This window comes from Pongo abelii, chromosome 17 (genome assembly GCF_028885655.2).
Source record: "Pongo abelii isolate AG06213 chromosome 17, NHGRI_mPonAbe1-v2.0_pri, whole genome shotgun sequence".
Classification (NCBI taxonomy): Eukaryota; Metazoa; Chordata; class Mammalia; order Primates; family Hominidae; genus Pongo; species Pongo abelii.
The window spans coordinates 65,298,721-65,560,087 of NC_072002.2; the positions used below are offsets into that span (position 1 = coordinate 65,298,721).

Here is a 261,367-nt window from a genome sequence, read left to right on the forward strand (position 1 = left end):
AGGGGCACTTCACCTCTGAGGCAAGTGCAATAAAAGCAGACTTCAAATCTCAGCTGGAAATTCAGGGGATAAAAATTAGAGTTAACTCCTTCAAGGATACCAGTGTGGTATCCTTGCAGTTTAATACTGGGTTCTGGTTTCCTCACTGCCTCTCAAATAACATGCCTATGATTCCCTGCAGAGAGGCTGGGAGCCCAGTGTGGGCCAGGAGTAAAGAGTTGTGATATATCCCAAGTAACTGAGGCCATGATGAGAAGCAGCATTGGCTTGCAGGATTAAAGCAGTGGAATGGAAGGGGGGCTTGTCACCCAGACCCCTCTCGCTACCATGTCTCAGAGCCTTCATGGAGACAGGCAGACACATTCTTGGGGAGGGGTTGGACTGAGTCACACAGTTCAGGAGGCCACTATTAGTTGTTGGTCAAACCAGTCTGCAAGAATGAACTGGCATGGAACAGAGAGGATGAATGACCCAGCAAATATGGCTCAGAGGCGGCACTTCAAGGGCTGGCTGCCTGGACCTCAGCAACAGCCACCAAAGGATTGAAAGGACCCAGCTGTGGCTTGTGAGGTCAAGATGGCTTTATTGGTAGGCCAGGAGCCAGCTGGGTACAAGGCATGATTTGGGGGCCCTATGAAGATTTCTATTGCCAAGCCCTTTCATTCATTTGGAAACTCAACAATATAGCCTTTAAAATATAAATCCCCTTGAAGAAGAGTGGCTTACTCTCTCCAGTGGGCATTTATCATATTTTGATCTTCCAGATAGCTCCCTCAACAGCTTTGGGAGGATCATACCCCTATTGCTTCTGTATGGTGTCTTGGAACCAACATCCGACAGGGGTCCGATCTTCACTCTTCCCACCCCTGGTATAGTCAGGGGCTAAGCTCAGTGACCAAGGCACAGCCAGGGTGATACCTTCTCCTGGAACTCTAGGTCTTGCATGAGTAATTTCCTAGATGCAAGGACGAACTTTTCATCACAGCAGCAGCAAGCACACCTTGCCTGCTTCATAGCCACTGCCTGTTCCTGATGCCCCTCTTCTAGGCCTGGTCCTCCAGCCTCTTGTGACTTCACCCTCAGGAGTTAGGGACTCCATCAGTCAGGGGTGATTTCTGCAAGCAACATAAACCAATTTGGGTTAATTTGATCCTCACAACTACCTTGTAAATTAGATAGAAGAATAATTATAACAATCTCTAGAGTGAGGAAAGAGGCTCAGGGTGGTAAATAAATTATGAAGACCCAGCAGCTCTATGTGGCAGAGCCCAGACCTGAACCAGGGTCTTCTGTCCCTCCCTCCCTCCCATCTATGGCCCAGGCCAGCCTCCTCTCATATAGCAGAGAGTATTTTGATGCCTCAAAAATAATCAAGAGAAGGGAGTTGAACCCTGAGTTCACAATTAATGAAGATGATCAAAATCAGGTCCTTCCAAGAGTAATTGGGCTGAAGGTGTGACAGACAGAGCAGGTGAATGAGAGAGCACCAAAAGGAGGAAATGGAATAGCCTAGAACAGAAGAGAGGGCACAAAGGGTATGAATGCAAGGAGGAGAAATTATTAATAAAAATAATAGCAAATATAAATAGACATATACCCATATATGTGTGAATGTGTTTGCTATGTGTAGGCACTGTTCTAAACTTTACCTATTTACATTTCATAGCCCTGCAAAGTAGGTAGGTATTACTTCCAAGACACGTAGGGGCCAGGCACGGTAACTCACTCCTGAAATCCCAGCACTTCAGGAGGCCAAGGTGGGAGGATCGCTTGAGCCCAGGAGTTTGAGACCAGCCTGGGCAACATAGTGAGACTCTGTCTCCACAAAAAAAAAAAAAGAAAGAAAGAAAGAAAGAAAAAATTAGCCGGGTATGGTGGCATGAGCCTGTAGTCCCAGCTACTCAGGAGGCTGAGGTAGGAGGATTGCTTGAGCCCAGGATTTCGAGGCTGAGGCTGCAGGGAGCAGTGATCACACCACTGCACTCCAGCTTGGGCAACAGCAAGATCCTGTCTCAAAAAAAAAAAAAAAAGACAGACAGTCATGTATTACCATTGTCGTCATTTTAGAAATGCAGAAACCAAAGCACAGAGAAGATAGGGTCACATCGCTTGGTCACACTGCTAGTAAACAGTAGAGCCTGGATGTGAACCTATGTAGCTTGGTTCCATTCAAGTACACTTAGCCTTTATGCTACCCTGGCTCTCCCAATGAGTAAGTCAGCCCTGAGAATACCATGGAAGCAGAAAGAACGCTGAGGTTCATGAGGTCCAAGAGGAAGTTGTCCAAGTAGAAGGGGCATCAGTTTGGATCCTGTTCTGCCTCAGAAGAGCTAGGTCATCTTGAACAAATCATATACCATCTTTAGTCTTGGATTCTACATCTAAAGAATAGAGCCAAAAATACACCTTTGTGAGGAATTCAACACAAGTCTTACAATATTAGGCAAATAGTAGCTAAATAATATTCCCCTGTTGCTACACTGGAGGATATTTAATGGTGTTTCACAGGAAGTGAAGGAATTGAGTAATGGTGGATCAAACTTTGGATCCCTCTCCAGCCCAGGAAATTAGTCTCTCCCCAAGAGAGATTTAAAGCATTCATCCCTTTGCCACCCCCTGCAGAAAACTGCTGGCCCTGCAGAGAGGAAGCCACCCACAAAGAACACAGACACACAAATCATCCATATTAGACAACCCAAGAGGCACACTTGGTTTATTGTCAGAACAGGCAGCCAGCAGAAGGTATTGGTGGGAACAGACTTTGTAGAAACCACTAGATAAAGACTGAGCTTAGAGGCAAGCTTGCTCACATGTTTTGGTGGAAAACTTACTACTGAGGACTCAGTCTAAAGCATGGAACAGGAGTCTCAATATTGCAGTAGAGTGAGACACACAAAGTGTGAGACATGGCAGAAGGCCTCCAGACTGCACCCAAGATAACATTGTCTTCACCACACTTATCAAGTCTTATCAACAGCTCCTTGTGAGAAAGAGCTGGGGGTGGTATTAGAAGTCATGTTTCTCTTCGTAGTTGTTCTGTATGCAGCCATATCAAAATCTATCTGTCAACCTATCTTTCCATAAATATATGATCTTTGCAGAGCATGAGCTCAGTCTTTTTGATGTCAAACCTCAAGTTAAAGAAACCAGCCAAGAAGGTTACGGGGCGCTATCTAGACTTGGGAAATCCTATGATAGTCAAAATTCTGTGCCTGGAGTAGATAAAATAGGCAAGTGGCATCCCATAAAATTCTATCTTGATATAACTTATTAACTTAATGTTTTATGTAACGTTAAAATATTATATGCGAAGCACTTACAATAGTGTTTTGCCCAGAATGGGTCATTTCTACAAGTAAATCTCTTAGGCAGCATCATTTTTGAAGTGCCCAAGGTCTAAAGATGACTGTATTTGATTTGATAGGGATTACCAAGGAAAATTGGACAGACTAACCATAGCTGATCACATACACATAATTATCAACAGCTTGGTAGGGTGATTGGAGCAGGAGAGTCCAGTGAAATCCATCAAAGAGGACATTTTGTCAAAGAAGTGCAGGCAGAAGGTTATGAGCCAATGGGAAAGGAGAGTTTCAGGTTAGAGAATGGGATATATGGATGCCTGAATTCTGGCAGAGGCCGGAGGTAGAAGGGAATATGAACACAGAGTGAGCTAGGTAAGAACGGGATGTCGTTGGAGAAGTGGCTGGAACACATGGTTGGGGAGTGTGGTTGGAGCACTCAGACAGTACACTGAGAAGAGGCATCCAGCAGGCTCCTGTCAAGGCTGTGACAGGCAGGAGGATGACAAGCTTGTTTCTGGAGGGGGAAAGGAGGACAGTCAGAGGAGAAGCAGAGCAAGGACTTCCAGTAAATTCTGCAATAGGACAGGAGTGTAAGCTGGGGACAGATGGTGCATCCCTGGTTATGGGAAAGCCCAGCATGCACAAACAAATGACCAGATGACATTCCAGGAAAAGAGAGCTTGTGTGTGTGTGTGTGTGTGTGTGTGATGCCTGCTTCTACTGCGTGTTCTGGGGCAGGGGTGGACATCAGGTTTTCATACAAGTACCAGTGCCCGGCCAGGTAGCTTTGGTCATAAGAGCCAAGACAAACAAACCTTTAGATAAGGGAGAAAAGGCAACATAGAGCAGGATAGTGTCCAGTGAGTGGTGCAGGTAGATGAGGCCAGAGGAAGCAGGCAGGACAAGCCACAATGGGGAGGCAGCCTGTGGCCTGGCTTTTGAAGGAGGAGCAGGAAATTGGGCAAAGGAAGAAACATTCTGCTCCACTTTCCAGTTCTTTTTTTTTTTTTTTTTTTTTTTGAGACAGAGTCTCGCTCTGTCGCCGAGGCTAGAGTGCAGAGGTGCGACCTCTGCCTCCTGGGTTCAAGTGATTCTCATGCCTCAGCCTCCCCAGTAGCTGGGATTATAGGCACCCACCACCATGCCCGGCCAATATTTGTATTTTTAGTAAGACGGGTTTTACCATGTTGGCCAGGCTGGTCTCAAACTCCTGACCTCAAGTGATCCACCCACCTTGGCCTCCCAAAGTGCTGGGATTACAGGTGTGAGCCACTGCACCTGGCCTCCATGTTCTAGTTCTCCTATGCAGGTGGGTCTCACGCTTGAGCATACGTCAGGATCACTCGAAGACTTGTTAAGACAATTTCTGGGCTCCAACTCCAGAATTTCTGATTCAGTAGGTCGGGGATGGGGCCTGAGAATGTGCATTTCCTACATGTTGCCAGATGAAAATGACACTGCTGGCCTGGCGACTGCACTTTGAGAACTACTGATCTAAAACAGTGGCCTCAGAAGCAAGGTCTCTCTGACCTTCCCTCGCCCTCTTATTTCTCGCCTCTTTTTCTCCCCTGAAGTGAGTCATAAAAACCAGAATTCCTCTTTCCCAAAATGGATCATAGAAACTAGAATTCCTCTCCCCCAAAGCAAGCCGTCAAACCTAGAAAGGTCATTCTCTCCCTTCTTTCTTGAGTATCCTCATTCCAGAGGCATCCTTGTGCCATATCCAGGAGGAAGGAATGCCATACAAAGAGGCCAAGAAGAATCTGAACAGACAGGTCTTGCTGGGTTTCTGCCTTCCGCTCTCAGCAATCACTTGCCCTTTTTCCAATCACATTTCTACACCACTGTCCATTCTTCATCAAACCTAGGCAGAAAAATAGATCTTTGGGTCTTTATTTCTGAAGGCTCCTATGTCACGTAAAACCCTGATTAAATAAATGTGTCATGCTTTTCTTCTGTGAACATGTCCCTTATGGTGGGTGAGGACCTTTCCATGCCTATAAAACCATGGAAATTCTAATTTAGGAGCACAGAAATAACTACACCCCTTGCCTAGTCAAGAAAAAGAAAAACAAAACAAAACAAAAACAGTGGCAAGAAGAATGAGTTGAAAGTTCCATTTTGCAAACTTGGCACATTAATGCCCTTCAGAAAGATCAGAATTTGGCTTGGTCAGGGACAGGAAAAAAGGTCACAAACCAGGATGGTGCTGTGGGGAGGAAGAGTTCAATGGTTCCAGACCCCAAACTAAAAAGCAAAGTGAGAAGGTCTGGCGGGGCTGGCCTCAGGTCAGCCAGGAAGACCAGTCAGACATTGGGGCGGGGCGGAGGGGGTGGGAGGGGCTACTTAGGCATTTGGAGTTGAGGAACACTCAAGAAAGCGTTCCTGAAACCAAAGAGACATCTTCCCTTGCTTGTCGCAGGTGTTTGAAATACCAGTATTAAGGTTCCAATGAAAACAACAACACAAAAACAAAACCTCTGGGCATCTCCCTCTGAACTTGTAAAGAATTCAACCAGAGCAGATAGTCAGAGCCTACATTTTCATCCAGCCCCAATCCCACCTTGCCCTGGCAGATTCTGTCCTCCTCCAGCTTGTGACCCTCCACTGTCATTGTCTGAGCTCCTGACTTATGTGAGGGGCTTTGAGGTGGAGATTGCTTCTACTTCTACTTCTTGCCCCACCCGCTCTGTAGGAGCAGTGATTTACACATAATATGCTCTTTTAAATAGTTAACAGTTGGCTAATCCCAGCAATTTGGGAGCCCGAGATCAGTGGATTGCATGAGCTCAGGAGTTTGAGACCAGCCTAGGCAACATGGTGAGACCCCTGTCTCTACTAAAAACACAAAAAATTAGCCAGGCGTGGTAGCACTAGCCTGTAGTCTCAGCTACTTGGGAGCCTGTGGCAGGAGAATCACTTGAACCCGGGAGGCGGAGGTTGCAGTGAGCCAGGATTGTGCCACAGCACTCCAGCCTGGGCAACAGAGCAAGACTCTGCCTCCAAAAAAAAAAAAAAATAGTTAACAGTTGTTAACTATTAATAGTTAATAGTTTTTGAATTAAATACACAGGGAACTCTTTTCCATAAGATTACCTGATTTTAAACTATATTTTATGCACACATACATGCAGGACAGTTTCAAGTGTAGAGAGCTGAACTTGAAGTTGCAAGTTGGTTCTGGACCCTGACCTGTCACTTAGAAGCTGGGGAACCTTTGCATCTCTCAGGTTATTTGATTTCCCATCCATTAAGTGGACACCTGTCTGGGTTATCTCACAGGCTTGTGCAGAAGAGGATCAAATGAGATGAGTGAAAAGTGCTTTTAAACTCAGGAATGGTATGAATATCAGAATGCTTCTTTAGACATGATTTCTCTCCATGGCTCCCTTTCATGTATATTCTTGGCTGTTTAACTTTGATCTAGCCATTGGATGACAAATGCTTAAGATAGAGATACTCCTGCCCTGTCCTTGAGAAAGGAAATCAAGTTTCTTTAAAGCTCTTTAGGGAAATAGTCTGTATGTAATGGTGATCTAGTCACAGAGCTCTGGATGTCTGATAATAAAATTAACAGACTCATATAAAAGTGGGAGCAGAGGTCCTGCAGCACTGACATCATCCAACGGTAGCCCTTCCTATGTGGACCCTTTCAGAATGAGGCAAATAATTAAGTCTTAAGAGATTTAAAGTGCCACTCTTGCTAAACCACGTCTTTCTTGCACTCTAGATGTGCAGCTGATTTTTCAGACCAAGGTACAGGACCTTATATTTATCACTGTTTAACTTTACTACATCTCACCCTTTGGGAAATGTGGAAAAGTATGGGCTAGATGCAACGACAGCTAAATTTAGTGGTGACAGTTTTGGTACAAGAGCAGGTTAAAACCAGAGCCCAGAGGAATGCCTCTAGAACTCCATCTCCAGGTGGTGATGGTTCCATTAATCAAGTTCTTTTGCACAAATGCTCTTATGTGTTCATAGCGTCCAATACTTTGCAGAAACTCAGTTGTACCACCTACTGTATAGTCCTATTTCCCACCCCAAAAACTCTACTAAGGAAGGAAATAGGGGTAAGTTTCCATGCAGGGTCTGTGACCACGTCTTCCTTTGCACTCAATGTCTACAAACCATGACCTTAATAATCTGAATTGACATGAAACTCAGACTGTTTCTATTCTTCAGACACTGTCCCCTTCTCCAAGTTCCTCAGAAGTGATGGTTTGGGTTGATTCGTCTTGTTTACGAATCTGCTTATTTTCCCAGGATATGGCCAGATTATCCAGGCTAAGAGACTCGAGGCACTGGGACCAGCTCATCACTTTCAGACACACACTTCTCTCATCCTGACTGCCTAGCCTCACACAAGTTTGTTCTGCCTTTGCAGTCTGAGGCTTGTTCTACTTGATGGAGAAAATAGAAGCACACCAGGAAGGAGTTAGGCAGTCTATTTACTTAATGTCATTCCCAGCTTATTATTTTTAGCTTCAAACACCTTGTGGCAATAATTCTGCAGTATCCCTCACTGATACTTGTTTTCTGCAAGAAACACAGAATTATGTACTCTCAGATAACCTGTGAGGGGAATAAAGACTGCCTTTAGCCTCCTTCCACCGCCTGTGTTAGGAGTGGTACCTTTCCTTCTGAGTGCCTTGTCTCTGTAGGGTTTTCTATCCCAACTTTCAGGGTCCTGCCTGAAACACGCTGATGCTATTTTAACAGTGGGACCTTGATAATAAAGCTAGAGGTGGAGTAGGAGGAAACAGACATTCTCTTTAGCATTGTAATGTCCAGGAAATAAGTTAGCAGGGGATTCACATTGGCAGGATGAAAGATCTGTTTATCCATCTCTCTCCTTGAGGTTAGATCATGATGAAGGTCTGTTACCTCTCTCCTCTTCCCTTCACCCCTGCCCACTGCTGATGATTTCAGGACCTGATGTTTCTCTATGACCATTTGGAGCCCCTGAAAATCCAGAAAAAACACCCTGAATTTATCAAACAGTTTGGGAGGTCAAATTGAACGGAATAGATAATCCAATCCCTAAATTCCACTGTCCTGGGAATGCTGTATGTGTTGTAATATGACATTCAAAGGAGGAATGAAGGACTGCTCACATGTACTTTCTTCTGTGACCCCATTTCAACGATAAGGAGCCTGGAGCTAGCAGCACACCTGGGCTGCATTCTTTCTCTGGCAGCACGCAAACTCATTTTTACTAAGGTGCCAACTGATTGCTAAGGTGATACCTCTGAGACCCAACTGCATTTTATAATATCAATATCCACAAATATGTATTAGCCTTCTGCCATACTCACAGCATTTTCATTGACACGGGCTACAGCATTGAACAAGACTGTACCTGCCTTCATGGGTCTCAGATTTTAGTGGGAGTCAGATATTGAGCAATTAATACATAAATTTGAAATAATAAGAGTAATATGTACTGTAAAAGAGAAGCCCTAGGTGCTTAGGAGGCCCACATAGGGGAACTTAACTGAGCCTGGAAGAGTCACTTTAAGAAGTGACATTTCATCTGATCTCTGAAAATGAGTGGGTCTGGGTAAGTGCAGAGGAGGAGGCAAAATGTTCCAGAAAGAGATGAGCATGCATATGACTGTCCTGAGGTAGGGAGAACAGAGAGACTCTTCCATGGCTGGAGTGAAGTGAGTCAGATGGGGTGACTGGAGAGGTGGGCAGGAGCCAGGCCACACACAGTCTCCATCTCCTGGACCAGTTCAACCCTTGAGGATTTTATTCTAAGAGCAATGGGAAGCCAATTACAGGCTTTAAACAGGGGAGCAAAGTAATTAGATGTGCATTTTAAAAATGCAAATAGATAGAATATGAAACATCGACTGAAAAGGATTAAGATGAGAAAGCAGGTGGTTAGGCCAGTCCATTATAGTAGTTCAGATAAAGACGATGGCATATTGAACTAAGGTGGTGACAGTGGTGATGAAGAGAAGTTAATGGACTTGAAAGCCATTTAAGAAGTCAAACATTGAGACATGGGGATTAATTGGATATGGTGTAAGGGAACTGTTCACAGTGGTACGTAGAAATGCCCTTTGCTGTTGTAAGGATAGTGGAGGGGGTAAGGTGGAAAAAAATCAGGGTTGCGTTTTGGAGATGTTGCATTTAAGGGACGTTGGAAACAACCATGTACTTCATGTGACAATCTAAACCTGCCATTGGGACCCATGGCAAATTCCATCCAGAAATAGGCCTGCAATTATAGACCAGGTTATATAATCACCCTGGCAGAACTGGAATTACTAGGTGTGTGTCTAAAGGCAAAAAATGATTTACTGGGAAAAGTTGCAAAATGACTTCATTAAACTGTATCAAAGTAAAGCTCTATATTACTGCTTAAAAATCCATTTTGCCATGATTTTTTTTTTTTTTTTGCTGGATATAGACTTCTTTGTTGATAGTTTTTTTTTTTCCTCTCAGCACTTTGAATATTATCCCACTGTCTTTTGGCCTATATAGATTCTGATGAGAAATCAGTTGTTGATCTTATTGAGGATTCCTTGCGTGTGTCAAGTTGCTTTTCTCTTACTACTTTCAGAATTCCCTTTTTTTCTTTGTCTTTCAACAGTTTGATAATATATCTCAGCGTGATTCTCTTTATTTTATTTGGGGTTTGCTTAGCTTCTTGAATGTATGGATCCATGTCTTTCATCAAATATACGGCTTTTTAACCATTATTTCTCTCTTTTTTTTTTTTTTTTTTTTTGAGACAGAGTCTTACTCTGTCACCCAGGCTGGAATGCAATGGTGTGATCTCAGCTCACTGCAACCTCTGCCTTCTGGGTCCAAGCGATTCTCATGCCTCAGCTTCCCGAGTAGCTGGGACTACAGGTGTGCACCACCACACCCAGCCAATTTTTGTATTTTCAGTAGAGACAGGATTTTACCATATTAGCCAGGCTGGTCTCGAACTCCTGACCTCAAGTAATCCACCTGACTTGACCTCCCAAAGTGCTGGGATTACAGGCCTGAGCCACCACACCTGGCCAGTTTCTTCAAATATTCTTTCTCCTTTCTATTCTCTTTTTCTGCACCTCCCATTATACATTCATTGGAACTCTTGATGGATTCCCACAGGTCTCTTAGGTTTTGTTCATTTTCCTTCCTTCTTTTTTTTTGTCTTGCTGCTCAGATTGGGCAATCTCACTTCATCTATCTTCAAATTCACTGATTCTTTCTTCTGTCAATTCACATCTGCTGTTGAACACGTCTAGTAAATTTTTTCATTTCAATTATTGTACTTTTCAACTCTGGACCTTGTATTTGGTTTCTTCTTTATTGATATTCTCTATTTGGTGAGACATCATTCTCATAATGCCCTTTAATTCTGTATACATACTTATGTTTACCTCTTTGAGCATATTTAAAGTAGTTGATTTTTGTCTGATAAGTCCAATATCTGGGCTTCCTTGGGCACAGTTTCTATTAATTTCTTTTTTTACTATGTATGGGACATACTTCGTTGTGGGTATTTTTTGCATGCTTCATGATTTTTTGTTGAAAACTAGACACTTTGAAGGTTATAATGTGGCAACTCTGGAAATCAGATTCTCCTCCCTCTTCAGAGTTTGTCGTTGATGTTAATGCTGGTGGTTTCTGTTTGTTTGGTGACTTTTCTGAACTAATTTTGTAGCATTTGTGTTCTTTGTCACATGTGGCCACTGAAGTCTCTCTGTTTAGCTTAATAATCAGATAGTGGTTTGACAGAGAGCTCATGAAATGCCTGCAGCCAAAACCAGAGAAAATCTCCCAGCCTTTGCAGATGGGCTGTGTGTTTCTCTTTCTCTCCATATGTGTGTGTGTGTGTGTGTGGTGGGGTGTGTGCATATGTGTGTGGTGTTGTGTGTTTGTGTGTGTGTATGTGTGTGGTGTGTGTGGGTGTGTGTGTTGGGGTGTATGTGTATTGTGTATGTGTTTGTGTGTGTATGTGTGTGGTGTGTGTGTGTGTGTGTGTGTGTGTGTGTGTGTGTGTTGGGGCATATCTTCAACACTCTGCTGGGCATTTTACAAGTTTGTTTTAGTCTTTACTTCCTGCTTGTGCAGAGCCTGAAAGTCGGCCAAAGGTGAAAGCTTAGAGCCTTTCAGGTTTCTCCTGAGCATACGCACTGCCCTGGACATATGCATGGCCTCTAGATTCTCAGGCATAGGTGGTAGCTTTTCACAGCCCCATTCTCAGTCTCCACCCTTTTCTCCCAAGCTTTCTGGTATGTCTATTATTTGCCCCAACTGTTATCCCTTGTCCTGGCAGCAGCAGTGAACACATTTGCCTTTAACTGTTTCTGACAAATGCTCCCCCAGGTAGCTGTCTCTCTGCTCTTTGAAACTTCTGAATTAAGAAAAAGAAAGGAAAGTCCTTTCCACCAGTTCTTCAAGGACCCACCAGACAGGTCACACCAAGCACCCACAATTCTTTGAGAACAAAGTACACTCCATTTTTTCTGGTACCAGGAACCCACACTGAGAATGCAGGCTGCCATCTTTAAGACAGCTGCTGCTTCAGGGAGGAGGGGATGGGGGAAGGTTAAGTTAAAATGCTGAAAGTTGTTTTACCAATATTCAGCCTCCTTTTTCTTGATTAAGCATGAATCTGGTTGTTGTAAACCTTTGACTAGTTTCCAGAGTTCCAATAAAATTGATTTTGACAGTTTTTAAAGGGTGGGTACGGTGGCTCATGCCTGTAATCCCAGCATTTTGGGAGGCCGAGACAGGCAAGTTGCTTGCGCTCAGGAGTTTGAGACAAGCCTGGGCATCATGGCAAAACTTTGTCTCTATAAAAACTACAAAAAAAATTAGCTGGGAATGGTGGCATGTACCTGTAGTCCCAGCTACTCAGGAGGCTGAGGTGGAAGGATTGCTTGAGCTCAGGAGGTTAAGGCTGCAGTAAGCTGTGATCATGCCACTGCACTTCAGCCTGGGTGGCAGAGTGAGACCCTGTCTCAAAAAAAAAAATAGATTCTGACAGTTTTTGCCAGTTTATTCACTGTTTTTGTGAAGAGTTCATCTCCTGGAATTCTCTACTCTACCATTTTCATAGTCATATTGCAGTGTATGTATGCCTAAAAGAATTACAGGCTTTGAGTGCTGGCAGAATTCGTGATGGTTGGTGACAGAGTCAGAGAAGCTAGATACTGTCATTAGCTTGCTTAAGGTCTGGCAATGCCCATGTGGTGAGACTAGGAGACAGGGATGGGTAGATCCACTGAATACAGACATAATGAATGGGGTGAAGAAGGTAAAGACAGGAAGATCCAACTTTGATCAGTATTTCCCCTCATTTCTTCCTCACATTATCTACTTTTCTAAATAATAACTGTTAAATATTATGTGGTTAACTCCATGCCACATAGTTAGGCACTACTTAGGAGACAAAAGAAAGAGCAAACCACAGATGTGCCCACAAGAGAGGTTTAATTTTGCTTATGAGATGGCATTTGCCTTAAACAGTCCCGGAATTAATGCAGGGGAGGTAGACGTAGGTTGCTGTAATGTGGTTGACATTAGGATTTGTAAGCACTTCTTTAGGATTTGTAAGGACTAGACATGTGCTGTCCAATATGGGAACTACTATCCACATGTGACATTTTAAATGGAAATTTAGATTAGTTAAAATGAAGTAAAATTTAAAATTCAGTTTCTCAGTCACACTAGCCACATTTCAAGTGTTCAAATGCTACTTGTGTCTAATGGCTACTGAACTGAATAACACAGCTTTCATTGCAGAAAGTTGTATTGGACAGCGCTGGGCTAGAAAGTGGAAAACCAACTCAGAATGCAACTTACTCATTTTGAGAAATCTCCAACTCCTTGAAAATAATCACATATTGCAGCCATGAACAATGAGAGGCTAGTGTTAAAGGTATGTTCCTTTAGGTCAGAGATTATGTCTTCATACCTTTCTGAAGTAGATTCCTTCAAGATCTTTCTCAAAATTCACATGAGAAATAGAAAGAGACATGTTAACTGGGAAAGAACTCCCGAGGGTGAAGGCCAGGCCCGCATGCTAGCTCAGTAACAGTGCCTCAGCTATCAAGGGGGAAGGGTGATTCTGAGGTTTTCAGGATGTTCATCAGATTTTTCCTCTCAAGTCCCATAAATTCATAACTAAGTCTTAGAGAAGAAGGCTTACATGGGTAAAATGGAGAGAAATCTTCTCACTCCCCATATCTCTGTGGTATGCTGGGATACATGATATGGTACTTTGGTTCCCACACATCAGAGTGAACTCCATTTGGGATTCAGTCTCTCCCTTCGGCTTGAATTCAGCAAGGCTTCCATTTAGCTCCAGAATCAGGGGTAGGCAAAGCACAACTGCTGGCTCTGGCCTTGCCCATTCAGCGATAGCTCCTGTACAGGCATCATCCCTGTGCATAAGCTTGGAGCTCTGTATGAATGGAGTTCATGGGGCTGGGCAGGTGGCAGCAGCAAAGGCAGCCTTCTGAGACAGGTGCAGGCACCCAGTGTTGCCACCTCACTGAAGCTCTCTGCAGCTGCATCCAATCACTGATGAATAGGCCCATTGTGTTCTTATTTTCAATGACTATATTTCATTTCTGAAAGTTTGATTGATCTCAAATCCACCTATACATTTTCTAAATTGAGGTGTATGTTACATTTAAAAATACATAGTTTTTAAAATGTGCAGTTTGATGAGTTGGTACACCTATGTAATCACTGCCTCAATCAAGATACACAACATTTCCATCACCCAAGTAGGTTTCCTCCTGTCCTCTCCCAGTCAATCCTTCACACTCTCAACCCAGACAAAGAGCCATTGGTCTTATTTCTATCCTAATAGTTTGGTTTTGCCTCTTCTAGGACTTCATATAAATGGAAACACAGTATGTACACTTTTGTGTCTGGATTGCTTTGCTCGGCATAAGTTTTTGAAATTTCTTAATGCTGTTTCATTGTAGTATTTCTGTTGAGTTGTTTTCCATGGCTTGAATATACAGCAATATGCGTATTCACTTGATGGTGAACAGTTGAGTTACTTCCAGTTTTCGTCTATTATGAATAACACCGCTATGAACATTTTCCTACACCTCTTTTTATGGACACATATTTTTATTTCTCTTGGGCAAATATCTAGGAGTGAAATTGCTGACTCATAGGGTTGGAGAATGTTTAACTCTTTAAGAAACTACTAAATATTTTCCCAAACTGCTTGTATCATATTCTACCCCCTGTACCTTATGTGAGAATCCCTACTGCTACATGTCCTCGCTAACACTTCATATTGTCCAGCTTTTTAGTTTTTGCAATTCTGGTGGGTATGTAATGCTATTTCATTTTGGTTTTTTGTTTTTGTCTGTTTGTTTCTTTGTTTTTTGACACAGTCTCACTGTGTTGCCCAAACTGGAGTGTAATGGTGTGATCTCGGCTCACTGCAACCTCTGCCTCCTGGGTTCAAGCGATTCTCATGCCTCAGCCTCCCAAGTAGCTGGGATTACAGGCACCTGCCACCACACCCAGCTAATTTTTGTATTTTTAGTAGAAACGGGGTTTCACCATGTTAGTCAGGCTGCTCTCAAACTCCTGACCTTGTGATCCACCTGCCTTGGCCTCCCAAAGTGCTGGGATTACAGGCGTGAGCCACCACGCCCATCCTCATTTTGGTTTTAACTTGCATTTCCCTAATGACAAATCATGTTGAGCATCTTTTCATATGCTTTTCATGTGCTACTTTTATCAAGTTTCTCACCAAGTCTTCTGTCCATTTTTTATTAGATTGTCTTTTTATTAATGAGTTATGAGAGTTCTCTACTCTCTAGACAAGTCTTTTTCAGGCATAAATGACAAATATTTTCTCTCAGTTTGTGGTTTGAATACTTATTTCTTAATCATGCAATCAGATGAGCAGAAATATTTGATTTTGCTGAAGTCCAATTTACCTGCTTTTCTTTTATAGTTAATGTTTTTTGTGTCTTGAAAACTTTTTGCCTAACCTAAGATGATGAAGGAGGCTCCTATTTTTGTTCTAGAAGCTTTAAAGTTTTAGCTTTTACAATCCTTCTCATATTAATGTTTGTGTATGGTATAAGGTACGAATCAAGAGTAATTTTTAAATACAAATATTAAGTTATTCTAGCACCAACTATTAAAAAACACTTTATTCCACCCTATTGAATTACTTTGGGACCTTTATCAAAAATCAGGCTGGGCGCAGTGGCTCACGCCTGTAATCCCAACATTTTGGGAGGCCAAGGCAGGGGGATCACATGAAGCGAGGAGTTCGAGACTAGCCTGGCCAACATGGCAAAACCCTGTCTTTACAAGAAATATAAAAATTATCCAGGTGTGGTGGTACATGTCTGTAATCCCTGCTACTTGGGTGGCTGAGGTACAAGAATTGCTTGAACCCAGAAGGTAGAAATTGTGGTGAGCCAAGATTATGTCACTGCACTCCAGCATGGTGACAGACAAGAGATCTTGTCTCAAAAAAAAGAAAAAAAAACAAAAAACAAAAAAAAACCCAATTGACTGTTTATATATGGGTCTATATTTAGACTCTCTTTTGTGTTACGTTGATCTATTTTATTTTTCTTATGCCAATATCACATTATCTGGATTACTAAGGCTTTATAATAAGTCTTGAAAGATAGTATAAATCCTCCAACTTTGTTCTTTTTTTTTTTCAGAATTGTTTTGATTGTTGTAGGTCCTTTGCATTTCCATATAAACTTTATGACCAACATTTCAATTCCTACAAAAATATCTAATGAATTTTGGTTGGGATTATATGACTGTGCAGATCAATTTGGTGAGAATTGACATCTTAACAATATCAGGTCTTCCAATCAACAGTCATGATATATCTCTCTATTTATTTATCAGTACTTTAAAGTTTTTAGTGTTAGGTATTCATTGGGCCAATATCTAGGAGTGAAATTGCTTTACCTTTAGTGTAAAGGTCATGCACATTTTTTGTTAAGCTAATTCCTAAGTATTTTGTGCTTTTTGATGATATTGTAAATTATATTTTTGAGACATTATATTCTCCAATTGCTTGTTATTACTACATAGAAATACAGCTGAGTTTTTATATTGATCTTGTACTCTATAAAAGTAACTTTTAGTATGTCTTGAAGTTTTTGTAGATGGCTTTGGATTCTCTGTCTACACTGTCATGAGTGTTGATTTAAAAATGCCTCTTCTTTTAGTTGTGTGTCTGCTTCTAAAATGGAGAGTTACCTTTCCAGACATATATTTCTATAAAGTTATTCTTGGAAATGGAGAAGCCTTGCCCTGTTCTGCTCCTAGTTCTTTTTTAATTTAACACATCTTGGAAATATTTCCATATCAGTACAGAAAACTTCTCCTCATTACTTTTTTTTTAAAGTTACATTCTCCCTTGGGCAGATATATCCATTTATTTACCCAGTGCATTTTGAATGGACGTGGGTCATTTCCAATCTTTTGCTATTACAAACTAGGCTGCAAGGAGCCCCTTTGATAAATATTATGTCGTATGTGTGCAGGATTAACTTTAGATAAATTCCGAGAAGTGAAATTACGGGGTAAAATATACAGGCATATGTAATTTTGGCAGATATTGCCACATTTTATTTCACAGACTTGTACTACTTTGTACTCCCTCAGCAATATGGGAGTAACTTTTCCCACAGCCTTCTTGATAAGGGCTTGTCAAACATTTGGCTATCTCTCACAACAACAGGTGAGAAATGGTGTCTTGGCATCAACTGCTGAGGAGTTACTTGGAAAGTGGGCCCACAACTGCAGAACGATGGATGTCCTTTTGAAGGGGTCAAATACTGCCTGGGCCAGAAGTGTCTGTCTTCCCAGTTGCCATCCAGGAAGTCCTCCCTTCCACAGCCAGCACAGCCCCTCTGATCATCCAGTGGGAATGCTCTGTGCCATCTGATCCCTGAGGCTGCGGAGGCCTGATTTGACTTAGCTCACACCATCACCCACCCCACACTCCTTTTTAACCAGGTGCCAAGATGGAGGTGTGGAGTCAAAGGGAAAGGCACCTCCCTGCTGCACTCACACCTACACTTGTGTGGGACTCACTAGAACCAGCTTGAAATCTCCTTTTAGCCCAGGAGAATAATAAACACCTCTAGTATTGCCTAGAGGTGGACAGATTAAGGGGTGAACAGAGGATTGAAGACCTGCATCAAACACAAGCGTATTAAAACCTCTCCAAAAAATTGAGAGTATGATGCCCAGCCTGGGCAACATGGTGAAACCTCATCACTACAAAAATGACAAAAAATTAGCCAGGCATGGTGGTGTGTACCTGTAGTCCCAGGTGGGAGAATCACTTGGGCCTGGGAGGTAAAGGCTGCAGTGAGCTATGATCACACCACTGCACTTCAGCCTGGGTGATAGAGCGAGACCTTGTCTCAAAAAACAAAACAAAAAAAGTGTTAATGACACTTACATCAACATCTCTCAACACTGAGTATGCCCATTTCCTAACTATTAGAAACTATGGAGGAGGATGTCCAGGGGGAAAAGAGGACAAAGATATTGCCATCACTTACTTTCAGCTTGCAATTATTTTTCCAATATGCTGAACTTGCAAATGTGGAGGCTATGAAGGAACTTCCTCAAATCTCTTATTTCAAATGCCCCTCGCCAAACCCCCTCCCAGAAAGCACTGTTAGGTGTTTTTAAGTCCCTTGCCTTCTAAGTCCCCTTTCTCAGGTTCCTGCCTGTTGTTCCCACTGTCTACAGCTACACAACACACACTTGATGCTCTGGGACTGCCTCAGGCTGCTGTTTACCTGTGGTTTGTAGAGTTGATACAGTGGCCCAAAGACAGACACACTGTCTGCATGAGCACCCTCCCCTGCATAAGCACACAGGCTTAGTCTCGGAGGCATTTCAAACCCCTTTCTAGGTTGCAATCAAGACCTAAGTTTTTCTCTAACCTTGATTTCCATCATCCCCCTACATAAAGCCTTTCCTAGAGTAAGGCTATCCCTTTGCTGCCAGCATACACTACATTCACCACATCCATTCCTGCCTCCTGGTCTTCGCTCATGCTTCTCCCAACTCCCTCTCTGCTGACTGTTCAATGTATGTGCATCCTTCAAGATTGAGGTCAGCTTGCATCTCCTCCATGAAAGCTTCCCTGACCCTCTAGTCCCCAAATCATCTCTCCCTCTTTCGACTGCTAGCACTTTTGTTAGGGCCTTCACCTGTCACTTGTCTCCTGCCTGTGACATCATTCAGCTCTGTCAAATGATTTAACTTCTCTTCCCTACTGGCTTGTAAGTAACTTTAGGGCAAAACCTACAGATGATAGTTCACTGGGTTATTTTCACCACTGTGTCTAGAATTTACTGTGTGCATAGCAAGTGTCCAGTAAACACGTGTTCAATGAATGAGCAACTTTAACTCTTGCTCTTCTCCAGACTTGGTAACCATTGTAGTGAACACAGAAGGTCATTGCTTTGCACATTAGTTTTAACCCCAAGCAGGGCTTTTATCCCTATATTCTCATCCATGAGGCCTCAGAATATACTCAATTCATTCATGTTCAACCAGCATCTGGGCCCATTTGCTCTTTTTCATTAACCCTCTAACCTATCACCCTTTTGGTAATCGGGGCTCAAGGACTGCTGTTTCACCGGCCCCTCTGGAAAGCCCCCTGCTCTCAGCAGCAATGTTCCAGGGTCCAGGCTCACTCTCCCTGGCTTCTCCTCTCAGAGGAGCTGAATATCAAGCTGCCAAGTGGGGCAACCTTGTTCCCCAAGCACACCAGCCCTTCTCAGATGAGGCCTGCTGCCCCTACCCTAAATGTTCATACAATTTAAGTAGCCATTTCAACAAATAACCGTGTCAAGAAAGACTCCCTTTGAACATTCCCATTTGTCTTTTCTCTTTCCTTTATACAGAAACCATCACTTACTCTTCCTTTAGGCCAAATTTTTCAGGAACCAAATTTTCAGGGTGGCTGGGCATGGTGGCTCATGGCTGTAATCCCAGAAGTTTGGGAGGTTGAGGTGGGCAGATCACTTGAGGCCAGGAGTTCAAGACCAGCCTGGGCAACATGGTGAAACCCTGTCTCTACTAATAATACAAAAATTAGCCAGGCATAGTGGTGCAAGCCTATAATCCCAGCTGCTGGGGAGGCTGAGGCACGAGAATCACTTGAACCTGGGAGGTGGAGTTTGCAGTGAGCCAAGATTGTGCCACTGCATTCCAGCCTGGGAGAGTCTGTCTCAAAACAAATTTTTTTGGTCTCCAAAACAAATTTTTTTCAGGGTTTTAGGAACATTGGAGCAATCCATTTGCTGAAATAAATTGAAAGCAGTACCCTAAGTAAAGAAAATCACTTTCTGACAGGTCCAGGAGCCCCAGATTGTCTAGGGACCTCAAGAGGAGAAAGATTTACTCAACTCATAGGTATTTGAGGGTACAAAAGGTGGCTGGGCTCACCTTTTTAAAAGGTCTTATCTGAGATTCCTTATGAAACAGAGCTCCATCAAAGGCAATTTTAAAAACCTATGTGAAAAATTATTATTATTGCTGCACTTTGTACAAATAATCAGGCCAAGTATAATAAAGCAAATTGGTCTTGCCGTGATTTGTCTTGAGTAAAAATGGAAGACTGGAGAGAGAAAAACTATGTTTCAAAAACTATGGTACACCTGTTATTAGATTCTAGTCTTATCAGCTGTTTTCGAGGGGTTTTTTTCTGCAATTTAGACTCGCCTTGCTTATTCCTGTGAACCTCAGTGATCTCTGAGTGCTCCTCAGAAGAAACAAGAGGGATGGGTAATGTAAAAATCTAGATCAGTATTCTCATTCTGGGCACATATTGGAATCAGCTAGCAATCCCATATCAGCTTGGTTCCAACAGTTGCCCAGTTCACGGAAAGCCTTCTTATTTAGTTTACTTGGGATAGTTTTACTTATTTTACTTTACTGTTGTGAAATATATTTGCTAGTCTACTCTTTGTGTAGATCTGCAGGATAAGCTTACTCAATGTTTTCTTAAACTGAATACTTATTGATCTTCCAGATATCACCTTTTGTTAAGACTCAAAGTTATAAATGGCCTCACCATATAGATGCTTTCTGACTGAGCTCCTCTCTACCCTGAATACAAGAGACCCTAGTAGTTAGGCAGGAATATCATCGCCCTATTCAGCCTGAAGAAGTTACAGAATATGGATCTTTGTTCCTCTACAATCCTTGTAAAAGGGAGAGGGAAAATGTCAGAGGCGTTTAAACCAGAGCTACTCCATCTTGAATAGGGGCTGGGTAAAATAAGGCTGAGACCTACTGGGCTGCGTTCCCAGGAGGTTAGGCATTCTTAGTCATAGCGTGACATAAGAGGCCAGCACAAGATACAGGTCATAAAGACCTTACTGATAAAACAGGTTGCATGCAGCAAAGAAGCCGGCCAAGACCCACCAAAACCAAGATGGCAAGGAGAGTGAGCTCCGGTCATCCTCGCTGTTCATTATACGCTAATTATAATGTATTAGCATGCTAGAAGGCATTCCTACCAGTGCCATGACTGTTTACAAATGCCATGGCACCATCAGGAAGTTGCCCTATATGGTCTAAAAAGGGAAGGAACCCTCAGTTCTGGGAATTAACCACCCCTTTCCCAGAAAACTCATGAATAATCCACTCCTTCTTTAGCATGTAATCACGAAGTAGCAATAAGTATAAGCATCGCAGTGGTCCATGCAGCTGCTCTGCCTATGGAGTAGCCATTCTTTATTCCTTTACTTTCTTAATGAACTTGCTTTTACTTTGAAAAATTAAAAGAAAGCAATAACCAGGTTCTAGAATGAATTCTTTATTTGAATGTTGATACCATTTTTTATTTATTATTATTATTTAAAGATTTTTTTTCCATTTTTATCGTGGCAAGATACACATTGTAAATTTACCATCTTAACATTTTAACTGTATAGTTTAGCAATATTAAGTACATTCATAACATTGTGCAACAATCACCACCGTATGATTAATTCTTTGCATGAGGATTTCCTCAATGACTTGGAGGCTAGAAAAGTGAAACAGGCCGAGTATCCATCTTAGAGCTGGGCTTCTGCCTGGAGTAGTAGTCATGATGATAGGGACATAGGGAAGAGAAATTCTAGGCAGAAAAGTGCAGGTCCCTGGTGAAACTCCACCCTCAAGCTGAAAAGCCTGAAACCGCAGCCCAAAGTGAGAACTTATATCCCTGTTTCCTCGCTTGAATGTTTCATTTTCCTAAACCACCCATGGCACCGTCCTACCCCATCCTGTGCCTATAAAAACCCAGACTCAGCTGGTAGATGGGACTATGGCTGGACATCGGAGAGAATCGGCTTGACTTCAGAGGGACAGCTTGACGGCATAACTTTGGAGAAGTATCCAGCTGGAGACGGCTGCACTTCAGGGGTAGATTACCTACCCGCCCCATCCCCTTTTCAACTCCTTTTCCTGTTGAGAGTTACTTTCATTGGCAATCAAATTTCCTGCATTTACCATCCTTCAATTTGTTCATGCGACCTCATTTTTCCTGGACGCCAGACAAGAGCTTGGGAGCCATGAGTGTGGATACAAAAGGCTGTCACACTGGCCCTTTGCCCTCACTGGCTGAGGGCAGCCGCCTCATGCGAAAAGGCAAGGGGCCCACTGAGCTGTTAACACTTAAACCATCCGCGGGAGGCAAAGCTAAGAGAGCCCTGTGGCATGCCTCTGGGGCTCCGGGAGTTGCAGGCACCACAGCCTGGATGCTACCGCGGGCCCTGCACAGAATTTCACTCCTGCTGGCGCCAAAGCGGCTGGCTGGTTCCACCGCTCGTTCGCTCCAGTTCTTGCACTAATTCACTCACGCGCTTCCTCCCGTGAGGAGTTTGGAGCGGCGGGCTGAGTAAATGAGGCACCCCTGTCGCGAGCCCTGTGAAGGGTTGGGGAAATATCCTGCTTTGGTAACAACGATTTACATTCATACAGTTTCTCACGGTTTGCCAGATGTTTGCATATTCATTATCTCATTTGACCCTCCCTCCTCATCACCCTGGGACATACAGAAGGTTCTGTCATGGGAGAAGGAGGAACCTCCAGGCTTGGCCACTGCCTCCCTCCCATGCTGAGTCCTCCCCCTGCGTGGGATGTCATGACACAGCCCGTGTGTGCCTATAGCAGAATGAGATTTCAACATAGAATGACTGACAGCCTAACAACCATGTACCTTACTTCTTTTTAAGGAAAGGCAGAGAATAAAATCTGTCCAGAGGAAAATGACTGTTTTATCACTGGTCATGAGCCTTGATGGCCTCATAAGACTCAAATAACCTAAGCTGAGGCCACGAGTCTGGGCCCGTGAGGGGAGGGTTGGAAGGTGGACAGGGAATTTGGACTGCATGTATGTTGGATAGGTAGCATCTCGGTGGCTTCATCTGCAGCACTGCCTCCTGCCCATCTGCCCTCGAGAGACCAGCCTCCTCCATGGCCAAGTTGTTGTGATGCTGCCACAGATATAACAAGATCCTTTGCCTGAGTACCATGAATGAGAGTCTCTTTGCCTTTTCCAACCTGATATCATGCAATGTCCTCTGAGTAGAAGGGGATTAATCGTCATCTGCTATCTACTGGTTTCAGTCCACATAAATGTCTCTGACCTGGATCTTGCCATAAGGGTTATTTGCTGTCTTTTACCTCCGTCTCTTGGCAATAGGGGTTTGGGCTATAGGGATGGGCTCTGACACATCCTCCTGCACTAAATTATTCAACATGCCTCTTCTTATCTTTGCAGAGAAGGAGTCTGAGGCCCAAGAAACGAAATAAACCAAATATACAAAGAAAAGGAAATGATATACTTGTGACTAAACATCAAATTTGCTTCCAAGGTTCCCAGCCGCTTGATATCAGAGGGCAACATGATGTGCTGTATAGACTTCATTTTGGAGAATTTAATATACCTGCTAGTTTTTCAGGTATATGTCCTTCCAGTGCCAACTGCATAGCCTCTATTCCATTTCTTTTCCTTCATAGCAAATTTCATTATTTTTAAGAAATGAAATTTTCTTATTATAAAAACAATAAATGCTAATTTATTATTAACACAGGAAAATGCAAATTTTAAGAGGTTCTTCTGTAACTTTTGATTTTTTTATGTATTTCTTTCCTGCCTTTCTCTTTGCACATAAATAATGTATATTATACATAACAACTTTATAATCATATTTACAGCCTGCTGCTTTTTATTGGATTCATTATAAATATTCATGTCATTAAAAATTTCTTTCAAAATATCATGTACATTGGCTGGAACAATATTCCAGCATGAAGACATACCATAATTTATTTAACAATTCCCCTGTTGCTTGATATTTACACTGTTGCCAGCATTTCTCTATTATAAATAAAGCTGCAATTATCATACTTGTACCTAAATCTTTGTCAGTATCTCTAATTATTTCCTTTGGATAGATACCTAGAAGTGAAAAATCTAGGTCAAAGCTTAGCAACATTGTAACACATTTGATTGCGTGTGATACATACTTGGTCAAAACTTCTCGAAATAAATATCTGTATTTGATGTCACCATGCCTTTCCCCTTTTCTCCTGAGCCATCTAGAGCCTGGCTTTTGCCCATTCTGTGTCTCTGAAATGGCTCTCCTGAAAAATCTCATGTGTGTTTTTCAGTCTCATAACACTTGACTCCCTCATAGCATTTGTACTGTCAGCTACCCACTCTTCCTCAAAACTCTATTGCTTTGACTTCTGGATTCCTTTCTTTCTTATTTATCTTACTGGTTTTCTGACACACCTGCCTAGACTCAGGAACTATTTTGGCTGTCAGTAACAGAAAACCCTGCTAACAGTGACTGAAGTGAACAAGGACTTATTTTTCTTGCACAACAGAAGACGACACATAGCTGCCAAAGTTGGCTTAGTTGCTCACTGATGCTAGGTCCAGCATCTCTGAGATTCTCTTGGTATTCCCTTCATGCTTGTTGCCTCAAGATCACAATGTGGCTGCTGCAGCACTAGGCATCACATCCACATTCAAGAAAGAAAAAATGAGGCAACCTCTCCCTTTTTGCAATCATTTTATTCAGGAAGCATGTTCTCTTTAGCAGGCCTCCTGCTGTGTTTCATCAGCCAGAACTGGGTCACATATCAGGCTGTAAGCCAATCTTGATTCATCCTCTGGAGGCCTGGGATGGTGTTACCCTCCTGAGATCAAGAGACTCAACCTGAACAAATCAATGTTGTTTTGGTAGTAAAAAGGGATGGTAGAGTGTGGAGAATGGCTTTGCATGGACATTGAAGAGAGTTGCTGCAATTGTTGATGTTAACTTCCTTCCTTAACCCTCTTCCTATTTGAGTTGCTTCCTAGGAATATCAACCATAAACACAGATTCTCCTCCTACCGACATCATGATGATAGTTCAAAACCTGAATCTCCAGCTCAGGGTCCAGCACCCTCCCGGTATTTCTCTTGAGATTCTTCAGGTATCAGAAACCCACTTTCTCTGTGATGAATTTTCCCAAACTTGTCCCAATTCTATCTACTCCAAGAGCTTTCAAATGTATTTTAATATCAGAACTTTTTTTTTATTTTAAATGGACATTACATGGAAAGACATTACATAAAGCAGATACTTTTATTTCTATCTTGCAGTCCCCCTCCTCATGGGGTGGGTGAGAGAAGGGTTGTGTATCTCTGGGAATCCTTTTTTTTTCTATTTAGAGTCCAGTTCTTGCTCTGTTGCCTAAGTTGGAATGGAGTGGCATGATTGTGGCTCACTGCAGCTTCAAACCCCTGGGCTCAAGTGATCCTCCCATTTCAGTCTCCTGAATAGCTAGGACTACCAGCATGCACCACCATGTCCAGCTGATTTTTTGAAAAATTTTTGGTAGAGATGGGGGTCTCACTATGTTGCCCAGGCTGGTTTCGAACTCCTAACCTCAAGAAATCCTATCTCAGCCTCCCAAATTCCTGGGATTACAGGCATGAGTCACCATACCTGGTTTCAATCTCTTGGAATCTTTAGGACATTGACAAACAGAGTTTATCCTGATGTCTTAGCCTGGAATCCCCCAAAGCAGATCCTAAGACAAATGCTTATCTGATACCACTCTGTTAGGGAGTGTGGGCAGTCCCAGGGAAATAGGAGTGAGGAGAAAGGTGAGTCTTTCCAGTCTTCCAGGGCAGGGAAGGAGGGAGAGAAAATATGCAAGCATACTAAGGAGCTAGTCAGCACTTGGCATCCAGCTCATTTGATTGCCTCATCTTGCCAGACCCTCTTCTGTGTGTCCATATGAGCTGTCACATCTTAGGACAATCCATCTCTGGAGAGAATATGAGAAGTGTGTATCTGCTGGCTCCTGAACCCATTGGTCAAAATGTCACCTTCCCATTATACACAGGGGTGCCAAAGGGTCTTGGTAGCATCTCACACTTCAGGGGCAGCAGATGAGCCTCAGAGCAGGAGGTTAGAAGTGCGCAGCATGAATAAGAGGTGAGGTAATGTTGAGGGTACCTGAGCAAGGACAGTCCCTGAGGTGGCCAGCCAAAATAATGTGAGGCCACAAAGATCTGAGGTGATATACAGAAGGAGTCTGATATAGTTGGTGAACACCCCTATTATACAGGTGAGAAAACTACAACCCAGAGAGGGGAAGTGCCTTGTCCAGTCTTACACAGCTAGTTAGTGGCAGAATGCTGCACACTAGACTCTCAGTCTAGTGCTCCTTTGTCATGCTAAGCTGTCACTGCATGCATTTTTTTTTTTTTACCTGTTTTTCTCTTGAAGACTCAAGAAAGCGTCATCAAAGCCCTGACCTTTCTCAACTGAATTTTCTAAGTGGCTTTGGTATCCACTTTATCCATCACAGACTGTGTGCACATTTTAATTGGAACACTTTTTGTTTGTTTGTTTGTTAACCAGGTTCCTTTAGAGTTAGGCAAAGGAAACTTCCACTTCCACAGCGAAGGGGAAGACTATTATTATCAGCCACATCTGCCAATATTAGGTAGAGGCTTTCTTCCTCTTTGCCAGAATTGGACAGCAGCCATCCTTATTTAATAAAATACTGAGGATAATTCTAAACTGAGAGTGATGTACCAAATTTAGATGAATGCTTTATAGTTTCATATTCTTTTTAATATTGAAAATTGCCATTTATAGTTCCCTTTCTTTTACAAAATCCTTTTCTGTGATTGATGTGGTATACATTAGGCATAACTATAATAATCATAGATTTTCTTCCAGAAAACAAAACCAAACTGGGGAGTAGGTATTAACAATGCATAAAGAAGTCATACTTGTACTACAGAGAAAGGTGGGAATTAGTTACCTTGTTTTAGACCCTGGACCTTTCTAAGAATTGTTATTCTGTGAAATGATTTCCTGAGGCTGGCCACCTCCTAGGAGATGATACTGAAGTACAGAGGGCCCTTGAACAATACGGGTTTGAACTGTGTGGGTCCACTTATACGTGGATTTTCTTCTACTTCTGCCACCCCAGAGACAGAAGAACTACCCCTCCTCTTCTTCCTCCTCCTAAGCCTACCCAATGTGAAGATGACAAGGATGGGGAATCTTTATAATGATCTACTTCCACTTAATGAATAGTGAATATACTTTCTCCTCCTTATGATTTTCTTTTTTAACTTTTGTGGGTGCATAGTATATGTATATTTTTACGGGGCACATGAGATATTTTGATAGAGGCATGCAATGTGTAATAATCACTACTCTTTTAGCTTTTTTTTCTTGAGACAGAGTCTGTCTCTGTCGCTCAGGCTGGAGTGCAGTGGCACAATCTCAGCTCACTGCAACCTCAGCCTCCCAGGTTCAAGCAATTCTCCTGTCTCAGCCTCCCAAGTAGCTGGGACTACAGGCGCCCACCACCACACCTGGTTAATTTTTGTATTTTTAGTAGAGACAGGGTTTCACCATATTGGTCAGGCTGGTCTTGAACTCCCAACCTCAGGTGATCCTCCGCCTCAGCCTCCCAAAGTGCTGGGATTACAGGCATGAGCCACCGTGCCTGGCCTCTTTTAGCTATTTTTAAATATAAAATTAAATTATTTTTTTACCACAGTCACACTGTTGTGCTAGCAAATACTAGGGCTTATTCATTCTTTCTATCTTTTTGTATCCATTAACCATACCCACTTCCCTCTCCCACCCTCACCCCAACTACCCTTCCCAGCCTCTGATAACTATCCTACCCTCCATCTCCATGAATTCAAATGTTTTAATTTTTAGCTCCCACAGATAAATGAGAACATGCAATGTTTGTCTTTCTGTGCCTGGCTTATTTCACTTAATGTAGTGACCTCCAGTTCCATCCATGTTGTTGCAAATGACAGGATCTCATTTTTCTGTGGTGGAATAGTACTCCATTGTGTATATGTACCACATTTTCTTTATCCATTCATCTGTTGACAGACACTTAGATTGCTTCTAAACCTTGACGATTGTGAATAGTGCTGCAGTGGGAAAGCAGTTATATCTAAGATACACTGATTTCCTTTTTTTGGGGTATGTACCCAGCAGTTGGATTGCTGGCTCGTATGGTAGCTCTATTTTTAGTTTTTTGAGGAAACTCCAAACTGTTCTCCATAATGATTGTACTAATTTACATTCCCACCAACCGTGTATAAGCATTCCTTATGATGTTTTTAAGAACATTTTTTTCCTCTAGCTTACTTTATTGTAAGGATATAGTATATAATACATATAAAATAAAACATATGTGTCAATCAACTGTTTATGTTATTGGTAAAGCTTCTAGGCAACAGTAGGCTATTAGTAGTATTCAACTAGAGATCATACCACTGACAGAATAGACTCCTTGTGGCAATAATATACCCAATTATAAACAAGACCTAAAGCCACTCTAGGCAAGGATTAAGTCATGTACCCCCTACACTTAAAAAAAACTATGTACTGCCACAAAGTTTCTTCTTTTTCTCTATCAGCTAAACAAGCACTAGCCTCAAGACAAGCAATGTTGAAACAGTTGCAGCTCACTGCCAGATGCTGACTGACACTCCCCCCCACCATTCCACAAGCCATAATTACAGCTTTGATTGGATACAAGAGTGATTTCAGTCATTTCATCCTGCTAAAAGACCACTGACCATAGACTGGTTCTGGCTGGTTTACACAGGCTGTGCACTGAGTGCCTTCATGTCCTCTGCTTTACCTTTTGACGTATAGTGACGAATTGTAATGCATTTAAATGTTAGGGCTCCACCTGAAGGTGAACGTGGGCTGACCGTAATAGACATGTTTCATTACTACACATGCATGTATCCCCTCTTCATGAGTATTCATAGCTCCTTCTATAACCTGCTGAACATGTATGCTTGGCCAACCTGTTCAGTTTAAATCCTTATTCCATCTTACCCTCCCTCAAAGTGCCTGCTTTTGGTCTCTCCTGGAGGCTACACTTCTCAGCCTGTCAGAATGACCAGCCTGTGTCAGGATGGCCAGTGTAATTCACACTTTCTTGGAGAATTCAAGGACAATCCCACTAATTGACAGGCAGCAAGTGGCTGACATACTAGAGTGTTCTATAAAAACAAATGACACTGACTGACCTGCAAGTATACACTCCTAATAAATTCACCAATCCTTGCTTTTCTTCTGGGTACACACATTTCCTGGCCACCAGATAGCTTTTATGAGGACTCAGGTTTGTTCGAATTCTTTTTCCAAAGAAATGGAACTTCCTAAAAGATTTTAGGTTGTTATATTCTTGAATTGGTTGAGCAAAATGTGTCTTCTGATCTTTGATAGTTGACTGAATGTGCTGGTGAAATAACTGAAATTCATTGTGCTTTCACTAAAGACTCGTGAGTGTGTCTGTGTGTTATTTATATTAAAAGTATTAAAAAACGCATTTGTATTTAACCTACCCAGTAATAATTTTTATTGTTTTCCCATGTAAATTACACAAGCAAGACTAACCATAAGAAATGCCATTACTAGTAAAATTTCTGATGCATAGACAGAGGCTGCCTTGGATGTGTGCTAAGGCTCATAGAATACAGATGATACAGTAATTTTAAGATGATGGTCTTCATAGAGTCAAAAACAATTTATTTTCAATTTTTGAAGTGAAAACTATTTCGTCACTTAGAAACACATTTTTAAATGTCCCTTGAGGTTTTTTAGTTCATGTAAACAACAACAACAACCATTTGTTGCTCATTTGAATTATAGCAGTGTATTTCTCATCTGGCATTGGGAGAGTGAGGGATTGGAGATAGTGATCCAATTCCACATTTACTGAGTGCTGATGGAGATGGTATAAGGCTGCTTTCCATATCTGTGCAACCCACATCCATGCTGAGAAAAGCTGGGGCCATGAACATGCTGACTTAGGTATAGGGAGGTGAGGCAGGACAGGAAGAGAACAAATAGACTAAGTTTAAAAGTTAGAACTGTGAGTCTTTGTTCAGCGGGTTGTAACCATCAGGGTGTAAATATATAACACTGTTCTAAGCATGTAGTAAGCACTCGATAATTAAGTGACTAGGACAAATATTAGATTAATTGTCTTCTAGGCTTCTGGATGTCAGGGACCATACTAGCTTGGCATGATGGTTGTTTGGGAATCTAAAACAATAATGTATACTCAATGATTTGGGAATTGAAGGATGAAGTTCATAGACCACTCTGAGGCTGGTTAGCTCAATTAGGTACCAACAAGACACAGGCAGTAAGTTTTATGTCCATAAAGATACGGGCTATTCATCAAACCATGGATTACTTTTATAAGCATGAGCCACTGTTGGTGATGAAGAAAAACTCAAGCAACAGGATAAGGGGGAAAACTCAGAATATATTCTAATAACAGGATATTGTTTGCATGAGAGGAACAGGACATTTTAGCAGGTCAGGTGATGAATTAAAACAACTTGGAAAAATGAACAAAAGAATCATTGGACTCTTTGGACTCTCAGGGAGAAATGACAAAAGAGTCAGACCTCAGTTAAATTCAAGTTTCTACACAGAGCACATGAAGGGAGGAAGTAGGGTACTGAATCTCAAATGTTTTTTGATCATGGGTCATAATTTAAGAACCATTTAATGGTGTGACCTATGGCATATATACACACAAACATATATATCTGAAATTGTAATGTCATAAGTGATACTCTTATCATTTACAATGAACTCTGCTATTTTCTATTCTATTTTATTCCATCATTTCAAGAATACCAGCACTATCTACCTAATTGATTTCACAGCCCATAATGGGTTATGATCTGTAGTTTGAAAAAAACAGGACTGGGTAAACACCAAGGGTAGGAAAATGTACTTAAAACTCTGGTGAGGACTTATCTATTATGGGTTGAAAGAAGAGACTGCTGGGATGGGCCAACCCAGTCAAGAAACTTGTGGGAAGTAAGCAGGCTGAGAGGTCTGCACTGCCTGTGGGAGTCAGGTGAGAGTCAACATCTGCCCCATGTGACCACTGGATACTGGTCACCTGGGTTAACTTGCTTTGAAGACATGCCAGAATTTCTACCCAAACCTATAAGACATTGAGCACTTTGAGGGCTACAGAGGAAGAGGGGGGGATTGGTATCTGGTATCACTGAGTGATGCTAGTTACAAAGGATCCTGGACAATGCTACCTTGATGCATGGTTGCAATCTTTGCAGATCTTACGGAGGAAGTAATTTACACAGTAGGGACTCAACTCTTCCCTGCTCAAAATGTTGAAAGAGCTTCTCATGATACTTAGGATAAAGGTCAAAATACTTGTGATGGGCTACAAACCTCTTGCATGGCTTGTGCCCTGCCTCTCTCTCCACCTGCTCTCCCCACCATCTATCCTACCCTGTAGCCTGTGAGACACTTTCAAACTTTCCAAACTTTTCCTTAGTGTCGCTCATACTGTTCCCTCTACTTGAGCCACTCTTCCTCTGTTCTTCAACCAATTTAATTTTTACTCCCACATGAAACCTTTCCTGATTCCCCAGATGAGAGTAGGTCCCCTTGTTAGACCCTTCACACAGGAAAATCACTTATTTGTGTAAGCATGTATTTAGTATCTCTCTCTCTTATTAGACTATGAGCTCTGTGAAAGCAGGGACTATGTCCGACAAAAGATAAAAACAACTACTTTAAATATCTTATCAGGAAACTGCATTTCATTTTCTTTGATAATATTTAGAATATATTCTGAATCTATGCTTATATCACCTTTTTATTGATAATATTAATTTTTTCTTTCTCTTTTCCTTAACCAGGCTTCTGAGGAGTTTACCTATTTCACTGTTCTTTTTAAACACCAGACTTTGGGTTTATTTATTCTTTTTACTATTTTTAGCAACACCACTACATTCTCCTATTAGTTCTAATAGTTCTTAAAGAACTAGAGTCTTAAGGTTTTTAGTTGTGCAATTATAGCATTTACAATGAAAGACTTTCTTTCTTCCTTTTCCATATTTGTATCTACTATTTCATTTTCATGTCTTACTGCTTTATTTTAGTCTCTAAAACAATGTTAATAATAGTGGTGATAGGAGGCATCTCTGTTGTATTTCTGAATTTGGTGGCTTTAGTACAGCTCTATTTTGTGTGCTGTTTGCTGTGTTGTTTTTAGTAGTTAGCATTTATTGTTCCTTGAAGGACCAGTAAGTTTGGATGAAATCCAGAAGCATCCTGGGAGTCACACGAAAAAATAACTATCTCAGGAGAAAGGAGTGATTGACTACATCAAATGCTGGATAGGTCAAGTAAGATAAAGCCTGAGAACTGATCATTAGATTTAAAAACATAGAGGTCTGTGATGACCTTGACCAGAGTAGTTTGCATGGAGTGATGATTGGAATGGGTTAGACAGAGGATGTGGGGAGAGGAAGTAGAGACCGGGAGAGGAGGCGAGTTCTGTTTTGCCAGGAGATGTTGTAAAGGGGAGAAGAGAGTTGAGGCAGCAGCTGGAGGAGAATGGGGTCAAAAGAGTATTTTTGTTTTGTTTTGTTTTGTTTTTTAAAGATGGGAGACATTAAACTATATTTGAAAGTTACTGCTTAGGACCTGGCATTAAGGCAAAACTGGTGATCAAACAGAGAGAGGCATGTTTATAGAGAGATGTGCTTACAAAAGTGAGAGGAGTGAGATCTTGTACACAAGTGGAGAGTGACTTTTTTTTTTTTTCTTGAGACAGAATCTTGCTCTGTTGCCCAGGCTGGAGTGCAGTGGTGGGATCTCAGCTCACTGCAACCTCCACCTCCCAGGTTCAAGCGATTCTCCTGCATCAGCCTCCTGAGTAACTGGGACTATAGGTGCGCACCACCACACCTGGCTAATTTTTTGTATTTTAGTAGAGACATGTTGCCCATGTTGCCTAGGCTGGTCTTGAACTGCTGAGCTCAGGCGATCTGCCCACCTCGGCCTCCCAAAGTGCTAGGATTACAGGTGTGAGCCACTGGGCCCAGCCAGAAAGAGGCCTCATGCAGTATTCAGCCCTCTTGCCCTTCTGCCTTATGCTATATGAGGACACAGCATTCCTCCCCTCCAGAGGATGCAGCCATGAAGCGCCATCTTGGAAGCAGATACCTGACCCTCACCAGAGACCAATCCTGCCATTGCCTTGATCTTGGATTCCCAGCCTCCAGAACTGAGGGAAATACATTTCTGTTCATTATAATTACCCAGACTTGGGTATTCTGTTATAACAGCACAAACATATTAAGACAAGGAGGGAAGGCAGAATACGAGAGACAGGGACAGATGCTGGTAAGTGGGCCACTGTAGTCACCTATTGTTTCTTTTTCTCCATGGACGTATAGCTTTCCTAGGTGATTCTCATAAGCGTGCAAGTGTGGAATCACTCGTCTATAGCTAGAACCAAGCAACTCACACAGCTTATCACCTCCTTCAATCAGTTGATCCTGCATCTTGGATCTCATCTCTCTTGTGATGAGGAAAGCCGTTTCCAGAAGAAAGAATGAAGAAAGTGTGATTTCAAATTCCTAGGCCCTAGATCCCACTCTATGAGAACAGCCCAGGCCGGTCTCATCTTCATAGCTGGACAGGCTGGACCTATGAGAAAAGAGAGGGAGGAAAGGAAAGGGAGAGGGAGAGGGAGGGAGGAATAGAAGGAGAGAGAAAGAGGTAGATAAATAGAGACAAGGAGAAAAAACGTCAGTCTTCTCCCAAGAAAGAAGCAACCCAAGAGGGAGAAGGGCACCTGGCTGCTCAAGGTATCCCCCCATCTAGAAGCCATGGTATAGTGGGTTCCTCAAACATGGCCAGTGCTTACCCCCGGAAGACAGGCCACATGCAAAGTCATTGGCCCCGATGCCAACTCCTCCTGGGAACAGAAAGGGTGGGGTCAGGAATCTGTTTAATCACCTAAGTTGCTTCCCTCCTCTACCTAGGTCTGAGTCAAAAATGGGTGCCATGGGAGACAAATTTAGCCAGCACAATATTTTTGAAAATTATACCGAAATACCCTAAGCAAGGCAGACAGGGCACTTTTTTGCTCTGTGTAGCAACCCTTGCCCCATATCCTCCAGGGCTACTGTAGATGTGGGCACCCCTGGCCTAGCCACCAAATTACAGCTTCTGGTGTCTAGTCACAGGCAGTAAGGAAATGCTGGCTCATTTTTTTCCTCCCAGGAAAAAAGTCTTAAAACAGAATGACCTGGTGAACTTCCCAACTCCAGAATTCCGTGCAGTTATTTTCTAGTGACTGACACCGACTTCAGCCAGCTGTTTCTTTAGGAGTCTTCCCTATGGGGTAAAAATAAGAAATAACTTGTTTCCTGATAGCAGCAAGGAGAACAGAACACCACTTTACCTGACAGTGGAGAGCCCCAGACAGATACTGGCTTCCTGTTCATTCCCCTGCCATTGTGTGGTAATGGGCACTGATATTAAACATGCATATTTCACAGTCTCTTGTCCCGCGATTTGGAGGATGGCCATTCACTATGCATGAACCACTCACTCATGCTCATCACACAGAGAAAATTACATTTTCCCAGTTGCCAAATGGAAGAGATAAATTATCTCACGTGGACAAGCACATTGCTCTCAAGAGCAGCTTCCAGACCTAAGACAAAGAGATTAAAAAAAAAAAACAAAACACGCAGGAGGGGGACTCTGAGCTTTCCAGGTGTTGGTGGAGGTCAGTCTCTTCATTCGGACTCGCCAGATCCTCACTTTGCAGTTAGTGGGCTTAAAGTGGCGGGACATTTGCCCTTCTGTTTCTTTTGGATTAAATGAGCAGCCTTGGGGCCTCTTATTCCTCCTTCATAGAAGAGATGTTATAAAAATGAATAAATCGACACAAAACATTTCATATTTATGCCTACTTGCTGAATTGATACTACTTGTAATGAAAATCAAGGAAGCAAAATGTTAAAATGTTCTCTTTGGGGAAGACACATTGGAATGTCTTACCACAGATGTACACACACTCGCTTGTTACACACTCCTTCCTTATCCCTAACTATTCTCTGAGGTTAATGAAGGTCCTGATAACTGCAGTCTCTAACTTAGCATATCATCCTAAACCTACTACCTGCACACATAGGAGTCGCAGCGCAACTATGTACTAATGGCAGCCAACACTCATTACCCTTCATATCACCATCACTGTGCAAACCCTTAGTGCATTTTCCAGTATGATCTCACAATCCTTCATTTTTATGTTTTGCCCACGCTAAAATTCGACAGCGAATTCTTGCAACAATTATTCAGCGTCTGGAATTGTATTAGGCTCTAGGGGTAGAGGGTGGGGGACTAAGCGGGAATAACCGCAGTACACAGCAGACCCTATGAAAGTGCCAAAACGCAGGTCTCACTAGGAAGGCTTTGGGAGTTGGGAGAGGAGAGGGCTCATGGGCAGCTAAAGCCACCAGTGACCTCATTATGCAATATTTAGGTTATCAGACTTTTCTATGCCTAGAAAAGCAGCGCCTCAACCATTCCAACGGGACGCATTGCGTTCAGTGACTCCCCTCATCGGTGCCCACAGCTCTGGGCTCGCTGAAGGCACCACAGAAGCACCAGTTATTACCAGTGTTAGGGTCCAGTGGCTTCTCCTGTCCCTTTCCTCTGTATCCCACAGTGTTGGTTCCCTTTTGTTAGTTTTATTCCGGTCATGCCAATGAGCACAGATTCACAGCCCAGGCGGCCGGCTCGGAATCCCAGGCCGGCTGGGGACCGGTGCACTTGGGCTCCGCGCCCCCTCGACCCTCGGCCCAGTGCCCCTTCCCGCGCGCGCGGGTCTCCACGGTTCCAGAGCCCACCGGTCCCCGCCGGCTCCTTCTCCCCACCCACCCTCCCACCGGGCCCCCGGCGGTTGCAGCAGCGCGGGGCTGGCGGGGCGGCGACCAGGCTCAGGCGGATCCCCGCTTCCCGCCTTCCCGGCGCCCCCTCCCTCCCGGACGGAGCCCAAGGATCCCCCACTCCCGGCGGGCGTGAGGACGGGCTTCTGAGTGACTGGAGCTCGACCGCGTGTGCCCCGGGAAGGCCAGGCTACCCGGGACGGGGCTCGGCTTCCCAGGTGAGCTCGTCTCCGCGGGGCTGGGTCCGGGAAGGCCCCGGGACCGCGCGGCCGAGCGGCTGCGGGAGGGCAGAGCAGGGCGCGCGGGAGGCTGCCGCCCCCGGGCGCCCAGGGCCCGGCTCCCCAGCGCCACCGCCGCAGCAGGTGGGGGCCAAGCGGGCGGGGGCGGGGCCCGGCTCTGGGCGGAGCCGAGGCGGCGGCGGCGCAGGCTGGGGCCGCGGCCCGGGCGGGAGCCGGAGCCCGAGCGGGAGCAGCTAGCCGGGCTGTCTGGGCGACCGCAGGAGCTCGCCGTGCGCCGGGGCTGGGACCGGCCTGGCCGAGCGCGCCGGCGCCGCGGCCGCAGACAAAGGGCGGCTCGCGCCCGGGCCGCCACGCTCTCGGGCTCTGCCTGGGTAAGTGGCTCCCCTCCGCTGGCTTTCTCCTCCCGCCGCCTGCGCCTCTCGGAGTTCGGCGGGCTCCGGAGAAGCGGGGAAGAGATGAGACTTCCCCGCCCGCACTGCCTCCCCACCTCACCCTAACAATGAGCCCCCCAGGCCAAGCCACTGCCAAACTAGCGAGTTTCGGAGCGGCAGGGGTCTCCCGCGGGACCCGCCCGGCTGCCCTGGGTGAGCTCCTCGCCCGCAGACCGCGCGCCGGTGCTGTGCTGGACCCGTTTGGGATGGGAGGTTGCCGCTGGGCTCCCCGCGGTGTGTTTAGGGGAGGAGGACGCAGGGGCCGGGCGCCGCTAGGGGACCCCACCCCCGGGGACAGTCCCGAGCGCTTGGGGTCGCCGAGGGGCGGTTCACACTGAGAGTTCAGATTCGGATCTCGTTGCGGGGTCTGCCCCAGTCCCCGATTATCCTCCCCTCCGGCCTCTCCCTTCCTCGTTCAAGGGTTAATACAGCGCCCTCTCCCCTCGCCACCCGACCGAGGCGCCCACACTGCCAGTCAGTAGCCCCTGGGAGAGGGGGAGTGGGGGACCCCGCCGCTTTCCCCGCTCGGCGACCTAGAACCGCAGCCTGCCGGAGAGGGCAGCGGCTCGGGTTTGACATCCCAGCTGGGTCCCGGGCCGGCTCCCCGAACCTCCTCCCGGGTTGCTGTCTATCAGGAAAGCAATCGGAAGTCCGGCCGGCTTTTGCTTTTGTTCTGCCAGCTACTCTACGGAATCGTAGGTGAAGCCGGGGTGGGCGGATGCCCCGGTAGGGGGCTGTGGCGGGAGTTCCAGGTGCGGCCCCGAAATGACCATTGGAGGCGGCAGCTGTTTCCCGCCCCTGGGTGGGGAACGGATTCCAATCGCTAATCGATACCCTGGAGCCAGCAGTGGGTCAGCAGCGTCCCGACAAAGCGCAGCGGCCGCGTACTGTCACGCGCCTCTCCAGCACTCTCGAAAGCGCTACCTCGAGACGCGCATTTCCATTCATGGATCTGTGCCTGGGGGTTGATTAATGTCACCTCTGCCTGAGTTGAGGAGTGTCTGCAACTGCTCAATAGCCATTAACTGGGAGGTTACTGTGTGCAAGGCAGCTATCTTAAATAACCTTAATGTAAAATATACTTATCGAGCACCTGCTATGTGAAAAGCAGGTATACTACAGACTTTTCAATTGAATAGGTATGTATTGAGCACCTACCCCGTGCAAAGGTGAAGCGTCATGACGTTCTCGATGTAACAGATATTTATTGAGTACCTACTATGTTCAAGGTAGCTATGCTATGACCTTATTTTAATATATGTTTACTGAGCACCTACTAAGTACTAAAGGCTTTTTTGCTGAAGGGTTGCCCAGTGTACTTTTGGGGTACAGATAGAAACAAGGGAGAGAAAATATAATATTTTCTGACCCTCGAGTCTTCAACTCCTTTAGTGACCTGCATTTTAACCTTTCCAAACCGCTTGTGTGGTGTATGAAGGGCTGGTCTCCTACACTTGAGGGTACTCTTCTATGCTTGAGGGTTTGTCAGACAGGAGCAGGGCTGAATAGTAAAAAGGCTTGCTCTGGAACCTCTTTCCAGTCCAGTTTCCTTGCATTAGAAAAGTCAGTTTCTTTGTGTAAAACACCATGGAGTTACCACAGGGAATCAAAGGGCAATAAGGCAAAGCCCTAATGCTCAAAGGGACAGAGAATCCATGATGGAGACAGACAGACAAAAAGACACCTCCTAAACAAGGAAGGAACCAATAGAGGAAAGGAGAGGGAAGCATGAAGACAGGGCCAGCTGAACCTTCCAGCCCCTCACTCCAAACTTATACCAGTGATGTTGGGGTGAAAGAGTCTAAGTCCCATCATTGCCTATGGCTGGGGCCCTAGGACTGGAATTAAATAGTTTTCCTGCTAAGAGATTTGATGAATCTGTTACTCTGATAATCTTAGGATCTTGAGATGCACTGGAATATCCAGATAGGCAAGAAAATCATATCCATTAGCAAATATTTGAGTATTTACAATGCAATATAGGCATTTATCAGGGAAATGTAGTCTAAGACGTAGTCTTTGTCTTAAAGAACTCTGGTTCATGAGATAAACATGTAAAATGACAACTTGGGCAGCATATACAAAAAGCCAGGAGCAAATTCCTCCTGGAATTTGACATAAAAAATATTCTTACCACATGGAACTGTGGTTTTTCTCTTGTCAGACATTGAGAACTCTCTACATGCCTTGTATGCTTATCTTTTTGCCTTGGCCTCCAGAAATTCCTGGTAATGGCTTTATCCCAGCTTCTTGGTACAATGATTTTTTTCTCCCTAAATTATTTCTGAGACCTCTCTTTTAAATTCTTTATAAAAAACTATATTACAGTATTTTTGTTGTGAACTTGAAAGCCTCTCTGAAATCTTTTCTGTAAGTAAGCCCATTATGAAAGATACATAGAAAATATGGTAAGTATTAGATGAATGTGCTCATAAGAAAAGGGGGAAAAACTATCAGGAATTTACAGAGAAAACAAATGGGCTTTGCAAGATGAAATAGGATTCAGATGGGCAAAGACAACTAACAAAGACTTTCCTCCCAAATTGAGGGAAATAGCATTGGCAAAGGTGTCAAAGAAAACAAACCGTCTTTAGAGTACTTTAGGTATTTGATAGATCTTCCTCTGGAATAGTTTCCATTCACTCAACACACAAGTGCTGCTGGAACATTTTACTGTGTCAAGGACTATGCTAGGTGTCAGGTGGGAGGCATCACCCAGAACCAGTTGAGGTTCGGCATGATCCCATAGCTGGCAAGGACCTTTGTCTCCTGTCCTGGCTGTGGGGTAGCACTGCCCTGCATCTCAGCCATTCTTTCAAGCATTCCTGGAGTTTTTTCACCTGAGCTGAACTTGACTGTAATCTTCTTCAAGGCCAAGAATGTGACTTTTTTTTTTCTCTGCATCCCTCTCTTCTTGCAGGTTCAGGCAGAAAGAGTCGGTAGGGTAGGTGACACTTATTTCAGTGACCTCTATTGCCCATTTCGTCACCCCTTCTTGGCCTCATCAGGGCCTGCTATCCTCTCTTCCCCTCCATCATTTTCAGCTGTTCAGAGCCTTTCACTGTATGAAAACTGGTCTCAGGGGAAAACCAATCTGTCATCAGTCACTTTCTCTTAAATATGAATGTAGGTCACTGTGTTCTCTCTTCCAGGGGTCTTTGCACTTTAAGCCTCATTATGGAATGAAAGGCTGTGTTCACCATGAGAATGTCAGGCACAGACAAGTGGGTGTTGGAGGTAATTGGGGAGGCAAAGTGACTTTCTTGGTGCTCCTGAAACCACCACCCCCTCACGTAGCCAGTCTTGGCAAGGGTCCTTGCAGTCCCATGATTCTTGAAAGTCTGGAGGCTTCATTGCTGTTTATCATGGTGCAGTGGTTGAAGTCAGACAGTGGCTCTCTGTGAGCCACCTGTCAGCTTGGCCCTCGTACATTCCACTCCAAAGTTTAAAGCTTTATCGTTTGCAGGGAGAATCCTTGCTTCCTTACCTATACGTGTCCATTATTTTGAGGCAGCGATTCTCAACCTGGGCACTATTGATGTTACGGGCCAGATAATTTTTTGTTATGGGGAGCTGTCCTGTGCATTACAGGATGCTTAACAGCATCCCTGGCCTCTACCCCCTAGATGCCAGGAGCACTAAACACCAGCCTGCTCCCCAAGTTGTGACAACCCAAAATGTCTCCAGCCATTGCCAAGTATTCCCTAGGAAACAAAATAACTGCTGCTTGAGAACCACTGTTCTAAGGGTTATTGGTTATTATGTATCATGCCATATAAGAGAGGACTTATCTAATGTAATTCAATTCTTGTCAATAAAGAGGAACTATTACATGTGTAATTAACATGGCAGAACTTTTCATATAAGTAATTTCATAAATTAGAATAAATATCCTTTTTTTCAGACTTCATATCCTAATCTGGTTATTATATTAAGTTCATCTTTTGAAGCATAAAGCCTCAAATTCTTCTTTTTCTAGTGTGGCTAATTTATATACCACAACTGTGGGTAGCAGAACCGCCATTGCCCACAAGATCATCCCCGCCTGCTGCTTGGGCAGTGCCTGGTAACCACCAGTCAGGGAGGAAAATGGCAGAGGAGGATTCAGTTCTGGTGGACTTGATGCTTATGTAATCTGATGGGCCCTCTTTAAGGAAAAGACAAAATGATAAGGGGAGCACATTGCTAGGGCCCCTCCCAGGCCTTAGAAGGGTCCTGTGAGGACAAGTGATGGGCTCTGAATTTAAGTTTCATTAGCTTCGTGGGAAAGCAGTCTTTGGGAAAGGTTTTGAGGAATGACTGGACAGCTGTGTCTGCAAGAATAGGAAACTAGTCCTACCTGTGACTGATAAGAGCTAAGAGAAAGTTCTCGAAGTGTTGACTTAAATTGAGAGCACAGATCAAAACGGAATTGTTAAACCTAGGGTGACCTATACTTCTGTTAACATCTGCCCTCAAAAGTAAGAACTTCCATGTCGTCAGCAACCACAGGCCCACATGAGCAGCATCATAGGTGAAATGAGGGGCAGGGATCATTCCGGTTTAGCAGGAGGCTCTGCGTTCCACTAGTGGGTAGTAGTAACTTACTGCACCTTGTAAATGAGGTTGGTCAGTGCTGAAGTTATTGCCTCGGGAAATGAATGAAAACTCTTTCAGGTCACTCTAATGGTATTTGAAGAGTTTATAACTGGAGTACATTGATTCAAACTTTCCTTTTGGAATACCTGAGCCTGGGATGAGATGTCCTTGCATTAAAACAGGCCAGGCAGGAAACACTTGCCCCCTCATTTTGGGGGGCAAGTAATTTAAGTACAGTCGTGTGCTACATAATGACATTTCAGTCAATGAAGGGCTGTATGTGGGACTGTGAAACTGTAAGATTATAATACTGTATTTTTCCTGTACTTTTTCCATGTTTAGACATATTTAGGTGTACAGATACTCACCACTGTGATACAGTTGCCTACAGTGTTCAGTACAGTAAGCATGCTGTACAGAGTTGTAGTCTAGGAGCAATAGGCCATACCATATAGCCTAGGTATGTAGGCTATTCCATCTAGGTTTGTGTAAGTATGCTCTATGATGTTCCCATAACCAGGAAATTGACTAAGGATGCATTTCTCAGATGGATCCCCATTATTAAGTGAGGTATGACTGTATGAATTTAAGAACTTAAAATAATAAGGCTTTAAAAATGAAACTATAATTCAGACTTCTATTAATTAATCTTTTTCCTTAGTTTAGATCACCTTAGCTTCAGTGAGGAAGACAGTGTTCTAATTGTTGCTTTAGTATAGAAATGTTAAATATAAATGCCTGGCCCTGCACAAGACTGATCTGGCAATGTATCAATGTCTAGATTTAACAAAAATTAAAAATAAGAAATAAGAAACACTCTACATGAAGATTTGGTGTAGGAGGGATTTCTTTTAAAGCATTGGTAGTCTTTGATTTGTATTTAAACAGGTTTGATTTGTATAAATTTTTCGAGTTGAGACCTGTTTGGAGATTTTAGGTCAAATGTGCACACAGTCACAGAAATTAGACCTGAAAGAGATTTTAGGGGTTTCTGGCCAGCCCTGCTTGCCCATTGAATAATTGGAGAAACTGAGGCTGAGAGTGGTTAGATGGCTTGCCAAGGTCACACAGAGATCAGCTGGGAGGCTGGGGCAAGGAGCCAGGAGCTCACCCCATCCCCTTGACACTCAGTGCTGCTGGGATACCGTTCTTCTGTCTTCCTGGTTGTAGAGTATGTCGGTGTAGGGAGATCAGGCAGGAAAAGGGTTTGATAACTTGTCTCATTTCCAGGGCACCTGATCCTCAGAGAACTACTCATTAATTCGAACTGATTACATCTATGCCAAAGGTGTGTGTAAACACAGGCAGTACTGAAACAATCACAGAAAAACTGAGACGGTTCAATTGGTGGAATGAGACTATTTTATAAAAACTTCCTTTATTGCTTTTTTGTATCATCTTTACAGTAAATAACTAGAATGAAAACATTTATTTGTCTATTTAAAAAAGTAATATATATTCATTATGGAAGGTGGCAAGAAGAATAAACAAATCCTACCTGTGATCCTGTGATACTTTAATCCCATTCATATTTTGCTATGTTTATTTTTAGTGTTTTTTTAGCCCAGTTTCAAGCTCATTTGAACAATTGAGACCATACTGTACATATAATTTTAATTTTTCTTTCCTTTTTTATTAGAATAAACAATGTATGTGTTATTGTGAACGTAATTTTTGTGAACATAAATTCTTTGTGAACATAATTTTTTTTGTCTTTCCACAATGTCAGAGTTTTATTGATACTTTTTTTTTTTACTTTAAGTTCTGGGATACATGTGCAGAACGTGCAGGTTTGTTACATAGCTATACACTGCCATGGTGGTTTGCTGCACCCATCAACCTGTCATCTACATTAGGTATTTCTCCTAATGCTATCCCTCAACCCCCAGTCCCTGACAGGCCCCGGTGTGTGATGTTCCCCTCCCTGTGTCCTTGTGTTCTCATTGTTGTGAACATAATTTTAATGTCTGCATAATTCAATCCTTAGAAGCTCATTAATTTACCACAACATTTTGCTATTAGTGAACATTAAGTTTGGTCCTAATTTCTTCCTGCTGTGTCACTGCATGAGCAACTTTGTGTCTGTGCTTTTTCTACAATTTGGATTGTTTTCTTGGTATACATCCAAAGAGTGAAATTACTGAGCCAAGGATGTGTGTGCATTGTGTTCAATGGCTTTACCAAAATGGTGTACCAGTTTACCTTATATTGATAGCATACTATAAATGATGAAATTTCACCACACCATTGATAACATACTTGTTTTGTAATTACTTATGTGACAAAGTAAAGGTGTCTTTATTGCTTTCATTTACATTTTGCTTACCAACACAGCTAAACATTTTTCTATAGAATTTTTTATGGGACTTCCTGTGTGTGTGTGTGTGTGTGTGTGTGTGTGTGTGTGTGGTGTTTTTTGTTGTTGTTGTTGTTGTTGTTGTTTTGGTGAATTATCTATTTGAGTGTAGTTTTAAAAAAAAAAAAAATGACCTGTCATTTGTCAAAAGGAAAAACAATAACCTCTGATCTCATAGGTATAGTGGCCATTTTATAAAGAATTCCGGCTGTGTGCAGTGGCTCACGCCTGTAATCCCAGCACTTTGGGAGGCTGAGGCAGGTGGATCATGAGGTCAGGTGATTGAGACCATCCTGGCTAACACGGTGAAACCCCGTCTCTACTAAAAATACAAAAAAATAGCAGGGCGTGGTGGCGGATGCCTGTAGTCCCAGCTACTCGGAAGGCTGAGGCAGGAGAATGGCATGAACCCAGGAGGTGGAACTTGCAGGGAGCCGAGATCGGGCCACTGCACTCCAGCCTGGGTGACAGAGCAAGACTCCATCTCAAAAAAAAAAAAAAAAAAAAAGAATTCCAGTCAACCCTCATGTTCCATGATTCCAACATTTTCAGTTCCATGTTTCAGGCTAAACATTTTGTTCATAGTCATAGAGCTGCTTGTTAGTTCCTGAAGCAAGCTTAGACGGAGAGATAGAGTGCTTTATTCTCTTAGTGGAAGCCAAATTACATTGAGCATTTGCTAAGTGCTTCTCATGCCTTAATTCTTATTCTTACAACAGTCTCTAAAGTGGGTACTGTCACGTCTCTCCATTTATACATGAGGAGAGTGTTGCATAGAAAAGTAAAATAACATAACCACAGTCACATACACTTTTAATAACTGCTAACTACCTCTGGATCTTTGCTAACATGGCCTGCCTCAGTTATGTACTTGGTCTTGGAGGGAGTTAGGGTTAGGAATATTAGCAACTTCATCTGAACTCTACTGCCTATTTCTGGGAGACTTTGTAGTGCAAGTTAATTTTATTATCTTAAATTTCCTCACTCTATCTTCTGTATCTCTTACCCTCCCCTGTGTTTTCCATCCTTTTCCTTTAATCTCTCCAGGACACATTCTGAATAGTTTCTTCTGACCTGTCTTCCAAGTCACAATGTATCTCTTCAGCTGTATCTAATCTGTGGTTAAATCCATCATTTATTGCATTCTCAATTTTGATTACTGAATTTCCAGTCTAGAATTCTAGTTATTTTTCTAATCTGCAATGTTACTTTTTATGGTTCTTGGTTCTTTATTGTAATTTTTATGTTGAGCTTTTAGCTGCATGAGCATAGTAAGCATAATTGTTTTACATTCTGTATCTGGTAGTTTTTCTATCTGGAATTCCTAAGCATCTTTTTTTCCTGTCTTTTGTTTGTTCTGGTTCTCATGCTGGTTCATATTTATGTTGTCATGTCTCCTTGTGTGCCTCATTATCTTTAAATGTGTGCTGGATATTGTTTTGAAAAAATATATGTAAGAATACCATGTGTCATTCATTTTAAGATGTACAGTATTTTTATATTTTAGCCTCTGAAATCAGTATGTGTTTTATGTCATGAATTTTTACACTTCTAGTTGACAGCATTTTTTCTTTTTCACTGGTACATAAAATCATAGTGCTTCATATAATTAGTGATATTTAAAATTTCAGGACATTTGATAATTTGAGACTTTGGATAATCGTAATAAATATGACAAGAGTTCAAGAGAGAATTTTAATTAACTTCTTAAGGTTTTCTGGGGTGTCAGCAATAGTGGGTCAATTTTGGGGCTTCAGATTTTCTAGATCACCCAGATGACATGAAGCCAGACTAGTTTACTTTTTGTTCTCTCTTACTTCTAGGGTCTATCAGAGGATGTCCAAGGGAGAGAATACAGTCGTGGGTTCTTAGTTTCCATTTCTGGTTGGGCCAGTAAAGCCCCTTCCTCATCCTTGCTTTCCGCTTATCACTAAAGATAGAAACTAAAAACCATGGCTTCAGGCTGCTAACAGCCTAAAACAAAACATAACAACAACAACAACAACAAAATAAGGTAGGTTAGACAAGCTTGGAGCTCTTTGGGGTCCTACTCTAAATGTAAAGTGGTTTACCAGACCTTAGGGAGGCCCTGGCCTCTTGATTCCATGAGGCCATCAATGCACTGCTCAGCTTCCTAGCTTCCTATTTTGGATTGACAAGCCCAGCCCCTCCAACTGGGTAAAAGTGGCCCCTAGTACTGAAGCCCACATGTCTAGATCTCTTTCTTTTCTCACATCTTAAACCTGAAATTCCTCCCTATCTTGTTAGCTTTTTGGTGCTTTTAGGAAGGTTTGTTGTTTGTTTGTTGTTAACCTCATCCAGCTTTCTTTGTTGTGTTCACTGGGAAAGTTGGCTCAAATTACCCAGTTCATCACTGCTGGCAGGAGGTGGGACCCGGTCAGATCATCTTAGAGACTTACAGGAGAGAAACACAAGTGACCAGCTGCTCTTTGCCTGACTGTGTCTAGAGAACTTTATCTGCTCCCAACACAATACCCTGGTTGCAGCTGGAAAGCAGAAGTTGGGATGGATATATTTCCACTAACTGGACATAGCCACATGTAGATATATTTCCCTGCATAGATGAAACTAATTCCTCAGCCTGTTCCTAATAAGGCAGGTGATGTGGCTGAGAAGGCAGTCACAGGAGTGCTACCTGGAGCCCCATCTCGAACCTGCTTCTTTCTTCTCGCCTACACTGTCCTGCAAAAGATAAGAATTTAGGACCAAGGGAAGTGTTGAGGCAGGAAGATGCTTTCTCTTTCAGCAGCTGTTAAGAAGTAAAAACTGTAGGCTGTACTTTAGCTGGGTAAGTTTCCTTACATTCAAACTGGACCCCAAAATGTTCATATTTAAGGCAGAACTTCTCTTCCATGGCCCAGACAATTCCTTGCAGAGGCTGAACCGTCAGGACCAGCTCAGGAGTCACGATAGCCTTTCCAGATGACTCTGCTTGATGCTAAGGTTTGGAGCTTTATGATAGTTTTTGGCTTTTAGAATGCTGTTCTGCATGCTTAACCACGTTTTCTTGGAATCAGCAGCCACATCTATTTTCCCCTTACCCTCCTCCAACTCTTCCCCAACTTTCAAGAAGCCAGAGAAGTTTACAAAAAGCAAAGTGTATTTCCTGAGTTTGAAAAGGTTGGACAAAGGGAGCCTGAGTGGTGGGAACTCCTCATCCTCCACTTTACCAGAGCCTCCATTGGCTTTTGGGGTGTGAGAGTGGGGTGGTGGCGGCTTTTATTTTTATTTTTGAGTACCTTTTTCCCTGGAAATTTTAGAGCTGAGCTATTCTCTAAGAAACTCACTGTCTGCCCAGGGAACCATAGCCTTCTCCCTCACCCTTCAGGTGTGTAATCATTGGGTAAAGAGAAGGAAGGTGTGGGTGTGCCCCTCTAGAAAGGGCCCTGTCTTAGAGGGAGGTATCCCACTGACTTTCTGGAGACCACCGTATACCATGGAGCCTTTTATGTATTCCACAATAATTTACCCTGCTGATTTTTAATTTCACAATACTTCACACATAGGAAGGACTATTGATAAATTAGTCCACCATATTGCTAGAAATAGAAATCCTCCAATTAGATTTCAGTAACTGTCCATAAAAGAACAAATCTGTAACCCCACTCCCAGGTAATTCTAGATTGTGACCGATCCTTTGGAAGAAATGATAAATGACTTAATTAATTTTGAAGAGGCAAATTTTCTGTTCTCCTGGAAAATGTGCCCTTCCATGATTATTTTTGGAGGCAGAATGGCCAGAAAGCCCTACCAGCCATAAGAATTTATGAACCATGCCATTTGAAAACTTTCAGCCTGAGATGAAGTAAATTAATTCCTCTAGCATGATTCACTGTAGGTACAAACCCAGATTTCTTTTATCAGTAACTTGGGCTCTTAAGGTGATTTTTCTAAAGAGGTATAGTTATTTGAGACCCATCAGAGCCATTTTCTGTATTTCTTTTGTCAAATTTTCCATTTATGTGGATTTGAGTTTTTTCCAGTTATTTCAAGACCATCTTGTCTGCTAATAAGAGATAATATGCTGCCTTTTCAATAACATATGTGAAAGCCACAGGGAGTTCAGACAAAGTTAGCTGAGCAAATTCCTGTACTTATCAGAGACCATGACATCACCTTCAGTATGCGGTGGGCTTTTTACCAAGTGTCCAGCACCTTTAAAGAACTCAGAATGGTAAAGTATTATAGCTCGTTCAACAGAAAAAAGGAACAGAGAAGTTCAGAAATCTGAAATGATTTTATTTGTAAGAGGAGAATAAGGAAGATGATTACTGTAAATCGCATAGGAAGAGGAGGTGAGAAATATGTAACAATGGTGTAACTATGGTGGACTGCTTTTAGCTTTCCAGATCAGAGGTGAGAAAATGAAAAATTTCTTATGAATTATTATGAAGTTTCAATACTTGCAGTGTAGGATTCGAAGAGGGCTTTAACGACCCAGCCATCTGGTGTGTAATAAAGCCAGTGAAATATGCGCCATCAAAACGACACAGAGAAGAACGTTAGGGTACACAGAGTAGGAGCGAGAGTTTTTTACACTATGAGTGAGAATATATCTAGTAAGTAGTTCTGGGTATGTTGTGGCCTGAATAACTGTCCATTTTTCTATGCTTTACTATTTTCTTGAGCTGAATGGAGACTAAGGACAAAAGAAAAAAGACTCAGGTCGTTATTAAGTTTGTTCGGTCTCTGCATGATTCCAAAGTGAGAATGCTCTCAGTTGAAGTACTTAGTTAAAAGCTCAAAGTCTTGTTTCCGTATGTCTATACCTGCTTTCATTTTTCAAAAGTTATTCAGTGAATTTGTTAATACTGAAACCCCCCCTTTCTTATGAGCAGTCTTTCTTCTGAGATTCTCATAAGATTCTCGATCTTATGAAATGCATTTCTGAACTAGAGGCAGTAAAAAAAGTCCGTTGGCTTTTCTTTCCAGTTTATTCAGAAGCAAATCTCCAGAATCAAAAATCTGTCCACCATTTACCTGCTGAATTATCTCCCTTCGTTAACCAACAAACAACAGTGTTTTGCTCTACAATTTGAGTTCAGGATTTGGCTTCCATAATATATTAAGTAACCTTCTAGTTTTCTCTTCCACCTCTGCTATTGATAAGAAACAATAATCACATTATTATTTAATTATCACCACCAAAAGCAATGTCAGATTTCAGTAATCTAAAACTATATTGCCTTAAACTTAGATTATTTGAAATAAGATCTTTCCTCTCCAGTAATGGATACCTAGAAAAGCAGGTGTATAGCTGTCGATACAGGGGACACATGCAGGAGCATGTACAGTTATGATTATGGGGCAGTCATAAGCTTTTTTCCTAGAAGGACACACAAGACATTGTTAGCAGTGATAAAGTAAGAAGTGATTGAGGATTGATGTGAGGGAAGCGATTTGTTAGTTTATATTTTACTATTTGATGTTTTAAATAAGCATATTTAATAAGTAAATAAGGAGAGAATTAAGAAGGTGGAGAAAAAAAGAAGTCACTGTTTATAAGATCCTGTTGTGAATTTAACCTCTAGACCAAGGGTCCCCAACCCCTGGGCCACAGAACAAGTATTGGTCTGTGACCTGTTAGGAACCAGGCCGCACAGCAGGAGGAGAGCAGTGGGCAAGCCAGCAAAGCTTCATCTCTATTTACAGCCGCTCCCCATGGCTTGCATGACTGCCTGAGTCTGCCTCCTGTCAGAACAGTGGCGGCATTAGATTCTCATAGGAGCACAAACCCTATTGTGAACTGCACATGTAGGGGATCTAAGTTACATGTTCCTTATGAGAATCTAATGTCTGATGATCTGTCACTGTCTCCCATCACCCCCAGATGGGACTGTCTAGTTACAGGAAAACAAGCTCAGGGCTCTCACTGATTCTACATCATGGTGAGTTGTATGCATGTCCCATACCCAGCCCTGTACACGGAAAAATTTTCTTCCATGAAATTGGTACCTGATGCCAAAAGGGTTGGGGACCACTGCTCTAGACTAATTTCTCATTAGAAATTCTGGTTTTTATTAATCATCAGACCAAAATCTATAGGAACATATGGTCAATATAGGTCACATATATCCTCCATGGTTTTGTGTAACTTATATTCTGCAGCATTTTTTCAAGTCCTCTCATACGAATGTCTTCTTTGAGCCTCCTAGTGGCGCTGTCTGGTATTTTGAGCCAGTATTATATGATTTCCATTTTACAGAGGGGAAAACTGAAGCTACGGGAAGATGTGTGGCTTGTCTTAGATGATATAGTTACTACCTGGTTCCCTAGTATTCCAGGACTAGAGGCCACTTCTGATTCCACATCGGCGTTCTTTTATCCCTGGTAAAAAGAATTTTGCTCTTTATTCTAGACATTCTTTTTTTAAATACTTCAAGCTGCCTCCTCTCTGGTTTTGTGCCATTGCATCTATTTCATTCTGTCTTGAATCATAGTTAGATGATTGTTTTCCTCATTAATTTCAGCAATACAGGCTGTCTCTCTTTTTGTAGCCTTACTGTGTCTAGTACATTATGGCACGTATATTCATTCCTTAGTCTTTTCTTTTATGGAATTGGATTTAAGGTATTTTCTCCCAAATAATTATACATTTCTAGGAAAACAAAAGGAATAAATGAATCCCTTTCTACAAGACTAATGTCATTGTTCACAAGAGAATTAGAATCACATGTTGTTTGAGTTGGAAGAAAATCATCAAGAGTATTTATTCTCTTGTTTTACAAATGAGGAACCTGAAGATCAAATAACTTCTGAAGATCCCACAGGGAATTAGAGGTGACATGGTATACAGAGCCCAGTTCTCCTCACTTCTAGCCGAGCCCTCCTTTTGCTGCAACAGTTATTACAGAGATTGACCATCAAGTTTTAGATGAATGGTCAATGCTGGCAAAAATCAGGTCATGCTAAATTAAAACTACAAATGTGAAGAGAGTTTTAAAACTCTCAAAAAGAAAAGGCTGTACCGAGCTTATTTTTCCAAGTTTTAATGAATGATTTTGTAGCTCTACCTCCTTTTAAAGCAAACCTGCTATATAAACATCAGCATTTCCACAAAGGAATTCGCAGTAGGAATCCTTGAGATGATAAGTATCCATACCAGGTGCATTTGCAATAGAGAAAAATCACCCTCACTTGTTGGGTAAATCCAGGTGCACAACATCAATGTGAAAGGAGGGATAAATGGTAATTTTTACCTCACCTGCAGCCTTCTTAAAATAGGAGCTGTTTCTGACCTGGTGAGTGAACTCCTCCTTCAGCAAGGAGCAGAGGCTATGGATGCGCTGTCTAATATTCATGGGTTGGAAACCTAATTCCTAATGCAACATTGTTGGGAAGTGGGGCCTTCGGGAAGGCGTTTAGGTCATGAGGGCTCTGTCCTCATGAATAGATTAATGCTGTCATAAAATGACTTAATGGAAGAAATTTGGTCCCTTTCTTGCCTTTCTGCCTTCTGCCATATGAGGACATGAAGTGTCCTTCCCTCTGGAGGATGCAGGGTTCAAGGTGTCACCTTGGAAGCAGAGACTAGACCCTCACAAGACACTGAACCTGCCAGTTCCTTGATCTTGGATTTCCAAAACTGTGAGAAATACATTTCTGTTTTTTATAAATGACCCAATCTCAGGTATTCTGTCTTTGCAGCACAAACGGACTAAGACAACACCTCAGTTCCTAAATTCACTCCTAGGCACCTGAGTGCTCAAAAGCTATTCCTAGTTTTTAAACATGCTGAGAACAGAGAGCTTGAAAGGCTTATTTTTTATTTTTATTTTTTTCTGAAGTCACCCAAAGGAGAAACAGCAAAAGAAATTCCAAAGAGGGAGACACTATCAAAAAGCGTAAGGCAAAGATTTAATGTGGAAGATACCAAAAGCAATTGCAACAAAAACAAAAATTGACAAATGGAACCTAATTAAACTAAAGAGCTCTGCACAGTAAAAGAAACTATCGACAGTAAACAGACAGTCTACAAAATGGAGAAAATATTTGTAAACTATGCATCTGACAAAGTTCTATCAATAATATCCAGAATCTATTAGGAACTTAAATGAATCAACAAGCAAAAAAAAAAAAAAACCATTAAAAAGTTTGCAGAGGAGATGAACAGATACTTTTCAAAAGAAGACATACACGTGGCAAACAAGCATATGAAAAAAATGCTAACATCACTATTCATTAGGAAATGCAAATCCAAAGCACAGTGAGATACCATCTCACACCAGTCAGAATGCCTATTATTAAAAAGTCAAAAAATAACAGATGCTGGTGAGGTTGTGGAGAAAAGGGAATGCTTATGCACTGCTGGTGGGAATTTAAATTAGTTCAGCCATTGTGGGAGACAGTTGGTGATTTCTCACAGAACTCAAAGCAGAATTACCATTTGACCTAGCAATCCCTTTTTTGGGGGTATATACCCAAAGGAATGTAAATCGTTCTTCCATAAAGACACATGCATACATATGTTCATCGCAGTACTATCCACAATAGCAAAAAATGGGATCAACCTAAATGCCCATGAACAATGGGCTAGATAAAGAAAACATGGTACATGTACACCATGGAATACTATGCAGCCATAAGAAGAACAAGGAAATCATGTCCTTTGCAGCAACGTGGATCTAGCTGGAGGCCAATATCCTAAGTAAACTAACATAGGAACAGAAAACCAAATACTGCATGTTCACACATATAAGTGGGAGCCAAACATTGAGTACACATGGACACAAAGGAACAACAGACACTGGGGCGTGCTTGAGGATAGAGGGAGGGAAGAGGATGAGGATCCAAAAATTACCTATCAGGTTCTATGCTTATTATGTGAGTGGCAAAATAATCTGTACACCAAACTTCTGTGACATGCAATTTATTTATATAACCTGCATATGTGCCCCGAACCTAAAATAAAAGTTAAAAAAATAAAAATTTCTACCAACATCCAATGTGAAAAAGGCATAATAGATTCCATTTTTAATTAAATCACATAATGAAATAACAAAGTGTCAGGTCTGTGGAAGTCCCTAGGACAGTATTTACTAATGAAGCAGTATAATGCAGTTTGTATGAAGCATATTCCTTTTATGCCAAGCCCTGCTCTGGATTCATAGGGTCCTAGGTGGCACCAATGCAAGTAGGCATAGTTGGAAAGGACCTCATGAGAATGGAGGTCTCTACAAATTCAATTCAGTTTAACAAATATTTCAGGTAGGTGCTGTAGGAGAGTTACAGTAAAAATTATAAGACAGACCCCGCTCTCCTGGAGCTTGGAGCCTGCGCCATGCTTTCCAAACTTGTTTGCACATTGGAATCACCTGGGGACCCTACAAAATATTGATGTCTGTGCCCATCCCATTGCCCTAGAGCTTGTGATCTGATTGTTCTGGGGTCTAGCATGAGGTTTGGAATTTTAAAAAGATGATTCTCAAGTGTAAACAAGTTTCGGAACCAATGGTATGTGTTGTCATGGTCAGCTTTGGCTGCATTAGAATCACCTGGAGAGTGTGTGTGCCTGTTTGCATACACTCCCTACACACCGTATGCATGTGTGTATGAGGGCATGTGTTACACATTTGTCCCAGGCTGCAGCCCTAGAGATTCTGATTTATGTGGCGTGGGGTCCAGACATCAGTTTTATTTAAAACTCCAAATTAGGTGCATGTTAGAATCATCTGGGGCATTTTTAAAATACCGATGTCTGGGTCTCACTCCAGAGACTAGGGTTTAATTGGTTTGGAGTCTAGTCTGGGAATCAGATTTTTTGTGAAGCTGCTTAGGTGATTCAAATATACAGCCAAGATTGCAATCCCCTGTGTTAACCAGCAAAAACACCAGGATTACCTTGTGCAGGGTTACCTTGTGCTCAATAAAAATGGGAACACATGAAACAATAGAAGGGTTTATAAAGATGTTAGTGCTAAAACGTTGGGCATTTCTGGTTCTTTGGACATTTCCATAGGCCTGAATATGTTATGCTGTGATTTGGATGAAGGGTAGGCAGCAAAACCTAATAAATTCAGCTCACGACCACAGCCTTCATTGTGGCTACCAGTAGAACTTTGAGCTGAAACTGACAGCCAAGATCTTCCTAATTGCCCTGTTCCTTGTATCTGCAGTGATAGGAGTGGCACATCTGCCTGTCATACTCCTGATGTATCTAACATTGTTATTTGGAGAAAAATAACCAGAAACTGGCTTCTGTAACATTAAGGTACTCCAGCCATAGACTTAGCCTTAGGTGAACTCTGTGTAGTTCAGCAAGTGTCGACTGAGAGCCTGCCTACTGCCCAGGGTTCAACAGAGAGCTCCCTGGAGCACAGACTGCATGTGTTGCCTGGTTTCCTTTGTTCCCTAGGCGATTCCTGTTTAGTCCAAGGCGTAAAGAGAGGGGCTGTATTTCTGCATCTGGCCCCCAGGTGAATGCAGCTGTTTTAAACTGTGAGCGGCTCAGCTATCCTGGAAAAGGGGAAGTGGCCAGAGAGTTCATTGAAGCTGCTCATTGAATGGAATCTGAGCCGCTTCTAATGGTCTTTGAAGGCTCCACACCAGTGGTTTTCAAACCTGAGTGTGCATCTGAATCAACCTAGAGCACTTGTTAAACTACAGATTGCTGGGGCAACCCTCGGAGTTTCTGATTCATTAGGTATAGGATAGGGTCCAAGAATATGCATTTCTAATGCCTGTCTAGGTGATGCCGGTGGTGCTAGTCTGGGGACTACCATTTGAGAACCACTGGTCTAGGAGGAAGGACATAGTGATGGCAGATGGTGCTGTTTGGTCAAGGAAAAGGAAATTATATGATTGCTGCAAATCTACCTAATGGTTACAAGATCAGGAATCAAAAGAACCTATTAGCAAACTATAAGATTGATAGATGGATTTTTTGAAAAAATTATGAAACACCTACTGCATGCTAGGTATTGTGCAAGCTTTGCTGCTATAAGGAAGAGGAAGATGCTGTTACTTCATGAAGTGGTTAGTCTTGGCGTGAGTAATGGACTACTAAAAGGACAGCACAGTACTGCTCCCATAATGCTCTATAGAGGGAGCACCTGGGGCTTTCAAGGGACAAACATGGGCAGGAGGGAGTGTGACTCAGAGGAGGCTTCCAGGAGCGTGTGATGTCTGGGAGGAATCTTGGAAGATGACCTGGTGTTTGCTAGGGGAAGGTGGGGCAGTATCCCTGGAGCAGCATGGGCAGAGGTGAGAGAGAACATGAGTAAGCCTCGCATGGAGAACCATACATGGGGTAAAGAATTGGATGGGGAGGGGCAGCTTAGTCTGGACTGGCAGGCAGAGACTGGAGCACAGTAGCTGGGGCTGATCTGAAGGCAAGGAAAGTCTTTGAGGGGTGTAAGCAGGAGAAGATGGTGATCAGATTTGCCTACTCATTGCCTGCAAGTTGGAAAATGGACTGGAGAGAACACGCACATGCAGGAGACACAAGAGACTGTCACAGGAGTCCCCATGGGAAGTGATGAGGCTGCAGGGTGCATGGCCTGTGCATCATTTTGTCCTTGCATCACTCTTGGCCTCTGCTCAGGATTTTAAATACTGTGTGTGCTTTTGGAGTGGCACCAGGCAGCAACTATTATGCTTTCCCCTAAATGAATATTGTTTTTCAAGGAAAATGAAGTTTAAGTGAATGTCAAGGGGGCAACTTTGAAGCAGATGAGTTACAAAAATGCAACCACTTGAGAGGTATGTGTGGAAGTGGAGTGGGGCAGTCCCACCTCCTTAGTCTAGATGAGTTTGGGGAGGAACTGTTCTCTGCCTGTCCTGTTTTCTTTTTTGGTACTAGCTGGGAGTCATGCTTTTACCTTGAGAGCAGATTAAAAGCCCTGAGTCATAGCCCAGCCACCTGCTGGCAGCTACATTTCCCCACCTCCCAGGCCTATTCCCCTTCAATTTGGGGGCTTACCCAGGGAAGTCTCCCAGGTACCCTCAGGATGGTGCCAGTGCTGGGCATTATGGAGTGAGTAGGGCTGTCCAAAATAGGTGAGACCCACTCCATGCCCATCACAGTTGCACACCAGGTGTGTATAAAGAAAATCGAGAAGAGGGTGACAGTGGGCTAATTGTTGGCTAGGGACAAGTACAAAGGGTGTTAGAAGGGGAGTGAGTTCTCATCCATTCCTGGCGCATCTTAAAAGAAAGCAACAGTGATGGATTTGACTTGTGGTACTACTCACTTCAATTTGGTGATGAAAATTTGATCTGTGGTTTCCTCTCGCAGGGCTCTTCATCACACAGTAATTGATACATCTCCAAGTAGCTCTTGAGGAAACCCATTCCAACAGGTCCCATCAGCACCCAGGGAGCCTAGCAGGGATCTCAGCAGGCTCCACCTCCCCTGTCATCCCCCCTTCCTCCTTCAGTCTGTGGGGTTTCATCAGAAGCCTGAGTAGGCTGGAGGAGGAGGAGGCAGGGGTCACACCAAAGGGACTGAAGACCAGTGTTGGCAAACAGAGTCTGTTCTCAGTAGTAGGGGCATCAAGCAATAGGTCACCTTTGTTGAGGTGGCTTTGCTGCTCAAAACCAACACAGTAGATGTGGGAATGGGCTGCAGGATTGGGAGCCAGCGGCTGCCTCAGGTGGGAAGGGTGAGAAGGCCAGGTAAGAGCAGGAAGTAATGGGTGTGACCAAGGGCAAAGTTCACCCTGATCAGGGGAAGACATACGGCCTGCATACCTCCCTGAAGGCTGCCCCAGACCTTTGGCTAATGACATGCCCATGCTCTTACTAGGTGGTTGCTAAAAATGTTTGGACAAATGCCCAAGGGGACTTCCATCAACCTTTGGCTGGCTAAGGCCAAGCTGCTTTTTTCCTGCTTCCATCTGCAGTTTGTTTCTGAGCGAAGCTTGCCCTACAGTGGGAACCATCCTAGACGTCTGTTCCTTGAGTTGCTTAAGGGTGTTCTGCCTTCTCTCTTTCATGGTATTTACTGTTGGCCCTGCACCATGGAACAGGACTAGAATATAAACTGCCATATTCTCTAATAATGTCAACTGTGTGAGTCTTGCCTCCTCCGATACTAGTAAACCTTAGGGCAGAAACTTTAATCGATTACAGAACTTCTTTTATACCCCTCCCTTGCTCCCTGCTCTGCCTGGCATCAGGTAGTAGCTGGATGATTGACTGAGATGCCTGAATTTCCCCTGGAAACCCAAACACATCTGCCTTTCCATTGTCCATCAATACTGCTCCTGGGGCCTTCCACCTTCTGCTTACCCAGTAGCACAGCTTGATGCCTGTATTCATCCTCACTCTGTGAGCACTGAAGAAGGAGGAGTTTGCATGTTCATCCTGGGCACTCAACATCCTAAAATGCACGAGTGCTTTTGCTTAAAAAGCAAGGCAGCAAGATGTATTCACTATCTGTGGCTGTAACAAACCACCCCATGATTCAGAAGCTTAAAACGGCAAAGGTTTATTTGCTTACAGATTCTTTGTGTCAGGCATTTGGAAGCTGCTTAGCTGAGTGGTTCTAGTTCAGGGACTCTCATGAGGCTGCAGGCTCATGGTGTTGGTGAGGGCCACAGACATATGGAAGCTTGTCTTGGGCTGAAGGATCAGCTTCCAAGGTCACTCATGTGGCTGGAGGCGTCGGTTCCTCTCTGCAGGTCTTTCCGTAGGGGCTTATCACACGGCAGCTGCCTCCCTCCAGGGCACATACGTGATCCAAGAGAGCAACCGAGCAGTTACGGTACCTGTACAACCTGGACTCTGAAATGGCATGGTCATTGCCCTTTTCTTTCTCTTCATTAGAAGTGAGCCACTGAGTCCAGCCCACATTCAAAGGAAGGGGAATTATGCTCAACTTTGTGAAGAGAGTGTCAAATAATTTTTGAACATATTTTAAACCACCACATAAAGCAGGTGAGCAGAAGAGTTGAGTTCATCCTCTGCGAGTAACTTATTTTCCCATGTGGGTGGCTTGGGAGCTGCTCTGGGGAACTCCATGCACCTGTGGGTAGAATGTGGTGAAGGGTCGAGATCCAAGAGTTAGTCTGACAACAGTTACTGGGATATGTGACATGTCCTAGGAGTTTGGGGACCTAGGAAAGTTACATGTAAATTTTTGCTGTCACAGAGCTCACAGGCAAATGAAACTTTTAATAATAAGCACCATACAATTATCATTGTCCTTTTGAAACCATTATCGATTGATGAGACTTCTGCTATTTCTAGAATTATGAAGAATAGGGCAGCTTAAAGAAGAGGTGGGCTTATCTGCTGGAGGGTTAGAGCCCTTTCTTTCCACTGGGCCTCAGATTTCTCATATGTAAAGTGAAGGAGAGGGACCCATTCAGTGGGTCTGTACCCTGGCTGCTTGTTGGAATAACTCAGGGAACTTAAACAAAATACTCTAGAAGTTCTGATTCACTCAGTCTGGGATAAGGTCTGGCTACAGGAGCACCTCAGATGAGAACCACTGGGCTGGCTGATTATGAAGATCTTACAGACTCTGACACTCAGTGGCTCCTAGTGGCAAGCTCTCCTGTTCTGTGGTAGAGCAAGGATGCTCAGGTGCAGATGCCCTTACTGAGAAAGCTAAATCCTGACTCTACCACCTATCCCCACCCTAGTCACCCAGAGTGGCCTAAGAAAGTGCAGGGCTACCTTGTGAGTTAATGAGCTCCCTGATGTTAGAATGGCTCAACCTGGGACCATATCACAGAGATGTTATGGTTATTGCACCAAGAATTCCCGCACTGGGCAGGTGGGTAGACTAGGCCAGTGGTTCTCAAACTGTGGTCTGCAGAGCAGCATCAGAAGCAGCACCTAAAAGTTTTTTTTAGCAAGGCTCATTCTGTTATAGAATTCTTTTGGTGCTGCTTCACCAGCCAGAAATCTCTACAGCCACTGCTGCCTCTGCCTGGGGCCTCACTCCGGCCCACTGGGCTCGCTGCACCTGCTTAGCCTGGCAGGCTGTGCTTGGCTTGTGCCCTGGCCCAGATCCCGTGCCTGCTACAGCTCTGTGCTCAGCTCCTAGCTGGATTGGGCATGCCACAAGCAGCTTCCATGTTGGGCACCAGTGTCTAGATGAGGGGAATGCAGTGGTGCCCCAAAACTCAGAGATGCCAGCAATCATGGAGCCCCAAGGGGTGTTACAGCTCTTGCTCAGGAAGTCCCAAGGTCTGAGTCTGCAAGAAAAGTCACAGCTCTTTACTCTTGTAGCTCAGTGAGTGGAAGCATATTACAGCTCTCTTTCTACCATAGTCTGGTGAGTGGGAGCATGTCACAGCTCTTTTCATTCCTGCCGCCCACAGCTCGGTGAGTTCTGGGTTTGTGTCCTGTGACCAAGTGGAATGAGGTGCGTGGACACTAGGGAGTGAGTAAGGGAGAGAAGAATTTTATTAATCAGCAGAAGGAAAGCTCTCAACTGAAAGAGGGGACCCTGAAAGCGGGTTCTGTCTGTGAGGCTGAGTTTGGGGGTTTTATGGGCCTAGAATGAGAGAATGTGTGCTTACTGGTCCATGGGTGGTCTTTGGAAAAAGCACCATTCGATTGGTTAAAAGGCATCATTCAGAAGGAACAAATCAGCCAGGTGCGGTGGCTCACGCCTGTAATCCTAGCACTTTGGGAGGCCAAGGTGAGTGGATTGCCTGAGCTCAGGAGTTTGAGACCAGCCTGGGCAACATAATGAAACCCCATCTCTACTAAAAATGCAAAAAATTAGCCGGGCATGGTGGTGTGCACCTGTAGTCCCAGCTACTTGGGAAGCTGAGGCATAAAAATTGTTTGAGCCCAGGGGGTGGAGGTTGCAGTGAGCCGAGACTGTGCCACTGCACTCCAGCCTGGGCAACAGAGCAAGACTCTGTCTCCAAAAAACAGGAAACAAGGAACCAATTGAGATAGAGGGAGGGTAAGATGGGGATAGAAGTTCTCACTAGTCATGGACTCTATGTGGAACTGGCAGCTCAGTTTTCAGGCTTTAAACTGTCTTTGGCTTGTAGGTCGGGTTTCACTGGGGACCCATCCCTGTCTGCCTAGGAATTTGTCTCCTGTTGCTATCAGTTCTCCCTTCTCTTTACACTGAATCAGAATTTCTGGATCTCTGGGGCTGGAACCTAACAACCTGGGTTTTACAAACTTTGCAGATGATCTTGATGCATTTAAAGCTAGAGACACACTGGACTAGAGGACTTCTCAAGGTCCCTCTGACCCTAAGCTTTCCTCTTCACAGCAGTGAATTGGGGGCATAAATGTCTGTCTTTTGGCACAAATGCTTCAGGGCATATTGAGGATTGAGTAAGATCCTGTTCATCATAATTGCTATGCTTTCACTGAAGAGTGCCTGAAGTCCTCTTGTTCTTGAGGACTGATGCTTGCTGGGAGTTCAACTGGGAGAGATTTCTGGATAAAAACCAATGTGTTTATCATCCTTAAGCATCTAGATACTGTTTGCTACTTTACAGCATGTCTTAGCTGCTGCTTGCTACAGCCAGGGAGTCTGTCCAAGCTCTTTATGTCTCTTCTCTATTAAAGAAGAATCACACAGACCTATGGGATGTTCTGGGGTTATGGTGGAGGAATCAAATCAGAGAGTGCAAATCCTAATCTCCCATCCACTTCGTGTACCCCTGGCAGTGACCGGACATGAGGCTGGATGAACTGCGGAACTAAGCCTCTAGGGCATGTCTCATGTTCTTAAAAAAAAGCCAAAAACAACAGATCCTCTTTTTATAACTTTAGCAATGCAGCCTCCTTAAATTGAAGATAGTGAAAATATGAGAGAGTGTTTGAACTCTGCATGATGTATGAATTGTGTATTGTTCCCTGGCTATAGACTGTGTCCCCAACTCTTGCCAGCCACCTTGCAGTGTTTGTCCTTGTGGCACATGTTACAAACCCAGGTAAGAATAAGCCTTAGTTAAGCACTAGTTCTCTCTACTGCCTATGACAGAAGAGTCTTGACTGTACTTGTCAATTGGAGTCATCTATTCCTCGTATTTATCTTTAATAATCACTGAAGGAGTTCATTTAATTCACGAGCTTACAAGGATAACAAAAGAATTGGATGACAATGACTAGCATGAAACCAAGAGACTGACCTGCACACAAAATGCTCGTCAACATAAACTGTGAATATTGACTACAAACTACAAATATCAGTAGCGTTAACTCCGGACTCTCCTATTCAAGGAGCTGATGATTCCCACAGCCTTGCATAACTGAAGGAAATGTCTTTGTTTGGTTCCTGTATAAATGTTTCTTGTCCATCATTTGGTTCTGTGTTGGAAAGGTCATTTTCCTATGTAAAAAAGAAATTGTATTATAATGCTAAATTACACAAAGTTTTTGCCTGGTGTTTTTAGGTTCTCAATCTATAGGATCACTTAGGATGCTTTAAAAATAATAAAGATGCTTGGATGTCAGCCCCAGAGGTTCTGATTTAATTGGTCATGGATGTGGTCCACAGCCCAGCTGGACTGGCATTTTAAAAAGCTAGCCCTGTGGTTCTACTGTGCAGTTTGGGCTGTGAACCACTGGCTTAGAGTTTTCATCAATTGCATTTCTATGATGCTTGATATGAATGTCGCTAATTTGCTACTATACACATTCATCCAAAGCTGACCCCTGAGGATGTTCCCTGTCCTCCAACGTGTGCTCTGCTAAGTGCCAGGTGAGGCCTCTACCTCTCTCTTTCCCTCTTTCCTGTCCTCTCTTTTAGCTGTGTGTTTGACAGTGGGGTAGGTAATATATCAACATGTCTGGGTTTTGCTACAGAGAATGTTAAAGTTGCATGCACCTGCAAGTCCCCCATAATGTGCAAAAATATGAGTATGACCTTGACTATGTTCTAACTCAGATTGTGCCCTGGGGTACTATTCTAGCATTAATGTCTACTTACACTACGGCTATACTTGATCAATAAGGGGCTTGGTGAGTAGATATATTAGTCTGCTCTCATGCTGCTATAAAGAACTGTCCAAGACTGGGTAATTTACAAAGAAAAGAGGTTTAATTGACTTACAGTTCCACAGGGCTGGGGAGGCCTCAGGAAACTTATGACAGAAGGTGAAGCAAACATGTCCTTCTTCACATTGTGGTAGGAAGGAGAAGTGCTGAGCAAAGGGGGAAAAGCCCCATCAGATCTCGTGAGAACTCACTCAGTGTCACAAGAACAGCATGGGGGTTACTGACCCCATGATTCAATTATCTCCCACTGGGTCCGTCCCATGACACATGGGGATTATGGGAGCTACAATTCAAGGTGAGATTTGGGTGGGGACACAGCCAAACCATATTACTGTGTGTGACCATCTCAGTAATGACCCATTATCATTAGTGGAAAAACAAGATGAGGGCACCTGCTCTGTACAGGGACATCTTATATCCATTCATAAGGGACTTGAATTATTTACAATGTTTGTGCAAAAGAGGCTTTTAAAATTTAATTTATGACTTTCTGTGTCAGAAAACAATTTCTGAGCAACTTTCTAATTGACATTGGTTTGTCAAAGCTATGTGATTTGGCTAGCTCAACTTAGCTAAGAGACCTTTAATATTACCAGTATCACTGATTTTGAACAAAGTATTCTGAGCTAGACATCCTATAAAAATGCACATTATAAGGGGGTAGGGTTGCCAGAAAATTAAAGTGGAAAATTACCTTCTTCTGCTTGAGGATAACAGATCTAAAAGTATTTGAGTTCTTGGTGCTGAAGTGCTGAAAACTGTTAGATGTAGAGTCAGCCAGCCTGGGTGTGAATTCCAGCCATGCATTTACTTACTAGGTACATAGAGTTGGGCAGAAAACATAATTTATTTAGGCCTCAGAGTCCTCATCTGAAAATGTGGAGTAATAGTGATATAACTTTTGTGAGGAGAAAATAAGATAATCCGTATAAAACACTTGGAGAACTGCCTAGCTCATGGTAAGCTCCAAGTGTACATTAGTCCTTTTTATGGATGTATTTGTTTTCTTTCTATTGTTACCTGTGTAGAAAATAAAAAAGGGTCTTTTTTCCTACTGATCCAGGGCAAGACCTCAAAATGTTCTGAAAACTGTCACTCCAGGCAAATACTTTCATATATGCTTGGTAATATTAAGGACCTTCTTCAATTTTCATTTAATCTTTACTTTTAGGATTTTGGGGGTTCTGATTTATATACCATTGCCATCTTGTGGTGACACCTTCAAATTGCAGGGTTTTTTAGAGGGATGAATTTTTTTTTAAGTTTCAATCTGAGAAAATAAGATTATGAAATGACAGCTGGTAAAAAACAATTTCATATTTTTCAAAGCTCATTAACATACTCTACTTTATTTGATTACTGCAAGAAGTCTGTAGAGTAGGTGTTATTATCTCTATCATATAAATGAGAATCAGGCAGAAGAGATTGCTGTGGTCTGAATGTGTCCCCTCCAAATTCGTATGTTGAAGTCTAATCCCCAGTGTGATAGAATTAAGACATGGGGCCTTTGGGAGATATTAATAATTAGGTCTTGAATGGGATTAGTGCCCTTATAAAAAAGGCCCGAGGTAGCTTATTTGCTCCTTCCACCATGAGAGGACACAGCTAGAACACGCCATCTGCAAGGAAGGGAACCCTCACCAGACACCGAATTTGCCAGTGCCTTGATTTCAGGCCTCCCAGCCTCCAAAACGGTTAGAAATAAATTTATGTTGTTTATAAGCTTCCTAAAGTTTTTGTCATGCAGCCCAAATGGAGTAAGACAGGGAGGGATTAAATGTCTTGTCCAAAGTTTGGGGTGAGTCAAAAGGGCAAGAGTCAGAGCTGGAGCCTAGGCCTCCTAGGTCTCCACCACCAGTGCTTTTCTGACATCCCACTAGGGGCAGCCACTCCATGAAGGTGTGGTAGGTGCTTCAGTAGGAGCACATTAAAGACTAACTTCCCAAGACTGCTGCTGGATAAGAGATTTTAGCTAATTACTTCACAGCAGTATTTGGAATTCTCTGTCTAGATGGTCGATAATGTTTCTTTCTTTTTTTTTTTTTTTTGAGATGGAGTCTTGCTTCATCGCCCAGGCTGGAGTGCAGTGGTGCGATCTGGGCTCATTGCAACCTCTGCCTCCCGAGTTCAAGTGATTCTCCTGCCTCAGCTTCCCAAGTAGCTGGGATTACAGGTGCCCACCACCACGCCCAGCTAATTTTTGTATATTTTTAGTAGAGACAGGGTTTCACCATGTTGGCCAGGCTGGTCTTGAACTCTTGACCTCAAGTGATCCAACCACCTCAGCCTCCCAAAGTGCTGGGATTACAGGCATGAGCTACCATGCCTGGCCTCAATGATGTTGTTTATGCCAATATTTCTCAGTGTCTTTTTTGTCGTGGTAGAATGAAGAGGCATTGCTATGTAACAAACCACCCCAAAACTTGGTGCCTTAAAATAACAATGATTTATTATTTCTCATAATTTTGTAATTTGGGCAGTGCTGGGAAGGGCGATTCTTCCACTCCATGTGGCATCAAATGGGGTTGCTCATTTGGCTGCTGTCAGCTGCTGACTGGGTTGGGCTGGGCCAGAAGGACCGAGAAGGCTTTGCTCTCATGTCTCACAGCTCTGTGCTTCCCCTTGTAACCTCTCTCTGTGTCTAGCTTGGGCTTCCTCACAGCATGGTGGTCTCTGGGTAGTTGGACATCTTTCATAGAGACTGGCTTCACAGGGCAGAAGGAGATGTTGCTAGTTTTCTTAAGACCCTGGGCTCAAAAGCCCCAGAATGAGAATCATTTCTACCACCTTCTATTGGTCAAAGCAATTAACAAGACCAGCCCAGATTCACAGGGAGGGGAAATAGACTCTACCTTTGTTTGTTTGTTTGAGACAGGGTCTCACTCTGGTTGTCCAGGCTGACCAGTGGTGCTATCTCAGCTCACTGCAGCCTCAACTTTCCAGAGTCAGGTGATTCTCTCACCTCAGCCTTTCAAGTAGCTAGGAATACAGGCACAAGCCACCATGCCCAGCTAATTTTTTGTATTTTTAGTAAAGATGGGGTTTCACCATGTTGTCCAGGCTGGTCTTGAACTCCTGGGCTCAGGAGATCCACCTGCTTCAGCCTCCCAAAGTGCTGGGATTATAGGTGTGAGCCACTGCGCCTGGCCATTAGACTCCACCTCTTAATGTGAGGGGAGATGTGAACATATGGTGATGGGAAGAACTGTTGGCAGCCATGTTAGGAGTCTGTCTACCAAAATAACATTGGTGTGTCCACTTGCTAAGAGAAACTCAGACTTTTTTACTAGCATGTAACATCCACAGATAAAAGAAGACCCTGTTAAATCCATCAAGTATGCATGTTGGATTTTTTAAAATTCAGGAACAGCAAGTTCAATCCAAGGTGAAAATATGGTGGAGAAACAGCTCTAGTACGTGGGTCCTTGGCTGTTGACAGTCTAGGTCCACATTTGGGCTCCTTTCTGGGACTGCCCATAGCTTCAGTAATCATGGCCCTGGTCCTAAAGATTATTTGATGTATCTAACCCAAACTCAATTCATACAGGCATTTATGGATACAGAAAAAACTTGGAGAAATGACCAAAAAATTAGCCCATTAGATGGTAGAAAAAAATATTAACTCTAAGTGTATGACTGTGGTGTATCTAGAACCTTTTGAAGGCAAATTATGGTTTAAATCTAAATAATCTGGTCAAAGAGGTACTTCACCAATTGGCTGTGGCTAGAAATGGTTCTCTTTCAGTTTCACTCCATCCATCCAACCACATTCTCACTTCCTGAGCATGCTTTTGTTAGCTCTTAATTGCATTGAGAGAATTGGGTACAAGAGTTCAAATTGTAATTAACAGAAAATTCACAGCTGGAGCTTCCATTGGCCTATGCGTTTAGTTAGTCCCCTCACCTGCAAATTTGCATTGCCAATATATTTATGTAGCTCTTTGTTGTTTCCAGAGAACTTTCAGATGCATTATTATAGTTAATTTTCATGGCAACTCCATAAGATAATACTGCATAAGATTGCTTCCCTGCAAAAAGAAGGAAACAAGTCCAGGATGTTAAGAACTTGATTGAGAAACGGCAAATCCAGATCCAGGTCCTCTATTTCAGTATTTCTCCCTGTCTTCCACATTTTCAGCCTATAATAGGCCTATCTTGATGCCCAGGGCAGGCTGACTAGCTGTGATGAGGAAGGAGCAGTTCTTGGGAATAAAGCCTCTGTTAGCAGCTTACTAATGGCCTTGGTCATGAAGGTAAGATGCAGAGATACACATTTTTTTAATTGAATTTCAGTTAATGGTGAAAAAACATACTATTTCTAGCCAATTGAGGGACTACCTAGGAAATATGTTTTTAACCAACCCCAATAGTGACTTTCTCCTTGGAGGAGGATTTGAGCTCATTCACTCCTGGACCTGAGCATCATGTAGAAGAGAGATAAATCCAGCTGGAGCTCAGCTGCTGAAGCACTTCCATGACTGGAAGCACTTGGATCAGAGCTGATCAGAAGGTAGACCTGTCAGTCCAGCTCACCACACCTTATACAAGTTAATGAGGAACCTTTCTCAATAGCAGTTAACGAGCTTTACTGCTGTGCCAAAATTAGAGCTGAAAGGTAAACACAGATATATCACTGGAATGGAATAATAATGTTATATATATGCGAAAATTTGAGTGTGCATTAGCAATTCTGTTGCCCTTGGAGTTCATCAAAGCCCTAATATGAGCTGTGCAGAGACAGAGGGACAATGCATTCTGCTTCGCCAGGGACAGTCTCAGTGCAGCTTGTCGTCCTTACATAATTACTATGTCACTTTTCACTCTCATAAGTGTTCCGCTTGGCTAGTAAATCATACAGTCTCCCAAAGCACAGAGCTCAGCATATCATAGGCATTTAGGAAAGGTGAGTTCTCTTCTTTAACAAGCCAATAATATCTGCTGGGAAATAGCCACATAAGCTGTGTGTTTTGTCCATTTAAGGAACCTATTCTTGACACTAGAAGTTGAAATCAGGACATTTTCCTGAATGAAGGTCTTCTTTTTAAACATGATAATGCTTATTCAAATTCATATTGGCACAATAACTGGCCTGACTTCTGCAGGCTTTGGATTTGGTTGAGCAAATAGGGAAAGTGGTCTCTGGTTCTTCATGCATAAATCAGTAAAATCATCATCACTAATATTGTCTCTAACTTAGTAAATTATTTCTTCTTGTACTTGTTTATTTTCTCTCACAGCAACCTGTTAAGTGGGACAGTCTCAGGAGCCAGAGATGTAACAAAGTTTGGGAACAGGCTTAAGATCCACAACTAATTAGAGAATATCACTGAAACTGGGACCTGGGCCTCCCGCCTTTTCATTCTACGTTCTTCTGTCAATCCTGCCTCTTGTAGATGTTCCAACAGCTATATCTTGCAGTATCTATGTTGACTTAAGACTTTTTTTTAGCACCGGTAAAACTGAAGAAGAATTAGCATGCTGACCGAGGTGATGGTGCAGAATTGTCTTACTCTAAAATATGCACTGTTGCCAGTTTATTCATCTAGTGTGGCCGAGGGGCAGCCTCATGAAACAAGCCTTATATTTGTTTAGTGCATTTATGGTTTACAAAGTATTTTCTTTGCAGCGTCTGTTTGTGGCATCTGCTTGAAGCATTGGGAGTGTAAGGCACAGGTAAGCAGTAGAGGTCTTGCTATCACCATTCTTTGCCTAACAGAGGAGGAAAGAGGCTCAGGAAGATTAAGTGAATTGCTCAAGGTCACATATTTAGTAAATGCAAGAACATGGCTAAAGGCCATGTACTTCTGACATCTGGTCTGCCAAGGGGTCCTCATTCCTGTTTTCAAGGGGCTTCTCTACCATGCTATGAAATTTGATTCTAGGGCCCACAGGGTTCATCATAAACATCTTATGAAGTACTGAGCTGACTCCTCTGTGAAGGGGGACTAGTATGGTCTCTGACTGCTGCGGCGGTTAAAAATGAAGCAGCTTTGTACATGGCATGGACTATTTTAATGGCCAGAAAGACCAAAAAGTCCTGGGAAGTTAATTAAGAAGCTCATTTTTGAATGGAGCCAAGCTGGCAGAAGGCAATTAGAGAAAGTGAAAGGACTTAGGAATGAAAGTGTTTTGAAAGCTTGCAGACCTTGCCTGTCATGAGTAAGAAATGGGATTGGGAACTCTAGAGGCTCACAGAGATTAAAGAAGATAAAGAAATGGCCAGAAGAGGGTTCAAGGATATGCCAAACCTCTTTCTATTGGGAAACTGTGTTAGTTCCTTATTTGAAGCAGTGGGTACTTGAGGGGCAAGGAGTTTTTGACAAATAAAAATCTATAAAGAATGGGACTCGAGAAGAAACAGTCACTGATGTGGAATTGAGGACACAAAAATACTCACTTTCTCTCTGTTAGAACAAAGCCATTCCCCCTCTCCAGGATCTTTGATAGATCTCAATAAGAGAATCAAAGACACTAGGCCCTCAACCCAGCAGAAGCAGCCAACTCACGTGAACCAATTAATTACAACCCCCTGCTTGGTGTCTGTCTTCTTTCTTTCTGGCTTCTTTTCTATCGACTTTGTGTGACTGAAGGCACAGACTGATGTAGATTTCCTTACCCCAATTAGAGGCTTGTGTTGCCAAGCAATATGGGAAAATTTATTGATTGATCAAAGTAAGAATGTATTGACTGATGGAGGAGAGAAGACTGTCATGTCTGTTGTTTTTTGTTCATGACTTTTAAAGAAGTTGACTTAGAATCATTGGATCTTAGAATTGAAAAAAGGAACCTTAGGGGCTGTGTAGTCCAACTTTTCATCTAATGCAGGTAGGAACCCGAATGGAGGACAATTCAGACAATTTTGGAACACTCAGAGAGTTACAACTTAGCATCTCACAGCATTGTCCATTTGAATTCTAAACTCTTTACCTGTTAACCATAATATAGCACCTATTGTGTAGTGGGCACTGGTGTGAGTCCTTTACAATCAGTAAGTCATTCATCCAACACTAATTTTATCCCTATTTTACAGATGAAAAAATTGAGACATGGAGAGGTTAAGTGACTTGCCTGAGGCCACAGCTAGTAAGCGACAGAGATGGGACTGGAACACAGGCAACCAGTCTCCAAACTGTTTACTTAATTACCAGCTTTGTTGTCTCTCTGATAAGACATCTCTAGTAATTAAGATTTTTTTCCTTTCTTATTTTGCGTCATCAAAATTGGCCCCTTGCAATTTCTACCCTAGAGTTTTTCATGTCATGATTCATCCATTATTGTCAGACACATCATTGTGTCTTCCCATCGTCTTTCCCTCTGCAGGCTGGTGATCCTTAGTTCTCCCAACAGTTTCTCATGTGGCATGATTTCCATCCTCCAGGTGCTTCCTCTGGCTGTGAAAAACACCTGAGATTTACAGTCAGCCCTACCTGGGCTGGAGTCCCAGCTTCCTACCTGTATATGCTTGAGCAGATAACCCGCAGTCTTTCTGAGCAGAGAGTCCTCTATTTGTGAAGTGGAACGAATCCTAAACTCCCTGGCTCATTGTGAAGAATAAGCAAAGGACAGAACTCGTAGTGTGAGCTTCATAAAGGGGAATTATTACTGTTGTTGTTAAAAGCAATGACAACTAAATCCACTCCCCCAAAAGGACCTATAGATTCATGCAGTCCCAGGAGAAACCCTGGCAGGCTGATTTGAAGAAATTGACAAGCTGATTCCAAAATTTGTATGAAAATGCACAAGATCCAAAATAGCAAAACAATATTGAAAAAGAAAAATGTTAGAGGACTCACACTACCTGAGTCAGGGTTCTCCAGAGGGACAGAATTAGTAGGATATATGTATATATGAAAGGGAGTTTATTAGGGAGAACTGGCTCACGCAATCACAAGGCGACGTCCCACGAGAAACTGTCTGCAAGGTGGGGAAGAAAGAAGCCAGTAGTGGCTCAGTCTGAGTCCATTCAAAAGCAGGGAAGCTGATAGTGCAGCCTTCAGCCTGTGGCCAAAGGCCCAAGAGACCATGGCAAACCACTGGTGTAACTCCAAAACTCCAAAGGCTGAAGAGCCTGGAGTCTGATGTCCAATGGCAGGAGGAATGGAAGAAGGCATCCAGCACGGGAGAAAGATGAAAGCCAGAAGACTCAGCAAGCCAGCTTATCCCACCTTCTGCCTGCTTTGTTCTAGCTGTGCTGGCAGCCAATTGCATGGCGCCCACCCACACTGAGGGTGGGTCTTCCTCTCCCAGTCCACTGACTCATATGTCAGAATCCTCTGGCTACACCCTCACAGACACACCCAAAAACAATACTTTACCAATTCTAGGCATCCTTCAATCCAATCAAGTTGACACATAATATTAACCATCACAGCTGCAGTAATAAAGATAGTATGATACCAGCATAAAGATAGACAAATAGGTCAATGAAACAGAAAAGAGGGCCTAGAAACAGACCCATACATCTACAGTCAATTGATTTTTGACAGACACAGTCGATTTGACAGGAAAGGCCTTTATCAGGTGGTGCTATAAAAAAATGGATATTAATCTGTAAATAAAACAATCCTTGATCCTACCTAGCTCTGTACACATCAAAACTAATTTGAGATAGTTCATAAGCTTCATGTAAAAGTAAAACAAAAACCTTGAAGAAAACAAAGCAGAATATTTTTAAGATTTTTGATTAGAGATTAGGGTACAAAAAGTACAAATCATAAAAGAAAAGAAGATAAATTAGCCAGATATGTCTCTTCATGAAGAGATGTTATTAAGAAAATTAATAGGCAATCCACAGGCTAGGAGGAAATATTTGTAATACATAAAAATCAGGCTTTAAAATGAAATATTGAAGAACTCCTACTAATCAATAATAAAAGATGAACCACTCAGTGAAAAACATGGCAAAAGACTTGAAAAGACATTTGATCTACAAATGGCCAGTTAGGGATTTAACATCATTTGTCATAAGGGAACTAACTATAAATGAAAACCACAATGGGATACTATTCACAGCCACTAGAATAGCTAAAATCAGAAAGACTGGCAATGCCGGATGTTGGCAAGGATATGGAATGACTGGAACACTTCTAGAGTACTGGTGGGAGTATAAAGTGATACAATTATCTTAGAGAACTGTTTGGCAGTTCTTATAAGGTTAAACATACATACCCTATGACACAACCAATTTACTCTTAGCTACACAAGAGAAATGAAAACGTGTCCTTAAAATGACTCATATGAGAATGTTTATAGCAGCTTATTCATAATAATCCCAAGTTGAAATCAACCCAAAGTTCTGTGAAAGCAGAATGGATAAACAAACTGTGGTATGATTTTGGAAAATGGAATAATACTCAGCAATAAAAAGGATTAAAAACCCAAGATATGCAAAATAATCTCCAAAACATAATAGTGAATGAAAAATCCAGGAAAAAATCATACCTTCGAAATGATTGTATTTACAAGAAGTTCAAGAACAAACAAAACTAATACAGAGTGATAGAAATCAGAACCGTCATTGCCTTTGGCGAAGGTGGGTGGGAATTGACTGGAAGAGGGCATGAGGAAGCTTTCTGGGGTAACAGACACATTCTATATCTTGATTGTGGTGATGGTCATATGGGTAGACACAGCATTCAAAACTCATGAAATTGAACACTTAAGATCTGGGAAAATTCTACCTACATGTTAAGAGATAAATGGTAACATGTGAGATAGAAGATATTATGACTTCTTATGAACAGTGACTACAGTGGTTTTTTATTCTCATGATTTGAACTTTCTGCTTCTATTAATGTAGACTGAGATTGCGTTAGCTTTGTTTTTCTTTTTTGGCAGCTTCATCACACTCTTTCCATTTATTGAATTTGTGGCTAATGGTAACTGCCAAGTTTCTCTTCTTTTTAGATGTGAATTACTGCCAAGCAGGGCTCCTTTATGAAATACCTGCTTCGTTTGTCTAAGTGGGTATCTATATGCAGCCGTTGAAGGAATGAATAGAACTCAGATAAACAAAGGTGGGATTTCTGAAAGGAGTAATGCTATAAATAATAAGAACAGATTCCCATTAAATAGCACTCAGTGCTGGGAGCTTTTCTAGGGCTTCACACATGTTCACCCATTCAATTCTCACAACTCCATGGATAGGTGCTATTATCATCCGCATTTTCTCCATGGGCTGACTTGAGGTACAGTGAGGTTAAATGACTTGCCCAAGGATATATGGCCAGTAAGGGGTGCGGGTAGAGCTGGAGTTTGAGTCCTGGCAGCTCTGATGCCAAAATCTGTGCTTCTACTGCCTGTGCTATGTTATGCCTGGCCCCTGGTTTGCTTCTTCTGTTTGATGTGTTGACTGTAATTGACCTGGGATTTGATCTGTCTCTGGTTAATCCTCTTACAATAGCATGAGCCTAGGTCACTCCCCTAAGGAACATCATACCCAGAGCACTTTATGAATCCTTCATGAGAATTCTCTTGTGGGAGAACCTGTTTATGAAGGAACAACACTGGGTTCATTAGAAGAGTGGCCCTCATGAGCTCCAGACCTCATTACAGGTCCAGCACAGTCCTCTCTGCAGTCTCTCTTCATGCACCTAAGTGCAAAGAATTCCTTAAATAGCATCCATTGGCCATAAGGTGCATGATGCTATTCTATGTATCCACCAAAATCAACATCAGTGGTATAATGTCAGATAAGGGAAGCACTGCTTGGTAGCAATTCATGCCCAAAAGGAAGAGAAACTTGGCAATTATCATTAGCCATCGATTCTATAAATGACAAGAGTGTGATGAGGCTATTAAACACAAGATCAAAACCAAACAAAACTTCACACAGTCTCAGCCCACATTAATAGAAGTAGAAAGTTGAAATCATGGGAGTAAACAGCTCTACTGCACTCATTACTGTTTCGAGTAAATCTTAGCATGTTCAAGGTCAGGTGTCATTATTTTTTAACCTGTAGGTAGAATTTGCACAGATCTTAAGTGTTCAATTTAAAAGCACAGATTTTGGCATCAGATCTTAAGTGTTATGACAATTGCATTTACCCATATAACCATTACCCCAGTTAAGATATAGAATGTTTCTGTTATCCCTAAAAGTCATGTCCCCTTTCAGTCAATTGCCATTCACCCCAATGAAAAGTATATGTTGATCCCTAGAGAAAAGAAGCCTTCTGGACCAGATTGGGATTTTTCTTTACTAACCTTTACTAAGCACTTTGTACATGTCACAAACCCACAGGAAAGGTCTCTTGGAATTGGGTGGCATAGGCTGGAGACAGCTTGTTGCAGAGACAGATCCAGAGATATTACCAACTGGAAACACTAAAAGCTAATCTCCACTCCCAGCAGCCAGTCCTGAATGACGCTCACCTGTCTCTAAAATCATGACTCTGTCCTGCTCATCTTGTTTCTACACTAGTGGCCCCAGGGAGTCTTGCTAGATCAAAACATAGGTTTCTGGTTTTACATCCCAAAGAAAGCTGCCATGAGCATGTAATTAACTAGAAAGTTCCAGGTGATGATTTATAAGTCTTATTTAGACCTTTACAGTGATCTACTTTCTTAGTGTCCTGTGTTGAATTGGCTTTGGTGGCTACCTTTGAGTTGCTGTAAGTGGGACAGAAAGAAGACATAGATCATGTTGGACCAGGAGGCACCCCCAGGACATAGCATAGTGTTAGATATGGGGGAAATGCCTAATATATGGGCTTGTTTGAGAAACCATACCTAGGTTATCTCTGGGGCTCCAACATACTTCAGCTGTATATAGCCACTTCTTTGGGCTGCAAAATCCTCATTTGAAAATTGAGATTAATGCCATCTCTCTATCGCAAGATGATGGAGAAAGTTGAACGAGATATTAAGTAGTTAGAGCTCTGAAAATATATAAAAGTGGCACGGCATTAGGAAGGATCACCTATTAAAGCATCTCTATCTCCTTGAAGCAGCTGAGCTGGGGGGAAAAACAAGTAGTGAGATTTGGGACAATGAAACAACTTTTTTAGTCCCTCTGTGTTTAAAAATTCACTCTTACACATTCATCCTTTTGGGTTTTAAAAGCTTCCTGGGCCTTCACGGCCTCTCCAACCACCACCACAACACCCCTTTCTTCCCAGCTAAAACCTCCAAGATATGTTAGACCTTAAAACTTGATCTTCTGAATGGAGTCAGCTGGGTTTAATATTAGATACCTACTGCATGCCAAGCACTGTGAAGGTAATAAAAATAAGCAAGAAATAGCAGCTGCCCTCCAGGAATTTCTAACTCGATCACATCACTTACAAAAGGAGAAGAAACCCAGACAAACAGTCCTCCCGTTTCATTCACTAACACTACTCGTCTTCTTACCAGTTTACCTTGATCTGTCTTGGCCCTGCGTTTTCACACATTAAATAATTAATTCTGGAGTTTTCTCTCTACAATAAGCAATGGCCTGGCCAGGAAAAAAAAATCATCTCATGAATTTCTAAGAAAAAACAAAAAACAAAATGACTGTGTCTTTTGAAGGAGTCATAAGAAAACTATGATTCTGTGTTCTCAGTTTATGGATAGCTTTGGTTTAAAACATGTCCGTATGCCTTTATCTTCATAATTCATGCCTTAGGCTATCCCTTCTTTACAACTAAACTTCACATTTTATTTGGATTTCACTAACTTTTTCATTAATGACCCCTTTCTGTTCCAGGATTCAGTCCAGAGTTTAGCATTGCACTTAGTTGTCATGTTTCCTCCACTCTGAGTTTCTTGGTCTTCCCTTGTTTTTTCATGACTTTGGCAGTCTTGAGGAGTACTAGTCAGATGTCCCTGAAGCTAGGTTTGTCTGATTATTTTTCTCATAATTATATTGGGGTTAGTGGCTTTTGGGGGGAAGGAACAACACAGAGGTGAAATGACCCTCTTGTCATGTCATATCAGGGTATACATGATATCCCCATGATTGGTGATGTTAACCTTGATCACTTGGTTAAGGTGTGGTGTTTGCTAGGTTTCTCCCCTCTAAAGTTATTATTTTTCTCTTTCCGTACTCTGTTCTTTGGAAGAGAGTCACTAAGTCTAGCACACCTTAAGTTTTACCTCCTGCAGCAGGGTGTATCTGCATGTATTATTTGGATTAATATGATTTGAACAGAATTAATATTCAACCTCTCCATACAGCACCACTGAACTTCACACTGCAGGTCATTCTCACTGTGTACCTTGAGAACATTAGCTAATTAATCCTAATTAGAAATTATAACAGACTCTCACTCTTACTTCACTAATCTGTAAATAGAACAGATTTTTAAAAACCCTATCAGTCTTTTTACCTCACTTCTAAGCTAAGATTTCTATAGCTAAAAGTGACAGTATATGCTTAATCCATGAAATCTATGTCTATGAACATATTTCATTTTTTACTTTTATTATTATTTTATTTTGAGACGGAGTCCCACTGTAGCCCAGATTGGAGTACAGTGGTGCAATCTCGGCTCACTGCAACCTTTGCCTTTTGGGTTCAAGCAATTCTCATGCCTCAGCCTCCCAATAGCTGGGAGTAAAGGCATGTGCCACCGCGCCCAGCTAATTTTTTGTATTTTTAGTAGAGGCAGGGTTTTGCCATGTTGCCCAGGCTGGTCTCGAACTCCTGGGCTCAAGCGGTCCACCTCCCTCAGCTTCCCAAAGTGCCGGGTTTACAGGTGTGAACCACTGTGCCTGGCCTGCTTTTATTATTTTTAATAGACACATAATAATTAGATGTTATAAATGTATTTAAAAGAGGCTATCTGTGGAGCCTCAGCCTGAGTAACTTTCCACAAATGTTTTACTTTGTGTTTTCTACTTTCCTGAGGAGTATCTAAGTCATTTATAGAGAAATGTATTTGTGAAAATAGCTTGGATTTTAATCTATATGTTATATTACAACCTCTAAATGGAACATCTTACTCTAAGGGGTGCAAAGCCAATTATTACATGTAATTAGGTAATAACTGCATTCTCAAAAAACCCCAGTCTCCTTATGACTTGGTTTCTAGTAGAAGAGGGTTTAATTTCAGATTCCTTCAATTCTGCCCAGTAGAAGCCACTGTATTTGATATAGTTTGTGTATTCTAATCATATCCCCATATGTATATGCATCTATGCTTCACCCCAACCACACTGAATGTTTGGAGAGAACAGTCTGTGACTTCCAGCTTTGTCTCCCAGTGACTAGCCTGTGGCATTTGTAGAGTTGTTGGTTGTTTATCCAACATTGATGTGTGCCTTTCCTTCTATCCAACAGAATCCCAATTTATTCTGGAACCTCTCCCCTCTCCCTAATCAGGCATCTCAGGGGAAACTAACCGACACATAGCTCCAGGGGCAGGTCTGATTGGTTGAAGGCATTCCTCCTCCTCACTCATGATTAGCCTCAGAAGGGGCACATGGCCCCAAACAGCCCATGTAAGGAGCTTGCTGGGGGCTTCTGAGAAATTTTTCTTTATCTTAAGACAAAATGACAGGGAGTGGTGAGGTGGCTTCTCTACCTATAGACACTCATGCATAGCCATGACCATCAGAGCCACTAGAGCTGCCCACCTCCAGTCAGGGCACAAAACCAGGAGAATGTCAGGGGAACCACGGACCTGTGGTAAGCTGAGGCTTCCCATTTGTGAAACTGTAATAAATGTACTTTCTGTTTTAAGTTCAGTTTCCTATTACTTGCAGTCAAAGACTTCCTTGGTGATATACGTTTATCAATAAGTATCTTTATTTGATTGATTTTAGTGTCAAAGGACCTCTTAGAAAGAAGAGGATGCTTTTTAAAAAGTGAAAAAAAAATAACTAGTTCGCTTTGATTGGGAAAGGAATTTCATCCTAGATAGAAATTTTTAAAGAATATCTGGTTTTTATTCCTGTTCATTCCTTGTTCATAAACTTGCACATTAAATGTTATTTTAAACTTTAGAATTGTTCATGATTTGAAGATAAAATTAAAAAGTGGTGGGCACAATGGCTCACTCCTGTAATCCCAGCACTTTGGGAGGCTGAGGTGGGCAGATCACTTGAGTCCAGGGGTTTGCAACCATTCAGGTTTTGAACATAGTGAGACCCTATCTCTGTTAAAAAAAAAAAAGAGAGAGAGAGAGTGTGAGATCCTGTCTCTATTTTTAAAAATACAAAAATTAGCTGGGCATGGTGGCGCGTGCCTGTGGTCTCAGTTACATGGAAGGCTTAGGTGGGAAGATCGCTGGAGCCTGGGAGGCGGAGGTTGCAGTGAACCGAGATTGTGCCACTGCACTCCAGCCTGGGTGAGAGAGCGAGACTCTATGTCAAAAAAAAAAAAAAAAGTTACAGTGCCATTGATTGATCTGTTTTGTTCTAGTGTGAAAATTGCCTGGCTTCTGGAAATCATGAAACAGTATAGATTGTAGCCTCCTCTGAAACACATGCAACTTTCTCTACCGAGAGTTATTTTGTCTCAATTCCTTCCACCCCTCCTTCCACAGCTGCACCACTTCTCTTCCTCTTTCTCTTTTGGGTGTCCTCCTGCAGGTGGTTGTCCACTGAGCTGTGTCTTCCCAGATGCATGGTCAGCTCCACCTGGGTCTTTTGAATAGGATGCATCCCTCCAGTACTGCAAGCTTCACCTGGCCCTTTCTCGGAGATCCTGTTTGCTGCAGTATAATATCAATTTATGACTATTTTGCTTCTTATTGAGACTCTGTGTGTGATGTCCATAGGTATTCAAGCCCTGTAATTTCTCACCATTTCCCATCTTTTGCTTGCTGTGGGTCACTGGGCACATTCTGTACTCTTAGTCTTCTTCCTTTGTCATACCTCTTGCCTTCCGTGGCAGCTCATTGCAAGGGCTTTATGAGAATAGCTTTCTTTTCTCATCTGTAGCGGACTTCATGCTTGTATTCCCTCCATCCTGTGGAAAGGACCCATTATTTTGATATTGCAAACCTTAGCCCAGTAAGTAAATTTCTTTTTCTCTCCAGTCAACAGCTCAGTATTTCCTAGCTGGTATGATCCAGCTTTATCTAACACATTTTTATAGTGTGTTTCTTAAATTATACGTCTCAGAATATAGTTCCTAAAGGTGTTCTGTAGAAATATGACTCCATAGACAACGTAATTTGAGAAATGCCGCAGATATTCCCGGGGAGTCACCATACATATTAGTAAGTACATCGTAGGTCCCAATAAACCCTGTATAAAGACAACTGTTTAACTTATTTAACTATAATGCCCTCCACCTCTGCTTCCCCTTCGCCTCCTCCCAACAAGGTCTATTCAATAGCCTAGGAAACTGATCCAGTAGAATTTACCATTCCCTGAACCCATTTGGGCTTTGCTTCTTCTAAGCCTTTGCTTTTGGGGTTCCTTACTTGGAACATCCTCCCTGGCTATCTTTGTCTGTCAGAATGACCAGCCCTGCCCCCTGAGCCTAGCTCAGATGGTGACAGTGTGATACTTTACTTTAAAATATTTCCATATTAAAAAGTGCAGCAGGGCTGTGGGCATAACTGAACTCCAGTCCACAAGGGGTAAGCGCTTAGCATTTGAAATATCCTAATCAGGAATCAACATTCCAGAGGTAGTTACTCAGCATTCTAAGTATGCTTGAAATCTATACCAGAGGGTTTGTAAATTAGCATAAGGTGTGTGAGAAATGAATTTTCATTGGTGTGAGGAGTGATGTTCAAGATCAGTGATTGGTTAGAAAGATTGTCTAGGCCACACCCCCTGCATGAAGGAGATATAAGAATCAGCAACCCCATTCCCTGGGTTCAGTACTGTGCTCCAGGCCAACTGCCTGAGGGTCTCAAGGACCCTGCTTCAGGGAAGACCTCTGGTGCCTGAGTCCCCTATAATCCTGGAATATTGCAGCCTCCTCAGATGTTAGGTGTGGGCTGAGGTGTCAGAGGGCCAAGATGGGGACTTCCCTGAGCTGCAAAAACTGCTCACATGACTGTTCAGGCTTGCTAATAAATTTCATCCAAGACCTGCTTAAATTGTGTCTTACCTCCTGGTAAGGAGGTAGTGGAGAGGGGCTACATCACCCTCAGCTAATCTAGAGGTTACAGATAGTTACTACAAGAACCTGGCAAGCAGATGTGGCCGGTCAGCAGACAGGTCAGTCCCCCATGGGCCATGACCACTGGCCCAGGCCCCTGCCCTGCCATTTCTGTTCTCAAGGTGATGCTGACCAGGGTGAGGAGTCATCAGCCACCTCAGAGCTCAGCCAGCTCCACCAGCTTCCATCTCCCTGGCGTGTCTTCTGTCCCAGAGTCAAAGTGGCTGCATTAGGGACCTGTAAGCCACTAAGGTACTTGGTTAAGGGACATCCACATCTCCTCTCACCCTGTGACCACAACGAAAAGGGGCTCTTGTCATGCCAATTTCCTGCATGTGCCCTGCCCTCCTCATCCTCCTAAACTCTCCTATGTCTACACACACACATTATTGGGGTTCCTGCAGGATCCATGCCTATACCAGCAAATGTGACTCTGTCATTCCTCCAGAACCTGATTTTCCACACTAGCCCAATGTGGTCAGTCCTGTCTCTGCCTCTAAGTCCACATCTGCAGAATGGGAATAAAGCAGTATCTCCTCATGGGCCTGTATGTACAAACTAGTTTGTATATACAAAGTCTAGAACACTGCCTGGCATCTTGTAAGCACTTGTTAAGTATTCATTATTCCTTTTATCTTTCTTTCTTCTTAAAAAATTATTATCAAAGCTTTGTCTTAACAGGTGGGTTCATTGCACTGGTGTGAAATGAACAAATTCTGGAGGTTGTAATAGTCTTCTATTAACCAAGATAGGTGTCACAAAGAGATAGATATCACAAACACCATGCACTAATGTTCACTTCTTTACTCATTGGGGCCTTTACTTGGAACTTATTTGCTCTTGATTTACAAGGAGTTCTAATGAGCTTGATTTGCTTCCTTACATAACAGAGGATTGGAAAAAGCAAATTAGAAGGAATTTGAGGCAGGCATACCCAAACCATCAAGGAGTGACTGCTGATAGTGAAGAAAGAGTCATAGAAGTATAAGGACAAGACAAAAAAAAAAAACAAAACTCAAATTCTGGGATGATTTAGGGAGGAAAAAATAGCCCCATGCCTCAGTACTTCTCAAACCCGTGTCATTGTTCTAAAGCCTAGTGTAATGGTTGTTTATAGTGATGATTTTGAGTTATTGAGAGATGATTAACTGATTTTTAGCATGCTTTGTTTAATGAGGCAGGAAAGTATGTGATATGCTTTAGAACTTCCAACAAAGTGGTGAATGTTAAAGTTTTGGTGCTGAGAGTGATCAGTCATGCTCTTGTTATTTGTTAAAGCAATTTATATAATCTATATAACATATCCAGTTCTCACTTCATACCGGATAAATGAGGCATCACTTTCCATGGTTAGTAATTGCAAAATACCCCCTAATCCATGAGGTATAAGCTTGCTTACTCTTTCAGAAAAATAACTCCCAGATCTGACTCTTGCTAAATCCTAAAGAGTTTTATAGATACATGTGAGAACAGAGCGTGTAGAATAATCAATCTGAGAAAGAGACTGATACTTGTAAATAAAGCAGCCCCTTTTCTAAGTTCTGTTTTTAACTTCTACTTTTTGTCTTGGTCTAGAAGACCTTATCCACTGTTAGGTTTTGCTGAGTTTGGAGCAGATATATTTTAGTATGAGGGAAAGGGCATGGGTATTTCACTGTGTTGCTGTGCTCAAGTTTCCCTTGGCTGTTAACAGCTGCCAGTCTCAAGAGTGCAATGGCCTAGAGCAGGGGGCTTTGCTCCACTGGTGACTAGGATGTGATCCAGTCTGGACTCTGACTTGTCTTGTGCAGAGACACATAAATTCATCAACAGCTAAGGGATTTGAGGGTCTGTAACAAATGATAGTGCAAGAGACAGAGCCTTAAATTATTGAACATGTTTCTCTATTAAGGAGCAGAGGGTGCAGGAGAATGGTAATTACAGCCTGACATTACTGCCATAGCCTCTGCCATCTACTGAGCTCTCACTATGTACAGGCCCTGTGCACACATCAACGCTTTGATGCAGATGCCATCAACCCTACAAGGCAGATGCTTTATATAATGAGGAAACTGAGGCTCAGAGATGTTAAGTGACTTATGTGAAGTCACACAACTAAGTACAGAGGAGATCAAGTTGAAATCGAGATCTGTCTGCCTCTCCGGGCCGTGCTTTTAACTACTGGATGGGCATTGGGAAAACATCTTTTCCTTGGGACCAGCTCAGCCTCGGTCTTTGTGCAGAGGAAAGAGGCAGCAGAGGGCTCCCAGGTACTGCTCTGAGGGAGAAATGTCAGGGACAAAGATTTGGATCCATTTGGAAGGGATCTTGAGGAAACATTGGTTATATTACTTCTCCTAGAGGTGGGTCCTCTGCTCTAGGGCCCAACAAAACCAGTCAGCAGTGGAAGCTGCTTCCACCTTGCAAGAGAAACTCTTTACGCCCCTGCTCCTATGGCCAGTGTGTCTGTCCTCAAAAGTTTTTCCAGGGTCACTTCTAACTGGGCAGTTTGCTGATCTCCTTAGATATTCAGTTCGGGCCTGAGGTGGTTTTCATTTGGGATGTCTCTCAGTGGGCAGCTGAGCTGTCATTTCTTCCAGGGAACAAGAAGCAGGAGGTAGAGGGGAGGAGGACCCATGGCCCAGCCTCCTTCCTGGGCAGGCCTTCCCTAGCAGAGTGCCTGCGCTCCTTCCTCCGTACAGCTCACCTGGCTGCCACTCTCCGCTCCGGCGAACATGGCAGCCTCTGTCCCATATCTCAGTCTGGTCTCAGTTCCTCCTGGATCTTCTTGTTCTTTAGTCAGAGGGAAAGATAAGAGATTACGAGCTCAAAGGAGAAGAGTCGTGAGGGCAGACTCTGGCTTGGTCCACATGCTTTGGCAAGGCATCCTGAACCACAGGAAAGTCTGGGCTGCAGCGGAAAATAAGGGCTTACATTTCTCATGGAGTCAAAGAAAAAGGAGGTGGCGGGGGCGGGGGTGGCAGAAATAACAGATATCATGATAAAACAAGAGCACTGCAGAAGGAATGGGAACGTGCCCTGGAGTCAGACAGACATGGGGAGAACCCCGCCTGCCACTGGCTGTGTGACTGTGGACATGGTCTTAGTTTTTGATGGCGATTTGACAGATACAAGCAAAGGAATCCTGGCAAAGAACAGTGGGGGAATATTATAGACCAGGTGAAAGGGGCCAGATTTTTGAGAGTCTTAAGTGTCAAGCAGAGGAGTTGGGATTTTGTCTTTAATATACTAGGGATCCACTGAAGGTTAGTGAGCAGGGATGTTGCCTGTTCAAAGTAGTGCTTGAGTGAGATTAGCCTAGCAATGTTACCTTCCGTTTACATTCATGCCTGCATCTGGAAAAGTAATGCAAAAGTGCTGCCCTATCTATTGGTAGCCTGGGAGGATTAACGGTGGTCTTCAGTGCTGTCTATCAAATATTTCTAATTTTCTGCTTTCTGGGAACATAGCATTGCATTTTCCTGTCTGCTTGAAAGTTAGGTGTGACTATGTGACCTACCTAAACCAAGGCTGGGATTGGCAAACTTTTTCTTAAAGGACTAGATAGAAAATATTTTCAGCTTATGGGCCAGTCTCTTTTGCAACTACTCAACTTTGCTGTTGAAGTACGGAAGCAGTCACAGACACTGTGCAATGGGGCAGACATAGCTGTGTGCCAGTAAAACTTCATGTAGAAAAACAGGCAGCTGTCCAATGTGTGTGAGCAGAAGTGACACTTTTGGACAGAAGCTCTAAGAGCTGGTGCCCAGTTCACTGCCGCTGCTGTAATCCTGGAGGCATATGTGAAAGTTCAAAGCCTGTGTCAGGCTGGGACCCCAAGTGACTACGTAAGCCAAGTCCCTGTCAATGCATGTTGCACACATAGCATGGTTAAGAAATAAACCTGGCAGTGTTAAGCCAATGCGATTTTGATGCTGTTTTTTACTGCAGCATAACCTCTCTCTGTGGAATGATACAGTATCATCTTTGTATGCAAAGCATCACATCGCCATTCTCTTAGTCCTCATCATTACAGCTGACATTTACTAAACACTTACTATGTGCCAAATACTAATGGGGCCTGGGGGAGGGGACTTTACTAACATCATTTCAATAATTCCTTCTCACAACCATACGACATGAGTACTGTGATTATACCCATTTTTGCAGAAAAAGAAAATGGAATTTTCAAGAGGTGAATTAACTTGCTTACAATCTCACAAATGGTTAAGTGGAGGAAGTGGGATATGAGCCCAGATCTTCTCATTCTAAATCCAGAGTTCTTCAGCTCTGTGTATCCTGCCTCAGGTCCAGGCCTTTGGATTTTTTCTTTTATCTCTTGTCCCCTTTGTTACTTTGATCACTGTTCTTGGCTGTGTGTGTTATTTTGACGTGATCCACAGTGGCTCTGTCACAGGGCAAGAATGAAGAATCTTGCTTCCAGAAAAGTGCTGCTCTGAGCAGTGGAGGTGAGAGGAAAGAGCCTGGAGGGATGAATTGGGTTGGCAGTTCTAAAGCACACAGTAAGAGGACCACATGGTGATTGGCAGATTCTTAAGAACCGCTCTCAGTCATGTACCCATGTATTTCCATCAGTCATCCAAGGCCAGTTGTCATCTTTCCATTCTCAGCCATGTTCATGTCTTTCTTTGAAAGGAAAAAATCATTTACATTCTGGAACTGTCTTAAGAAATTGTGCTACTCCCCTTCCTGGCCTGAATAAGCTGTGACTGTCATCTCTGATGGGTTTAAAGACAATTTACCAATCTTGTATTGCAACAGCCTTCATCTATTGGACACTATAATAAGAAGCCACATAATGAGTTCTTATAATTCTCAAGAGCTACCATTGAAAATACTATCCATTATGCTATTTAATATCCCTTACTTAAAGTCTCATTTAATTAATTTTTCTATTTAGTATCATGGAATTTTTTTCAATAAAATTATACCTTTCCCTACTCAAAAATGAGCATTACATAAGCAATTACATTTCCCTTTTTACCTTGCCTGTTGGAAACCAGGATTTACTTGATACTTGAAAATATAACCGTTTTGACTGAGGATCATGGTGGATAATCTTTACTCATTCTCCCCCTGCTCCTCCTTCACCCCCGTGGGTTCAGATATCTGTTTCTGTTTTAAATGTATAACATTTTATTGTAGGTCACTGAAAATCCTTCTTGGAAGTAGATAAGATGTCAATTATAATTTATAACTTCACTAAGCCTTGTGATAGCAAGTCAGTGAGTAGCGTGAAGTTAACATTCCGAGCTTCTGCTTCCCTCGTCCTGGTTGAGAGTTCTTGTTGTTTATCATCTAAGAGTATCGTCCTTCAGTGTGGGATACCTTGAAGATACAGATCCACTTCCTTTTTTTTTACAATGACAACTCAAAGTGTTATCTTTGTTCTAAACTCTCTTCATGCAGGGACCAATGATCCAAAAAAGAGATTTTGGGGGCCATCAGATTTGATGAAATTAGTCACAGCAGCAGATGCTTTTTATCAAGCACTTGCTTGCCAGACATTATACTGCCCATTTTGCATGCTGTATTATGTTTACCCCTCCAGCCTGTGAGATATGTCTTCTTATTGGGCTGGGGAAACTGAGGCTCATGTAGGTAAAGTGACTTGCTAGGACACGCAGTCAAGGAGAGGCTCACACAGTCAAGGAGATTTAAACACAGGTGTTTGTGATGAGAATGCACTCCTTCTACTTTGTCACAATCGATTCTTAATGATGATGATGATGATGTCAGGTACTGTTCTTCTACATGCTAGGTACTATTCTAAGTGCTGGATTGTATTAATGTCCCTATGATAGGTTCTGCTACCACCATTTTACCATGGGGAAACCAAGGCACAGAGAGGTTAAGTAACTTGCCATAGGTCACATAGGTAGTAAATGGTGGAGGGAGGATTTGAATCTCGACAGTTTGGCTCTAAGGCCCACTTGTTTGCTATGCTGTACTCTCTTTGGTCATATTGGTCTATAGATATGGTGGATATATCAGACAGAAAAATTAAGATCTTGGGTCATGAAGCCTGGATCCTGGTTCCCATTCTGCCAAATACTATATACCAAGTAGTACAGATAGGACTTTACCAACATCGCTCCAATAATTCCTTCTCACAACCATATAACATGGGTACTGTTATTATACCCATTTTTGCAGAAAAAGAAAATGGAATTTTACAAGAGGTGAATTAACTTGTCTATGATCTCATCACCTTCATTCTGTACCAACCAGGGTCATGGTTAGAAGACCAGAACCACACCATTTACTTTAGCAGAGTTTAAGGAGGGAGTTGGTTAAACAGGCATGGGAGGCCTACCCTGAGGTAACATAGAGATATAACCACAGGAAGCAGCCGCCACCCCCAAGGCCAAGGGAACAGAGGACAGAAGCTTGGAGAAGTGGGGCTCATAGAACTACAGCTCAGCCTTCAGAGGAGGGACCATCACTTGGCTGGTGTCAGTATCTTAGGTCCTTGCAGGAGGGCCTCCCAGAGCAGAGGCTCAGACCTTGGAGAACTGGGCACTGCCCAGAGGCTGCTGGTACCTCTGAGGGGTATAGTGAGGCTGGTTCTGGGAGTGTGGGAAAATGGGAAACCACAACCAAGTTCAACGCCAGGGTGAAGAGCCATCACTGGGTGAGCTGCAGGAGCAGCCCTCCTACTGCCTTGCAGCCTCCCTCTAGTGCCCCCTGTTGGCAGAAACAACAGAGAGCCAGCTGTCAAGGAGCACTGTGATTTGCAGATTTTCTGATTTCCAGCCCAGTATAATTGAACAGAGACTAGAAGGGGTTGTTCAGGGCTGAGAGACAAGAGCTTCATAAATGGTAGACGTTCTTCTGCTGCCATTTCTTTATTGATAAAACGATGAGACTGAACAGATGGTGTGCAGGGAGTGAATGATACTCCCATTTACCCCCTCTCCTGGGCTTCTATCACAGCAAAAAGATATAACTGATCAAGTTCTCCTTACCTTCTCCCCTTTCTCCACTTGACAGTGAGCATCTTGAGGCCTAATATGTTATTTCTCCTAGTAATTGTCTAGTGCAAAGGACAGTTCTTGGTGAGGGCTGCTATTCTATGCTTGAAGTATATAACTACCAGATTTGGACATGTACGTAAGTTACCAACTATTTAATGACCACAGAGGGTGTGCCCAGCCCTGGGCCAGGAACTGCAGAGAAGAAGGACATGCTTGAGGTGTTGACTGGCTGTGAATGAACTGACAGTCTTATATGAGTGACATGAACCCAACAAGCAAAGAGCAGGTTCTCACTTACATGACAAAATGTCTCAAATTTGGGTAGGTTCAGGTAGAGTTTGAGTTCAGGAAAGGGAGCATGATCACATGACTTGGAGTAATTGTTTCTTACCAATCTCCAATATACTCACTTAGAGACACCATTTCTTCAGAAGTATGTGCGCTTGGAAACGCTATTTTATTCCGCCATCTCTAAAGGCTCCCAGTGTTGTGCCTTCCTTGGCATCTTCTTCCCGTCATGAGCCCAATAATGTGCAACTTCTCACATTTTAAAAAATTAAGGTGGAGATACCAAGAGAACATTCAGAAGTTACTTGTTCATGGCTGCAGAAAATCTGTAACAGAGAAATCACCTTAGGAGCAGCCCTGGGTGCATCTTCACAGGCCTCCACCAAATGAGTGAGCACAGCTGACCTTTTGCTAGAAGGTGTCGCTGAGCTCCTTATCTAGGCCTGGGCCAGAATGTAACCTTGCAGATAAGATCCCATGGGAGAGCTGCCCATCTCTCTTACACTGGGAACATTGTTCCCTGGCCTCAAGAAAGGCTTCAGGGAGTCATTTAATGACGTGGCATTTGATCTTCATGGTTTGCAGAGAAAGATAAAGTGGCCCAGAGGAAATGAAAACATTCCTCTGGAGTCACCTGCCCACGTCAGCAAGATGCAGGAACACTGGATTAAACAACTGAGAAGTACTCTGGTGCATGCTGGATTCTTTGAGATGATCACACCATTGACATCACTTTCCCTGATCAGAATACTGACTCTTTATGCAGGAATGGGGCTGTGTTCTTTACATAGAGCGCTCAGGCACACTCCATAATCTTTAAAGATCGAAGTATGAGTTACATAAAACAAACCCCAGGAACCTGAAATGCATAGCTTGACAGAGTTTTCACATGTTTACACTATGAACAGATAAGGTCATAGACTATTTCTAGTACCCTAGAAGACTTCTTTAGGCTCCCTCCTAGGAAGCTGTCTTCACCCTCGCATTCTGTCCTTAGATTAGTTTTGTCTGATCTTGAATTTTATATTTTATGGATTTTAGAAGAGAATACTGATTTATGTCTGGATCTTTTGCTGAATATTGTACAATTTCATTTTTACTAATGGAGAAACTGGATACAAGTTCAGAGAAGTGTTATGGCCTGAACAAGGTTTTACACCTGCAGTCCTATAATATTTTCCATTTCACAGCTAATTTGCTATAATCCATATATCCTGCCATCCATACCTCCATTCATCTAAACCTATCATAAGCAATGGCTTTGTGTCAGGGATAATTCTAGGTCTTGGACATATAGATATGAGTATGTCACCCCTACCCTCAGGGAGCTCCCAGTATAGTGGGAGAGAAAGATTTCAGGTGGATAATTAAACAGGACTTGTGAGGGCATAGAACAAGAGGCTGTATATTTATGTGCATACTGAGAGGAGGAATCTGTGACTGGAGGGCGCATCGTGGAAGGGATGACATTAGAGCAGAATTGCATTCTTGGACATTTTTCTTGTTTTTTCTTGCCAACAGGGATGCAAATTCTAAGAAGACAGGATTGGGGTCATCTTCTGTGTACATCCTATAGTACCTTGCAGTCATGGAGCTAGCAGGAAATTATTGATGAATTCACAGCCTACAACCTTTAAACATTGTGAAATGTCTTCTCTAAGGGCATGAGTAGTACACCTAGAATCTTCTAACTAGACAGAAAGCAATGAGTGACAGGTTCCCATCTTGAGTGATTTGATTAGATACTTATAAAGGCTATAAAGATCTTTGGCAATTAACAATGCCAGTTTCTACAGAGTTCCTACTGTGGAAACCTGTAGCCAGAGAAACATAAGGCCCTGGATGAATTTCTGAAAATAGTGTCTGCCAACTTGCTTCTCTAGGTAGGTAAGAACTTTTTCAAGACTTTTTTTCATCCTTACAGGACATTAGAAAACACATTGTGGCAAACATATCCTAAGGTGACTTGCAATGAATATAACCCCTTTATAGTAGCCCCCCTGTATAATCCTCTCCCTTGATCATGGCAGATCCTGTGCATCTAACCAATAGAATATGGCAAAAGTAATGGGATGTCACTTCTATGATCATGTTATGTTATAGAAGACTCTGTCTTAGCAGACAGGAGAGTGTCTCTTGTTGGCTTTGAAAAAGCACACAGCCATGTGTGAGAGGGCCTGTGAAGACAGCCACATGGCGGGAAGCTGTGTGTGGCCTCTAAGACCTGAGTAGCCTCCAGCCAGTAGTCAGTAAGAAGCTGGGTCCCTAAATCCTACAGCTGCCAGGAAATAAATTCTACCAACAACCTGAATGAGTTTGGATTCTTCCCCAGTCAAGTGTCCAGATGAGAATGCAGCCCATTTGACACTTTGATTGAAGCCTTGTGACCCCTGAGCAGAGGCCCCAACTAAATTGTGTCTACACTCCTTACCCACAGAAACTGGGATATCATTAATATGTGTTGTTTTAAGCTGCTAAATTTATAGTGATTTGTTACAAAGCAATAGATAACTAATACGTGCACTTATCTGCAAACACTGATTGTGTCAAAACAATCCTTATGTGACACACAGTTCTACAGAGATTGTAAGTCTTATATACACCATACATAGGCTGTAGAATAATAACCAATGAATTATTTTTATGATTTGAAGCAGCATTTTACTTTTATACTATTGTGGGCTCTGACTTATCTAAGAAGTAAACCAAGGCATTGCATTGTTTAGGATATAAGTTTAATTGCCCTAAGAGAGACCCTAAATCAGCCCCTTTTCTAACGTTTGTAGAGCTCAGGGCAAGAAGACAAATGAATGAAATACCATGTCTAAGTAATTAAAAGTTATGAATTAATGTTTAATATATTCTATTCAACTATATTGACAATATACCTTTATAATGACATGTGGAAAGCTATGGTCTTTATATCATTGAAAGGTGGCAAAATGTTAAAGGTAATAGAATTTATTGTTATGCCTGTTGGGTATTCTGCTAATGGACAATGTTTGGATGAAACAATAAGTTATACATATAATTCATAAATTATGTATTCTATAGCAAATTTTCTTGCCTTCATTTCAGAATAATCCTTAGTTAATGTTGCTTTATATAACTAGTGTTCAATTGTCAGTAAGGACCTAAAAGACTAAAAAATTAAATGTGTGTCAAATTTGAATGAATTACTATCAAAATGTAAATTTAAACTAATAAATCAAAATTAAAACATTCTAAATTAATGTTTTTTAAAAGTTTTAAACTATTTAAAATATCTAAAATTTAAGATCAAAACACATGAATAATACCAAATTTTAAATTAAAATTTAAATAAGGTTGAAATTGTTACTTAATTTTTAAAACACTTATTTGAATTATATTTTTATAAAAATAAAACTATTTTTAACTCTAGCTTTTCAAGTATATGTAGTTGCCAATGTAAAGGATCAGTTTCACCTGTATCAAAATATCCCATATACCTCATAAATATATACACCTACTACATACCCACAAAAATTAAAAATTTTAAAAAATCAGTTTCACATGTCACACATATTATCTCTAGACCTATCCAGATGTGTATATATTTAAAGGTTATGAATTGTTTAATATTGCAAACTATTCCATAACTTTCATATGTAACTCTTGTGGTTATCACACTACTTCAGTGGTACTGGTAGAATCAAGAATTGGAATATGAATAGAATCAAGAAAATGAGGATTCTTCTCTTCTGGGAAGCAATACTTCTTGGTTATTCAGGAATCTGTTACACTGCTGGTCTCTGAGGCAGGAGTTGATGAGTTAATACTTAAGGGCTGGAACTGCTCAGATTCTCCCTGTACTCTGTGTCTGTCTCTGATGTTGGCGATGTCACAATCTCCAATCTTTCACAACATTTGGACACAGTAGCCTTTTGTTTTGAGGACTAGGGCAAGAGATATGGAGAAATGTTTCCCTGAAGGCTGAACGTTAGTCACATAAGTGGATGTTCAGGTGCCCACTCGCTCGTGCTGTGTCAGTGCCCAGCACTGGGTCCTGAGCCACTGGGTGCTCATGTGTTCTTTCATAATTGTGTGTGTGGGAGATCCAGGGCTTCCTGATGAAGGGGTCCAGTGCACATGCCCTCTTCTGTCTAAGTTGTGGTGGAAGCTGCAGCCCTGAATATTAGTTGTTTAAACAATCCAGAAATTTACTTCCTGCTCATATAACACTGCAGGACAAGCAGTCCACCATGGCACAGCAGTTCCACAGCCTTGGGGACCCAGGCTCCTTCTATCTCGTTGTTCACTTTTCCTGAGCTATTGTCCTCATGGGCGTGGCTCAGAATGGCTCCCATTGTGCCTGCAGTTTAGCCAGAAGGAAGGAAAAAAGGATGAAAGGCAGGACATGCCCCTCTTTTTCCAGACCTGATCCTGCAGCTGCACACATCAATTCTACACACATCCTGCTGGTTATAAACAGCTGAGAGATGGAGTTTTCCATGGGTGTCCTAGTGTCTAACTAAAAGTTATATTTCTGTGGAAGAAGAGGAGAACACCATTTGGGTGACAACTGGTAATCTCTGCCACAGGTGCATTTTTAAAATATAAATTTGGGAGGGATAATGATAATTTAGATTCAAGGATACAAGGTTGCCCAAGTTCAGTTCTGCTTTTTCAGAACAACAGACAGATAGGAAAGAGCTTTGAATGGTTTTAAGCACGTTGCAGGCCAGAGGCTACCTGAAAGGTAAAGCTGAGGTTCCTAACTCTTTCAAGATACCTTGGGGGAAAACTGCGTTCAAATCTACAACCAGCCACAAACTAGTAATGTGACCGAGCCAGTTACAGTACTGCTCTCAGCTTCAGTTCTTCTTTTTCCATAAAATGAGGGATTTGGATTAGACTTCTGGTTTACAAACTGGGTTCCAGGGGACCTTAGGATTCCTCAGTGTCACTTCAGGTGTGGGGGCTGGCTTTGAACACTTCTTCCCTGTGTATTCATTTGCCAAAGAAACTCCATTTTGATTGGGTATGTCTTAAGGCTCTGTGTAAATCTTCCTTTGGGGGAAAAAAAAGGTGGGGCTTCTAATGCTACAAAGAAAGTTGAAAGATGCCTGGACAGTGTGATACCTAGTGGAGGCAGCTTGGCATCATGTCAGATTGCCTGGATTGAAATCCCAGTTCTGCTGCCTAGCTTCTGTGGCACCTCAGGCTGAAGTACTCAACTCTCCTTGGCCTCTAGAATAGGATTTCCTCATCCATAAAATATGGTCATTGTTATTTAGTTCTCAGGATTGTCCTGAGGCTTAAATGAGATAATATATTTAAAAGGGCTTGTATTAGGGTTCTCTAAAGGGACAAAACTAATAGGATAGATAAATATATCAGGGGGAGTTTATTAAGGAGTATTGACTCACACGATCACAAGGTGAAGTCCCACAATAGGCCATCTGCAGGCTAAGGAGCCAGGAAGCCAGTCCAAGTCCCAAAACCTCAGAAATAGAGAAGCCAACAGTGTAACCTTCGGTCTGTGGCCAAAGGCCTGAGAGCCCCTGGCAGGTCACTAGTGTAAGTCCAAGAGTCCAACAGCTGAAGAACCTGGAGTCTGATGTTCAAGGGCAGGAAGCATCCAACATGGGAGAAAGATGAAGACCAGAACACTCAGCAAGTCTGCTCTTTTCATTCCTGCTTTTATGCTGTCAGCTGATTAGATGGTGCCACCCAGACTGAGGGTGGGTCTGCCTTTCCCAGTCTCCTGACTCAAATGTTAATCTCCTCTGGCATCACCCTCATAGACATACCCAGGAACAATACTTTGCATCCTTCAATCTAATCAAGTTGACATAGTATTAACCATCACAAGGCTTAACACATGTCCTGGCATAAAGGACATGTTGAATAAATGGCAATGACTGTTATCACTACCACCACCATCAACTTTATCTCTAAGGCTCCAGCTTTTGGCTCTAAGGCTTTATGTTTCTTTGAATTATTGTGCAAGATGGAGGACCCTTTGATGACGGAATAATTATTACTGGATTTTTCCCTTTGCGCAGGGAAAAATTTGTGCAGGTTTTCTCAAAATAAGGCATGGTAGAGCCAGCCCATTGCAGGTAAAACAATTTGAACAGAAGACATCAGGGTCTGTAATTTCAAGGGCATTATTGAAACAACTTTTTTCTTAACAGAGGAAACAAAAATTAATCTTTTAAATCAAGGAGGAAAATTATTTAATTTTAATGCTGCACATGGCAGGAAAATAAAGTGCAAAGTTTACAGCACTTTATTTCCTTCTTATCAGGAAGGAAGAAGGAAAACCCCATGGTATTATGTTTTGTCAAACATGACTTTCCAGGGACTAAACCATACTTTGATTTTAGACCCCTGTTCATTCTAGTTTGGTAAACCCTTGACAAATTCCAGTCTGTTCCACCCACAGGAGAGGGTCATGTCACCATCTCAGCTGCAGAGCCAATGAGGCGGTTGTACCGACCTGTGGGATCCCAGAGCTGAGACCTGGAGATCATTGATTACAACTCTCTTCATGGGCCAATCAGATGTTATATGAAGAATCAAATAAGAGAAATGTGACAGGCTTCTGATCCTCCCACTCATTATTTAAAATCTTCTCTAGAACATTCTTGTTACAGCTTTACTCCTACTTGTATCAAGACCTTAAGCCACCCCTCTTCCATCTTTTTCTATCTCTGTGACTGTTCTTGCTTATAAAAGTCTTCAGCCTGAGCACTGAATTGATGCTCAGAGTTTATCTAAAGCCAGAATCTTCTCCATGTTATTCTTGACAAATGGTCAGTTCTTCTTCTTGAACATGTCCCATGACAGGGAACTCACTGCTTTATTAGGAATCAGCCGTTCTTTTGGAGGAGAGCTCCAACTTATTTGAAAACTTTCTTCTTTTGCCCCAAAACTGGTTTTCTAATATATATGTGTATGTATACACTTAGCCTTTTTTAACCGTCTGGATCAAGCCTACATAAAGTTTAGCCCCCTTCCCCAGGCTGCATGGCAAATATTTGAAGCTAACCCACCTCCATCTCCAGGCTTAACCTACTGAGCTCTCCCATCATCTCTGATCCCTCATGATGACCCTCACCTGTCTACTCATCGACCTCTGGGCTTCCCCGGTATTGTTGAAAGCATGCTTGTTAAAGTTAGTTCGCCCAAACTAGTTACTACGCCCTGTACCTGTTTTCCCATTTCTCCCCATTTTGCTTGTAAAGCTCTACTTGATACCCCCAAATAATAGTTTGATTAATGTTGGAGAAAAGAGGAAGAATATATACAGGCTAAGTTCTATGTCTCTTCATACATTTCTGTATCAACACAGCTTTTAAGAAACAGTTCCACCGTAAAAATGTATATATAAAATCTGGGGTTCACCAAGAACTTCAGGCCTTTTCCAGTGACTATTCCTATATTTCAGATGAAACTGGGGGTAAACGCTGCATCTTTTATTTGCCTTTACTACATTTCCCTTGGCTTTGAGAATGTTTGTGTTTTTGCATTATCTCTAAAATGTATGAAGGTAATGTTTATATATATTTCTATCTTTAGAAATGTTAGAGACCACATGCAATTAGACACCATCTACAAGCCTAATGAGAAAGCACTGGCTTCATTGGTAAAAGCGTGATCATTATGATGGAGTGGGGCAGGTGTTTGAAAGGATGGATCAGGGCAAGTAAGAGCATCCCAAATCTAAAGAGAAAATGCAGACTGTGCCCCCAAGAATACTATCTGAAAGTCAGTATGGTAAACACTCAAGCCCTCCAAGATGCAGGTACCTGGCCTGCGTAACTGCCTTCTATGGAATATCTTTCTACGACCTAGATTGGTTAAAGTCATTACATGCTACTTATGCAAGAAGGTGAATGTAAACTGAGAACTGGTCAAATGTATCATTTTAATTAGGCCGTCTCCCTGCAAAAAGAAAACTATGTGAAGGATCTTTTGGGAAGAGTCAAATTTCTATAAACTTGGATTAACGTGTGCCAACCAGAGATTCCAGGCTAAAGGTATAGGAAGTCCTGATATTATATACTGACTAGTCTGCAATTATGAGACTTTTCGTCAGGAAAAGTTAAGTGATCAGCCATGATTTGTTTTTCTGTGAGTCATTACGATGTTTACTCAGTACATCAAAGCTCAGTTTAAAATAAACTGGACCCAGAATCATTTATTTATTGATTGATTTTAGAGACAATGTCTTTCTCTGTTCCCCAGCCTGCAGTGTGGTGATATCACATAGCTCACTGTAACCTTGAATTCCTGGACCCAAGTGATCCTCCAACCTCAGCCTCCCAAGTAACTAGGACTACAGGCACGTGCCACCACACCTGGCTAATTTTTTTGTTTTTATTTTTATTTTTTTTTTAATAGAGACAGGGTCTCACTGTGTTGCCCAGGCTGGTCTCAAACTCCTGACCTTAAGCAGTCCTCCCACCTCAGTCTCCCAAGGTGCTGGGATTACAGGCATAAGCCACCATACTGGGCCTGGACCCATCTGGGCCTTCATCCAGTGAGACAAGCAAATTTCAATGTCATTGATGACTGCCTCTTTCTTCCTGTGTCTTTTCAGTAAGACTCTCAATTCAGCGAGCACACTCATACTCCATGGAAACCTACTCATAACGCTAAACCTTCTTTTAACCATTTTTAACCATTTCATTCTTTTACCAAAGCTAAGCCAAATTGACTGATGTTTCTGTCCTTTACCCTCTGCAGTCCTTTCTCTCTGCGGTGCTAGTGAGAGAAGAGGCACAGCCTCATGTGGGTCCACAGGGAGGCTGGCGTCAGTAGAGATGCTGGACTGAGTTACAGAGCTGCCAGCCATGAAACAGAAATAGGATATTGGCTCCCCCAAGGAAATGCAGGCTGTGCAACTTCTTTATTTGGGTTGGCAACAATAGGCATGCACTTTACTTCTGCTGAGGCCTGATCACTTGCTGAATATTTATTTGTCCCAAAGATTATTTAGCTATCCTCAGGAATCCAGGCTCTCTGGCCAAGTTTTCTCCTTTGGCATGGGTTCCCAGTGGGGAATGTGACTGATCCTTTCTCCCTTCAAAAGGGGCCGTAATGACCATCGAGCTGGAAGGGGAAGTGTTATAGGAGAAGAGGAAAATGGGACGCAAGAGGACCCATGACTTCTGAAGACAGCGGCAGAGCTGACTAGAACTTGGATCTCCAAATCCAGTGTTCTTTCCAGAAGGCCAGAATCTCTCAAACTTTCAGGGACATATCATTATATGAGGAACTTATCTAATAAAATGCAGATTTTTAGTTCTCCTCATTAGAAATTCTGACGCAGAATCTGCCTGTTTAATGTGTATCTTCATGTGGCCATGAACTGAGATACCATCTCTATGCATGAGATCACTCCGGCCCATCAACATTTACTTTCTGCTCTTACTCACCCAGGGAGGGGAGTATTGCCAGACAGTTAAATATGAAAACCATCATATCTTCTTGCTCATTTTTTAAAAATTGTAGCACAGGCCAGGTGCAGTTGCTTGTGCCTATAATCCTAACACTTTGGGAGGCTGAGGTGGGAGGATTGCTTGAGGCCAGGAGTTCAAGACCAGCTTGGGCAACATAGTGAGACTCTATCTCTATAAAAATTAAAAATATATATATAGCATAAAGAACATTATAAAAACATTAAAATAAACTTGCAGAAAGAAAAAAAATCCACCCATGGCCCAGAGCTCCATCAAACCATCTATCTACTTTCCCTTCCATGTTTGGAGAGGTTATCCTTGTATTTAGATAACTATCAACCTAATAATTATTTTATCTTATTTTTACTTCTTTTGGCCAAGTATCCTCTTTATTATTTGACTTGCTAAGAAACAGGGCCCTTGAATGCTATTAAAGAAGAAAAACAGTGCTTAACTTTATCGATCATTTGCTACATTACTGGGTACTGTGCTCAGGGTTTTATATACATTCACTCATTTAATCCCATCAGCCTTATGAAGAAGGTCCTAGTATCCCCATTTTCCAGATTAGAAAACTGAGGCTTAGAAAGGATTAATAGCTTGTACCAAATTATAAATCTTCTGACTCCAAAACATATGCTCTTCTTTTCCAAACTGCCTTCTAGACAACAGACAAAAGACAGAAGATGCTTGGCCTGCAGCTATTCATCCCCATGAAGAAGGGAGACCTACACAGGAAACAACTAAAGGACAAAAATAACAACTGTATTTAAGCACTAAAATGTGCCCTAAAGATACATAGTGATGCAGGGAGTGAGAGCGAGGCAATATCTATGTGAGCAGGAAGCCTTAAATACAAGGGAGAAAAATGGGACATGATCCTAATGGCAGAGGCTGCTATTATAGGTTTGGGGCCGGCAGAATTACTTGGTGAAATGAAAAGTCACAGAGAGCCCCAATACGCCACGAAGCCATCCATTTTAGCTGACTCCCCAAACAGACTCTTGGCCAGATCCACTAAACATTTCAGATTTGAGTCTTTCTCTCCAGAGCTGATAATCAGCACAGACAGGATCCCAGATGGTAGGAAAAAGGGGTGACAAGCTAGAGAATCAAGCTCTGAGTAAGTTCAGGTGCCACCAGGAGCAAAATTTTTTTCCAGAAATGAAACCTCCATTATTGCTAGAGAGTTTGAGTTCTAAAAGCTTTGCTTATGATTTCCCTGGAGTTTCTTGAGGGTCTCCTGAGTCCAAGTATCTGCGATACTTTCTGTCTTCACCATGCATTTGGCACTTAGCATTAGCTAATGCCATCATTTCATGTGCTGTCCATCACCATCGCTCCATGACATTTACTACCTGTGCACTGCACTGTGCCAGGCACAGATGACATTTGTAAGTCTCTGCCACTAGGTGTGTACAGCCTTTCTGGGTAGACAGGGCACATCTTAATGCCTATTAACAGCCCTTATAGTTCACTGTGATCTCAGTAGACTTTATTATAAGGTGAAGCAGGATGTAGGGCAACCATTGAGAGGACAAATCAAAAGTGCGCCAGACAGGCAGAGGAGGGAGAAGCCCTGAGGTGGTGACGGGGTTTTCAACCATGTCTTTTCTGGGGGCCTGCCTGGGGCATCACATGTGCTGGTGGGTTCCCTAGGAAGCAGAGTCTGCACCAAGATTAGCTTGAAGGGCATTTGTTACTCAAAGGGGTGCTTCTGGGGATAAGTCTTGGGAAAGGAGGAAGAGGGAAGCAGGGTTGAAGGGTGGCTGGGCTTCAGGCACGGTGTTAGCCTCCTCTGATGCGTGGGGACTTCTGCAGCTGAAATGGTCCTTCAGAGTTACCCTAGTTGGAGGCCCTTTGTACTTTCCTATCCTTGGCTGTGGGCTGCCCTGGACAGGAGGTGTGAACCCTGGCCAGGTGACTCCGTTCAGCCAAGCCAGTCCTTGGAGGGGGCTGCCACTGAGTCTGCTGGCAGCCTCCCAGCAGCCAGGGCAAGGAGGCCTTCATTCCTCAAGGGGGATTTGGGCCTCATGTACTGCTCTCAGAGAGGCACTCAATCAACATTGACACGTTGGCTGAGAACACCTCTCTCCCTCATGGCACAGGGTCCCTGATTTGTGACTTGGACACAGGCAGAATAGGTTTGGAACTACAGCATTTGTTTAAAGAATAATAATGGACCAGGCTGCGAAAGACCATTTTGTGAATGATTGCATAGCAGCCACCACAAACTGCTAAATGTATGGGTTTCAGACTTTAGCATAAGAGCATCATCTGTAATGAGAGTGAAAGCCAGTACTCCCAAGCCAATTAATGATTGTCGGGGAGAAATTAGTGACCTATACAGTCAGATAAATAGTCTCATTTCACATACTGTTCCCAGAAGATTTTTATTTTCAGGAACAGAGCCCTTGAAGTAAGATAACTATCTCCTGTGTACACATGTGAACACAACTTAGTTAATTCAGGAGACAGCTAAGGAAACAAAATAATTTATAATGTGCCTCCCTTCCAGGAGCTGAAGTAGCTCTTTGGGTATCATTTGTCAGGCTGTAAGAGAGCTGTAGGAGTTCAGAAGGGAGTATTTAATCTATCTGTTTTAGAGATGGGGGAAACTCCATAGAGTGAGGCAAATTCCCTGAAGTCTCAGGCGGGGAGTGGTTAATTCAGAACTAGAACCTGGTCCCAGTCAGGTCTCAGCGCTTGATGCATCAAGCTCCTGCGAGCCAGGGGGGCTGGTCTGAAAAGAATTATAAACATTGTGCAGCAGCATAGATTTTTCAACAAATTCATTTAGACTCATCCCAAATCAGCTTGTCCCCAGTTTCCTGTCTGTGTAAATGGAACCTTCAACACCCAGTCTAGCAAAATAATTATCTTCTTTAGCCCTTCCTGTCCTCAGTCTTCACAGTGAATCTGTCAGCAGATCCCATTAGTTCCACTTCCAGAATGCATCTCGTGTCCCTCTGAACCCCCAACCCCATCGCTGAAACTGAAGTCTAAGCCACCATCATCACCTGCCTCGACCACCTCAGGTGGCCTCCTTACTGTCTCCCTGTTCCCATTATTGTGGAGAACTGCAATACATTCTTTGCATTTCAGGAATCAGCCAGAGGGAACTTGTAAACATGCAAATCAGACCACATCATTTCCCTGCTTGGAACACTTCGCTTTTTCCCAGTGCACTTGGGGTAAAGTCAAAACCTCTTACCGTTTTAACATACAAGGTCCTGCTCTGTCCACCTCTTCAACCTCATCCCCAACCCTGCCTGTCTGGCTTCAGCCCCACTAATGTCTTTCCTGAAAACACCAAGTGTGTTCTGTCCCAGGGCCTTTGCGCTTGCTGTGTGCACTGCCTGGATTGCTTTTCCTCAAGTGGCTACATGGATGGCCCCTTCTTACCTTTCAGGTCTCAGGCCACATGATTTCTTTTCAGAGACACCTTCTGGCCAAAATAATCTTTTCCCCTGACGTCTGCAATCACATCACCTGTTCCTATTTATTCCTGCTGATTTTATTTTATCTCTGTTTACTTATCTTGGTATTTGTCTTCTCTCACTGCAGTGTAAATTCCACCAGAGCAAGGACCTGTTTACTAGTTTATGGCTAACACAATGCTGGGGACAGAGCAGGATGTAATCAGCATTTGGCAAAAGTGTGAATGGATATATGAGTATATGGGCTTTGTATGGCCTGTTGCACAAATGGAAGCAGAATACAAGAGTACCAGCCAAATTACAATTTCCCAATTACATTCCTAGATATTCAATAAGTTAGAATTTGCAAATATTTTATTTTAGGTTCCAGAACAGTAAAGGAAATCAACATGTGAGCAGTGTAGTACTGTATATGGAGATGCTGTGGAGCTATTCCATGACGTTGCAGTCTTTCCGTTCACCTAATATTGTTAATAGTATATAACTTACAAAATAGTATATACTGTAGGGTACTATTTGACTTTTAAAAATGTTATTGTAAGCAGAAAAGACTAAAAGGATGTTACCAAAGTGTTAGCCAGACTTATCCTGGATGTTAGGGTTATTCTTTCTGTTTTATTTTTCTTGTCTTTATTATCTGATGTTTATATGATGAATTTACAATTTTTTCAAAGCATAACTTTGTTTTTTAATAATACCAATGGTGAATCCTTTCGTGTTGGTGATGGCGTCATTGGTGAATATATTGTTTTAAGACAGATCTCTTCTAAGGTACACAGGTGCTCTTCTTGGTGGGCCCTGCCTGGTATGCCTGCCTGGTACAGCTGTCTGGGAAGCTTTGGCTGCCTGGGATCTAGAGAACTTGCTGTGTTCAGAAAGTGACACCTGAGAGCACCCAGCAGCAAGCTTAAAGAGTGCTGAGTCAGCTCTAAGCTTTGTCAAAACACAGGGCCCAACCAAGAGAGCCTATCTTGTCCCTCAGCCTGTGGCACTGAATTCCACTCTAATTCACTCTCTGGGGTACCTGGAAGATGAGGACTATCTGGAAATGAAAGACATCCTTGCTGACTGGCACTTGCCCCAGGAATACCAGTGTGGAGAAGCTGAGGCCCAGGACCTGAAAACTCAGCCAGCTTTGTGCTTTCCTGAGATTTCTCAGGGCACAGGGGGAGGCATGGGAGAGAGAACAAGTCAAGGAGGAACCAAAGCTCGTCCTGGAAAATGCAGGGTCTGCATCAGGGATGGATGGCCTCCGTCACCCCAGGAGACTGAGTCTTGGTGACCAGAATCTTGGGATGCTAAGAGACAGCAAAAGCGCTGGGCATGAAATATGGCAAGATTTTTTTCCTTCCTCACTTTACCCTTGCATTTTATTTTTCTCCTTTCCTGGGTCCTCAGCATCGTTCTTTGAGAGCCCTTTTCTAGCTTCCTCCCTCCAAAGACCGCAGGAGTCACGAACCCCCATTCTGTGAGCATATGTGTATTGGGCTCTTAGCACATGCAAGGGCTGTGACACAGATGGCAGAGGAGGCCAAGGAGTAGAAGACAGCCCCTTCCTTCATGGAGCTTCCAGTTCAATTAGAGAGAGAAAACATGCTCAGTGGGCAAAACAAAGTATAAGGTCTGAATACCAGAGTAGACTCGGGGTAGCACATGCCCATATCAAAGCCAGGCTGGACCCAGGATTGGTGAGGTCTGAAGCTTATACAGCATTGGGAGATCCTCATAGAAAGAAGAGATAGAAGACAGCTAGAGCCCCTTTCAAGTCTCTGGAAGGGGCTCTTGCTAGTGAGGAGTTCTTGGCTTAAGCTTTGTTAATTTCTTGGTGTATTAGGGTTCTCCAGAGAAATAAAACCAATAGGGTGTGTGTATGCACACACACACACACACACACACATATATATAATGACATTTATTTTAAGGACTCAGCTCATGTGATTATGGAGACTGACAAGTCCAAAATCAGCAGGGTGGTCTGGCAGTCTGGAAACCCAGGATAAGCTGAGGTTGCATTGAAGCCTGAAGGCCATCCACTGGCAGAATTCCTTCTCACTCAGGGGAGGTCCTTCATTTGTTCTATTAAGGCCTTCAACTGACTGGAAGAAGACCACCCACATTATGAAGGGTCATCCGCTTTACTCAGAGTCCACTAATTTAAATGTAAATCTCATCCAAAAACATCCTCACAGAAACATCCGGGATAATGTTTGACCAAATATCTGGGCACCATGGTCAACCAAGTTGACATAAAATTAACCTTCACACCTGGCAAATCCACCTCTGAACGTGAGGTCTGCGGAGGGAGGAAGTGCTGTGGACCAGATGGTCAGAGGAGGCTCCCTGGGAGAGGTGGACTTGAACCAACCTTGGGGATGGCTTGGGCATCATGGCATCTGTGGTCCTTGCATATTGAGCCTCAGCGTGCACGGGGAGTCTGTCCCATGGCCTTGTTGGAGGCGGGAAGGATTCTGAGATGGCCGAAGGGGTTGGTAACCTTTGGCCCAAGGGGTCATCAAGGTGTCACATGTGGCCCACTTGCTCCCACACTGTCCCCCTCTGGGAACCTGTTCTTCCTTTTTCTTGTCCCCTCTCACCTCCCATTCCTCATCACCCTTTCTTCCTGTCTCCTCCCTCAGGTTAAACCTGGAATGAGACCAGGCCCTTCAGGCTCCCAGGAAGTCACAAAGGGTCTCCAGCAGATGTGCTTCATCCAAATCCTCAGAATGAAAACAGCTTGTCCCATACCCAGATCCTCAAGATGTTCAGGGGGCTCTGTAGTGTGTTCCCCAACCCTGTGCCCTAGTGACTCTTTGCGTTTGCACGTGGTGTCATTTATTATGCAGGTGTACTTTGTCAAGGGAGCCCCTCTGCTCGCAGCACAGGGAAACCAGCCTCCTGGCTATCTCCTGTCCCTTGTTAATCTGTAAGACAAATAGGTGTTGTCATTAGGCCTTGTCACTGTGAAGGGAAGGGAGAGTATCATCATTCTAGCCTGGCATTTTTGTCCCCCCTACCACCCCACCCCCCGCCCACTCATCTTGGCCACATGGCGTCCATTTCCGCTCCTGCTATGTTTCCTCAGCTGGCTCCTGCCCAGACCTCCTGTGGACCACCTGGTCAGAGGAGGCTTCCTGGGAGAGGCGGACTTGGACCAGCCTTGGGGAATGGCTTGGGTGTCATGGCATCTGCTGTCCTTGCACATCGAGCCTCATGGTGGACCAGGGAGTCTGTCCCATGGCCTTATTGGAGGTGGGAAGGATTCTGAAGGAAGGATTCCCCTCAGGGGGAAGGTTCTGAAAGCAAGAAGCTGACAGCAATTATCTGAAGAGGTTACAATGGATAGCAATGGCTCCTTGAGTCCACAGACACTCCCATCTGGAACTTTCCTTGCAGATCCCAACCGCCAGCTTCAGGGGTGGCCCGAGCTCTGGAGGAAGGAGAGGCTGCAGCTGTTTCCCACTGCAGGCCAAACCGAGCCTTGAGATCCCTCTGACTTGAAAGCAGAGCTGAACACCCCGCCACTGTGTTGTCTTCAAACCAAAGTTGTCGCTTATAAGGACCCCTTGCCTGCATTTGGCTCCTACAGCATTGAACACACTTCCTCACAGTAACCTGGCAAGGAGGGCAGAGCCTATGTTACGAGCCCATTTGAGAGAGCAGAGGTGAGGCCCAGGACTTGAGACAGATCCTTTGGCTGGTACTGCCTGCCCAGGAGATGACACAGAATGCAGGGTCTCCCATGCCTGTGAGTTTGGATGGTGTTGATTAGGCCACATCCGAGACCTGGCTGCATAGGAGCCTCTCCGAATTTCCTCATGGGATTTGTGAGGCAAGTCTGGCGACAGCAGCATTCTCCCTGATATCTTAGATTCTCATGTGAGTCCACAGGGCTCAGGCAAGCATTAGACAGACTGGGAGAGGTGACTCCAGGTGTTCTTTCAAAGCAGAGGAAACAGATTTTGTCATCAGGGAATAAGCTCCCACCAGGCCACCCCACCCATCGGTCTGTGTGGTGACTCCTGACGCTGGCCCCGAGGTAGGGTTCCCGGGCAGTGGGGGCTGGGGAGGAGGGAGGCCTGCTTCCCATTGTAGCCCTCCCCTGATGCTGAGTTGTAGCTAGTTCAGCTAATTGGCAAGAAAAGGAGAAGCAAAAATAGTGAAAATCTGTGAATTAATAAAACAGCCTTGAAGCAACCGCCAAAATGTGTACAAATCATGAAGTAATTAGAAGTGTGAAGAATTCTATCGGGTTCGCTGTTTCCAAATCCAACATCTGATCGCTTTAGGAGGCCAAGGGCTGGCAGGCCACAGGGAGTAGAAATTCTTTCCATTGCCGTTTGATCTCGCCTCCCTGGGGCCTGGGTTCCCTTGAAATCCTTGCAGGGTCCTGGAAGTTTCCATGGGACTTGCTAGAATCGAATGTTGGCCTTTTGGGGGCCCATTAAGCACACGCAACACCTTATTCAAGTAGCATGTAATATTTTAGAATAATGCTGTTAAGATTTCGCAAAGTGTTTTTTGGATCCATGTTCTTATTTAATCTCTCACTATCACCAAATATTTTTATGTCAGTGTTTTTCAGAGGAGGGAAGCAAGGCCCAGAGAGTGAAGTGGTGTCAACTCAATTTTGAGAGCCCATCAGGAGCAGAACTAGGGCTAGAGCCAGGATCTTCTGATAGCCCCTCCGACCTCTCCTCTCCCACCCACATTCCTCCTGTGGGCTCTGCTGCATCACTCAATGGTGCCAGGCATTTGTATATCACAATTCTCTCAGCTAACAACCAACTACTGTTCTCTCTGGCCATGGTTTATTACATTTAGGTAAGTTGTTCAACCCATTTGTTTGATTAATAAAATAAGACCCAGGCAAATTTAGTGATTTGTCAATTTTTCATTTTATTTTATATCCAGATTAGACTGGGGAGAAAAGTATTTCTTTTCTTTGTCCTTCTGGAAACACATTATAGAAAGAGATTTCAGGGCTGAAGCCTTGTGGTATACCTTATGTGGAAGGGTAGAAGCAATATGTGATTAGAGTTTCATTGCTTGACTTTGTTCTTTCTGCTTTGTGGGGGCTTTCTCAAGAGTAAGTGCTCACATTCGCTAAGATGAGGGAGGGCATTGCTCAGGGCTGAAATGCAGTGTATTCAGGCTTAGAAATTCTGAGAGCAGAAACCAGAGCAGAACCCTGAGAGAATCATGTAACAAGCTTGACGTGTGTTGTTAATTCCCCAAGCGGTAGCAGAAAGCTCCCAGGAGGCTGGCGTTTACATGGTTTATAGCCAGACTGAGCAAACAACAGTGTGATTAAGTTACACGCATTAGTTGGCTCCATAACCAGAATAGAAATATATGTTTTAATTTAGGATGGAAAGTTTTCAGCAAAGCACTTGTTACTTGCACAGACTTGTCTCTGGTCCTCAAGTTTGGCCAACAGTGGAGCACTCTGTGGGAGAGGAAATCGGGGAGTTGGAGGCAGGTCCAGGAACATAATTTGCAGGGCACAAGTGCAAGATGAAAATTCAGGCTCCTTGTTCAAAAATGATGAAGAAATTCAAGACAGCGACAGCAGAGCATCAGCTAAGTGCATGGTCCTTTTGAGCTTCGTGGGGCACTGTGTGACCCCATGGGCCATCTGTCTTTGAGGCTGGACCATGTTGGAAGCCATTGGGGAAGGCGGCGGGGGGGCGGAGGGGCGGGGTGTTGAGCCTGGGGCTCAGAGGTTCTGTGTTAACCAAATGCCACTCAGCTGGAAGATCAGAGATGGAAATCAGTTAACTTACATTTAAGAAATCACCTGGAGGCCCAGGCTGTGTTCTAAGCCGTTAGGGATTCGGCAGTGAGCAAGCAAGGGCTGCTGTGAGTAGGTAAAGCTGAGGGCCTTGTCTGTACCTGGGCTTCGTAATAATGATGCCCATCACTGTTGTAGGACCAAGCACATTATTAAACATGTGCATGTGTCTGGGCATGTTAAGGGTTTTAATGAACATTAGCTTTAGACAGACACATAAACACAGGTGAATGTGTGATGGGGAACCTGAAGGAATCTCCTGTGTTGGGAGATGGGGGAGGGGAATGCCGAACCCTTAGGGGCATTCGGCCTGGTAGGATCCTGGCTGAGTTCTCTTTGGCTGAGTTCTCTTTGGCTAGATACTGAGACTTGAGGGATTTATACCCCAAAGCTCTTTCCTCCTGTCTTTTTTGTTTTTTAGACAGAGCCTGTCTCTGTCACCCAGGCTGGAGTGCAGTGGCACGATCTCTGCTCACTGCAACCTCCGCCTCCTAAGTTCAAGCGATTCTCCTGCCTCAGCTTCCTGAGTAGCTGGGATTACAGGCACGCACCACCAAGCCCAGCTAATTTTTGTATTTTTAACAGAGACAGGGTTTCACCATGTTGGCCAGCGTGGTCTCGAACTCCTAACCTCAAGTGATCTACCCACCTTTGCCTCCCAAAGTGCTGGGATTACAGGTGTGAGCCACTGTGTCTGGCCTGTTTCCTCCTCTCTTTCTCTCTAGACCAACCTTCCGTAGCCATTCCGGGCATCCAGGAGTACCCAGGATACAGGTGCTGACCTGACCCAGCTCCTCTGTCCACAACGTCATCCTCTTCTGACACATCCTTCAAGGTCCTAACTAAAATTCTGCACTCCTCTGCACTCCTCTGATCCTGCACCTGGCAGGTGCTTAGTGGTCTGCTGGGTAAACAAATATTAGGATTAGCTCCTCATCCTAATATTCACAGCCTTCCTCAGTCTGACCACGTCTGCCTTTTGGCTGTGCTGCTGCCATCCCTCCAGTACACAGAACCAGCCTCTCTCCCTGAATCAGCCTCCACATTTGTTTTTCCCAGCTGGGAGCCTCACCTGTCTTTGCAACTTTGGTTCAGTTCCACAGACAGGTACCGAATGCCTCTGTTTACAGCCTTTCTGGACCAAGGTACAGTAGATCTTCATTACCCATGGATTCTGTATTTGCCAATTTTACTACTCCCTAAAATTTATTTGTATCCCCAAACCAGCACTCAGTCCTTTCACAGTGATTCGCTGATGTGCACAGTGGTGAAAAATTTGACTCGCCCGACATGCACATTCCCGGCTGAGGTCAGACAGGGTGACAGTCTGCCTTCTGGTTTCAGCTCTCATACTGCAAACAAGTGTCTTCGCAGTCTATTTAATGCCACTTTTTTTGTTTTGCATTTTTGTGCTTTTTGTTGGTGGCGATATTGCAGTTCTGAAATGGCTCCTTAAGCATAGCACTGAGGTGCTATCTAGTGTTCCTAAGCCCAGGGAGGCTGTGATGTGCCTCACAGAGAAGATGTGTGTGTTAGATAAGCTTTGATCAGACATGCGGTTGGCTGTGAGTTCAATGTTAATGAATCAACAATATTCTGGTACATCCAGAAAAAGGAAGAGGAAATTCACCTAACAATGTCCATGAGACCACTCCATTGTTGCCATCAGAGGATGGCAGGAACATGACCATATTCGAATGTAACTACCATGAATAAAGAGGGTCAACTTAGTGTCTCCTAAGTGTCAGGCATCATTCAAACCCTTCCTGAACTTTGTGGCTTTCTGCTCAGTCCAGGACCGTGTGCTTGCTCTGTCCTGCAAACTCATTTTGTACCAGCATCTTCCCATTGTATTTAGTACTCAGACTCTGACTTCTGATGCCCCTTGAATTGTTATTTTAACTCTCCATGTGTGGCCCCCAGATGATGGTCAGTCCTCTTAGGGCAAAAACCTACTGGCCTCACAGTGTCCTTCCTGGAGAGATGTGCTGAAGCCAAACATGGAAAAGTTGTCTGAATAGAATGTGTTTTCAGACAGATACTAAACACAGTAGGAAATAATACAACTTTATCAGCAAGATAAATACAATCTTTATCAGCAAGAAAGACTTCAGAGTGCCTCCTGCCTCAGGGTGGTTGTGAGAATCAGAGATGTTTGTAAAAGCACAAAGTGAACTTGGAAAGTGCCATGTAAGTGTTGGGTGTCCGTTGCTGTTGGCACGTGTGGGTGGCCGTGAGAAAGGCATAGTGGGGGAGCTGCTGGCTTGATCTCCTAGGTATGGGCCCTACTGTGGTTAGAGGCTTCCAAATGGGGCGCCAGAGTGTCAAACCTACCAAGTATTTCATGCTGTTGAGGGGAAAAGGTGGCATTTCAGGTGGCCTTGGGGTAGGTCCCCTGGGGCGGCAGCTTCCTCCTTGCTGGCAAAAGCCATGTATTTCTCTCCAACTTTCACATGGCTGGGAGTTACTGTGGGCGTTCTGTGGGTTGCAGAGTCTGTGTTTCTTCTCTTCAGTGAGGGGAGGCCAATTTTCTTTTTGTTGCTGTTTGATTTCCAAATAATTAGATTTGCAAAGTTCTTTCATGTTTTGTCAGAATCTGTCATTCCAGTGCCCAACTCAAATGTCACCTCTATCAAGACGCTGTTCCTGATCTTTCCCCTCCATATGAGTCATCCAGCATCCCCTCTGCCTGTAGTATTTCCCTCAACCTTGTCTCTTGCATTCTTTCATGTTCTGTCATGTTCTGTCTCTCGTTATGGAATTTTCTGAGTTATACACCTCTGGACTTTAATCATTCCTGAAGGACAGAGAATGAGTCTGGCTTAATTTTTTTTTTTTTTTTTTTTGAGACGGGGTCTCGCTCTGTCACCCAGGCTGGAGTGCAGTGATGCGATCTCTGCTCATTGCAACCTCAGCCTCCCAGGTTCAAGCAATTCTCCTGCCTCAGCCTCCTGAGTAGCTGAGATTATAACAGGCATGTACCACCATGCCCAGCTAATTTTCGTATTTTTAGTAGAGACAGGGTTTTACCATGTTGGCCAGGCTGGTCTTAAACTCCTGACCTCAGGTGATCCACCCGCCTTGGCCTCTCAAAGTGCTGGGATACAGGTGTGAGCAACTGCGCCTGGCCTGATTTTTTTATATATACCGCTGTGCCTAGCACAATGCTATTTTGTTATTGTTTTAATTGTCTCTTGGACTGATGGAGTAATTTACTGAAAGCCTTAACAAAGGTTAAGGCTGTAGTCTGGATTCCTGGAGCAATAAGGAAATGGGTGTGCCGAGGTCACACTCCAGTTCCCATGTCTCTGTGTGGCAGGGAAGAATCAGTGCAGCTCTTGTCTCCTCTGCTGAGGGGAACGGCTGGTTTGTGGCATGAGAGAGATGCAAAGGACACAAGGTCTTCTTGTGGAGTCTAGAGACTTTGCGAAGGCACTGGGGAATCCCTTTTGCTGGAAATTTTTAGGCAAAAGTGACATGTGTCTGTCTGGAATGGTTGCCTGGAAACAAGTCTGCCTGGGAGTGAGCCACTGTGCCCATCCCACCCTCACTGGACCCAGTAAGGGCACCTGGGCCCTGGCCTGTCGTGGCAGAAGGGTTTGAAGAGGTTCCACGTCCTGTAGCAGTGCGCATTCACCCCAGTTGATGTATAAACATCATAACAAGTCCTGGCTCAGAGACTGTTCTAGTGCCTGCATCCCTAGCATATTTGACAACGCTGTGGGCTCTGAGGGCTTGATTCTTCTCAGGGAACCTCTCTTTGCTCAGTGGCTTCCTACCGCAGCCACTTGGGCTGGCTGCTGCCAGATTAATCTCCCCAAAACACTTTGATCTAAGGCTCAGAAGCCTTAAGTGACTTTGCACTGCCTAAAGGATAAAACCTAAACTCCTGAAATCTTACTATAAAGTCCTGGAGGGCAGGGACTCCATCTGATACTCCTTTGTAGTCTCCTCCTGATGGTTGATAGGGTCGGTGATGAGCTGCCATGTGTTGGTTTGGTTTTATCTGTGGTCACTTCTGGAGAATTGCAAGACTATAGGATTTTCTGTCAGCTGGCCAATTCTGCATCTAAGGTAGGAAGCATCATCTGCTTTCACTGTGGTGTGTTGCTTTTGCTTGTAACTAGGTGAGGGCCTTAGGAAGAATTCCAGGAACATTGTGCAATAAATTTGGATTTGGGGAGGGGGAGGGGGTGCAGGAGAACAGTAGTTTTGTAGGAGGTTGAAATTCAGAATTTGTTTTTTTCCAGCTCCCTGTGGTTCCCAGAAAGAAACTTTTTATAACTCTCAGGTGCACCATTTCTCTCTTTTCCAAATATGCTCAATGAAAACTGGTGCCTCCCTTCCCATCAGGACTGGAGGAGAGCTGAGCGGCGGTGTTCTGAGCAACTCTTGGCTCTGCTCCTGAAAGGGGCAGGATGTCAGCACCTGGTCTGCATTAATTCAAGTGTTGTTTGCCTGGCATGTGCAACTTTTTTCAGCATGGCTGTCAGGTGTTTTTTTTTCCTTTTTTTTTTTTTTTTCCTTTTCTGAAAAATTGAGGAAAGTGTGCTCTCAGACTGGGTTCAAGAACAAGGTGAGGTCAGTTCCAGGAGTGAAAGATCTGAGTGGTCCATTGTCAGGACTGGGAAACGGTAGCCGAACACCAGTAGTCTCTTGCTTCTCTGAAATCCCTTGGCGTTTATTTTGTTCCTTGATCATTGGCGTGGATCACATCCTGCCTTCTGTCGTATTTGACTTACATCAGTTATTAGAGCATTACCTCTTTTAGAGTGGGGATCACCTGTCATCCATTTTTAAATTTCCCCATAGGCGTAAGAGGTGTTTTTTATAGATCATGGAAGAAATTCTATGATCTGAAACAGCCAGGCTCAGTTGTTAATTAGGGAGCCAGGGAACAACTAGGAACCAGGAATTACCAAGGATGAAAATATATTGGTTTAATATCCAAATAATATTATTCCCATTATACCAATGTGCTTCAGTGTTTCTGTTCTAAATTCTTAAGGCCTACAATCATGGGTCGTTTTTCTGTCTCCTCCTTCTGTGTAATTAGACTGAAGCCACACCAGGTCTTACATACTCCAGAGCAGTGGTGCTCAATCCTGACTGCACCTTAGAATCAGCGGGGTTGTTCTTAGACATCCCTATGCCCAGTTGGCGCTCCAGACCAATCAACTGAGACTCTCCAGGGGAAAGATCCTGACATCCATATTTGTCAAACCCCTCAGGTGATTCCAGAGTGCAGCCAAGTCTAAGCATGAGCTATTTGAGGCAGCGTATCTGTCTTACTAATCATTGTATCTCCAGGGCTTCCTATGGTGCTTGGCACAGAGTGGGTTTTCAGTTAATATCAGTGCCTCCTGTCAATATCTCCTCATGGATGTCAAATGACTTCAACCAACAGGATTCTGAAACCAAACCCAGAGCCCGTCTCTCTTCCAAGTTTTCCTTCTCAGCATTTGCATCCCCATATATCTAGTAGTATGAGCCAGAAATTTAGGATTTAACTTCAATGCCCCCTATCACCCCCAACATTCGGGCCCTTTACTGTGCTTGATGATTTGACATACTGAATCTCTCTCATATCTATGCATTCATTTCTATACCCACCAGCACCACCCAAATACTATCCAAGTGTCCAAATTCAAGATACTATCATCAGTCCCCTCAACTACCTTAAAAGCTCCCAAGCTGGGCTATCTCTGTAGCCTAGTCCAACCAATCCATTCTCCACACTGTAGTCAGAATCATCCCTAAAAATGCAAATATGATCTTGTGATCTACTGATTAAAACATCTCAGTGACTTTCTGTTGTTGTTAGGAGACCAAACTCCTTAATATGATCTGCAAGACTCCATGGTCTGGTTCACTAGGCCCTGATCCATAAGACCCCAAGCCTGGTCCATAAGACCCTCATGGTTATTCAACAAGGCCCCTGCAGTCTGGTCCACAGGCCCCCATGGTCTGGTCCATGGGTGCTTATGGTCTAGTTCATAAGGTCCCTATGGCTTGGTCCTCCAGGCCCCATGGTTCAGTTCACAAGCCTCCATGGTTCACAAAGGCCCTAGGATGTGACCCCAAAGGCCCATGGCCTGGTCCACTATAGTCCATTGTGTGGTCCACTAGGCCTTGATGGCCTGGTCCACATGGTCACATGGTCTAATCTACTCTCTCAGACTCAATTCACTCCACTCCCTGACTTATTCTTTGCACTCCAGCAACCCTTGCACTTACACTTCCTTGCATTCTATGCTGCCTTCAGGCTTGGGGCCTTTGCACACCCATTTCCTTCTGTCTGGAGCACTTTCTCCCTTTCCCTCCTTGCCTAGTTAATTTCTGCTTATTCTTCAGTTCTCAGCGTAAGGACCCCTAACTCAGTGACACCTTCTCAGGTCCTGGCCCCAAATCCCTTCAATACGTGCTCTCACAACATCAGGGTCACTTCCCTGTAAGTTCTTACCTCCATCTGCAGCTCAACTTCCGTTTCTGTGATTATTTGATCAATATCTCTCTGTCCTACCTGACTGAAGCCCCAAGAGGGCAGGGGCTATGTCTGACTGTTCATTTTATCCCCAGTTCCGAGCAAAGGGCAGGGCAGCTAGGAAGTGCTTGGTAAGTATCTGTGGACTGAATACCTGCATGTTTTGCAGAACAGTTCCAAACCTCTTTAGTCTTGCTGCTCTGTAACCAGGTGACTCCTCCTGACCCCTCTTCTCTTAGGCAGGGGCTGCCTCTCCTGCATGAGACCCATGGGGTGACTCCTCACAGCCCCATTACATAAAATGCTCCACATGACATGTCTACTTTGCCCTATTTTCAGCAACCTCCTAAAGATCTATTAATATCCATATCCATCATTTGCTTTTCTATGGGAACCTTTCAGTGTTTCTTAATCTCCCCTGAACTTTCCTAAAGCTGAATTTTTAGGGTCTTCATGTATATCCTTGATTCCTCCTGGCCCACAAGGATCTTCAGGAGTTACTTTTTTTCACTTTGGACCCCGCATCATAGTGTCTTACGTCACTCAGATGCTTTTGCGTATTTGTGTTTGTGGCCTCACGGTAATCTCAGGGGTGGCTGGGTGGAGTATGTGAGATCATCTCTGTTCACGATGAGAACGTAAGGCCCAGAATCCATTTCCCAACTCCTGTCACAGCCTCCTGCTTGCTTCTGTTCCCTAATCTTAAAATCACTTAGAAACAAAATCCTGCATCCAAACCTCGGTTTCTCTGAGTCTTCCCAAAGCACTGGTGAGAACACTGGACAGGAGCTCAGTTACCTGGTTTCGTGCCCTTCTAAGACATCTCCCATCTCTGGGCCTCACTTCACTGACTTTGCAAAATGAGAAGTTTGGACCAGATTATTGAGGCTCCCTCAGTAATAACAGTGATAATAATAATCATGGCAATAATGGTAATAATATTAGCTAACATTTATTGAGCACATAGCATGGGTCAGGCAGTAAGTATTTTACATGTATTAGTTCATTTTTTAATTCTTTAATTCCCTCTACAAGCAAAGTAGAGATCTTTGTGGCCCCATTTGACACATGTTGAAGGTCAGGTATAGTGAAGTTCAGCAACCTGCCCAAAGCCACAGAGCTAGGAAATGGCAGAACGAGAATTTGAACCCAAGAACCCTGACTCAAAACCCCTCACTCTTAACCAGCTAACGTAAAGGACAGGGGATGGGCTTTGGAGTCAGACAGATGTTTAAGGCCTGACTCTGCCACTTGTCAGTGGTATGGCTCCAGCCAGGCTACTTCTGTGCACCTGTTTCCCCATATGTAAAATAGGAATAATGCCTACATCAGGGGTGTGTTTGTGTGCTGGGGCTGCTGTGACAGAATACCACAGTCTGGGTGGGTTAACCAACAGACACGTATTTTCTCACAGTTCTGAAGGCTTGAAGTCCAAAATCACAGTGTTGGTGGGTTGGTTCCCCTGGAGGTCTCTCTCTCTGGCTTGCACATGGCCACCTTCTCACTGCGTCCTCACGTGATTGCCCCTCAGTCTGTGTGTGGCCTACGTCCTAACCTCCTTTCTTATAAGGACATCTGTCGTATTAGATTGGGGCCTACCCCGATGACTTCATTTTACCTTAAGAACCTCTTTAAAGACCCTGTCTCCAAATACAATCACATTCTGAGTTACTAGGGGTTAGGGCTTTAGCATATGAATTTGGAGGATACAAGTCAGTCTAACAAGTGGGTTTTGTGCACCTTAAGGGCATCATGCATGTAAAGTGCCTGACTTGGTTAATGCTGGGTCCTTCCCCTCTCTCCACTGGTTCTAACTTCATATCCATTGCTCTATTCCTGGCTAATGATGAGATACGATGCTAGGTTGGCAACATGTGAGTGAGCATTGGGTGGAATCTGTCTGTTTGGCAGCTATTTCTAGAGTGGAAAAAATCTCTGCCTCATTTTAGATTGCTTATGGCATGGTTTACAGTCCTAGATTTAACATTGGAGGCCTTGAAGTCTTAGAAAAATATTATGATAAATCACAATCCTTCAAACAAGCATGACATATTTTATCCAAGGATGTGAGCTTGCCTTTCAAAAGTGAATTTATCCTTCTGCCTGAGTAAGGCAGCACCTCTTTCCCCTTGCAGCTGAATAGCTGAGGCATCAGCACTTTTAATACAAACAACAACAGGCATCCTGGAGTTGCCAAGAGCCGCTGCACCCTGAAGGTTTCCGTATTTACTGCCGGGTGTCACTTTCTCTTCTGGGAGACCACCTGTCCAAAGTCACAGCAGGTTAGAGGTGAATGACCCAAGAGGAGCCAAGGGAATTGAAACCCAAGTCAGCACTGTTGCATTAATGCAGTTGTTCTAGCATGGAGAAATGAACATGAAAAGAAATGTGGGAGTCTTTTCCGAGAAAGATGAAGTTCTGGAAGGAATAACTGAGAGTCAGTAGCAGCAGCAGCAGCAGCATCCTAATCCTATTAGCAGCTGCTGTTGACGGAGTGGCTGCTCCCTGCCAGGCACTAAGCAATGTCCTTGTGTACATGATCTCCAGCCTCTATATTGCCCTGAGAAGTGGATTTGATTATCCTGTTCTTCAGACGGGGAGCTGAGGCTCAGCAGTATTAAACCACCTGCCCAAGGTGCTATGCTAGGAAACAGCAGAGCCAGGGTTCCAAGCCAGTTCTGCTTATCTGCAGGCCTCCACAGAGGAGGAAGGCCTTATATGGGCACAACCTGCCTGGTCATGTAGGTGACCAGGCAGATGGGGGAGAGCAGCTGCCTCCTAAGTCAGGAGGGAGGGCCCTGGTACCCCAGGCTCAAAATGACCTTGCTGTTTCAGAAACCTGGGGAATGGAGAAAAACACAGCTAAACCTTGGCCTGTGGGTAGAAGTGAGCAGCCTTGAAGACATAAAGTAATTCCCTAAGGGCTGGTGCCAAGCTGGATGACTGGAAATGGGAGTGAACCAAGAAAACAGAAATCTTTAAACCTGAGCCAAATTAGTTAAGTTCTGAGACAGAAATCTGTCATCTGCCTTTTCTCTATGTAGTTTGCATCCTGAAAAAACCCTTTTCATGGTGTTCACTGAGTGGGCTCTGGGAGTTTGGTATTTTGTTAAGGGAGGTGGGGGTAAATGAGAAAAAGCTGTAATCTTGGTGTTGAACCACTTTTATGGTTCTATGTAAATGTTGCAAAATTATATATGGTCATTGTAGAAAATTTAGGAGAAAATGCAGAAAATTATAAAGGAAAAAAATTCTGTAATCTACCACTCACAAATAATCAGCAAAATGTTAAAAGATGACCCTTCTAGTCTTTTTGCCATACAATTTTAAAGCATAAAAGGGATTAGACTATTCACCATTTAGTAACACTTATCATTTAGTAACATTTATCACTTAGTGCCACATCATGCACGTTTTCCGATGTCTTTAAATGGCCTTTTCAAACATAACTTTTCTTCTCCATCAGGTGATGTATCATAATTTAATTAGTCCTTCCTTGTTGGACATTGGGATGATTAAGAGTTTGTTCCCTTGATTAGCTCCCCTGGTAGAATATTCCATTAGGAACCCAGAACAGTGGGACAGGCATCTATCTTGAGAAATCTATGCTATTTATATACTCTTCACTCTGTTAATAATTGTCTCTATTAGCAACTAACCCAGGTCTGAACTAGCGTCTGATATTTATAGCCACCTCACTTTCTTTTGTTCTCCTAATGGAATCAGTTTAAATATGTCACAAACCTTTTATTCTAGAAGGGAACATTAGAGCAAGATATTCGTCTCAGGAACTGTGAGCATAGACCAGTGTTATTTATATATATCTACACACATACATGATCTTTATATAGACACATAGACAGGAGCAAAAGGGCACACAGCAAAAACAACCACACTAGCAGTAGAAGAGTCCCTTCCTGTCAACAATGAAGCATTTGGAAGGAAATCAGAGGCATACAACCAAATAGGCTTTTTACCCCCTTGGGGGCCATATCAGCAGCACGGCTATTCAGGAGCCATGCTCTGTCACCTTGAGGTCATGCCAAAGAAACTTGGACTTATACACAGATCTTAACTGGCTCTTGCCCCCAGGACATTCTTCTTATTTACAAAAAAAAAAAAAATTATATGGATGCCCTTACCCAAAGAGCAGGGATTGTGGCTATTTTCTTTTTTTATTTTTCTTTCTTTCTTTCTTTCTTTTTTTTTTTTAAGACAGTCTCGCTCTGTCACCCAGGCTGGAGCATGCAGTGGCACGATCTCAGCTCTCACTGAAACCCCTGCATCCTGGGTTCAAGTAATTTTCCTGCCTCAACCTCCCAAGTAGCTGCGATTACAGGTGTGCACCACCATGCCTGGCTAATTTTTGTATTTTTAGTAGAGATGGGGTGTCACCATGTTGGCCAGGCTGGTCTCGAACTCCTGACCTCAGGTGATCCACCCACCTCAGCCTCCCAGAGTGCTGGGATTACAGGCATGAGCCACCGCACCCAGCCGGTTGTGGCTCTTTTCATCTTTCATCCCTTCTGTTGGCTTAAACACACACACACACACACGCACACACACACACACACACACTGATGCGTTAGTGCCTGAGCAGTCAGGGAAGGAGAGGAAGGGACAACTTAGAGACTGGAGCAGGCTTCCATGAAGGTACCTAGAAAAATAAGAAAAAGGCTGATGTCCTATAGCAAACAAAGATTATCTGCAAATTCACAAATCATTGTTGTTGTCTTTTAAATCTGCTTTTGCCAAAGATGATGATTTGTCAATGTCAGAAGATCCATATCAGCTGTCACCTGTCACCTGGAAAAAAAAGGGGAGAGTTGAGTGAGAAGTCCTGTTTGTGACCCATGAAGCCAGGCTCCATTCTTTGTCTTCTCACTGGCTCACTGAAGATCTGAAGGAGCCACATTCCACATAGAAATCCCCGTAAAGCGTTCCCCTGAAACACAGAATATAGAAAGAGGGCTGGGCGATTAACAGTAGTTGGTTCTAATCTCAGCCTGTCACTAAATCCTGATGGGATTTGGACAAGTTTCCCTACCTTTCTTGGGTCTCAGTTTTCTTATCTGTAGGGAAGTTCATACAGGTTTGTAGATTTTAAATTGTGTTTAAAGGTGCTTTGGTGTTTTATAGATACTTGATTTGAACTTTTTAAAAAATCTATATCTTTTTTAAAATTATAAGCCAAATAATACACTCTGTTCTATAGATGTTCGATTTGAACTTCAAAAAATATATATACTTTTATCTTTTTAAAAATTGTAACCAAAATAACACTCAAATGTGTTATTTATCAAATTTCAACATACTGAAACCCTCAATATGCTAATTTGATTTTTAGCTGTCCACAGTTTATTCTGCCATCTCTTTTTAACTTAAAAATAACTTGAGATTATCAATATGAACTGTTTTAAAAAAGTTGTTGTACCATTTGCTGTAACTTATCTGTTAGGATTTCTCAATAAAATGCTAGTAAACAACATTTAGAAATAAACTAGATAATTATTACATAAGAATCAGGTTCAGTGTTCTCATTGTCTTTATAACTAAATAGTTAAAACTTGTACTAAAAGTAACGTAAATTTATGCTAAATAGCATAATTCTGTATCTGTCTTGTAAGTGTTCAATAACTGTTAGAAGTTCTCCTTATATGTACTTGGTTTCCTGTAAGGGTTTGTATTTTACAAAAGCCTTCTGTGGCAACATTACTTCCGAAAGCCCTTTAGACCTGACATTCTATATAAATTACATTTTTACATGTAAAACAAAATATGTTTGTGGCCCTGCAAATATAACAGTATATATTAACGACCATTAATGGTTTTAGTAAAACTCAGGGGATTGTAATTAAAATAAGTCAATGATAACCACTTTAAAAGAAGTCTAAGCAATATCCCAATTAATGAAATTCCCCTAAATGAATTCTAATTAATAATTTGGGGCAAATTATTTTACCCGCAGTTTGGCTGCTGTTTGCTTGTCGGTTGAAATGTATTATTGTATATTCGGGAAGAGGAAATTGACTTGAAGTCCAGCCCGTGCTCCAGAGCTGAAGAATTCCACCCCAGGGGATTTTAGGAAATGGGTTTCGGGTGATGGTTCAATTGATCATTCTAAATTAAATTACTAAGTATGCTTTAAATTTGGTTTAGAAAAACTGCTGGTGTATGCATTTTGCCTTTCTTCCTTTATTTTATTTTATGAAACAACCACCCCAATATAGTTAGTGAAGAAAAACTCTGAGAAATTGCCTAAACTCAAGTAATAAGACCTATGAGGATTCTGTTTTCAGGAGCAACTTTGCCCTGTAATATAAATACAGGGAAGCATGAGTTGAACAACCCCTGCAGGGTGTTAACCACAGGGGGACCATCTGGGCTTTGAACACTGCATGTGGAACCTGATAGAATATTTCTTGTTCAGATATGCCACAGGTCAGATCTCACGGCCCAGCATCACTGAGCCCCTGCAAAAAATAAAGGTAAACAAATGAGGAACTGCCATTCTATCCAGGGACGCCAGTGTCACCAAAGAGGCAAGTGTTGGCCAGGCTGGTCTCGAACTCCTGACCTCAGGTGATCCACCTGCCTTGGCCTCCCAAAATGCTGGGATTATAGGCATAAGCCACCACACCTGGCCTGCAGCATATTTGATTTTGATAGTAATTCAGACTTTTTAAAGCGCTAGTGTTGATTATCCTTTTGGTGCTTTATTCGTTAACTTTCATTTCTCCACCCATCAACTTTTAGCAGCAGCTCTCAACTCAATATGAGAATATACTTATTTTCCTTCCCTCGTTCTTTCCTCTACCTCCCCAATATTTTTTCTGCTCTATTTTTTCTTCACATTGTCAAAGTTGATGACATTTACATGTTGTTTGTGACATGTTTACCTACAGATTGATTCTCAAAGTTGAAAACCAGTAAGCAGCATTTATATTATGAATTTATTTAAAAACAATTCCCAGCCAGGCACAGTGGCTCACACCTGTAATCCCAGCACTTTGGGAGACTGAGGCAGGCAGATCACTCAAGGTCAGGAGTTTGAGACCAGCCTGGCCAACATGGTGAAACCCCGTCTCTACTAAAAATGCAAACATTAGCCAGGCATGGCATGGTGGTTCACACTTGTAATCCCAGCTACTCTACTTGGGAGGCTGAGACGGGAGGATCACTTGAACCTGGGAAGCAGAGGTTGCAGTGAGTCGAGGTCGTGCTGCTGCGCTCCAGCTTGCGTAACGGAGTGAAACTCCATCTCTAAATAAAATAAAATAAATTCCCTCCTCACTAATTCTCATCACATATCTTCTTGTCCAGTGCAACTCAGAACACTGTACCCTCAGAACTGCCACTTGAGGCTTAAGAGGATGGAGATGGGAGGGAGAAGGAACCGCCTGCTTTTTTACACACAGACGTCTGGGTGGTGGGGAAGGGGGCTTCAGTGGTTTCATGTAAGCCTCAGGTAATCCCACGGTTTTAGCCCCTCCCACCTGCCAGCCTTGGCTTTTGTGGACCTCAGTCTAGGGCCTCTCCAAATATCCATGGGGCTGACAGCATTCTCCGCGGCTGCCCCCTGTCCCTACCCTCACCTCACTGTGCAGTCTGGGCCAGGACAATTGAATTCTTTGCCTTTCAGAAATGTCTTAACATCCCTTGTCCTCTGACTGTTCCTGTCCTGCTCTCTTCATCATTATGGGGTTATATTGATGAAAAGATCCCCTTACTATCAACTTTAATGCCCTCTCGGTGGAAAGGGAGATGAATGCCTGCAGATCCGCATCTTAGTACAAATCTGAGTTGCCTCCCCTTCTCTTTGCAGCTGCTTTCCAGTTGGACTTGAGTCCAAGAAGATTTGAGATTTCTGCACTGAAAAGGAAACTTTGCTTAGATAACTTTTCATTTGGTTGGGAGAGGGAAGGGGGGAACAACATGATAGGTAAAATAATGTTCACCTTTGGTTGCCTTGGTAACAGCTTCCCCCTGTAAATAACACCTGGGGCGGTTGAGGGAGACAGGAGAGCAGCTGACAGGAAGACTGAGGGTCGGGGGATGGGAGGGTAATCACCAGATTGGAACCACTGAGTGGTGAGGATCCGCTAGCTGGCTGGGGACAAAGTCACACTTGCCATTGGTATCTGGAGGGCCCCAAGCCTGTTCAGTCATGCAGCAAAAGCCTCAGGAGTTCCTAGAGCAGGGAGAACAGACACAGGGAAGGAACTGCTTTCCTTACCTTATCCTTTACCCACTGCTCCAAAGGGCTCCTTTCCCCTCCCTCTTCCTTTCTCTCCAAGCCCTGGAAATGGCCTCTACGATGTCATTTTTAATGTGCTAAAAGCCATTCCCCCCATCACCAAAATAGCCAAAGTGATGCCTAACATTTATAACTAGGATGTAGATTTTCATTCCATAGAGATAAAGCTTAACATAAAGATCCCCTGGGAAAGGGAACCTGGTATCTTAGTAGAAAATGGCTGAGCTCAAATCCTCAATGTGAGTGCTAACAGGGAAGAGTATGACTGCTTGAAAAGGAGGAAGAGAGGGCACCACAGAGAAAGAAAAGGAACAGCAAGCGACCTTGGAACCAGGCCCATAGATGTTTTTTCACCATTTGCATCAGATGTGCTATTCCCCCATCATCCCACCCACTCCCACCTCCATCCTCTTCTAGAAGCTGCCACATGGCTATTCTAAGGGGACACTGCTCAAACTTGCAGTGGAGAATAATGGGTGGGATGGGGATTCGCAGGGGAGAGCCATCTAGAGGGAAGGTGAGGGAGAGCAGAAGGAGAGGCCTGCAGGCCAGGGAGTGGGTGGCTGGGAGAGAGTGGCAGGGAGAACTGGTGGAAGGCGGGATATGGCGAAAGACACGCTCGGAGGCAAGGGAGCTTTCTGCTGAACATCTACAGCACTGGGATTAAAGATGAGAGGTGAATGCCAATGCGCCATCCATAGGAGAGATGAATGCCAATGCGCCATCCGTAGTGGCCTTAGAAATGACAGCACCATCAGCTCTCAAAATTAGCAGAGACGATTTTGCTGTGTTTGGACTGGAGGAGAGATGGGCATATGAGAATCAATGCATGAATGTGTGTGATTATTAAACACTCTACACAGTGACAGCCATTTCATACCAACAGTGGGAGCCACAGTTATCTTATTTTAATTTTTTTTTCTACAATGAGCCTACTTATGGGATTCCTGTTCTTACCTCAAAAGGAAACAGAGCCGGAGAAGGGCAATCCCTTGTCAAGGGGTGCATGGCAAGCCAATGGGAATTTAATTGTGTCACTTATTACATGGGCCTCATGGTCAGGACAGCTCTTAGTAGGTGTCCTGGGACATTTAATTCACTCAGGCAGCAGAGCCTAATGGTTGAGGGCATGGCATCTGAGGGTGGAAGGCTGGGGTTTGGGGCCCAGCTCTGCCACTTTCCAGATGGGTGTGTTTGGGCGAGTTCGTTAACCAGTACATACCTCAGTTTTCCCATGTGTAAGGTAGAGGTAATAATGGCATGTTCCTAGGTTAGATGAAGTACATTGTTTCCTGTTATTACTGTCTAGTTTGGAAGGTAAATGGGATCTATGTGATTATTTCAGCAATCTTTTGTGTGGTATTTTTACTTTTCACACTGACTTCATAGCTGTTGCTTTTAACTCTTACAAAAACCCTGTGGGATAAAAATGGAAGGCATCAATTCCAGCTAACAGGCGAGGAAACTGAGGCTCAACATCACAGCATCTGTAAGTGGCAGAGGTCAGACTTGAGCTCAGAGTTGGTGTTTTTTGTTTGTTTGTTTGTTTGTTTGTTTTTAAGCCAGAGGTTCTCAACTGTACTCCTTGCTAGAGTCACCTCCCCTTAGAGATTCCCCTTCCCCTCTCCAGCCAAGGCTGTCCCTGAAGCTCTTCCTCCATGGGCCTTTGCCTTCTCCCATCATTTTCCAGCAACTCACATAGGCATCTTTACTTTTTTTAATGGAGCACTACAAGGGTCACTTACCCTTGGCTGTTGTCTGGTGGTCAGAGTGACTTCGTCCTACTCTGTCCCTGGGTCCTCTGTGCCCTGGAAGCACACCTGGAGCTGGCCATCCCGAGTGAGGGATCCCACTGGGAGCATGGAATAGAGCAGAGTGGCACCAAGCCTGGACCCCCTGAGCATAGACAAAGTGGAACTGCAGAGGGGCGGGGGCTGCAAAGACTTTCAGCAGGGCCTGCAATGATCTCTGACCCCAGGGCTCCAGCGAACCCAACCAGGAAGCTTCTTGTCCTCACAGGACAGATGATGATGACCCCCCTTGCTCAAGCTTTCTCAGAGGGGAGCACAATAGGTCCTCCCCATCTGGCCCAACTTCTTTCCTCAACTTGATTTTTCTACCTGTGGCCTCCCATGGCCCAGCAGGATCTATCTCTCTAGCTGTCTCTCTATTCCTCCAGCAACAGACTTCTCGAGGTCATGGTATGGACCCTTGCCCACCTCCTAGATAGCCTCTACTCACTCTTCAATTTAAATGTCACTTCTTCAGGGAGCCTGCTGTTTCTCCCCAAAGTAATGGTCTCCTTGCTACCTCCATCCTGTACTTTCCCATCATATACTTATCACAGTTGTGATGATCTGCAGTCACAATTTTTTGCCATTATTTGCATCACATCTGCCCCTCCACCCCCAGACTGTAAGTTCCATGGGGCCCAGGACTGGATCCTCATTGCCTGGTACAGAGTGATACTCGATAAATATTACATGAAAGTATTAAATATTCAATAATGCTACATGCAAGTGCTTTGGACAGTGAAAGTTGTCTTGCAAATGTGTTTTCATCTTGATTTTATTGCTATCCATGGGGTTACCAAACAATAAAAGAACTGTCTGTGGCAGCTGAGGCTTCCAGAAGAATCAGGCAAAATGATTCATAAGGAGAATTTATTGAAAATGGTCTGTAAGCTACACAATGTCTCGTGGTGTGGCTGCTCCTGAGGGAGGGCAGTTGAGAAGCGAGCCTGAGGATGTAACTTGTACTCAGTTTTGGTAAATAACCCAGATTCAGCATCTTGAGTTTGTCAGTGCAATGATCTGAAAGCCTGGAGAAGAAAAAGAAATGAACACCCGACGGAGGGGCGTGCAGTTGCTGTCCAGGTTTTCTTCTAAGCTGGTCTTCCTACTGTGTCATTTGAAGCCTTGCCTGTGTATGATGCCTGAGAGAGCGCATGCTGTTACCAGAATTTTACCGTCGGCTCAATCCCTTCTCCACTCCCAGCTTCTTTCGATGCCACTGAATTCTCACACCCCTATTTAGTTTATTCCTTTCTCCACACCTCGTTCAGCAACTTCCTAACCTCCCCACCTTCTGTCCTTTGCCATAGTTCCTGCCTGCTGCGCCATTGTAGTCTGTGAGCCCAGCCTGGTCTTCAGTGCTCAACCATTCATTCCACATGTTCCTCTTAAGCTCCTGCTGTCATTCTAGAGAGCTAACCCATGGTTCCCCCAGCAAATCCCACCCTTCAGGGAAGGGCACCTTTATGACTCACTTCCCCCAAGCACCTCTTCCAAACACTTGCCACTCTCAAGTCCCTAGGCCCATTCCCACCCCTGCATCATCTTTTATTCATCAACTTTTTATTGAGCATACACTACATGCCAGAAACCATACATGGTTGGAGGTATAAGGGTAAATCTAGACACCATGCTTTTGCTCTTGGGATTCCCAGTATGGTGGAAAGAAAGACCCAGAGAGAGACAGAGTCCCATGAGATAAGCATTGTGGGTGTGTGCGTTGTGCTCTGTGAACTAGAAGGATGTTAGCTCTGAAGGTGTCAGGGTAACATTTCAGCACAGCATGAGCAGGGTTGCTCCAGGCAAACAGAGAGGACAGTGTCACAAGCAGGTGGACCTGCATGTGTGGAGAATGTGGTGAATCAGGGAAGATCACTCCATTCTGTGTGGTTGTGGTGTGGGGGGCAGCCTCTGGAGAGTGGGGAAGACAGGTACAGGCATGACCGTGGGGGCTGTGTGAGGAGCTTGTGTGTGAGGAACCTGTGGGGCAGTGGAGAGCTATTCAAAAAACCTTTTTAACAGAATGAAATGAATAGATATGTTTTAGGAATAATTGAGAAAGGAAGACCGATTGCAGGGGATGCAGGAGGGCGGCAGAGAGAGCACTGCAGGATTTATTCTGAACATATTCATCGAGGGATGCCACAGATCCTACAGTGCTCTCTGCTGCAGGAAAGCAAAAGTGAATGGTTCTCACACCCAGCTGCTGCAGGGGACAAAAGCTAGAGGTGGCATGATGTAGAATCTAGGTATTTAGAGATGTCCAGGACCTACCCTAAAGCAGTGTGGATGAAAGGGGACAGGCTGCCGCATCGCCACGACAAGGCTTTACCTCCCTGCTTTACTGTAGCCTCACCCCTGCCCTCGCTATGCTTGCCCTGGGAGGTGGCCTCATGGGGGCAGGTCAGCAAGACTGTCCCAGGCCTTACTCCCAGCCACATTTGCTGACAACTCAAAGGAAGGTAGAGGGAACCTTAGGTCCTTGGAGCCGGGATGAGGGTAGAGTTGAAGCTGGACTCTACGCCTCTCTGCAATTATGTCAAAGAAAATACAAAATGATCCACAGGGTGAAAAGAGATCACTCTCAAAGGCGATTTGTTTTGCTTTTTGTTTTCTATGAGAGAAACACTTGCCTTATAAAACTAAACCTAGGGCTGGGGGTAGGCCCTGGGTGCCAATCTTCCATCCCAACCCCAGTGATCTGACACCCTAGGGGCCCTCGGCTCAGTCCCGTGTGAGACCCACTTGAGTTGCTCTTCAGGCTTTCTGAGGCTAGGCCCCTTGAGGTGTCCTCAGACTCTGCCTATGCACTCCCACACTCGGGATCCTAATTTGCAATTCAGGCAGTTGAAACTGATTCAGAACGAAAAACAATTGACATCACTCCTTGAAAAAAGAAAATGATTTTGTCATTGGCAATATAATAAAGCCTAGTTCTAAAAGCAGTCTGCCTCCCACCCAGAAGGTTTGCACTGGACAGGTGAGGGTTCTGTCCCCTCCTGCCATGCTCGGTGACAACATCCTCACTTGGTTTCCTCCAGGTGGGAAGTGACCAACACAGGAGAGGCAGCTCCTCCCGCCTATGCTGACCCTATCCAGCCCTACCTCACCCTGTTCAGCCTTTACCTCTTCATGTGTGTTCCGTAAGGAAGCTCTGTGCATGATGCATATAAGTTGACCACCTTAAGTACTTTTCTGAGCCCCAAGTTGCTCTGGCCCATGCATTGGGTTAAAGGCAATATCTATCAAGTACTCTTCCTCCCAAAGGGTAGCTTGGAAGTAGGACTCCACATAAGCCTGCGGGGTAGCTGAGATCTTCCCCAGGTAGCCCCTGCCCAAATCCATTGACTTCCTCTTGTTCCCAGCACATAAGGACCCTGGGTCATAGCAAGAAGACAGAGCCTGGTTTCTGCTGGTTCTTGAGAACTCATGAAACCCCAAGGTTCATTTATCTGGAGTGTGTAGAGGCAAAGGAATGCTTTAGTGCGTCACCATCCAGCCCGCTGCAGGCCAAATATCAAAGTGTGTTGGCTGGGGCCCCAGCCTGATCTGGGTTCCCAGTGAAATAACTACACTGTGCAGATTAAATCCAGTTCCTGTCCCGGACTCCCAGTTCCTGGGAGAACTGTAGGGATCTTGGCTACTGGCAGGATTGCATTTGTCAAGCTAATGTGCTGCTGCTGTTGTCAAGGTTGCAGTATTTTCTGCATTGAGGACTCTATCAAGTGTGTGTCCAAGGCTCCCAGGCAGTGAGAATAGTCCGTCTCTGTGTCCTGAGTGCTAATGATGGCCAAACAACTCAAAAAGAAGGTAGGCAGCTGCCTCTGGGGCTGGAGATAAGGTCTTCACTATTGACATCCTTCTGCCCATTGCCCGCCCTTCCACTACCCCCTCCCTTTCTCTCTCCTCTTTTCCTCTCCCTAGCTCCTCCTGTTTGTCCCTGCTCCCCTAGCCTGGGCCTGCACCCTGGCTCATATCATCAGGATCCTGAGTGTTTTGTTTCCCACCGATGCATGTGGGCATGAGACCGTCCACTTTCCTGTGATTTATTCACTGTCTTGGTTACACCTGAACAGAGGCATCTTTTGTAGCTGGCCTTAAGGGGGCTTGGCTCTCCAATCTCACACTAGAATGAATTGATGCTTTCCTCACCCAGCAAACACTGGCTAGGCCCCAGTGGAGGCCAAATGCTGTACTAGGCACCAGCCCTGCACGTCCTCACCAGGACAGGGCTAATTCTCAGTCCCCTCCTGCCTTCGCTCCCTGAGGGCAGCCTGGCTCCAGCTCTGTTCTAGTGAAGGGAGAGGATTCTGGTTTGGAATGCTGGTAGCCGCTGCCACATGGTCCATATGTGACTCTTTCTTTCCTGATAGAAAGTTATGACTTAATTATTTGAGGAGGAGGAGCTGGTTCTTTGCAGTTGGCCAATCCTGGCCATGCACAGGCCTTTGCTGGCTAGGTCAGGTTCCCCTTCCTCACCTGACGGAGGATGCCCCGTAAGGTTAGCCTGAGGCCCAAGAAATGCCAAAATGGGTTGGGCCTGCTCCAAAAACAGGAGTGACCTTGGAAGAGTCCTTTCCTCTTTCTGGGTTTCAGTTGACTGGGTTCGTGCTGTAATTAGTATGAACTGACTAATGCCTGAAGGCTGGATGGTCACCTTTTTCAGCATGAAATCAAACCAACAAGGAACGCAGGTGCTGCTGGGGAAACTGGGGTCCCTGTTGCGGCTCCTGTTCTTTGCCTCATCTGAGAGCTTACAGTGGGTTCCCCACTGCCCATCTCCCTGGATCCATGAGCTCCGTTGCTTTCTTGTCCACTCCCCACCCAGGCGGTGGAGCCTCATGCCTTGTCATCTTCCTCCAGGGAGCTCTTCACCTGGAGGCTGACCAGTTCTCTCCCTCTCTCACCATTTGTACTGTGATCCGATGGCCTCCCACAGGCCCTGACCATCAAGACTAAGAGGGTTGTGGGTGTGTGGAATGAGCTGTGGGCCTGCAGGGCATTCATTGTTCCCAGGAGATCAATGCACTCCCTGGTATCTCTCCTGCTAGAGCAAGGAGCAAAGTGCAAAAGCAAGTGTACAACCACATGTTTCCTCTCCAGTGCTCATGTCCCTACGATGTGATCTCTGTGGCATATGGGTCTGACTCTCAGGGTTTCATAATCTTTCCATGAAGGAGGCGCTCACAGAGGAGGGCAGCAGACACATGGCGGCAGTCAGGAAGTTAGAACCGAGGGAATGGTGTCGCCATAATGGACTTGGTTAGCCAGTTGGCAATTCATTGTAGATTCATTCCTTGATACCCCACACCCCAGGCTGGATGTCTTTGTGTGTCCTGGAAGAGAAGATAGAAATAGTTTAGCCTGATGCTCCCCCCCAGTCTCCATTCCTAACTCTCACAGAAAAGAAACTCAAAACACATGTGCAGTGGTTTCACCTCTTCCCGTGTGAAGGCCACCCTACTATTGGAGGCATGTTGAGACTTGCCCAAGGCAGGAGAAGGGGTCACACTTCCAGCCCCTGCAGCCCACTTAATTCACGATGGGTGCTGTTCACTTTGGTATAATTGGGTTGTGGTCGTGACTGTACTTATTTTTGGAAGCACATCGGTATTGCCAGCCCGATTGTTCTTCTCTCATGAGTAAGTGGGCATTGTGGTTATTCCCACCTCACAGAGATGAGACTTCTTGCTGGAGTGCTCACAGGCAGTGGCAGGACCAGAATCCAGGCCTCCTGGCTCCCTGGCTTTCCTGGACTCTGACAGCCCCATATGGTCCAGGGATTGTTGACCTGACCTGTCAAAATACGATTTCTGTCACCAGAAAACAGGGAGATGTAATCACTGGGAGAGGGATCACTTTTTTCTGCTTTAAGAATGATTTCTTGTTGCCTCTGAGCAAAACCCCTGCAAATGATTAGCCTCCCCGGGAATAGTAGGAGGTAGCCATGCACATGCGTCAGCTGGATAAAGAGCCGATGCACCTGGGTAAGAGGCAGGCTGGGCTGGGTGGAAGGAAGTCAAGAACTCTATGAAATTTAAAGGGACTGAATCTAGGATTTAAATCAGATAAGACTTGTGAAATTCTCATGTCTGGTTGGTATCCCTCGGTGGGTAGAAAGAAGTCAGTATTACAAATTTGAATTTGTAAACTATGGTCTGGAGTGTGGAGCTTCTGAGAATGCATTTGCATTGCTCACATATTAATATTGATGCAGTAGGTTAGGAATTAGGTGCTGAGAATAGAGCAATGCACATGATGAGTTCCTGCCCTCACTGCACTTCCAGTCAAACATCGAACACAGCAGTTAAAACTGAAACAGAGAGAAAAGTGACATAAAAGGGCTAAGAGGGGGACACGGCCTGAACAGATAAGCTAGTCTGGGAAGGGAAAGGAGACATCAGGGAAGGCTTCCTGGAGGAAGGGACATTTAAACTTAGACCTAAAGGATGAATAAGAATTAGTGGCTGGGTGTGGATTACACCTGTAATCCCAGTACCTTGGGAGGTTGAGGCAGGAAGATTGCTTGAGCCCAGGAGTTCGAGACCAGCCTGGGAAACATGATGAAACCTATGTCTACAAAAGTTTTTAAAAAGAAAAACCTAGCTGGACATGGTGGCATGCACCTGTAGTCCTGGCTACTCAGGAGGCTAAGGCAGGAGGATCTCTTAAGCCCAGGAGTTTGAGGCTGCACTGAGCTATGATCGAGCCACTGCACATCAGCCTGGGTGACAGAACGAGACCCTAGTCTAAGAAAAAAAAAAAAAAAAAGAACCAGGCAAAGAGAAGGGGGGAAGTTTCCCTAACAAAAGGAACAGGTTTTCCTGACAAAAGGAACAGCAAGTGTGAAGGCCCAGAGGCAAGGGAAATGTGACATTATCTATGAGCTGAAAAGCTACCAGCTTTTATGGCTGGTGAGTAGAGTTCAGCGAGACTGGAGATCAGAGGCTAGAGACAGTCAGAAAGGATGTCAGTTCCCAAGATGAGTTAAGGAAGCAAGGTAAATCCTTCTCCGAGAAACTGGGAAAATTAGAAAAACAGAAGCAAGCACTCAAGGTTGCTCAAGAGTGCTCTGTAACAGGAAGCCCCATGGGAGATGACAGAGTTCACTGGTGTTGGAACCATACCTGGTTTAGAACCCAGGCTCTACCTTCTAGGGTGTGATCTTGAGGAAGTCATTTCAACTCTTTGCAAAATGGAAGGAAGCGGAGGAGAATGGGCACCTGCAGGGCACCTACTGTGCACCACGCACTGTGCTGAGTTGATTAGTCTACTGAGAATAGTTCCACCTACCTCACAGTGTAACTAATGAAACTTCAACTTAAACATTGTTGAATGTGTACGACTATGCCCAGCACCTAGGAGGACCTCAATAAAGGCTAGCTGAGTTGGTCTGTGTGTCTGGGGAACAAGGCAGGGCTTGGTGCCAGAGACAAAGAAAGATCCCGTTAGCAATGGGAGTGTGAGGTCAGAGTCAAGGCCACCGATGCACATAGGCTCCGCCTGAGTGCCAGCTCCAGGTGCTTGTCAGAGGCTCTCAGGAGTGCTGTTTTAGAAGGACTTTGATTCTCCTGGCTCATCAGGAGAGAGTCATGACTGATTATCAATGTCTGCCATAGGCACAAAATGGAGTGAAGTAGTATATACGGCACACATCTGCCATTGCTGGTCGAAAGCAAGATAATACGGACTCCTGTAACTACAAGCCAAGGATCTTTGAGCATCCCTGCCATGGGCTAACCCTGCAGGTAGAAAGTAAGTGGTCCCATTTATGGGTCCCAAAATTTGGCAGGAAAACTCGGGTCTGAACACTGAGCTGCCAGAGGACTTTCTGCATTCCCATGATGGCTTATTAAATGTGCGCTCACAGAGTTATCTCCCAATTCAGGGAAGGCACAGTGGCCTGCAGGCACCGTTCAATAAGTACTCAAGCCAGTGTGGGAGAATTAAAGATGCAGGCTCTGCCTCTCCTCTGAGAAGCTCAGACCTGGCTGGGATCACTTCCCTTCAGAACACAGCCCAAACAAAGCAAGCCCCAAATAGGGCCTCACCTTATTTAGCCACTGAAGTCATAATTGCACTGATTTAGATTTTGAAAGAGGCCACCATCTTCTGCTATCTCAGGTCTCCTTCCTTTAAAAAGAGAAGTTTCCCCTTGAATCTACAAGGGTCAAATGTTGCAGGAGTCGTTTAAAATCAGAAGGATTTACACACGTGCTACACATGCACCCTGGCACACTTGTGGACCAGAAGCTGGACTCAGCCTTCAGCCTGGGCAGGGGCCTCTGTGCAGCTGGCACTATGCCCACGGCCACCGGCTCCCAGACTTCCCACGCAGAGACCCAGATGCTCCCCTTCCCCAGCTTTGCTGATGTGGAGCTGGAGTTTCGATGAGGCAGCCGGAATTTCTCTCCGTGCTATTTTAGTATCACTGAGAGGCATGGGAAGGCTTTGTTCTCCCTGGCTGGTTACGTAATTTTCAAAAGGAAAACAGAGCAAAGCCCAAACGCTCCTGGAGTTTGCTCTTTGGGGAGGAGGGAACTCCCCACCCAGCATCTGATGTTCCTTCGGCAAACTTCTCTTCCCTCCCTCAATTCTTTCCTCTAACCACCCCACCTCAGGGAGGTGAAGACAACAGGGTCCCCTCCTGTTTCTTTCTCAGCAGTGTCCCCACAGGCGTGTTCTTTAGAAAACCGTATAAGGGAAACACAACCCAGGGTGGGTGGCATCACTTCCTCCCAGGGACCTTAAGATGTTTGCAGTCACCACAGGCTCACACGTCCCAGGGGGAGAAGGCTCACCTGAGGCCCGTCATGGACAGCAGAGCCTGTCAGTGGTTCCTCTGCTTGAGATGTATTTATTTTAGACTAAGCTGGGCTTTTGGCTCAGGTCAGTTGGTGTCCTGCTGGCTGGTGTTTGTGAAGGGTCATCCCAGGTCCTGGGCTGGGAGTGGTGCTGAGCATGAGAGAGGAACAGGCATAGGGACTGTAGCCCAAGGTTGGCATTATGGGCGGCACCATTAGGAGCAGCCATCTGCCCATATATCAGGGTTTCTGCAAAGGAAAATGAGTTCCTGAGAGTGCACGGGTCATTCCACACGAACCACTGCAGCCTGCACTCCTCTGGGGTGGAGGGAGCAGTGCTTAGTTTCAAAACCCGGAAAGCCAGGAAGAGTTGTTTCTCCTAATTCCTGGGGGTCCCCCTGCCACCGCTGAGAGTAAGACCCAGCTGAGTCTCAGTGGTAAAGATCAGTGATTACACAGCAGTCCTTAACTCGGTGAGGAAACACCTCTGGTCATTGTGCTTTTCGGTCCTGTGTGGCCTCCTCCCTTGAACCCCTGCTTTTAGCCCCTACTCACTCTGGAGGGATTTAAAAAACTTTCTTTTCTGGGCCTCAGGGATGCTTTTTAAATTTATCTTTCCATGTGGGTTATACTGTGCCATAACCAAAATCTTACTGCAAACATGGAGCCATTCCTGTGTCCACTGATATTTATTTATTGAATCCCTCTCTATATGCCAGACACTGCCCTGGACCCTGGGTTACATCAGTGAAAACAGACAGGTAAGGTTCCCCTCCTCCCCAGAATTCTATCTGACTGTGGAACCTAATGAGATCCATGCCAGGTGAGACCCAGGACCCCAGACTCAAGGAGGACTTTTCAAGGCCTCTTCTCTATTTTAGAAAGTAAAGAACTGCAGATCTCCAAGTCCTTCCTCTCCATTAGTTAGCTATCACTGTACAACAAATGTCCCAACATTTATTGGCTTAAAAACAACATTTATTACCACGCAGTTCCTGAGAGTCAAGAATCTGGGCACAGTTATTTGGCGCCTCTGACTCAAGGTGTCCTGAGATGTCCATCAAGCTGTTGGCAGGGCTGTAGTCCACTCAGGGCTCAACTCAGGGAAGCGTTGCTTCCAAGCTCACTCACACGGTGGCCAGCAGGTCCATTTCTGAGAACTCACAGGGATCCCCCCACAGGGTTGCCTCAAGAAGGAGCAGCAGCTTCCCCGAAAGCGAACAGGAGAGAGTGATTACCTCAGATGGAAGCTACAGGCTCTTTATAACCTGATCTCAGAAGTGGCATCCCATTCCTTTTGCCAAATTCTATTCTTTAGAAATGAGTCAGTGAGTCCAGCACCCACTTAAGGGGAGGGGATGACACAGGGCCTGAAAACCAGGATCACTGGGGCATCTGGGAAGCTGCCTTCCACATCCTCCAGGAGCCTCTCTGATTGATGGGACTCACCCCGCTTCCTGCTACACTTGCAGTAGGGATCACACAGTTGACCCCTGAATGTTCCTGCATTGTTTCCGTAATTACTGTTGTGGTTCCACTCCCCCAGTATGAATATAAGCTTCTTGAGGTCAGAAGCCATGTGTTCTACCTCTTCCCACTTTCCATTTAGACCAACCATGTGCTGAGCAAGTTACTGTCAGTTAGATCATCTCAGCCTCAAGTGAAAAAAAATGTAAAAGTCCAAAGCAAAAATGTCTTAAACAGCAGTAGGGCTTAACAGTCTCTCTTGGCAAGAAAGCTGGAGGTGGGTAGTTGCAGGCGTGGCTCAGCTCCTCAGCGATGCCAGCAAGGTCCCACACTCCTCTGCCACCTCCCCCCATGGCCTCAAGACAGCTGCTGCAGCACCAACACCACTTCCTCTACAACCGCATCCACAAACAGGAAGTAGGATTTCTTCTTGCTTGGGAAGGAAACCTTTTCCCTTAGGACTCCCCAGCAGACTTTCCCTTAGGCTTGTTGACCAGAACAGGATCATATGACCACCCCTAAAGCAATCACTGCCAAGAGGGAATTGTGTTACCACAGTTGGTTTAGATTCATGGTCCTCAACAGGGATGGGTTTGGGAGATGACATCGCCTCCTGGGACTCCGGGAAATGTGAGTCGGACCCAGGGACCAGGGAGCGCTATTGGCATTTAGTGGGTTGGAACCAGAGTTGTTAAACTTCCAGCGATAGTGTATGGTACAATCCCATAAAACAGAGAGAACTGCAGAAGCTGAGGCTGGAGTCATTGTGTAATCACCTGAGTGAGCTTGGAGGCAGATCTTCCTCCCTATTTGAGCCTTGAGATGACTGCAGCCCTGGCCAACAGCTTGACCTTGAGTCCGAGGCACCCAGCTCAAATGCCAACACCAACCCTGTTGAAAACTGCTGATTGAGACCAGTGATTTTCAATCAGAGGTGATTTTGTGCCTCCCGACAGGTGACAGTTGTCAGTGTTTGGAGACACTTTCAGATGTCACAGCTTGGGGGTGTGACTGGCACCTAGGAGGCTGAGGCAAGGGATGCTGCTGAGCATTCAGCCATGCACAGGATAGTCCCACTGCTAAGGATCACTTGGCTCAAGATGTTGACTGTGCTGAGGCTGAGAAACCCTGGTTTAGACCCATTGGGAGTCATTCCTGGGTAGGCTCAGCTGCCTGATGGCCGAACCAGACCTGGTTTGTTCGTGAGGAGGAAGCAGGAACGTTTCCTGGGTAGGTGGCCACAGTCAGTGTCAGCTACAGGCCGTGCTAGTCAGGATGCCTGCAAGTCAGCCAGCTCATCCCCAGGATGCCCAGTCCCTGTGCCACAGGCTCCAGCATGTCTGAGGTTCGCAGTTAAAGGTCAAGAACATGATGGAAGGTGGGGGTGTGGTTGTTTAAAATCCAGGGTTTTTTACACCACTTTTAATATTATTTCAACATTCTATTTCTCGGTTTCTCCATCCTTAGAATGGGCTTACTGTGGCCTCCATACTGGGTTGAACAAAGGCTGAAAAGGTGGCTGCCTCTTGCTTTAATTTGAGACATACCACAAGGTATGCTTACCCCACATTTTTCCCTCACTGGGCCTGAAAACTCACACTGAGCCTAGACGGTTTGTGGTAAGAGTCACTCGCTGGAGCTGAGATCATACTATGGTGATTAGAGCATGAGCGTTGGACTCGGACCAACCTGAGTTGATATCCCAGATTCTTCACCTGCCAGAGGGTGACTCTGGGAAAATCACTTCCCTCTTGGAGCTCCATGGAGAATGATATCAACCTCACAGGGGTGTTGTGAGACCCAACCGAAATAATCAGGTGAAGCTGTTGGCCTCTGGTAAACCCTCAGGACATGCAGTTCCACCATCTTCATCATGTGCTCTTTGCCATCTCTCCAGAAGGCTTCTGTTAAAATGCAAGTGGGGTTGCAGAATGAGGCACATCAGCCGTACCACAGAATTGCAGAACTAGAAGGGACCTTTAGGCCAGATTAGGTAGCTTTTGGAAAGCTGAGAGCTGGGCCCTGAGGGCATCAAATTTGCATATGAGCTGAACCAAGCCTCACCTCCTAGGGTAGCTCCCTAGGAGGCCAGGCCTGGGATAGTGTCGCAGTGAGGGGCAACAGGAAGACTGAGTCCAAGAGGAAGGAGACAGTGCAGTGCAGGAGGAGCCAGAAAGGGGCCGGGTCGCAACACACTTCAGGGCCTGCTTGTGAATGAGCTAGAGGATGTTCCCATGGAGTCTAGAGCAGAGGTCCACGAACTACAGCCCACAAGCCTAATCTGGCCCAGCACCTATTTTTGTAAATAAAGTTTTATTGAAATGCAGCCATGCTCATTTGTTCAGGTATATTGTCTGTGGCTGCTTTTGTGCTATAAAGGCAGAATTAAGTTGTGTTGAGTGGTTCAACAGAGGCTGTATGTCCTACAAACATGAAAATATTTGTTATCTGGCTCCTTATAGAAAAAGTTTGCCAATCCCTGGTCTAGAGGACTCTATTCACATAGACCACAGTGACTTATTAGGATCATGAGCCTTGGAGTCAGACTGACTGTGATGTGAATGGTGCCACCTAGAACTGTGCAGTGCATAGCATGCTCAGCTGGAAATAGCGGCTCCACGGGAGAAGGGCTTCCTGTAAGTTTCAGAGTGTTCAGGAGAGGGGAAGAAAGCAGCGTCTGTGAAATGTCAGCACCTTGCTGGGGAGATAGTTCCTGTGGAAAGTCGACAGCATGAGGTTCGGGAGGATCTGAGCAGACAGGGAGGTAAGTCTAAATTTAGACTTTCCAAAGCTGATTTGTAAACCAAAGCCCCAGGAATCCCAGAAAGGGACAGTTGGCACACACCATCTCATCTCTGGTTTGCCTCCGCATGTTAAAAGGCTGGATGAGTGAGAGAATAATTAATTGGCCTCAACTAAGCTGTTGCCTGAGAGTCAGTGAGAAAGCAGTTGAGAGCTGAAACTCCATTGTTCAGAGTCCTGAGGGTGGAACTTTCTATTCCTGTGTTTCATTACGATGCCCAGCCATGGAATCATGGGGACCTTTGCTGCCCTTGCAAGAGTTCCATGCATTCCTCTTGCTGGGTGTCATTCAAGCACGATTGAATGAGTGACCTTTCCATCTCAGACAGTGAATGCCGCCTCCCTGGGTTTGAAATCACACCTGTGATTCGGAGCAGCTCTGAACCACCACCTTTGAGGTGAGAATGGTTGGGCTTTGCCCTGAGAAGCTGCACCACACCAAGAGCTGCCATAACCACTCCCCTGCCCAGGTGGACACATCCAGATGCCAGTCTGCTCTTCCCCAGGGCCAATGGGCCCACCCCTCTCAGCATATCATGCAAGAAATGGACCACTAACCTGAAACTTCTTAGGTGGTGGATGCCTTGTAATCAGCCTACTTAGGGAGAAAGGCAAAGGGCTTACAATGCAAGTTACAGAGGAATTGGAAAGAATTCCTCCATAAAGAAACAGAGGAAAGAAATAAACAGAAAATGAAGAGGCTTGAGAAGAGAGGCATAATAATAAACTCAAATGGGAACAGAGAAATGGTCAGACAAGAGGCTGCCTGATTAGAGCACTGAAACTCTAAGAGAGGCAGCATCTAAGCAGAATATGTTACTAAGAGGATTGAAGTTCAGAAATATTAGTTGGTCTGAGTGGTTAGGGCTTGTTGTGAGATGTGCCCTTTGAATAATTTCCATGGCAAGTATCACAAGGGACAGTGACCACCTAGGAAACTTGGGCATCACCACTGTGTAGACATGGTGAATGGTACTCAGCTCCTTCCAGTCCACGGATATTTTCTATGCTCTACTTTGTGGCCTGTAAGCTACTTGTGAAGCTTACAGTCTAGTTGGGAGATGGACATGTACAAAAAGTTAAATAACAGCCCAGGCTAATGTATGGTAAATGCCAAACACAGCATACACATGAGTGCCACAGGAGTTTAGAAAAGGGAGACATGTCATTGAGAACCAGGATGGATGCTTTAGGAAAGAAGTGAGACTTTGGATTCTGAATGATAGGATTTCAACAAATGGGGGTGGTGGGGAAGCAGGAGAATATTTCAGGAACTGGGAAGATACAAGCAAAGAAGCCAGGCAGGAAAGAGTCTATTTAGCGGCCCACAAGAAAGGTGAAGTGGCTGGAATCAAGGCTTGCCACGTTGACGTGGTACCTGGCCCCTAAAGCTGACAGCATGTTGGGAAGACCACTGAAAAAGAGACACACACAGGGGATACAGTCCCTCCCATGCATGAGAGGGAAAGAGTTTTAAAAATAAATAAAGCACCTCTTAATTATTCGCTGATTATCTGCATTGCAGCTGATCTCAAGCAAATCCTGCATTCAGCTTGCTTGTGATGTCATCCCCTCTCTGCTTAGGTGCTCATTCCTCTCTCTGTTTACAACCCAGCAGGAGCTGGAAAGGGAAGAAGGCTTAAGCATGTCTCTTCCTAAAAAAAATAATAATATGCAATTGCCTCTTTCTGCTATGCCCTTGGGAATCAGACCAGCCTTGTGGGGAGAAAGAGAAGCTTCAGTGTAGTTGCCATTACGTGACTTGGGCAGCAGGAGTCAAGGAGGGAGAGAATGGGGAGCTGCGGAGGCTCTTTGATTCCCCTGAGTTAGGTATCCAGGTCAACTTCTCTAGCACAGGCCATAGAATCTGGTTCACCGGGTGCTCCCATCACTGTCTCTTAGTGGGTGGGCATCCTCAAACAGAGTGAATGGTATTCATTTATCCATTCATCAGATGGATATTGACCCTGTCTATGCTGAAAGCACTAAGCTGGTGCTCTCCAAGCCTTGGTGTCCTCACCTGTAAAGTGAGAACTGGAATCAGAATCGATGTTTCTCAGTGGAAGTGCTGTTGGCATTTAGGGGTGGAGGGGTGGATGTCAGTGGACGTGCTCTGGGCATTTGGGCGTGGAGGTGGGAATGCTCAGTAGAATGGTTAGCAAATCCAGCCCTGCCCATTAAATACCAGTAGTGACTCCCAGTCAAATAAGGTGAGGAGGGAAGTACCATCTCCAGGTAAGGACCACGGGCCTTGTTTTCTTAGATTTCTTCCCAATCTGAAATTCTGTAAGTCTATGGTTGTTTTGTTCCTGGACCCAGTAAAAACATGCAGAACAGAATTACCGAAGCTCTGACAAATTATCAGAATCTTGAGTACATCTTATTCAAATGCAAGGGAATGTTTAACTAAACAGCAACAATAGGTAACATCTGTTAAGCAATTACTATGTTCTAGACCCTTGGCAAATTTCTTTCATTAGAAGTCTTTACAGGGGATCTGATTGTTTACTATTTCAGATCATCTGTGTCCCCTAATTTGCCACCTTAATTTCAGAGCATTGAGTTGACTATCGTTTTTGCTTCATTTATCTTTGCAGAGTTGTGCAAAGTTCAGATAGGAAAGTGTCTCTATAGGAGGCCCTGCGATATGAGAATAAAGCAGCAGTCTGCCAGGTTCACGCCTTTGTGTTGGATACAGTCTTCTTTCTTTGTGTGTCTGTGGTCTTTATGAACTTAGAAAACCTGCCAGTCTCTTAGACGCTATGATATTACCTTACATCAGAGATCTGAATTTACGTTTCTAGTTTTGCAGGGTTTTTTCTCCCCACTTAGTTCCTATACCTGTAATTTGAGTCAACAGCCACCAGAGGGCAGGGACAGTGAAGTTTAGATTTGACCCATTGCTTCGAAGAGCGAGGTCACATTGTCAAAAAGAATACAGCTCACCATGCCGGTCTTGATATAGCACTGGGAACTCTGCACCCTGGTTTCTGGGCAAAGAGAGTCCTTTTATTATGGGTGGCAACATTATTTCCTTGTAATTTGGTACATGGGCTTCTTCAACTTATGTGGAAAGCAAGAGATACAAATGTCATTACATCTTAGTCCCTGTGAAAGCCTCTTAAAATGTTCAAAGACATTTGTAAAAGAAGGAAGAAAAGGAACCCAAGTGCAAAAACACGAGTATCAATCCTTTGTTTTCTGTCAGCAACTCGTTACTTTCCACTCTCACCCTTCCTAGCTAGCGCTGATGTGTGTGTTTGGAGAGCATAAAACAAATTAATTTTGCAAAGGTCAGAAGGGATAATTTTCCCCCATAATTTGCACATGTTAACCTTGGGGGAGCAGGCACTGTCATAAGAGGCACAGCATCTGATGGTCTTATCAAATCAATCCATCTTCTCTCTCTTCCAGGGGAGTGCTACACACAGCAGGAGGGTGGCTGGGCAGTGCAAAGCCCGGAATCCCCTGAGCAAGCAGTGTTTCAGCTGGCTGGACAGATCAAATAACACTTGGGCTGGTTAACAAAAGACGCAAGTGGGAAGGTGTTGGAAGCTGGAGTGTGGAAATTTACCCAACGTTATTTCTTTGACAGGGAAGGAGCCTTGGTCTGAAAGATGCCACATTCCTGCAGCCTCTCTGGGTGCAGTGGAATACAGTCTTGGGTGAGGTGGCGTGGATGAGCTGGCGAAAGAGGATGCTGCCCACATCCAAAGGCTCCAGAGGATCCTGGCCTGGCAGCTGAGCTCCCCTGCATTTGGAACCTCAGGCGTAACTTGGGGTAGAGCTCATGAAAGGTGCTTGTGTTCCTCCAGCTTTTTTCACCAGTGCTCACCAGACTGGCTCAGGTTTTGGAATCTAAGGTGAGCTGGTAGAAACGGGAGAGGTAGAAAGAAGCCCCTGGATGCCTCCAGAATTCATTGATGGGATCCCTGCATACTTCTTGGAACACAGAGAGAGGCTGTGACACAGCTGAGCTTTGGAGCATCTTAAGGAGTCCAGCTCAGCAAACAACTCTTGCATTTCAGCCAGAAAGAGCCTCTTGTAACAAAGTATTCAAAGGGGAGAGTTTCTGCATCTTTTACTTTGCAGTCCACTATGGTAGAAAACTTGACATTCCATAGATAATGATACTGAGTTTTCTTTCCAAGATGCCAGCTTTAAAAGAAATATGAGCCATTCTAAGCTCTAAGGAGGGTTCAGGAAACACAGGAATTAGTAGACAGCCCTCTCAATGCAGGTTAAGACAACAGCCTGCGCCCCCAACTAGCGCAGCTCAGCAAGCATGGCCATATGCCATTCTCGTCTCCAGATAGCTGGTGGCAGTGACCTCACTAGGAGAAAACACATCCCTCAGCCGTGGGACTTGACAGAATGAGGTGTGCGAGGGAGGCCACTAGCCGAGACTTGGCCTTTCCTGACTGCCCCTGTGTTACCTGGGCAGCTCCAGATCACTGAGCCCACAATGGCAGAGAAGGGTGACTGCATCGCCAGTGCCTACGGATATGACCTCGGTGGGCGCTTTGTTGACTTCCAACCCCTGGGCTTCGGTGTCAATGGTTTGGTGCTGTCAGCCATGGACAGCCGGGCCTGCCGAAAGGTCGCCGTGAAGAAGATTGCCCTGAGCGACGCCCGCAGCATGAAGCATGCGCTCCGAGAGATCAAGATCATTCGGCGCCTGGACCATGACAACATCGTCAAAGTGTACGAGGTGCTCGGGCCCAAGGGCACTGACCTGCAGGGTGAGCTGTTCAAGTTCAGCGTGGCCTACATCGTCCAGGAGTACATGGAGACCGACCTGGCACGCCTGCTGGAGCAGGGCACGCTGGCAGAAGAGCATGCCAAGCTGTTCATGTACCAGCTGCTCCGTGGGCTCAAGTACATCCACTCCGCCAACGTGCTGCACAGGGACCTGAAGCCCGCCAACATCTTCATCAGCACAGAGGACCTCGTGCTCAAGATTGGGGATTTCGGGTTGGCAAGGATCGTTGATCAGCATTACTCCCACAAGGTATGTCTGGCTGGAATGGCGGATACTGGTGGTCCACAGAATCCCCAAGAATACTTGCAGCATTCCCAAGCTATTCCTAGCTCCACGGTAGTCAGAGGACTAGAGTTAGTAATTAGGGGAGGCTAGAGGGTGCTAGGAAGATCACTAGCCTGAAAAGTTGTTGGAGGCATGGAGGGAGATCCGGTTCTTGGTCTTGGCTCTACTATGTGGCTTTGATCACTCTGAGCTGTGCCAGCAGAAGCTCGACTAGACGATCTCCAAAATTTCTTCCAGCTCTAAATTCTATGGCTTGAAAACTATGTGGTTGGTGAATTTGCCTCTAGCATCTTCTTATCCCTGCTGTCCACTTAGCCATCCCATGTCCTTCCTGTGTGCTCAGGACACACCCTGAGGCTTCCCACCCTGTGAGCCTCATGCTCTGGTTGGTCTCACCTCCCTCATCCCATCCAAGCTGACCCATTCAGTGTCCATTTCTCTCAGTCAGTGGACAGCAGGCACAAATGGTTGATCTGATGAGCTAATCCTTCACTGTACCTTATCCAGCTAATGACTCTGTTCTCCTGGGTCCCATGATGCTCTTGCCTCTCAGTGTGATGTGAAAGCCATGGGTGGCAGACGGTACTATTGAGATTCCCCGTGGTGGGTGCTAAATCCTCCACCAACTACAGGGATCAGAGCTGACCCGGCCACTCTGCTGGAGACAAATGTCACACCGAGTTGTTCTCAAGGGCCCAGACCTCCTCTTACTTGATCCATTCCTCCCTTCAAAAGCTGGGAGTCCTCTGACATTCCCTTCCTTCCCCTGCCCCAGGTTCCTGCCACTTTAGGGGTGCCTCTGAGCCCCTCGGCATGAGCATGTTGCCATGTACCCTGCAACAGAGCTGAGGGCTGGGTGTGGCTTCCAGCCTCCTGCCCAAACCTTGATGCTACAAAAAATGTTATTAGAATAAAACATCTCCTTGGGAGTAGGTGTACAGTAGTCTGTTATCATCCAAGGGGCTGGGGTGGGTCATGAAAGGCGAGGGTGGTTTTGAACGTTCTTTGGCTGTCTCTCTGAGCCCCATTCCTCTGCCCTCCTTTAGCACCCCCACATAGAAGGGCACTGATCTGCCTTCTACAGCTGCAGTGGAGGGTGTCACAGGGGGCAGGGAGCAGGGCTCCCCGTCCTACCCTCCCTGGCTGGGACTTGGGCTCCAGCCCAGGTTTCAGACCCCAAATCAGCCTAGCTGACTCTGGCTCCTTGGTGCCACAAATTACTTAGTGACCTTAACCATGAGCCTGCCCTCTGCCCCACTCCTGCAGCCAAGCCATCTGTCAAAACTGACAGCCAACTCTGTAGGAAGGAATGTCCATGGGCTGGGCCCTGGGGAGGCAGGGAGAAACAGTGCTGTTGTATCTCTTTCTAATACCCTGAACTGCTTCTTTTTTCTCTTTCTTCTAAGGAGCAATGACTCCAAACCACCAAACCAAGGGTTTTAATCCAAATCTGTTCTTACTTGGTAAAAGACCTAGAAAATCCACAAGACTCTTATATGTGGGATGCACAAAAACTACCTTCTGAATTGGAATAAACCGGTACATTTGAGTATCATATGTTGAAAGGACCTGATTAAGTGAGCTGCAACAAGAAAAGAGCTTAAGACAGCACATAGTAGGGCTTTCGGAAGGTCTGGGAAGATGGTTTATTGTGGCGTAAACTGGCTATCGTAATAATTCTTTGGGGGTGACATGGTGTGAGCGAAGGACCCTTTAGGAGGAGTCAGAGGTCTGGGTTCCTTCTAACAGTGCTAGCTTGGACGTAGATAGTCACTTACCCCCCTGGGAGCCTCAGTTTCCCCTCTTTGACAGGGATAATAATTGTGCTCTATCTGCTCCTCTGGCTTATGGTTAAGAATCAAAATGGTCCATGAATGTAAAATTCCTTGGAAAGCAGTCAGGACTGCATCCGTTCATTTAATGGGTATTTGCTGAGCCAACATCAAACCCAAGCTCAGTCCTAGGAGCTGGAGAGATCAAGGCTCACACGATCACCCAGCAACTCTGAGGGCTGGGCTCAGTGTTATCCTGTCACTTGGGACTGGAAGCCACTTCCCTGGTTGAGACTTTCATTTTCCCAATGCAGAGGAATTTCAGTGTTCTGACTTGCTCTTATCGGGTTCTCTTTAATAAAATTCGCTGTGGGAGGCTAAAGAAATCACTGGAGGCAGTTACGAGCCCAGTAGGCACTCACATCATCCCTGCACCCCCGTGTTTGGCAGATGCCACCCACCCCTACCCCACCTCTTCCCTCATACACTTTCTGCTTTTAGCTTTCTGCCCTCTCTTCCCACAGTGATGATGAAAGGCTTTATATTTGGTGCTTTTATTTATCCAATGTGCATTTAAATCAGTTCTCATTTAATCCCCATAATGCTGTGAAGCACTTAGGGCAAATGGTTCATTTTAAAACAGAGAGAAATGGCTTTCTCAAGCTTACACAGCTGATATGGCCAAAGGACACAGGGACTGAGGCCTCTTCCTCTCCTGGTGGAGGGTCTCTGAGCGCTGTCTCCTTCATGAAGTCTTTCCGGATTCTGGGTTGGAATTAATCATTCCTTTCTCTGAATTCCCATGGCACTTTCCTCGTCCCATCACGGGTATCTTCTAACAGTCATCACTTTCTGCTGTGTCCTTAGGAGTATTTGAGTCTGTCTCTTTGTGCTCTCCCAAGCTGAGAGTCCCTTGACCCCTTGAAAGCTGTCTCTCCTTCTTTATGGTTCCCCTCCATGGATTCTGATCACTGTGCCTAAGACATGGCCCTCAATCGATTTTGTTGACTGTATTGAACAGATGGAAGAATAGTCATCTACTAGCACGTTGCAGAAAGGGAGCTGTTGGGTTCATTGATTCTGTGTGGTTGGAAGGGTTGACTCTCAGAAAAAGAGCACATACTTCTTCCAGACAGTAGGTTGGTTGTGGTCAGATGTGTACATCTGGGGCATGCATCTGCTCTCTCCAGTGTGCTTGGAGGATGCTGTCTACACACAAACTTCTCGAAACTTAACCCCTTCTAAAGTTTTTTGGATCTCCACTCCCTTTGAAGAAGACCATGCTCACCTGGGCTGCAGCGAGTGCCTTTGTGTGGGTCACAAAAAAATGCCCCTTTTCCCTGGCTGAGACAGCCCAGGGCCAGCGATAGGCTTAGTGATCCAACTGGAGCCTTGTTTGGAAAAACTCTCAGAACATTTTTCCTCTGCTCTCACACCACAACAACTTACCCAGAAGACTTCTGTGACCTCAAAACCGTGGGGATTTCTCCCCACCAGCAAGCTAGCAATCAGTTCTTCAGTGGACACCAGCTGGGTGTCCCCCAATTCAATTCCAACACTATTTACCTGGAGATAGCGTCAGATCCCACATGTTGAGGGACACAAGACTGCCCCCTCCTTCCCACCAGTCATATTAATAAGTCCGTGCCTCCGGAACTTCTGATGGAATGGCTTCAAGTTGGGGTTCCCATGGTCCCCTCTTTGAGTTTAATTAATTTGCTAGAGGAGCTCACAGAACTCAGGGAAACACCTATTTACATTTACTGTAAGGGTTAGGGTTAGGTTCATGTAACACTTCCTTACATTTATTATGAAGGACATTTTCAAGGATACAAATAAACAGCCAGGTGAAAAGATATACAGGGCATAGCCCAGAAAGGTCCTGAGCACAGGAACATCTGTCCCCAGGGAGTGGGGGCGCACCACCCTCCTGGCACATGGATGAATTCTTATTCGCCCACCCAGCAGTATGCAGCAGCCTGGTCCTCATGCCTCCCATCTTTCTCATGGGTGGACAGTATGTCTCATTTGCTTCCACACACCCTCCTCTAGCACACGGCCTGACACGGGGCATGTGCCCATTAGGTTCATTTAGTGAAGGAGATACCAAAGGAAATGGCCTTCTCTTCTCTAATGAGCAACTGGCCACATCGAGGTTTCAAGTTGCAGTCAGGACGCATGCTGGGTGTGTGCGCCCCTACTGCACCACCCCTGGGGGTCTTGGTCTTTGCAAGGTCTAGGGGCCATGTAGAGGCTCCTGCAGCCCACACTTGGGGAGATGGTGTGGGTGGCAATGGAGGATGTTCCCTCTCAACAGGGGCAGTTTGGAAAACACTGCCTCTGTGTTATTCTCGCTCACCTTGCCAACTGCATGACCTTGGGCAAGTCCTTTTGCTCATGTAGTTTATCCCTAGAATAGATCTGTAAAAAGACCTCACACCCATGTTGTCCATTCCTGGCCTTTCACAGATGACAAAACTGGAAGGGAAGGAGCCTCGCTCAAGGTCATGCAATGAGCGGCTGAGCCTGGGTTTTGACTCCATGTCCACTGTTTTCTCAGAGCTTCACTTCCCAATTGTCTTTTCTGCCAAATCGGGAGAGTCAGGCCATTCTGCTTATTTCATAGGATTCCTGTTAGAGTCAAATGAAAAAGCGTGGCTGTCAAAGTGCATTCAGATGTGCGCAGGGCTAAATCACTAATCAAACTTTGCCCAAAGAGATGCCATGGCAATGCCAGGCAGACACCAGATGTCAGTTTCCCCTTCACTGAGATACGGACCCCACTCCTGACCCAGTGGCCTTGGGGCGAGTCTTGCAATCCCACCTAAGGGTGGCTTCTCAGCCCGTGGTCCTGTGACAAGCCATTTCTACCACCTCCTCTGCGGGCCCACTAATGAGTTCTTCGTTGTTTGTGTTGAAAAGAGGCAGCTGAAGGATTGGAGCGTGCTTTCCTCTGAATTTATCCCATTAGGAAGTAGACGATCTCAAAAGAGAAAAAAAAATGTCATTAAGACTTCACTGAGCACTGTGTAAGGCTTAAGAAAGGTCAGGAACCACCTCAAGAGTGTGCGGAGGTCCTGAGGAGCACGATGACAGCTTGAATCACGGTGAGAGTGCGTTGCTCCAGGAAGGGCCACCTCTCCTCCTACCATAGAGTACTCACTGGGGCTGCCGGCGGGACCACCCACTACCCTTGCTTGTAGCACTTATTTTACCCTGGGCTCACTAAACCTGCTCATCTGCACTACAACATTCAAGAACTGTCAAACTCCTGATCCAGTAACCTTCTATGACTAGTGTGCATCATGGCATTTACAGTTAAGCTAGCCCTCTACGGCTCACACCTCTGACTGCCAAAGGCACATATAGAGTCCCCACTGCCAGGTCTATGGTTCTTGCAGCAGTACTTCTAAAATTAGGTGGGTATGGTATAATACAAGTTACTTTAATTCTAATCCCCTGGCAGAATTTATAGCATATCCATTCCTTGTTCTATCTCTCTAAGGGATAATCATAACAAGTTCTATTTGCTTCTGACAGACTGACCTAAAATCACTCATTGCGGCTGGGCGCAGTGGCTCACGCCTGTAATCCTAGCACTTTGGGAGGCCGAGGCAGACGGATCACGAGGTCAGGAGTTCAAGACCATCCTGGCTAACATGGTAAAACCCTGTCTCTCCTAAAAATACAAAAAATTAGCAGGGCGTGGTGGCAGGCGCCTGTAGTCCCAGCTACTCAGGAGGCTGAAGCAGGAGAATGACGTAAACCTGGGAGGTGGAGCTTGCAGTGAGCTGAGATCGTGCCACTGCACTCCAGCCTGGGCTACAGAGCAAGACTCCATCTCAAAAAAAAAAAAATCACTCATTGCCTATTCTTTCATAAGCCACATGGTGCTTGTCTTTCACATATCTGCCTTTCAAAGGGGCAGTAAGCAGAAAATACCCAAGAAAGAAAGGAAGAGGAAGGGACCCATCAGAATTTGGGCAAAGGCTCTTGTGTTTTGGTGGATCATTCAAGCAAGTCTGTTTCCTGCGGGGCTGGCCTGCCTTTCAGCCTTTCTGCTTCATAGCCCTCTGTCTTCTTTCTTCATTCACGATCAGACTGCTTCCATGCTTTGCCTCCATATCTCATTAGGATGCCTTAAAAATTAACTAGCAGGCCGGGTGTGGTGGCTCACGCCTGTAATCCCAGCACTCTGAGAAGCCGAGGCGGGCAGATCACTTGAGGTTAGGAGTTTGAGACCAGCCTGGCCAACATGGTGAAACCTGTCTCTACTAAAAATATAAAAATTAGCCAGGCATGGTGGTGTGTGCCTGTAGTTCCAGCTACTCAGGAAGCTGAGGTAGGAGAATTGCTTGAACTTGGGAGGTGAAGGTTACAGTGAGCCAAGATCATATCACTGCACTCCAGTCTGGGCAACAGAGTGAGACTCCGTCTCAAAAAAAAAAAAAAAAAATCAACTAGCATAGTGGTGCTCAAAGTGAGGCCCCACACCAGCAACCTCAGCTTCACCTAGGAACTTATTAGAGATACAGATTCCCAGGTTCCATCTCAAACAACAGCCCTGAGGGTGAGGCCAGCAATCTGTGTTTTCACAAGCCTCCAAGGGATTCTGATGCTCCTGAACTTTTAAGAACCATTGACCCAGAGAAATGGGATTGCTTATCTCAGGACAGAAAGCCGATGCTCCTGATGTGTTTGCTGATGCTCCTGATGTGTTTGCTGATGCTTGGAGCTGTGGCTCTCAAACTTCAGCACAATGAAGGAGACTAAGAATGCCTCCCAGAGAACACAGGTGTGTCTGAAGCAGGTGCCTTAACTAGAAGGGCCGCTAACAGTGGGAATCTCAGGTGCTGTGACAGGGAGTCATGTGGATTGTTTTAAGCAGGATGACTTTGGAGGGTCTCACTCGCATCACCTTGGAAACTGCCTGCTCCCCCATGGCACGAGTTTACTGGAAAGCTACACACACCAGGGACCTAAACCCATAGGAGGACTGTTTCTGTTTGGGTTTGATTTTTAACAATGAGGTGATATGAACAATAATTTTGGAAAACATACGCTTTTCATTCTGGTGTGAACTACTTCACCAGATGTTATTTAAAAGCAAAAACACTGGTTTCACAGTTCAGCAAGATTGAATGTCTGATTGAGGGCTCAGCAAATTACTGCAGTTTGTTAAGTATGTGGTTCAATTTGAGGTCCCAAAGGAGGAAAAGAGGTACATGATGTTGAACACATGCAGCCAGCTTCCAGTGGCTTTGCATGGGAGCTCTGGTCGGCGGGGTTTACGTGGGTTTAATCATGCGAGGACAGATGCAGAGGCTCATGCCTATAGTCCCGGAGCTTTGGGAGACCAAGGCAGGAGGACTGCTTAAGGCAAGGAGTTTGAGACCAGCCTGAGTGACAGCGAGATCCCCATGTCTACAACAAATAAGAAAAAATTAGCCAGGTATAGTGGTGCACACCTATAGTCCCAGCCACTCAGGAGGCTGAGACGGGAGGATCACTTGAGCCCAAGAGCTCAAGGCTGCAGTGAGCTATGATTGTACCATTGCACTTCAGTCTGGGCCACAGAGTGAGACCCTGACTCAAAAAAAAAAAAAAAATCATGTTGATCAACTTCATTTCCTCCCTCTCCTGGGCACTCTGTCTTCCTTTGATGGGTTCTTGCCAGGGAAAAACACACAGAAAGCTCTCCTAAAGCACAAATTCTCTCCAAGCTGAAACTAGGAGGAGAAATATTCAATCTGTGACTGAAATGGGGTCTCTGCCGGTGATCAAGAGAGTGCCCTTTTAGTGTCTGTGTGTTTATATTCAGGTCTCCACAGTGCAGATGGCAACCCACAGGGTGCAGGGAGTGGAGAAGGACTTTCCCAGGACCCCAGAGTAGGAATGGGGTCCACAGGCTGGTGCTGGGAGCAGAACCCAGCCATCCGTGGAGGCTGGATTTCATGGGAAAATGAGCTTGTGGAAGGGCACTTTCTGAGGGCTCAGCTAGCAGGAAAGGTCACTTTCTTCTGAAGCCACTAAGCATGTTATTCCAAATCAGTGGAGCTGAAAAGATTTATTTAAAAGGCTATGAAATATCCGTTTTTTAAAGGGAAAAATATGATCAAGGGGATTAGAATGGAGGCTGTACTTGAGAGTCAGGTGTCCCTGAACACCCAGGCAGACTTGGAAAGCTCATTGTGTTGGCGTTCAGTGCCTCCCTGTCCCCTTCCCATGGCAGAAGAGGACCCTGGGAAGAGGCTCTTCCCTCTGTCCCTGGACCTCTGGGGTCCTCTTCTACCCATTCTCAGAAAACCACACCCAGGCCACCCTTCCGGGAAGCAACCCCACTGAGCTTGGGGTGATATTATAAATCTTTAAGCACAAGCCTGGCCCAGGAGATGACCAGTCAGAAAGGAAGCCAGCCAGGGTCCTGAAGCAGGGTCTTAGAGGCGTCCTGCTTGCCACCAGTTCACCCTTTATTGCTGGATCAAGGGGAGGAGCAAGGGAGTCGGGGGCTTGGAGTAGTGGCTATTTACCAGTCAGCTTGCAGTATTTCATTATTCAGCAACTGGCCCAGCTATCTCAGTGCACATCAGCCACGCTGTGCTGCTTCCTTCGTATCAAAGTTCCCCCTTTCCAATGTGCCTGAGGGTCTGGCTGTCCACTAGGGGTAAGCAGTTGATTAAATGGCTCAAAGGGCTGGGCATAGTGGCTCACGCCTGTAATCCCAACACTTTGGGAGGCCGAGGCAGGTAGATCACTTGAGGTCAGGAGTTCAAGACCAGCCTGGCCAACATGGTGAAACCCCATCTTTACCAAAAATACAAAAATTAGCCTGGTGTGGTGGCAGACACCTGTAATCCCAGCTACTTGGGAGGCTGAGCCAGGAGAATCTCTTGAACCTGGGAGGCAGAGGTTGCCGTGAGCTGAGATTGCACCACTTCACTCCAGCCTAAGCGAAAGAGTGAAACTCTGCCTCAAAAAAATAAATAAAAAATGCCTCAAAGGGATCAACAGCCCCCTCTTCGGAAGCCCAGCCTGCTCACTCACCTGGTACTCCCCTCACCATGAGAGCTGCCACCTCCTGTGGCAAGTGCCAAAGCTCCCGAAGAATTCAACAGGCAGGAAGTCTGCAGCCTGCTAGGGACGCTGGAGTGGAGCTAGTGTTTCATGCAGTGCAGGCTTGCTGGTGACAAATCCTTTGTTTACCTAGAAAGTATATTTTTTATTCTCATGTTTAAAGTTTATTTTCCCTGGGTGTAAAATGCTGAATTGGCTGGTCACGGTGGCTCACGCCTGTAATCCCAGCACTTTGGGAGGCCGAGGTAGGCGGATCACCTGAGGTCAGGAGTTCGAGACCATCCTGGCTAACACGGTGAAACCCCGTCTCTACTAAAAATACAAAAAATTAGCCAGGCATGGTGGTGAGCACCTGTAGTCCCAGCTACTCGGGAGGCTGAGGCAGGAGAATGGCGTGAACCCAGGAGGCGGAGCTTGCAGTGAGCCGAGATTGTGCCACTGCACTCCAGCCTGGGCGACAGAGCGAGACTCCATCTCAAAAAAAAAAAAAAAAAAAAAAATGCTGAATTTACCATTTTTTTTCAATACTTCAGAAATGTCATTGCCTTATTTCCTGTCCCTATTGTTTCTAAAGAGTAGTTGGTCTTCATTCATAGGATTGTTCCCCTGTATGTAACGTGTCTTTTTTGCTCCAGCTGATTAATGAATATTATTAAATGGAATGAAGTGGGAGGGCCTCGGGGGATAAGTGTTGAATAATGAGCGCCTCCTTCCTTTTATACCCAAGATTTGCTGGTGAGAGAACTCACTCCCTCTCAGAGGGTGTTTTCAGTCCTGGTGTAAAGGACCCGACCTTCAGTCATTGCTCCAGTCTCTCCACTTGGGTATACCCAAGTTGTAAACATCTCAGGAATAGGACACTGTCTTATTCTATAGGCAGATATTCTTTGGTTTATATCGAAGAAGGATAATTAGAAAATTGAATCAAATCCTTTTCTGTTTTCTCCTGAAATGTGGTTTCTTTATTTAGCTTTGCTGCGGTAGCCTGTTGAGAAGACAGTAGTATAGAAATAGAAGGCTTGGGGGGTGGCCATCACATTGCTGTGATGATCCTGCCTTTTGTGGTTACCTTCTATTTCAGTCTCACATATCTGTGAGCTGGGAGAGACCAGCCCTTATCCTCGCCTCATCCGCTGCCACTCCACTCCCTCGTGTTGTAACTGACTTGTCACCATTCCCTGGAAAATATCGTACCCAGTGACAGCTCTGGTTCCACACACTGTTCCCTCTGCTCCCACATAAACTCCTGCGTACCCCTGCGGACCCTGCTCAAATGTCCCACCTCTGTGAGGCTTCGCCCAGCAACCCAGGGAAGAGTTAATCACGCCTTCCTCTGGCTGTGCAAAGCTGTTATCCCCACGTTACTGTGATGATCTGATTACATGCCTCTTCCCAGACAGACCCGGCAGGGCCCCTAAAAAACATATGTATCTCTTTCATTTCTATGTTCCTGGCATCTAGCATAGTATCTGACCCATTGTATGAGTTCATTCAATGCTAATTGGCTAATGAACAAGCCAAGCCTCTTCCTTTCTATTGAATCAAGCATGGTCTTCAAGCATAATTTCTCTTCCTCGGGGCAGCGTTCAAGGATTTGAAATCATCTACCATGTCCCTCTAAATCTCAGCAGGCTAGAAACCCCCCTCTACAAAAATATTCAGGCAGTCTTCTAAGTGCTTAATGGATGTTAACCTACTAAATCCTCATAACAACCTAATAGGTGCTATTGTTGCCCCCATTTTCTAGGTGAAGACACTGAGGCACAGAGAGTAACTTGTCCGGGGTCACCTGCCTGGTCAATAGCAGAGTTGGACTGCAAAGCCCAGTGGCAGCTCAGAGACTGTGCTCTCAGCCACTGAGCTCAGCTGCTTTGATGGTCATTCAGGTGACTGCATTTCCAGAGCTCACACTATCCTGGCTGCCCTTTCATTGACCTCCTTCTTGGCAAACCCTTTTTTTTTTTTTTTTTTGAGACGGAGTTCGCTCTTGTAGCCCAGACTGGAGTGCAATAGTGCAGTCTTGGCTCACTGCAACCTCCGCCTCCTGGGTTCATGCGATTCTCCTGCCTCAGCCTCCCAAGTAGCTGGGACTACAGGCGCCCGCCACCACGCCCAGCTAATTTTGGTTTCTGTTTTGTTTTGTTTTTGTTTTTTTTTGAGACAGAGTCTCACTCTGTTGCCAGGCTGGAGTGCAGTGGCGCAATTTTGGCTCACTGCAACCTCCACCTCCCAGGTTCAAGCAATTCTCCTGCCTCAGCCTCCCAAATAGCTGGGACTACAGGCGCGCACCACCTTGCCCAGCTAATTTTTATATTTTTAGTAGAGGCGGGGTTTTACCATGTTGGCCAGGATGGTCTTGATCTCTTGACCTTGTGATCCACCCGCCTCGGCCTCCCTAAGTGCTGGGATTACAGGTGTGAGCCACCACACCCTGCCCATTTTTTTGTATTTGTAGTAGACACAGGGTTTCACCATGTTGGCCAGGCTGGTTTTGAACTCCTGATCTCAGGTGATCCACCTGCCTCAGCCTCCTAAAGTGCTGGGATTATAGGCGTGGCAGACCCTTTCTTCAAATGTGTCTTCCAGAACAGGTGCTATGTGATTTAGCCAGCACAGCATTAGTGGGTATACGACATTGCTGCTCTGTACACGTCACGCTGTTCATGTTGCCCATGGTCTTTCAGTAGCCAGATTGCACTGTTGGCTCATTGACCTTGTAGCCAACTAACTTCTGTTAGCTCTGTATACTCTATTTTACATGAATATGGTTGATCTTTTTTTAGCCCAAGTACAGGACTTTCTTTATCCTCATCCCTTGTAGATTTCGTCTTCTTGGCTTCCTGCAAATATTGTAACCTGATGAGATCTTTTTGGATCTTTGTTCTATCACATAATCTTATCCCATATAGCTTCATAATTTATAAGCCTGTCTTCTAGGACTTCACTCATTTCACTGGTTAAAATATGTGTAAAGAGATTAGACCAAAGGCCTAGCCACTAGACACGCCCCTCCAGGGTGACACTGACATTCTTTGGGTTTAGCCGTCAAACCAGTTATCAATTTACATAGTTATATACTTTTCTGACCCAAATTTTTTCATTGTCCACAAAGATGCCCTCAGGGGTTTTGTAAATGCCTTTTGAGACTCAGGGACACTGTAGTATCCTTTCATTCTATCTCAATACAATTTGAAACTCATCCTAAGTTTAAAAAGTGACATTCAAGCTGCATGACCAGCTGTAACAGTTTTAATTCCTAGATACACGGAGCACAGATGTTAGGAAACATCACCACTTTAGAGAGAACCCAATGCATGAAAATCTAAACTTGCAAAATTATATTGGAGGCTAGGGTGTGCTTAGGTAAACTATGGTTCATCCACTAAATAGAATTGTTATACAAGTATGTTCTATGATGTTTTTGAAGAGTTTGCAATAACATAGACAAATTTTGTGTAATAATGGTAAGTTTGAAAAGCAAAATACACAATTATGAAGATGGTATGTTCATAAGTTTAAAACAAAGAGAAAATAACTAAACATTTTTTAAAAATAGACTTGAATAAGGGTCCTCAACCCCTGGGCTGACGACCAGGACTGTCTGTGGCCTGTTAGGAACCAGGCCACACAGCAGGAGGTGAGCGGCTGGCGCCTGAGCTCCGCCTCCTGCCAGATCAGCAGTGGCATTAGAGTCTCATAGGAGCTCGAACCCTATTATGAACTGCGCATACAAGGAATCTAGGTTGCATGCTCCTTATGAGAATCTAATGCCTGATGATCTGAGTGTAACAGTTTCATCCCAAAACCATCTCCCCGCTCCCCTTTCCGGTCTGTGAAAAAATTGTTTTCCATGAAACTGGTCCCTGGTCCCTTGGGGACTGCTGGGCTAGAAGTAAAAACTCCAAAATGTTAACAATGGTTCGACAATGCATAGCTTTTTTTTCTCCTTCTTTCAATAATTCCCCAAAATATATAAAATGAACACTCATGGTTTTATCACAGTAATCTTTTCAGGTGGGAAGTTGGGAAAGTTTGCTGCAACAGTTTACCCATTGCAAAAAGAGTGGTAAACCTGGATTATTCCGTTACTGAAAGAAAAGGGTGAAGTACCCCAGCACGTGGCCCAGGAGTCCACAGACGGGGACCCTCAACTGCCTTCTGCTCTGTGGTGCCCACTGTGTCATGTGTGTAAAGTTTTTTTTTGTTTTTGTTTTTGTTTTTTTTATTTGAGACAGGGTCCCACTCTGTTGCTCAGGCTGGAGTGCAGATCATAGCTCACTGCAGACTCCATCTCCCAAGCAATCCTCCTGCCTCAGCCTCCCGAGTAGCTGGGGCTATAGGCACATGCCACCACACCTGGCTATTTCTTTTCATTTTATTTTTAGTAGAGACAAGGTCTCGCTATGTTGCTCAGGCTGGTCTCAAGCTCCTGAGCTCAAGCAGTCCTCCTGCCTCTGCTTCCCAAAGTGCTGGGATTATAGGCATGAGCCCCTGCACCTCCCAGGTCTATAAATCTTACCTCCCCACCCAGAGTGGCTGGCTGCTCTGCCTCAGGCTGCAGCCTCTGGGAAGAAGAGACTTCTGGACAGGCTGGTGGGGTGAGGGTGCATTCAATGCCCCTGGGAAATAGGACAACCTCCTCATAGGTAGAGTGGGCAGGTACTAACTAGTGCCATGTGAGCCTAAGCAAGTTACTTCACCTCCCTCAGCCCAGCTCCATCCCCTCATAATAACTCAGGTTTCTGTGTTCTCAGATACCTAAAATTGTACCACTAATAGTAAATTGTATTGGAGTGGTTGACCATGTATTAGTTTCTCTTCTAAGATACCGATAAAGGGAGTGAAGACAAGTGGGAACAAATCAGAAAACTCTTACTGTAATGAACTTGTCAAAATGGATTAATTAGGAAGCACTGGGCTGGGGGAAGGGAGTTGAACTCAAAAGGAGACAAGAATATGGAGCACCCTTAAATGTTGACACATTTGCAATTTGGCCAAAGCCTGCCTCTAGTACTGAGGTTATACACTACAGGTGATATTCAAGATATTTAACAACTGGTAAGCTTTGGGACCAACCAATCTGAACAGACATTGGCAATGATCAATCAGAGTGGATACTGACTGGGAGCCGCCATCACCCCTCCACCCTGCACAGACTGGAGAGCAGGCCCTGTCTTCCCAGAGGTGCTCACTCAAGGGTCCACCAGCGACTTCCCTGTCCAGGCACTCAGAGCAGCACTGAGAGGCCTGCCCTGGCACAGTCACTTTGGGAAGAATACAGTTTTTTTTCCCTCCCTTTTTCAATAATTCCCAAAAATATATGAAATGAACAGGCCTTGGTCCCACAGCTGCCCCCACACTCTTATTCTTGCTTCCTTCTCTTCCAAGATATCACATTTGCCCTCTGCTATCCATCATGCACCTGGCAGGATCCCCTTGTTTTCTGGGTGAAGGCAGCAGCAAAGGGGGAGCCATTCCTTGCCCTCCCTTTTGTGGCATGGCGGCCCCACCTTTGGCTTTCAGATGACACAGCCAGCAGGTTTTCTGGGGTATGGGAGACTTGAGGGTATGTCATGAAGATTTTTTTTGCAGCGTCTTCTGCATACAAATACTACCATCTGTAGGAACCATGCAAACTCCAGCAGTAAGCTTAATAAAGCCATTGTGATCGGCAGGACTCACCTGAGGTCTTCTTGGGGTGGAATTTTCCCCATTGTCAATCCCTGTGCCTTTTATTGTGGAATTGGAGTCTGAGTTACCCATGAAGGAGAGCAAGCCCAGGAGCACAGAAAGGCCTGCCTGGCCTGGTTTCACAGGCCTGAGGCATCACTGTGTGTGAAGGTGGTTTTCAGTAGCCCACTCGCTGAGCTCAGTGAAGCCCAAGGTCAGGAGGACTGAGTCATGGGTGTGCTTCTGTGCAGGTCTTTTGTCTTAGCCACATTTTCTTGTCCCCAGCTGCCCTTCCAAGCCTGACTCTAACCAATTTGCAAATGCTATGGGTCGGAAGTTAGGGAAGGAGTGATCAGCCAATGGCTTCTGTAGCTGGAAGATCAATACCCTCATACCTACCCAGAAATATTTCCTACAATTCACAATAATGCACCCTGGGGAATTCTTTCCCACCCATAACTCTGGATCCTCATACCAAGAAGCGAGTCAGGTTAATTACTGAGAGAAGCGAGTCAGGTTAATTACTATCCTCCTTTGATAAATGAGGACAAGGGACCCCCTAGGGTTGGAAAGCTCATCTAAGGCCCCATTGCTAATGAGGGACAGAGCTGGGACCAGATCTGCCTCCGGGAACCTGGAACAGCAGTGGATGCAATCAGGCTCCGTTCCAGAATTTGAGAACTTTTCTGGTACCCTCTGTGATGAGAAAAGGGAGGAATCATGGCATGGAGGCGCTGGCTTCCCCTTTGCCCAGGTGGAAGCTTGGAGAACAAAGCAGTTCTGTGTCCTCCCTGTGCCCCACTGTGAGCAGAGATGGGGCCAGGACAGGAAAGCCTCCTCCCTGCCTTCCTTCCTGTGTCCGTCCTGGTAGCCTCTCCCCATGCTCTTACGCTGTCCTCCTCTCCTGTCTCTCCTCACTGGAGACTCACTGAGGCCCAAGGCCTGCTAACTAGCAACATAGATTCCCGCTGAGAGACCCAGCGCCCGCCGCCCCACACACAGTGAGTTAGGAAAAGGCCACTACCCAGAGTATTCCTTTCAGTAGAACAGTGCTTTTATATTTGCTTTTAAACTCTTTTTTTTTTTTTTTTTTTTTTTTGAGACAGAGTTTCGCTCTTGTCACCCAGGCTGGAGTACAGTGGCGTTATCTCGGCTCACTGCAACCTCCGCCTCCTGGGTTCAAGCAATTCTCCTGCCTCAGCCTCCCAAGTAGCTGGGATTATAGGTGCCCACCACATGCCCAGCTGATTTTTGTATTTTTGGTAGAGACAGGGTTTCACCATGTTGGCCAGGCTGGTCTTGAACTCCTGACCTCAGGTAATCTGCCCACCTCAGCCTCCCAGAGTACCGGGATTACAGGTGTGAGCCAGTGCGCCTGGCCTAAGCTCCTTTTAAAAACAACGTTATTGAGATATAATTAACATACCATACAGTTCACCCATTTAAAATCTACAATTAAATGACTTTTAATGTATTCAGAAATGTATGTCTATCAGCAGAATCAGTTTTAGAACATTTTCATTACCCTAAAAGAAACATCATCCCATCCCCCTTCAGCATCACCTGTCCCCACAAGGTCCCTCATCCCCCAACCTTAGACAACCACTAGTCAGCTTTCTCTATGGATTTGCCTAGTCTGAATATTTCACGTAAGTAGAGTCACACAACATGTGGTCCTTTGTGACTTCTTTCACTCAGCATAATGTTTTCAAGGTTTATCCATGTGATTGAAGCAGGTATGAGTACTTTGTTTCTTTTTATTGCCAAGTACTATTTCATTGTTTGGATATGTCACATTTTGTTTGTCCATTCATTAGCTAATGGACATTTGGGTTGTTGCTACTTTTTGGCTCTTATGATACAGCTTCCATGAACATTCATGAAAAAGTTTTTATGTGGATATGTTTTCACTTCTCTTGGGTATATACCTAGGAGCAGAATTACTGCGTCATGTGCTACTGCTTGAGGAGCTACCAGACTGTTTTCCAAAGGGGCCACACTATTTTGCATTCCCACCAGCAATGTATAAGGATTCAATTTATCCACATCCTTACCAACACTTTTTTTTTTTTAATTTTAGCCATCCTAGTGGATGTGAAGTGGTGTTTCATTGTCGTTTTGATTTGCATTTCCCTGATGGCTGATGATGTTGAACATCTTTTCATGTGCTAATTGACCATTAGTATATCTTCTTTGGGGAACTGTCCATTTAGACCCTTTGTTCATTTTTAATTGGGTTTTTAAAATTATTGAATTATAAAAGTTTTTTAAATATTCCAAATGTAAGTCCCTTATTAGATGGATAATTGCAAAAAAAATTTCAACCCAAATTTTTAACTGAAGTTCTTTGGGGTTGTCTTTTTCACTTCCTTGATGTTGTCCTTTGAAGAACAAAAGTTTTTCATTTTGATGATATCTAGTTTATGTCCTTTTTCTTTTGTTGCTTTTGTTTGTGGCATCATATCTAAGAAACCACTGCCTAATCCAAGGCCATGAAGATTTATGCCTATGATTTCTTCAAGTTTTGTAGTTTTAGCTCTTCAGTTTAGGTCTTTGATCCATTTTTAGTTGATTTTTATACATTGTATGAGATAAGGGGTCCAACTTCATTCTTTTGCATGTGGGTAATGATCCCAGCATCATCTCTTGAAAACACTATTTTTTCCCATTGAATTGTCTTGGAATCTTTGCAAATATCACTTAACTATAAATGTAAGGGTTATTTCTAGACTTCATTTTTTGTTGCTCTATATATCTCTCTTATTCCAGTACTATGCTATCTTGACTACTGCAGTTTGTAGTCCGTTTTGAAGTCAGGAAGTGTGAATACTCCAACTTTGTTCTTTTTCAAGATTGTTTTGACTATTCAGGCCTTGGAAAGGAATAAAATGCTGATACAGGCTATAATGGGTGAACCTTGAAACCATTATCCTCAGTGAAAGAAGCCAGTCACACAAAGGCCACATATTGTAGGATTCCATTTATATGAAATGTACAGAATAGGCAAACCCATAGAAACAGAAAATAGATTAGTGGTGCCCAGGGCAGACGAATGGGAGAAAATGGGGCATGACTGCTAATGGGTATGGAGTTTTTTGTTAGGGTGTTGAAAATGTTCTGGAATTAGATAGTAGTGATGATTGTATTACCTTGTGAATAAACCAAAACCCACTAAATAGTACATTTTAAAATGGTGAATTTTACGACATGTGAATTATATCTTGAAAAAAATTTTAAGAGATCATTTGAATATCCTTATATCTATGAAAAGCATTGTATATGTAGTTAAAATCTTCCCACAAAGAAAAAAATACCCTCCAGGCCCACATAGCTTCATAGGTGAATTCTACCACTATTTAGGAAATAAATAATACCAATTCTACAAACTCTCCCAAAAATTGAAGAGAATACTTCCCAACTCATTCTAAACCTTATTGTGATAGCAAAACATGACAAAAACCTGTATAAGAAAAGCAAGTGACAGATTAATATCTTCCATTAATATTGATGCAAAAATTCTAAACAAAATTTTAGCAAATTGAAGCCAACAATATATAAAAAGGATAATACATATTGACCAAGAGTGTTTTATCCCAGGAATGCAAATTTCATTTAATATTTGAAAATCAATGTTATAACCATTTTGGAAAATGATTTGGCAGTTTCTTTAAAAGTAAAACTTACATCTGTCATATGATCCAGACATTTCACTTCTATGTATTTACCCAAGAGAAATGAAAGCATATGTTCATAGAAAGACTTGTATACAAATGTTCATCACAGCTTTTCTATAACCAAAACCTAGAAGCTACCTAAATGTCCATCAACATTCAAATGAAAACACTGGTCTTTCCATACAGTGGAGTCACCACTGGGCAATAAAAGGGAATAAACCATACACAACACTACAGATGTATCTCAAGAGAGTTGTGCTGAGTGAAAGATGACAGAAATAAATGAAGTAAATTCTGTATGGTTCCATTTATGTAAAATTCTAGAAAATGCAAACTAATCTACAGTGATGGAAAACAAATTAGTGGTTGCCTAGGGATGGAAAGGGATTACAAAGAGGAATGAAGAATGTTTTGAGATGATGAATATGTTCTTTTTTTTTTTTCTTTTGAGACAGAATCTCGCTCTGTTGCCCAGGCTGGAGTACAGTGGCGTGATCTCAGCTCACTGCAATCTCCACCTCCCAGGCTCAAGTGATTCTCCTGCCTCAGCCTCCCAAGTAGCTGAGATTACAGGCAAGCACCACCATGCCCAGCTAATTTTTATATTTTTTTAGTAGAGACGGGAGTCTCACCATGTTGGCCAGGCTGGTCTTGAACTCCTGACCTCAAGTGATCCACCTGCCTCACCCTCCCAAAGTATTGGGATTACAAGCTTGAGCTACTGCTCCTGACCTAATATGTTCATTATTTTTATTGGTGATGGGATGTGTGTGTGTGTGTGTGTGTGTGTGTGTGTAAACTTACCAAAATAGCACACTAAATATGTGCAGTTATTGTATTTCAGTTATACCTCAATGAAGCTGTTTTAAAATAAATATGTTTATTCAATTAACAAATATTTGAATGCCAACTATGGTCTAGGTGTTGGAGATACAAGGCTGAAACACAAGACTCTAGACAAGGTTCCTGCCTTCGTGGAGTTTATATTTAAGTGGAAAACTTATATAGACCAGATTATTTTTAAGAGTCCTGGAATTTACCCACACAGCTCTTTCAGCCCCAGAGGAGAAGTTTCCTCCCTCCCAGAGCTGCAGAAGAACTGGCAACATAGCTGGATGTAGGGTGGCATGGAGCTGGGTGTAGGGTGGCATGGCGCTGGAGTCCAGCCATAGACTAACAGTGGTTAGATTGTCTCGCTTCTCTCTGGATGTCCCCTTTAAGGCGTCTGATCACCATCCATGCTCCCACTCCTGACCAGCAGGAAGTGGTTCAGGTCTGAGGACAGACCCTTGTGGTCCCTTGTGGTCCTTCCTGTCTGAGAACAGACCAGATGGCACCACGGAGACCTGCTGAGCCAGAGAGAGCCAGGTTGTGTTGTGCAGATGGAGAGTGCTAAGGAAAGAAGGGAAGTCGGAGTAGAGAGAGGGGGATGCCCTGTTGCTAGAGCACTTTCTGGCTAATGTTTTCACTCCTTTGGGGGCTTGATTCCATTAAATAACCTGGTGGAGCCCCTTTTTTGCTTAAACTTATTTGAGTGGCTTCTGTTATTGCAATTAAGAAGAGCTTTGACCAGGCGTGATGACTCACATCTACAATCCTAGTGCTTTGGGAGGCTGAGGTGGGAGGATTGCTTGAGGCCAGGAGTTCAAGACCAGCCTCAGAAACATAGCAAGACCCCTTTTTCTAAAAATAAAAAATAAATTAGCTGAGCATGGTGGCGTGCACCTGTAGTCCCAGCTACTCAGGAAGCTGAGGCAGGAGGATCACCTGAGCCCATGAGTTCGAGGCTACAGTGAGCCATAATCAAGCCACTATACTCCAGCCTGGGTGAGAGAATGAGCCCCTGACTCAAAAAAAAAAAAAAAAAAAAAAAAAGCTTTTATTCCCCTTCACTCCCTTGGGTGAGCTCTGCCTTTGGGAGATGAAGAGAAGACACCTCCTGGCCTCCCCATCACAGTGGGCTGTGGCTTGGATCCATTCATTAATTACAGCAGCTGCCACTCTCAGAGAGCAGGCTATGTGGGAAGGGAGGGAGGTCAGATTGCTCCAACCACCGAGGAAGACAGGTGAAGGTAGGCCTGGGTGAACAGCCATGGGAACTCTCAAGAAGGCATCAGTGGGAAGGCACTGGGATGAATCTAAATAGGATGAAAAAGTAGGCTCCAGGCAGACCCATAGGGATTGAGGCCAGAGGGCTGGGAGCAGTGTGTTAGGTGCCCTGCAGACGTCTCCATGTTTCGGTGGCACCGGGCCCCAGCTTTGTTCACCTGGCTGTCCTCCATCTCCTTCTCCTCTCACCCCTTCTTGTTTTCCTGTTTCCTCTCTGAGCCTCCTAGCTCACAGCACTCATGGTGGATGTTCCATGCCCACCAGAAACACACAGTACTAAAATCATTGCTCCTTTGGGAACAAAACCTTGGCCTGAGATTCAGGTGATCTGATTTCTAGTCTCCATTCTGCTACCAACACACCAAGTGACCAGGAGGCAAACATTACTGCCTGTGCCTTGGATTCCCCACCTAGAAACTTTCTTCTAAAGGCACAGAAGCAATGTGGAAGAAAGGCCAGTTGGCTGGCATCAGGGGCTTGGGTTCCAGCCCTGCCTCCTGAGTGTTAACTGTGCCACCTCAAGCAAGTTGCCAAGCCCGGTGGGTCTTGGCTTCCTCACTCACTGCCCAATGAGAGAGAATATGGCCAGCATCCCACACATGGCTATGGGGAAGATCCTGCAGTTCCCTTTAAGTTTGTGCACTTTAAGCAGAGGGAAACTTTCCTTCATCCAACGGGGGCCCAATGGACACATCTGCTTTACCAAGTGAGATTTTCCTGTCATCTACAAGAACGCGTAGAGAAATGAATGTGCAGTGCATGTGTGGGAGGCACCAGGATGGCATAAAGCCAGCCGTGGGATTGCTTATCCAGCCAGGCAGGACTCCTGTCCTGGCATCTTCACTTGCCACCCATCTGGAGACCAAGACCCCAAATTCCAGATGTGAGGCTCTGTGAGATCAAGCCAGTCCTCACACCCGAATGACCTGCATCCTCCGCCTTCTCAAGGGAGGCCAGTGCTGTTTACTTCACACCTTCCGACGGTTTGGGAAGAGAATCCAATGTTGTAAAGCCTGCCATCTTCTTGAGTGGCACCAGATATTGACACTCGGTACACGCAGCTCTCTGGAGCATGCTGTTTTCTCGGTGGCACTGATCTGCTGCCTTCACAGAGAGTTCTGACACGATCGTGGCATGCAGAAAAGAGCAAAATATCAAGGGGCCAGAGCACCACGGTTCTCAGACACACAATGGGAGAGCCAGGTAAGGACATAGAAATCAGCCAGCCCCCCAGAAAGGCCCCCCAAAAGTAACTCACCTGAGGTGATGGTAGAGACAGGATTTGGCTTTCAGGAGTAAACCAAGGAACAGCAAAACAAAAATAAGCCTCGTTAGGAGTCGTGTTACTCTTTGGTTTTTAACTTCAAATTCATTTGTCTTCTGAACCTTCTGCAGACCAAGCTGCCAAATGTAACTCCAGTTTTCCACACTTATGCCTATAGCCTTGCACCGTAGTGAACTAAAATTCAGAAAGATTGGAAGCTAAGGAAGTCACTCAGTCATCAAACATTAAATTCTCTTCCCTGGCAGCTATGTACCTAGGCAGGAGATTGAATGGGAACTCTTTGGAGAGATTTCCAGCAACAGGAGTTGAAACAAAAAGTCTTTTCTGCTTAATCCTCATTTAGCCAGAGCACTAAACTGCTTCCTAAAAAGCACCAAAACTTTGTCAACATGATATTCTTTACAATGGTGCTTCCTTTCTGAACAGTGGATTTTCTTCTCAGATGTGGCTCCCGATTTAAGCAAACCAAACTGACACAACTTCATACCTGCTGGATGGCTAAGGGATGTTTGCTCACATTACAACAGTCATCTTGCCAGCTGGCTTCCTTTAGCTTCCTTTAAACAGATCGAGATTTTCCTCCACCCAATGTAAGCCCAGTAGACACGTCTGCTATGTGAAGTAAGACTTTCCTGAAATCCACGTCAGTTATTTACCCTTGTGGTACTCACGGCCATCTAGAAGGGTATTGCCTCTTTCAGCTCAACTTTGGCTGACTGGCAGAGAAGAAAGCAGAGATTGGAGAGAGGTCACAGATTCTGAGCAGTGAGACCAAGGAGGCAAGAGCAGATGGATCTGAGGTCCCTGGCAAATTCTCTGCCTTATACTCTGCCACTAGTGTTTTCCACAAAGCCCAGATGGAGACGGCCAAGGATTGTGTGTGTGTTTTATATATGTATGCATCTATACATATATAACAGCTTTAATGATATATAATTCACATACATATATAAACATAGATAAAAATAACATTATTGAGATATAATTCACATACCTTTTGAATTTTAGAACATTTTCATCATCCCAAAAGGAAACATCATGTGCCACCATGCCTGGCTAATTTTTTTTTTTCTATTTTTTATAGAGACAGGGTCTCACTGCGTGGCCTAGGCTGGCCCTGAACTCCTGGGCTCAAGTGATCCTGTCACCTCGGCCTCCCAAAGTGTTGGGATTACAGGTGTGAGCCACCACGCCCAGCCAATGGTAGGATATTTAGAAGCATCCTTGGCCTCTACTTACTAGAAGCCAGTAGCTCCACCCCTCAAGTTATGACAACTAAAAATACCTCTAGACATTGCCAAATATCCTTGGGGGCCCAAATTGCCCCCAGTTGAAAACAATTATGTTATCCGAAAGTAGCTCACTCAGTTTGTGAGTTTTTGTGGAAAATTGTAAAGCCCAGCCTGACCTGTTTGTGCCACCGAGCAAGTTCCCAGGGGCCTGCCTCGCTCTTTCCCTGGTACATGCCTGAGGCAGATACCTGCTTAGGAAATGGATGCTTCCATTCCACCTGAATCAGCATCTGGGTCTGAAGTGCCCACTCCCAGCGAGACTCTGCAGTGGATCCTGTGACCTCGCCTGGCTCCTTGAGAAGGGCAGTCTTCTGGGAAACACTCGGTCAGGACAAACAAAGCTGCACAGAAATCCTTCTGGGCCATGTGTCTGCTTGCCTGTGGTCTCGAGGGCCCTGTGTTGCCACTGGAATGCCGTCAGCTGCTCCATTTTGGAGGGATTTAATGGAGGGACTGGAGGCAGGGACTAATTCCAGGTGTCTCCTGGGTCCTAGGAAAAAAACCAGAAAGTCCTGGTTTAACCTTTAGCGAGGTCAGTACCGACCAGGCACGAGGTTGGGTACTGAGAACAGATGACTAAACCCATTCCCTGCCCTCGGGGTCAGGGATTCTGCTGAAAGGTGATCATGGGCAGCTGCCTCGCCCTCATCCCCAGCTTGGTGCTGGCACTTCTCTGGGGTATAGACATCTAATGACTGAGTCCCTGCCCTTGAGAGGCTACAGGCAGGTGGGGGAGGCGGCAGGTTGGCAAAGCTTACAGAAATGAAATGGAGATTGCAAAAGCTCTCTGAAGAGACAAGGCTGGGCTGGGGTGATCAGGGAGGCAGGAGCCAGTGCAACTGAAGAAAGATGGAGTTTGGAGGTGCTGAGTTCTGCAGACGAGTGTTCCAGGTACAGATGGCCCCAAAAGCTGCTTTAGACTGGAAATGTCTGGGCTCCAGACCCCTCCCCAGGGCCCCAAACAGCAGTAAGCCTATCTCTAAAGAGCTGAGGTCAGAAAAGGCATGTGGAGGACCCACTGGGGAACATGACTTGAGTTAACCTCTCATGAAAGTACCTGACTGGCTTCTGACTCTTCAAGAAAGGCAAATAGAATAAAGAGGCTTCCCACAGAATTTCAAGATGACAGAGAATCTGTGGATGAATTCTGCTAGTGAAAGACAGTGCATATCCCAACCTGGATGGAACTGGAGACTATTATTCTAAGTGAAGTAACTCAGGAATGGAAAACCAAACATTGTATGTTCTCACTCATACTTTGGAGCTAAGCTATGAGGATGCAAAGGCATAAGAATGATACAACGGACATCGGGGACTCTGGGGAAAGGGTGGGAGGGGGATGAGGGATAAAAGACTACAAATCGGGTTCAGTGTATACTGCTCAGGTGATGGGTGCACCAAAATCTCACAGATCACCACTAAAGAACTTACTCATGTAACCAAATACCACCTGTTCCCCAAAAACCTATGGAAATAAAAAAAAAGAGTGCATATCCCTTCTAGGACTCATAGAGCAAAAGAGGCTCGCATAAAGCTATCCTGCTGGCTGGGTGCAGTGGCTCACGCCTGTAATCCCAGCAGTTTGGGAGGCTGAGGTGGGCAGATCACAAGAAGTCAGGAGTTTGAGACCAGCCTGGCCAACATGGTGAAACCCCATCTCTACTAAAAATATAAAAAATTAGCAAGGTGTGGTGGTGCACGCCTGTAATCCCAGCTACTCAAGAGGCTGAGGCAGGAAAATCGCTTGAACCCAGGAGGTGGAGATTGCAATGAGCTGAGATCGTGCCGTTGCACCCCATCCTGGGCAACAAGAGTTTTGAAACTCCATCTCGAAAAAAAAAAAAAAAAAAAATGCTATCCTGCTGCCTGGAATGCTAACTTCTCATATGCTGGTGTTCCACCTTTGAGGAGATGGGCAGGGGGAATAGATGTTTTAGAGAACAGCACTGAGGACTAAGTCATAGAATGTTCAAGTTAACAAAATTGCACATATTTGCTGACTTTTCCCTCAAGGGCCTCTAGGTTAAAAACGAGGTTGTCCAGCCAGGCACAGTAGCTCACGCCTGTAATCCCAGCACTTTGAGAGAATTGCTTGAGCCCAGGAGTTCAAGACCAGCCTTGGTTGGGCAACATAGTGAGACCCCACCTTGACAAAATTTTAAAAAAGGGGGCCTGTTCTTCTTGAAGACTCAAGTACATAAGCTAATAAAGGCTCTGATAAGTCCTGCAATTTAAAAACCAGTTTAACTATATCTCAGATTTCTTCAAATTTGACATGAAGCCTATTCACCAGGTAACATCTAATAACAATAACAACAACACTTTAGGAAGATTGAGCTAGTGCAACCTCTTATTGTAAATGGTGTCTTAAGAATTAATACCGTGAGTCCTAGAATCTGGTCATCCTTATTAGAAAGGGGTCCTAGAGGTCTCATATCAGGACTCCAGGTTCCCATCTGGACAGTACAGGCAGGAAGAGTTTGGGGAAGGGGCTGGCTTTTCCCTCTCACCTGAGCTAGAGCCCCAGAAGGCTTGCCACTCCCAGGCTGGCCCTCCTGCCAGGTGGCAGGACTCCCTTCACCTGCCTCAGCAAGTCATTGAAGTGACCTCCCTGGCCAGAAGCTCTGGCCTTGCTTCTTTCCAGGGCTTTTTTCTTACAAATAGTAGAAAGGGAAAATGGTAGTTGCACTCTGTATTTTAATGTGATACGTTCAGGTTGAGCTTTTATATTTCTAACCTACTCCCACACCTACTCTTTCAGATCCAGGTGTGAGTTTAAATGCAAACCATACCAATTTCTTTCTCAGAAGAGCATCTTACTACTAACAGCTCAATACCATGAGTTAGCACTGGCTGGAATGTTTTAGAGGACGCAAACTCATATGGAGAGCAAGACATTCAGAACAAAAACGTAAAGAGCTTTGAACAGATTTTAAATGACAAAGGGATTCTGTCCTGTGCAACCATTTAAAAAGCTCTTTTAACACTAATATGAGAAGTCATCTGTAATAGATGAAGGAAAAAAGCAGGTTCCAGTAAAGTACAATAGAATCATTTCAATTTTGGAAAAAGAAAGTCTATGTGTTTGTATGTGGAGAGAGGGAAGGAAAGACAGGAATTATACCTACTTGTCATTCCTCTTAGGGAATGGAGGTGGGGAGTAGCTTGAGAATTGAGGAATGACATTCACTCTGAAGTGTACTTCTTTAATTATTGAAATTTTTAAATGAACCTGTACTGCTTTTGCAATTAAAAAATACAAATCTGCCTTGCTAGATGGCAAAATGAAACCTCCAAAAATGGACTGGCCAGGAAGGCATACTGTGCCCTGGGAATGGCAGGTACCAAAGAGGTGTGAAGGAACAAGTCTATCTTAACTGGGGGCACAAAGGAAGGATTCATGCTCAGTTGAAATTTCCCTCTTTTTTTTTTGAGACAGGGTCTCGCTGTGTCGCCCAGGCTGGAATGCAGTGGCTCAATCATGGCTCACTGCAACCTCCACCTCCTGGGCTCAAGCGATCCTCCCACCTCAGCCTCCCAAGTAGCTTGGACTTTACAGGTGTGTGCCACCAAGCCTGGCTAAATTTTGTATTTTTTGGTAGAGATGGGGTTTCACCATGTTGTCCAGGCTGGTCTCAAAACTCTTGATTGCAAGTAATCCGCCCGCCTTGGCCTCCAGGGTGCTGGGATTACAGGTGTGAGCCACCGCACCCGGCCAAAAAATACAAATCTTAATGCAAATCTGCCCTGCTAGATGGCAAAATGAAAGCTCCAGAAATGAACTGGCCAGGAAGGCAAAGCATGTCCTGGGAAGGGCAGGTACCAAAGAGTTGGGAATAAGAGTCTGACTTAACTGGAGGCACAAAGGAAGGATTCATGCTCAGTTGAAATTTGACATGTTCTTCTTTTTGATAAGAAAACGTAAAGATCATGAAGACCCGTGCCATTCAACTTAACAAATCCTGGGGCATATTGTGTATACCTAGTCTGTGTCGATACAGTTCCTACACACATATATGTGGTCATTTCAATGCCATATGACATCCAAGTTGAGGCAGTTTTCCAGAACCAATCATTCTCAAGTCAGGGCATATGGAAAAGAGACATTTAGCCTGGAGAATTCCTTTGCAAAATAGCTTATCATTTTCAGGTTTTGCCTAAAGATTTTCAGCAGGCTCTGGCCCCAGTGCACCTTTGTCAAGGGAGCAGCTCCAATAGTTTGTCAAGAGAATAAAAGTATCGGCAGCCAGGAATGGTTTTAGCCAAAACTGCAGAGACGGCGGAGTCTTTTCTTGTAATCTCCCAGTCTCCCATCTGTCTACCCCTTCCCCACCTTAGCACTCAGATCTACACTTTGGTTACCCCCATTTCCTTTCCCATCCCCCCCTCACACCCACCTTCTTTCAAAACTCTTTGATAGATCTTAAAAATGGAGCTGGTGCCAGCCTTTACACTTTAGTATGAATGTAACTCAGGGTTACATAGCTTAGAATGTCTACATTTTAAGTTTTATTTTGGATTATGAAAGGGGAGGTTGAATCCCTTTCCAGGTAAAAGAATCTTTAGGCATCAGCTAGCAGGTAGAGGCAATGGTTTTTGAACAATCCTTCTGCTGTTGCTCCAGAAGCCACACTGCCTCACTGTTGTCAACCTGTAGCCCAGGTCCTGGGCATTCTCACCCAGAGGCTCCCTGCAGGGCCTCTCTCTGTGCTCTGGAGGGAATTGGCCCTCATTCTCCATGGACCAAATGATGCATGTGAGATCTCTGGTACAGGCCACTGCACCCTTTGTAGGACAGAATTTCGACATTTAGGATCGAGCAGGGCCTCAGATTCACTGTTGAGAGCCCAAGGGAAATAATGCTGGACAGTAGCAGGGACAAGCCCTGGTTCTGTTCCTTAAGAATTATGTGATCTTAGGCAAGCTAAGTATCCCTTTCTAAGCTCAGTTTTCTGACCTATAAAAAGGAAACAACAGTGTTGATTTTACAGGGTTGTTCTAAGGACTAAATGAGATAAAGAATGCGAAGTGCTTAGCATAGTGCTGGGCAGGGAGAGGGCCCTCAATAAATATGAGCTGTTTGCAGCTCTTATTACTTGGTGGGACAGAGCTAGGGGCCTGTGGGAAGAAAGAAAACAAAAGGGCCAAAGCAGGCTAGAAGCTGGGGTTGGAGAACTCAGAATAATGACACCTGTTTCCATCAGCTCCAGCTTTGATCGTGTCCTTTTACAGGATCCCCAGGCAGGAGAGCACCGAGTTAGGGATGGTGACTGGCTTCCCAGTAGAGTCTGGGTTTTGATCTCATGAGTAAGGACAGCAGCTCCTCCGTTTTGCAGGGGCATCCACCTGAACCACAGGCAAGGCAGAAGTGAAAAAGATCCTAAGGCGTTAAATAGATAGTGCAGGCTAGGTACGGTGGCTCATGCCTGTAATCCCAGCACTTTGGGAGGCTGAGATGGGTGGATCACTTGAGGCCACGAGTTCGAAACCAGCCTGGCCAACATGGTGAAACCCTGTCTCTACTAAAAAAATACAAAAAGTAGCCTAGCATGGTGGCGCACGCCTGTAATCCCAGCTACTCAGGAGGCTGAGGCAAGAGAATCACTTGAACCCGGGAGGTGGAGGTTGCAGTGAGCCATGATAGCGCCACTGCACTCCAGCCTAGGCAACAGAGCGAGACTCTATCTCAAAAAAAAAAGATAGTGCACAGTCTACATGCAAAGTGAATATATTTTACCTGTGCCTGTGTGCCCTCACTTTATACACAATTGTAATAAACTTCATCATGTGGTTGTCAAATCCACAGCGGACTACGAGCAGCAAACTAGAGACTCAACAGGCACACCAAGCAGAGAGCAGTGACAGCTGACAGTCTGACAAGTAAGGAGACAGAAAAAAATATAAAGGCAGACTGAGAATTCACCAAGAGTCACAGCTCTCTGGCTCTTTAGAGAGGTTTCTTCCGCCCTTCGACTTCTGAGTGCTGCACTATGTGATGATCCAAATCATAACTGATGTTCGAATCTTGACCCTGTAAAAGGATATTAAATTATCGTCAATTTTAAGCAGCCAGTTGTGTGAATGATAGTAGCCTCTGGGTGAAGTGGTGCTTTCAAGCGTGCATGTGCTTTCCATGGGTTTGTTTCCACGTGTTTGCTTACCATTGGATTCCCGTGGTAATCCTGTGGTATAGGAAGGGTGTGTATTATTTTATAGGGAGAAAAACTAAGGCCTAGAGTGGCTAAGAGACTTGCCTGGGCTTATGAAACGAGTGAGTGGTAGATCTGGGCTTGACTCCAGGACTTCTGACTTGAGGCTCAATGCATTTTCCACCACACACATTTTCAAACCCTGTTCCTTGGATCCCCAGGGTTCTGCCCCAGGGCCACAGGAGGGCTGCAGGAGCTGCCGTAGGATGCAGAGAAGGCTCATGCACAGGGCTGTGGCTTCCTGCCTCTGATTCAGTGAGAAGCATTCAGTATTTATCTGAAAGAGACTTGGGATGGGGAAAATCAAAAAGGTCCTATGCTGAGAACATTTCTATCCAAAATGACGAAAATCCAAAGAAAGTCATGGGCTGTGTGCATACTGGGGTAAATCTGCTGTTCTCTGAAAAACTTGGCCATCAGAATGACCTCCCTCAAGGATGCCACAATCTTGCTGGACACAGATTCGCTGAGGACAGCCCCAGATGACTCTCAGCCTCCATCCTCCCTCCTCATGCACGTGGGCTCCTCAGGCCACCCAGGGCCATTACTGCCCTTCATAATCCCTATCCCATGGGCCAAACATGTCCCCCTCACCTCAGAAGTCCCCTGGCTGGTGTCCTGTTCTCTCAAAGTCCTGCTGAGAGACAAATGGCAAACTCCCAAATGAACTCCACTAAGAAAGTATGTTTATTTTCTCTTGTATCTTCTCCATCCACCGGAGCCCTATGTTAAGCTATTTACGGTGGGCTCAGGGCTGTATCTCTCCAGCTGTGAGTAATTAATACTTAATGAATGACAGATGTCATTCTGGTGCACCCAGAATATTAACCCAAATAATTTATTCTTAATGTGGGAATATCAGGCCTGTGACTGGCCCCCAGGAAGTTGAGTAGAGAGGTCTTTGGTGACCCCATAGAGGTGGTCACTTATTCATCCAGGAAGATTGGGACCTGCTCGTCTCTTTGCCAACACCCAGCTCTCCTTGCTCCCTTACTCTGCATCCACACCACCTTCAGTGAGAGAGGAGAGAGCAAAGAGGCATCCAGATGTTAGTCATTACTCCATCACCACTGTCACCATCAACAGATGCTTACTGACTGTGAAAAATCTGTGCTGGGTATTGCAGGAAGGAAATTATATTATTACTTCTTCACCTGGCCACTCTAAGCATTAAATAACCCTAAATGGTAAGTGCCTGATAACTGGCAGTGTTTATTATTATTACTGTTGCTCCCTGCCTGTCAGAAGCTGATGATTGAACTGGAAAGACAAGAACATAGACTCAGGCCAGGCACAGTGGCTCACGCCTATAATCCCAGCACTTTGGGAGGCCGAAGTGGGCGGATCACTTGAGGTCAGGAGTTCAAGCCCAGCCTGGCCAACGTGAAACCCCGTCTCTACTAAAAATACAAAAATTAGCCGGGTATGGTGGCACATGACTGTAATCCCAGCTACTCAGGAGGCTGAGGCAGGAGAATCGTTTGAACCCGGGAGGCAGAGGTTACAGTGAGCCACGTTCGTGCCACTGCACCCTGGCCTAGGTCAAGGCTCCATCTTAAAAAAAAAAAAAAGACTCAAGTCTTAGCACATCAGGGAAAGAGGCATGTATAGCCAGTGTGAAGCGAGTGATACCGACTGGGTCTTGTATGGACACTTTCATAGGGAAAGGAACACTTTCCTTTCCCTTCCTTTCTAGCCCTGTTTTCCCCTATATAAGAGGTCATTTGGAGCTGGAGCACATTCCGAGGACAGGGTGCTTGATATGAGCCTTGTGGGTTGTCAAGATTTAAAGAGGGAGGGAGGAGGAGGCACTCCAGGTGAGGGTGATGACAAGAGGGAAGGTGGTGGATGCCACACGTGCAGTAGAGAGAGCGCCTGGGGAGCCAAGAGTGAGAAGGCTGCATAGGATGAGGAGGGAGGCAGAGGGAGCACCTGAGAAATAAGGCTGCAGGGTTTGGACAAAATATAACAAGCAAGAGGAAACCATCAAAGTCTCTATCAAAATGGAGATTGCGAAAGAGAGGGCAGAGTCACATCTATTCAGAACCGGGAGCTTCTACATTTTCTGTTTCATCCTGACAGCAACCCTATGAAGTAGATATTGGCTCCGTTATGCAGATGAGGAAACTTGAGGCTCTGAGAGGTTAAGGAAGTTGCTTTAAGTCACCAGCAAATAAGTTGCTGGCTCAGGATTTGAACCCAGCCTCAGAGTTTGTGTTTTCAGCACAGCATTCAAGGGATCCCCATCTGGCATGGCACTGCAGGATGCAGTAAGCGAGATGAGAGCCAGGCTCCCCTGATAAAAAAAAAAAAAAAGCAAACGAAACTGTTGGCCCTGCACTGTGTACACACTTACCCTGTGCTGGAGCACCCAAGAGTCAGGGCACCAGCAGAGCCAGGACATCCTAGAAGGATTCATAAAGAATTTGATATTTGCTATTAAAAAAAAAATCAAATACTCATTGTGGGATGAAAACTTGACCTTTGTTGGACTCCCTTACACTTATTTTATGGTTTGTATTGCTTTTACTTGAATTGCATACAGGACAGGGAACTGTAACAGCATCAGTCCTGAGTGCCTCAGAACAGCTGCTTCTGCCCTAGGGACCCACTGAGCTGAGCACTGTTGGGGATACAACCAGTGAGGTCCTGATTTTGAGGTGGGCGGCATCTCCTATGCTTGAGACACAGTTGGCTGAGTAGCAAGTAGCTTGGGCTTCCTTGGAAAGAGCCAAATGAAAAATGCAGCAGAACCTGCAGGTCTGAGAGGATCCGCATAGCACTCACCCTGAACGCGAACCCAGAGAACCGCCTTGTCTTCCGGCTGAAAGCCAGAGCCTCAGCTGGTGTGACTGATGTGTGTTGCCCATAATACAGCCTGAGAAATCAGGTGCAGGAACTGCCCTTTTTAGCAGTGTAACTTGTTTACATGGATTCTATGTGAGAACCTATTTAATTAAGGTAATTATGCACACAGACAGATGGTGATGGCAGCACACACCAACACCAGCTGATGGCAGTGGGGTTGAGGTCCCAGGACATACAGGGAGTCTTCCTGGCATGGGGTCCCTTGCACACTTTTGGAGGAGAGACACGGCACTTGAGCACCTGGAGAGAGAAAAAAGTGGGTCCTGAAAGAGGCAGGAGGGAAGGCACAGAGACTTGGTGGTGGCCAGACCAGCAGCATCAGCATCCCCTTGGAACTCATTACACATGCAGATTGTCTGGCCACACCTGAGACTTGGTGAATCAGAAACCCTGGGGGTGAGGCCAGCAATGAGTTTTAGCAGACTCCCCAGGGGGTTCTGATGCATGCTTAAGGTTGAGAATTGCTGATGTAGAGCATAGCATAGCTGTTCAAAACAAAACCTGGGTTTATTCACAGCTTTCACACTTAACTAGCCGCTCTCACCTTCTCTTTCCCAAGCCTGACTTTACTTATCTGTAAAATAGGAATAAGAACACCAAACCTACCGGGGTAGCGTATGGGTGCCACGGAATGGGAGCTTCTCTGCTTGGTTCACTGCTCTGTCCCAGCACCCAGAAAAGTACCTGGAGCAGAGTAGAAGCTCAATAGATATTTGCTACATTAATAATTCAATAAATGTATTCATTGAGATTTTTTATGTAAAGTGTTAACAGTGTTTAGCAGGCATATCGTAAGTGCTTTTAGTAATACTGCTGTTATTGGTGATGGTGATGATTAGTTCCTGTTCAGCAAAATGAGAGACTTGACTGAAATTACTATAACATCTCTTTTAGAGAAGGAGGCAGGTGATCAGATCCACAGCCTCTGAGGTTTTTAACCACACACTAAAATATTGAAATGGGCAGGGGACAGGGGAAGCTGTCACTTGGGCCACAGAGGGGAAGGTAGGAAGCCGAATAACATCAGTCACCCCTGAGCCTGGGCCTACCGGTACAGAGCCATGCTCAGCCATCTGGAGATAGAGATGCTCAAGGGTCCCCAAGTAGCTTGGATGTTTCACTGGCCCAAGTGCTCCTATCAGCTGCTCCTTAGGGCCTGTGGTTTTCCAGACTGACTTGTGGAAAGGGCTTGTCAAGGCCTTCTTTACTCACTTCAATTAGGGGAGATCACCCTTATTCCCTGTCACTCTAGGAAATACTGAACTGTTGTAAGCCTACAAAAATCAGCTCCTTAGGCAACAATGATACTCTTTTCCCCTGAAATCAAAGTGGCAGCCGATCATGACTTTCATTCTACTGAAAGAATAAATGAAGAAGCCTAGTCTGGGACTAGATTACATTTCTTGGCCCTGCCCCAAATACTCCTATTTATGACCATCTTTGATCAACATCAAATAAAATCAAATCGGGCTACAGTTCAACAAGCTTCAGAGTATTAGGCCTTCTACTGAGTGGCCAGGGGGCTTCTAGAGCCAGAGGCATTCAAACAGCCCTAAATTATATAACTATATAACTATAGTTATATAACTATAGACACAACATAACTATAGACACAACAGAGACTCAAAACTATGGGAATACCATGAACTCCATGCTCATAAACATTTATTAAGTAAATACATATTTATCAAACCTATCTAAGTATATAAAATAAATATGTCCTTGTATTTTTTGTTAATTACATGAAACAAATTCTTAGAAAAATATATCATCAAATTGACTAAAAAAGAAATAAAACACCTAAATAATGCAGTCACTACTAAAATTGAATCAGTAGCTAAAACTTCTCAGAAAGAAAACCTCATGTCCAATAGTTTTATCAACTTCAACCAGACTTTTAATTAACAAATAATAGAAAATAGAAAAAAAAAGCTTCTATCTCCCTGCATTATAGCCTTGGTACCAAAACCAGACAAGTGTAATATGAAAAAGGAAAATTGCAGGCCAGTCTCACTTATGAGAATATATTTGCAAAAGCCCTGAAAACAATATTGACAAACCAAATTCAGTAATATAGCCAAGTATGGTGGCTCACACCTGTAATCCCAGCACTTTGGGAGGCCAAGGCAGGCAGATCACCTGAGGCCAGGAGTTCAAGCCTGGCCAACATGGTAAAACCTTGTCTCTACTAAAATACAAAAATTAGCTAGGTGTAGTGGTGCACACCTGTAATCCCCACTACCTGGGAGGCTGAGGCAGGAGAATCACTTGAACCCAAGAGGCAGAGGCTGCAGTGAGTCAAGATCGTGCCACTGCACTCCAGCCTGGGCAACAGAGCAAGACTCTGTCTCAAAAAAATAAATAAATAAAAATTGAGTAATATATAAAATATATCCAAATTGAACTCATATTAGAAATGCAAAGTTGGTTTAACATTAGAAAAATCTATTCTTTTGACTTACCGGAACAAAGGAGGAAAAAAAGACCCCATGATCATCTCAATAGATGCAGAAAAAGCATTCTAGCAAATTCAGTATCTGTGAATGATATAACTAGGAATAAAAGAACTACCTTCATCCAAAAGAAATGGTTTCTACCAAAAACCTTCTGCAGTATTATGTTTAACAATGAAATGTTAAAAGCTTTTTCTTTAAAACCAGGAACACATAAAGGTGTTCACTATTTCTCAGTACTTCATTGCACTAGTGGTCCTAGCAAGCAAAATAAAATAAGGCTGTTGTTATTCACAGATGATTTCATTGTTTAAATAAAACTCAACAAAATTAGTGACTTAATAAAAAGACTTTAGCAATATTGCTAAATATAAGATCAATATACAAAAATCCATTTCATTTCTGTACATTGGGGGCTAAAAGCAAAAAACATAAATAGTATACCATTTATAATAGCACCCAAATAATATTTGGCAATTTGTCAATTAAGTTCTGACTCAGAATTAGGGCAAACTTTGCAGGTTAAGAGCAGTCCCACACAAGGGTGCTCTCACCTCAGTCAGTTGCCACAAGCCCGGGAGTCCCTAGGTCACCTGCACATCTGACCCAAGAGCTACAAATTTGGAGATTCTCATCTTCCCTCGGATTTAATCATTCACTTGACTGGTTCCCAGAACTTAGAAAAGCCCTGCATTTATTATTATAGTTTTATTACAAAGAATTCAAGTCAGGACCAGCCAAAAGAAGAGACCTAGATGATGAGGTCTGGGAAGCTCCCAAACGTGAAGTTTCTGTGTTCTCAGGACATGTCACCTTCTTAGCACATGGGTATGTATCATCAACCAGGGAAGCTCACTTGAGCTTCAGTGCCCAGAGTTTTTTGGCGAGAGTAGGAGTTGGGTTCATTACCTAGGCATGATTGATTTAATCATTGGCCACCTAACTGAACTCAACCTCCAGCCCCTCTCCACCCCTGGAAGTTGGGCTGATATCACGTGGCTCAAAGCCCCAGCCCTCTAATCACAGTCATCCCCATCCTGAAGCCATCTAGGGACCAATCATGAGTTGCCTCATTAGCATCAAGTCAGATATGGTTCCAGGAGCCCACCATGAATAACAGACACTCCTATCACTCAGGAAATTCCAAGGGTTTAGAAGCTTCCTCCAGGAACTAAGAATAAAGACCAGCCAAATTCTTTATGATGTATCAGGCAGTTAGAAGTAAATCTAACAACAACAACAACAAAATACCTAGTTCCTCTTGACAAACTCTCCATATAAATACAATGGAATACTCTACAGCTGTGAAAGTGAATTAGCTACAGGTGCCCACAGCAACTGTTGCATGTATTTCCGTTTTGCAAACCAAATTCACTGGCAGCGCTGTGTGATTAACAGTGATGCAAACATCAGCACTCTTCTGCGGACCCATCTGCTGAGAGTGGGCAGGACCCACCAACCAGGGTTGTGGAAAACTGTGAAGCAGGCAGACTTTATCTTCAGAGCCCATACCCACCTCCTCTGCCTCTTCCCCTCTTCAGAGCCGCACCTCCCTCTAAGTGTCTGGGACATTTGCATTCTCTTTCCTTCCTCAGCTCCTCAAAACCCTCTCGGATGCATTGCTAAGTGTGAAGGAGAAAATCCCTGCAGATTCTCTAGGTGGGAGTTGGGGGCGGGCGACAGGGAATTTGCTTCTCTAGCTATTCCACTCAAAGTTGCAACTGTGGGTTTTGGCTCTTGGTAAAGGAATTTAAGAGAGTAAGGTGACAGAGGAGGAAATCAAACCTTTTCTGGTGGCCGAAATTCTCACCAGCTTGTTTAGGTGAAGGACAGAAACACCTTTCAAAACCACACCAGCTCCCCCTGCAGCCATGCCCCTCACGTGTTCCCTCCTCTAAGGAATACCAGGGGCCTCTTTGCAAACTCTCCAGCCCTCGAGATGATTTTCCTCTGCCTATTAGAACATGGGCCCTACCATGGATTAGATTACTTCAAAGAAGTTTCCTAGAATATGTTTCTGCTTTCCAAGCTTAAATTCTAACAAGACACCCCCACCCCCACCCCCATCCTCCTTGGCCATTATCCTCTTCTTTTGCCCAGCTTACTCTGGTCAGGGCCAGATTTACCGTGGAGTCCATGAAACTTAACCCCAAGGCCTCTCCTTTGCACAACCCTGACCAAGGCCCTGGGAGGGACCCTAACCTTGTGTTCACGTGGTCACATGTTTGTGTAATATTCACAGAGCAAGTTATTTTGAGAGCAATCTGTTAGCAAATGTGCTATTGCCGTTCAGACTTTCCCTCCTGCTGGATGCCGCTTGCTTGGCTGGGCATTTGGGGGAGCTGACTTAGGGGAGGTTGCCGTGAAGATGCTTTTAGTTTTAGTGGGCTGTGTTTACATGGTTTGCAGTTACTTATGTATGTGCAGTTAGGTTATTGCCAGCATTGTGGTGTAGGAATAACTTCTAGAAATCCTGCTAAGGCTCACAGAATCAACTCATGAGGTCCTCATGCAAACATGGCCCACCCTACAACTCATAACATGTGACTGCAACTAAGACATCATCAACAACTTGGTTAATGAGTGTCATTAATTCAAAGAGAATAGAAGTTGAGTCACCGCATAAGAAAATTAGAAACGCCCCCCAAATCTTATAGGTCATGTACAAAAGAACACTAAATAGAATTATTTCCCAAATTTGATAATCCAGAAAACTTATAAGGTAAAAGAACTTATAAATATCAGCCATACAAGGCTGGGCATGGTGGCTCATGCCTGTAATCCCAACACTTTGGGAGGCCAAGGCAGGTGGATCGAATCGCTTGAGCTCAGGAGTTTGAGACCAGCCTGGGCAACATGGTGAAACCCTGTCTCTACTAAAAACAGAAAAAATTAGCTGGGCATGGTGGTACACACCTGTGTTCCCAGCTACTGGAAAGGCTGAGGTGGGAGGATTGCTTGAGCCCAGGAGGCGGAGGTTGCAGTGAGCCGAGATCACACCACTGCACTCCAGCCTGGGTGATGGAGAGAGATTCTGTCTCAAAAAAAAAAAAAAAAATCAACCATTCTAAAGTGTCAACCACACTAGAAGAAAGACTTAGTTATCTTTTTAACTATCTAACTTTCAAAGACTGAGTTATCTTTCAAGCTGGGCGTGGTGGTGCATGCCTATAGTCCCAGCTACTCAGGAGCCTGAGGTCGGAGGATCATTTGAGCCCAGAAGTTTGAATCTAGCCTAGGCAACATAGCAAGACCCTATCTCTTAAAAAAATAAAGAAGCATATTACAAAGTTGTCACAGAAGAGAAGATCAGAGATTATGCAGCATGTTTACATTTGCTGCCAGCAGTTTGCCAAGCAGCTAATTAGTAAAAATGTTATTTTTATGAATGGTGTGGTGTTTGTAGTATTTGCCAGCTTTTTATAATTTTTAATTTGCTGCAGTTCCTTTTCTGATTAAACATAAATATTCACTTTCATATCTAATTTTGTGTTCATGAGTTTGTATTTTTAAGAGGCTCCCCAAACCAAGATCCACCCTGGCTCCTTTTCTGTTTCCTTCTTCATACAGTAACTGCCTCATCTTCCTGCCCTCATCTGGTGTTGACTGTGCCCTGGTTTCACGATGGTCTTTGCAGTTAAACCAGCATACTTACTGCCCAGAGCTGGAGTGTATGCTCCCTGAAGACAGTCCCCTGATTCAGAGTACCACAAACAGGGCCGGACCTACTGGAAACACTTTATAAAGGCCTGTTAAAAGAGCATCTGAAATTAGACTGTAATTCTCTCGAATAGGTGACCCGGGAGCTGCCTCCCAGTATGTGGGCACTTCAAAAGTGGTGTACCTGCCTGCAACTTGCAGGTTTTCCCAGAATAGAAGAGTTTCTGCAGAAAGGATGTGGTTCCCTATGAATAGTGTGATCCAAAAAGACCCTTCCCAAAGTCAGGGTCAGACAAGGTTACTGAGCCAAGAGTTGGATTTGGACCCTAACAGAAGCAACTCTGGAGACCCCTCTCGAGTTGATCTCAAGACCTTTCTGCTGCCCTCCTCCCCATGCTCACTCCCCTCCTCCATCCCCGCTGCCTGTACTTCTTCCCTGCCTGGCCAGCCTGGGTAGTGGTCTCAGTGCTACTCATTCAGCAGGCACCTCCTTCCTCCAGTAACTTGCACTCGCCACCTTGCCCAGCCTCCCTTTCCTAACCAAAACATCCCTGCTTTTCCAAGGGGCCAGAACCTCTGTGGAGTGAAAGTAGATGGCATTTCTAATGGCTTTTATAACATGCAGCCACCTGCCTTCAGCATCTTCTGTCTGCAAGCACCAGGCACACCAAGAGGTCCCAGCACTCAGGGGCTCTCAGGATAAGTGGGGGAGGTGGTGCGCCTCCATTCACACAGAGCATTCAGCAGGCACCATAATATTAGTCTTGCTAACAGAAGACAGTGGGCTTAACAGGTCAGTATGTTTCCTCTCCCAGGTATCGAGTTGATATGTTGACAGGGACCTTACCCAGCATTCCTCACAGCCTGTCCTGAGAAAGACTGGTCCCCATGATACATTTAGAAAAAAGTGGATAAGTGGTCAAAGAGGTTTGACAAGCGCTACATACTCTGAGACTTTATAAATAAGCTTCACTGGTTGTTGCCAGCCTGTCCCAAGGGTGTTTGGGCACACATCCTATCTCCCCTGCTAGCTATTAACATCTTTGGAATATGAATTCATTTCAGGAAACACTACCTTACTATCTTAACTAAAAACAGCAACTCTGTAGGTGAGACTTCTGCACCCAGACAGGCAGGTGGTCAACTTCAGGAGGAGCAGGGCATCCCCAATGTTCCGCAGGGAGTTACTTCCTGCCTACATTTAGGCTGGACCACCAGGAGCCTCCTCCTTCCCCACACCTGCCCTTTCCAGACAGACCTTGTGACAGAGAGACTTTTAAAACTTCAGGTAAGCTCTCTAGGGCCCATTCCATTCCCTCCCACGCCATCTGTATAATGAGTCTACCTGGAGACTCCAAAATCTGTCATGCCCTCCAGACCCATCTAAGTTCTACCTCATCCCGCATCAGTAGAAAAAAGAAAGGCCAGACACGGTGTCTCATGCCTGTAATCCTAGCACTTTGGGAGGCTGAGGCAGGGGCAATGCTTGAGCTCAGGAGTTCGAGACCAGCTGGCCAACATGGAGAAACCCTGTCTCTACAGAAAATACAAAAATTAGCCAGGCGTGGTGGTGCACGCCTGTAGTCCCAACTACTTGGGAGGCAGGAGGATCGCTTGAACCCAGAAGGTCAAGCCACTGCACTTTAGCCTGGGTGACAAAGTGAGACCCTGTCTCCAAAAAAAAAGCAAGACAATGATGTGTGTCTCTCTCTTATTTCTTAGTCTACTGATTGCATCACAAGCATTGTGGGTCACATTCCAGAGCCTTCTGAGAAGGGAGAAGTCAGGGAAGTTCCTTTTGTTCTTCTAATCATTTTCTGCAAGTCAAACTGGAGAGAGTTCCAGTCCTGTGGGGTGGGAGCAGCTGTGAAGAGGCTGGAATCGGAGGGGAACTTTGGGGCCTGGAGGCCTAATGGAGGACTCTGTGATGTTCGACCATGCTGTGTCGTTACCCTCCCTGCCTCTGCATCCTCTTCTGTGGAGCAGGGACAATGATAGCAGCCACCCTGGGAGAGCGTCATGATGACCAAACAGAAGGAGACAGAGGGTGAGGAGCACCCCGAGCACATGGTCAGCACCTGGCAGGTGGCCGTTATTATTACCCATTTCTCAAAAGTGCTTTGGGACTCACATTTTCTTTCTTTTTGAGGATGGAGGTGTAGAGGGGTGCAATAAAGCTCTGAGTCTGACCTCCAGGTTGGTCCCAGGCAAGATTAGCAGCCCGAGGGGTCCGGCTTCCACACGGTAGCATGAAGAGCATGTTCAATAGAAAGCCGGACCCATACCCCACACAGCAGAGGGCTAGGCTTGAGCACAGACACTACCTTTGTCCTGAGATTTTTACATGGCAATTAAACTTCAAACTAATTTTCTCCTGGCTGGTGGTCAGTTCCTGAATTTCATGGGCATATCAATCGTTCCTTTAGCTCAACGTTTTTACTCCATTCATTCGCCCGATTGTAAGTGAGTGCCTATCTTGTATAGAGGTGCACAGCAGACAGAGGGAAAACAACCGGCTCTTGCCTTCAGGAGCCCTCGCTGCCTTCCCTGCTATAGAGTTATGAACTTAGATGAAGGGGTCCAGGAGGCTGTGTGAACACAAAGCCTTGCCAGCTAAGTCAGAGAGGAGGGTCCTGCAGTAATATCCCCAAATGTAAAATGAAAAATAAACACCTTCAACAGGGTTCTCAGGAGGTGAGCTGAGCTACTGCTGGCAAAATCCCTTGTACAGAGTGGATGTCAACAAATATTCCCTCCCCTCTCTAATATGCTCTCATTTATGTACCTGGATGTTAATAAGGTTGCTGAGAAAAGTTTGCTAGGAGGGAGGAGAAAGGTTCCACCCTCCTCGGGGGAAGAGGTGGGAGACAGAAAGGGGAGTCCTGGGGATCGGAGACCAATGTCTCACGTCTTCTACCACATGGCCACATGGCTCACCCCTTGACTCACTCTGGTCTCAGCTCAAATGTCCCCTTATACGAGAGGCCTTTCCGGACCACCCACCCCATCACTCTCTATCTTCTTACCCTGCTTTATTTCCATTCCTTGCACTTATCTCCACTAGACATATCATACATTTGTTTGTTCAGCTGTCTTTCCATCCAAAGTGTGCACCCCATGATTGCAGGGACTTTGTTGTGCTCACTGCTGGGATCGGATCTCAGCTCTGCCAATTATTAGTTAATTTGATCTTGCTCAAGTTAGCCCTGTCTCTCTACCTGTTTCACAGGGTCATTTTGATAATTAAATGCACTATTAATAAAGCAGTACTTGGCACAGTGCCTAGCACATAATAATTTCTCAATAAACGATAGCTATTATTATGATCAGTGATTTTTCAGTAAATTTTTACTTCCTATGGTTCAGCCATCTGGGGAAAACCTCTGTGGCTACTCAAGGATTTATCTTATCCTGAGGGGAGGTAGAAATAGAAACTTGTACTCATCCAGGAACCATGAAAATACTACTTACCTTTCCAAAGCAGGTGAACTCAAGACCTCTAGGGATGCTGGTTCTCAAATACAGCTACACCTTAGAATCACCTGGGGAGCTGTGAAAAAATCACCGATGCCTGGGTCCCACCCCCGCCGCCGCCCCTGCCGCCGCCCCTGCCCCCGGCCCCGCCCCCGCCCCCACCCCCGCCCCCTCAGATTCTGATGTGACTGGCACAGCAGGAGGCCTGAACGTCAGGATTTTTTTTTTAAGTTCCCTAGGTGCTTCCAGCCTGTAGCAGGTCTGAGAGTCACTGCTCTAGAGTGCCACCAGATTTCTCCTTGAAAGCCAGCGTGACAGATGTCTATTTGTGGCTTGACAGTTAATGCATCTTACTAAAAGAAGCCATTTGCACACAGACTGGCCTATTAAAAATTAATCACTTTGGCCTAGCAGGGCTCTTCACTTAAAGATTGCTGTCCATTGTCATGCAGCACCCCAGGATGCTAATGCCCCATAGAGGAGAACTTGTAGCCCCTCCAGCAGCAGAAGCAGATAAGGAAACTGAGGCAGAAGCAGCCCAACCAAATCATCCCTCCACCCACCTCTCTACCCAGCCCAGCCACTGGTCCTGGTGAGGATGGTGGTAATGGAGCTGCCAGTCCTAGTACATCACTGAACAAACAGAACATGTTATCCTGTCTTTGAACTGTAATAGGATTCAGAGTTCTTGATTTGGACCCCATGAGGATAATATCCAAAGCTTTTATCAGACGGTGAGCTCTAGCTGAATTAGAAGACAACCACATTTCACCGAAGTGCTTTTTAAAAAGAAGCCCAACTCCATTGCTCCCACTTTCCTGCTGTTTAAAAGTAAGGAGAAGTACATTATGCTAAATGAAATAAGCCAGATGCAAAAGGACAAAGCCCGTATGATTCTGCTTCTGTGAGGTCCCTAGAGCCATCAAACCCATACAGATAGAAAGGAGTATGGTGGTTGCCAGAGGCAGGGGGCAAGAACAATGGGGAGTCATTGTTTAAGGGGGACAGACTTTCAGTTTTGCAAGATGAAAAGAGTTCTTGGCCGGGTACAGTGGCTCATGCGTGTAATCCCAGCACTTTGGGAGGCTGAGGAGACAGGTGGATCACTTGAGCTCAGGAGTTCAAGAGCAGCTTCGGCAAAATGGCAAAACCCCATCTCTACAAAAAATACAAAAATTAGCAAGGCATGGTGGCCCGCACCTGTAGTCCCAGTCACTCTGGGGGGTTAAAGCCTGAGGATCGCTTGCGCTTGCGAGTCTTACTGGGAGACTGCAGTGAGTCATGATCATGCCACTGCACTCCAGCCTGGGCGACAGAGTGAGCCTCTGTCTCAAAAAAAAAAAAAAAAAAAAAAAGTTTTGGAGATGGATGGTGGCGATAGTTGTACGGCATTGTGAATATACTTAATGCCACTGAATTGTATGCTTAACAGTTAAAATGGTGAACTTTATGGTATGTGTATTTTATCACAATTAAATTTTTTATGGCAATTTTATTATAATTTTTTTAAAGTAAAAGGAAGTGGCCACACAGGGCCTGGAGTGTCCAACAAGGGCCTGCAGGCCTATGGGAATTTATGTGAGCTTTTGGTTGATTTCCATGGAAACCTGGGAAGAGATGGTGAATTTCAGGATCTGTCCAGGATCCCCCAGAGGGTGGAATGGGGAAGGGGCAGCCCTGAAAGGGGATCAGCAGATCAGCATTTAGGGCATCTTAGAAGTTTTTGAAAATTCAGTGCAGCTGATTTAGCCAAACTATTTCTTCACCCATGTTTACTTTAGCAGCATAGTAGAACGTGCCAGATGATTTACCAGTGATTGTGATGTGAGCCAGGCTTTGTGATGTGTTCCCTCCCTCAATCTGAGAGAGTCCCTGCTGCATGCTTTCCTGGAAATGAGTTTAATGGAATGAGTTTGCTATTTAGCTGTGGTATTATTCCTTTTTAAAAAAGGTTTCTCACGTGCCTCATATGTACATTGGCACAAATAAGAATTATGCCTTCAGAGGGAGATGACTACAGAAGAGAGGCTGTATATGTCTGCTTCAGCAGGACATCTGGGAGGATGTTGTTCTTCTAAATGATCTTTTGATGAGTGTCTGTAACTCAAAGAATTAACCCCTATTATAGATCAGTCTGCTGCTCGGTTTGAGAAATCTGCCTGGCCTGTAAGTAAAGCAAATCATAATTTCTTAAGGCAGGCCAGTATCATAAAGACCATCTAGGAACTTGCTGGTCCAAGTGTGGTCATCTGAACTGCAACATCAGCATCACCTTGTTTAGACTGAGAAATGGAATCTGCGTTTAACCAGTCAAGGTCCTCAAGGGATCTGAGAGCACCCCAAAGTTTGAGAAGCCAAGCTTTCGGGTCTCCACCAGGAAGACGGTTTTGGCACATCTCTCCATGAGACTGTCTGTTCTGTGCTTGGACCCTCTGCTTGTCTAGACAGCCCAGGCCCCCACGGAAAGCCCCAGCAGCCTTAGAAGTCTCTCTTATGTGCGAGGCAGTGGAGCCCTCTATTCAGATCAAAGGAGCTACATCTGCACAGCCTGGGGTTGAATTCCAGCTGTGCCACTTATAGCCTGTGTGAGTATGGACAGGCTGCTTACACTCTCTGTGCCTCAGTTTCCTCCCTGTAAAATAGCTATGATGAGAGTCCCTACCTCATGGGATTGCTGTGAGGATGAAAGGAGTTAATCCATATAAAGCAGATAAAACAGTCTGAGGAGCTCAATAAATGTTAGCTGGTATTATCATGTCGCATAGATTTCTGTCTCACACATTGGCTCTCGGCTGTCCCCAGAGCCTCAGAGAACAAGCTTAGCTCCTCTTCCACATGACAGCCTTGCAAATGTCTACAGGCAGCTCTCACACCCACCCCTTCCATGTCCTCCAGACTAAAATTGCCGGGTTCTCGTGCGACAGGCGTTTGATTTCCACTGCTCCTCCACCGGGAGGCCTCCTGGGAACCCAGTCCCCCGAAAGAATCAGTCTCCCTGCCACAGCCTCACTTTTCCCCTAAGTTTTTCTTCTTCCAAGGAAGTGCAGTGCCAGGGGCCTTCCTGAGGCCTTCCTGAGTCCATTAATCCCCTGCTCTCCAGACTGCCTGGGGAATTGGGGGAAGCATGATAGCGGTGGAGAGGGAGCACAGAGCTGCAGCCTCCTTGCTCCACCAGTGCCCACCTGCTAGTAAGACTTGCAAGGGCCCCACTAGGGGCTCAGGCCTGCCCAGGCTAATTAGAAAAGCAGAGACACACATGGCCCTTCTGCAACCTATGCTGAAACGCCTTCCGCACTAGGAGGAGGGTATTCACCTCCCCTGGGGAGCTCATTCAAGATGGAGATTGGAGGACTCCAAGTCGGCAGCTGTGAGTGGTCTGCACATTCATAAGCATGTCATTGGGGATGGGGGAAGGCCTGGCAGTATGAAAGTGATGAGTGCAGGAGCCAGACACCCCTGACCACTTCCTAGTTACAGCACCTTGAACCAGTCATTTTATTACTCTGTGAAGGGCCTGCATCAAATTCATGTAAAATACTAACACAGTGCTGGGCACAGGGTAAGTCCCACAGAAATGTTGGCCATGATTACTTCCTCGTCCTTACATTTTGTTCATATTAACATTTCATCTCTCTAACCATGTGAAATGCTCTTTGAAGACAAGGGATGATCTTAATCGTTTTCCCATCCTTCACATAGGGACAGACACCTTAGGCTCCCAGGACACAATGCAGAAACTTCTGGTTGGGAAGGCGAGGCTGTCAGAGACTCTCATCATCCTAGCCCGGAAACAGAGGCAGCCCTAAACATTGCTTCAGCATGAAAGGAAAACCAACCCTTCCCACCCTGTCCTCACCCACCAGAGCTAAAGTTGACTGGGCTTTTATTCTTGGAGAATGTCGTCTCATTTAAATTCACCATACCATACCAGGCCAGACGCAGTGGCTCATGACTGTAATCCCAGCACTTTGGAAGACTGAGGTGGGAGGATCGCTTGAGCTCAGGAGTTTGAAACCAGCCTGGGCAACATGGCAAAACTCTGTCTCTACAAAAAATATAAAAATTAGCCAAGTCTGGTGGCGTGTGCCTGTAGTCTCAGCTACTTGGGAGGCTAAGGTAGGAGGATCGCTTGAATCCGGGTGGCAGAGGTTGCAGAGAGCCAAGATGGTACCACTGCACTCCAGCCTGGGCAACAGAGTGAGACCCTATCTCAAATAAATAAATAGGCCGGGCGTGGTGGCTCATGCCTGTAATCCCAGCACTTTGGGAGGCCGAGGTGGGCAGATCATGAGGTCAGGAGATCGAGACCATCCTGGCTAACACAGTGAAATCTCATCTCTACTAAAGATACAAAAAAAAATTAGCCGGGCGTGGTGGCGGGCACCTGCAGTCCCAGCTACTCAGGAGGCTGAGGCAGGAGAATGGCATGAACCCAGGAGGTAGAGCTTGCAGTGAGCAGAGATAGCACCACTGTACGCCAGCCTGGGCGACAGAGTGAGACTCCATGTCTAAATAAATAAATACATAAATAAATTCATCATACCCATGAGGGATTAGTAGGCACATTATCATTAAAGGGTGTAGTAGAAAGTTTATTGGATTGAGCCTTCTCCCCCAACCTTCCAACTCCCACATACAAGAGATCAGGCAGTGGGGGCACAGCAAGGACAGGCACAGGAGACTTGGCTCGAGATCAGAACTGGTGCCCACCCAGCATGGGCTTGCTGGAGCAGCTCGGAGTGCCCACCCTTCTGGAGTGACTTTGATCCAGGCTGTTCTGAATTCCCTGGCAGGCAGCTGGGATCGAAGGCTGCTTCCCTGCTCCCTCTGCAAAGAGAATGCTTAGAGCTTTAATTATACCTTCTCTCTAGATCCTTCAGGGGCCCTAATTATGCTCTTCACAGGGCAGCTGCTGCTAGATTATTTCCGAAACACCTCTGAAGCTTTTAAAGTCAAAGCCTCCCATGGGCTGTGCGTGACTCTAAAGGGACAGCAAAATGGGTGGATGGGAGCAATAGCTGACGAAGGTCCCAAGGCCCCTTAAAAGGGTCTAGAAAGGAAACCACGTTCATCTGCCTCCCAGTGGGAACAAGGTGGCAGGAGGAAAGAGACGATTAGGAAGGGGCCACTCCCATCTTGTTTCTTGTGCTCTGAGTGGTGGTCACAGAGAACTGTGGGCGTGTGCACTTCATGTCTTCTCAGAGCAGTGATGTCACAAAGCCTCACAAAAGAGGCTGGCCCCAGCTGGCCTGCAACAGCCGCGTGCAGACGCACCCACTTGTGCGCCGAGTGTGCCTGCTGTCCTGCTCACTCCCTCCTCGGCCACCCTGTGCATGGGCATGCCCTGCCTGGGGAGACCAGGTCTGATCACAGAGACATGTTCCTCTCTACATCCAAAAGGAGCTGAAACTATCCTCACCCTGCAGGCTTGGGCAGAGGGCTATTTGGAGATTTTTTTTGAGCCAATATACTTATTGATTTATGAGCTCTTTTCATAAAATTGGGTCCCCACTTCTGGGTATTCTTTAAAGTTTTTTGTTGTTTTTTTTTTTTTGTAGAAAATTATCCTGAATTTCACCCCATCCACTTGACTGCAACTCCTCTCTTGAATTCTGATCACCAGTACCATGTTGTGGGCCCCAGAGCCTCTCCCATTCGGACACCCAGGGCTCAGCTCAGCTGACAGCAGGACCCTGGTCCACTGTGTCTGCCCCCAGACCTGGGAATGGAGCTTCCCATATATTCCCATCTCCCCTTCCTGGGGCTTCTCTTGCACCAGCTTGGCAGAAGACACTGCACCTTCCCAAATTCTTCTCAGCCTTGTGGCTTCTGAAACATATTAACAAATCCCGTTTAAGGGTCGGGCACAGTGGCTCATGCCTGTAATCCCAACACTTCAAAAGGACGAGGTGGGCAGACTGTGTGAGCTCAGGAGTTTGAGACTAGCTTGGGCAACATGACGAAACCCCATCTCTACAAAACATACAGAAATTAACTGGGTATGTTGGTGTGTGCCTGTGGTCCCGGCTCCTTGGGAGGCTGAGGTGGGAGGATCCCGTGAGCCTGGGAGGCAGAGGTTGTGAGCCACTGTTGTGCCACTGCATGCCAGCCTGGGTGACAGAATGCGAGAACCCGTCTCAAAGAAAACAAAAGCAAACAAAAAAATCCTCTTTATGTTTTTTTAAAGAGTGTGAAGAACAAGTAACCATAGGAAGATAGCTAGTAGTTAAAAATTCAGCAGGTTCTTGTTTTTCATTAAAAAAAAAAAAAAGGAAGAGCTGGAAAGCAACTTTCTTGGCTCCTGTCATGACCTGGTCTGTAATTCTGGCCCAAGGGCAGCTTTACCCATGTCAACATCTTCCTTTTACTTTTACGGCAAGTGTTTCAGATGAAAGCCCCCTATCCCCACTTTTCTTTAGCCCTAGACTCTGAGGAGAGGCAGATGTCAATTCTAGACCATTCTGTTTCATAAAAGACTGTGCATTTACATATCAGAGAAAACTCCCCTGAAGCTACCTCCCCTCTGGGTACTCTTGCTTTAGTCTTTTCCCTGACAATCTCACCCTCTGACTGAAAATAAAACCAGACTATTCTTTTAGAACCCACCCACCTAAAAATGAACTTCTACAGACAGTATTTGGCTTGTTCCTGTAACTTTTAGAATCAAACTTAAATTCCTAACAGTCTACTGTACACACACCATGGATGAGTCTCAGATGCATTGTGCTAAGTGAAGGAATTCAGACTCAAAAGGCTACATACTGTCATTCCATTTATATAGAAGGTAAAACTAGAGAGACAGAAAAGAGCAGTTGCTAGGGGTTGGGACTAGGGGTGACCAGAAGAGGGCATGAATAAATTGTTTGAGATGATGGAGTTGTTACGTATCTTGATTGTGATGGTGGTGACATGACTCTATGCTTTTGTCAAAACTCATAGAACTGGTGAATTTTACTCTATGTAAATTACACCTCAATAAACTTGACTTTTAAAGCAATTAAACTCTTATAAAAATGACATTGGCCAATCCTTTTTTGGAACAAGATAAGGTGTAAGTGGCTATCAACTTATATAAACTCCACACCCACCTTGGAAAGTGGAACCTGGACCACCTTGTAGTCAAGTGTATAAAAGAAGAGGATCAGTGGTCCCTGCAGAAGGTGCCAAAATTTGGGAGGAGGTTCAGACCATATGAGATGTTCCTTTTTCATTCATTCATTCAACAGTTCAGCAGTGTTTATTGAACACTTCTTAGGAGGCATGGGGCTAGGCAATGCACAGTAGCTGCATAACAAGACACAGCTGCTGCCCATGAGGGGCACGCAGTCTAGTGGTCTTTGGAGGGGTGGGGATGCAGAGAAGTAAAGAAACGGCAACAAAACAAGGAAGCTTCTGAGAGGAAGCTGGCCTGAGCATGTCAGCCGGTAGCGCGATGAGTACGAGGATATCCCTCATGGAATGTACACAGTCAAATGCACAAAGGACAGAAGAAGAGGGCACATTCTACAAATTCTAAGGAGTTCATTTTGGTGAGAGTATTGAGGCCAGCGCATGGGATGCTCTATGATTTCCACCTGAAGGGTGTCTTCTGCTTTTCCTCCTTCCTTCTACCAGTGTGAGGCTCTACTCGGAGGAAATATGTGCCACAGAGGGGAGGAAACTGCTGTCCTTTCCAAAGGTTTTAGACATTTAATAAATCTTTGCTGAACAAATGAAGGGATTTCAAATTAATAGGTCAAAAGCTCTTGGGTCCTGGGCTTCTTAACTTTTCATCTGCTTTAACTTGAGACTGTGATACTTCTGCATCAGTAGAAAGGAAAGTGCGGATGCTAAACTGCGAAGTAAAAGACCATCCCTGGAATCTCCCATTGGATCTCCTTGGTCCTGTCTCACCTTAACCCCAATGGATCTACACATTTTTTTTCTTACATTAGAAAGACTGTTCTAGGGAATTCAAATGGACATTTCCCAGATGTCACTCTTGGCCCAGCTTTCTGAATTATGTAGAAAACAATTTCTAAATTCCCTGGGTATATTTTCCTAAATCATATATGAGTATATGTCCTTGCTGTATACCATAAGGAGGGAGTCCATCTCAGACCACAAATCACTGAGCTGTGGGCAAAATCAGCTAGAACATTTATCCCCCAGAAAGACACAGTCAGACTCCCAGAATCTCATGGACCAACGAAAGCTGTGTCCACTTTGTTGTTCAGGACTGCTTCCACATAGCATTTTCCTGCATCCATTATGAAAATGGTCTTATCTGTTCTCAGTAGGAGCCTGGTGCCTGGCTTTGTGGCAGCATTAATTCTGATCTTCAGTGTCAAAGCAACCAGCTTGAGTTCAAGCATATGGCTACTTCTGAGATTCATCCACTAGATACAGAAAACGCCAGAGTCTCATGGTTACTCTGTTGCTAGCAGTAATGAACTTGAGCAGGGCTCCTGTTTATCCATCTTCTTACTAGACAAGGGCAGAGTTACATCAAGGTGGGGTGGGAAATCATTTCTTCTAAAATATTAATAACCTGAATTCCTTTCTATAAAGGAGAGCCCTTGGATCTTGTAAGATTCTCTCACCAAAGCATTTGAACCCCACAAACCAGGCCCAGCCCCTCTAACCAGACCTCTGTTCACTCATGCTCCTTCAAGATCAATGGGAAAGGGGCGAGAATGAAAGGGACCCTGAAAGAGGTCTGTTTCATGGGAGGGGAAACTAGAAGAGGTATGGGAGGAAGGGTATCCAAAAATGACTGATCAGTGGAACCAGAAATTTTGTCTTTCAGGGTTATCTGTCAGAAGGGTTGGTAACAAAGTGGTACCGTTCCCCACGACTGCTCCTTTCCCCCAATAACTACACCAAAGCCATCGACATGTGGGCCGCCGGCTGCATCCTGGCTGAGATGCTTACGGGGAGAATGCTCTTTGCTGGTGAGTTGCTAACTATGCCACCTTCCTTCTCATCTGGCATTGTTCCATAGAAAGGGGAACTGAGTGCAAAACACTTACAATCACAAAACATGCTCATCTTTTTCTGAAATTACTTCTGTGGCTTTTATGACACTATTTGGAGGCACCTTATTATATTGTCAGGCAAAAATACTGGAGAGGCTAAAAAAATAGTAGCCTTTTGAGCACAGAAGTTTTTGCAATCAAGTAACTACTTTGCTATGACCTAAATGCTTGTGTTCCCCTAACATTCACAGGTTGAAATCCTAACCCCCAAGGTGATGCTATTAGGAGGTGGAGCCTTTGGAAGGTGATTAGCTCATGAGGATGGAGCCCTCATGAATGGGATTAGTGCCCTTGTAAATGAGGCTGGAGGGAGCTTGTTTGCCACTTCCACTGTGTAAGGACACACTGAAATGGCATCATCTATGAAGTATGGGCCTCTCACCAGACACCGAATCTGCCAGCTCCTTAATATTGGATTTTCTAGCCTCTATAACTGTGAGAAATAAATGTTTGTTGTTTATATGCCACCCAGGCTATGGTACTTTGTTATGGCAGCCTGAATGGACTTAGACACAGTTCTACTCAAATATCTTGAGATTGATGGCTGCAAACACACCCACCCTACATTTTTAGCCCCTTCTTCCTCCCTCCCTGCCACTGTTCCCTGTCCTTCGGCCACATCAAGTGACCCACTGTTTTCCTAATCTATCATCATTTTTTGTTCACTTTGGCACTGTAGCAGGATGAGTCACAGACAAAACTCTTCAGACACCAGATTAAAGAAGGAAGAGGTTTTTTATTCGGCCAGGAGCGTCGGCAGACTCGTGTCTTAAGAGCCGAGCTCCCGAAAAAAGAAACTCCTAGCCCTTTTAAGGGCTTACAACTCTAAGGGGTCTACGTGAAAAAGTCATAATAGATCAAGTAAGCGTGAGGAATGTGACTGGGGGCTACATACATCAGCTAACAGAACAAAAAGTTTTACAGTGCTTTCTCATACAATGTCTGGAATTTACAGATAACACCAGTAGTTTTGGTCAGGGGTTAATATTATTATTATTTTAGCCACCAGGGCCAGGTGGTGGTGCCAAGGTCGTCTAGCTATTTATCTTACTTCTGTTTCTTTCCAACTTTTTGCTTTCTCCCTTTTCTCCTGTCTTATAAACTAGGGGAAAGGGGAGGTTGGGGAGAAACTGAGAAGGACAACAGGAGAAGTGGTAGCCTCATACCATAGCACAAAGACCTCCTTCTCTGCTTAGAAAACTCCTATTGAACCTTCAAAACCCAGCTTATGTCTTGCCCTCCATGATGTCTCTCCTAATTCCCCAGGGCGTGAATCATCCTTCTTGGCTCTCCCATTGCACTTCATACTCATTCTCGCACTCTCCTTCTTTGCTTGGAAGAGCACTTGCTCTCTTCACTCCCTCTCTTCCATTCTCTCCTAACTCTGCAGTGTGGTTCACTCCTGCTCCATCTGTCTAAAGCTGTTCCCACCCAAACTGCCATGTTCTTAATCCAGGGAACCCATTTCAGCCTCATTCTGTAGCAGTAGTCAGTGACAATCGTCACCTCCTTCTTGAAACCCTCTGTTCCCTGGGTCTCCTCCTCCCTCTCTGGCAAGCCCCCCTCAGTTGCTTCTCCCCCGCCATGAGCTCTACTTCCTCTGCACTATGTCCCTCAGCCCTTCCCAAGTTTCCACACTCAGCCCTAAATGCTGCTGTCACTTAAAGAATTTCCATCCATCCCCCTCCACCCAGGCTAACTTTGTAGAGGCTGGAAGTCCAGAAATATTGCAAACCACCATTGGTAGAGGACCATGGTGAGGCCAGTCTCCACATGCTCTGGCTGCAGCATGGCAGACAGAGCCCTGTGGGCCTGCCTCCTTGCCACCTGTCCTCTGCCTGGATTCCATGCCCCTACAGAACTCTGGGCCTCATAGCCGGTCCTCCTGCCTGACCTCTCTTCTCAGTGCTTGCAGCCCTGCCCTGTCCTCCTAACCATGCTGTCTTAGCCTCAGCCTCCCTGTGAGTGCTCTCCCTACAGAGTGCTCTCCCCGCCTCCTCAGCCTGCCCTGCTTCTCCTCAGGGGACACCATCTCCCCTCGGCTCTTCTGAGTTGAGGCCATCCTTTCTCCCATGCCTTGTACACAGAGCGGGATAGAGCCTCTGCATCCTCCTTGCTCACCATTGCTTGCCTGCTATTAACAAAGCAGCCCTCCTCTGCGGCCCACCAGATGGCCCCTCTTCCTCTCTATCTTGTCCTCCCGTGCCAGCGCCTCATCTCATCTCCCATCATCCCCCACACTGAGGCTGTTGGCACCTACATCACAGCCTCCCTCTCCACAGTTGGTCCCACATCATTCTGGCTGTGAGGCTGATGTGGCTCACTTATCTACTATCCTGGCTGCAGAGCCCCGCATCCTCAGTTCCTGGGACACTCACTGCCCTTGTTGTCAGCCTGTCCTCCCCACATCCACCCTGGACTTTGTGTCATCACCCAGAGCTGCTCAGGGGAGGAGAGATCTGAAGCGAGTAGCAGAGTGGCAGACGCTGGGGAGCTGAGTATCTAGGGAATGGAAAAGGACATGAAAGCTGGAAGGCCTGAGAAGTCCCCACCCACCTCCTTGCTTGATCAATGACTGCAGTGTGGCCCAGGGGGAGCGTGTTTTCTCTTGGCAATCAGCTCACAGGAGGCATGGCCAGCACTCATAGCCTGCATTGGTAGGCCTAGGCTCCTGGGGCTACCCCACCCTTCCATGTTGGGAAGGGAGGGGGAGAGGGAGGGAGTAGGATAGCCTTACCCCAGCCCCCTTTCAGAACCCCAAGACCTAGTAAGATTCCCCCCACTAAAGCCCCTGAATCCCACAAAATATAAGACAGCAGTGGCCCTTCTGGTATCCCCTAAGAGCAAAGGTGTGTCCTTAGCATCCATGTGGGCTCCCTCCACCCTGAAATCTCTGTCTACAAACCTAAGCCTGCAAGTGGCAGGGCTAATCGAGATTCCCTGCAGCCCCATGGGGAGCCAGCAATCTCAGTTGCTGGCCTGTTGTTCTTGTTCACTGTAGAGTGACCACATATGGGCAGCTGGTGTAATAATTAGCTCATGGGCACTGCAGACCGCCTAAGCCCACAGGTGAAAAGGAGCTGCCCACTCAGCTAAAGCCCCTGGCTCTCACAGCTGCTCATCTGCTGTGTACACAGAACATAGTGCTAAGGATGGGGAGAGGGATTGCTGTGGGACAAAAGGACAGTGAGGAGGTAGGGGGAGAAAGTCAGACAAGGCCCTCTCCAGGGAACTTAGGGTCTTGAGACAGAATTCTAGATGCCAGCCCTAGAAGGGGCCCAGGACAGCCCACCTCTTGTTTAACAGGTGATTTGGTTTCAAATAATGCAGGGTGGGAAAATGAGCTCAGAGAAGAAGAAATGGCTAACAGTGGCCTTTCTGAGGGAACACCAGCAGGACATTAAGAGAAAGACATGTCTGAATAGGTAAGAAAGTCTTTATTGTGTTTTCTTTTTGTTTTGAGACAGAGTCTCGCGCTGTCCCCCAGGCTGGAGTGCAAAGGCATGATCTTGGCTCACTGCAACCTCCACCCCCCGTTTCAAGCGATTCCCATGTCTCAGCCTCCCAAGTAGCTGGGATTACAGGCATGTGCCACCACGCCCAGCTAATTTTGTATTTATAGTAGAGACGGAGTTTTGCCATGTTGGCCAGGCTGGTCTCAAACTCCTGACCTCAAATGATCCACCTGCCTCAGCCTCCCAAAGTGCTGGGATTACAGGCATGAGCCACTGCACCCAGCCTGCCAAGAAAATATTTATATTGGGCACAGTTAAATCTTAGGTGCCATAGGAGCAGATTTATCTAATAAGGAGTAATGAGAGACCCAGAAAATGTAATCTCTCAATCACAGCAATGAGGGAATTATTCAGTGCTATGCTGGGCTAGTCACTCATTCATGATGCTAACTTCTTCCAGTAAGTATTTAAAACACATGCTATATATAAAACATATATTAATATGATATGTTAATATTAATTATATGTTAATGTAACATTAAGTAACAAGAAAAGTTAAAATAGGTTGGTCATGGTGGTTCGCGTCTGTAATCCCAGCACTTTGGGAGGCCGAGGCGGGCGGATTGCCTGAGGTCAGGAGCTCGAGACCAGTCTGGCCAACATGGTGAAACCCCGTCTCTACTAAAAATACAAAAAAATTAGCTGGGCATGGTGGCATGCACCTGTAATCCCAGCTACTTGGGAGGCTGAGGCAGGTGAATTGCTTGAACCAGGAAGGTGGAGGTTCCAGTGAGCCGAGATCGTGCCACTGCACTCCAGCCTGGGCGACAGAGCGAGACTCCACCTCAAAAAAAAAAAAAAAAGGTAAAACAAAAACAATGGCAGGAAAGTCAGATGAAGCTGAAGTCAGGGCTTATGTCCAAACATTTAGGCCCTGAGTACAAACGTCTTCATTTGCCCCCTGGACTCTCAGGAGCCCCTACAATTTTCCCTCTGGTGGATTTTGTGCTTTGGGTGGATCCTTGACCACATGCTGGGGATACAAGACTGAGTAAGACATAGTCTCTGTCCTCAAAGGTCTGATGGTCCAGCGGGAGACACAAAAGGGTTAAAAACAAAACAAAACAAAAACAATACACAGTGAACCTATCTGTGTCCAGGGTGAGCCATCCTGCTATCTTATTTTTCCAACTGAAATTGCACAGACCTCCCAGTTCCATATTTTCCAGCCAATTCAAGGCAGGGGAGAAAGGAGGAACAGGTGTGAAGGAGGTCTCACCCTGGACTCTGACTCAAAGACTCTTCCCACTCCAGCCATAGCCACTAAACCCTAGATGGCTCAACATCCCTGGCCCTGCCACCATGATCTGGGTGATAGGTGCCTGGCTGCCTCTGTTCTCCCGGCCTTGAACCCTCAGCTCACAGGGCTCTGCTCCAGCTGCCCTTCCATCAGGCTGACAACCTTCAGGCCAGACGGAGGAGAGCTGGGCTTCTCCATGCCACAGCAGGCAGGTGACTCACTGAGAGCCCAGACGAGACTGTATAATCCACAGTCTACTGGCTGCTCATCTTCAGGCTCACTGTCTGTGGTCACGAGATGGTTGCAATCGCTTTCAGGTTCTCATGCAGAAGTGTCCAACGAAGAAAGGTAGGGAGGGGTCAGCCAGGGCAGCAAAACAGCTCTCCTCACATTTCTGTATTACCAGGGAGGAACATCTTCCCCGGAAGTCCTTCCAGGAGATTCCTGTCCCTGTTTGATTGAATCACATGGCCTCCCCTTGTTGCAAGAGAGGCAGGGAAGGCAACAGCTGGTGTGACATGGAAAGGACCTTCTTTCAGTAGGAAAGGGACATTGACCATAGTATCCTCCATGCTTCACACCTTCTCCCATTTTCAGTGGTGGCTTAGTAGACTCAGTGTTAAGATGCCTCCCACAAGTGACGTCTGTCACAAAGAATCACTGACGGATGATTAGGACATAAATCCCCAAGGTGGAATTATTCCATCAGCTTCTCTCAAAGCCACTCTTCCCTGCTCCTAGAAGCAAAGGAAGTCAAGAGTTATTAAACATCTGCTACAAGCAAGGTATTTCTCCCAGAGCCTTCATCTGCCAACATACTTGACTCCTTATAATACTCATTCCAAGTATAAATAATCATCCTCATTCCACAAGGGGTAGGGGAGCTAGGTCTGCCTCCAGGGCTGTCCACCACCAAAGCTCTTGCTTTCTGCCCCAGGCCATGGATTCCCAGGGAGGCCCCACTGGCTGCCTTCCATATGACACCATTGATCTCAGGCAGGAGCAGATAAGTGAAAGAGGCTCATTCTCGGCCCCCGCCCCCGCTGTGATTGAAGAAGCTACTCCAAGCAGAAGGTTGTGTATTACTGATTTGTGTGTCACACAGGAGAGGGGTCAGGGGCTTGGGAGCAAGGTCCCACCATCTCTGTCTGCAGCTTGATCACCCATTGACCTCATGGTCCCCTGGTGAGTGGTGTGGAGTACACATTTGGAGAGAGGACCCCACAGGGGTCTTCCAGAGCCCTGAACTGACCCAATGAGTCCACTGCAGGGAGAGGCTAAAAGGACCTCTTCAGGAGAGAGCCTGAGGCTGCAGGCACTTCCTCGGTCAGTATTCACATGTGCTTAGGGCCACACAGGGAACCGCAGGGGGACCTGGGAGAGCCCTCATCCTAGGCTGGATGACTGGAAGATTGGAATCCCATGGGAATTCATGGCAAGGGGAGGGCCCTCTGTGCAGCTGGATGGGCAGGGAAGACTTTGAGGAAGGAGAGGTATGGCTGAGGTTTTAACCTAGTAGAGCTAAGTGGAAAGGCAACTCAATCAAAAAAGAGAAAATGGAAGTAACAGAAGAACAGCCTGGAGGTCAGAGAAGGACAGCAAGGAGACCCACCCGTCCAATGCCAGAAATGCCATATGGTGGCCAGTGGTTGCCTGGGTGTGGGAGATGAGTTTCTGAGACAAAGACTGAAGCTTCTTATGAATGAAAACTACGCCTCGCCCATTCCCAGCATCCAGCGTGATGCCTGGCATGGAGAAGGTGCTCAATAAATAACTATTTATGGAATGAGGGAATAAATGAATGCTTGAGTCCATCCTGTCCCACCAAAGTTCCCCTGCAAACCTGGCATAGCCTGCCTGCCTTCTCCCAAGGAGCACAGAGGCCATGTGCTCAAGACACATCCCAAACCCAATTTGTTATTCCTGATTTGTTTTTCTCTTGAGAGTTTCCTAGATGGAACCCTCTTAATTGTAAACCAAAAGGTATGGCTCATTCCCAGCCTTAAAACTGTTTCCTTCCCCATCCTAGTAAAGATTGTGCAGAGAGGCCTATGGGAAGTTGCACTTGGAAGGCCTTGAGCCAGGCTGTTCCCATTCTTTAGTGCTGACTTATATCCAGCTGGTCTGAAACACAGAATGCTAGGGGCATAGATGGGGCCTTGCAGACTACCAGATTCAACCCCTTCTTTCTACTTTTGACAAAGCCAAGCCCCAGAGATGTCAGCCACCTGCCCACAGTTGTGCAGCAAATGAAGACCAGAACCCTGGTCCCAGCCCAGTGCTGCCCCACTGCCCTGTGTTGTTCCTCCCAGAACACCTGGTACCGCTTTTGGGCTACTGCACACCACAGCCCCTTGGGCAGCACACTTAACCATCTGGCATTGCCTCCCCAGGGGCCCATGAGCTGGAGCAGATGCAACTGATCCTGGAGACCATCCCTGTAATCCGGGAGGAAGACAAGGACGAGCTGCTCAGGGTGATGCCTTCCTTTGTCAGCAGCACCTGGGAGGTGAAGAGGCCTCTGCGCAAGCTGCTCCCCGAAGTGAACAGTGAAGGTACCTGAGCCTGGCAGCCAGGCCAAGTGTCCTGGGAGGATGAGCTAGGCTCCACCTTGCGGGGTAGGGGGCAGGCAGGTCTCCTTCCAAAAGGGCAAAGCATGGTCCTTGGATATAAAAGTCAAGGCTCCTCTGCCAGTGGGCCTTTGCCCTAACTATTTCCAAGCTGTGGATGCTGGGCCTTAGGAGTCTATTAGGGGCAGTCATTAGTGTTCTACCCTTGTTTCTGCTGCATTTTGCTTCTCATCTTCCTCACTCGCCTTCCTCCCTCTTTCCTTCATCCTCCCTCACGTTTTTGTCCTGGAAGGCATGGTGTGGTGCAAAGAACAGGAGCTTCCTCAGCCTGAGGGCAAGACCCCGGTCCCATTCCACCAGTGATGAGCTGTGTGGCCTCAGGCAAGGCCCTTCACTCCTCAGGCTTACTCCCTCTACTGTATATTCAAGGCCCGGCAGGCCTGGGAATAGACCAAAGGCTCTAGCTGCCTCTAGCTCTCAGAGGCACAGAAGACTCAGTCTAGGGGACAGCATCCCTCAGCAGCCAAAACGTCCATCTCGTGACAGGTGCAGAACAAGGGAGGCAGGCCCCAAGACCACACTGGGGGCATTAATTCCGAGCTCCATTTATTACAAGACAGAAATAGACCAAAGGTGATGAATCTGATGACAAAAACTCAGGTGCGGCACAGGTGAAAGGCAGGCTCTGGATGAAGCAGGGTTGAGGGGCTCAGTGTCCTGCCCACCTGCCTCTCAATCTCCAGACATGCTCCTGAGAACCCTTCCAGAACCCTTGGGGCTCTGAGCAGCTCAGTCTGGAAACCACTGGGCCAGAGGAAGGTGACAAGATTGTACAGAAGCTTCATTATCTAAGAAATGACTTAAAAACATCTGGGGAGGGTGAGCCTAGGGAGGAGTTTCTGAGGGGCGGTGGCTTAGGAGTTAAGGTGAAGCTTGTATGGTAGCAGATAACCCTGCAATCTCCATGGCTTAACCCACTTACAGTTTATTCACTGTGTACTTCACATCCAGGCAGAGTTGGGAGCACCGATGGGCAGGGGAGGATGAGTGGCTGTGCCCGGGACCCAGGCCATCAGGTCTGCCATCTTCAGCAGGTGGCTTTCAAGGTCACCTTGGGCATTCCCTTCCAGCCAAAGCCAGGGGAAGAGAGAGCAGAGACTCTTGAAGGAGGTTTTTCTGGGTCAGGCCTGGAAGTGGGGTACACACAGCACTTCCACCCCGATTCCATCAGCCCCAGGCACACAGCCATTTCTCACGGCAGGAGGGGCGGGAAAGGCAGGCCAGCAGGGTGCCAGGATGAGGGTGTCACATGGGACATGACTGCTGCCTTGAAACAGGAGAGGGGAAATCATGGGACAGAGAGGACATGCTGCTTTGGGGAAACCACTGAAGGCAGAGGTAGGCCCTAGGGTAGAAGTTAAAGGGGGATTTAAGTTTGATAAAAGGAAGAATTTTCTGGGTCAGGTGTGGTGGCTCACGCCTGTAATCCCAGCACTTTGGGAGGCCAAGGCAGGTGGATCTCTTGAGCCCAGTAGTTTCAGGCCAGCCTGGGCAACATAGGGAGACCCCGTCTCCACTAAAAATATAACAAATTAGCTGGGCATGGTGGCACACGCCTATGGTCTCGGCTGCTTGGGAGTCTGAGGCAGGAGGATCACCTGAACCTGGAAAGTTGAGACTGCAGTGAGCCGTATTCCCATCACTGTACTCCAACTTGGATGGCAGGAGTGAGACCCTGTCTCAAAAAAAAAAAAAAAAAGAAATGAAGAATTTCCTAGTGTTTGGGCTTCCCAGAAGTATCTGGGGACCTGCAGGAGGATCAGCTGTCAGAGAGAGGGAAGAGCAGATTTTCATCTGTGATGGAGTCTGTGGAGCAGCTTTGGGGTTGGTACTCGCCTCTTTTTCTTTTGCGACAGGGTCTCGCTTGTCACCCAGGCTGGAGTGCAGTGGTATAATCACAGCTCACTACAACCTCAGCCTCAAGGGCTCAAGTGATCCTCCCACCTCAGCCTCCCGAGTAGCTGGCATGCGCCACCTTGGCTGGCTAATTTTAAAATTTTTTTTGTAGAGACAACCCACTACTGGCCCACCTGGCCAACTACTACTTGTCTTGCTAGAAACAAGTCCAGCATGATCTTGAACTCCTAGGCTCAAGCAGTCCTCCTGCCTTGGCCTCCCAAAGTCCTGGGATTACAGATATGAGCCACTGCCCCAGTGGTTGTACTCATCTTTTTTAAAGATGATACTGCCTGCCTCAGTCTTTAGAGCTTTAATTCTCTCATTTCCTTGTCAAAAGGTCAAGTCATGGCTGGAGCCAAAAAAGGGGCCAGAGGCCCAAAGACAGAAAAACCTGCCCAGACTTGAAGCTGGGCCCCGCACTAGACTGCCCGATTCTTCCAGTCCTAGGAATTTGTGAGGCAGATCCTCTTTTAAGTTTGCAACTCCAGACCCAGAAACATGCTCTGAGCATCAGACTGTTCGGGGTGATCAGTTACTGCTGCTTAACTAATTTGGGGGTCTAGGGTTACACTGCAGCACTGCATCCTCCTGGGAGGCCAGTGACCTTCTGAATCCATCGATTTCCTGAATCACTGATGAATTTTCTTGCAAAGAGATACAAGGCTGGTGTGAGGGGCAGGTTAATGGTGCAGGCTGAGGCCCACCAGGGAGTCCCTCGGAGGGATGGGCAGCCTGGGCCTTGAGTTCAGCTCAGCTCCATTTCTCCCTCTCCATGTGGGCTGTAACATGAGGAGCCAAGTCATGGTTTAAGCGGACCTCCAGAGACACCAGTGCTGAGAAGGAATCCAAACTTCTAGGCTAGACCTTGCACTGAGATAACCCAGGGCAGAGCTCCCAGGGCACCCACCCCTGCTCAAGGGAAGGGCCACCAGTGCCTGTGTGCAGAGCTGCTATCTGCTGAATTTTGGCATACATTCATGCTGGTTAGCAAACAGCCTCTCGCACAAGGCTTCTGAGTGTCCCTTCCCTTCCCCAGGTTCCCACTGCCCAGAACTCCCCCTTGATCCAGACATGAAAGGACTACTGATTGGCAGAGCAGGGGAATTCAGTCTGGTTGTTCAGTATCTGTAATATCTATCCATCTATCAAGGCTGTCTGCCTTTGTTGAACTGCCAGGGGCAGCATATGGTAGGAAGAGCTCTGGATTCGGACCCAGGAGCTCTGGGCTGTGGAGACCCTGTCCCACCCCTCGACTGCAGCATTCACCTTTCTCACTAAGGCTTTTTACTGCTGCACCTGGCACTCCAGCCTCAGGGCTTCCTCAGGAACAGGCTCCTCCATCCCATTCCAGCAGCCCCTTAAGCCATGACAAAGGGAAGTCGGTATATAAACATCCCAGCTTCCCTGCCCCGCAAGGGGAACCACCTCTGTGTGTGGCCCACACTGTCTCTGGAGGATCCCAGATGCCCACAGGAGTAACCTGTGGAGAAACCCAGGCTGAGGCTGGACCTTGAGCAAGTCACTTGATCCTCTGAGTCTGTTTAATTCATTTACAAAATCTAGAAGGCAGCATCTGGTTTGCCTTTGTCACTGGATTGTGACAAGGGTCTTGAGAAAGAAAATAGCTAAAAACCTTTTAACAAATGCAGAAGCACAGACACCAGCACAGAATGTCACCGTGCTGAGGAATCTCCTTCTGAGCTCAACAAGGGCAACAAATGACCTTCATGTCTGGCTTTGCTCCCTGCAGCCATCGACTTTCTGGAGAAGATCCTGACCTTTAACCCCATGGATCGCCTAACAGCTGAGATGGGGCTGCAACACCCCTACATGAGCCCATACTCGTGCCCTGAGGACGAGCCCACCTCGCAACACCCCTTCCGCATTGAGGATGAGATTGACGACATCGTGCTGATGGCCGCTAACCAGAGCCAGCTGTCCAACTGGGACACGTGCAGTTCCAGGTGCTCGCAGCCCTGGGTTCCAGAGCCCACATTTCCCTGTCCTCCCATCTCTATTTTGCCTCTAATCCTCCAGGACCTTTCCCCTCTGTCTCCCAAGTTGCTTAGCTCATTGGACGACTTCTCTAGCTTAGCTTCCCGCCTTTCTCTTGTCCCCAGACACTACCAGTAAATGCCCAGTGTGAGCTGCATGTGTGGGCCTTCCTTTGTGCAACACCCCCAGCTTCCCTCACCATGAGTCTACTGCACATGGCGTTCAATACAGTGCTCTCCAAGGATTTAGTGAACACCATGGTAGGAGCTCACTTCTAGCAGCCTGGGAACTTGCCCTTGAAAAGTAAACTGCAACAAGGCAAGGCAAAAAAGCAAAGCAGAGATTACCATTACAAAATGGTATCTCATGTTTCATGTTGGTAACTCTTAAAAATGCCATTAAAAACCAGGTTCGGTGGCTTATACCTGTAATCCCAGCACTTTAGGAGGCCAAGGTGGGAGGATCGCTTGAGGCCAGGAGTTTCAGACCAGCCTGGGAAACAAAGCAAAACCCCATCTCTACAATTTTTTTTTTTTAATTAGCCAGGCATGGTGGCACACGGCTGTAGTCCCAGACACTGGGAAGGCTGAGGCTGGGGAATCCCTTGAGCCCAGAAGTTTGAGGTTGCAGAGTGAGACCCTGTCAAAAAAAAAAAAATGCCATTAATGGGGGCTACATTATTATTGCCCATTGACACACAAGGAAGCTTCAGCTCCAAGGTTAAGAGACTGGCACCATGTCACGCCCCTGATGGGCCTCTCTGCAATCTGCATCCATGTCAGATGCTGCTAAGCAATTATAGGACCATTTCCTGCTAAACTGGGCTTGGCTACAGAATCCTAAACAGGCGTCCCTGGAAGCCACTACCAATGAATCAGCGTTGGGTAGAAGATGTATTTTTAAACAATTTCTGCCTAGGCACGTAGTGATCTCTTAGATCTTTTCCTGTTCTGATGTTCTTAGATCAGGCAGCTAAACATTTGGGCATCACCATCTGCTAATTCTGGGAGGGAGTGCTGGTAGCTGCTCAGTTTAGAAACAGCAGTCGAGGGCTCAAGCAGCTAGGACTCCGAGGGGGCCTAACTGGGAGTCCCACTGCCGGGAGAATGTGATAGCTAGTTACATAAGTGACAGATGAGCAATTTCTCCTTTTTAGTCATTTGACAGCTGACGGGTTTCAGATTAAGGAGGCACTGAGGGAGGGCCAGGGCAACGCTGCTATTTTTGGACGTTTGCTGGCTTGTTGTTGTCAATTGTTGTTTTCAAGCATTGCCAACAAATAGAGATTAATGAAGACTCTGTCTTCTGCCACCCCCGGGGCAGGCCTGCCCTTGACTGTGGTTCCTGCGGCCCCTTCCCCTTCCTCCAGAGAGCCTGGAGGCAAAGAGCATTGGCTCAGGGAGAGTCATCCTATACTTTCTGCGACTGTGGCACAGGGTTGTGCCAGGAAAAACTGTCACAGGATTTGTTGCTGCCTGTCCACCCTGACCACCCCTAAACCTGGTGCACCTCACCTGTGCTTCCGACCTTTGCCATCACACCTGCCCGAGGGAAGAGGATGACAAAGGATCTTGTTGCTGTGGGCAAGCTACTTACCCTCTTGGAATGCTAGTTTCCCAACTGTAAAGCGGGGGTGATAACACAAAGTCCACAGGGTTGCTATGAAGACTACAGATAATGTATGTTTGGCATTTGGAATAGAGCAGCCAAGGGTCAGGGTCTTCACACACTCCTCCTCCTGGAAATCTCTACCCAAGGCCACTCAATCAAGGAGGCAGGGTTCAGCTCTAGGAGCGATTCCTGCCCTAGCAGCGTCACTGGGAGGCGGGCAGTGCTGAGGCCTTCCTGTGCCTCTCCACTCACACTCTGTGGGCTGCAGCTGCCAGGTCTATCCCACACAGCCGAATCTGCCTCTCCTTGGTCTATCTGTTGGGCCTGCTCAGGGAGTAGCTGGCTGCAGGCTGATGTCCTCTGTGCTTCTGCCTGCCCCACAACCCCAGGGTTCTAGGTAGAGCACCCGCACAAGGAAGGGAGGGCTCCGCCAGAGTTGATGGCCCGCCTGTCTGCCCATCTGCCCTTCATTTGCCCTTGGCTAGCTGACTTCACTCTCCATGGCTGTAGAGTAGTCGAACGGGGCAGAATGTCAAAGATCTTCAGCTTCTCTGGAGGGTGTCTGTAATCTTTCTGTAGGTCCCACCTGCCCTGCATCAATGCAAGGTGCTATGGGGCCCCCAACCAGATCCACCAGGGCAGGGGTTCTCAGCCCTGGCTGTATCTTAGAATCACCTGGGAGGTCTTCAAAACATGCTGATGCAGGGCCCCGCCCTTAGACCTACCTACACAGTCAGAATTGGCGCGGGGAAGCAGTGAGGCAGGCGTGCTATTTTATTTTTAATTCCCCTATGTGACTCTAATCTGATCCAGGGTTGAGAAGCACTCACTGGAGCCTTGCTCCTCAAAATGTGGGTCCAAGGCCCAGCAGCATCAGAGCAGCTGGGAGCTTGTTAGAATTTCAGGCCCCATCTCAGATCTACAGAATCAACATCTGCATTTTAGCAAGACCCGCAGGTGATTCGTGCATCTATCAGCGTTTGAGAAGCATTGCATAGGTGGATCCCCTAGAAAGTTTCATGAGGACAGGGACTTTTGTTCACTGCTGTATTCAGTAATGTCTAGAACAGTGAGTGCTGGCGCATTGTAGGTGCGCAGGAAATATCTGCAGGGTTTTGAATGAGTACAAAAGAACACAAGAGTTAAGCCGAACAATCCTTGTCCCCAGCTGAGCCCCCAAGGTTCGCCATTACCTGTCCATCACCCTCCCACCTTGACGGATGGGAGTCGAAGGCAGGGGGGATCGGGAAGGAATGGAAGGCAGGTGTGTGAGTGGCAAACAGGGATTAGAGGGCTTGGCTCCCTCCCGGAAGCTACCTGGCTTGGGCGTCCAATCACCGCTCTGTTTGTACCCTTGCAGGTACCCTGTGAGCCTGTCGTCGGACCTGGAGTGGCGGCCTGACCGGTGCCAGGACGCCAGCGAGGTGCAGCGCGACCCGCGCGCGGGTTCGGCGCCGCTGGCCGAGGACGTGCAGGTGGACCCGCGCAAGGACTCGCACAGCAGCTCCGAGCGCTTCCTAGAGCAGTCGCACTCGTCCATGGAGCGCGCCTTCGAGGCCGACTACGGGCGCTCCTGCGACTACAAGGTGGGGTCGCCGTCCTACCTGGACAAGCTGCTGTGGCGCGATAACAAGCCGCACCACTACTCGGAGCCCAAGCTCATCCTGGACCTGTCGCACTGGAAGCAGGCGGCCGGCGCGCCCCCTACGGCAACGGGGCTGGCAGACACGGGGGCGCGCGAGGACGAGCCGGCCAGCCTCTTCCTGGAGATCGCGCAGTGGGTCAAGAGCACGCAGGGCGGCCCCGAGCACGCCAGCCCGCCCGCCGACGACCCCGAGCGCCGCTTGTCTGCCTCGCCCCCCGGCCGCCCGGCCCCGGTGGACGGCGGCGCCAGCCCCCAGTTCGACCTGGACGTGTTCATCTCCCGCGCCCTGAAGCTCTGCACCAAGCCCGAGGACCTGCCGGACAATAAACTGGGCGACCTCAATGGTGCGTGCATCCCCGAGCACCCTGGCGACCTCGTGCAGACCGAGGCCTTCTCCAAAGAAAGGTGGTGAGGGCGGAGGGGCCGCTCCAGGCCCCACAGAGCAGGAGGCCCCCAGAGAAAGCCGGGGCTGGCAGGAAGCGGCCGCCCTTCCCGCCCCTCTCTGCTGCCTTGGGGTTAGCAGAACACGTGAAGGATCCGAGGAGCGAGAGGAATGTCCATTTCTTAAACTGCCTTAATAACTAGCCTTTAACCTCTGGGAGCGGGTTTGAACAGGACCCTGGCTTAGGGGTTGATCACTTTCCCAGCAAAGGGGAGACCACATGTAGTGCACAGGGAAGAAACGGCCTTAGACAGCAGTCTGCGGGCCCCACCTGGGTGGCAGGATGCCAAGAAATTTTGCAGAGGTAGCTCCGAAACCATCTGGCCCAACTAGCCTCAATTGACAGCTGAGGAAAGGCAATTAGGCCCAGAGACGCAGAGACACTCGCTTAAGGTCACAGGCTTAGTGTGAGGACGAGCTTTAAATCCCAGTCTCCTGGCCCCCAGGCCAGGGTCTGTCCACTATAGAATGTCTTCCTCTACTGGGGTCGTTCTGGCTTTTTGCTTAGAAACTTGGTCTCAGATGTTTCTTCCCTGTCCATTACCATTCGATGTTCTTTTATTCAGAGCAATGTTTCTTGTATTCTGAAACTGGAAACTGAACCAGTTTGTTTCTCCTAGTCACCAAGCATACTTTCCTGGCTCCCCAAGTACTTAAATGTTCTCATCTGTCGCACCCCTGTATTTGCCTCACCCCTGCATGGTCTGAAATCTTCGTTTCAGGTCAGAACAGCCTGGGGTCTGTGGGTAAAATCAGCCCTTCTCCCAGGCCTGTGCACACACCCCCTCAGCACTCCCTATGCACTTTCCTGACACGCAAAGACACAGCCCTGTTTCCCCAGTGGGTGTCCTACCCCAGTGAGGTTGAAGGCAGCAATTCCAAGAATCCCTCCAACCTCCCTGCCAGCACTCCCCCTTCACCCCACACCCGGCCCCCCCACCTAACCACAGCGCCTCTCCAGACCTACCTCGGGACCTAATGTTCTCCGCACGAACTGCTCATTTGGAGGACAGCAGTGAGGTCCTGCCATACAGCAAATGTGTTAGGAGAGAAGGTTTCACATGGGACCCACCATCCTTCATGAATACTTTCCTGAGTTTGATCATCCATTTAGCCTTGACAAACAGCAGACCCTACAGAAATGTGCTGGAGAGTACGTCGTGACCTTGGGGGCAAGGAATCCAGAAAGGTAGGAAGATATGAAAAGAGAGGTGTCAACAGCGAGGGCTCTTAGGGGTCAGGCACCAGCATGGAGACCTCATGACAAAGGAAGGGACTCAAAGCAGCAATGCCCCTCCTAGTGTAGGCTAAGGTGAGTTTGGTGCATGCAAACCTGTGTGCTCACCCACAGAGCATGGGGTAATGGTGTGCAGACACAGGCCCTCTGCAGAAGTGTGGGGTAGGGACACTGATAGCCGCTATCTGGTCCCCAGAAACGTTCTACCATTTCTGCCACTGGTGTTCAGCTCCTTCTCTTCCCCCAACACTCCCAAAGATACCCACAGGAAGTCCAGCCAGTTTGCAGGTAGAGGATTCCGCCAGTTGGTCTTGGGCTGCGTTCATCCTCACATCACAGCACCTTAAATCTAATCAGCAAACTATAATTTGTACGTTGAAACCTGCAACACATTAGAAACTTATATTTAAAAACAATTAATCACACTGACCAACTTTTAAATGGAAAATATGTAAATAGGAAGTGTTTGGGTTATTTTGTTTTTTCTTTAAGAAAAAGAAATGTACACCACTCCTCATGTGCCATTTTGTCCTCAGAGGGCGGCTTTACTTTTTTGGTAAAGGAACAAGCTGCTGGCCTTGACCAGGAGTTCGTATATAACTGTTATTACAGAGGAATTGTTATAACTACTAATGTTTTTAAAAAATCTATTAAACATTATTAAACTTGATCAGGTCAGGCCAAATAAAGTTTTATTGGAACACAGATTTATTTATGTATTATTCATTTATGTATTATCTGATCCTGTCTTTGAGAGTGCTAAGAGCCTAGCTGGCTTCTCCCTGCGCCCATGAAGCCCACTGTATTTGGGGGTGGGGGAAGGACTGGGGAGGGGAGAATCTACAGAGATTGGTAATCAGGAGGTGATTCCAGAATCATCTGGTGAGGCCTGGTGTCCATATTGTGAATTTCAAACTATATCTTGGAGCTAACGCCAAACCTTCTGACCAGGGCTGGTTCTCTCCTCTAGTCATGAAAGGTGCCAACATCATGAGATTGGGGGGAACCAACCACCTAAAAATACGCACCCACGCTACCCCTCACAGATGCCTGAGATCCCATCCATCTGAAGTCAACCCCTTTGTAATATTAAACTGTTAGTCTTCATTTGTAATTCAACAAATACAGTTGACCCTTAAACAATACAGGTCTTTTGGCTAAAAGAACTTTCTACTGTTGAAATGCACCCAAGCCAAGAGGAGCAGCCTGTTAAGCCAATTATCAGATTATTTCCAAAGTGTCTGCTGAGAGTGGCCATGCTGAGTGGATGCAGGTGAAGGGAGGCCAGAGCCAGGCCAGACACCTGGTTGAAATTTTATATTGGAGAAGACTTGAAGCCCAATGTGAGGCCTGGGCTGCTAGAATGTAGGAAATGGAGTGTGGAGAGAGGGAATTGAGAAGCACAAACAGCAAACGGCACCAAAGAGGAAGAAGGACCAAAAAAGGAGGAAAGAGGGCACCCCAAAGGAAATAGTTCACACTCTCATCCAGCCACCTCTGATTCTAAGATGAAAACTTCTGGTAGGAGGGTCCTAGGTCTACCCTATGTGAATAACACAGGGATCAGCAAACTATGGCCTCCAGGCCAAGTGGTTGTATTGGAACAAAACTACGCTTATTCATTTACATATTGTCTGATCTTGTCTTTATTTTATTTATTTTTATTTATTCATTTATTGAGATGGAGTCGTGCTCTGTCGCCCAAGCTGGAGTGCAGTGGCACAATCTCAGCTCAGTGCAACCTGCCTCCCAGGTTCAAGCAATTCTCCTGGCTCAGCCTCCTGAGTAGCTGGGATTACAGGCGCCCCCCCCCCCAACACGCCCAGCTAACTTTTGTATTTTTAATAGAGATGGAGTTTTACCATGTTGGCCAGGCTGGTCTCGAACTCCTGACCTGAAGTGATCCATCTACTTCAGCCTCCCAAAGTGCTGGGATTACAGGCATGAACCACCACGCCAGGCCTCTGTCTTTACTTTAGATTGTGATATTTTATATCATGGATTTTTTGCAATAATATTTTTTAAATATTGCATTCAAATATTTATCTTGGTTACCGAGGTTTTTTGCACCTTTAAATTTTGTGCCCAAGGCAAGTGTGCCTCACTGGCCCTCAACCTAGTCTTAGCCCTCATCTATGGCTACCTCCATTCTACAGAGTTGAGCGGTTGCAACAGAAACCTCATGGCCCACAAAGCCTGAGACATTTATTACCTGGCTCTCTCCAGAAAAAGTTTGCTGACCCCTTGTGTAAGATGCTATGTGGCCTCCACGTCTTTGTGAATAAGTACACAACTTGCCTTGTCTTTTCTAGCCACTGACATTCCAGTTCAGAAATGCCACATTTCCATGACATTTTCTAATTGCACATCCTATTTTCATGACATGATTTTCTCATTACACATCCTCATTTACTTTCCATTCTTTAGGGAAATGTCTTCATTTGCTAATGAGAAGTTTCTAAAAGTGTGGGCACCATCCTACTTGAGCTGAGGCTGAGGGGACATTATGCCAGAGGTTACTACCGTGATTAGAAACCAGGCTTTTTGCTAGGATGGTTAGAACAGGCAAAAGCTCAACTTGAAAGCTGTGGTTCTTGATTGAACTAGTAAACTCCACATGGAGAGGGAAAATGTCTGATGTCCCCAACTGCTTGATTATGAGTCAAACTGTAGCAAGGGTATATCAAACAGCATCTTCTCTTCATTGAGACTGAATCACTGAGAAAGCCCAGAAATACCTGCCTGGGTAATAGTCCTGTCTTTATTCATTATTCAATGAATATAAAAATTGACAGTAGATGGGCATTTACAGATCATCTAATCCAACCCCCTCATTTTGCTGATGAGTAGACTGACAGCAGCAAAGTAATTTACCCAAAGCCACACAGTGGCAGAGCTAGAACAAGAGCCCAAATAGTCTTTCCAGGATAAACTCGTTTCATTCAACCTAACTAGGATACAGATGCTGCGATTCATACTTGGAGGAACAAAATCAGCCCTAAGGATGAGAACAGACCACAAAGGCAGGAACCAGGCCATCACAGGCCCCATGCTCTGCTCACCTCTTTGCCTGGGTGCTGGAGCCCTGAGCCTCTGGATGCCTGGAGCCCCAGGGCTGCCCTTAGTAATGGCTTTCTGCCCCTCCAGACAGTTCCTGCCTAGCTTGGGGCCTGATCTGTGTAGTAAGGAAACAATAGAGAAGAGGGCACTGGCTTAGTTTGATTTCCTTCAGCAGCAATCCGTGAGATACGGATTCAAGTGCAAGGCTGTGGGTAAAGAAACACTGAGAGGGCAGTGGGGAGGTGACAGGGAAGAGAAGGAAGCAATAAACGGTGCAAGCTCCTGCTGTGGGGAACTGTAGCTGTGTCCTGGTGGGGAGCTTCAGGAGGCAGAGCGCAGCATACATCTGTGAGACTTCCTGCTGCAGCCAGGCCTGGGTTGAGGACTACTCTCCTGGGATGCTCCCTCCCCAGCACCTCTGGCTTGCCCTGCACTGCAGCACAATGGGCTCCAGTGGCTAGAAAAAGGCCATAGGACCAGGCGCGGTGGCTCATGCCTGTATTCCCAACACTTTGGGAAGCCAAGGCGGGCGGATCACCTTAGGTCAGGAGTTGGAGACCAGCCTGACCAACATGGCGAAACCCCGTCTCTACTAAAAATACAAAAAATTAGCTGGGTGTGGTGACATATGCCTGTAATCCCAGCTACTCCAGAGGTTGAGGCAAGAGAATCACTTGAACCTGGGAGGCAGAGGTTGCAGTGAGCTGAGATCGCACCACTGCACTCCAGCCTGGACGACAGAGTGGGACTCCCTCTCGAAAAAAAAAAAGAAGAAAGAAAAAGGGCATAGGCAAAAGGCCACAGGTGCTGACAGATGGGAGTCGGGCTGGCACGCAGAGAAAGGTGAGGGCCAAATGGATATTAGTGGAGCACCGACAGGTGTCAACAGTAGGACTCAACAGGAAGCAGATCCAGGACCCAGGCAGAGAACAGCTGCTTAGTGCTGGCAACACACTCCCTGCCCTGGCTTGGGTTTTCTCAACTCTTCCTGGCCCTCCCTTCTTCCCTATAAGGATAAAAACTGGCTTTCAGCGACACATGGCTTTTCTTTTCAATCTCCCACACACCCCAAGTGTACCATCAGTTTCCTACCAATAGTCTCACTAATCAACTTTGGGATCAGTAATCCCAGCCATGGTTGAGAAGTGTTGGTGTCAAACCAGTGGGGTCTTTGTGTCAGAGCCTGCTAGTAGGCCTGGGGCTTAAGTGAAAGAATTGTGTGCTCTTGCCTGACCTGAGGGCCATTTTGGTCCTTGAGGTGTGATTTCACCTCATTGAATTACATTAAGAACTTCACTAAGACCACTGAGAACCCTTCTAGATGTTGACACCTGAGATCTCAGAATTGAAATTACTTAGTCTGATGTTCTCTCTTGCTCAGCACATTCTTGACTCACCAGTATCTGAACATTCCTATGCCTTGATGCCTGTTAGTGCCTAGTGGCACACATAAGAGTGACAGTGTGGCAGGGCTGAGTCCAATGCATAATCAGGAAACCAAGCACAATCCACCAGGGGCTGAACCTATGGCTCAAGGCTCCATGACACAGTGCTCCCGCCAGGCAGCTCTGCTAAACTCTGGGCCACACTCCATTTCATTAGTAGTGAATGGCTCCGTTTCCATCGGAAACCAAAAAGAGCCATCTCAAGGTTGGAGTGAGACCGGTCTCAAGGCCCTTGCAATGGGCTCATGTTGGCCCTTCAGTGCACCTACCCAACATACAGGCTCTGTGGTGGAAAATAGGGAGCATAGGAATGACGCAAGCGTGTGGCTGAGAGCAAGACTGCGTCTTCAGCAATTGCTTCATCCTGTCTCCCAGAACTGCTCACAGGTACACGAAAATGGTTTACCTCTTCCCTCCTGTAATTCAAGGGCTCAATACTAAGGTAGAGCTTTAAACATTGAGAAGTTCAGAAACAAGGACGCTGTGAGCCATGCTGTGAGTTTTCCACTCCACTGATAGTGTCAAAATATGGCTGTGGGGTTGCAATGGCCATCAGAGTTTGGCCATCGTTGTCTTGAGTTGGTTCCCTAAAATCAGTCCCTGAGATGGGCATTTGGGGGCCAGTGATTCACTGCACGAATGCTCTAGTAAGTGGGGGATACAAGAGACCAACAGAGTATCAGCTTCCTGTATTTCCCCTCCCTAGACCAGGGGGATCTCAGCAGGCATGTGGTCCAGGCTACAGACCAGCTTCAGCCTGGTCCCACCAAGAGCTCTGGTGCCTGAATTGCACCATAGAGTGCGGCCACCTTGAGAAAAGAGGATGGCCTTTGGTGCCTCCATGTCACCCAGTCATGGCTGTCAGCTGGGGAGGGTGGGGAGAGGAAACAGAACTCATTCAGCCAAGAGCAACTCTAGAAGCAGCTAGGAGCCATTTAGCAGCCACAACCCACAGCAGCTGGGTGATGGGTACACTCCCTGCTGCAGGGGATCTGGGCAGGTACCACCTGCATTGCAGGGCTGTACTAGGCACTATGGGGGATAAAGAGGTAGGAGAAGGACCCACCCCCAGAGGATTTTATCATTCAAGTGGGAAAATGGGGCAAATATATAAGGTCTCTGAGGTGCACCTGGAGACCTTCAACGTTCCCCACCTGGTGAGCCCTCCATGGCCCATCATTATTGATTTCCTGCTGTTGACATTCCCAAAAGTTGCCTCTCCACCACTGCTTCCCACCTCAGAACCCTCAGCCCAGTGACTGTCTTGAGGATCCCCAAGACCACCTTAGGCTTCATGATTCACTAGAAGGACTCACAAGACAGAAAAGCTGGTATACTCACAGTTATGATTTATTACCATGAAAAGAGATCAGAATCAGCAAAGGGAAAAGGCACATGAGCAATCTCCAGGAGAAGCCACATCTAAGCCTCCAGGTGTCCTCTCCCAATAGAATTGCATGAAGATGTGCTTAATTCTCCCAGCAACTATGTGGGTAGTATTGTCAAACCAGAAAATGTCACCTGAGCCTTGGAGTCCAGGGTTTCTATGGGGATGGTCAAAGATAGCCATGCAGTGCCTACGTGACCTACTCAGTCTCCAGCCCCCAGAGGTCACATTGATACAGCATGGCCCAGGGACTCAGGCACACAAAAAACCACTCTTATCAGGCCGTCTATTCCAAGGGCTCAGAGGTTATCTCCCAGAGGCCAGTCAAGAACCTGTCCTCCTAAACACAGGCCTTTCTTTGAAATGTGCAGGGTTTGAGCAAGCAGGGCCCACCAACTTAACCCTTTACTGCACAGTGACGTTGAATATATTTGTGTCTTTTGCAATTCTGAAGTCATGTGAGTTTATCTTATGTGAGCATTCCAGCAAAACTGAGGCAACACAGCTATTTATAATAGAGATCTTATTTGGTACACCTGCCTACATACTTTTAAGCATGTGTAGCATCATTAAAACATAACAATAGAAGCATGCATGCTGAGACAGAGCAGAACTAACACCTGAGATTCCATTTCTTATTAAATCATGGTCTGCTTATGAAAGCTGAACCTGTCAACAAATGCGCAAGCTAGCTCACTGCTCGTTCTGTCAGCGTGGTTATTACCATGGGGACAATAGTGCTACATGCATGATGTGTTGTTGTGAAAAGCAATCATCTCCAGCCACCCCAGAGCTGCACTGTAACGTGAAACTGAGGGCTTTGGAGTTCTGAGGCCAAGGGAGCTCTGTGGCTGTGCAGTTGCCTGAGGAATGGCTGCACAAAGAAGCACGGTTAAGAGATGAGGATGTTGACCGGGTGCAGTGGCTCACGCCTGTAATCCCAGCACTTTGGGAAGCCAAGGCAGGCAGATTACTTGAGATCAGGAGTATGAGACCAGCCTGGCCAACATAGTGAAACCCTGTCTCTACTAAAGATACAAAAATCAGTTAGGTGTGGTGGCCCATGCCTATAATCCCAGCTACTCAGGAGGCTGAGGCAGGAGAATCGCTTCAACCAGGGAGGCAGAGGTTGTAGTGAGCTGAGATCACACCACTGTACTCCAGCCTGGGTGAGAGAGTGAGACTCTGTCTCAAAAAAAAAAAAAAAAAAGAGATGAGGATGTCAACAGCCAGGCTGAGCCACGTGACAGCTCCAGACCTTGGAAGATTCCAAGAGACACATGGAGCCAGGTTCCTGAGGGCTCTGGTGGTGGGAAGGAAGGAAAAGGTCAGACTCCTTCCATATAGGCTCCCCGTGGGTATGATTAGAGGGTGTGATTTTGTGTGTCAATATGGCTGGGCCCCCATGCCCAGCCAAACATTATTCTAAATATTTTTGTGAGGATGTTTTTGGATGAAATTAATAGTTAAGTCAGTGAGACTTTATGTAAATCAGATTGCCCTACACAACACGAGTGGGCCCCTCCTAATCAGTGGAAGGCCTAAATAGAACAAAAAATGACCTCTCCCAAGCAAAAAGGAACTCTGCCTGCAGACAGCCTTCTGACTTAAACATCCAAGCACCATTGGCTCTTCCCTGGATCTCCAGCTGCTGGCCCACCCCGAAGACTTCAGATATGCCAGGCTCCATAATTCCTTAAAATATATTTCTTACTTAATTTTAAGGAGTTAAGTATAATTATTAGGAATATATATACACACAGAGAGAAGTATATTTAAGGAATTATATTTTAAGGAATATATATTTTAAGGAATCAATAAGATATGTGTGTACACCGCATATACTCACTTATAAGTGGGAGCTGAACAATGAGAATACATGGACACAAGAGGGGAACAACACACACTGGGGCCTGTCGGGGGGTGGATCAGGGGAGGGAGGGTATTAGGATAAACAGCTAACACATGTTCGGCTTAATACCTAGGTGATGGGTTGATAGGTGCAGCAAACCACCATGGCACACATTTACCTATGTAACAAACCTGTACATCCTGCACATGTACCCTGGGACTTAAAATTTAAATTTAAAAAAAGATATGTGTGTATATATTTGTGTGCGTATACATATATATACACACACATATATATACACATACATACACATATGTATATATATACACATACATACACATATGTATATATACACATACATACACATATGTATATATACACATACATACACATATGTAGATATACACATACATACACATATGTAGATATATATACACATACATACACATATGTGTATATATATATATACACATATATCTTATTGATTCTGTTTCTCTGGAGAACCCTGACCGGGGGTTCCAGGACTTTACATGTCCTGTTCCATTTTAATTCCCACAACTGGAGAGATAGGTTATTATACCCATTTTACAAATGAGGAACCTGAGGCACAGAGAAGTAATTTGTCCAAGGTCAGCAAACAGGAGTTTGGAGCAAGGACAATAGAGTCAGACAGGCTGGACTAGAATACCAGCTCTACCAGTTACTAGCTGTGAGACCTGGGGCAAGTTACTGAACCTTTCTATGCCTCACTTCCCTCATTGGTAAAATGGAGATAATAATGTTATCTATCTTACAGCATTACTATGAGGATTAAAGATGTTTAAATATGTAAAGCACTTGGACCAATACAGTGTTAGGTATGTAGAAAACGCTTTGCAGCTGGCCCTTCTCATCCACAACCAACAATGGATCAAAAATATTTGGGGAAAAAAAACAATAAAACAATTTTAAAATTCAAATAAAAAATGCAGGCCAGGCACAGTGGCTCATCTGTAATTCCAGCACTTTGAAGGCTGAGGCAGGTGGATCACTTGAGCCCAGGAGTTTGAGACCAGCCTGGCCAACACGGCAAAACTCTGTCTCCACAAAAAATACAATAATTAGCCAGGTGTGGTGGTGCACGGCTGTAGTCCCAACTACTCAGGAGGCTGAGGTGAGAGGATGGCTTGAGCCCGAGAGGCAGAGGTTAGTTACAGTGAGCCAAGGTTTCGCCACTGCACTCCAGCCTGGGTGACAGAATGAGACCCTGTCTCATAAAAAACAAACAAACAAAAACAAAAACAAAAAAAACTGGAGTATAACAACTATTGTCATAGCATTTCCACTGTATTAAATTATTATAAGTAGTCTAGAGATTATTTAAAGTATATGGAAGATATGCATAGGTTATAGGAGAAAACTAAGCCATTTTACATCAGTTACTTCAGCATCCTACATTTTGGTATTCTTGTAGGTTTTGGAGAAAAGGCCCTAAGGATACCAGGAATGACTGTGCAAGTGTTTGATAAATAATTAAAATAAACAAGGACCAGGCGCAGTGGCTCAAACCTGTAATCCCAACACTTTGGGAGGCCAAGGCAGGTGGATGGCTTAAGCCCAGGAATTCAAGACCATCCTGGGCAACATGGCAAAGCCCCATCTCTACAAAAAATACAAAAATTAGCAGAGTTTGGTGGTGCACGCGTGTGGTCCCAGCTACTTGGAAGGCTGACGTGAGAGGATTGCTTGAGCCCAGGAGGCAGAGGTTGCAGTGAACTAAGATTGCGCCACTGCACTCCAGCCTGGGCAACAGAGCGAGACGCTTCTCAAAAAGCAATAAAATAAAATGAACAAGATTATACCAATTGTAATTGGTGGATCCAGAATTCAAACTTAATAATGCTGACAATGTTATATGATCTCTGGGGTTTTCACACTACATCAAACAATGTGGAAAATCCACTTATTACCCTCCCTTTTTTTAAAGGCAGGCTCTTGCTCTGTTACCAAGTGGGGCCAGGTATAGTGACTCCCTGCAGCCCCAAACTCCTGGGCTCAAGCAATTCTCTTATCTCAGCCTCCCAAGTGGCTGTGACTACAGGCACCGGCCACTATGCGCAGTTAATGTTTGTATTTTTTGTAGAGACACGGTCTTGCTATGTTGCCCAAGCTGGTCTTGAACTCCTGGCCTCAACCAGCCCTCAGGCCTCAGCCTCCCCGAAGTGCTGGGATTACAGGCCTGAGACACCACACCTGGTCCCACTTCCCCATTACAAATAAAAATCAACTGAAAAGTACACTACACCCCACCTCTGACCCCACAAGGAAGGCCCCCGAACCCAGATTTGTACTGTGGTGACCTTCCTCAATCACCCCTCCCACTCCCACCACAGTAATTGGACCAGGGTGCACACCTGATCCAAGCTGAGCAAATAATAATCCCTCTCCTGGAAATTTAGATTTAAGGTATAGAGATGCTTGTCTGTCTTTGCTGTTGCTTAAACTGAGGACAAGAGCTCTACGGAGTATGTAGACAAAACCTACAACCAGACCAGAGTTGAGAGAATCCAACTATAGGAGACTCATGAATGCCAGGTGGGAGGGGGAGATGTGGAGGGGCCTCAGAGGGCCAATTTCCTCCCTCACAGTTCTGCCTACAGCTGTGCTTTTGGCCGTTCTTGCATTGCTATAAAGAAATACCTCCGCCGGCCGGCTGGGTGGCTCAAGCTTGTAATCCCAGCACTTTAGGAGGCCGAGGCAGGTGGATCACCTGAGGTCAGGAGTTTGAGACTAGCCTGGCCGACATAGTGAAACCCCATCTCTACTAAAAAAATACAAAAATTAGCCAGATGTGGTGGTGGGTGCCTGTAATCCCAGCTACTCCGGAGGCTGAGGCAGGAGAATTGCTTGAACCTCGGAGGTGGAGGTTGCAGTGAGCTGAGTTCACGCCATTGCACTCCAACCTGGGTGACAAGAGCAAAATTCCATTTTTTAAAAAAAAAAAAAAAACCTGACACTGGGTAATTTATAAAGAAAAGAGGTTTAATTGGCTCACAGTTCTGCAGGCTATATAAAAAGCATGGTGCCAGCATCTGCTTTTGGGGTGGGCCTCAGGAAGCTTGCAATCATGGCAGAAAGCAAAAGGGAAGCAGACATCTCACATGGCAAGAGCAGGAGCACGAGAGTGAGGGAGGTGCCACACATTTTCAAGCAACCAGATCTCGCATGAACTCACTCATCACCAAGGGGTTGATGCTAATCCATTCATGAGGGATCTTCCCCCATGATCCAACCGCTCCCACCAAGCCCTACCTCCAATAATGGGGATTACATTTCAACATGAGATTTGGAGGGGACAAACACCCAAACCACATCAGGCTGACCCTGCCTTGGCAGGGCAGAGATCAATCAACGACAAGAGATGTCCCTTTGGTTTAGCACATACGTAGGGTCTTTTTGACACCTTCTTGAGCTGATGTTCTCACTGGGAAAAGACATTTAAGGACCAAAGACACAAGGTTGTAGGTGTAATTAAACTTCCATAAGGATCTGTGAGTAGGAAAGTTGATTCAGCCAACAAATGTCCCCTGACCATGGGAAGGAGACAAGCCACAGCTGTTTTTACCAACTGGAGCTCATTAAATTAATTACCTTACCACCAGACAGCTCATTCAACACCCTCGAGGAGTTTTAATAAAATCAGGGATATCAGACCAGAAAGAGGCCATCTAGTGAATCCAACCGGTCACCCTAGAGAGAAGGTCGCAGGCCCAGGGAAGCTAGGTGACAGCTGCAAGTTCACACAGCCAGCTGGTGGCTCCTGGCTCATAATCTAGTGCTCTTCCTTCTACAGAATGATACTTAATCTTGGGATTTGTGCATTCACTGGGGTTGGCTATTCAAAAATTCCAACATTCTTTTCTCTTGTGTCTCTTCCTCCCTAGAGGCTGAAAAAGTTGCTTTCCTTGCCTTCCTGAGAGCAACTCACAGCCAGTGACCCAGTTCAACAAGATATAAAAGGATGTTTCCTGAGAAGCTTCTCAATACTCAAGTTCAATGGGCCACATGAGAAGCAAACCTTTACCCTCTGCTTTTTGCTTTTAAATGTGGATGCAATGCTGGAACCTCAGCAGCCCCCTTGAGATCATGAGGCAATAAGACAAAGGATAAAAAGCCAAACAGGCTGAGGGAGTGTAAAACAGGAACAGACAGAGCCCACAATGACAAAGTTAAGCTGCTGAATCAGCCCTAGAGCTGCCTACCTTTCAGTTAAGAAAGCAATAAATATCCTTGTGATTAGGCCAATTCATCTTTGGTCACAAGTTTTCCTTTGCTTACAGCTGAAGGCAACCCAGTGATTACAGGGTGAATTTGAAGGCACCTGGTTTCTCCACTATCTTGTTCTTGCTGCCCCTTTGCAATCTGGGATCCCTGCAGCTTGGTAGACTCTATATAGACTTGTCCTGTTCTCTAACACCTACAGTTGGTGAAATTTGTTACACACCTGGGACCACCTGGCTGCTCTTAGGGGCATATTTTGCCCAGTGTTATGTCCCTTATTGCAAAAAAGCTTGCTTTTTAAAAGCCAAATGAGCAAAGCTTTCAAATCACAGTGAGTGAGTGGGCTCTTACAGACACTATATACAGCCACAAGTTGCCTCTCACCTCCTCCTGCCACCCAGAGAAATTTTCTTGATTTATTGTATTTTTAACCCATATCTCTCTAGCCATCCATCTCTCCAGCCTATATTTCGAGACGTTTACTGGATACGTAGCCCCTCTCAGGAACAACCCATTCCCCATTTTTCAAGTCGTCCTCCTGACTTTAACATCTTTCTGTGTCTCCTACCTTTGCATTTGCCGGGGGAAGATAGATATTTATACAGAGAAACTTCCATCTGCAAGCCTCATTTCCTCATGAATTTTAATCCTATTTCTCCTTCAGCATGAGGGGTGAGGAGTGGCTCTGGCAAAAGAGGAGAACGTGAGGACATGTTGTAGGCTCAGCCCAGAGGCCCACAAAACCACACACTCCCTGTCTCCTTCCCCTTCTCTGAGCCACACCCTCTCAGGGCAGTCATGGCTTAGAACTAACAACTGCACAAGATGAAGAATCTGAGACCTTTCTCTACCTGCTTCTCCTCTCACTGAAATTGATTTGCCCTACCCTTTTGAAATCCTGGTTACTAGAAGTTCCTGGTCTTCACTGTCCAATCCAGTAACCTGTGGCCACATGTGGCCACTGAGCACTTGAAATGTGATTAATCCAAACTGAGATGTGCTATTTAGGGAGAAAAAACACTTTTCCTCTACTGTGTTCTTGATTCTCTGGCTGGGGCCCTAGAAATTAAATTGACAAAAGATAGATTAACAAGAGGAAAACGAACAGTTATTAATATGTCCAGCATGCATACACTCAGGAAAAACTAAGTGATGACTAACTTAAAAGGGTAGTTAGTACTTGAGGCTTATAGAACATTTTAACAAAGAATAAAATTGTAGAAAAGAGACAAGACAAAGGAAAAAGGATTTAGGCTTTAGGGGTGGCAAGCTATGAGAAGGTAAATATATAACAAGTGGAACTAATGGAAGAGAAAAGTTATTTTAAGGCTGGGTGCAGTGTTTCATGCCTTTAGTCCCAGCACTTTGAGAGACCAAGGTGGGTGGATCACTTGAGTCCAGAAGTTCAAGATCAGCCTGGGCAACATAGCGAAACCCTGTCTCTACTAAAAACACAAACATTAGCCAGGTGTGGTGGCATACACCTGTAGTCCCAGCTACTTGAGAGGCTGAGACAGGAGGATCACTTGAGCCCAGGAGGCAGAGGTTGCAGTGACCCAAGATTGCGGCACTCCAGCTTGGGCAACAGAGCAAGGCCCTAAAAAAAGGTTAGTTTAGTAAGGTTGTTATGCAGAGTCCTCTTGTTGCTATTTCTGAGCTGATAAGAGTCTAAAGGTGTCCCTGTCTGTTTTTAGGAAAATGGGGGAGAGGGCAGGGAGCTGTTTTCAATCCTAGCATCTGCTGTTTCTCAATTGTCTTCAGCTCAAAATAATCCTTATGCCAAAATGGCATATTTTAGGGTGGTGTATTCTGATCCCCTTCAGCTGCAAGTATAAAATAGACACCAAATTTCAAAGACTTAGCACACCCCCCAAAAATAAAATATCTCATTCACAATTTTTATATTGATTACATGTTCAAATGATAATATTTTTGATATATTAAATAAAATATATTAGAACTAACTTCCCCTGTCTCTTTTTAATGTGGCAGGCTAATACACAAATTTTAAATCACCCATATGGCACCTTTACAATGCTATTGGACAGCACAGTTCTAGAATGCTATGAGCTGACTACAGCCGTAATCCTTTTTCAATAATATTCCACTTCAGTGCGGTCTTCATCTTCTGAAACCAAAGGAGGGGTGCTCATAGCTGAGCTCCAGGCCCCATGTATCCTTTGTGGGGCAGGCCTCCTTCAAATCAATCACAAAAGTGTTGGTCTCTTGTCATAAAGATTGTTTACAAACTCAAATAGCCCCAAACAACAACAAAAAAGTGGTGTTTTTTTTTTTTTTTTGAGACAGAGTCTCTCTCTGTTGCCCAAGCTGGAGTGCAATGGTGCGATCTCTGCTCACTACAACCTCTGCCTCCCAAGCTCAAGCAATTCTCTTGCCTCAGTCTCCCGAGTAGCTGAGATTACAGGCGCCCACCACCATGTCCAGCTAATTCGTATATTTTTAGTAGAGACGGGGTTTCACCATGTTGGCCAAGCTGGTTTCTAACTCCTGACCTCAAATGATCCGCCCACCTCAGCCTCCCAAATTGCTGGGATTACAGGCATGAGCCACAGTGCTTGGCCAAAAGTGATGTTTATTAGACAGAATAGTATCTCTCGAAATTGGAGGGCAAGAGGCCAAACTGGGTCTCATAAGGAACTACCCTTAAGCCCCTAGGAAGCCAAGGTCAAGGTTCTTTTCTCCACCTCCCTGTGCAAAGCGTTTTATTTTCTCATCTCTTGGCCCAAACGCTTTCGTTTCACTTCAAGCCCTGAATCTATATGTCCTGCTTCATCTAAGTTTAGCAGATCAATCTCTGAAGTCACTAGGACGGAGTGGAGACTCAAGATGACCTGCTTACCAGATTACAGGTAATTTATTTTATCTCCAGTGGTGCCAGACGTTGCATTTTACATTTGAGTCCCATGACGCTAGGCTGTGATTTATTTATTAGACTTGACAATGACATCAGTCTGCCTTGTGCATGCAGAGGAAATTTTAGTCTGATTCTGAAAATGGAAGGAGCTGCTGCCAAGATGTTCACTGATTTAATGATGGGGGAGGGGGTAAGCCTTTTCACTCTCATGAAACTTGCCTTTTGGCTTGTAAAATTAGGTGAAAAGAGAACACTCTTATGATAACTCATAATTATGAAGATTTGCATATACGGAGGATGGTGGAAATCAAACTTCATTCCTTAAATACCTAATGAGACTTGGTCAGACAGCCAGAGCTAAACCTCTTTCCTTTTCTTTTCTTTTCTTTTTTTTTTTTTAGATGGAGTCTCTCTCTGTCACCCAGGCTGGAGTGCAATGGTGTGATCTTGGCTCACTGCAACCTCTGCCTCCCAACCTCAAGCAATCTCCTGCCTCAGCCTCCAGAGTAGCTGGGATTACAGGTGTGTGCCACCATGCCCAGCTAATTTTTTAGTAGAGACAGGGCTTCACCATGTTGGCCAGGCTGGTCTCAAACTCCTGACCTCAAGTGATCCGCCCACCTCGGCCTCCCAAAGTGCTGAGATTACAGGTGTGAGCCACCGCGGCCAGCTCAGGGCTAAACCTCTTATGAGAGTGGCAGATGTCTCCCCAAATGGAGTGATCAAAACTCTGCAGAGAAGACCCCCAGACCCTCTTTCCCACTCTAATCTGTTCCCAGATGCCAACCTTTAACAGCCACACCCTTAACACACCAACCAGGCCCTTAACAGCCACAACATTGAGATCACATGCAACCACACCACCCAGAAGAAACAACGCATTTCACTAGCCTGAGTTCCTTCATTAGCTCAGCTAGATTTGGAACAGGTTGCAGAGAAAGGGATAGAGATCAGGCTGGTTTTGATGAAATGGGCAGGAAAAGCATGAGCCTGCAACAGAATCTCTTTTCAAGAAACAGAAACTAAAAAGCAAGTGGAAGAATCAGTGACCACTTGGTAAAGGAGCTAGAAGTTAAACTGGACTGAGAATAAAGAAGTGAATTTCCATAGGGAGAGTTGGGGAAAGGTCCTCTGGGATAACTTGGGGTTTTTTGTTGTTTTTGTTTTTGTTTTTGTTTTCCTAGATAGAGAATCTGAAATCGCTCTCAGGAGAGGGAAAGCCAGATCAGGCCAGGAGCAAGCCCCACTCTGGGGCAGAAACTTGCAGGAGGCTGAGAATAAGGCCTGGTGAAGATGGAGGAGGAGGTGTCTGTACCTGTCCACAGCTTCATAACTTGTGCAAACACTGCAAGCATTTAGTCTTTCAGGTGTGACCTCCCTGAGTTGGCCTATTCACTAACCAGAAGCCCTTCAGTGGATCTTTCCTTAAAGGTGAAATCCGTGTTGATAATTTCTCCTTTTAAAAACTATATTGCTTGACATTTTGGGCTGGATGATTAAACAAACAAACAAAAACCTACATTGCCATGTTTCCCAGACCTGATAACCTGAGAGGTAAGCTAGCTTTGTGGTATTGAGACCAATGTGCACAGCATGTCTTTGCCTCTTCACTAGACTGTGTTAAAAAAAAATTAACTGAGAGGCCATTTGGCTTACACTGTTCTGGCACCTTGGGATCCTACATAAATGAACAAAAGCCAGTGTCAGCAATAAAATGAAACTAAAGCTTGATCAGTCAGAAACTGACAACTAACCTCTAACTGGGGGACTTGCAACCAGATCATACCCAAACAAGGCAAATACCTGCCTGCAGCCCATCAAATAATTCTTTGCCTCTGCTTTCAGCCTATAAAAGCCCTCTGCTCACGCTGCTAAAGCAAAGCCCTCTGAACCTCTCTTGGTTCTGAGTGCTGCCCAATTCATGAATCATCCTTTGCTCAAATAAATTCTGCTGAATTTAATTTGTCCAAAGTTTTTATTTGAACTCTTGATGTTACAAGACTTTCAGCCCTAGCCAGTTTCTTTCTCCAATAATTTCTGAAGTCACCAAGAGGCACCTTACCTGTGTACCAAAGAAGCCATCTTGGCCACCCCATGTCCCCCTTTCAGCTCAGGCTCAGAGAAGGCATGCTTGCAGTGGAGGCCATGGGGACCTGATGTTCACATGGCAGCTGCTGTGACCGCAGGAGCTGCAGGGGAGTAACTCAGAAGCCCTACTCAGAGCCCCTTCCTGTGGCTGCCTGAGGCTCTAAGTTCTATAAAGACTGCCATTTTCCCTTTTCCTGCCTCCTCCTACTGCTTGAAGGCTCTCTTCCCTTAAACAAAGGCAGAGGGAGGGGCTTGGTCTCCTCAGGCAAATGGGCTCCTAGCAGGTTCCCCCCCACCAGGCCCCAAGCAAGCCTAGACCTGCCTCCCTCTCCTGGGGCTCAGGCCAGGGTCCCTGCTGTGCAAGTGACAAACAGGTCACTTCTTGGCTTTTCTCTTCTAGAAAGAAACTTGACTTAAAAGAGGAAGGGTGGCCAAGGCTGCTAGGGTTATAGGATTAGGCTCTGTGAAGCTGCTGTTAAAGTTTTATGAGCCCCAGCCTAGCTGTGAGAGTGATTATCCTGCAGCTCCCCGGCTGTTCTCCAGCCCCAACACGCAGCTCTGCTTCAGAAGGCAATGCAAGAATAAGGCAACACAGGAATCCGGCCTCAATGGCCAGAGCAGATCTGAGCAGATTGCTGATAACACTCTGGCTGCTTGCCGGGAAAACCTCCAAGTTGCTTTGTGTAATTATTTCCCTCTACTCTTTTCACACCTCTCTGTGGTGGCCCCTGGCGAAAATCAATCACCTCAGGGTCTTTTCAAGGCTTGTTCTCTCACTAGGGTCAGCCCAGCCTGGAGGAGGCATTTCATTTGCACAGACCAGCAGGATGACAGATCTGCCATTAGTATTCATGATCTGGAATCCCAGGAATGGACTCTGTGGACATGTGGGAGTAGGCTGGGCTGACAGATCTAAATCAAGCTCTGAATTCTCTACTCTCAAAGCTCCGGCCCATCTTCTGTCAAATGGGTCACAGACCCACTGCAAATACTGGCCAGTGATCAGATGCTGCTGACTTGCTCAAGAGGGCCAGGCTTTCACCATCGCAATCAGTGGCAGGTTACTAACAAGAGGAAGGACCAAGGAGGGTTACCATGGGGATGTTTGCATGTGCTGAGATAGAGATCAGAATCCAGGACCCTGCAGTGATTTCCATCTTAGAGAATTTGCTATAAGGTAACTATTAAATAGCTGTTCCCCTGAGTTCCCTAAAGTCATCCTGAGGAGGTGCCATGTTGCCAAGGGCCAGGCTGGAAACCTCCCAAGCCCCACCTCTTGGACCAAAGGTGAGAGAGATGGCAAGAAAGAGTTGGGAGACAGAAATGGTCTACTGTCCCCTCATCTCACCCTCCCCACGGTTACCACCCGCCCACCAATGCAGGGCAGCCTTTGACCTTCCCTGGAAGGTCTGATGTCATTTTTAATGGTCTGTTTCCACGACTTGCAGCACTACAGGTTTGGGAACCAAACAAATGACAAGTTAATAACAATCAGACTGGGATTTGGCAATGAACCCTCACTTGTCAGAGGCCTCAGTGTTAACAACTATACTTCCAGTTCAGGGATGCTCTGCTAATAAGGTGAAGAGTGTGGATTGTTGTGTGTGAAGATTACAAAGCAGAAAGGTTTCTCACATGATCTATAAATTCACCCATGTAAACTGCCTAAGACAAAGGCTAAATACGTTCACTTTGGGGGCTGGGATAATGCACAAAGGAAAACTGTGTTCTTCTAAGCTAAAACTAACTGCAGAAGTCCAGAGAAGGTGAGTGAGGTGTCCCACCAGGAAGGTGGGGAGCGGGGAAAGGATTCTCACTGCAGCCCTGAGGGCTGACAACGGTGCTGAAATCCAGGCTGCCACTGTCACTCCTCACATCATGACATCCCACTGAGAAACACCACAGGACAAAGCAGCCCAGAGAGAAGTCACTCTAGATTTCCACCAGGAACACATTGCCTGACTGTGCATCACTTGTCCAGAGCTTCCTTGATCTTGTAACCCCTCCCCCTGGCTCCCTTCTTCTGGAGTGTGGGAACAGGGGAGAAGCAGAGAAACAATGACAGCTGTTAAAGGAACCACTAGCCACTTACCTTGGCGCTGCTGTTGTTCCTAACCAGCTTTGGGGAGGAGAGGAGCAAGTGCAAACTATGAAGAGAAATTAGGCAATTTTAATCAGGGCCTTGAAATGCAAACCCCAACACACTGAGCAGAGGGGGTAATGGTTGGAAATCACAGGAGGAGGTGTATTATTTTTGGATGCATCATAAAGCTAAGAAGATATTGAAAAATACCCACTGAACTAGTGTCAAGGGGAGGGTCGGGGAGAGGGCCAAGTCTCAGGACAGGACAGAAAATGGCCTCTACTCTGCTGAGAGGGAAGTGAGAGCAGAACTGGAGACTCTGGGACTGTCTGCCTGCAAGGCAGATACCCAGAGGGTCCCTGGCCAGCACTTGTGAAGTCCACAGTGGACTGAAGGGAAGCAGGGGCTTGGTCTTCAGGTTTGGGGACACAGAATGGGAAGCTCAGGGTGACACCTGGTTGGGGCCAAGGAAAGGAGAGTGGACTCACTGTCCTGGAGAGTGGCCTCCGGGGAAGCAGACACATGGCATGGGAAGGCTGCTATGGTCTGAATGTTGATGTCCTATATACGGTGAAATTCTAACCCCCAAGGTGATGGTGTTAGAAATGAGGTCTATGGGAGATGACTACGTCATGGAGGCAGAGCCCTCATAAATAAGATTAGTGCCCTTATTAGAGAGGCCTGAGAGAGACCCCTGGCTCCTTCCACCATGTGAGGACACACTGAGAAGGCACTGTCTATCAACCAGAAAGCAAGCCCTCACCAGACACCAAATCTGCCTCGATCTTGGACTTCCCAGCAAGCTGCCCAGTCTATGGAATTTTGTTATAGCAGCCCAGATGGACTAAGACAAAGGTTTGGAGTACATGTGTGTAGTAGCAAGATCACCAGTCCAGGAGACGGGAGATCCAGGTCTTAGTATCTGACCATGGTCCAGTCCTTCATCTCTCTGAGCCTTTGCCTGCCCACACATGCCAGTGGGGAGTGGGAACCCTGCCTCATCTGCATCTCATGATTGAGCTGATCCATTGGGATGGCAGGTCTAGAAGTGCAACATATTACAAAGTCCTACACGCATGTGCAGTCTGCAGGATTACTTCAAAAGGAGGAGTTAAGGTTCACACACACCTGGATGGCTGGCTGAAACTTACCCACTATGACTACTAGTATGCTTTGAGCATCACCAGTCTGACAGGGGCAAAGTTCCAAGCCAATTCTTCACTCAGGGGGACTCTGATGCCTTCCATCTGCCACTACTTGGAAGCCGTGAACCCTCAAATTGGATCAAATGCTGGGAGATGGAATTACCAGGAAGTGCAAGGACTAATAGATTGAGGGAGGCAGGGAGAGGGGAAGGAGTTGAGGAGAATGCAGCCAGCAGCTGCTGCAAAGGCTGGAGGAGAGGATAATGAGATCAGGCTCCAGAGGAGCCAGCGGGAGGAGCAACCTGTCTTGTGTCTGCTGACCACGTGGTCCAGGCTGGAAGGGGCAGCGGTTGGTCCCCTCAGGCCGGCAACACAGACCAGACTTGCTTCTGAACCAAGTTAATCTCATCTCATCATTTCCCACCTGCCCAAATGGTCTATCTACCCAGCTGAATTCTGAACTGCCGGCCTAATACGTAGGTTCTACAGGATATGACTTGAGGACTGCAAAATGACCCCAAACATAAAAAATATCCCGCCCACCCACAAGGTGGGGAAGGAGTTTCCACTATTAGAGACTCTTTCCCCTGGGAGATGCTTGTCACCTGTCAAAAGGTGCCCTTGGAAACCAGAGAAGATGCCCCCAAGAGTGATGGAAAGAGAGCAAGGAATGCAGCTTACCCTGAGAGTAAAGGGGCAGGGAGGGAGGCAATGGGGGGAGGATAAAAAAGGAAAAGCAGAGAAGGGGAGGAGTGGGGACACCAAAGAGGTGGAGACTTATGTCTGGAACAGTAACATCATGCTCTCCACTTACCTCATCTGGCACAAGCTACCCAGGGGCTTGTTTTCCTATGAATTAGAATGTTACTCAATTTGATTTCTGTATACTTACCCCCATGAGCTATTTGTCCTAATGAGTGTCTCTAACAGCACACTCCCCACCAGCTTCCTAACTGACAATCCTGTTCCAGGAGCCAAGAATATATATACATATATATATATATGGACACATGCAGAATGCAACCACCAAGTGGGACAACTGGAGATTCTGGGACAGGGAAAGATACTGAACCCTTGGGGTTATGCACCTGCAGGGAGAAGTCTGTGCTAGCCACCTCTCACTTCAGCACTCTCCAGAAACATGGGCTCACCTCTTCCCTGCACAATTAGTTCAGAAACATCCACTCTTGTCTCCAACACCATGACTTGTAGACTTGGTCCATGGAGCCAAACTTCCATCAGAATCAGGGAAGAAACTATAAGAGCAGGAACAGACTGAGTTAGGAGAAAAGGAGGCTGGATTTATAAAGATTGCATTCGTGGCAGCCATGGTTTGAATCTGATCCTTGGGCCTCGTTGTTCCAGCTGACATGGACAATAAGAAATGAGGACATCTGGGCTGGGCGCAGTGGCTCACGCCTGTAATCCCAGCACTTTTAGAGGCCGAGGCGGCGGATCATTTGAGCTCAGGAGTTTGAGACCAGCCTGGCCAACATGGTGAAACCCCGTCTCTACTAAATATACAAAAATTAACCGGGTGTGGTGGCACACGCCTGTAATCCCAGCTACTTGGGAAGCTGAGGCAGGAGAATTGCTTGAACCTGGGAGCTGGAGGTTGCAATGAGCCGAGATCACACCACTGCACTCCAGCCTAGGAGACAGAGTGAGACTCTGTCTCAAAAAAAAAGAAATGAGGATATCTAGAGGCCAGGAGATATCCTGTGCCTTTGTTTTCTGGCCTACAAAACCAGGACAATTAAAAATCACTTCAGTTATTTCCTCAGTGAACAAATATGGAGTGAGGGTCTACTGTCCCCCAGGGCCTGGCTGGGGAAACAGAGATAAATATCACAGCCATAGAGCAACTAAAGACAACTGCACCTTCTTTCCTGTTGAGGACTTCAGAGCCTGCACCGTAGGCAGCACTGTGACCTCAACACAGCCTCATGAGGGAGGCAGGTTCCAGAAGAGAACTCCGAGGGCGGGAGGTTCGATGCTGTCTCTCTACAACTACACAGCTGGTCCATGGCTGGGCTGGGCTCCAACCTCAGGGTTGGAGGCCTTGGCTCAGAGGCTTGGGGGAAACCTATGGCAGGGTGGGGGGAAGGCAAGGAGAGCCTTTTCTGCTGCAGTGCTTCTGCTTTGTCTCTCTTCCCCTCCAAACTCCCTTTTTTCTTTCTCAGCTGATCAGAACCTAAGGAGGCACCAATTGGCTAGTGGGACTCCAAGCGATGATGAAAACCCTGAACTCATGGATAAAGGGACAAAGGAAACTTGCTCCCTAGAACCAAGGACTTGGGATGGGGAGAGTGGCCCACTATTTCAGGACACTCCTGGTAACTCCTGTAGATGGTCCTCCCCTAACAGACAAAGACAGGCAAAGCCGCAATGGCTGCTTCCACCTCATGAGTGTTAGAACAAATTCATTCATTCATTCATTCATTCATTCATCTGTTTGTTGAGCCCTGCTATGTCAGTCACCCTGGGGGTATAGTGACAGAGAAAGCAAATAGGTTCCTACCTGCAAGAAGCTTATGGTCTAGCACAGTGCACCCCAACTTTTTTCACCTTGAGGTACACCTAGAAAATGATTAAATGTGTATCACCTATCAGAGTGACTGATGAGTTCACTCTGGCTGGTGGGGACCAGCCCAGATCCTCCAGCTGACCCAGGACCCCACAACCCCTCCAGTCCCAAGGGCTGAGAGGATCAATATCATAGTAAGCCATGCACCCTGGCTAAGGACCTCCAGCTACATGGTTATAGGTGGGTTTCTGATTTGTAGCTACTGGGGCAGTCAAGATTAATGGAAAACAAGGGTACTGTAACCTGGGAGTGTTAGACCTCAGAAGAATGAAACCGTGGTAGTTTTAAACCATGGCTGCAAATTCTTAACATGCCTCCCATGAAGAGATGGTGTCCATATCCCCACCCCTCCCATGAAGAGATGGTGTCCAAGTCCCCTCCGCTAAGTGGGCTTGTGACTGCTTTGACCAATAGAGTACAGCAGAAGTGTGATGCTGTGTGATTTCCAAGGCTGGGTCATAAAAAAAACAGGCAGTTTCCACTTTGCTGACTGGAACCTGTGCTCTTGGAGAACTGAGCCTCCACGTAAGAGGTTCTACTATCCTAAGACACCATCATGGAAAGACTATGCATACATGCTCTGGTTGACAATTCCAGCTAAGCCCACCCTTCAGACCCACACCAGATATGTAGGCGAAGAAGCTGCCTATGACTCCAGCCCTGTTTGTTCAAGTTTTCCCAGACATCACAGAGCAGACAAAGCCATTTCCACAAAACCCTATCTGAACTCCTGACCCACAGAATCCATGGCATAATAACATGGCTATTGTTTTATACCACTGGGCATCGGGACAGTTGTGCAGCAGTAGAAGCACCAGGACAAAATCAAAGCCCCGGCTAAGGATGTTGGGCTGACCCCAGTTCACAAGGATGACCCTCCACTGCATGTTACCACAAGAGGTGAGGGTAGTGGGAGAAAAAAGACAGCTCATAGGAAAGCAGCTTCCTCAACCTCAGTCTCCCTGGCAGTGGCAAAGTTAGCATACCCTCAGCAGTTCAATCTTCTAGTGGTCTACAGCCTGCTCCTGCAGTCTTTGCATGGACTTTGTAAGTACCCAACTCCCTGTATTAAATCCTCTGCTGACAAGAACCAGAGTAGCTTCTCATACCTGCAACTGAACCTACCTAATTAATACAGAGCCCAAATACCCTGCTCACACTCCCGGAGCCAACTTGGTTTCTCTCCATTTCAGAGATTGGCTCTTAGCCTTTTCACTGATTATCTGTGAAATTTACCGGAATCCTTCTAGTAAGTTTCCTTTGCTTTGCCAAAATTGATTTCTGTTTGCAACCAAAGAACTCCAACTGATACAAAATTTAAGCTGCTAATTAAGTGAATATCTTATCTAGTAGTCTCCCCTTATTCACAGTTTCACTTTTGGTGGTTTCAGTTATCTGGGATCAACCATGGTCTGAAAACATTAAATGGGAAACTTCAGAAATAAACAATTCATAAGTTTCAAAAGACTTTCCTTATAGTATATTATAATTGTTCTATTTCATTATTAGTTATGGTTGTTAATCTCTTACAGTGCCTAATTAATATATTAAACCTTATTATCCATATATATGTGTGTAGAAAAAACATAGAATATATAGGGTTCAGTATTATTCAAGGTTTCAGGCTCCCATGAAACGTCTTGGAACGTATCTGCCTTGGATAAGAGGGGGACTACTGTATTTAACCCCCTTTTTAAGAATCCACTTTTCAGATGAACAGTGTAGAAAAGAATAATTTTCATATGATTTGAAGATACAACTGTAAATGTTTTTAGTCTTTAGGGATAGCTTTTTTTGTGCATGAAAAATAATCTTCAGAATTTACTTTGGTATTTAAAGCTAATTATTACAGAAACAAATTCAAAGGCTTGGTTTTCCCTATGTTTTTAAGTTCAATTTAGACATAATGTTCAATTTATAAATCTTTCAAAATTCACAATAATTTTAAGAAGATTTGTATAACTTAATTCCTTGGAATATTTTATCTGTATTTATAAACCCAACATAATAAATTCCCTTTTTAAAATAATTCAGTTGTCTAGCTAACCAACTTTCCCAAGTACTAAAGTGATTCTTACAAATCTCCTAAATCAAGTTTATAAATACAATGATGAAGTTCTTTTAAATGTGCCTATGCTATTTATAGACTAAGATTCTCTTGCAGTTTTCAGCTTAGAATTTAAATTGATTGCTCGGGACTGTAATTAGCCAAATTCTCCAAATACTTTTGGACACCTGATACAGTTTGGCTGTGTCCCCACCCAAATCTCATCTTGAATTCCCACATGTTGTGGAAGGGACCCAGTGGGAGGTAATTAAATCATGGGGACAAATCTCTCTCATGCTGTTCTCATTACGGTGAATAAGATTCATGAGATCTGATGGTTTTAAAAAGAGGAGTTTCCCTGCACAAGCTCATCCTTTCTTTGCCTGCCACCATCCACATAAGATGTGATTTGCTCCTCCTTGCCTTCTGCCATGACTCTGAGGCTTCCCCAGCCACGTGGAACCGTAAGTCCATTAAACCTCTTTCTGTAACTTACCTAGTCTCAGGTATGTCTTTAACAGCAGCATGAAAATGGACTAATAACACCACTTGGGTCCTACCTCACACCCTCACAGCCTACCTTTTGCTTTAATCACTCCTGTAGTAACCACAGGTGAGGCCAGACAGCACCTCTCAGCTTCAGTCTCTTGTTTTGTACCTGTGTAATTCTCAGACATTCAGAAGCCATGGCAAAGGGCTCCTTGGGAACTGCTCTACATTCATACACACAGAGAGAGAGAGAGAGAGAGAGAGAAGGGAGGGAGAGGGAGAGGGGGAGAGAGAGAGAGAGAGACTGACCCCAGAAGTGTACGGGATATGACACCCTGTAGGGGAAATCCAGTGAGAGAATGAAGCCAGTGGATAAAGGCTCTCCTCTACCATTTTTCTGGCAGACAAACCTGAGGCTTATTCCACATGGTTCCTCAGAATTGCCCAGAAGGATGGAGCATCAGTTGCCCGTAGCAATGACCAAGTCAATTATGTACCCAGTTTTATTGTTTTACTCCTGTTCCCTGTATCCCTTATCAGATAAACTACCTGCCCCTGAGCTTCCTCTCAGCTCTGCTTTCCAAGGTGAATGCTGGCTAAGACAAATGCTAATGCACACAAATTATTCCCAGATTTTACACAATAGTCATACTAGGGGTTTGATTTGCTTCATAATCTCTGTTCTCAATTCTAAATCTCCCGAGGGTTAAAAGATTCACCCGAGCTGCCATAACAAAGTACCACACCTGGGTGGCTTAAAACAACTGAAACGTATTATCTCAGAGTTCTAGGGGCTGTAAGTCTTAAATCAAGGTGTCAGCAGAGCCATGCTCCCTTGAGACTCTGGGTAGAATGCTTCCTTGCCCCGCCCTGGCTCTGGTGGTGGCCCACAATCCTTAGCGTCCCTTGGCTTGCAGCTGTGTCACTCCAGTCTCTGCCTCCATCTTCACATGTGTGCATCTTCTCCCTGTGTGCATCTTCACATCAACTTCCTTCTGTGTATGCTGGCATCCAGATTTCCCATTTTTATAAGGATACCACAAGTACTGGATCGGGGACCACCCGAATGACTTCATCTTAACTTGGTTCTCTGCAAGACTTTATTTCCAAATAAGGCTACATTCTGCAGTACTGGGGATGAGGACATCAGTGTATCTCTTTTCAGGGGGACGCATAATGCCACAGTGCCCACTAAGGAAACAATTAAGTAATTCTAAGCAATTAGAGGGATTTCAAGCAAATTTTCAGGTTTTCTGTCAGCTGGGCCATTTTGCAAATTGGCTAGAGATTTTGACAGGATTTGAGATCAGAAACTGTGAAAGGCCAGACACCATGGCTCACACCTACAATCCCAGTATCTTGGGAGGCTGAAGAGGGAGGATAGGATTACTTGAGCCCAAGAGTTGGAGACCAGCCTGGGTAAGATGGTAAGAGCCTGTCTCTACAAAAAAAATAAAAATAAATAAAACTAGCTGGGCGCAGTAGCATGCCCCTGTAGTCCCAGCTACTCAGGAGGCTGAGGTGGAAGGATTCCTTGAGCACAGGAGATCAAGGAGTGCAGTGAGCTATGATTGTGCCACTGCACTTCAGCCTCGGGAACAAAGCAAGACTCCATCTCTTAAAAAAAAAAAAAAGTTGAAAGAAGGAAAAGAAAAGAAAAACTGTAACAGAGCCGTCTTCCACAGTTACCACACCAATAGGAATCTAAGTTCACGCCTTCCAATGGAATTGTGGAAACAGAGATTACAAACTACAAAATCATGAATTAGCTTTGGCTAGAAAATGTGGAGGAAAGCAGAGTTTCCAAGGCCCGGTTAGCAACTGCCCAGGAACAACCCTAAAAACATGAGAGATTGTTGATATAGATGCTTTGACAAAATAAGTCCTAATGTAGCCATTAAATCTTATTAGGTAGAAAAGGAAAATAAAGTGCATATTTACACAACTGTGAACAAAAAACATAAGCTAATTCTATCAACAGTCTGTATCTTGTCCTCAGAGTTCAAATCTCATCTAGTTTGCTAGAAAGTCCAATGATCTTTGCTATAATATTGAAAGTTTTATTTTTGTAGTTCCAAAGATTTTGGCTTATAATCTTAAGACTAATGTGTTTGTTTTATATAAATACATTACAGAGGATGTTTATTGTAGAAAACAGCATTTGTTCACTTGAAGTTCTAAGATACGTTTGTCATAGAAAGTTGATTTTTCCCAACAATCTTGGTGACAAATTAATTCACTGTGACATCACTTGTCTGGCTGAAATTAACTCCTATAAAATGAACAAACTAGCTTTATTAACATTAGGAACACAGATAAAGGAACATTTCTTCTTGCAATATGCATTTATAAGTAAAGTAGTGCTAACAGATTAAGCTTAAGTACATTTGAGAGATGATCCTGAATTCAGATCATTTGACAGATGATGAAGTTGCTTGAATTCAAGTTACATATTACCTCATTCTTAAGTCTAATGATTCTGTATCTAACCCAAAACCAGGATGGCAGACATTTGATGGGATTTGACTATCTATTTACTTGATGCTACTATGAATTCTTTTCATGTACTCCCTACAATCTATGAATCCATTTAAATCCATCAAAATGACATTTGCTTGGATTCTGCAGCTCTTCCTGGCTTTGTCTGGCTTAAAAGTCAGAACTTCCAAGGTCTTATGCGTGACAGGAGAGAGGTCAGCTTCATAAAGGCATATGGGGTGGACAACCACTTTCACTGTTGCCATAAGAAATTTCCAGGTGAAAAATAAGGAATGAACAGAGAAGGCTGATCCTTCCAATGCATAGTTAAAATCCTTTAAAGAAAATCAGTGGATCTTTGGCAAACATTATACATTCTAGCCTTTTTCATATTAAGAGGAAAACATAAATTATATCCAAATAAGTGATAATAAATGCATCTGAAAGCTCCATGCTTCCAGAACACTTTGCACCAAAGGCTCCTCTCTGAGGTCTTCGGAAGCAATGAGGCAAAGAAGCTGCGTGTTAGATTCCGACAGAGTGGTGCAAATGACTGCTAAATTAGTGTGAAATATCTGGGCTGTTCCATGTGGCCATCTAACCAAAGTACTGCCTGTACTGCAGAACTGCCAGAGAAGGCCTCCTGGCCTCTATTTTATTCTTCAACAACAAAATACAAAGTACCTCTTAGTTTCTGACATGAATCAAAACTAGTCAAAAGATCAAGCACAGGGGCCAGGCACAGTGGCTCATGCCTGTAATCCCAACACTTTAGGAGGCCAAGGTGGGCTGATCACTTGGGCTCAGGAGTTCAAGACCAGCCTGGAAAACATGGTGAGAGCCCATCTCTACAAAAAATACAAAAATCATCCAGGTGTGGTGGCATACAACTGTAGTCCCAACTACTTGGGAGGTTGAGGTGGGAGAATCGCTTGAGCCCAGGATGCAGAGGTTGCAGTGAGCCAAGATCGCACCACTGCGCTCTAGTCTGGGTGACAGGGCAAGACCCTGTCTTAAAAAAAAAAAAAACCAAGCAGGGACAAAAAGTGGGCACTTGCAAGACACAGAAAAACCACAAAGAAATGCTAGGGCTAGATGGAGGAGGGGGGAACTGAGCTATAAACTGGTCAATGAAGATGAATAATCTATCTTGATTTCTTTGAAACAAGGCAGGGTCTAAATGAACAAATGGATACAGGTGAAAGCACAGGAAGGTGAAGGGGAGCTGTTGCTTCTCCCTGGGGTCTTTCTGTTCCCCTCAGCTCAGTCATTTGCCTCATCTTTTCCCGTCCTGCCTTGCCAGTGCATGCAGCCCACAGCCCCTCCCTGCAAGGGCTATCTGGAGGCAAAGAGGGTGGATTGGGAGTTCTCTGTGGCTTGGGAGTGGGAACCATATTCTTGGGTCTGGCACAGCCTATCTACCAATCTAGTTGGTTCTGGAAGCTTCTTAGAGCACCTGGGCTTCATCTCCTGAACCAACCAGAGGTCCTCCAGGACTTTCAAGTCAGGTAGCACTCAACTCACCTCCCAATAGGGGAGTACAGCTCTCAGGCTACCCAAGGTACCCTACTCCCAACCCTTCCCACTTCTGGTGGCAGCTCTGGACCCAACAGAACTGCCCCCTCCCTATCACATCCTAATTCTGCTTCTTCTGGCACATCTAAAATTTCCTTCTGCTCTCTCTTGGATCTGCTACTGATAGCCAGACATGGGCTCAAGGCTGCTATGATCTGAATGTTTTATCCCCTCTAACTCATATGTTGAAATCTAATCCCCAAGGTGATATTAAAAGGATCAGCCTTTGGGAGGTGATTATGTCATGAGAGCTCTGTCCTCATGAGTGGGATTAATGCCCTGAATAAAAGAAGTCCGAGGGAGGGGTACGTGTGTGTGTGTGTTTACCCCTTCTACCATGTCTACCATTTGAGGACACAGCAGAAGGTGCCATCTATGAAGAACAAGACCCTCACAAGACACTGAATCTGCTTGCACCTTGATCTTGGACTTATTAGACTCCAGAACTCTAAGCAATCAATTCCTGTTGTTTATAAATTACTCAGTCTAAGGTATTTTGTTAGAGAAGCCTAAATGAACTTAGAGAAAGGCTAACGCATTATCTACTTTCAGGATTCATTCAAGTTACTTGCTAGACATTGTAGGAGTTACAATCTTTCACGCATTCTTTTTTTTTGAGATGGAGTCTCGCTCTGTCGCCCAGGGTAGAGTACAATGGCATGATCTCGGCTCACTGCAACCTCCATCTCCTGGGTTTAAGCAATTCTCCTGCCTCAGCCACCCCAGTAGCTGGGATTACAGGCACGCACCACCACTCCTGGCTAATTTTTGTAATTTTAATAGAGATGGGGTTTAACCATGTTGGCCACGCTGGTCTCAAACTCCCGACCTCAAGTGATCTGCCCGCTGTGGCCTCCCAAAGCACTGAGATTATAGGTGTGAGCCACTGCACCCGACCTTTTCATGCATTCTTTACAAGAGTTTCACTGTCACAGCCACTGTTCTGCTATCTAGGTTAACTCGCACATCCCTGTGACCCACAAATGTCAGAACAGGGCACTATTAAATGACATTAAGTTCACCTCTCAGTTTCAATTCTGCCCAACAAATGTAATCCCTAAGGAATCTCATTCTGTTCAAGGGACATCTCAACTTTCTGAAATAGGAAAATAGGTTTCCATCCCCTTCACCTTGGGAAATACTACAAAAAGTCATAGTTAGCCCTGTGAATCACAACTTAACCACACACTCAGGCAGGAGTGTGAAGGAGGTCTTCCTGTCTTTTTCCTATCTGAGCCCCTGGATCCCTTCTTGTGACCGGCACTTAGTGAATGGGAAAATAACTATAACAGCAACACCACCACTAACCACTAGTCAACCCCTAGGACAACTATGAAGGGGGTAGATGTGCACAAGGGAGCCTAGGTGACAACGATGGGCCACTTGACTAACATAGTCACAGCATCCTATAATAAAAATCACTATAAATTCACAGAACTACAAGTAATAATAATTATAGCTAACATATACTGTCCATCTACTGTCTAATACTGCTCCAGTGATTTCTCTTGGTTTAACAACTTTAGACATCATCTACTGACTTCTTATCACAGACATAAAAATTGAGGTCTTATCCCACATCCCTTTCTGCTCCTTACATCCTAATGAAGTTATGACTTTGAATTAAGTTTATATTTAGAATCTGGGCCGGGCGTAGTGGCTCACACCTGTAATCCCAGCACTTTGGGAGGCCAAGGCAGACGGATCACCTGAGGTCAGGAGCTCGAGGGCAGCCTGGCCAACATGGCGAAACCCTGTCTCTACTAAAAATACAAAAATTAGCCGCATGTGGTGGCACACGCCTGTAGTCCCAGCTACTCGGGAGGCTGAGGCAGGAGAATCACTTGAACCTGGGAGGCAGAGGTTGCTGTGAGCCAAGATCATGCCACTGCACTCCAGCCTAGGCCACAGAGTGAGACTCCATTAAAAAAAAAAAAAAAAAAAAAAAAAAGACAACTCATTAGAATCTATTACTCTGTGTTTATTATTGAGCTAAGTAACGTTCTCTGATTACATTTCCTTTCTTATAGTTTGTTTTTCCTGGAGTTAATAATTGTCTTTTTTTATTCCAATCATTTTCTTAAACTTGTGGTTTTAAGACTTCCCACAACCTCCAACAGCTCTGTAAAATATCTTTCAATTAAAACTTATATACTGTCAACCTGACAAGTCTTCTGTCAGTTCCATTTTCCCCTTGAGTTTCCCCCACAGAGCTCCCTATTCTCTGGTCCACTCAGAACCAACATTCCTGACTCCCTAGACCTACTTTACTCTTGTCACTCACACCTTCACCCTTCTTCTCTCTCTGGAGCTAGATCCCAGGTTTACTGGATCACATCTGCTTTGTTGTACTTGCTAATTTTGATGAACTACCCTCCAAGAGCCTCCTGAGAGAGTGTGTGGAGGTATATCAGGATAGAATGGTTTATGCTTCAGTAGCATACAACCTCAAGAACTTAGCAACTTTAATACTAAAGGTTTACTTCTCACTCCATGGCATAATCACTGGGGATTACCAGCTGGAAGCAATGTTCCACATCTCCTCACTACAGAATCTAAGCTACCCAAAGAGTCATTATCACAAGCATTGTAGCTCACTGAGACAGACTAAAGGAAACAGCATAGTGAAGCTTCCACCTGGAGGTATCCCACGTCATTTCTACTTATATTTGATATGGCCACACCAAGTCAAAGAGGAAAAAGGAGAATGGAAATACTTGTTGAATAGCACTAATGACTATTGCAGGAGATTAATTTTTAAAAATATTTTTCATGGCCAGGCACAGTGGCTAATGCCTGTAATCCCAGCACTTTGGGAGACAGAGGTGGGCAGACCACTTGAGGTCAGGAGTTCGAGACCAGCCTGGCCAACATGGTGAAACCCCATCTCTACTAAAAATAGAAAAATAAGCCAGGCATGGTGACACACGCCTGTAATCCCAGCTACTTGGGAGGCTGAGGCACAACAATCGCTTGAACCCAGGAAGTGGAGGTTGCAGTGAGCTGAGATTGCACCACTGGGTGACAGAGCGAGACTCTGTCTCAAAAAAAAAATGTCATATCTAAAATGTCTTGATTGTGTTTCATACTCAATTAATAATGTCTGGGAATAGAATTCAAGGTTAGAAACAATTTTCTCCCAGAATTTTGAATAGAAAGTTTCCCATGTCCCTTAGCTTCCAATGTTGCTGTTGGGAAGCCTCATCATGCCAGGCTCTTTCCTGAGGCTTTGTATCTGACCTCTTCTCCCTGTTGTTGTTGTTCCCATATTTTTTCTCTTTCTCTCTCTGATAGATTTTAGGATTACATTTTTATTTCTGCTGTTATGAAATTTCACAATGACATGCCTTGATATGGATTTTTTTTTTCCCATTTATTGTGCTAGGTATTTTTAATCTGACACTTATGTACTTCCTTTCTGGTCAATATTCATGTGCTAGTTGATAAGTTCCTCCTTAGTGTTTTCTCTTTTGTCGCTCTCTAGAGTGGCGATTAGATGTCAGGCTCCTGGAATAGTAATTTATTTTATCTCTACTTTCCTATTGTTCTTTTTGGGGTTATTCCTTCTAGGACATTTTTCAACTTTATCATCCCATCACTTTACATATGCACATAGTTTAATTTTTATTTCCATGAGCTTTTCCTTAACTGATTCTTCCTGCCATGTTGCATTCCACACCCCTCTCTTTTCATTCTGGCTCCTCACCCTCTGCTGTGTCTTGGTGTATGAACCTAAGACAATGTCATGGCTCTCTACAGTGTCCCTAGGGATTTGGGTACCTGGATGTTGGTTAAACTCCCCATTCCACCCTGCCCCAGCCCCAGCTCTTCCTGGTTAGGATGAAGTTCCAGCCTAACTTCTCACATCTCCTATTTTTCAACCTTTTAAGTTGTTCCACATTCAAGAAAATTGGAGTCAGAGGCAGACTCAGCCAAAATTCACAATCACTGTAAGGAGAACAGACAGAGGTAAAACAAAAAACAAAAACAAACCAAAGGAAAAAAAAAAACCTAATTATTGAAAATGCACATTTCTTTTTTATTGCCTGTCTTGAAAAAATTTAATGTTCCTGACTGTAAATTGAATCATACAAGTATTTATTTAATATCCAGCCCAGTTTTGTGTACTGAGGATACAGCAATAAAAAAAAAAACACAAAGTCCCTGCTCTTCATTCTAATGAGGAGAGACAGATAATAAGCAAAATGTAATGTGCAGGAGGTGACAAATATTAGACAAAAATAAAGAAGACTGTTGGGCCAGCAGTGCTGGCAACTGGAAATGGGAAATGCTGCATTTTTTAAGACAGTCTTTCTGATCCCTTCTCTGCTTAATTGTCAGCTGTATGCTGAGTCCCTCCCTACATTAGTTTGTCCTCACACTGATACAAAGAACTACTTTAGATTGGGTAATTTATGAAGAAAATAGGTTTAATTGACTCACAGTTCCACAGCTGTACAGGAATCATGATTGGGAGGCCTCAGGAAACTTACGATCATGGCACAAGGCACAACTTCATATGGCAGTAGGAGAGAGAGAAAGCAAAGAGGGAAGTGCCACGCACTTTTAAACCATCAGATCTTGTGAGAACTCACTCACTATCATGGGAACAGCAAGGGGGAAATCTGCCCCCATGAGCCAATCACCTCCCACCAGGTCTCTCACCCCAACACTGGGAATAACAATTCACCATGAGGTTTGGGTAGGGACACAGAGCCAAACCATGTCAAATCTCATGTCCTTCTCACATTTCAAAATACAATCATGTCTTCCCAATAGTCCCCCAAAGTGTTAACTCAATCCAGCATTAACTCAAATGTCTGGGTCCGAAGTCTCATCTGAGACATGGCTCAAGTTCCTTTCACCTATGACCGTGTAAAATCAAAAAAAAGTTAGTTACTTCCAAGATACAACAGTGGTACAGGCATCAGGTAAATGCTCCCATTCCAAGTGGGAGAAATTGGCCAAAACAAAGGGACTACAAGTCCCATGAAAGTCCGAAACCCAGCAGGGCAGTCATTAAATCTTAAAGCTACAAAATGATCTTACCTTTATTCCAGTTCCCAACAAGTTCCACATCTCCATCTGAGACCACCTCAACCTGGACTTCATTGTCCATATCACTATCAGTATTTTCAGCAAAGCTGTTCAACAGGTCTCTAGGAAGTTCTGAATTTTCCCACCTCTTTCTGTCTTCTTCTGAGCCCTCCAAACTGTTCCAACCTCTGTCCATTACCCAATTCCAAAGCTTCTTCTACATTTCTAAGTATCTTTATAACAATGCCCCCACTTCTTTGGTACCAATTTTCTGTATTAATTCATTCTCACACTACTATAATGAACTGCCTAGACTGGGTAACTTATGAAAAAAAGAGTTTGAATTGACTCACAGTTCCACAGGCTATCCAGGAAGCATGGTTGGGAGGCCTCAGGAAACTCACAGTCATGGTGGAAGGGTGAAGGGAAAGCAAGCACATCTTCACACGGCAGCAGGAGAGAGAGTGTATAAAGGAGAAAGTCCCACACACTTTTAAACCATCAAATCTTGTGAGATCTCACTATCACAAGAACAACAAGGGAGAAATCTTCCCCCAAAATCCAATCACCCCACTCCCACCAGGTACCTCCCCCAACACTGGGAATTACAATTCAACATGAGATTTCGGTGCGAACACAGAGCCAAATCATATCATTCCCCAAAAGAAAGCACCTAAAGGTTCAACCAGTTGATTCATCCACCTCCAAATCCAGCATCTGTGAAAGATGAACAATTCCCCGATAGGCTTTGGCTAAAAAGGTCAGTGATTGAAGGCTGGAGAGTAAGTCAAGTACTTGAGCACGCCCAGCATGCTCATATGAGGAGAACAGGATAATGACAATTCAAACTCCAGTTTGAGATAGGGAGAATGGGAAACCACACGTGGTAGTCACTGGAATAGAAATAGAAGGAACTCCTGCTGTGGTTTGACTGTGCCTTCAAAATTCATGTGTTGGAAACTTAATCACCAATGTAGCAGTTATAGAACATGAAGCTTTGAAGCTTTTTGAAAGGTGTTTAAGTCATGAGGACAGAGTCCTCATGAATGGATTAATGCTGCTATACAAAGGGCTTGCAAGAGTAGGTTTGCTCTCTTCTGTTCTTCTGCCATGCAAGGACACAAAGTTCATCCCTTTTTGCCCTTCTGGTTTCTATTATGTGACGGTGCAGCAAGAAGATCCTCACTAGATACCAAATGCCAGCACCTTGATCTTAGACTTCTCAGCCTCCAGAACTCCAGGTTTAACATTCTATTCTCTGTAAGCAACTTAAAGATTGACCTAGGAATTATCTGCCAACTCTGTAATATTTTTTGGCAATAAAGTTTCCTTTAAATTGAGTAGGCTTCAGGGGCCAAAGCACACACTTCTCAGAGTCTGAGAGCCACCTCCCTGGGACCACTCCCACTGACAGCAACCCCAACCCCCAACCCCAGCATCAGGGCTGCAGTATGTGTGCACATATGCTGAAGACAGACTCTCCCAGTCCACCACCATGGCTGCCACCACCACCTGAATGTGCTACTAGGGAGCCTGGGGAATGCCCCACCCTGCCCACCACAGCCTGTGCCCATGCACTCCACTAGAAGGCCAGATGACAGGCCCAGTTGGCCTAGCACCAGCCACCCCTTACCTTTTTCCCAACCATGATGCCCAGAAGCCTGAGGATCATCATGTCCCACCCCCCACTGCTGGCATCTATGCATTCCTCCCAGGGGCCAGAAGAGAGGCCCACCCAACCTGTTGCTACCATCATCACCAGCACCCACCCATATGCACCACATGGGAACCTGGGGACTGGCCTGCACAGCCCATCACAGCCACTGCTAACAACAGCACATGCTGCTTTGGAGCCCAAAGGTTGTCCCATGAACACTACTGCCATTGCTCATCCCACACATCCTATCCAGAGGATTAAGGAATAATCTACTTGCCCAGCCTAGCACCTGGGCAAGCCACCTGGAGGCCTAAGAATCAGCCCACCTGGACCTGCTAACACCAATGTTAGCAGTGTTAACACTATGTATACCTCCCAGGGGCCCAAAGACAGGCAAACTCAGCTGGCCACTATGACCACTGGGACCTGAGAACTGGCCACCATCCCTGTCCCCAGCAAAACCTCACCATACCCTCTACTAAAAACTGCAACCTAAGCCACTGAGGAAATAACAGACACCACTGATGCTGTTTACAGCTGAATAAATTGTACAGAGACAACACTACTATGCACACCCAGAATCAAAGCTAAAATGCCCTCCTGACCAACACCATAGATACAGCTTTAGGAAAATGTATTCCCCTATGAAAGCCAATCCAAAAAATTGGAAGAATAAACTGTTACACCAGATGCACAGATACTGTAATAAGAGAAATCAAAAAGCAAGGAAATATGACACCTCCAAAGTAGCACAATAACTTTCCAGCAACAGATTCCAATGAAAAAGACATGTATGAAATGCTGGGAAAATAATTCATTGTAATGATATTAAAGAAGCTCAGTGAGGCCAGGCACAGTGTCTCATGCCTGTAATCCTGGCACTTTGGGAGGCCGAGGCAGGAGGATTGCTTGAGCCCAGGAGGTTAAGAGACCAGCTAGGGCAACATAGTGAAACTTTGTCTCTATAAAAAAAAAACAAAAATTAAAAAATTAGCCAGGCATGGTGGCACACACTTGTTGTCCCAGCTACTTGGGAGGCTGAGGTGGGAGGATCACTTGAGCCCAGGAGGTTGAGGCTACAGTGAGCCATGATCATGCCACTGCACTCCAGCCTGGGTGACAGAGTGAGAGCCTATCTAGAAGCAGCAGCAACAGCAGCTCAGTGAGATATACAAGAGCACAGATAAATGATACAAAGAAATCAGAAAATTCAGGATATGAATGAAAATTTACCAAAATGATAGATATTATTAAAAAGAATAAAAAAGAAATCCTAGAACTAAAGAATTCAAAGATAAAAACTAAAATATATTTGAGAACTTCTAAAATATACTAGATTAAGCAGAAGAAAGAATTTCAGAACTTGAAGACAATTCTTTTTAAATAACCCAGACAAGAAAAAGAGAATAAAGAGTAAAAAAGAATAAACAAAGCCTACATGACATATAGTACACCATAAAGTGACCAAATAGTCAAATTATTGGGGTTCCAGAAGGCAAAGAGAGAACAAAGGAGTTAGAAAACCTATTCAACAAAATAACAGATGAAAAATCCCCAAGTCTAGCAAGAGAGTTAGACATACAGATATATGAAGCTCAGAGATTCCCAAATAGACACAATCCATGGCATAACATAGTCAAACACAAAATTCAAAGACAAAGAGAGAATTTCAAAAACAGTAGGAGAAAAATGTCTAGTCACTTATAAGGGAACCTTCATTAAACTAACAGTGAATTTCTCAGCAGAAATCTTGCAGGCCAGAAAAAACTGAGATGATATATTCAAAGTGCTGAAAAAAAAAAAAAAAAAACTGTCAGCCAAGAATCCTATACCCAGTAAAGTTATCCTTAAAAATGAAGGAGAAATAAAGTGTTGCCCAGACAAGCAAAAACTGAGGGAATTTATCACCATTTGACTAGTCCTACAAGAAATACTTAAGGGAGTTCTACACCTGGAAATGGAAGGATGATTCACTTCCAAATGTAGGACTCCCTTAAGCATTTCTTGTAGTCTACCATTATGAAAACACATGAAAGTATAAAACTCACTGGTAAAGCAAACACACAAATAAAGAGGAGAAAGAACTCTAACGTTACCACTACTGAAAACCACAAACTGCAATAATAAACAATAAGAGAGAAAGAAGGGAACAAATGATATGCAGAACAAGCAGAAAACAACAAAATATCAGGAATTAAGTTCTCACATGTCAATAATAACATTGAATGTAAACAGATTAAATTTTCCACTTAAAAGATACACACCGTTTCTTGGAGGAGGAGCCAAGATGGCCGAATAGGAACAGCTCCGGTCTACAGCTCCCAGCGTGAGCAACGCAGAAGACGGCTGATTTCTGCATTTCCATCTGAGGTACCGTGTTCATCTCACTAGGGAGTGCCAGACAGTGGGCGCAGGTCAGTGGGTGAGTGCACCGTGCGCCAGCCGAAGCAGGCGCGAGGCATTGCCTCACTCGGGAAGCGCAAGGGGTCAGGGAGTTCCCTTTCCTAGTCAAAGAAAGGGGTGACAGACAGCACCTGGAAAATCGGGTCACTCCCACCCGAATACTGCGCTTTTCCCACGGGCTTAGGAAACGGTGCCCCAGGAGATTATAGCCCGCACCTGGCTCAGAGGGTCCTATGCCCACGGAGTCTCGCTGATTGCTAGCACAGCAGTCTGAGATCAAACAGCAAGTTGGCGGTGAGGCTGGGGGAGGGGCGACCGCCACTGCCCAGGCTTGCTTAGGTAAACAAAGCAGCCGGAAGCTTGAACTGGGTGGAGCCCACCACAGCTCAAGGAGGCCTGCCTGCCTCTGTAGGCTCCACCTCTGGGGGCAGGGCACAGATAAACAAAAAGACAGCAGTAACCTCTGCAGACTTAAATGTCCCTGTCTGACAGCTTTGAGGAGAGCAGTGGTTCTCCCAGCACGCAGCTGGAGATCTGAGAACGGGCAGACTGTCTCAAGTGGGTCCCTGACCCCTGACCCCCAAGCAGCCTAACTGGGAGGCACCCCCCAGCAGGGGCAGACTGACACCTCACACGGCCGGCCAGGTACTCCAACAGACCTGCAGCTGAGGGTCCTCTCTGTTAGAAGGAAAACTAACAGAAAGGACATCCACACCAAAAACCCATCTGTACCTCACCATCATCAAAGACCAAAAGTAGATAAAACCACAAAGATGGGGAAAAAACAGAGCAGAAAAACTGGAAACTCTAAAAAGCAGAGTACCTCTCCTCCTCCAAAGGAACGCAGTTCCTCACCAGCAACGGAACAAAGCTGGATGGAGAATGACTTTGACGAGCTGAGAGAAGAAGGCTTCAGACGATCAAATTACTCTGAGCTACGGGAGGATATTCAAACCAAAGGCAAAGAAGTTGAAAACTTTGAAAAAAATTTAGAAGAATGTATAACTAGAATAACCAATACAGAGAAGTGCTTAAAGGAGCTGATGGAGCTGAAAACCAAGGCTCGAGAATTACGTGAAGAATGCAGAAGCCTCAGGAGCCGATGCGATCAAATGGAAGAAAGGGTATCAGCCCTGGAAGATGAAATGAATGAAATGAAGCGAGAAGGGAAGTTTAGAGAAAAAACAATAAAAAGAAACGAGCAAAGCCTCCAAGAAATGTAGGACTATGTGAAAAGATCAAATCTACGTCTGATTGGTGTACCTGAAAGTGATGGGGAGAATGGAAACAAGTTGGAAAACACTCTGCAGGATATTATCCAGGAGAACTTCCCCAATCTAGCAAGGCAGGCCAACATTCAGATTCAGGAAATACAGAGAACGCCACAAAGACACTCCTCGAGAAGAGCAACTCCAAGACACATAATTGTCAGATTCACCAAAGTTGAAATGAAGGAAAAAATGTTAACGGCAGCCAGAGAGAAAGGTCGGGTTACCATCAAAGGGAAGCCCATCAGACTAACAGCAGATCTCTCGGCAGAAACCCTACAAGCCAGAAGAGCGTGGGGGCCAATATTCAACATTCTTAAAGAAAAGAATTTTCAACCCAGAATTTCATATCCAGCCAAACTAAGCTTCATAAGTGAAGGAGAAATAAAATACTTTACAGACAAGCAAATGCTGAGAGATTTTGTCACCACCAGGCCTGCCCTAAAAGAGCTCCTGAAGGAAGCGATAAACATGGAAAGGCACAAAATCATGCCAAAATGTAAAGACCAGCCACTGCAAAATCATGCCAAAATGTAAAGACCATCGAGACTAGGAAGAGACTGCATCAACTAACGAGCAAAATAACCAGCTAACATCATAATGACAGGATCAAATTCACACATAACAATATTAACTTTAAATGTAAATGGACTAAATGCTCCAACTAAAAGACACAGACTGGCAAATTGGATAAAGACTCAAGACCCATCAGTGTGCTGTATTCAGGAAACCCATCTCACATGCAGAGACACACATAGGCTCAAAATAAAAGGATGGAGGAAGATCTACCAAGCAAATGGAAAACAAAAAAAGGCAGGGGTTGCAATCCTAGTCTCTGATAAAACAGACTTTAAACCAACAAAGATCAAAAGAGACAAAGAAGGCCATTACAGAATGGTAAAGGGATTAATTCAACAAGAAGAGCTAACTATCCTAAATATATATGTACCCAATACAGGAGCACCCGGATTCATAAAGCAAGTCCTGAGTGACCTACAAAGAGACTTAGACTCCCACACATTAATAATGGGAGACTTTAACACCCCACTGTCAACATTAGACAGATCAATGAGACAGAAAGTCAACAAGGATACCCAGGAATTGAACTCAGCTCTGCACCAAGCAGACCTAATAGACATCTACCGAACTCTCCACCCCAAATCAACAGAATATACATTTTTTTCAGCACCACACCACACCTATTCCAAAATTGACCACATACTTGGAAGTAAAGCTTTCCTCAATAAATGTAAAAGAACAGAAATTATAACAAACTATCTCTCAGATCACAGTGCAATCAAGCTAGAACTCAGGATTAAGAATCTCCCTCAAAATCCCTCAACTACATGGAAACTGAACAACCTGCTCCTGAATGACTACTGGGTACATAACAAAATGAAGGCAGAAATAAAGATGTTCTTTGAAACCACTGAGAACCAAGACACAACATACCAGAATCTCTGGGATGCATTCAAAGCAGTGTGTAGAGGGAAATTTATAGCACTAAATGCCCACAAGAGAAAGCAGGAAAGATCCAAAATTGACACCCTAACATCACAATTAAAAGAACTAGAAAAGCAAGAGCAAACACATTCAAAAGCTAGCAGAAGGCAAGAAATAACTAAAATCAGAGCAGAACTGAAGGAAATAGAGACACAAAAAACCCTTCAAAAAATTAATGAATCCAGGAGCTGGTTTTTTGAAAGGATCAACAAAATTGATAGACCGCTAGCAAGATTAATAAAGAAAAAAAGAGAGAAGAATCAAATAGATGCAATAAAAAATGATAAAGGGGATATCACCACCGATCCCACAGAAATACAAACTACCATCAGAGAATACTACAAACACCTCTACGCAAATAAACTAGAAAATCTAGAAGAAATGGATAAATTCCTCAACACATACACCCTCCCAAGACTAAACCAGGAAGAAATTGAATCTCTGAATAGGCCAATAACAGGAGCTGAAATTGTGGCAATAATCAATAGCTTACCAACCAAAAAAAGTCCAGGACCAGATGGGTTCACAGCCGAATTCTACCAGAGGTACAAAGAGGAACTGGTACCATTCCTTCTGAAACTAGTCCAATCAATAGAAAAAGAGGGAATCCTCCCTAACTCATTTTATGAGGCCAGCATCATCCTGATACCAAAGCCTGGCAGAGACACAACAAAAAATGAGAATTTTAGACCAATATCCTTGATGAACATTGATGCAAAAATCCTCAATAAAATACTGGCAAACAGAATCCAGCAGCACATCAAAAAGCTTATCCACCATGATCAAGTGGGCTTCATCCCTGGGATGCAAGGCTGGTTCAATATACGCAAATCAATAAATGTAATCCAGCATATAAACAGAACCAAAGACAAAAACCACATGATTATCTCAATAGATGCAGAAAAGGCCTTTGACAAAATTCAACAACACTTCATGCTACAAACTCTCAGTAAATTAGGTATTGATGGGATGTATCTCAAAATAATAAGAGCTATCTATGACAAACCCACAGCCAATATCATACTGAATGGGCAAAAACTGGAAGCATTCCCTTTGAAAACTGGCACAAGACAGGGAGGCCCTCTCTCACCACTTCTATTCAACATAGTGTTGGAAGTTCTGGCCAGGGCAATTAGGCAGGAGAAGGAAATCAAGGGTATTCAATTAGGAAAAGAGGAAGTCAAATTGTCCCTGTTTGCAGATGACATGATTGTATATCTAGAAAACCCCATTGTCTCAGCCCAAAATCTCCTTAAGCTGATAAGCAACTTCAGCAAAGTCTCAGGATACAAAATCAATGTACAAAAATCACAAGCATTCTCATACATCAATAACAGACAAACAGAGAGCCAAATCATGAGTGAACTCCCATTCACAATTGCTTCAAAGAGAATAAAATACCTAGGAATCCAACTTACAAGGGATGTGAAGGACCTCTTCAAGGAGAACTACAGACCACTGCTCAAGGAAATAAAAGAGGATACAAACAAATGGAAGAACATTCCATGCTCATGGGTAGGAAGAATCAATATCGTGAAAATGGCCATCCTTCCCAAGGTAATTTACAGATTCAATGCCATCCCCATCAAGCTACCAAAGACTTTCTTCACAGAATTGGAAAAAACTACTTTAAAGTTCATATGGAACCAAAAAAGAGCCCGCATTGCCAAGTCAATCCTAAGCCAAAAGAACAAAGCTGGAGGCATCACACTACCTGACTTCAAACTATACTACAAGGCTACAGTAACCAAAACAGCATGGTACTGGTACCAAAACAGAGATATAGATCAATGGAACAGAACAGAGCCGTCAGAAATAATGCCACATATCTACAACTATCTGATCTTTGACAAACCTGAGAAAAACAAGAAAGGGGAAAGGATTCCCTATTTAATAAATGGTGATGGGAAAACTGGCTAGCCATATGTAGAAAGCTGAAACTGGATCCCTTCCTTACACCTTATACAAAAATCAATTCAAGATGGATTAAAGACTTAAATGTTAGACCTAAAACCATAAAAACCTGAGAAGAAAACCTAGGCATTACCATTCAGGACATAGGCATGGGCAAGGACTTCATGTCTAAAACACCAAAAGCAATGGCAACAAAAGCCAAAATTGACAAATGGGATCTAATTAAACTAAACAGCTTCTGCACAGCAAAAGAAACTACCATCAGAGTGAACAGGCAACCTACAAAATGGGAGAAAATTTTCGCAACCTACTCATCTGACAAAGGGCTAATATCCAGAATCTACAATGAACTCCAACAAATTTACAAGAAAAAAACAAACAACCCCATCAAAAAGTGGGCAAAGGACATGAACAGACACTTCTCAAAAGAAGACATTTATCCAGCCAAAAAACACATGAAAAAATGCTCACCATCACTGGCTATCAGAGAAATGCAAATCAAAACCACAATGAGATACCATCTCACACCAGTTAGAATGGCAATCATTAAAAAGTCAGGAAACAACAGGTGCTGGAGAGGATGTGGAGAAATAGGAACACTTTTACACTGTTGGTGGGACTGTAAACTAGTTCAACCCTTGTGGAAGTCAGTGTGGCAATTCCTCAGGGATCTAGAACTAGAAATTCCATTCGACCCAGCCATCCCATTACTGGGTATATACCCAAAGGACTATAAATCATGCTGCTATAAAGACACATGCACACGTATGTTTATTGTGGCATTATTCACAATAGCAAAGACTTGGAACCAACCCAGATGTCCAACAATGATAGACTGGATTAAGAAAATGTGGCACCTATACACCATGGAATACTATGCAGCCATAAAAAATGATGAGTTCATGTCCTTTGTAGGGACATGGATGAAATTGGAAATCATCATTCTCAGTAAACTATCGCAAGAACAAAAAACCAAACACCGCATATTCTCACTCATAGGTGGGAATTGAACAATGAGAACACATGGACACAGGAAGGGGAACATCACACTTCGGGGACTGTTGTGGGGTGGGGGGAGGGGGGAGGGATAGCACTGTGAGATATACCTAATGCTAGATGATGAGTTAGTGGGTGCAGCGCACCAGCATGGCACATGTATACATATGTAACTTACCTGCACGTTGCGCACATGTACCATAAAACCTAAAGTATGATAATAATAATAATAATAATAAATAAATTTTAAAAAAAAGATACTGGCTGAATGGACGAAAAACCATAACCCAACTATATGCTGCTTTCAAGAAACTCACTTTACCTGTAGACATATAAACTGAAAATAAAGCAATGGATTAAAGATATTTCATGCAAATAGAAACTAAAAGCAAGCAATAGTATCTATACTTATGTCATATAAAACAGACTTTACGTTTAAATGGTAAAAAGAGACAAAGAAGGTCACTATGTGTGATGGTTAATATTGAGCATCAACTTGATAGGACTAAAGGATGCACAGTTTTGTTCCTGGGTATGTCTGTGAGGGTGTTGCCAAAGGAGATTCACCTTTGAGTCAGTGGACTGGGAAAGGCAGACCCACCCTCAATCTGCACAATCTAATCAGCTGTCAGCACAGCCAGAATAAAAGCAGGCAGAAGAATATGGAAAGACTAGATTAGATCAGTCTTCCAGCCTACATCTTTCTCCCACGCTGGATGCTTCCTGCCCTTGAACATCAGACTCCAGGTTCTTCAGCTCTGAGACTCAGACTGGTTTCCTTGCTCTTCTGCTTGCAGGCCTAATGTGGGACCTCACCTTGTGATCGTGTGAGTCAATACTCCTTAATAAACTCCTCTCTATATATACATCTATCCTATTAGTTCTGTCCCTCTAGAGAACCCTGACTAATACACTATGTAATGTTAAAGGGATTAATTCAGCAAAAGGATAAAACAATTTTACATAAATATACACTCAACACTAGAGCATCCTGATATATAAAGCAAATATTATTAGACTGAAAGGGAGAGATAGACTCCAATACATAATAGTTGGGAGCTTCAACACTCCACTCTCAGCATTACACAGATCAGATAGATGGAAAATTAACAAAGAAACATTGGATTTAAACTGCATTTCAGATAAAATGGGCCTAACAGACATTTACAGAACACTTACTCCAACAGTTGCAGAATACACGTTTTTCTTATCAGCACATGGAACACACATTAGGATAGACCATATTTTAGACCACATTTTAGACCACAAAAAAATTCTCAACAAATTCAGAAATCAAAATCATATCAAACGTCTTCTCAGACCACAATGGGATAAAACTAGAACTCAATAACAAGAGGAACTTTGGAAACTGTAAAAATACATGGAGCTTAAACAGCATGTTCCTGAGCGACTTTGGGTCAATGAAGAAATTAAGAAGAAAATAAAAAGACTTTTTGAAACTAATGAAAAAGGAAACACAACATACCAAAACCTATGGGATACAGCAAAAACGGTGCTAAGAGGGAAGTTTATAGCAATAAATTCTGACATCAAAAATGCAGAAAGATTTCAAATAGTCTAATGACATACCTCAAGGAACTAGAAAAGCAAGAACAAACCAAACCCTAAATTAAGAGAAGAAAAAAAAGTAAAAATCAAAGCAGAACTAAACAAAATATGACTAGAAAAACAATATAAAAAGGCCTGGCACAGCAGCTCATGCCTGTAATCCCAACACTTTGGGAGGCTGAGGTGAGTGGATCATTTGAGGTCAGGAGCTCAAGACCAGCCCGGTCAGCACGGTGAAACCCCATCTCTACCAAAAATATAAAAAATTAGCCAGGTGTGGTGGCATGCACCTGTAATCCCAGCTACTGGGGAGGCTGAGACAGGAGAATAGCTTGAACCCAGGAGGCGGAGGTTCCAGTGAGCTGAGATCATGCCACTGCACTCCAGCCTGGGTGACAGAGAGAGACTCCATCTAAAAATATATATATATTCAACAAAATGAAAATTTGTTTTTTGAAAAGATAAACAAAATTGATAAACTGCTAGCTAGGCTAATCAAGAAAAAGATAAAAAGACCCAATAAACAAATCAGAAACAAGAAATGAGATATTACAGTTGACACCACAGAAATCCAAAAGATCATCAGAGACTACTACGAACAACTACACATTAACACACTGGAAAGCCTAGAGGAAATAGATAAATTTCTGGACATACACAACCTGGATTGTATCAGGAAGAAACAGAAAATCTGAACAGACCATAATGAGTAACAAGATTGAATCAGTAATAAAAAGTCTCCCAACAAAGAAAAGCCCAGAACCACATGTCTTCACTGCCAAAATCTACCAAACTTATAAAGAACTAACATCATTTCTTCTCAAACTCTTCCAAAAAATATTTAAGAGGAGGGAATTCTTCCTAACTAATTCTATGAGGCCAGCATTACCCTTTCAATAAAACCAGACAAGGATTCAAGGAAAAGAAGAAAACTACAGGACAATATCCCTGATAAATATTGTATTGGTAAGGGTTCTCCAGAGGTACAGAACTAATAGGATATATGTATATATGAAAGGGAGAGGGAGCTTATTAAGAAGAATTGACTCACACAATCACAAAGTGAGGTCCCATGATAGGCCATCTGCAAGCTGAGGAGCAAGGAAGCCAGTAATGGCTCAGTCCAAGTCCCAAAGCCTCAAAAGTAGGAAAGCCAACAGTGCAGCCTTCAGTCTGTGGCTGAAGGCCTGACAGCCCCTGGCAGAACCACTGGTGTAAGTCCAAGAGTCCAAAGGCCAAAGAACCTGTTCAAGGGCAGGATGTTCAAGGGCAAGAAACATCCAGCACAGGAAAAAGATTAAAACTGGAAGGCTCAGCAACCCGGCTTATTCCATCTTCTTCTGCCTGCTTTTTCTAGCCACTCTGGAAACCGATTGGATGGTGCCCACTCACATTGAAAGTGGGTCTTCCTCTCCCAGTCCACTGACTCAAATGTTAATCTTCTCTGGCAGCACCCTCACAGACACACCCAGAAACAATACTTTACATCATTCAATCCAATCAAGTTGACACTTAATATTAACCATTACAAATATCAATGCAAAATTTCTGAACAAAATCCAAATCAAACCAAATCCAACAGCACATCAAAAAGATAATACACCATTATCAAGTGGGATTTATTCCAGGGATACAAGGATGGTTCAACATACAGAAATCAATAAATGCAATACATCATATCAACAGAATGAAGGACAAAAACCATATGATCATGTCAATTGATGTAGAAAAAGCATTTGATAAAGTTCAACATCCCTTCATGATAAAAACTCTCAACAAACTAGGGGTAGGAGAAAAAAAACTCTCAATGTAATAAAGACCATATATGACAAAGCCACAGCTAACATCATGGAGGTAAGTTGAAAGCCTTTCCTCTGAGAAATGGAACAAACTAAGGATGCCCACTTTTGTCACTCCTATTTGACAGAGTACTGGAAGTCTTAGCCAGAGCAACCAGGCAAGAGAAAGAAATAAAAGGCATTCAAACTGAAAAAGGGGAAGTCAAATTGTCCCTCTTTGCAAATGACATGATCTTATATTTAGAAAAACCTAAAGACTCCAGCACAATACTCTTTAGGTATGATAAATTCAGTAAAGTTGCAGGATATAAAATCAACATACACAAATATATAATAATGAACAATATTATTGTTCATAATATTGAACTAGCTGAAAAATAATAATGAACAATAATGAACTAGCTGAAAAAAAATCAAGAAGGCAATCTCACTTATAATTGCTACCAAAAAAAACCTATGAATAAATTTAACCAAGGAAGTGAAAGGGTTCTACAAGGACAACTACAAAACACTGATGAAATAAATTGAAGAGGACACAAATAGAAATACATCCCATGCTTGTGAATCAGGAGGACTAATATTACTAAAATGGCCATATTGCCCAAAGCAATCTAAAGACTTAATCAATCTCTATCAAAATACCAAGGATATTTTTCACAGAAATAGAAAAAACAATCCTAATACTTGTATGACACCAAAAAAGAGCCCAAATAGCTAAGGAAATCCTGATTAAAAAGAAAAAAGCTGGAAGCATCACACTAGCTAACTTCAAAATATATTACAAGGCTATTATAACCAAAACTGTATGATATTGGTATAAAAACAGACACATACACCAATGGAGCACAATAGAGAGCCCAGAAATAACTGTACTTACTTACAGCCAACCAATTTTTGACAAAGGCATCAATAATACACATGGGGGAAAGGACACCCTCTTCAACAAATGATGCTGGGAAAACTGGATATCCATATGCCAAATAATGAAACTAGACCCCTATCTCTCACCATATACAAAAAGCAACTCAAGATGGATTAAAGACTTAAACATAAGACCCAAAGCTATAACACTACTAGAAGAAAAGATAGGGAAAACACTTCAGGACATTAGTCTTGGAAAAGATTTTAAGGCTAAGGCCTCAAAAGCACAGACAACAAAAGCAAAAATAGACAAATGGGACTCTATTAAACTAAAAAGCTTCTGCACAGCAAAGGAAACAATCAATAGAGTGAAGAGACAACTGGTAGAATAAAAGAAAATATTTGCAAACTATTCATCTGACAAGGAACTAAAATCCAGAATATACAAGGAATTAAAACGATTCAACAGTAAAACAGACAATTCCATTAAAAAGTGGACAAAGGACATAAATAGATATTTATCAAAAGAAGATACACAAATGGCCAACAGGCATATGAATAGATGCACAATATCACTATCATCAGGGAAATGCAAATCAAAACCAGAATGAGATATTACCCCAGCTAAAATGGCTATCATAAAAAAAAAAAAAACACACACACACACACAAAAAACAGGTGCTAGCAAGGATGTGGAGAAAAGGAAACCGTAGGTGGGAAGGTAAATTAGTAGTCATCATGGAAAAAAATATGAAGATTTCTCAAAAAACTAGAAACAGAACTACCATACAATCCAGTGATCCCGCTACTGGGTGTTTATCCAAACGGAAGGAAATCAGTACATCAAAGGAATACCTGCATCCCCATGTTTATTGACACACTATTCACAATACCAGAAATATAGAATCAACCTAACTGTCTATCAATGGATGAATGAATAAAGAAAATGTAGTATATATTCACAATGGAATGCTATTCAGGCATAAAAGGAACTAAATTCTGTCATTTGCACTGATAAATGGACGAAACTGGAGGTCATATATTAAGTGAAATAACCCAGGCACAGAAAGACAAATATTGCATGTTCTCACTCATATGCAAGAGCTAAACAAGTTGATTTCATGGAGGTAGAGAGTAGAATGATACACATCAGAGGCTGAGAAGGGTATCTGTGTGCATAGGGTAGAAGTGTAAGGGAGGATGGAAAGCGGTTGGTCGATGGGTACAAACATACAGTAAGATTGAAGGAACAAGTTGTAATGTTTAATAGCAGAGTGGGGTGACTATAATTAACAAAAATGTATTGTGTATTTCAAAACAGCTAGCAGGGAGGACTTGAAATATCCCCAATACACAGAAATGATAAATGCTCGAGGTGATGGATATCTGAAATACCCTCACTTGATCATTACACATTCCTATGAGAAATATCACATGTACCCTATAAATATGTACAAATATTGTGTATCAATAAAAGAGGAATAGGCTTTGAAACTATTCCTACTCAATCTGATGTACCAGTAACTCAAACCCAGAATTCTTTACTAGTTTTAATCTTGTGAACTAGCACTAGTCCTGGTAATTTGTTTTCTAGCAGTTTACCTTAGCCTTGGTGTTCTGTCCACCTCGGTAGCCCTCAGTTTCATGGCATTCCACTTTTGAATAATGCATACTTGTAAGCTGAGGTGACCAGGCTAGGAAATGATGATTCTTACTGAGACAGCCAGGTGTGCGCGGGTCCCTGGAGAAACTCCAACCAGCCTGCCCACTGAGGTAGAGCCTCAGGAAGTTGAAGCCCTTTGCATCGGGGAGGAGCCTGGCCCCTCCTCTTCCTGTGTGGAACTTGGGATTCAAACCGCCTGACAGGAAGCGCTCTAGTGGAGGGACTCCCGGCCTTGCAAGAGTCCCCTGTTTCCCCACTTTTTCCCTTTTTACCCAATAAAACCCTGTTTTACTCACCCTTTAAGCCATCTACGAGCCTGAATTTTCGTGGCCATGGGATGGACAAGAACCTCCCCGGTCTTTAGCTGAACTAAGGAGAATCCTGCAACATTTTTGGTCTGCAACGTGTGGGCTCGAGAAGCAGTGACTGAAGTGGGGACTCAAAACCTCTCACTCTTGCTTCTACGCCTTTTCATCCCCGGACTTCTGAGGGTTGGGGAAACCATGCCTCCACCTCCACCGCCCCCCACCCCCATCGCTCCTGGACCTTTTCACGGCCTTTTCCTTCCTTTTTCAGGACCCACCAGGGAGCTCACCATGGCAACCCTCTCCCTGCCCGGGCTGGGATGCATGGCCCAAGGGTCCCGCACAGCTGGCTGTCTGGTTCCCAGCAACATGCATCCTTCCCCTTACCTGGCCAAGGGCTTTAACAATATCGGACAGTAATTAAGCTTAAACTTGTCTCCTGGCGGGGCGCGGTGGCTCATGCCTGTAATCCCAGCACTTTGGGAGGCTGAGGCGGGCGGATCACGAGGTCAGGCGATGGAGACCATCCTGGCTAACACCGTGAAACCCTGTCTCTAGTAAAAATACAAAAAAAATTAGCCGGGCGTGGGGGCAGGCGCCTGTAATCCCAGCTATTCAGGAGGCTGAGGCAGGAGAATAGCGTGAACCCAGGAGGCAGAGCTTGCAGTGAGCCGAGATCGCGCCACTGCACTCCAGCCTGGGCAATAGAGAGAGACTCCGTCTCAAAAAACAAAAACAAAACAAAACAAAACAAAAAAAACTTGTTTCCCTGGTGGAGGAACCACTTGCATAAGAATAAGACGTTCTTCCCCAGGCATTAAACTTTTTCTTTTCTTTCCCCTTCTCTACCCAGTGAGCAAGTTAACTTTAAAATTTTTTTTTTTCTTTTAGAAGATGTTTTACTAGGCTAGGCAACCCCCCCAGCCCCCCACCGCCCCCCCAACTATCACCGTATTATCTGCAAAGTTTTGGCTGTGAAATCAAGCCTCCATCTTGTTTTCTATCCTGAGGGCATATCTGGTAACTTGGCAGCTTTGTTTAGCAGTCCTGCCTCAGGGGATGAGCCCTCTCAGGTTCAATAGCTGCATGTTTTCCTATCCCTGTCTCTTAAAGGCCCCCAGCCAGTGACTGGGTTCTCTTATGAATGTGTGTACTGTGTATCATGTCTGTAAAAAGAGCTCTAATTAATTTGGCATAAAGAAGCACAAGCACTTGGATCAAATACTTTTCTTAAGGCAAGGTAAAAGCTGTAGTACCTTTCAGTTCAGGTGACTTTAACCTTTAAGAAATAAAAACAGCCCTAAAGACTATTGGTAAAATGCAAGTCAGATGCAAGGTTTGTTAAGTATTTTGAGGTTACAAACAGCTTTTTGGGTTTTGAGAACTATTTGACTTGCCAGCTTCACAACTGGTAAGGCCTAGGGACATATAGAACTAATCACCCTTTAAGAGGCAAACCTTGGCTGCAGTTAGCACACAATTAAAGCGACTTACCAAGTTTTACCTTAAATTAAAAATTAGGAGGGATTACCATTATAACATGTAATTGTGGACTACTGGAAATAGATTTAGAATCAAAGGGTATAAAAACAATAAAATGTGGTTTTTGTTTTGTTTTTTGGAAAAGGTTATGAGAAGGCATGGAAATGTAAACTTTGGCCTAGGGTTAAAGGATTGTTTTGAGTTAGATAGGAAAAGCTGAAGGTTCAAAGAAGTGGTGGAAGAATTGTGGAAATTAATCTTGGAGAAGAGGTTATCTGTTGAAAATATTGACTAAATTCAAAAAAGGGTATTATATGGTTTTTCTGTAAATTGAGCATTGAAATAAAAGCATAACAAAGTTTTCCTAAGGCACTAATCTGCTCTTTGGCAAAATAAATAACTTATGGTAATCTGGAATTCTATTTCATAATATCAAGTGTTTTAAACCTCAAACATTTAACAGCTTTCCCAAAATCAAACTTCAGTTTCAAAATTGTCTTCCCTGGCACCTAGCTTTTCAGATACTTCAGAGGGTGCCTGAAGTGTCCAGAAAAGAGAGGTAAATAGGATTATTTGACATGTTTAGGTACACAGGATTGCCAAAATTATGCTCAATTTTCTTTAGTTTATATCTTGGTGAATAATGCTAATATGTATTCCAAAATTACATGAGATTGCTAAAATTCTAATGTCTGAGTATATGCTATCAATTATAACTAAGATTGTTATGTTAGGTTTTGTAAACCACAGAAGATAACCACACTTCTTTGTCATTTTTGTTTCTAACTGTAACTACCCTGGATATTTTGCTATTCACAGACAGTTGTTGTCTTGTTTTAATCCTTTCAAAAGGTAGTTCATAATAAGCTGTAGGACTTTGACAGGTGCTCTCAAATACAGGCTTCTGATAATCGGATATAGTGACTTTGGAATACAGGAAAATGTACAGGACTCATGAGCTGAAATGCTCATGAATATCAAGCAAAACAAGAGTTAACTAAATGGACTGAACTCAGGAAGCTGAAGCAACCTTTTTGACTTTTGCTTGGAATATTGCTGATCCTTGTTTTGTTTTTCAGAGTCAAGGAAACTTATTTTGAGCTATTTACAGCCTTTAATTAAGCATTTTGATCCTATGATCAAAATTTGGAGCATGTTTGTTTCTCTCTGCCTGGTTCCTCCAGAACTTAGAACCTATCTTTGAGTATTCTTAACCTATGGCAATATAGGTGTTTGCATCAGTGCCATAAGAATTTGTTTTTCTTTTGCAACAGGACAGAATTGGAGAAAATGGTTATTTTACTAAGGCTTTGACTGGAAGGGTATGCTTCCCTTTAAGGAGTTAAGCTGGAATTGCAGAGCCAATAAAAGCCCCATGGGGAAACTGGCCTCATACCCTTATCTTCACAGTCCCTGTACAGGGTTCCTGACCTGTGGCCACTAAAGAATGTCACTTTCTAACTGGTCTAGGAGCTCCAAGTTTATCTTGGGACCTTAAGAGGAGAGGATCACCCAACTCACAGGTATTTGAGGATACAAACCCGTGGCTGGGCTCAACTTTATAAGATCTTATCTGAGATTCCTTGGGGAACAGAGTTCCATCAAAGTCACTCCAAAGGCCTATGTAGAAGTAATTATTCTTGCTGTACTTTATGCAAATAATCAGGCCAAGTATAAGACTAAAATCTATTTTGGAAACCACTCAGTCCTATCATAATTTGTTTTTTTTTTTTAAACAAACATGAGGACCATAGAGGGAGAAATCATGTTCCAGAGCTTATCAAACTTATTATACTTCTGTCATTAAATTCTAAACTCATTAGCTGTGTTTAAGTTTTTGCCTACATTTTAGACTGACCCCACTTGTTCCTGTGAACCTACCAGCAATCTCTGGTTGCAGCTCAGAAAGAACAAGAGGGATGGGTAATGTAAAAATCTGGATCAATATTCTAGTTCTTAGCAACTATCCTGCAAATCCTGCCAGGTGGGAATAAATAGGATCACTTGGAGGTTCCTTTTTGGGAAAGTAAGACCAAGAGAACTAACCAAAGCCAAGCACCATGCACTCAAATCCTAGGAAACATAGCTATAGCTACCAGTTATCTGGGTGTGTCGCAAGACATCCTTTCCTCTCCCTTGTTAGAGGAGGACTCAGTTCCACAGTTCCACCTTGGCATTTGGCTTACGATAAGGAGCCCGTGCAACCCCTGCCGAGATACATTTTTGTCCCAGACTCAATTCCAAGCTTCAGGTCAAAGCCCTAGGAAAGAAAACTGGATCTGAGGGGTCCAGAGACAAATAACGGGAGAGGTTAAAAGGTACAGTGCAGGTGAGCATGGCTGATTCCTGCCGATTAAGCCAACCCCAAGCTTCCTGTTTCATGGATAAAGGCCACATTAATATCCACAGCATAAATGAAGTCTAGGGAGGTCCAAGGCTACTGACATGACAGTAGGCGGGGATAGAGGCTTAGGTGAGAGCGGATAATTCCTATTCTCTAGTCCTTCTCTGCTTCATGGGTACAAACCGTTTTGGCATTCATGGCGGGACTTGCCAAGGTCACTGGGACTCGGGATGCAAGGATGGAAGAGGAAAAGAGGACGCTCTTCCCTCTCTCCCTCATGTACCCCAGGTATCTGCTAGGAAGAGAAGGGAATCAGGGATGCCTGCTTCCCTCTTTCTAGATGGGTAGCCATTCATCTTTAGTCTGTACCCCTTTCAAATGCATCCTGAACCCTTGGGACTCCTTTAAAAAACACCTCCTTTTTCCTTCTCTTCAGTTCTCTCTTCGCCGATAGGTAATTGTGTTTCCGTGCTATGGAACACTCCCCTCAGATGCATCCTCCAAGGAAGTTGGAAGAAAGGAAATATTTACAACCCAGAGGAGCCAAATGAAAAAACAATTTGTGTGCTAATCAGATTGACACAAGGTCTCAAGAAAGACGATTTAATTATGTTCTATTCAAAAGACATCTTTCTTTGTATTTTCCTGCAGCTCAAAGCAAAAAGATAAGAACTCTTGCTAGCTTCATTCCAGAACCATTGTTTACCCATCTAATATATAATATCTAACATTTGTGTAAATGTCAGAATTGGTAAAACATAATTTAGATAATTGTGGAAAAGCAAAATGTGGCTTGTGCAGAAGATAGTGTATGCATTTTCTATTGCTGTGTAGCAAATTACTACAAATTTAGCAGCTTAAAACATCATCTATTTATTACTTCACAATTTCTGGAGTGCAGTGGCAGGAGTCCAGGCATAGCTTAACTAGTCCTCTGCTTAGGGACAGAAGGCTGCACCCAGTGTGTTAGCCAGGCTGCATCCTCATCTAGTGGCTTCAGTGGGAAAGAATCTGCTTCCAAGCTCATTCTTGTTGCTGGCAAAATTCATTTCCTTGGACTCTGTGACTGAAATCCCAGGGTTTTTGTGTGCTATCTGCTGGAGGCCATCATCAGATCCTAGAGGTCCCCTGCAGTTCGACTACCCACTGTTCTTTTCTTCTATGACATGGCCATTTACTTCATCAAGCCAGCAATAACAGTCTCTCTAACACCTTTGTCATATTCTGTTGGCTAAAAGCAAGTCACATGTTCTGCCCACGTACAAGAGAAGTGCACATTAAATTTGAAGACTGGACTGTCAGGAGTTAGGAAAACCAGGCTTGAATCACAGACTTTCTAGCTGTATGTTCTTGCGCAAGTAGCTGAACTTCTAACCTCAGTTTACCTATGTATGAAATGGGCTAATTGTCATGTTTTAAGTAGTATGTTTTCAACTGCAGGCAAATGACCAATTAAAAGTAATAATGAGAAATTTATTTTATTTCTTTCTTTTCTTTCTTTTTTTTTTTTGAGACAGAGTCTTGCTCTGTCTTCCAGGCTGGAGTGCAGTGGCGTGATCTCAGCTCACTGCAACCTCCGCCTCCTGGTTTCAAGTGATTCTCCTGCCTCAGCTTCCCGAGTAGCTGGTACTACAGCCGCCCG

General features: G+C 44.8%; 1 protein-coding gene and 1 long non-coding RNA gene across 7 annotated transcripts; one reads left to right on the forward strand and one right to left on the reverse strand.

The window, feature by feature from the left end:
• The first annotated feature begins 35,475 nt into the window (after positions 1-35,475).
• On the forward strand, positions 35,476-205,361 carry MAPK4 (mitogen-activated protein kinase 4). Of its 6 annotated transcripts, none has more exons than XM_054537939.2 (6): positions 35,476-35,822; positions 137,331-138,746; positions 189,111-189,255; positions 196,488-196,649; positions 200,374-200,587; positions 203,590-205,361. In XM_054537939.2, the coding sequence occupies exons 2-6, from the start codon at positions 138,201-138,203 to the stop codon at positions 204,284-204,286; spliced, it is 1,764 nt and encodes a 587-aa protein (XP_054393914.2). In that variant the 5' UTR covers positions 35,476-35,822; positions 137,331-138,200; the 3' UTR covers positions 204,287-205,361. The 6 variants fall into 6 exon arrangements, with proteins under 6 accessions (XP_054393914.2, XP_054393917.2, XP_054393912.2 ...); XM_054537937.2 differs by having other exon boundaries at positions 35,616-35,822; positions 137,150-138,746; XM_024235894.3 differs by lacking the exon at positions 35,476-35,822 and adding an exon at positions 36,057-36,214.
• On the reverse strand, positions 197,256-227,675 carry LOC129051592 (uncharacterized). The gene is made up of 8 exons (XR_008515940.2): positions 227,630-227,675; positions 226,900-227,004; positions 224,613-224,667; positions 218,126-218,242; positions 205,284-205,935; positions 201,044-201,257; positions 197,647-198,399; positions 197,256-197,468 (listed from the first exon to the last, which is right to left on the reverse strand). It is a non-coding gene; the product is annotated as an uncharacterized LOC129051592 (long non-coding RNA).
• Between the last annotated feature and the right edge of the window lie 33,692 nt (positions 227,676-261,367).

Coding starts and splice junctions, on each gene's coding strand:
- MAPK4 (XM_054537939.2), top strand. CDS start 138,201: ATGGCAGAGAAGGGTGACTGCATCGCCAGTGCCTACGGATATGACCTC. Junction 138,747..189,110: donor ATCAGCATTACTCCCACAAG/GTATGTCTGGCT, acceptor TTTGTCTTTCAG/GGTTATCTGTCAGAAGGGTT. Junction 189,256..196,487: donor GGGGAGAATGCTCTTTGCTG/GTGAGTTGCTAA, acceptor TTGCCTCCCCAG/GGGCCCATGAGCTGGAGCAG.